General features: G+C 49.2%; 4 protein-coding genes and 1 non-coding gene across 9 annotated transcripts; 2 read left to right on the top strand and 3 right to left on the bottom strand.

The window, feature by feature from the left end:
- The first annotated feature begins 34,843 nt into the window (after positions 1 to 34,843).
- Positions 34,844 to 45,450, top strand: CFAP161 (cilia and flagella associated protein 161). 2 transcript variants are annotated; one of them, XM_027572469.2, is made up of 7 exons: positions 34,844 to 35,000; positions 35,685 to 35,866; positions 36,438 to 36,670; positions 37,887 to 37,971; positions 41,490 to 41,648; positions 43,385 to 43,458; positions 44,036 to 45,450. In XM_027572469.2, exons 2-7 carry the CDS (start codon positions 35,783 to 35,785, stop codon positions 44,250 to 44,252), a joined length of 852 nt encoding a protein of 283 aa, XP_027428270.2. In that variant the 5' UTR covers positions 34,844 to 35,000; positions 35,685 to 35,782; the 3' UTR covers positions 44,253 to 45,450. The 2 variants fall into 2 exon arrangements, with proteins under 2 accessions (XP_027428270.2, XP_027428268.2); XM_027572467.2 differs by having other exon boundaries at positions 34,848 to 35,000; positions 35,777 to 35,866.
- A 22,658-nt stretch (positions 45,451 to 68,108) lies between these two features.
- IL16 (interleukin 16) lies at positions 68,109 to 165,117 on the top strand. Of its 4 annotated transcripts, XM_035727925.1 has the most exons (21): positions 68,110 to 68,369; positions 95,506 to 95,918; positions 126,254 to 126,362; positions 129,415 to 129,557; positions 131,357 to 131,467; positions 133,318 to 133,671; positions 134,458 to 134,572; positions 140,117 to 140,190; positions 140,752 to 140,968; positions 141,383 to 141,500; positions 143,494 to 143,626; positions 145,953 to 146,030; positions 147,181 to 147,268; positions 149,497 to 149,972; positions 153,501 to 153,654; positions 155,349 to 156,441; positions 157,952 to 158,120; positions 159,696 to 159,797; positions 162,053 to 162,311; positions 162,544 to 162,666; positions 164,303 to 165,117. In XM_035727925.1, the coding sequence occupies exons 1-21, from the start codon at positions 68,330 to 68,332 to the stop codon at positions 164,494 to 164,496; spliced, it is 4,563 nt and encodes a 1,520-aa protein (XP_035583818.1). In that variant the 5' UTR covers positions 68,110 to 68,329; the 3' UTR covers positions 164,497 to 165,117. The 4 variants fall into 4 exon arrangements, with proteins under 4 accessions (XP_027425396.1, XP_035583818.1, XP_027425401.1 ...); XM_027569595.2 differs by lacking the exon at positions 145,953 to 146,030 and having other exon boundaries at positions 68,109 to 68,369; positions 153,501 to 153,723; XM_027569600.2 differs by lacking the exons at positions 133,318 to 133,671; positions 145,953 to 146,030 and having other exon boundaries at positions 68,111 to 68,369; positions 164,303 to 164,548.
- Positions 165,118 to 168,063: 2,946 nt separating this feature from the next.
- Positions 168,064 to 175,029, bottom strand: STARD5 (StAR related lipid transfer domain containing 5). Its single transcript, XM_027569606.1, has 6 exons — positions 174,836 to 175,029; positions 174,229 to 174,278; positions 173,739 to 173,871; positions 169,141 to 169,258; positions 168,464 to 168,557; positions 168,064 to 168,278 (listed from the first exon to the last, which is right to left on the bottom strand). Exons 1-6 carry the CDS (start codon positions 174,932 to 174,934, stop codon positions 168,131 to 168,133), a joined length of 642 nt encoding a protein of 213 aa, XP_027425407.1. The 5' UTR covers positions 174,935 to 175,029; the 3' UTR covers positions 168,064 to 168,130.
- Positions 171,326 to 171,398, bottom strand: TRNAK-CUU. The gene has a single exon. It is a non-coding gene; the product is annotated as a tRNA-Lys (tRNA).
- Positions 175,030 to 182,899: 7,870 nt separating the features above from the next.
- On the bottom strand, positions 182,900 to 217,714 carry TMC3 (transmembrane channel like 3). The gene is made up of 22 exons (XM_027571778.2): positions 217,626 to 217,714; positions 216,319 to 216,465; positions 212,602 to 212,677; positions 206,371 to 206,452; positions 203,553 to 203,659; positions 202,720 to 202,818; positions 202,475 to 202,617; positions 200,908 to 201,055; positions 200,205 to 200,248; positions 198,424 to 198,571; positions 196,974 to 197,083; positions 194,964 to 195,042; positions 193,666 to 193,911; positions 192,647 to 192,775; positions 192,326 to 192,393; positions 190,648 to 190,776; positions 188,736 to 188,846; positions 187,926 to 188,051; positions 187,206 to 187,284; positions 186,151 to 186,193; positions 185,117 to 185,372; positions 182,900 to 183,743 (listed from the first exon to the last, which is right to left on the bottom strand). Exons 1-22 carry the CDS (start codon positions 217,712 to 217,714, stop codon positions 182,900 to 182,902), a joined length of 3,303 nt encoding a protein of 1,100 aa, XP_027427579.2.
- Between the last annotated feature and the right edge of the window lie 67,992 nt (positions 217,715 to 285,706).

The following is a 285,706-nucleotide window of genomic DNA, read 5'->3' as shown; positions in this document are numbered from 1 at the left end:
TTGTTTCAGAGGTACAGATCTGTGATTCAACAGTCTTGCACAATTCACAGCACTCACCATAGCACATACGCTCCCCAATGTCTATCATCCAGCCACCCCATCCCTCCCACCCACCACCACTCCAGCAACCCTCAGTTTGTTTCCTGAGATTAAGAATTCCTCATATCAGTGAGGTCATATGATACATGTCTTTATCTGATTGACTTATTTCACTCAGCATAACACCTTCCAGTTCCATCCACGTCGTTGCAAATGGCAAGATCTCATTCCTTTTGATGAGACACACATATTTAAACCTCTTATTACATACCGACAGCAATTGTTTTCCAGGAGGATTCAACCTATTTATGCTTTTGCCCTGAGCGAAGAATAATTTCCTTTTCACCTTTACTGATTGAACTCTCCAACTCTGGCCAGAGTTCTGTATTATTTTAAGAAAATATTTGCCAATTTGATGAATTAATAAAAGATATCTTGATTAGCATTTGTTTGATTAGTAGTGGGATTGATTTTTTAAAATGTATTTATTCTTACTCTTTTGTGAAAACTCTTATTTTTGTCCATTGTTTTTTCCTAAATAGCTGTGATTTTTTCTTAATTAGCTCATACGAATTATGAATATTAATCCTTTGCCATTTTATCACAAGTTTGCAATTCGCTGTCTTCTAATTAAATTCAGGAATTTTTTGTCCTACACTCAAACTGTTTTAAAGCCAGACTGACCCTTTTCTGTCATTTTGTCTCATTGAATTTATTCTTAGAAAGTTCTTATATTAAACTTTACTTATATAGTATTTTGGTGATTTTTTTGATTTCATTTTTTTAACATTTGACTCTGAAAAATCTTTTTTTTGTAATTTTGAAAAAAATTAAAAACAGAAAAAGTGCAGAAACTAAGTTAACAAATCCTCGTATAACTTGCTAGTGGCATTTAACAGATGCCATCATTTTGACACATTTTTCTCCCAATATTTACGAGGGCAGAAATCAAATGTCCCTGAAATCCGCTTTCTGTTCTTCCTTGGTCCCAGCCCTCCCTGTGCCTCCTCAGAACACACCCATCACGAAATCTGTGGATGCCCCCAGGCCCGTGTTTCTATGCTTTTGTGCTACCCTGAAAACAGTATAGAGTATTATTTCATGTATTAAAAAAAAAAAGTGAAGAAATCCTATCATATTGATATGTTCTGCAGCTTTTTTTTTTTTTAAACTCAGGATTGTGTTTTTTGAGATTCATCCACTTGGATGCTTGGATCTAGCATATCGAACTGCGGTGTGATCCATCGTCCAGCGCGTGAACCTATCCTATCCGCTAATCTGTTCCCCCAGGGCACCGCCTGGGCACGTCCAGCCGCTTCCCTCCAGCCCACCCTGCACAAAAGTGGGGATTCCGAAAGGCTGTCTTCCAAGGTAGGGTCTCTGAGACGGAGACAAGTGGGCCGCAGGGACCTGGGGAGTGTTCTTGGGTGGGCACGGGTGGCAGAGAAGGGAAGGGGACACAGGTGGACAGGGGAAATCGGGTCGTGATTCAGTCTCAGGAAGTCCCCGCCAGCCCCATGGTGACTTCCAAAACGGGGAGGACCACCCCGTCCCTACCAAGTTGCCGTGAGTTGGGCTGGGCTTCGGGTCCTTCCATCCTGAAGGGGGATCTGGGCAGCACATCTCAGCATCCACTGCTCTTGTCTCGTTACTTCCCCGCCTAGAGAATCAGGCATTCTCTGCAACGCTTGGAAGGCTGAGATCTCCAAGGGCAACAGAGCCACGGAGGACCCTCTCCTCTAGCCCCTCCCGATCCAGGCACAGGATGTTTGCTAAGTCTACAGCAGATCCCATCCGCTTACATTTAGGAGTGCTTTTTCCTCACAGGTTCAACCCCATTTGGTCCTATCTGTACTCTGTGTTGCAAAAAAAAAAAAAAAAAAAAAAAAAAAAATTGTGTGACGTTACTGGCATGTAGATTAACCGACTCATTTGTTCATTCACGAATATTTATTGAATGCCCACAGTGTGCCCAGGGCATGGTTCCAGAGGTTGGAGATACAGTGTTCAGATATTCCATTAGAGGGAAAGGCAGACAGCAAAGTAACCCACAAATGCATAATATAATGATAGATAGGAATACATTAAGTGGAAAAAAATCAGGTCAAGTTAAAGGGATAGAGGGGGGAAAGAAGGCATACCTTAGTTTAAACAGGGACCTTGGAAGGCTTTTCTGATAAAGTGACATTTAAGCAGAGACCAGAAGGAAATGAAGGAGTGGTAAATATGAGTATATGAGAAGAGTGTTCCAGGCAGAGGTACAGCACATGCAAAGGTCCTGTGGCAGAGGGAAGCTTGACATGTTCAAGACCCATCCAAAAGGTCAGTGTGGCTAGACTGGGGTGAGGGAGGGAGGCATAGCAGATGCTTACAGAGGTAGCCAGGTCACACCAGGCAAGGCCGTGTAGACCATCCTAAGGAGTTTTCTCTTTTACCCTGATTATGATGAGAGCCACTGTAGCGTTTGAGGGGGCAAGTGAGATGACCTGACTTAGGATTTTAAAGGAGCACTCTAGCATCTCTGTGAGGGATGGACATTCAGGGGACAGGCATGGAGGCAGGGAGAGTTCCTGCAGGAGTCCAGGAAGACAGGGCTCCCTCTGGGAGACTGGACGTGCAGTATCCAGAGGGAGTATGGTGGACAAGGTCCACTAGGGAGTGAGTATCGGTGGGGAAGAGGTCCCAGGACGGGAGTCCCATGGCTCTCCAGCGGGTGGAGGTCAGAGAGCAGGTGAGGCCAGCTGAGGGCTGTACTTGAAGAAAGAGCCCTCCCCTCAGCAGAGCCCTGGAGGACTCTTGTCGAGAGGTGGGCTCCAAGGCGGTTCCCTGAGCCAGCAGTGCCCGCCTCTGGATCTGGAGCCCTGCCGCGGGGCGTGGACACCCCCGAGCATTCCCCTGGAGGCTGCCCACCACCGTGAGCTCCTTCGGCTCCGTTACCTGGTCATGCTGCTCTTTAGATCCCTCGTGGCTCGAGGCCCAGCTTCCTGAACTCTGTGGATTCTCATGTTACGTGAGACGTGAAACGTCCTTTCCCTAAATACAATTTTTGACTTTATTAAAACTCCGTCTAATCCGTTTTTTTGGCCGAGGACATGCCGGGCTGTATTTATTGGCAATACTATTATCTACTTAAGCAAGGAGAAAAGAAACCAGAGCTATTTAACGAGGTCCAAAGCCAAGGCAGCCCCTGGAGTTCCCTTTGGTCTCTGCCTTTTCAAGTTACAATGGAAACTCTTACTGAGGGTTAAGGGAAATCGGAGGCAGGGCTGCCTTTGCGGCAAAGAATGACCACCCATCCCTCTGGGGCACTTTGATCAGCCTCGCTCCTGCTGAAGCTGAAGGCAGAGGTTAAGTTGGCCCCGGCAGTATCTGGGAGAGATTGTTTCTTGCTGTTTGGTAGACATAAGTAGCCTCTGGGGCCAAGAGTCACAGGTCCCCAGATCCCCACTCCTTCAAGCCTTCTTTGCAAAGAAGAACGCCCTCAGGCTCAGTGCGCTCTGGCGGGTCGGACTCCACTGAACGCCAGGTTACGTGAGGCCGAGACGCAGCACCAGGACGGGGAAAACGACTTGGGGAAAACGACTGAAAGCCTCTCTTTCCACACACATTCCTTCATATTTTCATAAAACTCACCGAAGTGCTCTCCTACCCTCGCCTCAGTTCACTTGAGCTGCCCCCTTCCCAGGTAGTTTAGGAAATATCCATGTCCACTTAAGACAAAACTGCATTCATGTCTGCCTGCTTGGAGAGTGGCGTATTTCGAGAGAAGGGATGATTTCTTGTTGTGGAAGCACCTTGGTGAGGTGAAGTGGAGAAGCACAAAGCCGCCCGAACACAGCCTGGCTGGCGGGATGAGCGGAAGGGACCCCTGAATTGCTCCATGTGACCCTGTGGGAGAAATGTGGGCTTCCTAAGACAGCCCCGGAAAGCCAGGTAGCCAAGGGGGCTTATGAGTGCCTGCCGGGTTCCTTTGTTTGTCTTTTTCTGCTTGCAAGAGCCCCTGGCACGTAGTAGGTGCTCAATAAAATGTTTGTAGGATCAGTGGAGTGGGAGAGGGATGTGAGGAGCTGCTGAGGAGTGTCCAGGCTGATTTCTCACAGTTGAGGGTCCGGGAGCTCACACCATTCTTGAGGACATCAGAGGAACGTGGGACCCGGAGAGGTTGGAATTGGAAACCTCAGGCTTCCACCCATTTCACTGATGGGAAAGCTGAGCCAGAGATGTTAACTGATCTGTCTAAAGTGAAGAAGTCCGAGTACGAGCAATAGGGCTTGACCCGCGAGGCCCTGACCTGAGTTTTGGCCTGCTGCTTTGTTACATGGGTGGTCGCCTTTGTCTGCCCCTTCCTGGGCTCTGAGCACTTCTTTTTGGGTTATGGTCTCACTGTATTGAAGAGTAAAAGGACACGGAGCGGATGTGGTGGGTCCCTAAATGACTACTTATTGAATTATTGTTCTCTAGGGAGAAGCTGGAGCTCATCGTGGAAGTGGGGGGTCTTGAGGAGAAAAGCCCTGGGTTGGGAAGCAGGGCACCTGGCCTGGTGTCTGAGCTACGCCCTGCCTCACCACTCGGCCCGGGCACGTCACTTCCTCTTTGTAGATCTGTGACCTTGTGGTCCATCGTAAGAGATCTGTTTGGTCTTCGTGCACTGTTCCTGGCTCACAGGTCCCCAAACCCTTGGAGTTCCCTGAGCGCTAGGAGCAATGGTCACATCCTCTGTCCTGATGTCTGTCTCACCAGGAGACAGGAGTCAGGGGGTCCCTCGAGAAGTGCATTCACGGTGGCAGTGGATAAGAAGTAGAAGGAGCCCGAGGTGGCTGTGATGAAGACGTTGATTTGGTTGCTCAGAGTTACGATCCGACTGTGTAAGGAAGGAGAGGCAGGGATGCTGATTTGCACGGCTGTCCCATCTGTCTCTAGCCGGGGGCAGAGACAGCAACCACTCTGATGGGAAGGGGCAGAGACAGCAACCACTCTGATGGGCACTGGTTGGGGTCTGGGTTCCTGCCCAGGGAGCCGGGTAAGTGGCTGAGGATGGGGTTCCCGCAGGCTGAGGAAGACGCTGACTGGAGAGAGAGCCCGCGTGCAGACACCCGGCCCCCCGGCCCCCCGGCCCCCCGCCGGAGGGGACGACTGAGGCATGTTTCTGCACCAGCTTCCCGAGCGTCCCCTGCTGGACCCAGCCCCAGCCACTCTCGGTGAGCTGGCTTGAGAAAGCACCTTTGACAGGCTGCCGCCCATGGCTGTCTCGCTCCCCACCGCCCTCTCTTCACCCCCCCGGGGGAAACCCCGCGCCGCAGGCCTTGCCGGGGGACCCGCTGCTGGTGGAAGCCAGACAAGACAGATGCTGCGTGAAAGAGTAACCCCGCAGAGCTGGATGACCGGGGGACATTCAGAAGACACCTGGGAAGCCTGATGCCCCAGCAGACCCTTCTCTCACTCCACATCAGCATCCAAAAAGATTTGCTGTGACCTGCTCCTTTGTGGAAGGCTCCGGAATAGCTGTCCTTTGTGTGCCCACGTGCACCTGTCTTTCCATTTGCAAGTAACCAAAAGCATCCTCTCGTGCCGTGGGAAGTACCTGCCGGGCTCCTGAAGCATCCACTGGAAGAAGCCATCCAGCGCGTTCCTCTTACGTCGGGAACGGAAGCCATCCACCGCGAGCTCAGAATCCCCTCCATCCGCCCGTCTCCCCACCCTCCTGCCTGCCCCCAGGAGAGCCCCCTCCCCAGTGCCCGCCCTGCAGGACCCCACCCTCCACTCTTCCTCCCCCCACTCCTCTGTTCCTTTCCACTCGGGCTAATGCTGTTACCTCTGCAGCTGCTCCCTAGAAATTCCTGCTCCGGGCGTGCTGGTCACTCCCTTGGCCAGTCCTCGTCAGGGGCTTGTAACTGCTTCGTCTTTGATTTGCTTTATCAGAAGTGTGGTCCAGCTCCCGGCCCTGCGCTTTCTAAAGCCCCAATAACACTTATGTGAGTCAGAGACTTTACCAAGGTTTTGGGGATAAGGGATGGTGATTCGAAAACACTCCTGAGAGGCAGTAACTGCCTCACCCCAACCTCGGGCCTTCTTTAGATTCCATTTTTAGATTTTTTTCCCCCTAGATTCTGGATCGCCATCTCATAGCTGGGATCCAGTCTGGGTGGGAGACGTTTCTCTCATCTTCTCTCTTCTCCAGGGCTTGGGGGTCCTTGAGCCCGTTTCTGTTGTCGGTTGAGGGAACAATTCCAAATTCCCGATGGTGGGAGACAGCTTGTCTTCTCCCCAGGCTCACCTTCCACGGCAGAAGAAGACCCGTCAGAGTGTTTTCATAAACAACAGAATCACCTGCTCCCTCACAAATGAAAATGGCTCAGGTTGCCTCCAGGGTATGAAGCAAACGGTTCCTTCCCTCCGACGAGTGGTCTTGCTGTCCCCGGTCACCCACTCCAGGAGAGACATTGTGCTTCCCATTCTGCTTTTTTTTTTTTCTATTTCTTTTCTTTTCTTTTTTACTGTGAAGGTGAAGTGGGGCTGATCCATGGGTATCACAGGGGATGCTTCTGAGAATGCTGGTGCACGTGGTTTCCGTCTCACAAAATACGGCTCTGCGTTCATGTTCACGCACTTAACATTTCCTGAGCGTGTCCTCCGTGCCAAGGACATTGACACGTGCTGGGGGTACATCTGTGGAAAGATGCCATCCCCATCCTTCAGAGCACACACATGGAAAACGAGAGACCCACACAGTAGTTATGACTGCTGAGCCGGATGTCCACGCAGAGTTCATCTGCAGGCAGGAGACCCGGGTTTGAGACCTCGGTCCCCTTGTCCCTAATGTGGACACCCGGCAGAAGTCCCGCAAGACTGGGGCGGGTCCTCGCAGGAGAGGCAAACACTGACACTCGACAGCCGGCAGGGTGGGACTTGGGACCCAGGTGTACCAACGGCCGGCTGAATGAATGTCTCTTTCATTGGGCCATGTGGCCTCTCACCAGTGAGATGGTCCAGAGAATTCCAAAAGTAGAGGAAAAAAAATCATTGCAGACTTGAGCTTCCTCTATTCTTGGAAGGCTTATATATGATACATTTAAAAGCACCCATTTTCACGAGCATTATTTTTCATGACTATCGCTCTGATGAATAAACCAGAGATTTGGAGAGAAACATTTTTCCACTAACTGGGGAATTCATCAGAGCAAGGAGGCTGGTGGTCTCTTTGGGCCGGCACACTGTGGGATGCGGCAGCGAACAGAAGCCCTTTGGAAGGATGATTTTTGTCCCATAGCAGATTTCCTTATCTATTTGCCTAATTCTTCAAGCAAATGGATAATTTATTGAACAGTCTGAACTTGTTGTAGAGATAAATTTTCTTAAGCCTCCACCCTTTGCCTGTGACTGTTCTATGACAAACCTCCCTTTCCCCTCTTGGTGGCATCTCACAACGCAGATCTGAAGCCTTGGTTTAAAACTTTGGGATGATGGTGGGTTCAGTGCTCACTGGGCCCATGTCCAGCCCCTGGCTTCAGCCCGAGGGACCTGGAGTGGATGGGTCTGAGCCGGCCTTCTGCACCCCTCGTCTGCCTCCCGGGGGTCACTCTCTCCTCCGGCGTGTTGGGGGTTGATGCTGCTACGGTCCTTCCTCTGTTGGTGGTTGTTACTTTCCATCATGGCCGTGTGGGTAGCCGGTGCTCAGCTGGTGCCCCTTGGTGGGGTCCACGTGTGAGTCCTGTGGAAGGCCCTCTGGGATGGGGCCTCTGCCCTGCACACTCCCCGGATGTAGGAGGCCCATTCTTGCCTGGTGTGACCTCTTGTTATCCCCAGGAGCTTCCACTTTGACGGTGTATTCCAGAGCCTCCATTGGGGAGGTTCCCTCACCTGCTGGCCATCCCTTTTGAGGGGCATGCCGGCAAGAAGGCTCAGTCCTGGCTACTGTTGTCGTGTTCACCACTGTGTGGCAAGCTCACACAGCCTTGCCTCCCCAAATTGGGGAATTCAAACTGCCACCTGCTACCCCACTTTCCACCTGCCGTTTCTCTCCAGTTCTCTTCCCCAGCCCCGGCTCCAATAGGCAGGAAGCATGTCCACACCTCCTTTGCACAAATAACCATGCCACTGGAAGTAAGGGGTCAGTTTCCCTTTCTTTCAAGCCCCCCCCCCCCCCGCATCTCACTGTGAGAGGTTGCTTTGGACCACCCATCATTTGGTGTTGGAGGTGGAAAACCCCCAGAACTTCCAAAGTAGTCTGATGAGTTCTAATTCTAGTGCTTCAGTTTCCTCCTGCGTCCCCTGTGGCAGTCTGCTTAACAGACAGACTGGGGGAGGGTGGCTGGAGTGATGGCTGGGCTCGGCTTCCTCTTAATCATCTCTGCAGGGGGGGGGGTGATGATTACTTGGAATGCAAAATACGTTTTTCCTCAGCATGATTTCTCAGTTGCAGTGAAAAGTCCCACACAACACCCCACTGCAATTAAGGTAATTGAAAATTCTCACTCTATCAAACCCATGCATGAATTAATTTAGAAGATGCACAGAGGAAACACACGAGGCTTCACCTCAGGTGCACTCCCTCACATGGACCCTTTCCAAAGCCCTGGGAGGGGCCCTAGGAATGGTCATACGCTTTTTTACAATTTGAACAAACAAGATATTTGTAACCACGTTTGGTGAAGACCAGTGTCTTTCTACTTGAGCTCTCCCTCTGCTCATTTGCCCTTGTGTCAGTTGGTATAGGAGTGGCTGCAGGTATATTTGGGTTTGGAATAGACTCAGAGATACATCTGTTTTGGGTTTGGTGGGATATATTTATGTGATTCACACTTCCTTCCACGTAGAGTGAAATTGTCATTTGCCATATCTGTATAGGAATGGCTTTCAGGTACACTCCCTGACTCATCTGGGTCATGTGGTCACCCAGTGGACGGCCAGAGGTTGTCCCTTAATGAGCACATCCTATGGTGGCCAACACAGGAAGTCTGTGCGTACTGGTAGAGACACAAAGTTGGGAAATATATTCAGACTCAGCCCAGGTTGTTTTTTACATCAAACTGTGACATAAAGCAAATTCCAAGGCATCTCTCCAAATTAGGAAAACAAATTCTGGTTTAAAATTTAGGATAAAAGCAGCTTCGACTTACGGAGATGAATTGCTCTCATATCCAAAAGGTCCGTGAGCAAGGTGTTCCCAAATTTTATTACAATTGTAAGACTATTGTGATGCTGCTAGCGAGGAGTCTGAGTCGTGAGGGTGGAAGGAACTTTTATAAGCTGTCCTAATTCTGATCGAGCGTGCCAGAGGAAAGGCTGAATTAGCTTTCTCTTCTTGCTCTACACACAATGAAAATCGCCATCAGGTGAACAGGACATCAAAAAGTATGCAACCAACTATGTAGGGAAAAAATGCTACAAAGGGGTGTCAGATAGTTCGTGAAGATTATCTTTTCCCCAATTTTGTGAATTTGTGGCATGGATGTCTTTTAAACATTTGTGATCGGTTTGGATTCCCACCCCCTCATTTGAAAAAGTCACTTTCATACTTAGTTTTGGTTTGGTGATTACATCTTCCTTTTTCTTAAAGGCGGTTCTTTACTTTGTTGAGGTTTCAGGCATCACAAGCCTGGACCGGCCCTTGGTCATCTGCTGTTAGCTGTTGTAAGACATTGCTGAAGGTGCTGGGCTCAGTCCACCCATGTAGGGCTCTGCAGCCTCGTTGAAATCATAGCGTTCCAGGTCTGACGAGTGCTCTCTCTGAAGCACACTCTCCCCCTCCCTGCACCTGGGGGTGTCACCGGCTGGACGCTTGTAGGGTTGACTCGTTTAACGATATGCAAGAGCCAAGAAGCCTGCATCATCTTTGACCTAAACTCTTGGGAATTTATCCTGATCAAATAATTCATCAGAAGAAAAAGTCCCACCTTCACAGTGGCTTTACTACCTAAGATAAGCAACCTCAGGGGCTCACTCCCAGCACGACGGTCCCTCCGTCCGCAGCTGGTCCGTCAACTTGAGGAAGTGCTCGGAGCACTGTGTCGAGGGGTCATCGGTGACAAAATGATGTGTGCACTGTGACAGCAACATGCAGAAATGTCTGCATTTGGACAATGACTGGAAGGGAACAGGAAGATTGCTACGTCAAAGTGACGGGAATGGGGCGGGGGGAGGGTCGGATTTTGTTCTCTGTTCTCGCTTCTTTCTTCAGTGCTCTCACGCTGATTGTACATTTGCTTCCAAAGGGAAAAGACACCAAGTGCTTTGGGCGTCCGCTGTCTGCACTCTTCCTGCTCACCCATGCACACAGGAGCCTGCACTCACATGCACACTTTCACACACACACACACACACGCTTGCACATTCACAAACACACACCTGCTCATGTGCACCTTCTAGCACCTTCGTTCTCCCCAGCAACTGGCACCTACAGTGTTTGCTCCAGAAACAAGAAGGAGACACAGCAGCCCTAACCCCTGACACCCACCCGCCAACCCTGCCAGAGCTGAGTTTTCTGGCCGGAGCCGAATGGTGTCCTGCTGGGCATCACCCAGGCCTTCCCAGGAGGATGAGGATGCAGGATGCCCTTGCCTAGAGTTGCACCTACTTCCACCCTAACTCCCCCAGGAACCTCTGCCTCATCACCCACCTAGCACCTGTATACACTAGAGCTGCCTTTTCCTGTCTGTAAGTTTCCAGAAGATTCCATGTATCTCTCTGGGTTAACTGGAAAGGTACTGAGCATATCTGGTCTCATCACAGCATATTACCTAGAATGATGGCTCCGTGGCTGGAATAGAATCAACCAGAAACCTATCTTGCTGCTTGCTTGCTGGGTGACCCAGGCAAATCACTATTCCTCAGTTTTTTCCTTTAAAATCTTGAAAGCTTTGGGCCAGAAGGTTTGTAAGAGCCCTCCTGGCTCCGATTCCATCACTTATGACCCATGCATACTTCGTAGGAGTTCTATTTTAGGATCTGCTGCAGGGCTGTGCCATGTGATGCTTGCTGTCGCCCAGGGAGGGGGTCAGATGCTCTTGGGACGGCCGAGCGGGGGAGTGTGAGTCCCTGGCTTCTGGACTCCTGGACTCTGGGTCAGCAGCTTTCTATAGGAAGGGTGCTTATTCATTTTGGCGTTTGAGTGCGGAGCAAACCCGCAAGGCTCAAGCTCTGCTTGTGGATGAAAAACACATGCTGAGTGGAAGGACTTGGGGCTCTGGTGATGTGGGGCCAGACTTGAGGATGGAGGCAAGGGAAGGAGCTTCTCCTTCTCCTCCTGGAGGCAGCAAAGAGAACCGTAAGCCCACATTCCAGGAGGCCAAGGGAAAGGTGTCGAAGGAACTGGGGAGAGATGAGGGCTCAGTGAAACTTTGGACGGATGAAAGGGGGTGTTTGGCTGGTGGGATCCCAGTTCAAGGAAACAACACGAAGACAGTGGAAAACTTTCTTTAAGGGACTGACTCTCCCTTTGTTTTGTGGTGAGCACAGTCCAACGAGCTGGGTACCCAAAGTCAGCCTCTGACAGAGACAAACGAAGTGGTGGTAAAAGGGGGCACAGGGAGAACTGAGTTGCCACCACCTGAAAGGTGGGCAGGTTTTGGTCCTGGATCCTCAGAGGATCTGTCCTGGCTCGGCACCTTCGGGAAGGGAGTATGGGAAGGGAGGGGCCCATGTTTTCGGGGAAACCTCTCTGTCCCTCTTCCCTGGGCTGAGTCATTGTATTTCATTGATTACTTGTTCATGTGTATTAAGCCAAGCCATATGCTGAACACTGGGATTTAGACATGAAGGCCCCGGGCGTTCTGTGTGACCACAGCACAGGCTGCACGCAGGCGTTGGGGAAGACAAGATTCACTGTCCCTTAGGGGAGAGACAGTGCAGGTGATCTCAGGTGAGGCCAGGTGAGAGACGCCACCCAGGAGGCACCACTCGCTAACACACACGTGTTTTCCACGGAGGTCAACCTGGCAGCCGAGGACACACAGCAACAAGTCTCAAGAACGGGGCCAGTCCCTGGCGGAGTGCAAGTCAAGTGAGTATGTAGCAGATAAACACACACCTACGTTCAGTGCCACATGTTTGGGAATATGGATACGGAAATCCCCTGCCCGGCGGGATCATGACATACAGATTAAGAAGCTTTCCTACTGAGTTACTGTACTGTTGACTAACGGTTCACCACCTTCACCAGGGAGAAAACGGGACCCAACTGGCATGCGCTGGAAGGAGAAAAGCTTTCAGGTTAACGCGCGGGTGAAGTCCTTACCAAACAAGTAGAAGGTTTGCAGAGTCTGTTGCAGGAGATCTGGAAGGATGGAGTCAAGAAGTCTCCCTTGGGGCAGGGACGAGCCTGAACGAATGACTCGTGACCTGACAATGTAACGGGGACCACGGTGGCCTGCCTTGAGTCCCTGGGATGGGGACCCAGAGCTGAGGGGCCTCCCCACTCAGCCCAGCAAGCAGGGGCTTGGACAAGAGAAGCGCACCTGGAACCACCCGGTGAAGGACCTGCACGGAACTAACTTAACTTCAAATAGTGAAGTTAAGAACTGGAAAAAAACGAATCTCTGATGACAGAAATTAGAATGGGGGTTACCTGTGGCACAGTCTTTGGGGTCGATAGGAAGGAGAGCATGATGGAATTCTCTCGGGGCCGTGGGCGTGTTCCCCATCTCGATGGAGGTTACGTGTTTTTCAAAATTCATCGGGTTGCACATATAAGATACGTGCATTTCACTGTAAGTGAACTTTAAAATATATTTAAAAATATAGAAATGGCAGGGAAAATTACTTAGAAATATTCCCGCCTGGGTCATACCTCAAAAAGGAACGAGTCTGTCCTCAGGCTACAACCCTCACCTGGAGAGGGAGATGTGATAGGTGACTCTCAAGACCAGACGCGCGAGGACCCGGATCCTAGACCTGGGTTTGCTGGCCCCTCGTTATCAAGCACCACCTTCCCCTCTCTCTTCCTCTGCCCCTTCTATAGACTAAGGGAGTTTTCTGAGGGGACGGATAAGCTCCGACAGTCAGGGGCTCTCGGTCCCCACTTTCCGAGACACAGGCTGAGCCGGATGAGCCATGGGTGTGACCTGGTTTGGTGATTCTTGTGATCTGAATCTCTTCCACATGTCTGGTGTCAGCCCGGCTCGGGGAGGGGGGGAGCACCGGCAACCCGATACCTCCAGGAAGTCCAGGGCTCCGCTGCCGCTAAAATTAGAAGCAGGCTGCAGCCTCCATCGAGGTCATTCCTCTCCCAGCCTCTCCATGAGCTAACTTCTCCCCCCGCCCGGCGCCCGGGGCCCTGCAAAGGCGCACGGCTCCAGCAGCCCATCCCGTGAGCCCCCGGCGGCCCCGAGCCCGGGAAGCGGGGCAGAAGGGGGCGGGGTTCTGGTCTCGCAGAGACGATTTCAGATAAGGAGCTGGAGAACAGGTGAAAGAGAGGAGTAAAACAAAAGAGGGAAGAAGGCGAGCAAGCAAAGAGAAATAGCGAGCTCCTGAGTGTGGGAGGCAGCGGGGGGTCCATCTGCTCGGTCCATCCTTGGCCCTCCACTGCTGCGCTGCTGGCTACACGGAGGCTCCCCCGAGGATGGCAGCCCATTCCTTTTTTAGACAAAACTCCAGAAGGAGGAAAGCGTGTTCTTTCCAGGTCGTGCATGTCAGCAGCGTGCCCGCCGGGAGCAGGTGCTGGGGCAGGGCTGGAGTCCTCGCTTCGTGACCGACTGACCAGGATCTTGAGCAGTTGACCTGATCGCTTGTACCTCATTTGCCTTATTAGCAAAATAGAGAGCTCTACCGTCTAGGGAACTGGGAGGACGCGGTGGGGTGCAGGGTGTGAGGGCGCCTCCGAGGTCCCAGGGCACGCTGCCTGACCCGACATCTCACTGGAGATGTGTAGACGATTTTAGGGTCCACTGGTATTTGTGGGTTCTGCCTCAGGGATCTCACCCCATTGTGGGTCCCTGCTCCGAAGGTCGTTTCTTCACCCCAGGTCTCCCCAACCCTCCTCCAGGCTGACCTGCGCCTCTCTTTTCTGGCCCAGCGTGAAATGGTGACAAGTAATTCCCAAGGAGCTGTGCCCTCCCGTGGTCCTGCGGTGTCCCCGCTGTCAGAGCCGAGCCTTCTGCTGGCGAGGGGAAGATCCTGGGCCGTATTGAGTGCAAAGTGCCCGATGCCGCGGTGGGCACGTCGTGGGTGTTTAAGACAATACTTGTTTAATGGGATGAGTTATTAAGAATTTTTAAAAAGTCATTTAATCCATCAAGCCGTTAATCTGATGCTCCGGACTTTCCAGCTGAATGAAAACATGCCTTGGGGGGAAAATACAGTTTAGCACTTGATGGCTGAGCCGTCGGTCCCCATAAGGCCATTCTCATCCTCCTTGCTGTTCGCGGACGGGAAGGACTGGAGGGAGAAGCTGAGGGGTGCGCCAGGTTCTCCGGTCTCTTCCTATGGGACCGGCCCCGGGTTGCAGCTTCTCTGCACCAGCCGCCCGTGACACTCACCACACGGTGGTCCTGATGCCCGACTTCATCCACTGGATCCTGCTGAGCAAAATTCAGAGAAAGTGCTTCACAGCCCCGGCGTGGCTGCGAAAGGTCCACACGGACACCGCCCAGAGCGGAGCCACGGGGCGTGAACGGGAAAGGGAACACAGAGCTACCTGTCCTTCTGGGCTTCCCGGACGTCTCCCCCCCACCTTTCCAAGCTCTCCTAACCTCTCCTTTCCCGTGGCACCTGCTGCTGAGGACAGCAGGTGGTTGCTCTGTGCCAATCTCGCCGTGTCCGTGGAGGTCTCTGGGGAGCGTGGGGGGCCCGCATCCGCAGGCCTCGCCGGAGTCAGAGCCTGGCCCCTCTGCGCAGCCTGAAATGCCTCCAGGGACAAGCAGACAGGCTTCTGGGGTCGCGTGAGTGACAGGGACGAGCTGGCCTCTCCAGACCCGCCTTAGGAGGAAATGCCCGAAAAGGAAAGAGAAAAAGAGAGAGAGACAGTTCCTTCCAGACATAAAAATCTCAGGCTGAAAACCCTGGAGGTATCTTAGCAGGCTGACTCTCGGGGAGGCCCTGCTTCAGGCATATGTGAGGCCCCAGAAGGGGGCCTTCTCTGTGGAGACAAAGCAGCCCACCTGGAATGGAAGGCCATGAGCCTTTTATCGGTGGTAGTCACAGAAGTGAGCCCTTGGACTTGAGTTTCTTTCCCTGGGCCTCCACGCCTCCCATCATAGAACAAGGAGGCTGTTTGAGATGGTCAGAGGCCACCTTTCTTTCCTGCCTGTGGAACTCACAGAGGGACACCCCAAGGCTCCCACGTTCTGGTTCAGCCCCACCTGAATTAGGAAATACACATCGTTGTCTGCCATCTTGGTAGTCCTAATGTTCAGCCCTAGGGCCTGGTGTTACTCTCATGAACTGTCTCTCCTCAAGCCTTTTTCCTTGCCTGTTATGACATCAGCGAGGCCCCCACACTTCTCTTGACTCTCCTTGGAGGCTGACCAGGCTGGGCATGCCCTCCCGGTGAGCGATGGGTCCCTTGACCTCATCCAGTATAGGGTTCAACAGAGGGACCGACACGGGTCGTGCTTGGACACAGAGCCCTGCCCACCTCCGTGCATGCCCACCCCTCTGTAGTCTGCCGCTGGAAGGGTGACCCCTGTCCCAGCTCCGGGACACCCCCGGCCTTGACCTGCCTTGAGCTCTTGCAAGCTGGCCACCACCATCTTTGGGATGAACCTAGATGTGGTCTTTGGGATCTGATATTAAACAGACTCCCACCAACGTTTCTTTTTCTTAGGTTCTCAAGATTTCTTAATTGTGGGGAATGCCCTGGATATGGGCCATGTGGTCTCATTTCCTTGCAGAAATCCCTTCTCTGTGAACTGAGGTCGAACACCAGAATCGCCCATGTGAAGACATCTGGGTCCTTTTGCAAAACGCTCGCTGGAGATGGCGCTGACTGTTACCTCATGTCTGTTATGTAAGGACGCATTTGATAAATTTCTCCTTGAACACCGTGCCAGGAAAAATTTCTTTCCAATCTGATTCCAGAGTTATTGTACAATGAAAAGTATATGAGCCAGCCTGTTTCCCCTTCATCCAGGAAATTCAGAGATAAATCCAGTGTTCAGCTGTAGTAAACAGCTCATCCCAGGTGGTTTGAAACATATTGTTTCTGTTTTACCCTCACTTGTTCTGCTGGGAGTTGTGTTGAGTTTGTACAGTTTCCTTATACTCTTTTTTGGGAAAGAGTGCTTGCGAATCCCCCCCAAAGAAATTCACGCACGCGTACACACGGCATAGAAGACCCCCACTTTTACCCCCACCCCGGCCACGTCCCCGGTCCGGGCTGCATGCCAGGCATGGGGGGCGGGTGGTTGTAGGGGCAAGTGGCTTACAGTTGACCCACGGGGAGGATCAGCAGTTGTAGAAAGAACCCGAACGGGAGGCAGAGCAGGGTCAGCGCTGAAACCAGGTGACGGGGAGGAGGCCGGTGGTGCTCAGAAGGAGAGGTCAACCCTGGACAAAGACATCAGAATGGGGAAGACTTCTTGGAAGAAAGAGTTTCACCAGGAAGGATGGAACAGATTTTGAAATCAAAGAGAGAAGCGGAAGAACATTGCTGACAGAGGGAACAGTTTGAACAAAGTCTTTTGAAGAAAAAAATACATTGCCCTCCACGTTTGGCAAAAACAGGAGGAATCTCGTTCAGTTGGCAGGTCAGAGATGTGCAAGAGGCATTGGGAGCTAAGGATGATGTTCTTTTACTTTGCAATTTGGAAACAGAATTGGGCCCCATATACCCTTTTGTCCAACCACCCCGTGAATCACGTAGAGAAGAAGTGATTATTCCCTCGTGTGGGTCAGGGGCCGGGGCTGTGGAACAGTTCGGGAGCTCATACTCAGAGACAGAGCGGAAGCAAGAACTCCCGAGCCCGGACCTAGGTCTGGTGCTCAATTCACGGCGTGCGTCCATCTCTGGAAATACGGGAGGAAGGGGGTGGCAGGCCCAGGTTTAGTGCATCTTACCTAGGGGAGGAGATTCAGCGTTTTGGTTTGTGTTTCCTTAAGGGCTGGGTGGGGTGGTGGTGAGGAGCAAAGGGAGGAGCCCCTGAGGACAGCTTACAGCCCGGGTTCCCCTAACAACGTCTGCAGATGGGTGGATTTCCGCGCAGCCCGGTTCTCTGTTCCTTTTCTGAGGCTGACGAGGAACAATGAGGGAGTGAGGGAGAAGCAGTGATGTTTATCTTTCCAGCTCTGAGCTTTCAAACGCTGGAATCCCCCGGGTTGGGAAGGGTGGGTGTGGTCACTTCCCACCATTGCCAAGGCGGGCGATGCAGCAACCCCGCTGGGGAAGAGGGGGTGTGATTTCCTCCCAAATAGGAAATTTATCTCCCGAATGGGAGTCTGCAGAGAGTCATCAAGGACTTATCTCCAGAAGCAGACTACCAGAGACTAGCCCTGCCCAATCCTTTACCCCCGAGGGAATGTGCGAGCCGGGGGAGGGAGAGTGAGGTCAGGAACTGAGGGCCAGCGAAGTGTGCAGAAGGAGGGCTTCTTCTTGCCACGCTCTCACGGGACCCTCGGAGGGATCGCAGCGGCCCCTCCCAGGACCTCCATGATGTTGCAACCGGAGAAGCGAAGTTCATTTCTGTCCTTGAGAGCAAAGGGGAGTTGTGGTCCTTTCTTCCAACTGGGTCCCACATTCTGGGGTGAACACCTCAGCTCTTTGGAAACCAGGCTCTGGAGATTCCCAGAGCTGCCCAAATAGCCCCAAGCTGCTTGTTGAGAGGACGCATCCTCTTAGCACACGGAGAACGTTGCAGCAGGAAGGACCCTCCCCTTCTTACAGATGAGGACATTGAAGATGGAGACACTAAAGAGATATCAAGCCAAGCTTATTGGTGATGTCATTTCAAGTCTTCTAAATCCTTATTTTAAAAGAATCTACTTTGTTAGGCATAAAGGTATGCAAACCTCCCTGTCCTACTACCTTCTTCCTCTGTGTGTTGTATTTCTAGAGGGTTTTTCCTTTTATTTGTACAAGTCATTTTCTGTACCCATTTTGTCACGTATGAAAGGGCGTGATTTTGGCCTCAAAACTGTGTGGGATTCCAGTACCTAAGTGCCTATACAGCACATTAAACAGTTTGCAAACATTCAATAGAAGTCATCACGAGGGGAGAAAATCTCTGGTTTTAATTTCTTCCACCTCAGCCTGCCTTCCAGGATTTTGGCATAGTCTACGATTTTTTTCCTTTGACAAAGTTTAATGCTCATTGTTATTAAGTATTTTTTTCTTTGGGAATTATTAAACTGCATGATTTTGTCACTGTATGCACTGAAATTATGTCATCTGAGTTCCCACGCTTCTGAAATGGATATCTTTTCAGCGATTATATATAGGAAGTCCTTCTATAATTCAGTCTCCCTATTGCTGAGCTCTAACTTGATTTACAGCCCGGTTGCATAATATTTTCGAGGAAAGTTACATAAGAGGCGTGTTCTGGGCTGATATATGCCTTAGGCTGCTTAAATCACGAAGACCTACTTGCTGGGCTTTGAAATCTTGCTTTGCAGACCTTTCCCCTCAGAGTTTCCTAGAAGCTGGCTCCAATTCTCTTCCTTTGTCCCTGATGTTTTATATGCCTAGACGATGATAGGCATCTCCCTTTATCCTTGAGATTAAAAAAAAAAATGCCTCCACTTTTTATCTCTTAAAAGTTCTTGTTCTCAACAAAAAGAGGTTTAACTTGGCCAGGCATTTCTTCCTCCAATATGCATTTGTCGTGTCCCTGGGAGATTCTGGATGTGGGTGGTGCCTTTTTTCATCCCCCAACACCCCCCCCACCCCATGGTTGAGGGCCAGCTGATCAAGTCTGTGCTAGTAGCTCAGGGATTTGGCTACCGTCTTGGTTGGCTTGAGGGAGGAGTTCAGAAAATCCCTAGATTTTTGTGTTTTGTTTTTCATAATGCTACTTGTGAATGGGTCCAGCCAGCGATGGCAGCCAAGATACTTACCATCCTGTCCTGGCCAATCAGAAAGAAGCAGGGGTCATATGGGGGCAGAGGTCTAGGCACCCCCTCTTGTGCCAAATATTTGTCCTTAATTGTTGAGTAATGGCGGTGGTGGAGGGGGATGATGTCGGGGTGGCCTGAGAGGGAGGGACTGGGGCAGCCACCATAACAGAGGGACATTTAGGCAGTTTTGGGACAGCAGCAATTTGTAACCAGTGCGGAAACATATCAGACATTAAAATCAGAAGAGCCATGCCCGTGCATGTCCAGCCTCCGGTGTCGGGGACGGTCTGTCTGGTCTGTTGCCCAGCGTCTCCCTCAGTGCCTCTGCTTGCTGGAGGTCCTTCTAGCAAGGATGCTTTGCAAAGCCACTTGAATACCAGTGGCATCCTTCAAAGCCCAGAGGAAGGACAGACAATGATGGCACGTTTTCCAGGAATCGAAGCCTGCACCTGACCAACCGACCTCGCCACACTGCTGCAGGTTGCACCCCCTTTCCCCTCCATGGTGAAACGTCTAGCTCTGAGGGTACTTTGGGGGATGGCAAGCACCATCTGGATATCAGACCGAGATTGGCACTTAATTGCTCTCGAATATCATCATACCCTAGAACAGAGCCACAGACTGGCTCTATTGCATGGCAGTCAAACTGTTAAGAGAACGGAGCCAAGAAGTACAGATCTACTCGGCACAAACAGTGATGGTGCTCAGAGTATTCTCGCACAGGGAGGGGTTCGGGATCTTGGCACCTGAGCTGCGGGGTGAGGTTGGGTCTGAGAAAGTGCTAGGACTGGGCCATGGCCAGGTTCTCTAGGCCAGCTCCTGGGCAAGGCCTCCTTTGGGGAATGTGAGAGGGGATGGTCTGGAGAGCGCTATATAGACCCAACAGAGAACTGGCTCACAAAAATTATGCAGACATTTGGATTGCTTCTGGAGAGAGCAGGCTGGTGCTTTTGGCAGGCAAACCCAATGGAAGGCTGGCTTCGCTCACAGCTACCTCGAGACCCAAGGCTGATAGACAAGGACAGGTGATGGAGCAAGAAACACAGTTGGTGTTGGGTCCTTACAATGGGCGTTAATTTAGAAGGGAAGAATTTGATTGACGGGGTTGCTTGCAAGAGGTTAATGCTGCAGGCGTGGAACATCCCAAGGCTTGAGAATAGAGGAGGTTATTGAGAGTCTGCCAGGCAGACCCTCAGGTTCAACTGCAGAATATCGCAGTCTACTGCAGGATCAGTAGCAGCTGGAGGAAGGGAGGACAGAGGAAGCATGTGGTGACGACGGTGATGATGATGATGGTTATAACAGGCAACATGTCTTGAGCACTTAATGTGAGCCTGGCGCTATTAAAATCCATTAACTCGCGTAGGTGCTGAAATAAAGTGAACAAAGTTGGAAGTATTACCATCCCCATTTCACAGATGAGAAAAGAGAGGTCCAGAGAGGAACAAAACCCTGTTCAAAACACACTGCTAATGTGTGCTGGAGGTCAAGGTCTTTCCCACTGATAAAGAAGGAACAAACAGACTCTTAATTAAGTAACAAAAGGCAGGAATTCTCCCACAACGTAGAGAAAATAGCAGTAGAATTCAGCATGAGAAAGGGGAGTTGGCCGAGTGGAATGCTGCCAAGAGGCATCCATAGACAGAGGCTTTCTGCCAACCTCTTCCCCCAGGTTTTCATTTTCCCACAAATGCAAAGAAGCCTGGTGGGAGCCTGAAAGCCACAGCAGCAGGCACGGGCGCATGGAGGCTGCTTGGAGACCTCAGGCCTGCGGAGGGACAGAGGCTGGACTTCTGGAAGCTACCTCCAGGACAGTGGGAATTCAGAACCTCCTGGTGGAGGAGGCAGATCGAGGCACAGTTCGAGATCTGGCAAACTGAAACCCCTCAGAGAACCCCTCCGCCAGATAGATCAGTTGCATCTTTGATATATTTAAAGATTTTATTTACTGATTGATTGAGAGAGAGAGCGAGTCAGATGGTTGGGCGTCTGCCTTCGGCTCAGGTCATGATCCCGGGGTCCTGGGATCGAGTCCTGCATCGGGCTCCCTGCTCCTTGGGAGCCTGCTTCTCTCTCTCTCTCTCTCTCTCTCTCTGTCTCTCTGTCTCTCATGAATAAATAAATAAAATCTTTAAAAAAAAAGAGAGAGAGAGCGAGAGAATGAGGGGAGGGGCAGAGGGAGAGAGAGAATCCTAAGCAGACTCCACGCACTCAGCGCGGAGCCTGATGTGGGGCTCGATCTTAAGACCCTGAGATCAGGACCTGAGCCAAAGTCCAGAGCTGGATGCTTAACCAACTGAGCCACCCAGGAGGCCCTGTCTTTTAGAAAAGAGTTTCAGATCTTGGGCTCTGGCTGGCTGGAGTCACACCCCAGTAGGTCCAGTCCTGCCCAGCTGCTCTGGATTCCTCCCATAGAGCAGCTCCCTGAAAACCAGAGCCCTTCCCACTGGGGTTGGCAAGGCCATGGGCAGAGACCCCAGACAGAAGAGATGGAGACGCTTGCCAGGCAGAGCTCGGCTGTAGGTCATTTCATTTCCACCTCATTCTGTGAGAGGTGATCGGTCCCTGTTCCTGGATAGAACTTACAGGGAAGGTGCATGTTGGTGAAATTGGAATTTCTGGACAAGTCGTCAAAGGCAAGTAGTGGGCATGGTTGTGTTCCGGTCCGGTGGGAGTAGCTGAGTTCAGACATTTCTGGAAATTCAGACATACTGTTGTCAACAGGCTGGGGAGTTGAGTTCAGCCCTGATCCCACTCATGCTTCATGCGCCGAGTACATGAGGTCAGGCGGGAGCTGAGGACAATGGGAACTGGTTCTCTGTCCCCCACGAAGGTGGGGTGAGGAAATGAAGTTAGATAGCCCCCATCTGAACATGAGAAATCTCAAGACACGGAAGGAGACACACGAAAGGAAGCTAGGAGCCACAGGGAAGGTGTTCTTTCCCACAAGTAGGCCTTACACAGTGCCAAAGGGATGCGACACTCGTGAGTTACAAGGTACGAGTCTAACCTTCTATGGAATGTTCTAGAATGATTGCCTTTGGAGATCACACACCGAGGAACCGTCTAAAAGAATTATTAACAAAAGGCGTGTACCCAAATCTTACACTTTTCCAAACAGGAAGTTTGGAAAAGCTAAAGCCTACCGGGAGGAATCACTATGCTCCCAAATGAAGAGCTAGTGAGAAGTCGGTGGTTCCTAGAGTTAGGTGTAAAGATGGGGTGTTATTTACTGTTGAATTCCAAGGTAGCTTGGGGATATAGCCTGGCTGGAGGGTTGCTCACCATGAATGAAGCCATGGGACCTGGGCTGTCACCAGCCTACGTGGGCGTCCAGGAAGCTTACCTGTTGGGTTGAAGATGGAAGAGCCATAGGAAGTGTGAGCAGGATGGTGGCAAGTTGTGCTGGTATCATCTGCTTCTTTCCTTGGCATCCAGACATCATCAATAAAGTCACTAAAATCATAAGAGAGTTAGATTTAGCATCTCTCTCTCTCTCTCTCTCTGTTTGTTTTTTTTCTTTCCCCTAACGCAGGACAGAAGTGAGGAAGCAGGCTCAGAGGCCCAGAAATGTCCCATCCAGATGGGGAATTTTTTAAAAAAATATTTTATTTATTCATTTGAGACAGATAGAGAGAAAGAGAGAGAGAGAGAGAGAGAGAGAATGAGTGGGGGAGGGGCAGAGGCAGAAGGACAAGCAGACTCCCCGCAGAGGAGGTAGCGGGACACAGGGCTTGATCCCAGGACCCTGAGATCATGACCTGAGCTGAGAGCAGATGCTTAACTGACTGAGCCACCCAGGTGCCCTTAGACAGGGAGTTTTTGTTTTATTGATAAATAACTGATGTATCTTTAAGTATTCCTTTATTATCTGCCCGTAACCATGGAAACCTCTTCCATGTATTACTTATTGGATTGCTAGGATATCCTTAGGAGACAGATGTTTGTCTGTTAATTTTCCAGAGGTTACTGAGGCTTTGAGAGTTGAGTGGCTTAAGGTCCCAGTGAGCTCGGATTGGCACCCAGCCCCACCTACCTGCAGAGCCCGGGACCTCAAGCAAGCTCCAAGCTGCTCTGTCTTTTGCAGACAGCTTATTCAGCTTGAAGAATACTGAGAGGATAGACTGTAAACTGTAGAGTTTCTTCCCTGCATCTGAGGATAACCAGATTATCTTCACGCCTTCTTGCCATCCGCTGGACACAGGTTGTCATGCACCGAATGTCCCTGTCCTGTGAAAATTCACATGCTGAAGCCCTAACCCCGCTGAAGCCCTAACCCCGCTGAAGCCCTAACCCCACTGTGATGGCACGTGGAGGTGGGGTCTTGGGGAGATAATTTGCTGCGGATGAGTTCACAGGGTGGAGCCCCATGACAGAATTCGTGTCCTTAGGAGAAGAGGGGACGCCAGAGCTTCCCGTCTCTGCCATATGAGGACAGAGCAAGAGGACAGCCATTTCCAAGCCGGGGAGAGCACTCTCACCAGGAACCAAACCATCTTGATCTTGGACTTCCCAGGCTCTAGAACTATGAGAGGTTAAACCACGCTATTTTGTGACAGCAGCCCGGGTGAATAGATATGTTCATTTTCTTGTCTTATGAACACAGCTTTATTGTTTTTGAAACAGGATTGTTGTAAAAAATTTAAGCAGCATGAAAAAAATCCAATAAGGAAAAATCATTCCAAATTTCACTACTCAGAGATTGTCACCCAAATCAATTTGCCAGACATGCTTCCAGGCATCCCTCTGGGCTTCCATACACGGGCACCAATTTATATGGTGACATTTTACATAGATAACATCATAGTGTGCAAGATATGATCTACTTCGCTATTTACATGGTGCGCGGCTTCCAGGGGCCACCGAAACAAAGTAGCAGGAACCAGGGGACTACCACAGTCTGGAGGCTGGAAGTCTGAGGTCCAGGTGTTGGTGGGGCTGGTTCCTCCCGGAGGCTCTGAGGGGGAGCCTCTTCATGCCTCTCCCCAAGCTTCTGGTTGTTTCTGACAGCCCTCTGCATCCCTCAGCTTGTGGACACATCGCTCAGCACACCGTCTCCCTCTTCAAGTGGTGTTTTCCCTGTATGTCTGTGTATGAATTTCCCTTTTCTTATAGGGACAGAAATCACTGGATTAGGACCCTCCCTAATCCAGTATGACCTCATTTTAAGTTGATGACATCTGCGAAGATCCTATTTGTGGACAATGTCGTACTCACAGGTACCAGGTGAATTTATGAGGGAGAGGGCGGGGGGACATAACATTCAATCCAGTACACACGAGCATCTCTCTCTCTCTTTTTTTTTTCAAAGATTTTATTTCTTTATTTGACAGAGAGAGAGAGAGAACACAAGCAGGGGGAGTGGGAGAGGGAGAAGCAGGCTCCCTGTGGAGCAGGGAGCCCAATGTGGGGCTCGATCCCAGGACCCTGGGACCATGACCTGAGCCGAAGGTGGATGCTCAATGACTGAGCCACCCAGGCGGCCCTATGAGCATCTCTTTATATAAATACATGTAGACATCCGTTATTTTTTAGGGCAGTGTATAATATTTCACTGTAGATGTGTAACATAATCTACTTAAACCAATCTCTTATGGATTTACATCTAGGTTATTTTATTTTAGTTTTGGGCTGTTTTCAGCATCTGCTTGAGTCTATACATAGACTTTATGCTTGTGTGGTCATTCTTCTTAGAGAAAAACTGCAAATAGGGTTCGTGGTCCAAAGGACATGAACTTTTATTATCTTGACATCTCTTGACCAAGGCCCTCGAAGAGGATGGCCCCAGCAGTGGATGAGAGGGGTCAGGGGCTGAGGGGCTCTTCTCTTAACACACTGAGCATGATGGTCTCCAGGGGATTTCCAGAGTCTCATGGAAGCTCATTTCAAGGCCACAAGAGACTTCCCTATCTGACATACAGTAGGCATTTAAAAAGTCTTTATTAAGCGAATGTGGGTATTTATGAAAAATAGAATTTTTCCAGGGAAAAACAAGGGCAGAGAGAGGAAATTTCTGCGTGTTCCATGGTGATTTTTCTCTGGAAGCCAAATGCATGGGGGCTAGGGGTAGGAGAGCAGATGCTTGGGGGTTCTGCTCTGGCACTGTCTCGGCACGGCCTGTAGCCACCATCTGTGGGAACGTTCCGGAAAGGGAACAGCTCCTGTAATAAGATGTGTTCTGACTTCAGTTCACAAGGCTGGGGTCTGACCGGGATGATGGTGGCCGACCCCCATCAAGGGCTCAGCATGGCCCTCAGACTGGCTTAGGGCACAGTCCCTGCATTTGCTCAGCCTGTCCCAGGGTACCCACCCACATTGCAGAAACAGAGGAATCTATTTATCAGACAAACCCTGGTCACCTTCTGCTCCCAGACCCGGGTGGAGAGGGGGTGTGCCTCATCTGTGGGCATGGGTACAGGATGTGCTATGAGCCTGGGAAAACATCGCAGATACTCAGAAGGCGACAAAGCAGCTGAGCCCAGGACGGTCACTCCAGAAGCTGGTGGGCAGAAGGGAAGGAACAGCGAATCGCCTGGGATGAGTAGGAGAGAGGGTCTTCTGCCTGCTCCCAAGGTTCAGAGCATGCTCCGAGTACTCGAGGAAAAAGAAGGCACCCTGTCAATGAGGCCATGATGCTGGGGAAACTGAGGCTTGCCTAACGCGGATGCTTACCTCCGGCTTCACGTGAGATCTGGGTGGATGGACGTTCGTTCAAAGGCCATAAGCAGACGGGAGGTTGCTGAGTCCCTTTGCAAACAGGCTCGGTGTTTACTCAGTAGCCGGGGATTTTCAGGGACTAACATTTATGTCTATAACTGGGGTAAGATGCTTGTCCCGGCCTGTGCCATGTCTGGTCCCAAGAGTGCTGGCCGGGAGGAACGTGCTGATGCAAAGCTGTGTCTCGAACCCCCGCTCTGTGCCAGGCACTGTGCTGGTGTGAAGGCTACGCCACTGGTACAACAGACCTCTGTCCTCGTGGGGCTCATATGAGTCCCAATTGCTCCTGGCTAAGAAAAGTTGTGCATAACAGTGCTTTGCAGAGAAAATACAAAGCTCCGTGAGAGCCCGAGGAGGGGGCCTGGTTTAACGCGCTTTGGGGATGTTGTTGCGGGAGGTGGCCTTTGGGTCGGTCTTGGTGAATAGGTAGATATGACACAGAGAAGAAGGATTTTGAGTAAGGAGATCCAAGTAGAAGAAACATCAAGGCCAGTAAAAGCGCTGTGTTGGGGACCTCAAATATTTGGATACTCTTGGAACCTAACAAACAGCGTTACTATGGGGAGGAAGCCGAGACTACTTGTGTGGATGATGGCTTACTAGGCTCTTGACAGGTGGCTGACTCTCAAGCGCAACGTTTATCACTTCGAGGGAAGGTGTCGTTTTCCTTGCAGCGGACAGAAAGCTATGCTCCAGATCTGCCACATGAGGGCGCAATTGTCCAATGATGGGCTCAAAGTCCCCCAAGGAGAGGTCGGGAAAGACCTGGTCCGCAGAAGCTCTTCTTCCCAATGACAGCGACCATCGAGTGCAAGAAGCTGTCCAACGTGATTGTATGAAAGCCACACACATTTGCTGAGCGAGGTGCTTGGAGGAATTGGGGCAGAAAACTGGCTCCCATTCTTGGTCCTAACTTCCCCCACCCCTGAGACAAGCTACGGGCGGTTCTTGCCGCTGTGATGCGAGTCAGGCTTCAGGGTAGGTGGGTGGGGAATGCCACTGGGTCAGTGCTATCAGAAGATTTTCTTCTTTTATGATTACAAGGAATTGCAGGCTCACACAGAAAGCTTCATGCCCTTTCCCCATCAGCTACATATATAAGGATTTTAAATGTGTATGCATTATATACATGTAGATGACACATGTATATGATTATATATAATATTAGATATTATATAACGCACATGCATATTACACATATAAATGTATACACATACTCTACACATATATTTATAAACTGCATTGTTTTTTCCCATGACACACATTTTTACAAAGTAGACGTCTTACATTATAAACTATTTTGCAATCCCATTTTCATTTAATATATTCCAAACATTCCCCAGATCACTAAATATTGTTCTTATATTATGATTTTTAATAGCTGCATAACCTTCCAAAATGTAAATGCTCTGTAATTTACTGAAACAACCCATTATTATTGGATATTCGGGTTGTGGGCTTTTTGCAATTTGTTTCTGTGGAAGTACACATCTCCTTGGTATCATATCCTCAAAGTGGACTTTAGAGATATAGACATTCCATTTCGAGGCTTTTGATAACAACCTGCAACACTGCCTTCCAGAAGCATGACCACGATTTCCTGTCTCATCCACAGCAGATAAAAGGGCTTCCCAGGTATCCTCAGGGTATTTGTGAGGTCTTGGTAAACAGAAGATCCCCGCCTTCACGGAATCCACAGTTTAGTGGGGCTCCCAGGACTCCCTGATGGACAGTTGAAGGAGAGACTCCGTAACTCAAGGACAGCTGTGCGTGTCATTTCTCTCCCCATTTCTTGGCGAGTGTAACAGTTGTAGGATCCAGGGAGCTCTGGATTTGGGGTCAGGGTGTCCGGGGCTCCAGCCTCGCCATTGCCTGGCAGTGGCTCTTGGCCTTGGAGCAGTTCAGGCCACCCTGCTGGGGCCACGGATCTCACCCCAAGAGCAGGAGAATGAACTCCCTGTGGGGAATCCTTCTTTGTGCCCCGCGGAACCCTCGTGCTGAGCATTGCTGCCATTGCCGTCGATCTGTGAACGTGTATTGAAGACTCGCTTCATTTTCCAGCTTCTTACTTGGGACCTTACAGTCTAACAGAAGATGAGTCCCGGGCGCCTGGGTGGCTCAGTTGGTTAAGCGTCTGCCTTCGGCTCAGGTCATGATCCCGGAGTCCTGGGATCGAGTCCCATATCGGGCTCCCCCTTCTCTGTGGGGAGCCTGCTTCTCCCTCTGCCTCTGCCTGCCACTCCCCCTGCTTGTGTTCACTCTGTCTGTCTGTCTGTCTCTCTCTATGTCAAATAAATGAATAAAATCTTAAAAAAAAAAAAGAAGAAGACAAGTCCCGGGTTTTGGCTCCTGTTCTGACAACACTAGGTGTCTGACCTTAGACGCTTCTCGCCCCCTGGCTGTGTCTTTGTTTGCCCCTTGGCCAAATGAAGTTTCCCTTGAACTGGAAACTGGCAAGTCGTGCAAACAGAAAGCTACTTGGTTGGGTCCCTGTCAACGGCAGTCTTTCCTACGCAGTAAGCAGCAATCCCCTCAGGAGTCCTTACGGGAAGGACCTGAGCACCATGTCAAGGCTGCTACACGCATCATCTGACGCATCACAAGAATTACGGAAGACGGGTATTAAGATTTCCTCATTTTACAGATGGGGAAACTGAGTCACAGAGAGGTTGTGACTCTGCCCGAGGGTCACACAGCCTGCGAGGGGTTGGTTCCGGGATTTGAACTGGGGCGGTCTGACTCCAGAGCCCGAGTTTGAAATCACAGAGCTAGCCACAGGACCTAGAATTATCTTCCCACATCTTGTAACGGCAGCACCGAATGAAATGATGTGCGCGAGAGCGGTCTGGGACCCGGGGACGCTGTGAACGTTCGAGGCCAAACTTTCAGTTTTCTCTCCTTTCTCCCCTCCCCTCCCTCCCGCGTTCTGTGGGGGGTTTCAGTTCTGGATCTGATGCTAACTTGGGGATTTCCCACAACCTCTCCGTGCTTCCGGTTTCTTGTTTGTGAAACAACGGAACACCCTGTCTTTTCCCAACAGATGAAAGGAGCTGGAGAAGCTGACAGTTTGGGGAGATGGGTCTTTGTATTGATTCCCTTCTGTGCACCTCTACCCGGTATTTGGGAGGGTTTTCTGGAACTGGTTCATTTCTTAACTCTGTCCTTTTGTAACATAAGTGTTTGAATGATTGCAATGTTTTTGGAACGCTTTTACAATCACTGGCTTTTAGTTGGCAAACGTTCTTTCTTTTGACGAGGAAGACGAGCGAGGCTCAGAGGCGAGCAGGCGCGTGGTCCCACGGCGGGGCTGGTCAGGGCCGGGAAGCAGAGAAGTCCCAGCCTGAGCGGCACACACTTGGCATTGGTGGAGCCCCGGTTCACAGCTCTGTGGTTGAGCCCTGCTCCGCGAGCCTCACCTGTAACATTGGGGGATAAACGAGATCTGCAAACTCTTAGGGCCCTCCAGTGGGGCAAGGGGGGAGTTTGGGGGCTCACCATTGGAGTCAACCATAAGATCACTTTTTAAAATCTATTTGTTTTATGTAACTGAGTTCTGTTTTTGCTTTTGTTGGAAAAGAGGGTTCCCTGCTTTCAAAAGGCAGGGAGGGAAAGAGTTTGAAATAAATTTCTGGTGATTTTAAAAGAGAGGGATACTCTTGTAGTCTAAATATCAGCTAGAGGGCCTCCCCTGGATCTCTGAGATCCAGAAGAGATGGCTTAACACCCCACCTTCATGCCTCTGGGAAGCCCAAAGTCCTCCCTGGATTTCACGAGTCCTGGGGGGCTTCTTTTCTTCTGGTCACCCTGCCTCTGGGTGTTGGCTGCCTTTTCAGAATGTGCTTTTCCCTACTGGGAAACTGGCTTTCTTCCTGCTCTTTTAGGCAGGGCCATTTGCCTCTTTCTCTCTCCTGCTATCACACCCTGCCCTGGGTCCACCTTGGCATTTCCAGACCCACCAGCGTGCTGAGTAGAAGAAAAGGGTTTCCTCGTCACAGGGTCCACCCCCTGCAGAAGTCAGGATTGTGCAAGGAAGGAAATTTCTTCCACTATGGGGACTTCAGAATACATACAAGCATATCACCCAAGAGGTCAGCTTGAATGGAGGGGCACTGACCACTGGCTGCAAGGGGGACAAGGGGAAGCTGAGAGAACTAAGTCCCACGGGTCTGTCCCTGTGCCACATGCTGGGCTTTGGGCTCATGTCTGGCTGGGGAGAATTATAGGTGCATCGGTGGGGGTCTTTCCTCCGGGAGTCTGGTGGAACCAGGAGGGAGAACAGATGGAGACAAAAAGGACCAGAAGACCCTTGTTTGGTCAGCTGCTACCTTGTGTTCTTTGGAGAAGATTGGAATGGACAGCCCTGATTAGATGAGGCATTAAACAATGATTATGTAGTCTTAGTGGCCCCGCCCACCTTATCAAAGGACTATTATTAGTGAGAAAATACCTGCCGAGGCCCTTTCGGAGAATTCTGCCCTTACTGGGCCTTTGGCAACATGCCTCACATATGTTGTCTCCTCTTTCCGACTCTCCACAAAAGCAGGAGAGTCTCATTTATCCCTGCCTCCCGAATGCTGAGCATAATGCTTGGCACGCGGCAAATCTTGGTCGAATGAAATGAATGGATTCCCGAGGGCACAGTCATTTTCCTAGAGGCGACAATCTCTGCCTCCTAACCGGGGATCCTGCGCACCCCCGGCCTGTTGGCCCGAAGTCCATGCAACAGCCTGTGGCCCCAGCAAAACTTCCACCAGCTCTGGAAGCTCACCTCATTTTATTACACTTCGCAAATACTGCATTTTTTACAAATTGAAGGTTTGTGGCAACCCTGCATCATTTTTCCAACAGCATCTGCTCACTTCGTGTCTCTGTCTCACATTTTGGTAATTCTTGCGATATTTCACACTTCTTGGTCATCATCATTAGATTTGTGATGGTGATCTGTGACCAGTAATTATGACTAATCGAAAGGTTAGATGATGGTTAGCAATTTTTTTTTAGCAATAAAGGTATATACATTGTTTTTTTAGACATCATGCTATTGCATGAAATCAAAAAAGTTATGTGACTCACTTTATTGCAATATTCGCCTTATGGCAGTGGTCTGGAAGGGACTCTGCACATCTCCGAGGCGTACCTGGGCTCTGCCAGTGGGTCTCCACTACTTACAGAAGAAAGTCCCCGTTTCCCACCTTGGTGCTATAGGCCCTTCACCACCTCCCCCCACCCCCACCCTCCTTCATTGCTCCTTGTTCCTCTTTGGCCTTTTAGATATTCCCCGAGTCTCTGTTTTTGCACCGACCTCACCCTGCCTCCCCTGTCTGCGAAGTGTTTTCCTGGGCTCTTTCATCTGTATGGCCAAATCCTACCTGGTTTTCATATTATTATGTCATTTGAGTCTCACAAAAATCCCTGGGTCAGTCGTAAAACACTGGTCTTACAAAGATGATCCTTTAAAAAAGGATCCCATGTTGAAATCAGCTTGGGGAATGCCACGGGTCATCATTCCCTTGTAGGGTTAGGGTGACACCATCGTGGCTAAGGTCCCAAGGAGGGTTACAACCAAGACGTGTCTCTAACCCAGCATTGCCTAACTACATTGACATCAGAACCCTTCCCACTCCACACCTATCAACACACTGCGGACGATCTGGGAAATGCTTCCTCGAGACTTATCAGTAACAAGATAAAGGATGACTTTATCCTTGAAGAGTTTTTATTGGGGAAGAAAACCCAGGTTCAGAGATAGTGATTCTCACAAAGCTGAGTGAAACGAGCATTAATCTCGTTTGTTTTCCCTATATTAGGATGACTTAACGATATTTGTCATCCGGCGAGGACTTTAAAACTTATTCTTTGGAACCCTGGAAGTGACTGGCTTCTAAGACCATAACTCTCATTTCTCTGGGGTCCTAATATCTGAACTTTGTCCTACTTTTCTAAAAATGATCGTGTCCAAGTCTTTCTTCGGCTTTTCTTTTCCTGCCAGATGTTTCACAAGTAAGGAACAAAAGGTTCCAATTAAATTTTTCCAAGAGTCTTATTGACTCACGAAAAGAAATAGCAAATATGTTTTCTAGTACATACCTGCTTTACATCAAAATCATAGTAACTGTAAAGAGGAAGGAATGATGGCCTAGAGTTTTCAAGGGTTATACAATAAACATTTTATATAATCATGTAGAAAATAAACATTTTATTTAATTTTTCAAAAATGAATGTAAAAATTAGGAAAACTAAGGAAAAAAGAAGCTTCTTGCATGTTTGTTTAGCATTTTGTTATTATTACCTGACGTGTAAATCCACCTGTGTTGTAAGTTGTGAGATGCTCCCTTACGGTACTTTGTTTATCATATTAAGAGTCATTTGCGGGGGGGGGTCAGTCAGTGCACTCTGCACATGCTCAAGGCAGTACCCCTCAATGGTGACATCGGAGGGCTGCACACTGCTTGGGAACAGGTCTCATTGAACTAGTCCAGCCAAGGTCACTGACCAGATTCGAAAGCAAGCAAGCAAACAACAAGCACCGGGAGTGGGGAATCAGTATTTAGAATTACGATACTACATTACCGAAAATGTCTAGCTTTCAACAAAAAAATTATGATCCCTGCCAACAAATAGGAAAATGTGTTCCATACTCAGGAAAAAAGGCAGGCTTTTAGAGGGCACAGATGTTGGACTTAGCAGGCAAAGACTCCAAAGCAATTAAGAATATGTTCAAAGAACTAAGGAAAACCATGATGATAGAATTTAAGGAACGTCTGATGGCAATGTCTCATCAAATATAGACTATTGATGAAGAAACGATAGAAAAGAACCAGGCAGAAATTCTGGAGCTGAAAAGCATTATGACCAAAATGAAGAACTCACTAGACAGGTGGAACTGTAGATCTGAGCTGGCCTAAAAGAAAGTAAGACCTGAGAAAAAGCAACGGAAATGATGCAATCTGAAGACCAGAGAGAAAAAAAGAAGGAAGACAATTGAATAGGGTTGTAGAGGACTGTAGGACCTAATCAAGTGCACCCCCATACACATAACAGGGTTCCAGAAGGACAGGAGAGATAGGAAGGAGCAGACAGATATTCAAAGAAATAATGGCAAATCCCACGTTTGATGAGGAAAACAATCTACACATTTCGGCAGCTCAGTGACTTCCACGTGGGATGGATAGGAGGCAAGTTCCTCCAGACCACAGTCAAGGGATGAAAGACAAAGCCACGGATCATCTCAAGAGCAGAAGACCGCACATGACCCTTCACAGACACACACGGGAACCCCGATGAGGTTAATGGTTGACTTCTCTCCCTAGAAACAGTGGCAGTCAGAAGGCCGGAGGATGACATATTTAAAGTGTTGAAAGAACAAACTGTAACCAAGGATCTTGTATCCAGTAAACTATCTTACAAAACTGAAGGCAAAATAAGCAGGTGCGTAAAGGCTGAGAGAATGTGCTGCTAGGCCTGCCTCAGAGAAACACAGACGGTGTTCGGGGGAAAGCAGGTTACATCGGGCGCCCAAAACAATGAAGACCGTCAGCAAAGACAAGGCCGTCTGTAATTACATAATCGTGTGCTTGTATCTTTCTCCTGACTGAATTAAAAAGCCATTTCACAACAACATGTAGATAGTGTTTGCTGGGCCTACGATGACCAGCAATGTAACTCATTTCCCAATAATGGCACAAAGGAAGTAGATGAGCAAAGCTCCCTCGGCATAAGGTCTTATCAAATAACCGACTCCTGAGAACTCTGTTAAATTACCTGGAGACCAAAGTTGCCTAATGATATTCCTGATTTTATAGGGAATATGGAAACACTTAGAGAAAGCGTGAACTTTGGAATCAGAAAATCAGGTTGAGTCTTTGCCTTGAGCAACTTTTAGCACTTTGAACTTAAAAGAGATGTTAGCTCCTTTGAGCCTCAATGTCTTAATTTATCAAATGCCGTTTCAGCGGGATACTATGTGACCGTCTTTGTCCCACTTAGCCTTTTGAAGTGTCCTAGAACGTGTTGGTGGGCTGGCAGAGCTAGGGGGTTCAGAAGGGTGAGAGATGTCCCATCCGTACCTGGTGCTGCAACCCGTCCGCTGAGACCCTTCCCGGGCCAGCTGTCTCCCCCAGGTGTCCTTCCTGATTCTCACCCCCTCACTTCCCCGAGGCAGAAACGAACCTTTCCTTGCACTCCTATGGCCCCTCATCAGCACGTCTGCAATGCCACGTGTCCCATTCTCCCTATGGTGATTTGTTTTCATGAATTACCTTTTCTTGTAGATTGGGTTTGCTGGAGGGAGGAAAGGATGTGTGTCCTTCATGACTGTGTTATCTTAATAGACACTAAGCAAGGTCAACTACCAAGTGCATTCCGTCAGCAGCAAGCTCCAGGTAGTCCGAAGGCAACTGCCTGTTCTTCCTAATCATAAAATACTGCTTTAAAAACGTTGGCTCCAGCATTAAAAAAACAAACAAACAAACAAACAAAAAAAACAAACAAAAAACCAAAACCAAAAAACGTTGGCTCCTGCATATTCTAGCTTTATCAAAAGTTCTTGCAAGCCACAGGCTTGTCCTGTCACTTGCAGACTTAGGGAGGAGGAAGAGGGGGGGAATGCTGTAAAACCCATGGAGATAGGACTGCCTCAACCCTGCAAACAGAAAGATGCGTACACGGTAGATTTCTCACTTTTGAGGCACTGACGTCGTGAGTAATTCTCCCTTCCCTCTTTCCTCCATGTTACTTTGGTTTCCAAATTTCTGCATGGAGGATGCACTGTCTTAGGGTTAAGGTGGTTCCATTCAAAAGCTCCTTAACAAGTGAGGGATACTTTACTTGCAGGGCAGTTTTCTTTTGGATTAAAAAAAAAGAAAGAAGGAAAAAATGTTTTTAATGTTTAGCACCTGAGGGCTGGAGTTTGTCCACCTGCCTGCATTGCAATTAAATTCAGGGGAAATCACGGACTCCAGGCAGGGAGGGTGCCGCCCTTACTCCCCCATCCCTCCAGCGCCCCCCACCCCTGGCCACGCGCCGCTCCCCCACCCACCCCAGGCTCCCGGGCTGCCACTGATTGGCCAGCAGGCCCCGGACCTGGCCAATCGCTCTGGGCCGGTTGTCACGGCGACGAGGCACGCTAACACAGCCGGTGTCCGAGGGAGCCAGCTCAAGGGCCGCTGGCTGGGGCCGCTGGCTGAGACCGCAGGATGGCGCAGAACCTGTATGGTCCGCGAGAGCGAATGGGCAATTGGAACGAGGACATCTACCTGGAGGAGGTACGCAGGTGTGGCCGGCGCGGCTCGCCCACTGCTCAGGGACCTCCCGACCCGCCCCAAGTCCGGCGGCCGGGGCCTCCTTTCTCACCCGGCAGACACCCACTACCTCTAACATCCCACCCGGATCTGAACGCCCTGGGAAGTTCACCTGCTGTCCCACAAATCCAGGTCTCACACCCTTCCACTCTTTCTAGGGGTCCCTTGGTCTCCCAAACTCCGTGCCTCTCCCTTAGCGTGCCCTACCAAGTTCCCTCCATCCGCACAGACTTCAGGGTTTCAGAGGCTGAGGTCGGGGTCAGGAGGAGGCAGGCTCTATGTGAAGGCACTGCCCCCCTCCCACTCCCACACCCCATCATACACACACCCTCCTAGGTGTCCCTGGGGTGTCCTTTCCCCCGACATTACACTCAGGCCTTGGGCCATCAGGTGTCCCATCTAGCTGGGGGTGGGGTTGGGGTGGACAACCAGGGGAGACCTCTGCTGGGGACACATGGCCTCCAAATGTTATTCATGATTGTCTCTGGATGGAGTAATGGAGGATGATGTTTTTTTGTCTTTTTGTGTGTGTCTTTCTTATTTTTTCAAACATTCTACAAAGAAGTAAAAAGATTAAAATGAAACTAAACCAATTTCTACCATTCCCATTACGCTCACATTTCTTTTTCTCAAATTTTGCTTTTTCAGCTTGATGTTCTTCTGACCTGTAAGCTACCAGTGTCTGTAAATTGAGGACTATTGTAGACTTTTTGGGTTTCCTTCATTTTCTTTTTCACCAGGAGGTCATGAAGGACTTCTTGGAGAAGAGAGATAAGGGACAGCTTCTCATACAGAGAAACAGGAGACTCAAAGAGAATCTTTTGAGACCGGTAATTTTAAATTTAAGCACTGTTTTCAAAATTCTATCGAATTAAGTGTGAATGTATGTTAAGCAAGCAAACGTTCCATAAATGAATTACCATTTGGAAAATACCGTTTTTTTTTTCCTTTAGATCTGAAAACCACAATGTTTAAAATTCCCTACGAATTTAGAAACATAGGAGAAATCTGCTCTTAATTATGTTTACCCGCATTTTCCAAAATAAGAAATGAGCGGATCAGTACAGGAATCTGTAAAACGCCCCTTAGTTGGTGCTCAAGACATTTCCAGGGAGTTTGAATAAATTAATAGTGGAGTCAGCTTGTGTGATGTTTCATCGGCTTTCTTACTTCGTTTGGGATTTTGGGGGGACTTTGGCAAAGTGGGAGGGGGTTGGCAGCAGGAAAAGGAAGAAAATGAAGGACTTGAAGGAACTTGAGTTATTGCAAGTCATCCGAATGCTACGACCCCTGTTGAAATGGGTCCTCGACAGTGAAGGAAAGAAGGTGTATCTGGCAGTGGTCTCCTCACTGGCTGATGAGGATGTGCATGGTTGGTTTGAAAAACTATTTAAATTGTAGATGCAGCTTTCCATAACCGAGGATGGATACGTTCACTGTGGCGACAAAGTGATGCTTGTGAATCCTGACTACCCTGAGACAGAAGCTGATCTGTTTTTGGGTGGGGACCTGAGCCTGTGCATGACTCCGGATGAAATTAAAGCCCACCTGAGTGACGACTTAGAGGTGCCCTGTGGCCTGAGTGCAGCTCCAACCAAGATCCCCGTTGGCAGAAACACTTTTATCATTTTGAGGTAGAGAAACTTCAATTTTCAGCTCATGTTTATCCTAAGTATGTTTTCACTCAGAGCTTCAGGAAGCCCTGGGACTGGAGCCCGTGCTGCCTGGAGGTAAAGGTGATAGGAGAGTGTCTGTGCTGGTCCCATCTTGCCGTCTCCCCTGGGGATTACTGTTGGGGAACCTTTACACGCCCTTCACCTTGAACATGAGGATCGCTGCTAATTTGTGTTCAGTTATAGACACTTCATTCAAAAGTATTGGATCCAGGAAACTAAAATCATATTCTGCCTAGAAGCTGGGTTTTTCTAATAACATCTGCGGATGCTTTGAGCTCATTTTAGTGTTTTCAGTGTGCTTGATGTCGCTATTTTTAGAACAAAAATAGTTTGGTACAAGGTGGCACTTTCCCTGGAATTTGTTATTTTATAATTAATTATTTACCAAAAATGTAGTTGATATCTTGAAATAGGCAACTAAATCCTTAGAGAACAGATAGATAATAACAATGAAAAAGTATTGCTTTTACTTTGTTAATTAAATAATGATAGCAATGTTCAGATGACAAGAATATAGCCAGTCCTGTAAGTCTTTATTTTTTTTAAAGATTTTATTTATTTGTCAGAGAGAGAGAGTGAGAGAGAGAGCACAAACAGGGGGAGCGGCGGGCAGAGGCAGAGGGAGAAGCAGGCTCCCCGCTGAGCAAGGAACCCCATGGAGGACTTGATTCCAGGACCCCGGGATCATGACCTGAGCTGAAGGCAGGCGCTTAGCCAACTGGGCAACCCAGGCGTCCCTCCTTTAAATCTTTAATTTAGAGTTCCTTCGAATACTGATAATTTATGTCAAGACAAGCAAAAGTTGACCACAACTTCTGTGTCCTGGAGGATTAGGAGGGAAGACTGTATTAAGTGTGTACACCTAATTAGGTGTGGCTCTTTATCAAGATGCCCACGCACCCGACCAGAATGCCTCGGTGGAGGACAGCGTGACGTGCTCACAAAGAAGGGATGCTCCGCACGCCGGCTGTGGGAGGAGACAGGGACAGGGTGCTAGCTGGATTTGAAGACCCAAAGAAAGGACCATTTTGAAAATGTTTAGCTACTTAATCAGTTACTATGTGTGAATATACATTATCAAGAAAACTGATTATAAACAAAACTGCCTATGCAAACAAATAGAATGTAGAACGATTCTAATAGAGTTGACATGATGCTTACTCTTCACTGACAGTGCAGACAGAAATGCCATGGGTCAAGTCCTTAGATATGGACAGAACTTCTGCCTTGCCATAAGGGGAGGATTTGAAGACAGAATGGTGAGTCATCACGGTGCATGGCGGTTTGGGGCCGGGAGTTTTTGTTTCCATGTGGGCTCAGGGCCGCCTAGGGAAGCGGACAGAGGACTCTGCAGGTGCGTGCTCCACCTCTGGCTTCTCAAGCCCCTGCCCCCGGCTCTCGGGCCACTTCTTTCCTTCTAGCTTTTTGAATGACAAAAATATACCCTTAGATGCTAAGGAGTAAGGGAGAAAAATCTGCAATGCAGCTGACAAAAAGCAAAATTTTATGCCACCTTCATCTGTAAGTTAAGGGTTGGATTAATTAATCATCATCTCACAGGGGTCAATGTCCCCAATGCTAACGAGGTATGTTACCCGATAACTATTTTTTTTTTTACTTTTTTTTTAACTTGATCTTTTTCTTTTCCTTGGGGATTAGGAGGGTCACAGAACCATATAAATTTGGGTCTAACTCAAGCTGAGATGTCTCTCTATGGGGTGGGACCTCAGATAAGTCATTTAACTTTTTTGAGTCTTCCTCATCTGTAAAATGGGGCTTATTAGCCCTTACTACATGCCATATCTATCATCTATCATCTATTCACTTAATCATCCAAACAAGTCTTTGAGCTAGGGACTATTTTACCCCAGTTTTACTGATGGGGAAACTGAGGCACGAGGTCAGGTGATTTTGCCCCAAGTCGCTCAGCTGTTGAGTGCAGAATGGGTACCACTTACCATTTCTCAGTGAATCAAAGCTTGAGGTAGCATTATTACCTTTTGTGCCACCAAGACAAATCAGCGTTGCCAATTAAACCCCTACACACCATAGGTGGTAAGCGCAGCCTGATTTTAAATGTAGAAATTACAGAAAATACCATACTGTTGAAAGAGGGGGAGTAAATCCCTGTTGTGTTATCCAGAGATTAGCACTACTAACATTTTGGCTTATTTTCTTTTACACTCTTATTTTCCCAAAACAGATTTAAAATACAGGGAAAGTTACCAGCACCGTAACATGTAGATACACCATTTCTGGTCACTCGCTCTCTCTTCCCCCGTCCCCCCTTCCTTCTCTCTTCCCCCCAGTACTGTCCTTAACTCTCCCATCTTTGTTCCCTGTAAGTCATCTGTCCTCTGTCCCTGTACTTATTTGTGTTTATGTATCTGCTTTTCCATAGATTATACCATTTTGTCATTTTGTTGGTAATGTTTCCACCCATTTTGCTACTTAGCTTTTATTATTTTATTATTTTATTTTATTTTTTTTTGGCTACTTGGCTTTTAAAGCATAGTTGTGCTAATATATTTTTGAATAAAATGTAGCCATGTTTTCCTTCGTAATTCCTTCCATTGCTCAGTGCCCTATAAAGTCTGTTCCAGAGACACCATAAAAAGAAGAACTTGTGTCGACTTCTTGGTGTCTGAAGTTTAACTTTCGCTCCTGTTTGTTCTTTATCTGCTTGAGATTTATTTTGAGACAGGGTTCTAATGCAGACATGCGATTTCCCCCAGACGACTAATTAGCTGCATTTGGGTTATTTCTTGAATAAGTCTTCCTTTCCTCACTGACACACAATGCCCCCCTTAGCATCACTGTACATACTGCATGCTGTCTCTGAGCTTCCTATCTTAACCCTTTCAACTCAAATTGTGTATTTTTATTCTAGAATTATACTTTACAATATAATAATATATTTTGACAGCTCATTCGGCTAGTTCTCTCTCATGACACTTCTTTAAACTGTATTAGGAATTAACCTCTCAGTTAAAGGCAATTATTTTTGCAAATCCCTCTGCCCCTGTGGGGAAAAAAATTCACGTGGCATTTCGATTGGCATTGGAAAACTACATAAATTCACATATTTAGTGCTTTACGACACTTCTTTTTCTGAGATGTCTCACCATTTATTCATTTATTCTTTCTAGTTTTGTGGTTTTCTTCCCGTGGATTTGACGCTGATCTCGCTAAGGTTGTTCCCACAGTACCTTCCATTGTGGATGCTCCTTGTAGGGAGGCCCTTTGTCATCTGCAACAAAAATATAAGAACGCCAATGATGTTCAGACTCACCTCTGATGAAATCCCTCGCTCTTATTATTTCTAATGGTTTTCCAGTTGATTTTCTTATGCCTTCCCGTAGACGGTGCTTTCATTCTCAAGGGATGACGATTCACTCTCTTCTCAAATCCTCTTATTTCCGTTCCTCATCTTTGAATTAGCAAGCGTTTCCGGGGCAGTCATTAAAAAAAAATCTGGGAATACTGGCCTTCTAGATTTGTTCCTGATTCATTATTGTTTTTCTTTACATTAACAAAGCGGGCGTTTGTGGTTTGAAGTAGATACTCTTTGCCATTTGAAGTCTGGGTTTTCCAGTTGCTCTGGATCTCCCTGACATTTCCCCGATCACTGAGAGTCAAGCCTAAGTGTGTCTTGGGCCTGTCCCGCTTCCCTGCCTATGTCTAGCTCATGGTCATGCCCATGGGTCTCCCTTCATAGTGTTCTTGGGCCTGTGTTTTCATCCTCAATGCCAGGACCTCAGTCCAGGTCCCCATGGGTTGACCTCTCTTGTCTGTCCTGACTTCAGACCGTGGTAGACGCACACTGCCAGATTGATCCTCTAGGAGCTCAGGTTGGGTAGTGTTGCTATTCATGGTGGTATTTAAGGCCCTCTGTGACGTGTCTCTGCTGTCCCTGTCCACGTGCAGCCAGCCCCTTGGGCTCCCGGCACCACACTGCCTCCTCCTCGGAGCCTCTCTTGCGCCCCTGGGCAAGCATGCGTCCTCACCTGTGCCTGCCTGCCACCCTTCGCACCCTTGCTGGCCAGCCATACCTCACAGGTGTTTACAGGTGCTTCCAGTCCCATCCTCCGTCACTCTACTGCCTGTCAGGAAAGGCCTTGAAGAGAGTAACTCATTTCTGCCCTCCCCATGCCTTCCCCATGCCTCATGGCACAGCTTTGCACATGAAAACCTACAGAAACAGGCAAAAACAGCCTCCAGCTTCAGGGTGAAGGTCAATCAGTAAAGAACTAACAAGCAACTAACGTTTCTGACTTTTCTGCAGGATGGGGTACTTCTTGGCCTAGTTACAGGTGGCCAGATAGCTGCTGAAATAAGTCCCACGTGTGGACGTCAGCTCCAGCGGGGCACGGGCCCCCTCGGGGGCACACAGCGAATGTCGGCTGTGATGGTGTGGGTTGTGAGGACCCTTCATGCAACAAGTTTCGTGTAACACCATTTCTAAGAAGGAAAACCGTGGTCCAGGCCTGAGCCCTGAAAAGGAGGACGGGGAGCAGGGACGGGATGAGGAGGAGAGAGTGGGTTTGGTCCCAAAGGAAGGCAAAGCGGTGGAGGCGATGTAGGGAGGGGGCTGGTGGCCTCAGTATTCTGAGATGACATTTCTAAAGTGGAGGAAACCTGAGTGTTCTCACAATCAGCAGGAATGGGATTTTCCAAAACTGCTTCTGGATGCGCTTGACACCCAGCCAGTTGGTCGTTCACTCCACCAGCTTCTCCAGTCCTGTGATGTAGCTCATCCGTGTGCTGTCCTTTTCAGCTGTATTTATCGAGTGATCACAGGACCCTGCTGAAGTCATCGAAGAGGTCTTGGCTCCAGGAGGTGTACCTGACCGATGAGGCCTCCTACCTGAACTGTTGGCAGGCTGCCTTCCTGGACCCCCAGCTCCGCCTGGAGTACGAAGGCTTCCCGGTGCCGGTGAGTGCAGCCCAGGGGGAGCCCTTCCGCGGGTCTGTATGTTGGGGCTTCTCATTGCCGTTCTCACTGCTGGGCATTTCCCCAGAGCTTGGGCCCTGCAGGACTGGAGCCCCAGGCACGGTCCTCACGGGAAGGCAGGTCCGGTAGGCCAGAGGCTTTGCTCTTGCTCCTGATGCAGTGAGCGGTTGTTGGGAGTCATGGGGAGAGCGTGGGATTGCAACGGGCATGGATTGGAAGGGTTGCCTAGCGGAGGTGGCCACCCAGAAAGGGGCCCCCAGTTCCAGGCCTCCCGGCACCTGCCCGGCACAGTGCGCTTCTCTGCCGAGCTCTGCAGGTGGACCCGGGTTCAGCAGGGTCTCTCCTCTGGTGCGGAGGATAGACCCATGGTGCACACTGCTGCCCGCCTGACCCATTTGCTCTCTTCAGCGGGCCTCTGCCATGCTTTGCTCTCCTGGAACCTGCTTCCCATTTCCATGATTTCAACCTTTAGCGTCACAGTTTCTTTCTCCGTGAAACGGGGATGACGATAGTATCTGCTGATGAGGTTTGGTCCGTGCGTTCACTGTGCTCGCTAGAAGAGTGCCTGGCTCCCAGCGGCTCCCAAGTGTGTGCCTGGTTGTCGTGGTCGCGGCCGGTCCAGCAGCTCCCCTCTACTTGCTCAGGCCTCACGTGCACACAGCTGCCGTCTGCACACTGGGAGCCTCATGTCCTCACCACCTTGCTGCGCTGGTGCCCTCCAGCCAGAGCCGCCGGGAGCAGCTGGGGTTGGAGAAGTGAGCTCCCTCGCTTGCTGCGGCAGGGCTGGAGGCGCACGGAGGGGCGTGTCTCAGGAGGCAGGTGGCACAAAGGACGCATCCCAGAATTTGAGCTTTGGTTGGGGGATTTAGGGAGCTTCCCAGGAAGTAGGGTTCTGCTCTTGATGCTGTGAGGAAGCGGGAGTAATTCGGTGATGGGCATCTCAGCACAGCTGAGCTGTGGGAGGGCGGCCCGAGGGAGACTCCTGCTGTCCTTGGTCAGGACGCAGCTTCCGCTCACATTAGCCGGGAGGGGCAGGTGTCGGGTGGTCTGCCGCTTGGACAAGGCGCACGTTTAGTCTGTGTTCGGAGGAGATCACAGAGCGGTCTTGCTTTTGCTCTGACCCTTCGTGGGTGCAGGGTGGCCTGGTCTGATGTGGGCATCCTTTGATGCTGAGTAAGTCCCACTGGAGTGCGCGAGGGCTTTGTTCTTCCTCACACAGCGTTTAGCTTCCATGAGCCAGGAGTTTGAAATAATATGTATTTTTTTCCTGATTATAAACATAATATATGCTCACTGAAGGAAAGATCAGAAAAGCACAACAAATATTATGAAAATAACCAGTAATTCATTCCACCTTCCAGAGAAAGCTGCTGCTGTTTATCATCTCTTTTTATTTTATTTAATTTTAAATTCTTTTAACAAAATAGGACATCAGCAATATCCTTGTCTACTCCACTTAAAAACACCACTGATTATATCTCATGTTGTGAAGGATCTTCTCCAGTGTGGCTCTGAGTGATTCTAGAATGTTCCATTCTGTGTGCACCTGCAACACTGTATCTAATCAATCTGTTATGGTTTGGCTTCTAGGTTATTCCAACTCTCTATTTTTTTGGACTACATTTAAATGAATATATAGTGTATTTCCAAATGTTTGCCTTTAGGAATTGGAGGCCTTAGTTCGTAATGCAAATAACACACTCTCTTCATCTTCAAAGGCAAATGCAAAAGTTCTCCTCAGTCACTGCCACACAAATCGGGGACTGGCAGCCCACCGACACCTGTTCTTAAGGTACATGTTGCTTGGTTCAGCAAGATGCCATGAATAGGGGAGCGGGGTGTACCTGTAAGCAAAGAAGCTCGATTTATTTTTATCTATTTATTTATTTTGGTGGGGGAGGGGCAGAGGGAGAGGAAGAGAGAGAATCTCAAGCCGACTCCATGCCCAGCACAGAGCCCTACATGGGGCTCGATCTCACGACCTTGAGACCATGACCTGAGCTGAAATCAAGAGTCAGATGCTTAACCGAATGAGCCACCCAGGTGCCCAAAGCAGCTCGATTCAAAGAGTGTGGCCACACACACAAGAGGTCCTTTGATGATGAAGTGCTGTCACAAAGGACTCGATGGTGTGACAAATCCTACCCGAGACCCTCATGTCCCACAAGTCCTTCCCAGACAAGAGGATTTTAGCTATAACGGGACCCTGTGCCCCCCATCATTGCCCGAGCAGGGTCAACCGTCCGGCAAGTAAGCACGTGTCACAGCGCTCACCCTCCCCGACCCCGAGTCTGGGGCTTGGGGGCGGGGTGGACAGAGCTACTCACCCAGAGCCGTTTCCAACCAGTGTCCGTTCTTTCTTGCCCCAGTACCTATTTTGGAAAGGAAGTGGAGGTGGCTGCTCACACACATCTGGATTCACACAGAGCGGAAAAGCCGAGGAACCATTGGATGTTGGTGACTGGGAACCCCCGGAAAGACTCGTCCACCATGTTGGACGTGCCCAAGCTGCCGGCAGAGGACACCCGAGCCCTGGAGCGGGACACCCCAGCCCCAGAACAGGGTGCAGACCCTGGGGCTCAGTGACCCCAGGCACGCATGCTCAAAAAACCTAGCTTTGCCAGGTCATGCCCCAAGCTGTTTTTAAGCAAGGCAGAGAAGTACCTGAACACTATGTTAAAAACAAAGGCTATATGGAGATTATTGAACTCGTGGTGGGGGCCTGGGACACAGGACAGACTGGCTCCAGGAAGCAGCTCCTACGTGGTATTTGAAGGTGACAGATGATATTCCTTTGTTGATTATTAATTCCTGAAGAACTTCAGATCCTATTTAGCAGTGGCTTCTACAAGGACCCTGTGTGTGTGGGATAGAGACATCAGAACCGCACGGGATTCCCGTCACCCCCTCCCTTCTCCCCACCACCTGGTGTACTAAGAAATCCATGCGTAGCCGTGAGCTGTAGCCTGACCTTGGAGCTAAATGTCTCCCCCCTTGTATGTTTGTTTCTACCTCTGACTTAGGGGGCGGTCAGGACCACTACCTGACTGGTCACACTATCGAGTAATGATTTTCAAAGGGCACAGTCTCTTTAATCCTTGAAACGGGCACATGAGCCGTGGCACCTATGTGATCAGAAAGTTCCTGACAAAATAAATGTGCATCCTTCCACGTATTTGCTGGTCTGTTCATTCTTTGTGGCGTCCCTGTGACATGGAAGGTAAGGAGTTCTCGTAGGATGGAGAATCCCCCAGCCCTGCAGGTAAAGAGGAGCCGCATGGCTGTCTCTCACGTAAAAACGCCAAGAGGCAGACAGTACGTCTCAGGTGGTAGAGATGTGTTTTAAAGAGACGCTGCTTCAAGCCAGTGTGGATCAACCCTCTTGAAGGAGGCATTTGCCGGCAAGTGCTGCAGGACTCCGGGCGGTGGTTTCTGTCCCTGGTTGTGCATGGGGTTTACCTGGAGGACATTAGCCATTGCTGATGCCTGGGCCCCCGCCCAGAAATTCTGACTTAATGGTCGGATTGCAGGCAGCCAAGGTCGAGACCCACTGCAGTAGGAGGTAAGGAGGAAAGCATGGGTCCTTGGGGGGTGGTCAAGGAAGGCTTTCCTCAGTGAGTCTCAACCGGGCTGCACTTCCGAATCACCCGAACAATGTACAACACGCCCACAGCGCACTTGCATGCCAGACTGGTAAATCAGAATTTCGGGGGTGGGGCTTTAAAAAATGCAGAGCCCACCTCCAGAGATTTTCACTTAGGTGCCTTGGAGCGGAGGTAACAATATTTTTAAAAACTCACTTTTATTCTCATGTACAGCCTGGGCTGAGCACCACTGGCCAGTGAGCAGAGCTGGGTTTGCCTGTGTGTCTCCTAAGGGCGAAACCAGGACTGGGAGTAGGTTGGTGGGGGCTGCATCTGGGGAAAGGTGTTCTTCAACAGTTCAAGCTATCTGTAAGCATCTGGACCAATTCTGGCGCGTTCTTGCTCCTACCGTAAAAGGGTCCCACAGAAAGCTTCCAGACATCAGGGCTCACGTCCCTGCCTTGAGCCATGCATCAGTGGTGTCTTGAGAACCACCATAGGGTTTTAGTACCAGGACTATTGACCAAGTTTGCATGACTGCAGTTACCGTCAATAATGGCCGAATGTGAGGCAAAGCACAGTCGTTTGAATGCAAAGAGACGTTAAACTCCGAAAAAGGCATCCCTGCGCATCTTAGCATAGATGAAAGACACCCAGCAGCTGGGAAAGTGGCATGACTGAATTCGGGCCCACCGTTACCTCATGCCGTCACATCAGACCGCTGTCCTGGGTCTGTCGAGCACATTACAAAATTATCAGTTTCCTTACTGAATCTCACTATTCTCCGGGCTTAGACCGGGTATTGTTCATTGCCGTATCCCCATTTCTTGAGAAGTACCTGTTGCGTGAATAAAGGGATGAACAGGTGAATGAGTCCAAACCTTTTGCAGAGGTAGCAGTAGGCTTGTACAATGAAGTGATCTGCTCAAGATTGCACAGCTCCTACCTAGCAGGGTGGGGCGGGAGCTGGTCAGGTCCTTTAGACCCTCCTCTTCGCCAAAGTAGTTGGTCCACATAATTCTTTGTTGCGGGGGGCTGTCCTGTGCATTATAAGACATTTGACAGTATCCCTGGCCTTGGCCCACTGGATGATGGTGGCACCCCTCCACTTGGTGATAACTAGAAATGTCTCCAGACATGGCTAAATGTCCACTGGGGGCACATCTGCCATTTGGGCACCACTACCCTAGATCTTTTAGATATTTATTTCCCATCTACAGAGGATGCTATAAAGGGGTCTTTCTTCTATTTATGTATGTTTTTTCTACAGAGGACACATTATGTGCTTTTAAGGTAATTTCCAGGTATATGAATAATCTGCTTTTAGCATCTGATCTGGGCTTCGGTGGAAACCTAGAATTTTGTGCAGAGTGGACCCCAGGACAAGGTTGATCTGGACGTGGTTACAGTGCCCGGAAGGCGCACAGCATCTCAGTAGTGGCCTCCAGGGTGAGGGACACACAAGGTGGCCCAGAGAGATGTGGAAAGAAAAGCTTAGAACGTCTATGTATATCATTATTTTATCCTTTAAAATGCATTAATGTGTATTTTCCACTGTTCAAAATGTTAGTTTTTAAATGTACATAATAGTTTAATGGGCAATGGGTAAAATTTTTAAATGCACATATGTAAGTGTGTGCACGTGTTTAGCTAGTGCTCAGAACTGACCACGGAGGGTTTGTGACGACAATTGCTGGGTGCTGTGAGTGCTTGTTTTGTATGCATAGAATGCCTGAGAGTCACTGCTGTTGCCTAGCTTTGCCCCAAGTCGAGGACTGCAGGCTCCCCCAGCCCCAGGACTCTCCCGCTCACCTGAACGAGGTCTGTGGATCGCACCCTGAGTGTCCGCTCTCTTGCCGGGGCGGTGGACATGGTGAGGACTGAGACCAAGACCCTGCAGTGAGGGGTGAGGGGGAGACGGCCAGCATGCTCATGCGCAGAGTGCTCCAGGCCGCGGAGGACGTGGAGGAGCAGGGAGATCCCTCACGCCCAGGGACCAGATGACACCGGAGCAGGAATATGGAGAAGACCCCGCAGTGTCCCCGGAGTGCGGCCTTTGGAGCTGTGCCGGGAAGCGGGGACTTAGCAAGAGGCTGGCTGCTGTGGGCTGTGTGTACAGCTGATGCTCAACAGGGGCCCAGCAGGGATGCACTGGCAGGTAAAGCAGTGCAATATCTCCAAGCTGCTTGGAAACTGGCTACTGATCCAAGTCCCAGAGGCACCCCTGGCCACTGTAGAGTCCCCCTGGAGGGACCCTGCCCTTCACTACCGTCCAGCCACTGAAGAGTTAACGTCTGGCCCCCTCAAGGGGCCTTTAGGACACCGTGGCTAGAGTTTGTTTGTTTTGGTTGGTGCCCACTGACATTCAGGAAAAACCTGGCAGGTCGTCCAATGTTTGGAATATCCTGTTGGCTGTGTGTAACAAATTACTGAATTTGAATCTTATCTCGAAAGTGATAGTCTTTGAAAGAGCTTGAGGAGGAAAGTGGCATGACTTTGCTTTACAGAGATTATTATGGAAGCGGCAGGGATGTGGAGGGGTCCTGGGGCGAGGAGAGATGAGGCTCTGAACTAAGGCTGCGTCAGGAGGCATGGATGAGAGACACATCCAGGGTGGGGGGGGGAGGGAGAGAGAGAGATGACTCCCTACCTGGTGGATTAGGGCCAAGAGAAGACGAGAAGGTGGACCCCAGGCCTGGAGAGGGTGCTGATCCTGGAGAGTCAGAACACAGGAGGGCAAGCGGCTGTGTGGGGAAGCTGAGGCGGTGCCCGGGGATGTCTGGTCCGGAGTGGAAGCTGCTTTCCGTGAACATAACTGCATCCTAGCCACGGCATCTTCCTGGGCCCAGCTCGGCCATCTGCTGGATGGTTGGCCCCACCGAACCCGAGCTAAGTGGTTGGCAGCAAATACAACTTCAGGATTGATGGTGCCTTTAACTCCCTGGCAGGGTGACCATGGAAGAGCCCGACAGCCCAGTGGCTAGGACTGGCCGCTTCCTGGCTACGAGAAGGTCACCTTCCTGAGAATCGGGGTACCATCTGTGAAGCGCGCAGTCAGGGCAGCTCTGGATGCACCCGGTTATGAGACAGCAGGTGCTCTGCGTGGGCATGCCCCCCCTTTCCCCTCTGCCCTCGTGTGCAAGTTTAGCTAAGTGTGCGTCCGAGCCACGGAGTGATCTTGTCTCTGTCACCACGCTTGGTCCCAAGCCCGGACTTCATTCCCACTCACGGCAGACCTTCGTGCATTCAGTCGAATCCAGCAGAGCTCACTGACTGGTTTACACCAGGTGCTGAGCTGGACCCGGGGGGACCGGGGGGGAATAAACACCTTCCTACCTGCAGGTCCTCAGCTGGGGACATGCTGCTTTACGAGAGGAAGAGTGGTTTCTCCTGTTGATAAGAGGCAGCAACAATGGGATTCTCCACAAAACCCCAGCGTAAGCCGAAGCCACCGCCTTGGGGAAATGCAGGATGTGCTTGGCCAGCCGACAGCAGCTGACGTGGGCTGGGACGTGGTTAAGAGAGGGTCAGAGGGGCATAGGACACGGAAGGGGGAAGGCCAGGGTGTGGAAGTTCGCATTTCATTCAGCAGGTGGGTGAGGAGTCACCGTGCGGTCTTGAGCAGGAAGGGGGCAGATGGGACCAGAACGGAAGGCTTCCCGGGGGCGGGCGAGGTACAGGGGGAGTAAAGGTCATTTCTGAGTCGGTAGGGGGAGTAAAGGTCATTTCTGAGTCGGTAATCACAGTCGGCGAGAGTTTCCGGAGGCCTGAGCTTGGGGACCGCAGAGCTGGCACTCCAGCGGGTTCTAGCAGACGATTTCATTCTTTTCTACTATCCCTTCACCAAAGGCAAAGCTAGTAGAAACATTGTTTTCTCCGTCCCTAACTTCTTGCTTTCCCATCTGGAGCTTTTTAAAAGGGAAACAGCTGTTTCATTTGTAAGCATAACCATTTAGAATCATTAATCGATTTGATAATAACTCAGCATAAATTCAGTTATCGTGGAAGTGTGGCATAAGGAGAGCCTGGCTGCGTTCCTGGGAGAAGACCATGTTGTAGGAAGGACAGGCGGGCTATTATGTGAAGAAACTTCTAGTGCAGGAGAGTATCCACTAAGCGTCCCAGAACATGTTCGGATGAAGACTGGGGGGCCGTGTTCTCTCCCTCTGACTGGAAGGCAGCCGGGACCACAGCCGACTGGGCGCCCCCCCCCCCCCCCCCCCCCCCCCCCCCCCCCCCCCGGTCCTCTTACAGGTTGGGGGAGGGACCCAGAGCAGAGAGGTGCCACGGCCCAGGGGCGGGGAGGGCGAGGCAGGGCAGCCCCCGAGACCCGACTCTGGGTGCCAAGGACCGAGGAGGACAGGTCTGGGCTGCTGAGTCTCGCAATGGCCCGGAGGGAAGCCAACTGGGGCGGGAGTCTGGGGAGCTGCTAGTTTCCTGGGAGAGACCCACTTCCCCTCCAGCGGCTTCGGTCTTGTAGTTTTCCCAAGTGGCCACAAGGGGTCAATGCGAAAAAACGCAGACGAGTCAATGCCCAGCAATTGCTCAACCGTTGAGCTAAATTTCAAAACACTAGGGAGTTTCCAGTTTTAAAAATGCACATTTCAAGAGGGGGAAAAAAACCAAAAAAGCGCTATGGTTGGGGTGTCAGTTCAATTCCTTCCCAACGGCGCACGGGACATCTGCGTCCCTAGGGATCCTGCCAGGGGCACAGCCCCTCTGGGACTCCTGGCAGACATCCCCTCCCAAGTCTGGAGGTCTCCCCAGGACACTGGACTCTGAACCCAGGCCCGGGGACTCGGCTCCAAAACCTCCCTAAGTGATGGCAGCGTGATGTCTGAGCAGATCCGAGGCCTCACTGCTCCTTTCCAGCCTTGCCCGAGCTCTGGGGCCAAGGTTCTGATGCCAAGCCCCTGCTTCTCCTGCTGGGTTATTGACTTCCTCTTAGCATTGTTTAGAAGGTCAAATGCAATGAGATAAGGCAGGTGAGAGAGGCAGCAGGGCATCATGGTTCTAGGCCTGACTCTGGGACCCGACATCTCCATGGGGACCCTGAGCACCTGGCATGGGTGGTCTCACTCCCTGTGCACAGTGAGCCCGTAGGACAGGTGATTTGGGGGCCCCATCTTTACCCTGTGAGCCGTTGGAGGTTCGAAGGGGTGTGGTGACTTCCAGGGTCCCACAGCTGGATGGCGACCAGGGTTCTCATGGAGCTGTCGGCACCAGAAGCTTGGCCCCAGTGAGATTGGAAATCCATCCACATGACAGTGCGTACGGGGAGCAACCACAGGTGCGCATTCAAGTTCTACACTAAGACCTGCTTCAAATGTGCGTGTGCGTGCGTGTGTGTGTATCTATGGCCGGGCATGACTGAATGAATGGGAGGGGCGGGTGCAAGGAGATCCTCTCCGCTCCGGAGCTGCCCGTCCTGGGCAGCAGGGAGCAGTGACAGGAACCATGGAGAAGGACTGCAAGTTGCAAGGAGCCCATGGTGGGACCCCAGGCAGCTCTCTTCTGAAAAGGCTCGGCTCTCTGAACACCTGCAGGCTGTGATGGTGCACCGGGAGCTTCACCCTGCCGCATCCTGCAAGCCCAGACTGGTGGTGTGTGGGGCTCGTCTTGGGTACCAGCTCTGTTGATCAGTAGGGGCTTTCTGGAGCCCTGTGCCAAGCGAGATTGGGATTGTGCCCAGTCCGGTGGAGAGAGCTTAGAGATGCCCCTGTGTATCCATGAGAGGGCCAGGGGCCATATTTTAGTTAGCTGGGTCCCAAGCCTGCCCTTTCTGAAAGACCCCAGTTCTTGCAGCTTCTCCAGGCTCTGAAGGGGGGGCCAGGCTGCCTGGCATTGGGGTTCTGGGCTCTGTCCAGGAGCTGAGTGCAGCTGGCAGACCCACCCAGGGCTCCGCCCCAGAACACTGGCACCACACGCTCCATGCTCTAACTCACAGTGGGCAGGACACACAGGAACACTATCTCCTCCCCAGAGCGAGTGGGCATGGTGTCTCCTCTGGCTGTCCCCAGCTGCTGGGCAAGAGCCTCCTCCCTTCCGCCCTCCCTGCAATGTCTCTGTGCTGTGTTATTGTTGGCTGACGTGAGCAAGGTTGAACATCTGCCAAACATCTGCTCATGTCTCCTGAATGTGCTCCCAAACAGACGGGCAGGAAGCAGCACCACCCTTGAACTGAAGCGCCAGGGCCTGCAAGCAGTCCCCCACCCAGGACACAGCCTGGCTTTGCTGGGGGCTGGTGGGATGCCCCAAACTGAGAGATCATCTCCTCGGGGCAGGGGGAACCGGGAAGGTGGCAGGAGAGGCCTCTCGGTTGCACATCCTTCCTGTCTTACCCAGAAGGGCCATGGCGACGTGTCAGGGACATGCAGCAGAGGAGAGGCCTGTGGGACATGGCTGGGGGTGGAAAGCAGGTGGTGTGAGAGCTCCCCCATGCCGACCGGGTGGCTGTGGCCATCGGGCCTGCCTTAGTCTGGGATCCTCAGGAAGTAGACCCTGTGACAATGGGAATGCAAGCAGCTTATTTGACTGAGCGTATCAGGGGTGCTGTGAAGCAGGGAAGGAGGAAGGTCAGGAAAAGTGCCTGATTAAGCAGGTGATGGACACAGAGGGCACGTGAGACCCCATCCCAGCAAGGAAACGGGTGCCCGAGGTGTGAGCACGGACCCTCACCCCCACCTGCCACCGACGGAGGGCGGCTCTGGACGTCGGCCGCCTGGCTCCCCGGCTTCCTGGCTCCCGCTGTGGAGTGGGGGGGGAGGAAGCCTCAGGTGCTTGCAGTCGGGACGCAGAGGGACCGTGGCCAGGATGCGACAGTCCGTGCCACAAGGGGAAAGGCTGTCTGAAGGAGAATTAGGGGTGCTGGCCTATGGTCAGTCCTACCCCCATTCTCGCTCTCTTGACCCCCTTCTCTGGGAGCCCATCCCTGCCGGCTCTGCCTCCCTCATCTGCTCTCTGTCATCCTCCCGTCCCTCTCCCTTCCTACCCGCCTCTCCTCCTCTGGTTTCCCACGTGGTCCTAGCCCCGAACAAGCCAGGGATGGAGTCCTTCCCTCTCCCTTCATCCTATCCTGCGGGCTGGCTCCTTCCTGACTCCTGGATGAATACTCTGCTGTCCCTACGGCGGGAAAGTGTCCTTTGGCCATTTTACATTGCTGAACACTCGAACACGGACTCTGTTCGGCAGGTGCCATGTGAATTTCCCCTGTAATACCCAGTCCCTGACGGGCTGCAGAGGTGAGCCTCCCCTCCTGCCCTGTGCCTGCCTCCATGCTGGCAGGTGCCCTGCTTGGGTCCTCTCCTCCACCTTACTGAGGGCAGACCCTGCTTCTGGGTTCTCTGGCCTTGATGGATGGCCAAGGCGATGGTCTGCCTTGAGGGTTTTTGCTGAGTTTTGGGGCTATCTCCCACTCCTGGGGTCTTACCTAGACTCTCCTGTCGAAGGAGTTGTGTCCTGCCTCGAACCCGAGGCTTACTCTCAGCTCCTATAGCCCCCATGCTTCGGGGTTCCTCCTGCCAGGGTCTGCTTACTCTTCCGGGACACCCTCTCAAGCGATCCCACATCCTGTCTCAGGCATGGTTCCCATCTGGTCCACAGGCATTATGGATTCTCTGAGTCCCATCAGATCTGGGAGTGCAGACCTACCCCAATGCGGTTACCTCTCTTTTAGCATCAAGGCAAGTAGGCGCTCTCTCCTCAAACCCCCCTCCCCTGCCTAGCACCCCAACACGTGGACACCAGCGTAACTCCCTGGTCTGGTGAGGGGCCGCCGTGGGCTGCTCACTGCAGGGTCCCTAACAAGCAGCCCAGTGCCTGGCATCTAGCTAATGCTCAGCACGTGTTTGTCGAGTGGCCGAATGAGTCCTTCGGGCTTGGCAAGGCCCCAGCCTGGTCCAGGAGGTTCTCTCTGGAGTGTGCTGACTGAGCAGGATGCTTGAGAGGACCTCGGAGGAATATTCCACTGAGGCTGCTGTTGGGGCCAGATCCAGCTCCCCACCTCCTCTGCAGTGTTTGATGGATCGTCATACTTGGGGGGTGGAGAAGGGAGCGCGAAGGCCTGGACCAGCAGCCCTGAGTCTGTGACAAGGAATGAGCCACCGGGAGAGCTTGAAGCGTTGACCTCGGGGTCTGAGGCTCAGCTGTGCTTCTGCCCCGTGGCCCTGCGCACTCGGGTACCGGGACGGGCTGCCGGGCCACCGTCTTTATTCCGTGCTCGGCTCAGTGTTCCTTTGACGCTCCTGTGCAAGTCTAGCTTTTCGGAAAGTGGAGCTTCCTTCCAATCACTCCCTCTTCGCCTCTTTCATGCCACAACTTCCTCCATCCCCCGGGCTTTCTGGTTCCCATTCTACAGTTTGCCAAGGACGTGGAGCTTCAAGGAAAGCCTTTGGATGGGAGGGTGTTGATGTTGGGGGGCGGCCGACAGCCACGGCTTGTATCCTATCGTATTCGGCAGAAGGTGACGTGCGCCCAAGAGACGGCACTTTCAAATGAAGCCTGATGGGAGCCCGACTAATTGATATGCATATGTTGGAAAATTGGGGGCAAAGTAGCTGTTTCGATCAAATGGTTTCATTCTGAGGTCTGTTCAGGTCCTCATTCATTCATCGAGCCCCTGGCTGTGGTGCAGGTGTTGGGGATACAAGGGGCAGCTTGGCTGACGAATGCCTTTTAGATCTGCGCGTGGTCCTCACCACATGCGTGTGCACCGGGTGGAGGAGGGAGCTCTCGTTCCCCACGCGTGACTCCTTGTGTGGCCACGCCCCCCTCGCTCTGGTGGGCACCTCGCTTCACACCCTGCCGGCCGCCCACTGCATGCTTGTTCTGTTTCATTCTTGCTGGTCCCGATGCCTACCTTCAACCGTGGTTCCTATCCACAAGGATTCTGAACTTCCCTGCCTCCTTGTCCCTCCCCAGGGTCTCCCTGCTCTCCTAAGTGTCCCTCCCCAGGGTCTCCCTGCTCTTTAAGTGACGCACAGCTCTTGAGGCTGAAGAGCTCACGATTTTGTGGAATACGTAACAATGTGGCCGGGTTGGAACACTGACTCAGTAGTACAAGTTGGAGGACTCTTGTATTCTGTCGCCACTATGATTTTATTCCTGAGGTCCTACCTTCCGGTAAAGGGGTGGCCAGAATGCGGCTAATTAGGTAGAATCCAGCCCTGCCTCTTATTCCAGTGCAATAAATCAAAGAGTCCCTTTAGGTAAGAATGCTGATCCCTTAACTTTTTCCCCGCTGTCTTTCCCTACCCCAAGATGACATTTGGGGTGCACCAGGTTACTAGGTGTGCCTGGCAGCAGGGAGAAGGCAGGTCCTGGGATTGGTGGGTGGCTCTGTTGGATCCTCGCTGAGCTCTGCCCTGATCACCGTCCAGGACTGGTGGCTGATGAGGGGTGACCGGCTCCCTCCCCACATCCCATGGATCCCGGTGACGGGAGTGTGTGGCCAGAGCGGTCAGCGATCCGGTCTCTCTGCTGGCCTGGCCAGGACTTCACGGTCCCCCCTGGTTGACCTGGCGTCACCTCAGTTCTCGGCAGCACTGTGGCTGTCTGGAGGCCTTCAGGTACGGGCGGCTCTGTCCCCGAAGCAGGAAACTCTCTGGCCAAGCTGCCCCAGCCAAATTCTCAGCCAACTTCGGCTTGTCCTTTTCAGGATATTGGAACTTTTTGATCCCGCGCATGGCGCAAAGGAAGGGATAGCCGCTCATGACGGCTTAACTCGGGGGCCACCTCCCGCGTCCTGAGGCAGCTCCCGTTCACTGTGACGCAGTTTCCTTCCGGGCTGTGCGGGTCATCACTTCCCTGCGAAGAGCCCAGCATGAACTGGGCAAAAGCGCCTCCCTCACCTCCCCTAAAACCTCAGGACCAACATATCGGACCCCTTAGCCTTGACTTGCCAATCTCCCCTCATGTCTGTTGTCCTCTGGGACCAGAAGAGTGGGTTCCTGTTCTCCTACCTCCCCGTGCTCTGCCCTCTCCCCATGGGGCAGCATCTGAGGCCACAGCATCCCCTCTGAGGCCAGAGGTAGTTTCTCTACCTTATGGAATAAACTAACAGATTTTGCATCTGAATGTGCTTGCTGATAAGCCAGGGAGGGGTGGGGGTGAAAAACCAATTGGGAATTCCCTTTCTTGCAGCAAATCTGGCTTAGAGGACTGCCGAGTGGCAAGAGACCCCAGCATCCCACGGGACATGTCACAAGCTGGATGACTTGCTTTTCTATGTTCCTGGCCCCCGTGTGTTTTCTTTTGCTCCCATCCCCAGACAGGTGCACACCTCTGGCCGCCTAGAAACAGAATGGAAGCACGAATATATTTTTAGAACATTACTACCATATCCAAATGCCAGCATTGCGTAAAAAGCAGTGACACAGAGTAGAGGAGGGAGGGGCTCCCAGATGCTTTGGGGATGAGGAAGACTTCACCTGGTCAAGGCCAGCTCGGTGGACAAGGGCTCTACAGTATGCAGAATCATGAGAGAGCCTCGTGAAAGGCCCATACGGAGAATACAGATGGCCAAGGACAAAGTCAGTTCACTTCCTAACGACCACATCCCGGGACACCTGGGGGGCTCAGTCAGTTAAGCGTCCGACTCTCGGTTTTGGCTCAGGTCATGATCTCAGGGTGGTGAGATCCAGCCCCGTGTCAGGCTCTGTGCTCAGTGGGGAGTCTGCCTGAGGATTCTCTCTCTCTCCCTCTCTGCCTCTGCCCCTCCTCTCTCTCAAATTAAACAAAAAATAAAATAAAATCTTAAAAAACAGAACCATATCCCCCAAGCTACTGAACTGTCCATTGATGTATTTATTGTTTTCTTCTGATCACAAAGTAGTAAATACTCATTGTGAAAAATTGAGGAAAACAAAGTATTGTTGATTTTCAGTGTTTCCTTAATGTATATTTTAGATGCTGTGGAATGCCGCAGGGGCTCCTGTCAGACTCGACGGGAGCAAGTCTGTGACCTGTGCAGTGAAGCTCCCGAATTTTGGGGTTAATCTGGGACAGTGATATACCCTAGCTCCTTCTGACTAAGTTCAAAATTAGTAGTAGAAGTAAGATGCTGTCGTGACAAAAGCCAGAAGTACATGGCACTGACCCGTCAGCCAGGCTACTGGAAGCCAGAAGCCAGGAAACCAGCAGCCCCTGTTGAACACTGGTAAAATACTGATGAAGCTAGTCTGCTGTGATGAGTCAGAAGGCACCTGGGCTCCCGAGGAGCTTGCAGCCCCCGGAAAAGAGGTTGGGACACAGAGCCCACGAGTGTGGGCTGCTTGTCACAAGGCCGTTTAACTAGGTGTAACAAGGAAGACAGGAGCATCCAGAATTGACGAATTTCTAAGAAAAATAAAAGGGAATGAAGAAAATTGGAAAAAAATTCACTGCCTCTAAATGATCAAGTAAGAAGATTAAGAAGAAGATTGAGGAAACCTTGAGTGGCCAGAGGCAAATGTCAGATTGAGGGTGTGGTGCCCGGTGTGGTGCCCAGTTGGAATCAGGGCAGAAGGCAGATGCAAGGCGTGGCTCGAACACCTATTGAGTATCTCCCTCTGGCTGGAATGTCTCAGAGCAAATATGAGAAGGTCTGTAAAGGTCACACCTATTGCTGCAGGTTGCCTGAAGGCCGCCACTAGGACACTGAGCGAGAGAGGCTTAGGGGCATGACACGAAGCAATAAAATGCATCTGGGAAGCAAGTCTTGAAAGAACAACGGGTGTGGTTTTTGGACGTGAAACGGACTACTGAGTTTGAGAGTTGTACTGCCAAAAAAAAAAAAAATAATAAAAAAAAATAAAAGATCCTGCCTTAAAAAGCCTGTGATTGAGACCATTAACTGACTTAAAAAGCCTGTGATTGAGACCTGCCCCAAGACCCCAACCAACCATCTAATGGGTGAAGGCAAGTTTGCAGCCCCCTTGGAGGACATATCTTCCAAAGCCCACTTCAGATGAGGCCAAGGAGGCAAAGGACATCCAAGTGTGGATGTGTTGTGCCTTGCACAGGCAATAGGTCCTGAGTAGAAATGGCGTGTGTCACTCCTGGACCGGGACCCTGAAAGGCTCCTGTCCTGTCTCGTTCCCATCATGGAGCTCTGGAGGCACCACGCCATGGTGGTGAAGGTACCAGAAAGGATGGTTCAGTGCCCCACGAGCCACCTTAAGAGGAGCCTGACATCCGTCAGACATCGTGGGGATGAGAAGAAAAACAAAACAAAACAAAACCCAAAAAACTTCTTTTGGGTTAAAATATTGAGATTTGAGGATTAATTTCATCATTCTGTCTAAAATTGCTCTTCCGACCAATAGAGGATACACCACACCCACATCATCATTTAAATACAATTGAGTTTATACTTGTCTATAATTGTAAAAAATACAATATCTGTATTATTAGTCACTCCCATACTGTGTAAAATCGTCTCTGGACGCATGACTTTTAATAGCGTCCCTGTATTTCCCTGAATTAATTCATCAATTATGTACAGCGCTGGGGAAGGTATGATAAGAAATACAAGTTCATTCACTGCCAGCAAAAGAGTAATTTAATGCAGCTTTTCTGAAATGCAAAAATTAACATGGCTATCCCCTTTGATCCAGTAATTCTGTCTCTGGAAACTCCCCCTCCGGGAACGAGAGATGTGGGCAAAAAAGCATGGAGGAAGATTTTTGTTCTGGCTTTATTTATAATATCAAAATTGGGAATACTCTACGTATACAGCAGTAACCCAATAGTTACATAAGCGAACTGTCGTCCGCTTGTCGACGTGGCTTGTTTGGGATCAGATGGCTGCAGCTTGAGACACGGAACGTGGATGTGATCGAATACCTGGCAGATTGGAGGTCTCTGCTTTCACACTCTACCTATTCGTTCCCTGCTGGTTGCCTCCGATGACGGAGGAGGCTGGCCAAGCTTTGTCTCCTTTCCATTTCCGTGGCCAGTCATGATTTCTGGCTGCAAAGATGCTTCACGTGTTGTCTTGGACATCACACGGTGACAGCCCCACATTTGGTTACATAAAGTGCAAATGAATCACGAACATGAGGATTGTATTTCCGTTCAAATACACAGGGATTGCAATTGATGGGAAATGGACCGTGGGCTGCCCAAGGGAGCGCTAGGTTTGGGAAATCGGTTGAATGGCTGACCAGATCCTCAGTGCAGTTATGTCCATCTGCTGTCCCCCCAAATAGCCTCCTTAGCACCCTAAAAACAATAGCTGCTTCATTCCAAGCGAGTTTGCCAAAGGGTCCCTGGGGTTTATTTGTTCTGTCCCAAAGCCAGTGGAGGCTGAATAAAATGCAAAATGGACACTCCCTTCCCCTTGGCTTCTGTGTTGGAACTTCTAAATGTTTTTATCTCTTTCTTCAGTGTCTCCCCTGCCTTGGGGTTGTGCATCTTGTCATTGCTTGTCCCTTAGGTGTTAGGATTTCCTGAGACTTCCTCCTCTGCCATTTCTCTTTCTGTACTTTCTAGGTTATTTTCAATCAGAGCCCTGGCTTCGAATGCTTTCTACGCACTGACGATGGTCAGATGGCTGTCCCCGGTCATGGTCTCCTGTCCCCATGTCCATGCATCCAGTAGGCATCCCTCCTCGCTGGACTCCCTGGGTGTCCCAAACTCACCGCATCCAAAGCACACTCTTCCTCTGCTCCCCATTCCAGCCATTCTCCTTGCGTTCACAGTTTTAGTCCCCGGAAGTGCCAATCACTCATCCCATTGCCAAGGTCATTATTTAATTAGTTCAGAAGAGTTTGAGCTCTCATGGTGTGCCAGCCGCTGGTTTAGATCAGGGGATGCCGAGAGGAATAAGGTCCAGTTCTTGCCCTCGACATCCTGGCATCTCAGTAGGGTAGACGGGTATGGAGGCGAATGATCATAGGGCGCTGGGAAGCACAGCCCTGGGGATACGCAGAGGATCTCACGTGGTGTGTGCGCGAGACCAAAGATCCCACTGGCAGGTTGGGGGGTGTGGAGGGTTGCCGGGGGGGGGGTTCAAAGGAGGGTTTTAGAAAGGTGACGTCCTAGCGGTGGATCAAAGGATGAGCTAAGTAAACTGGGTGGGGTGAGGGGAAGGAGCGGGGCACAAGCCTGGAGGTGAGAAGCAGTATGGCGGGGGGAGGGGGTCTGAGGCAGGGGTGTCTAGCGAGACTTCATGGGGGGGGCACAGGGGCCAGAGAGTGGAGGTCTTATGTCCTTTGCTGATGGGTTTGGATTTTATCCGATGGCCTATATGGAATCTCAGAGGAGTGGTAGCTACAAGGTGTAAATTTTCGGTTTCAATGGCTAGGCGAGAGGATGCACTTGACGCAGAGAAAGGCAGAGAAGTGGCTCTGGAAGGACCCTGGACACATGGTAGGAGAGCCTGAGCCAGAAGTAGCAGAGGGAACAGAGAGAGGTCAGCATGCTTGAGAGATGTCTGGAATGTATGCTGGCAGGATTTTAACTAAACGTAGAAATACGGAAAAGCAGCGGTGGGGGATAGTTGTGGGTCCCAGGCCGGGTGATGGGGAGCATAGCAGCGGTGTTGGGAGAGCAAGCCCGGGATGTCTTAAAAACTGTCTCCATGTGTTGACCGGTGGCTCCTGAACACGCCTGGTTTCCAGTCTCTGTACCGGGGTGCACACTGGGTCCTCTGCAGACAAGCCCACCTTCCCACTCCCCTGACCTTCAGAGTCAACCCACCAGTCCACGGCTCCTCCCACCTGACCGTGCAGGATCTGTGCCTATCTCTGTGCTCCCAAATCCTCCAGGGGCCGACTTCATCCCACACCGCACTCCACTGCAGCAGAGCCGCCTCTGACCCCTCCCCGCCGGTCACTCTCCCTTGGAAACTCCTGAGGTCACAGCCCAGCTGCTGTTCAGGTGCTGTCTGCTGAATGCTGAATGCATCTTGGCAAGAAATGAAAGTTGTTCTTTCTGGTTATAGAATGGAAATTCAATGCGTTCCAGAAATGAGGACATTGTGGGAGGGCATCTGAGCTTTGACTTCATGACACCTGTCACCTGTGTGGTCTCGGGGAGGTTTGCGTGGTGGGTGGTCCTCGGCTGGTATGATCTGGGGCTGGAACAACCTCTCAGGGTCCTATCTGCCTATCAGGCGAGGGGGGGGGGTTCCGCAGGTGCTGGTGATCGGCCAACAGCCTGGAGGCAGAGGCCGGTGACCGTAGGGTGTGGGCTCAGGCCTTTCAGAGACCAGCGTGGGAGAGGGTTGCTGGACATTCAGACAGAGGGACGGCCACAGCGTGGGAGCTCACATGTGAGGCTTTCCCCTTGTTCCTCAGCAGCACAGCATGAGCGTCAGCTGCAAATGGGATCCGCGTGGAGGACAAAGACGGAAGGAGGAGATGAAAGTGTTGGGGACAGTGTTGGGGACAGGGGTCCTGGACTTCACAACTTCACTCCTGGGCCTTCCTTGAGAACTGAGCTCTGAACTTTGGCACCAACTCTCTGTACTTTCAAACCTCCTTGGAGAGGAGACCGGCCTCGGGTGGACTGCTGGCCTCTTTCAGGCCGGCATCCCTGCAAGCCCGAGAAGTGCCTCGTGAGAGGTGGGGCTCACATAGTCGTCCTTTGTCCCCCTGGCTGAGCCTTCTCCGTCAGCCCCCACTCAGCATGCCTGCCAACCCTCCGCCTCCCCCAGCTCTCCCTAGCTGGAGCCCCTGAGGAATCTCTCAGTGCAGGACCAAACTGACTCGAGGGGCAGAACCCACTCGGTCCTCCAAATGGTGGGCTCATTACCTCTCCACTCCCCCAAGGCAGAGTGAAGCGTGACGCCTGGGGCCTACCACACAGCTTTCGTGTTGGTCCTGGTTCCCAAGTCGTTCTTGGGCCCGTCCCCCCGGGCTTCCCGTGTCCTTGTGTGGGCTGGTGCTGGAGTCGCTGTCCTCCTCGTTCCCTGGGCTACGACAGATGGCCTGGCCGAAACTCCATGGTCAGCCAGCCAGCTGGAGCTCCTGCTGGGGACCTGTCTACTCCTCTGCCTCCTTCTTGTCCAAGCGGGAGGAGATAAGCAACCTCTGATGGAGCTACTCTGCGACGTGGTACTGACCACGCTGGTCTTAACTAAGAGAGATGAGGCATAGGGAGAGATCGGTACAGTGCCTAGCACAGAGCAAATGCTCACCACTCAACGACCATCCCCACTGTTCTCGTCCATTGTCACAACCACTCATGTATAACCTCTCCATCGCGCACCTGTCCAGGCCCAGCGTAGACGGTCCTACCGTCGTGTGAGAGACGCTATCCGTACAGCTGACACATGGTGCCTGTCGTCCGGGGGCAGGGGGGTTCAGGGGTCTGGGGGCCACCGAGTTCAGTCCCTCCGTGGTCAGTCTTGAGTTGGGAGGAGGTTGGAGAAAAAGAGAAAGGTGGGACCAGGGGCAGAGTGCAGGAGCAGGTGGAGGGACCCTCTGGAAGGCCTCGTGAGTGCTGGTCGCCAAGGGGAGGCTCCTGTCCTGCCAGGAGGTGGCTCGGGTCAGATCTGTGAGAGCGGAAGGGAGGGTTGCTGGAGGGTGGACCCAGAAGTGCCTGCCGCTGTGCCCGCCGTGGCCCGCTCAGTGCTGGGTTCTGGCCGGGAAGTCCTGTCATCTTCAACCGACTTCTAGACACCAGATGTTACCGTGACCTTCCCTGTGACCTACGCTTCTTGCTGGTTGCTCTTGGGGACTCGCAGAGCCAACTTCGTGTGGGCCATGGGCAAGGGATGACTAATGTGTGTGTCTGAGTGTGCATACATGTGTGAATACACACACATGCATGTATGTATGTCTGCACATGCGTGTGTAGACACACACAAGTAATGTAACACACACACACACACAATGCAAAATTTTGCATTAAAAACAATAGAAGCCTTCCAGAATAAAACGAGACTTTATACATTTTGGTTAGCAGAAAGTATGTCATGATAAATTAAAAATTCATGATGTGGTAAGATACTCTTGGATGTGCTTTCAAAAGCACAAGGTGTGTGAAAGTTTGATAAAGCGAGTTCTGCCCATCTCCGCTATCTGCTGGGATGCGTCCATCCTCAAGGAGACTGTGCACAGACCGACCAGGGCATCATTGGGCTTCTCTCTCTGATCTTCGTGCTCAGTAGACTGGTCATGGAGCAGTGGCCGAGAGGGGCTCTGGGGGCAGAGGAGTGGTCGGAATGGGTGGCCTTTGGGACCCCCTCCCCGTTCCTGTGATGGTCCATCTTTGGGCCCATCATTTCCCCTCTAGACCACGGCGTGTCCGTGTGCGGATGAGAGGGGTGCTTTAGGACAGGGGTTTCCAGATGTGCTCAGCTGAATTGGGGGGCTGCTGAGGAGCGATATGGGGAGAGTTGGGGCCAGAGCCGTAGATCGGCACCCTGTCTTCAGCCAGAGCAACTTCACCTTCCTCCATCATTGTTTTATTTAATGTTCCGTGTGAGATGTTTCAGAGGAAAGGACGCGGTCCTCCTAAAAGTTTGCAGACCACAAAGATTAGCTCATCCCCGAGCTCTTCCGGCTCTGACCTCCGTGGTTCCATGACTGTGCTCCCTTAGGCTCGGACTGGGCTCCAAGAATCCTCGCCTCCCCTACTGAGGCCCCGGGAGCAGGTCCTCTGCGCTGATGCAGTCGCCCACCCATTTCGTTCTTGATCGAGCACCAAATCAGCCCTTTCTCGGTCTTTACAGAAGAGCACCTGGGCTGTGTCGCTCCCATCATTTCTTACTTCTGGGACCCCAACAAGCCCCCCACCCACCTCCCTGAGGCTTTGTTTCCCCATCGGTAAGATGGGAGGTCTTGCAGGGCAGGTGGGGGGTGGCAGTGACTGTCTCGTCAGGAGGTTAACGGTGAAGCAGGTGTTGTGGTTTCTGGAGTTGCCATGGATGGCTGATAGAGTTTTAGGACTTTTTCTTGAGATTTGGGATTACCGGTCTGTGTTTTGCCCTTTTCTTAATGGGCTTAGGGAGATCCAATTTGTCCCTAAAATAGATGCCCAAACATTATAAATGCCATGCATTGGTATATTAGGCTGTCTCTATAATTTTCGGAGTAGGAAAGTAAATTTTAAAGCCAGTGAACATTTAAAAATGAATGGGTTGGTTGACCAAGGAAATCAATTCTTCGGCACATTTAACCATCCACGGGGGATGAAGGCATTCAGGTTAATAATTACACATTAGACTGAGAAATAGTCTGCTGGCTTCCCCTGAGCCAGCCCCGGCTCCCTGGGGGTCACTGTCATGCAGGCAGTCACATGTCCCTCCGGCCAGCCCCGTCTGAGGCCATGCCAACCTCCTCGGACGACAGGGCAGGCCATGTGCTGTTCATGGCCCGGATGGGGGACCAGGAGGCAGAGCCTGGGAGGTCTGTGACACTGGGGCTCAGCTCTCTCTGACACGTGAGATGAGATCTGACTGTGTCAGCCGGGGACTTAGGGGCACAGGCAGAGGGAAGCTGGAGGGAGGGGTCCCAGGCTGCTGTGGGCCCCCCAGCCACGTGTGCTGAGCCGTCCCCTGCCTGGCTGCCTGGGCAGAATTGGCTCAAGACTGCGTAGGGCCCCCTTCGCAGCTGAGGAAGGGGACCCAGTCTTCTGAAGTGAGCACACCCTGGGGGGCCTGCTGAGTTGGGGGAGGTCAACACGTCCCTGTGCTAGGACCCTAGCCCTGCTGGCTGAGGCCACACGAGGACAGTGGGTTGGAAGGTGAGTGGCTGAGGTCGTGTCTCCCCGCAGGTAGTTTAACTGGTAAGAGACGGGGCCTCCCCGTTCTTTGCGGCAAACCTCGTGGGACAGATGCCATCGGGCGCATTCCGGGCGCTATGGCCCTAGACCCAACCTTGTGTGATGGAAAGATACTCCCTCAGTCACTGCCTGGGGGGCTTGGGGGCCAAGGAGGAGACTTTGTTTATGGGAGGAGACCACGTGGAAAGAACAGAAGACACAGAGAGAAGCCCCCCAGCTCCCCTAGATGTGAGGCCCCCTTCCCCCAACATCCTAGCTCTTCCCTCACAATCTGTGATTACATCTGAGATTGTGCCACGTGGCCCTCCTCATTCATCTGGCTCAGGCGCCTTCTGAGCGGAAGTTGCTGCCTGAGATGGCTGGGGGCTTCCCAGGGGAGCTGGTCGGGGGCAGACACCAGGGGGTGGGGGTGGGCCTGGGCAGAAAGCAGTGCCCTTAACTTCTCTGCTGCACACTTCGGAAGTGTTACCCACTGGGCGCTGGCCTCTCCGGATTTCCACCGGAGCCCCGGGGACACAGAGCAAGATGAGGAAGGCTCATCAGTGCGGAGAACCCGGCAGGCAGGCGGTATTAGAGGCGCGTGCATTGGCAGATTGGTTGAGGAAATCCTTCCGCAGATACTTCTGGAGCATCTGCTCCATGCCCGGCACTGTTCTGGGCACTCAGGATAAATCAGGGAACGAAACAAAGCCCTCTTACTTGTGATGAACGCATTCTGTGTCCGGCTCCCACCCACTCCGGCTTCCTATATGCATATCCCCCCCTCTTTTGCTAAGAAATAAACTTGCTCTTTTTGGGGAAGAAAAAACAAATTAGAAAATACAGAGTAAAAGAAATAAAAAGTGCTCATCCTCCCAATGGCCAGAGAGAACTTCTGTCCCCATCTTGGCATGTAGCCGTTAGGTTACCTACAGAAAAAAACAAAAACAAAAAAACAACAACATATGAACATGAAACCTTCCTTACTTTTCTGTAATTGAACTCACTTTTGCAGATGATGGAACACTAATTCTGCTAATGCAAAGTGAATTTAGTCACTCCTGATTTACTCCTGATTTTGCTCAGTCCCCTCTGGGCACCTACCTACTCAGTCCATTCAGGGTTTCCCCCACCGTGGCGCTGGGGAGGGTGCAAGCCGTCCGTGGGCGCTTCTCTGAGCGCTCAGTGTGCGTGGAGCCCGCCAGCCTCTCTTTGTTCTGGAGGCAGTACCCCCACCCAGCTGGGTGCCCAGACATCTGATCCTCACAGCCACCCAGGGTCCTCTCCTCCCTCTGCATGCACCTGTCTGGAGCCCCCTGGGTAAGCTGGCACGGTCAGGCAATTCTGGGTACCTGTTCAAGGCACAGGGAAACTTCTGCCACACTCCCTCCATAGGAGGACGTTTCCACTCGGGAAGGCATTTCAGGTGGCAAGTGTGTTCTTTCTTGTCCTCGGTGAACACCGCCCCTGCGTCTTGCTGTCAACCAGGAGGGAGCAGAGTGGGGCTTCCTTCTCATGCCCCAACATGTGGCCTTTGAACCCCATGCTCCCCCTACTTGGGCAGACTTTCATCTCCTTTCAGATTTTTAAGATTTTAGTTATTTATTTGAGAGAGAAAGAGAGAGATCACGAGCAGGGGGAGCTGCAGAGAGAGAGGGAGAAGTAGGTTCCCCGTTGAGCAGGGAGCCCGATGCGGGACTCGATCCCAGGACCCTGAGATCATGACCTGAGCCAAAGCCTGATGCTTAACCGACTGAGCCCCCCAGGCGCCCCCAGAAGACAACTGTTCTTCATACACACACTCTTCCCAATCTGTGAGTTTATGGGATAAATGTGCCCTGAATCCTCCAGGCTTTGCTGTTTATAGTCAAAGGCAAGCTTTTGGCATCGAGGAAACAAACAAAATAAAAACAAACTCAAACATTAGTTTCCTATTGCTGCTGTAAGAAATCACCACAAAATTGGTGGCTTAAAGCAATACAAAGTCATTATCTTGCCGTTCTTGAGGTCAGAAGTACAGAAGGGTCTCACCAGGCTGAAGCCCAGGTGTTGGCAGGGCTGCGTTTCTTTCTGGAGCCTGGAGGGGAGAATCCATTTCCTTCCTCCTCCAGCTTCTAGGGGCCACCTGCGTCCGTGGCTCGTGGCCCCGTCCTCTATCATCAAAGCTATTGGTGTAGCTTCTCCGACTCTGACCCCCTCTTCTGCCTCGCTCTCCCACTTTTAAAGACCCCTGTGATTACCTGGGACCCACCTAGATAATCCAGGATAATCCCTTTATCTTAAAGTCAGCTGATTAGGGAGCTCAGTTCCATCTTCAGCCTTAATACCCCCCTCAGGGACTATAACATTCAGAGATTCCTAGTGCAGGAAGTGGACCTTTTTGTAGGGACCAACATTCTGCCTACCCCAGCAAACAAAAATTCCTTTGTCAAAGGCTTAATGCATATGATCAAAAGCCACGACTTTTCAAAAGTTATAGTCCTCGCTATTGACTTGACAAAATCTACTTCGGAGTTCTAAAGCTAGTGACTTAACTTAAAAAAAAAATTCTTTTTAATTAAATTTTTTTTCCGTCATCCTCTAGGTGGTATGAATGGAAAGCTGTTACCACTCCCTAAATCGTGGGGGTATCATCATGGATATGGGGATGTCCATAGAGGAAACCACCCATAATTTTACTTCTCCAAATTTAATCTTCTTTCATGTATATGGATCATACTGCACACTTTGCAATTTGCATCCTTTTTTTTTTTTCACTTAGCAATATGGGGCTGACCTCTTTCTATGACAATAAATCTTACTTTATCACATCATTTTAATTTCTGCAAAGCATTCCCTGCTTAGGTAGCCCAGCTTTCTTTGTTGCTACAGCTGGGTCTCACTAGGATGCAGGGCCTGCAGCTTTGGGGCCTGGGCGGTTACTTGGTTCTTCAGAGCAAGGTAGGGCCGGCGGGCACTGGGATGGGGAGCCAGCAGGCATCAGGATGGGGATGACCGTCAGGGAGCTGTCCCCACTCCAGGTGCTGATAACAGAGGTTTTCCTGGCAACCCGCCAGCACGGGCCTGAGAAACTATCATTTAAGGTGTACGTTGGGTGTGTGTGTTGGTCGAGGGACCATAGTGACCCGGAGGTGGTGTGAGCTAAGTGATGACAATTCGGGAGCCTTTGACTCTCCAAGGTCCTGAGCGGTGGCGGCACTGACACTGGCCCTGGCTGGGACCCAACCCGGGAAGCCCGGGGGCTCTTGGTAACCTTGGAACTGGACCAGGGTCTGTGTCACTTGCTTCTCCGGTGGGTTTTTCTCTCTCTCAGATGGAGCAGCCTTTCCTTCCAGTCCGACCCTTCATGGCTGCGTTCCCCCAAACAATCACATTCTTCCCCAGCTTTCAAGCCTGACTCTGCCCACTTATTGTATATTCTTTTGGTCTTTTCGGTGGGGAATCCAAGGATTTATATAACCCAGCAATCAAGTTGGTCACTTAAAATAATAGTACATCTCATCCAAGTCTAAAAATAAAACCTCCTGGTATGAGAAGGCAAACAGGGAAAATACATTTTATAGCCCAGCTAGCCAGGGCTCATGCTCACTTTTTTTTTTTTTTATTCTCGCTTGTCCCGACAGGGGTGGGAGTCAGAGCGCCTTCTGTTTGTCCTGATTAAAGTCAGCCTCCACCTTCCCCGGAGCCCAACTGCCTTTCTGGGGACACAGACTGCATTCACCACCAGCCGCTCTGCCCAAGCCCTTAGCAGATTTTATGAAAGGCGTTTTCACTTGGATTAAACAGGCTCTGTGTTTGTGTGTGGTGTATGTGAAGGAGAAAATGAATCACTTCAACTTTGGGCAGCGATTTTAGGTGTTGTGTTTGTCCCTTGCAATTATATAAACACACCAGAACTCATTAAAAAAAAAAGTTGGGAGGTGGGGAGCAGAGTCTAATGCTGGGGATGATCTAAACAGTTTAGCACATTTTCCATACATTCGACCTCAGAGAGGGTTGTGTTCAGTCGGCTCCCAACAGAGTCTGAGTCCAAAGGAAAGTTTGAGGTTTTACATTTCTGTTTGTGGTACAGGAAAAGGCTTATGATCTGAGGGCTTGATTCAGTGAAATAACATCGCTTTCATGCGCATTTGCTTCGCAAGAAGGGCAGGGGTTGGAAGTAACCGTTGTGAGACTTTAAAGGTTTGCTGGCAGCGGGAAAGGGATTTTTTTTTCCTTCCTCCCTGCTGGGGGAAAACAGTTCTAACGAGGAGCTAGCTACTTCGTAGTTTTAACTTATACTCAAATATTCCTTGCCCAGAAGCTGCTGGTGATCCCCGGGAGTTCTTTATCAGGCTGGGGCTCCGAGGGGCTTTTCGCAGCTCAGCCCCATCCTCAAAGCCTCACGGCATGAGTTTGCAGAAGAGAATCTTCCCTCGGAGGGAGAATGGTAAGTGCAGCTTCTTCTCAGGGGTTCCTGGGGAGCTGGGGATGGAGGGTTTGCCTCTTCTCGACATCCTCCGGGAGGGGTATGGAAAAGCATGACTTTGGTTCTGCCGTACGCAGAGTGTGTGTGTGTGGGTGCGTACATGTGTGGTGCGGCAGGACACATCCCTGTCTGTCTGCATTGTCCTTGCAGAGATGGCTGTGTGCTCACGAGGCTGCTTGGCAGAGAGGTGAAGGGTGAGGGTATCCCAGGTCCCCCGAGGGGAGGAAAGTGAGCCCCTGGCCGGAGCCCTTGGTTTTTACTAGCCCTTGCTTCCTCTTTGAATGTTGCTGGCCGCGCTCAGGGGCCAGCGCTCTGTATCTAAATGCCTAAATGCGTAGCTGTCAGGGTCCCCACCCGCTGAGCTGAGCTCTGGTCCCAGCAGGAAACGGAACAGAAGAGGGAGCTGCTCAGCGTCTCTGGGCGAATGGGAGAATGGAGCAGGGGACCCTCTGAGCCTTGCAGAGCTGGACACGGGGAGGGGAGAGGTGAGGCTGGGAGGGGCCTGAGTCCACTGGCCGGACTCCCTGCCTTTCTGCAGGTATCACCTAGTAGATCCGAGTTCGTTTCTTTAGTGACCTCCTTTTGCTCTGGAAACATAAACAGATAGGCACCAGGGAGAAGGATTTTAACCCCTTTGCCCAGTGTTTAAAGTCAACACTGGCAAAACTTCAGCTCTGTTGTAACTTTGGCGTAAGAGAGTAAACACATGGTTTTCTTTAGAAAGGGGAATGAGACAAGTCAAAGGCACACTGACTGTTCCAGCTCCAGGGAGATATGGAAGATAGGGCTAGAGCCCGGGGACCATTGGTTAGGTTCCATCCCCATCTGACGTCTGAAGGAAGGCAGGTGGGATGTAGGGACCAAGAACTGGGCTGTGGGGTCCAGCCACCAGGGATGCAGTCTTGGCGCTGAGGCGGACAGGTTAGTTGATTTGGGGGATGGTATTCAGCCTCCCCACGCCTCGGTTTCCAACTCTGCAGAACGGGCTTCACGGGCTCCTACCTCACAGGACTACAGAAGCAATCAAGGAGGTAACACGTGTAGGTGGCCCGAGCATCGCATGTGCGCCACCCAGGAGGCGGCAGCGCCCATAAGCAGGCTCCTCCCCTGTTGTGAGGCGGACAGCCCTCACAGAGCACCCAGGGCCTGGGGATAAAGGGAGCACTCCACGGCCGGGTAGCCGTGCACCCCCTCTCTTGCAGCAGGGGGGCCTAGCCTTCAGACTGTCTCCCTCTGGCCGTAGACCACATGGAGGCATTTACTGGGGAGTCTTCAAGGGCTGGGCTTGATCTGGTATTCCGTAGGTGCTCAATATTTGGTGAAACCATTTTATTTCTGGGGAGGCCTTGCCCCTTCCCATCCCTCGCTGTATCTCCATGTTTGGTTGGGTTTCCTGGTGAGACTCTGGGACAGAGAGTGTGCCCGGGGATGCCCCCTGTGCAGGAAGGTCACTGGACAGTGTGCCCCGGGGACACCCCCTGTGTCTCCTTGTCCCAGAAGGAGAAGCTGCGCCGGATGCAGCTGTGATCCAGCCGATCCCATGGGTTTTGCACCCCTGTAATGACCGGTCGCTGCCTGTGGGCTGCCCCAGGACCGGGACACAGCCTTGGGCAAGGCAGCTGTCTTCAGCGGAGAGTAATTCTTGGAAAGAGACTTGGCTCTGACTGCTATGGGTGGCCCTTTGTCAGCAGTGGGAAGGAGTGCCTCAGTCCTGGGTCTGGGAGCCAATCTGGGAGACACCCGACAACATCACTTAATAGTGATGAGGAAGTCCCTTTTTCTCTGAGTTCAGCTGTAGGATAACCGGGGATTAAAAGCACCAACACCTGTCCAGCTAAATCCTTACATGGCAACGTGACCTGGGAAAGCCCCTTTCCATCCGGTTCCATCCGGGGGGCTCAGTGTCCCTATCTAGAAGGTAGACAGAAGGCTGCTGAGCCGACTTGGCCTCTAAGAAGTCTTCTAGTGCTGCAGTTTCATAGGTGTACATGCTGAGCATGCCACACAGTGGTTGCTTGGAGCCCCAACCAGAGGTCACGTGACGTCCTCCGAAGGTGCCCCCATTCCTCCTGCTGGAAATGGAACCACGATCCCTGGGGGCCCTCATGATTGCCCATGGCCAGGTGTCGGCGGGCAGGGACCTGCAGAGGGAGGCTCTGCACAGGACTGGAGCATACGGAGTGGGGTCTGTGCCCAGGGAAGAGGTCGAACCGTAGGACAGGCTGCCATACTTCTTTGATAGTAAAGAGCTGCATTGTGTTGCCCAGGACAAACGTGGAGGTACCGGGTCTATTGCCCACCCCCACCCCCCGCCCTACCACCCACTTTCTATTTATTTTTCAATCTGCGAAGAACGAAGTCACTTTCTCAAACACTTGGAACTCATTTTCAACCATTGACTTAGAGCATTCTAGGCTGCAGGCACCAGGCTGGGTTCTGGGGATCGAATGGGACCCGTGAGACAGATGATCGCACACATGCATAAATGTATGGACAAGGAGGGTGGGGTGTGTTAGGGTGCTGTGTTGGGGAACTGACCTGGTCTGGTGGGTCGGGGGGGCTCCCCTGAGGTGTCGCTGTGTGAGCTGTGTTCCGTATGGTGTGTGGGAGTCTGGTGGGGGCAGGGGTGGAGAAGCAAGCTCTAGGTAAAGATTCTATTGAACCTCGTAGCACAGGGATGAGACAAGAGAACTGTCTCAAATCTCACCAGCTTGTGAGCCCCTGTGAGCATTTTTAGTGTACTTCTACCGTCTGTTTTCTTTGCAGCATTTAAGAAAAGTAATCACGGGGGTGCTTGGGTGGCTCAGTTCGGCTCAGGTCATGATCCCGGGGTCCTGGGATCGAGCCCCGAGTTGGGCTCCTTGCTCAGCAGGGAGCTTGCTTCTCCCTCTGCCACTCCCCCTGCTCGTGCTCTCTTTCTCTCTCTCTGACAAATAAATAAATAAAATCTTAAAAAAAAATTTAAAATAATCATGGTGACTTGTTAGCTCAGGAAATACAAGCTTTTGCTGGGGGGGGCGGTGCTCAAGACCCTCCTCTGTGAATGTGAGCCAGTCACCTGTGTCCCTCACACCTGGTGGCCAGCCCCCAGGGGCGCAGCTTGGAGGTGTCTCTGTGACACCAGCCTCTCTCCCGCCCGAGCACCCTTTAGCAGTAGGCACCGACTCCTCTGACCTTCCCTGCAACCCTGGGAGGCAAATGCAGTTGTCTTTACAGGTCAGCAGAAATGAGGCACGGGGAATATCCCAGTGGTCAGTGGCGGGATAGAGTTGCACCCAGGCAGGTCTGTTTCCTTCTAAAGCCCGTGTTGTTCGCGTGCTGTAGGTACCGTGGCTGAGCGCCATCAGCGGTGACCCTCGCGTGCGCACATACTCATTCCACGTGACGGTGTCAGTTCCTGCAAAGTCAGCGGAACCCCCACCTGTGTGGCCTCAGAAACCCACATCAGAGGTCTGTTCCACAACTGATTTAACCATTCCCCAAATTATGGATTCTCTAGCTTGCTCTCAATTGTATTTCTTCCTAAATATTTGATAAAAAAGTGTTGAAACATACAGAAAAGTGGAAAGAATTGCCATCAGTGAGCATACCCCATTTTTAAATTCTATAAGCAACATTTTACTCTACTTGTCTTAGGGCGTAACCGTCCGTCCCGCCATTATTCTGTCCATCCCTGCATCCACCTTATTTTTTGGATACATTTTCCAAATAAGTTTTAGGCATCTCTACCCTTCCCTTCTAAACACTTCAGCATGTATGTAATTAATCTGAGTTCAGCATTTGCTCATTGTTCTTCTTTTAGATAAAATGTACATACCCTGAAATGTGTGTATCTAAAATGTGCCATTCAATTAGTTTTGAAAAATGGATACAGCTCTGTAAGTCCAACTCTCGGCACCATGCGGAATGCTGCCCCCAGAAAGTTTTCCCAAGCCCCTTCTTGGTTGCATTCGGTTTTTACTAGTAATATATTATGTGTCACTAAATTTAAACGTGAAGTTTAATAACGCACAGTACCTGCTTTGTCCTGCCTTGGCCGTGAGGGCAGAACCCTAGGCTGTAAGGGCCCCAGCTCTGCTGGGCCGGCCTCCTGATGAGCCCAAGTGCCAACTTTGGTTGGGCTGATGCTAGAAGGGAGCCCCACCCAGCAGCAGGTTACTTTGGGCTGAAGGGGAGCAACACACAGGTGCTGGTGCGAGGTGTCCTCGGGCGTGCAGTGAAGGTTGGGGCTCTGGGTTCTGATGGTGGTGTTGGTACCAGGCCAAGACAGAAGAGATGCAGCAGGTGCCGTGTCATGGGAGCTGGACCCCTGGCTGGTGGGGAGAACTATGTCAAGGCTCTGTATACTTAGGTGGGTCCTAGGGGCTCACGTGGGACCTCCACGGTCCCGAGTGAGGCTGATGGGTGCTAAGCTCTTCCTGCAAGGAAGACGGGCCCAGGAATCGAAAGAGGGCGTGCCTCTCTCACTGGAAAGATGAACAGAGCAGCAGCCGAGAAGGGTGGCGGGCATCGCAGGGTGGATGTGCTCTGACTTGCTGAGACGGTCTGAGGCCGAACCGGAGAGGGTCTGAAGACCAGCGCCTGGCTCCTGCCTGTGCCCTTCGGGCCTTCCCGTGGCGAGGGCGCTGGCGCTGCTGCGGGTGGAAGCGGGTGGGGGAAGACAGCGCTCGTATTTGCCCGCCCAGAACCCTGGGTCGCACAGTGAGAGCATTCTTATGGAAGTCTTATAAGAACGGCCGTTCACAAAGGGGAAACCCGTAGCTTAGAAGAGGGCGTGGCTCATCCCAGGTGACACAGCGGGTTAGCCACAGCAGCCTGGGCATAAGAACTGGCGCCCTGGACTCCTGGACCAGTGCTCTTTCAGGGCATACGCGCCCCCCTCCGGCGGCAGCGTGCTTGTGGGCAGCCGGTCCTGCAGCTGCTCACGCCCCTCTGCCTCGGTCTGTATTCTATCTGAGTCTCTGCGTCTGACCACAGAGATCCCTCTCTCTCTCAGTCCTCCCTGCCCGTTGCTCTGCTCTTTCCCGCTCCTCTCCTCTCACAGCTGTTCAGCCCACACTTGTCTGGGGGACAGTAAGGGTTACAGAGAGGCGTGGGATGCGGTCCTCAGCACGAAGGATCTCACGCTTACTGGATAGGACACGCATGAGCCAGTCCGTGTGGACAGCTTCGGAACTGCGGGAGGGCAACTCCTGCTTTGGTGAGTGGGGAGGGTGTCAAGGAGGACTTCCCAGAGGAGGTGACTCTGAGCCAAACCTTGAAAACTCTCTAAGCGTTGGTCAGGAGGCAGGGGTCCGGGCATTAGGGCATCGTGGGGTGCGTGTGCCGAGGTACGGAGGTGGGAGGGAAGCAGGAGCATCTGGAAGAACATCAGGCGCGGGGGAGACCAGCCCGTGTCCTTGGGCAGGGATTTAAAATTTTTGCTTATTGAGTCAGTCATGTCATGACAATAACAAATTAAGAAAAGAAAGTAGGGATTTCTTCATCTTTACAAACGTTGCTTTCTGACGCAAGGCAGGAAGCGGCGCTCTTCAGATACTTGTGTGGGCTGAGAGAGGGGAGCGGGGTCCAGCCCTCGCTCTGCTGGGGGGCGGAGGCCAGCGCCCTGGCTGGGGGGGGCGGAGGCCAGCGCCCTGGCTGGGGGGGGCCTCTGGCGTCCTCCAGAGACCCAGAACACGGGGACTTGACACCCCAACGCGAACACTCGGACACACGGGTCCTGCCAAAGCCCCGCTGAGCAGAAACATTTGCCCCCCCGCCCACCGCCCCCGTGTGTTGTTCATTAATACCTGGCCTTTTCTGGAGGCCAGGTGGAGGGAAGGCATGCGTGCTGTGCCCACAGTCCTAATCTTGGCCTTGAAAAAGCACCTGCCAGCCTGGACCACTCCCTCCCTCGGTGGCGTTTAACCCTTCCTAAGGCCACCCTGTGCTGGGCTGACTGGTGTGGCTAGAGATTTCCAGATTGCTCATCTGGGTGCATTTATTCAGCTTGTGTTCATGGACAAGAGCTGCCTGGACTCTGTTGTCAGATAACCCTGGGTTCAAATCCTGGCTCTGAGCTTTGGGAAAGTCACTTTACCACCGCGTTTCCTCTCTCTCCCTGGCCCGGCAGGCAAATAGGGATAACCAAGGGCACCCCCCCCCCCACAGGCTCACCGTGGAGCTAGACACCGTGTTGACAGCGTGCGGCCCAGCATCTGGCCCACAGTGGGGGGTGCACACGGAGGATATCCATCAGCCAAGGCTGTATCCCCACGTGCTTTCCTTTCATGCCGTGGCCGTGGATGAAACCACGTGCCTCTGCGTGTCCAATCCGCAGGGTCATCAGAGCTCATAGAAATAAACTCTCTTCCCTTGGAGAGACATTCCCACTATTTCTTAATCTGTGCCTTCCCAGGAACTAAGACAGAGAGTGTGGCCACGTTTCTTAAGTTCTGTTGAAATCTGTGCCTAATCAGATTCATTTGATTAAGAAAATATCTGTAAGAGCTCTTTGTCGGCTCTAAAATACAAACAAATGTAGAAGCTCATTACATGGCATTAGTCACTTATTTATTCATTCAGCCGTGGGTTGATTCATTCAGTCAATGTTTATTGAGCCCTTATACGCCGAGCATGTCCTGGAGCTGGGGACCTTGCAGTGAACAATGATGACGATTTCTGCTGGGGGGTACAGACAGGCGATGGACAAATGCCCAAACAGGCTAACGGCACCTTCAGATGGTGACGGGTTCCATGAAGAAGGAAAAAAAAAAAGAGGTGTACCAGGGAGTGCCTGAGGGCTACTGTAGTTGGAGTGGACAGGAAAGGCCACATTTAGGATATCAAGGTAGGAAGGAGCCTGCTGTATGAAGATCTGGAAGCAGAGCCTTCCCAGAAGAGACCAACATGTTAGGGTGACCTGGGCACCACGTGTTCAGGAAAGGGAAGATGAACAGGGGCGAGGTCCTGTAACTCTTTTGGGATATGGTACGCCATTGCGATGTGATTTGGAAAAAGCAACTCAAAGTCTTGGGTGAATATATGGGGCCTGGGGCATCTTTAGGGCAGAAGCACATTTCTCCTGAAGGCACTGTAACGGTGCGCAGGTGACATTTCCCACCTGCCAAATCCCCAGAACCATACAGAGAGTGAGCGCCAGTGTAAGCTATGGGATTTCACCCAAACCAGGGTCTCAGTGCCGACTCCTCGGTGGTGACAACGTGCCACACTAGCGCAAGGTGTCGATAGTGGGGAAGCTGTGCGTGGAGCGGGTGGGACCTCTCTGCACGTGTGTGCCCTTCTTCTGCTAACTGAAAACTGCTCGGAAGAGGAAAGCTTTAATTTTTTTTTTTTTTAATTTGAAAAGGAATGCAAAGTCCTTCGCAGGTTTTCTGTAGGCGAGTGTTACTATCTGTCATGTTTTCAGAAACCACCACTGGTCGTGGTGTAGACGTGAAGGTGGAGGCCCAAGCTGGAGCCCGGAGTCCGACTGGCAGGCGGGCAGCAGGGCGGTGGAGTCGGGGGCCCCAGTGGCCGAGATGAGGGGAAGGGGATGCATTAGGGGTGTCGGGGAGAGCCGACGGGAGCAGCCAATGAATCTGGTGGAACGTGGGCGGTCAGAGAGGAAGGAATGAAGATTAATCTGAGCTAGCACTGGCTCTCAGAGGGCTTATTCCTAAAACCCTTAGTCCTCCTGCAACGCTGTCAGAGGGGTGCTGGGACAGGGACCATCCTACAGAGGAGTCGGCCAGTCCCCAGGGAGGTGTCGTCTCCTCTGCCTGTTACTCTGCATCTGGCTGGGGGCAGAAATCATGGCTTCAGTGTCCCCCAACCCCTGGTTCTCCACTCCTGGGCCCCGGATTCTTGGGCTTTTGCAAATGAATGCGTGATGGTGACAACTCCCCAAACGTGGAGCCTGGGAGGAAGAGATCGGAAGTGGGGTCAATCAAGAGTGTTGCTTGGGATGTGAATTTTGGGGATCCCCAGTCCGTCCCCAGGGGGAGAGGCTGAACAGGTGGCAGGAAAAAAGAGTTCCCAACTCAGAAGCAAGTCCAAAGCTGGAGACGTGGGTTTGGGAGTTGTTGGCCTAGGGATGGCCCAGGGACGGGCTGCAGGCGCTGGATCTAATCACACAGCATATCAGCAATGCGCGGGGACTTGGAAAGGGTGCAAGCCCAGAACCGACAAGTGAGAGAAGAGAAGGCCGGAGGGAGCACAACATAGTCTCTGCAGAAGTCAGCTACAATTGTCACAACAAGTAAGACCTCTGGTCCAGTCCTCACGACCTCAAGTTCGCGGTGTGAAGAATTCCTCAGGGTTTTTAAAGAATACCAGCTAGCTCCTCGCTTGGACCTCGCAGGAGCCCTGTCAGCCTGTTGAATTGCTGTTCCCATTCTGCGGAAGCGAACAGTGAGGCTCGGAAAGGGCACGGGACTGGCCTAAGCTCTCGGAGGCGCCAGTGCAGAAGCTGGGGTCCCACCTCCGCTGTGACTCCAAGCACGGCCCTCTTGATCTGGCTGCTATGGGACCAGAACGGACCACCCTGTTGTGGTGTTTTAAAAAAAAGGCACTTTTCGTTTTGCCTTTTGAATATTTTGACTTGCAATAACAAATGTGTATTACTTTTACAATTTAAAAAAAGGGGGAAGCATCAGAAGAAACTGCGGACATAAAGTTTAAAAAAGAAATCAAAACATCACAGCATAAAGAGAACTCTTGGTGTAATCCCAGAAGATGCCGGCTTTCCAGGGAAATGTGGGAAAGGCCTCCTGGTCCCGTGGCGCTAATCCTGAGTGGACATGCAGAGGTGTCTGGGCACTTTAAGCCATGATGGCAACATGCTCTGTGCATTACAATTTAGGGCATTGGTTGTGAAACTTTGGCAAGCATTGGAATCGCTTGGAAAAGATTTCTGGGCTCCATGGGCTGGAAAGAAAACAAGGTGCTCAACTTTCCCCCCCGGAATGTCCGAGTCTTCCCAGATCCCTTGGGTGTTGTGGATGCATCCAGAGGGTGTGAAGTACACAGATGGGGGTTTCGGGTGCGCTTTCATTCCCCGCCTTCTTGTCGCCCCAGCAGTGAAATGGGTATAGAAATAGAACCTGCTCCATGGGGTTGAGGACAGGGTAGAATGGAACAGAGTGGTCCTCAGTGGCTAATGCATGGACAGCTGTCTGCAGAAGCCTGCCAGTCTTCACATCACTGAAACACGGGTGCCAGCGTGTGCGTGTGCCAGGACACGAGGCGATCACGTGGAGGTGAACCTCGGTTTTCATGCAAAGGGAAGATCAAAAGGCAGATGGAAGGTGCACGTGTGTGGTGTTGTTGTGGGGAGCTTCCTCTTCTGTGGGCCCATCCCTCAGGAGCACTGTGCTCGGAGACTTTAATTTCCCTTGGCCGATGAGCGAGCTAAAGCTGAGACAGACCGCGATCCTGTGACAAGCTGTCCGGGGTCTCCTGCCCGCTTCTCCCTCTCTTTCTGCGGGTGCGTGGCGAGCTGGCCGATGGGGTGTTAGGCGGCAGTGGGAAGTCTGTGCTTTTTCTGGCGGAGGTCCTGGAGGGCACAGATACCGTAGTTTCCACCTCAAGGTGCGAACCACTCTGTGTGAGTGAAGGTCTGGGTAGGATCTTACCCATACTTTGGAATGAATTCACCTTCTGCTAGTTAAGCAAGACAAGTCACTTGATAGTAGGACAAGGCGGGAACTAGATTCAGGCACAGGTGATGGGGACCGGGGGTGGGGGGCTTTGGCTTGGTGGTGGAGGGAGGCTGCGGGGTCTGGGAAGGGCGAGGCTGGCCTCCAGAGGCCTGGGGTACTGCATCAGCCCCAGTCTTTCTGCCAGAACGAGACAGCCCTAGGAGCCGGTGACTGGGCCCCAGGCCCAACTGCACTGTGTCCGGCGAATGGAGAGAGTCTGTGCATGTGAACAGAAAAGATAGCACTGACCAGGGCCTCCATCCCCTGCCCTTGAGAAAGTCCTCCTCTGCTGCCCTCCAGACTCGGCCCTGCGAGGGGCAACTGTCCCCTGCCCCCACCGACAAAGACAGTTCTGTCTGCAACATGCCTCTCTGCGACTGTGGGCCTGGCGGCCCTGGCAGCCGCTGGACCTCTGCGGCCCCGCGTGGAATTCCAAGACTTCCCACGGGATGCACCTACACCCTCATTAAAGCCCCCAGGAAGCCCCGGAGCACATTCCACTCTTCAGAAGAGTGGGCCCCCCAGACGTCCCGGCCTGGCACAGGCCAACAGCTCACAGAGGCTGTGCCGAGGACATGCGTGGGGGAGGCTCTTTAGGGGGCAGATGGGCTGAATGCCACCCTTAGACTGAGCTCTGCAAGGGGACATGTGGGGGGAAAGCACCCCGGTCACAAGGCAATCATCCCGATAGCAGAAACAGAAGCGCCTTGTCCCTTTGTGCTGTGGCGCTCGGCACACTCGGTGTACGTTCCGTCCTGGGTTCTCACGCTCGAATCCCCTGCAGGGCTTTGCCAAAGCAGAGTGCCAGGCCCCACCCGCACAGTCTCTGATTCAGGAGGACTAGGGCCCCTCCTGAGAATCTGCATTGCTAGCAGCCGGTGCTGATGCTTCTGGCTTGGGGACCAGACTTTGAGAAGCACCAAGTTGCATCAGCTTCTGCTCCCGAGAGCCAGTTTTTCTCTTAGGACAGAGAGGCAACGTGGCACCACGGAAAGAGCGTGGGCTTTGGCGTTGGGTGGATCTGGATTTAGACTCGTGGCTGGGTGACCTCAGGAAAGTTGCTGGACTTTGTTGAGCCAGTGGTGGCCTACGACTCAAGGTCACCAGGTCTTGGTGCTCCATGGATTTTTGTGTAGTGATATTTTTCACCTGTAAGGTGGGTATGATAATATTTGCTAGATCAGTGGCAAGACTGTGTGAGCTGATGTTTCTGTAAAGCTCCTAGCCGTGGGGCAAGTGCGGTGTATGCCCAGAGTCATATTTGATAGCTTCCCACCCTCCCAGCCTCTCCTAGGTTGTCCAAGGAAGGCAAGGCCAGACACAAGGAGCCTTGCCGGGGTTCTGGGGTCCTGGGTTGGGCAGGCCTCCTGGGTGTTCTCGCCAGCCCAGCAGATGGTGGACTCTGTTCCAGGGCTGAGCTGCCCAGCGATGGCAGCCTCCCTATCGGACCAAGGCTTTTCACGTGGAGAAATCAGATGGCTCAGGTCGGGAGTCTCTGAGCAAACCCGTGCCAGGTTGGACACATTTGCCCTGAGTCACCTGTCCAGAGCAGGTGGTGAAGGCAGCGTCTGACTCAGAGCATCCCAGCCATCGGGGCGTGGGATCGGACCCAGAGACTGGCCTCTGTGTGAGGGAGGAAGTCCACTTCTCATTCTCTGGCCGGCTCCGACCCAGGCCAGAGCCCTAGGCTGTCCCGGATAGATGGTGTCTTGATCTCTGCTGGGCAGTTGGAGAGAAAAGCGAGGGAGGTGGCCGCTCTGGGGACGGTGTGCAGGGAGGTAGGTGGGTCCAGGTGAGTGAATGTCCCTTGGACGGCTGCTCTGACCTGCATGGGGGAGGGTCTTGGTTGGGGGAGGGACTTCATGTCATATTTGGAAGCTGTGTCGGGGCGCGGGCAGGAACGGAAGCCAGAATGCTTGGTTGGGAGTCGTGTGCCACCATGGTGCACAGTGACTTGAGGAGGAAGCAGTTTTGGAGGTTGGGGTGGGAGGGACAGGGGCTGCTGTGTCCCCTGCCCTTGCTCTGCATCCCTGGGAGCTTCTGGTTCTGGGATATCCGGCTGATGGACCTCCTCCTCGGTGCAGGGGCTGTGGCAGGAAGCAGAAGGGAGAGGGTGGGAGAAAGGCGGAGGCATGTGGAGGAGGTTTTCCAGCTGCTGCCAGGCTCCTCCTCCCCGAGGTGCACGAGGAGCATGGGCACCTTTGACCTTGACCACGGGAAGGGCGGTCTCTCTGCCTGTCAGTCACTCCACTGTCATGTTTGGGGTCGCCGCTAATCCCCGGGACAGGTGATCCTTACTGATGGGAGGTGCTTGCTTCTTTGTGGGAGGATGCAGCAACCCAGCAGATCTCCCTGCTCTCTGTGGACACAGGGAAGCATCCATCCCTCCTTTTCTTGACAAATGAAATGCCCTCCTTTTGGGCTGAGCCCCTCAAGGGCGGCACCGTTGTCCCAAGAGTCCAGCCCCGAGGCAGCCCTGGGAGCCGCAGTCTGTGGCTCTCTTTCCCTTGCCCCAGGGCCCCCGGGAAGGAGAGGAGTGTTCCACGCTTGTTCTCTCCTCGGGTCTCCCTTGGTGTCCTGCTGTCAAGTGGCACTCAGTGTTTACGATCCCAGGGGAGGGCTCCTCCTCATACTCCAGAGCGACGAAGACAGGACCTATCAGGGTGGGCCAGGCGCCTCCTCGAAGCCCCTGCTGTTGATTTATTCAGCCCCCAGTGGTGCTCATCACTCATACTCAAGCCCCCAGTCTTTCTGCCCCAGGCGTTGCTCTAAAATCTTTGCATGTGGCATCTTGCTTGAGCCTCTCAATGCTCCCAGCTTAGGTAGTGTGTCCCCAGAATGGAGAGGTGAGCTGACTTGCCCAGGATCGCTCAGCTAGAAAGGGCACTCCCTGGACCTTAACCCCCGCCTGACTCCAAAATCTACACTCTCAACTGCTCTGATACATTCCTAGCAAAGGTCTGCATTTACGGTTTTATCTTTACTGGGTGAAATGTTGGCTTATAATTACCTAGAGCAGGTGTTTTCTAGCTCTACCCATGGGAACCTCTTTAGAACTGAAATCTTTCATGAAAATTCATTTGTAAACAGTCAAAAGCAGAACTGTTGGGGCAGAAGGTGGGCCGGGAGCGCGGGACCTGCCCTTCACCAGCTTCCCGCCTGCCCCCCTCTCTGGGGCCCAGCAGTGACCCCAGGGTTTGGGGGTGAAGCGGTGAGGGTGCACCTGGAATCAAAATCCACTCACCAGCATGATGGGGTCCTTGTTCCTTAACAGCTCCTCGGTCTCAACAGCCCAAGTTGGCATTTCAGTCTTTTGCCCTCTGCTCCCACCCCCTGGGGAGGGGTCCAGGGCCACCAAGAGATGTGCTCTGATATGAAGACAGAAAGGTCTTTTAAGGCTTCCTGCCTTTGTGCATGATGTTCTCTCAACTCGAAATGCATTCTCTCGAAACTTCTGCCTTCCTTTCTCCAGGTAGAAAACCCTCATTCGGCTTTCCAGCCCCCGCTCATAGGCTGATTCCTTGGTGAGGCCATTTAACAAGTCACTACTGATGGTAGCACTCGATTCAAACCTGTATTAGGACACTTCCCACACCTGGGATAGTCTCCATCCCCACATCCGTCCTCTCCAGCAGCCTGTAGAAGCCTGTGCCTAACTCCTTGACTCATCATCAGTGCCTGGCCCTCAGTGAATCTCAGGAAGCTATTTGTTGCCTAAACAAGGGAATAACAACCTTAACTGTAACAACCGTACCTTGTATTTACACTGTCCATTCGGGCTGGCAACAAATTTTCACATGTAAGAGTTTTCTCATCTTAAGGCACAAATTAGTGCAGATAGCAACACACTCATATCCGTGGGTACAAAACATATCCAGGGAGGCAAACTAAACAAATAGTTCTAAGAGCTTGGAGGGCAGTTAAGAAGGCAGCTTGAAATAGGGTTGCATTTCAAGCTGAAATAAGGACCCATCCCTGTTGGCCCTGTCAGCTAGGCAAGGTTGCCTGGCGTCTGGCAGAAACGCCGAGGATCTCTGCAGGAGAGATTGCAGAGTGGACAAGGGGCTGAGCACAACTGTAGAGGGGCAGGCCGCCGGGGGCAGCCCGCGCCCAGGGGAGCCGCTGTGCTTGCCACGCTTGGAGATGCCGGAGGGCAGGGTGTGCCCTGGAGAGGGGCTCCGGGCTGGCGGTGCCTCTGCAGGGGGACCCGGGAGCTGGGACCTCCCCCCCCCACAGACGGGGTTCTCCCTCGGTCTTGCTCTGGGCCCTGCTCTTACTCTGAGGCTTGCATGCCCAGCTGGCCAGAAATGCTCTTCCAGCGACTGGGACCAGGTCCACCAGTCAGCTAGAGGTGGCTGCCACGGACACGTCCTCAGTGCGGGGCCAGCCTGCACCAGCACGGGCTCCCTGCGGCCCACAGCAGCCCTCCTCTGGCAAAGCAGAACCGCAGCAAATGCCAGCCCCCTGCATCCACCCCAGCTCCTAAATCTGAGGCAAGAAAAGCAAATGCAGTGAAATCACCGTATACACCGTATAGAAATGCAGTGAAATCTTCAGTGGCTCAGAAGAATGGAGCTGAGTGAGAAATCAAAGCAAATACTCCCGTATGAAATTGCTGTGGGAAATCAGAGAACACTTCAGAAGAGTAGTTTTCAAACAAGAACCACTAGTGCAGTGGCAATCAATTTAGTGCTTTGAGACCAGCATTGTTTTTAAAAGAAAAAAAAAAAGAATAGAGTATATCAGAGTGCATCAGGTTCCAAGGGAAATCATATTTTATATCATCGCTGTCATGTTTTTACTTTACTACACCACAGTAAGCGTATCGCTTCATGAAACTCTTGTTTTAGTTATATATATTTATGTACATATTTATGCTTATAAACATTTATATACATACACATCTTATATGTGTTTATGTGGTATGTATTATGATGTAAAATGTAAATTCTTACGGTAAGAGAGGATTTACAAAGTTTCAAAAAACAATGGATAGGACTTGGAATGGAGATGTGTAGGGAGAGCATTTTAGCCCAAAATATTCCCCATCTTCTCTTCCAACAAGGTGGTCTTCTCCCCATCATCCAAGGCAGAGATCCCGGACTAAGTCGGCCGTGAGTTCATCTCTTTCTGTTCTTGCCTTTTTTTAAATGGATCAGCAGTGCCAGATGAAAGGAAAGGTTGGGGAGGGCAGGCAGGCCCCCAGCCTCACGTGTCTTCCCTTTCTTCTTCCTCCTCCTCATCCTCTGAACATTCAGTGGCCAGTTCCTAGCGGGCGGCAGGGGTCCAGCTCCTGGAGCAAGAGACCCGTTGGCACGTCCTAGGGCCAAGTCTCGGCTCCCCACTCCCCGTGCATTGAGCTGGTTGGCAAATGCAGATAATACAACTGTGTATATGTGTGCGTGTTCGTGTGCGTGTGTTGAGAGAAATAGAAATAATCTTGAAAGAGATGACATATCATCTCTTACCAAAGTGCAAACCCACATCACACACACACACACACACACACGCACGCGCACACACACATGCACACACACATGCAGAGACAGCAGTTGTGACCACAAAGCCTGAAAAATTCTTGCAGGCCAAAGACTCCGTGATAATTTATAGCTGTGATTTTGCATTTCTTTGCATCTCCTCTCAGTCCGACTTCGAGATTGCTGATGTCAATTCAATACCCCCACAGCTCGCCCCCCAGGAAGGGGTCTTAGTTGTTCACCCCGGGCGTGTTTTGAGCCCTTTCCCAGTTCTTCTGGCAAGTAGGTCATACTCTGGGTTTGTGTGTTTTAAATTTTTGTGTTTTTTTTTCTTCCTTCTTAGATTAAAATGAAGTGAGGTGTACACATTGATTACGGATTTACTATATCACCACTTTGTATTTGAATTTTTGTGAAGTTTTAAGTTTTACTTTTGATAACTATGTTATGGTTAGTAAAATAGGGTGACCCCCCCCCCCCACCCCCCAGCCTGCCCTTCAGAGATAATCCCTGGTGACAATTGGTGAGGATTCTGAATTTTTCTATTTCCAAACACACACACACATACACATTGCCCCGCAACAATTTTTTTTTCGCTTCTGTGTGGCACAAAAAAGTCTACCTCATTCTTCTCCAGGCATGAAGAGTATTCCCCACCATCTTCATGGTCAAAAGAAATACAAAGTAGCATGGGCAACTCACCGGCTGTGTCCCAGACATGGGGTCACTAAGCAGACTAACTCTCCCCTATTAAAGTCTTCTAGGCGAAGTTACCACTCAGAGTCTGTAAGATGTTTAGTTTGACTTTATACATTTTATCTGGCCAGCAAGCACCTTTCCACATTGAATGCAGGCATCCTCAGTCATTCGGTAAATATTGAGCAATTGGTAGGAGCCACTGGCTGAGCCTGGTGGTCCAGCTCTGAACACGGTGGACAAGCGCCTGCCGAGGGTCAGACTCGCGCTGCCCTGTGGGGAGAGCGGGGTCTCAGAGAGCACAGACCGCCCTAGCTAACAGCGCTGAAGGTCTGCTGAGGGGTGTAGATTTATTCTGAACAGGTGTTATCTAAGGATGGAGCATGAAGCGTGGTGGGAATCCAGCACAATCAAGGAAGACCAAGGGCATGCGAGGCATGGGGAATGCCTGTGCAGGGCCCACGGGCTGGGGGACAGGGGGCGCTCAGGAGGCTCACGGGTTACTGATCCAGTGAGGGTTCCCGAAAGGCGCATCGCAAGAAGGGCCCGCCGGGCTGATGACGCAAGAGCTGAAGCTGAGCCACCAAGAAGACTCCCGTCAGGTCAAAGCTCAGTCGTGTTCTTAACAGCATTCCAAGATGATACACATGAGAAAAACTACCTAGAAAGCGACGGTGTGAAGCATCTCCCCCGGACGGTCACGTGCTCTGAAGCACAGAGACTGGGAGGTCGGGATCGGGGAGGAAGCGAGGGAAGCGAGGGAAGACCCGTCAGATATGGCGGCACACTTGGAATGAATGAAGAGAAAAGATAGGCTCCAATAGCGCGCTCCAAGATTCTTGTTGGAGCTGCCAGTAATCTGAAAACAGAGTGCATGACCTCTCAGTCATTAAGGAGGACAAGAAAGAGAGATTAACTGGCTGCGGAGGACAGGAGGCAACGAGGGGCCACACAAAGAGAAAACATGGCAGAAGGAAGATGTCTCCGTTCAGATGTAAGACATAAGGTTATACATTAAATATGTGTGAGCTGTATGAGGGCTGATATAAGATCTGAGGTCGTACCGTTGACCCTTGAACAACACGGGGTTGAACTGCTCGGATTCACGTATATGTGGTTTTTTTTCAATAAAGTACAGTATAGTGGTGTAAATGGATTTTCTCTTCCTTATGATTTTCTTAACTACATTTTCTTTCCTCTAGCTTATGTGATTGTAAGAATACTATCCATAGTACATATAACATACAAAATATGTGCTTATCAGCTGTTTATGTTGTTCGTAAGTCTTCTGGTCAACGGTAGGCTGTTAGAAGTTAAGTTTTTGGGGAGTCAAGAGTCCTGTGTGACCCTAACCCCCATGTTGTTCAAGGGTCATCTGTATATTTAAAAAAGGAAGACTCCCAGATTCAGCTTAAAAAAGAAATAAAAAACTAAAAAAACCACATTCTCCCTCCCAGTCTAGTTACAACCCACTTTTAAGAGACATTCAAAACAACATTGCATCAAGTGAAAAGTACATGGATGGACATCCACGGAGCAAAGGCAGATTAAAAAAAGTTGAGTGGCAGTGTTAATTCTGTCAGACAAAATAAATATTGGGGTAAATCAAGAAGCACCTCTCACAAAATGATAAAAAGAAGAACACCCAGTGGAGACGCGAACATCGGAGCACTTTATGTACCCAGTAAAGTCACTGACATATACAAAACAAAAATGTTTGGAATATTAGAAACACGATGTCAGATTTGAATGCACACCAGTCTAAACCTTATCAGATTAATTAGAAAATTGAGGTATTGAATTACATAACTTACAAGATTGGATATATATTTATGTACATGTATTTTAATATCACGTTTGGATATATACATCTTTGACATTTCAGACAGAGAATTCTAATTCTTTGGAAATGTGCATGCCACATTTAAAACACTTAGTCACATCACATACCGGCTCGCAAAGTAAACCTCAATAAATTCCACCAAGTAAAAAATGTCCAGGACACATCCTGTGGCCACGATGCAATTAAACTGGAATTTTCTAATAAAAAACAATTATAAGAACAGCAAGGCTACATCTTGGAGGTTTGACCATAAGACATGAACGACAGCAGTCCCCTGCAGAACCGAGTCTAAGTTGGAAATCAAAACTACAATTACAGACCATTTACAAACAACCATTGAACGTCATGTTTCAAAATTCATGGGGTTGTGGCCACAGGGGCATTCGGAGGAGAATTTGGCTTTAAGTAATGATGATGATGATGACGGCAGTACTGGTAATCACAAGTAGCCAATAAACTGTGTTAGGGGGTCGACATTCAGTATTGTAATTTATTCTCACAGAGTTGCCACGGGGTGGCTACTGCAATCATCCGCATTTTACAAATAACGAGACCGAGTCACAGAAAGGTCAAGCAGACGTTCAAGGTCAGACACTTAGTAAATAATCGCACTGCGATTTGAACCCAGGTTGAGCTGGGCTCTAAAGTCAGAGCAGGTAACTGCTGCACACCATTCTGTCCTCTCTGAATAGAAAGAATGAATTTGAGAAACCAAATACTAAGCTCTAGAAGGTAGAAAAAAAGAAAATATGAGAAACAGAGGGGGTGAGTGAAGAGTAAACCTCAAGCAGAAATAAATGTAACAGAAAGCAAACCAAAAAGAGTAGATGTTTGCATTGATTCTAAGGATGAGTCCTTCGAAGCGCAGACGGCACCACTCCTCGAGTGAAGGCAAGTCAAAGCAGAGGAGGGGTGCCCGACAGAGCTCGTGTGCAGAGTTCTGGAGAAAACCTTGCAAATTAATGGGCAACTCCATGCTGATAAATACGAAAATCAAGTGATAGAAATTGATGACGGAAAAGACTTTTTAAAAATTGAGTGGTCCAATAACCAAGGAGAGCTTCAAAGAACCACCTCAAAAGTGGAGCCGGGACCAGATGATTTTACAGAAAAATTATTTTAAGCTTTTACTAGATGTATTTTAAACTATCCTAACTATTTCAGAAGGTAGGAAGGAATGTCGGCTTCCCGCATCTTTTATAACGCCAGCACGACAAGGGATGATGATGGGCTGTTTCTATTTGTGGATATAGATACAAAAATCCCAAACAAAATAGGGGCAAAGCAAGTCCAGGTGTTCAATAAAAGAATTGCTCATTGTGAGCCAATGGGACTTGAAAGAACACCAAAATACGGGTGGCCCAGCCTTATGCAAGCCATCCATAGGGTCCTTCCCACAGACAAATCAGAAGAGGAAAGATACATGAGCATGCCAAGGAGCTGAGACAGCATTTAATAAACAACACCCATTCTTGGTGAAAATGCTTCCCAAGTTACAATTAGTAGAATATTTCCTTAACATAATAAAAAATAATTTTATCTGGATACAGGACTCAGTATCCTACTTACCATAAAATGCTTGCAGGGATTTTCGTCACTGTCTAGAAAAAGACGTGGAATGCCTCTATGTGTCATTGTTTACTAATGTTCTGGAAACTTCAGTGATATTAAAAAATAAAATGAAATAAGTAGTATATGCATTTTAAATGAAATCAATTTTTAAAAAGATTTTATTTATTTGAGAGAGAGCAAGAGAGGAGAAGCAGACCCCCCCACCCCCCCCCCCCCCCCACTGAGCAAGGAGCCCAACACGGGACTTGATCCCAGGACCCTGAGACCATGACCTGAGCCAATGGCAGACGCTTAACCAACTCAGTCACCCAGGTGCTCCTAAATGGAGGAAATTTTTTAACATTCAGTTGGAATCAGTTGGAGACTCAAGAGAAGCTATTGAGTAGCTAGGGTATGAGGGAATACGAGAGATCTACAAGGTTGCCAATTATGAGATAAATATGCAAAACCTGTGACTTACTTATGTATAAGCAATCCCCAACTAGAAAATATATTTTACAAATGGTTCCGTTCAAAATAGAAACAAAAGCACTGGGGAATAAATGTAGCTAGAGATATTTAGAGCCTAAATGAAGAATATAAAATTTGATTGAAAAGAAAATTTAAAAAAATTAAGAAATGTTCTCAGATGGGAAGACTTTTTCCCTAAGTTCATCTGTAAATCCCAGGCAATCTTAATAAAACTTTAAACCAGATATTTTAGAGACCGAGGAAAATCACTGTAAAGGCAACCAGAACTACTTGTTGGCAAAAATTAGCCATAAATTTCAGTTTTGTTTCTCAAAACAGGAACCTTTATTTTTCTGGTTATAAGTGTGATACACAATGTAAAAAAAAAAATCAGGCGAAGGAATTATTAAGTATGAAGGAAAAGTTTTTATAAAGATCATCCCCCAGCACTTTACGTACCCTCCAAAAAAATTATTAACTGGTGTTCATTCATATGAGTCCATTTTTGTAAACAGAACTAGTCTCTAGAAACAGTTTTACAGTTTCTCAGCATTGCGATATACGGCGGACCTCCTTCCGTGCCCACGTATGGAGATTTCTTGTATCCATGTTGTTGACTGCACAATGCTCCACTGTGTGATGGACCACAGTAAATTTAACACAATCTCTCACTGATGTACATTTAGGTTGTTTCCACTATTTTGCTTTTTGTGAGTGAATTTTCTTTACTTTTTTCGGGGGTAGGGGGGAGTCCGTGCTCTGTGTCAGGCTTTCAGCTAAGTAGCTCCTGGAAGTGTTTCCCTTGGTTTTCTTGGTGGTTAGCGTGGTCTCCACTCAGTGGGCCATCAGCTAAGCCGCAAAGGGGCTGCACACTGCCCTTGAGGCTGCACAGGTCACCTCAGCGTCTCAGCCCTTGGCCAGGACATTTGTGCTCCTGCCTGTCCCTCCTCCCGGTGACAAACCTCGTTGTGTGTGGCCTTGTGTGGCAGCATTTTCTGAGCGTCTCCCATGGGCGAAGCCCTGGTTCCGGGCACCGGGATTTAATGACGAGTGACCTTGGCCAATCCCTTCCGAGCAGGGACGGGTAGATGTGCCTTTCTTGAATGTATCCAGATACTTCTCAAGATGAATTATATCTTCAGCCTTTACCACATCGGAGGGAATCTATATATTGAAGGGGGAGGCCTGTCCTGCTTTGTCGTTTGTCTCAGAGGAAGGGCATCCTGATGACCCCACTCTTGCCTGCATGTTGACGGCCGAGATGACCTTCCAGGGTGTGGAAGGGCGGCCGCCCAGGTGAGGGGTGCCTCTCAGCCTCTTATACACCTTCTAGGCTCTTCCAGAGAAGCAGTTCCCAAAATGTCTTTCTCGTGGCTCGGATTTGTCATCTCCTCTGAGGTGCAGCCCACTGGGTTGCATAGACACTGTGGTGTCAGCCAGCTACCTGGAGTCCTTCATTCCGTGGTCCTGGGGGGATGTTTCTCTAGAGCCACAGAACCAATGGGTGGGTGGATGCATGGATGGATGGTTGAGAGAGAGACATATAAAGAAAGAGATGTATTCTGAGGGGTTGGCTCACACAATTATGGAGAAGTCCCACGATCTGCCACCTACAAGCTGGAGGCCCAGGGGAACCGGGGTGTGCGTACTCTATGCCAAGCCCACAGCCCCTGAGAACCAGGGCAGCCAATGGTGTAAGCCCCAGTCCGAGTCCAAAGACTCAAGAACTGGAAGTGCTGACGTCCCACATCTCAGGGTGGGAGAATATGGTGTCTGTCCGAGCTCGGGCCAAGCACATTCGCCCTCCCTCTGCCCTTTGTTCAATGCAGGCCCTCAAGGATGATGGATTGGGTGATGCCCACCCTTTCCTCAGCCTACATTCAAATGCTCATCTCTTCTGGAAACCCTCTCACAGACACACCCCGAAACAATGTTTGACCAGCGATGCAGGCATCCCTCAGAGCACTTGGGCTGACACATAAAATTAACCATCATACATTTTGCCTTAGCCTGGAATGGGAAAGTTTGGTTGAAAGGGGCCTTTGAGATGCTCACCCGCCCATTCATTCATTCCTTGAACATGATGCCCCTACTCGGTCAAGCCCCAGCCCAGCTCTGGGGACACAAATTAGGGAGGCATCGCCTCTCCCCTCCGGGAGGTACCAGAGGAGTGGGAGAATGAGGGTATAGAACCAGTTTCAACTCAACCGCTCACATACCAGCTGGGAAACAGCTCAGATCTGCTGCGCCTTGTCCGGTCCTGTGTCCCAACCAGCCCCAGCCACCGGCCCCAAAAGAGAAGGACCGTAAACATCTTCCCTTCATCCTATCTCCGAGTCCCTCCTCAGTTCAAGACAGAAAACACCCCCTGGGCCGAAGTGACCCAACTTGAAAAATTTCCTTTGATATAAGACACTGTCGGGGAATTCAGAAATTTGAAACACATTTTATCAGCTAGTTCTCCATATGGTTATTTACCCTCTCAACGTTCTCCAGTGAATTAAGTGGATTTTATCCAGATGGAAATAAGCGTGTCCTTTCCCTCCAGTGAGTTAGCTCTGCCTGGCATTGCGATGGACGCGTCATGCTTTTTCAACAAGAGCTGAATGAAACAAATGGGAAGGAAGGAAGAAAGGAAGGGAGGGCGGGCGGGCGGGCGGGCGAGCTTACTGACCCTGCTCCCCAGCACAGTCCAAAAGTTGTTTAAACTCCTTTAAAGGAGGAACTAGCCATTTCTTTGCCCTTTGGCTTTATCCATTTGGCCTTTGCATTTTCTATACGGATGACAGTGCAGCCAAGGTGCATCTAGAGGTCCGCGGAGGACCATGATGGGGCATCGGTTCTCATCCCTCTCTGGGGTGCCGTGGCCTCATGTGTGTGAGGGGACACGCCTCCAGCCCCAGCACTCCGTGGAAGGGGTGGTGGGCGAGCTAGTGCTTGGGACAGAAGGGCCTCCAGGGAGTGGGAGAGCCGTTTCCTGGGCTAAAGCAAATCCTTTGGGTTTTTCTGCCGGGAAGTGAAAGCAGCTGGTGCTGTTGGCCCGAGCCCATGCTGGAAGCTTTCTCCGCAACGTCCCCGGGAAGCCTCTGGAAGGGACCCTTAAGGTCGTCTTGCGGAGGACTCGCTAGGGGCAGAGAAAAACCGACAAGAGCCTGGCAAACACTCGTGGGGCCTGGGGCAAAATCCCAGAAAGCACCCTGGCCAGGCCCAGAAGACCTTTGGAAAGCTGCCGCACCCCTGGGAAAGGCACAGGCTTGCCCCCAAGCTCTGCTGACGTTTGGCCCCATTAGAAGCCATAGCTGCTTCCAATGTCCTGAGCACAATTACCAAAGCTACGCAGAAGCATGTGACCAAGGCGCCGTGTTTCCAATTATTCTCTCTCCCTTCTCTCTCTGTCTCTCCCTCTACGCCAGGCCTCGAGGAAAAGTAGTCTCCCACCGAAGTCCAATTCTGGCTGCTCCTCTACAGCCCTTTGCAATTATTCCCTTCCTTTGTTACATTTCCATAAAAACAAGGCTCATTTTGAAAACTGTCTTTGCTCTGCACCAAAGGGCTAGCCCCCCTGCCCCCAGCACATCACCAACCTCCCATCCCATGGCCCCTGCCACCCCCGCATGAGAGCCAAGGCTGCAGAAAGTCACGGTTCCCTCCGGAAAAGCTTATTTTTAAAAACTGATGGTACTCATCAGGCACGTCCTGCAAATGGTCCACTGGGATTAGCACAGTGTCCACTTGAGGAATTTGACCCGTCTGCTCTCCTAGATCCCATATGCAGCCAACTTTTCCACCGCTGAGTGAAGCACACAGCCTTGCACCTGGTCCCAAAGTCCCCAAATGTTTGTGCCCTGGAAAATGCCGAGTGATGGAGCTCATCTTTGCTGGGAAGGCTCTGGTGGGCTGGGAGAGTATGTGAACGGGAAGGGGGATTGGGCTTGCTTTCTAAGAACCCAGGCAGATGGCAACAGAGGTTGGTGGAAAAGAACAGAGAGCCCGGCACTGGAGGGGAGAGTTTAGGCTTTGACTGCAGGAGACTGGCTCCTCTCCTAGGCTTGGGGTGGGATAAAAGACAGTTTCAAAAAGCCTCTTGGTCCCTGATGTTGCTGTTATGTGTGCCAGTAGTATCTGAGAGAAGAACATCTCTTCTACGAGGACTTTTTTTTTTAGGCAAAAAGAGAAGTCTATCAGCTGGCATATGTGAATAGATAGTGTGGCATCAGGTATGGCTGGATCTAGGTGCTCATATTACATCATTTAAATCCATCCTTCTCACGCTTTCTCTCTGTCCTCCTCGATTTCTCTCTACTTGCTCCCTACCTGTCCCCCAACGTCTGTGAGTCCTGTACTTTCTTGTGTCTGATTTACTCTCAGCAGCCGTCCCCACACAGTGGCCCTCAGCAACTCTATATTTATACCCTCCCCATTTAGCACCAGTGCAAGGCCAGAATGATCTTAACACAAAGCTTTGATTATCTTTCAATTTTTCAATGCCTGATGGACCAGGGCTGGCTATGAGCAACACACACACATGCGCGTGCGCGAGTGCACCCTTCCTTCTCCATGCGGCCCAGGTGAGCTGTGGAGAGTCCTGATGAAGTTAACAAGATGCAAAGAAATTTGAATATAAATATATAAATACTCATAGTGACCTTTGCGTTGAGAGTTACTAGTTCTGGGAAGTTGAATGGACAGAATCAAAAGAGCTCCTGTTTTGGGGATGATGGCAGGGAGGAGAGCATCACCATTTGGATTTGAAAGGGGGCATCTGGAGTAAAGGTGAGTAATAAGAAGGGAAAAAGAAAACACTAAAAAGCTTGAATTCTATGTATTCCTCCGCCAGTAGATCTGAGCATTGCATGTCTGGTTTTAACAAATCCTCTCAAAACGAAGCAGGTTCTTGGCAAGCAGACTGTGCCCTCTGCGCCCGGTTCATGACTTAGGGGCACATAAAATGCAGAAGTGATAAAATGAGAGTTTCAGTGGTTTCGGGGGGAAGGAAACAGACTGTGGGCTGTGGCTCAAAGGGGAGGTGAGCGTGAGGAGAGAAAGTGCAGGGTGTAAAGTACTTGTTCAAGAAGATAAGCAGGAATACGGTTGCGTTGTCGACATGGTGCCGAGGATAGCGTGCTGTGTATGTACTTTTTTTTTTTTTTTAGAGAGAGAGCGTTTGCCCGTGAGCAGGTCGTGGGGGGGGAGGGGCGGAGGGAGAGAGAATCTTAAGCAGCCTCCACGCCCAGCGCAGAACCCAACGCGGGGATCGATCTCAGGACCTTGAGATCGCGACCTGAGCCAAAATCAAGAACTGACTGAGCCACCCTGGCGCCCCTCGACACATAGTTTTTAAAAAACAGAAGCGATCTGAGTATGTTTCCGCCCTGTTGCTGGAGGCCTGGTGCGGAGGAGAGATGCCCGTGAGAGGGATGATAATCAGCGTCAGCATGAAGCCGTGGAAGAGAGCAGGCTCCAGAGTCGCGCTGCCTGGTTTAATTCCTGCTGTTACCGAGCCCGAGCTGTGTGATCTCGAGAAAGTGACGTAACCTCTCAGTGCTTCGGTGACCCTTTTTGTAAACTGAGGATACTGATGGAGCCTACGGCAGATTTTTGTGAGGGTGAAATAGTAAAAGCAGTCAGAGCAGTGCCTGGTATACCACAAGCTCTGAATAAATATTAGCAATTATTATTTTGTTGTTGCTGGGCATCAACACTCTGGAGGGATGGGAGCCAGAGCGCAGATGGGGGTCGGGGGAGGGCCCAGCCTCAGGGGGAGGGCGGGTGCTCCACTACCAAGGGTGTGGAGAGTATGTGTGGATGGCAAGTGCACGTGCAAACTTGATGGTAGACAGCCAGGAGGATTGCTGTCTGAGAGCTTCTGCCTTTGCGTGAAGCAGGAGGAGACATTGTCTCTGATGGCAAGGGAGGGGAATTTAGTTTCTAAGAAGGGGAAGTTTTGAGATTGTCATTGTTGAGAATGTTTGATCAGGCTAACTACGGAAATGCCGTGTAACTGTTGGCCAGAGCCCGGGGTGACCCAGTGGGCGGCCACGGGTGCCCCATGGCGGCAGTCTGCTCGGGGGCGGGGGGTGCCCCCTGCACTCGGGGGTGGGGGTGTCCTCTGCCGGCCTCAGCACCCTGCAGCCGGGCATGGGGCTCAGCAAAGGTGGAGGGTTCTCCCTTACTTAAGATGGAAGGACACAGAGCACAGGATTTGAGATACTGGGAGGAGGGTGGCTTGATGAGATGGACCGACATCCAGTTGATTTGTGCTGACGCATCAAGAGCAATGCCTGACATAGAGTGAGCTTTCCAGTATTTTTTCATTCATTCTTTTCCATTCATTGCTATTGGTTGCTATAGATGGTGAATAAACTGATAAAATTAAAGGGCTAATGCAGAAAACAATCAATGTGTGTGATGTAGGCGTTGAAAAACAGTCTTCTTTTAAGAAGAAATGCTCCTTGCGGGGGCTCTGAAAGGGCTTCTAGTTAATGAAATGTTGGAAGGGCTCTGCTTTTCCTTATTCGACCCTGGCTGTGCACACGGCAGCCCCACGGTTTGCTGTTCTGGCAATGGCTCTGTGTTGTGGCTTGGGCCGGAGTCAGGAGCTCTGGATGGACCCTTTTGCCACCTGCCTCCCGGGAACTGAAGCCGAAGGAGGGGCCTCATGGTGCCGCCGAGCTGGGCAGGCTGGGTTCAGAGAGACGGGGTTGACCGGTGTGTGAAGCCGGTCCTCCCTCGGTCGGGCTGTGAGATGGGGATGGGCGGGGGTGGCCGATGGAGTGGGAGGCTGTGACCTTCCGTCTCGTACACTCAATCAGCCCCGATGGGTCAGCACCGGGCGACCCTCCCAACCCGGCTCGTAGGCTCTGCACCTGGAAAGGAGGATGAGGGAGCAGTGGCTCTCCGACTGGGCTCCTGGATTCTGGGGTTTCCCTGGAGATGCTACAGCACTCACCGGGGCTGGTGAAAGGGGCCGGGCAGGCACAGCCTCATCCCCCGAACCCGCTCCCTAGACTGGAGCCCCTGCAAACTTGTTGGAAGCACAGATGTCACAAAGCTCGGACCTCCGTCATCTCTAAAGACATCCCGTGACTCCATGGCGCTTCGTGGCTTTGGGTCTGCGTTTCCCTTCTCCGTGCCTCAGTTTCCCCATCTGCAGAGTGAGGGTTTGGATAAGAGAAGCTCTGGCTTCTGGGAGTGGAGGGGGTGGTAAACGCTGGGGTTCCCCGAGCCCCATGTGGCGGGCCATGTGGGTGGGCCAGCGCCACCAAAGGAGGATCTCCCCGCTGCCCTGCCTCACGGGCACCAGCTCCCCGTTGCTCTGCTCCAGGTCCACTTGTCAGCAGCAAGTCACACTGCTTCTTTCTGCTTCCTCTTTCCTCCAGGGCCCCATGAAGTGGTGACCAAGCCCGGTCCGGTCACCACCCGCCACCCAAGGGCCACAGATCAGGAGAAGAAGAAGGGCAGCCTTACTTCCTCTCTGAGGATGGACCCGCACAGCCGTTCTGGAAAGAGCAGAAAATCTACAAAGCTCCGGTCCATCTCCCGGTCCCTGATGCTCTGTAATGCAAAGACCAGTGATGACGGCTCAAGCCCCGATGAGAAATACCCCGATCCCTTTGAGGTTTCCCTGGGACAGGGCAAGGAGGGGATTTTCCACTCGTCTGTGCAGTTGGCGGACACGTCGGAGGCTGGGCCCAGCAGCATTCCTGATCTAGCGCTGGCCTCTGAGGCGGCTCACCTCCAAGCAGCTGCCGGTGATCGAGGCAAGAGCTGTAGGAGGCTATTCTTCATGAAGGTATGCCCAGGACTTGCGGCGTTGGAAGACTCTGTGGTTGGTTTCGGGTGCTCCGAAAGAAAGTCTTTGAACCCTTTTACTCTGAGGTCAGGAAGGCACAGAGTTCTAATTCTGAGCAAAAGCAAGGAAGAAGTTGAGGCAGGGATCACGGGAATGACAGTAATGAGCATGGTAGTGAATCCGGCTCAGTTAACCTTCTCACTTGAGAGACTCAGTGAGATGCTGTGGTGGTGGGAGGTAAACTGAGCCTGGATCCCTGCTGGAAAATGCAAAGGGCGATGGTCAGTATACTGGCAGGTTCTCCTCTCAGGCAGGCACTCTCTGGCGTACCCTCGCAGCTCAGGTCACTGACTTATGGGGCCCGGGCGAGTAGCCGACCTTATGTCACTCAGGGAAGGGATGGAGGATCAGTGTGTTTGCTCCCTGAGCACCAATCGTGAGCATTTTCCAAGTGCCCCTGCTAGTTCCCACATGGATATGAATGCTAGAGCTGACAGGAGGAGCCATGGTGAGGGAGTGAGAGAAGCTAGGTAGTGGTTGGAGACCTGCCAAAATTCAGAATGCCTTCTCTTCCATTAGACCATATTTCAAGTTGTGTTATTACAATGAGATGGAGATTGCAAGGCACCAGGGGATAGAGGCTGATTCAAGTATTTTACTCTTGAATTATTCTCAGTTGAGTACTGTGCTTTCAGCCCTCCATCCAAGGTGGGGTTTCTCAAGGGTCCAAGCAGCCCAGAACCTTGGAGGTCGTGCAGGCCAGCTGGGAAGGGTTTGTCCCACACCTTATTGGCACAGTCACACAATTGTCAACAGCAAGTGAGGAATGAATGCATTCCAGTCCCAGTGGAGGGGATCCAGGACCTTTGCACAACTTGCTTCCTTGCAGAGGAAAACCATTGTTTAACATGTATATAATAAACACTATCGTGGACCATTATATAGCAGGTTAGCAGGTCAGGGCCCAGAGAGGGGATAGCCCCGGTGATCTCCAGACACAAGCAGCTTCTGCAAGGGGAGTAACCCAGCCCGGGTTACTCCATCACCCACGATGTGACTTCTGTTGGTATGACCTGAGCTCACCCAGTAGGACAGAAGGAGGGACCAGCATCCCAGTGGGTTTGGGGGAGCCTGGCCAGGCTCCTGGTTTGCCAAGAACGATGTGACAAGTATACAACCCACCAGCTGAGAGTCAAATTTATTGATGACGAGATCACGTTGTCCAGGTTAGAGCTCAGATAAATGAGATTCAGAAATCATTTGGAGATTCCAGCAGACACCTAGAATGAATTATTCACTTGCTTCCATTTAATTGTGCAAGTGTTTCCTGAGCACCTGTTATGCTCAGGAGGGATCCCTGCCCTCAAGGATCTTGTCTAAAGTGGAGTAGAGAATATACTCCAAAGGGCTGTCGGAGGCTCACAAAGAGGGAGCGTGTCTCTGGCGTTGGATATCAGTACGTTCAGTGAGTGTTTGCGGAGTACCGACCTGTGGGCCACACAGACCCAGTCCCTGTCCTCTCACAACTCTTATTCTGGTGGGGGGGCAGCTACCAACACCTCTTATGTGATATGACATGAAACAGTGAAGGGCTCTGGAGAAATCTTAGGCAGCAAAAGAGGACGGAGAGGGATGAGGGGAGAGTTCACTGTCCTTCTCGGGAAGGTGATCGTGAATGCTTCTCTGAAGAAGGGACATTTGAGCAGCGACCTGAAGGGGGTGGACCAGTGAGTCCTCTGAACGTTTCAGATGGGGAAGAGCATTCCAGGCAGCAGGAGCAGCATGTGCAAAGACATGAAGAAATGAGTGATTTGCGGTGGCAAGGGGAAGAGTGTGCCTGGGGGATTTTGGACGGGGGAGGGCGGCAGAAGGTAGAGCTGGGTGGTAGCCAGGGCACGCTTGGAATTTTGTTCTAAGGAGGGTGGGAGACTGCGCGAGCAGGGGAGTGGCGCAGCCCAGCAAAGGAGAGCTCTGGCTACTGAGGGGGGAGTGGAACGTGGGGGACCAGCTAGGGCTTTGGCAATAACCCTGGCCGGAGGTGATGTGGCTCTAAGACGGCGGTAGTCGCACTGAGAATGATCAGAGTAGATTTATTTTCAAGGCAAACCCAGGGCATTTGTTGACCGGATTTGTCTTGTGAGGAGATGGGAGGCAGCAAGCTTCGCTTCCGGTTTTGACTTGAGCAACGCCAGGAAAGCAGATGCTCTGTGTTGAGGTGGGAAACACTCCGGGCTGGACACATGATCAGGAACCGATGAGATGTTCCCCAAAGGACCCGGGGTTTGGCTCAGCAGGGGTGGGTGGCGGGGAATCCCAGGTAGAAGGAGCTGCATACGTGAAGACACGGAGGTGAGGAGGCACGGAGGACTTCTGTGTGTGTCTGGAGCTCTGTAGACGGCACCTGTCCGGTGGCAGGAGGCTGGATGACGGGGAGAGCCAGATGAACGGCTCAGGGGAGGAAACTGGCCAGGAGTCAGGCTTCACCTCTTTGGTCTCTGCGATGCACAGGTGCACCATACTTTCATAATGTACCCACAGCTCTTATTGTCTCCCCAAAACCTCGGGAGGAAGGTAGTCACGGCTGCATCTGTATTTTGGGGGGGGGGCGGGGTGCCATATGGCGCAAGGTTTAGGGGGTGTGGGCTCATTAGTCTGACTGCTTGGGTTTGAGTCCAACTTTTCCATTTGGTAAGCTGTACCATCCCAGAAATTCACGTTACCTCCCCATGCCTCCATTTTCTCACCGATTAAATGGAGAATGTGAACAATATTGTTTAGCTCATAAGGGTTTTTTATCAGGATTAAGTGATAAGTATTTACATAAGAAAATCAACCTGAACCGGTACAGTACACATAGTAATTGCTTACTTAGCATTATCATTACTGTTTCCGGTTTAGGAGGGGGACACTGTGGTTGAGTGATAAAAGTAATGAATCCAGTAGCATCTTCTGAGCACCTCCAACGTGCCCGGAGCGTGAAGAGTTGTAGCTTCTGCCATGCCTGTGGAGATGGGGACAGCGCACATCTCTCCCGTTGCAGGGTCACGGGAGGCCCGGGAACACTGGGGGATATGCAGCTCTATCTGCCGAAGGGCACCCTGGAGGAGGTGCCTGCTGACCGCAGGATATCCCGGTCAAGAAGTCCAGATCACAGGGAGTGGTGTGAGCAGGCGGAGGGCCATGAACGGAGGCTTGGAGGCGGGCAAGGGGTGATGGGCACAGCTGAGTCACGCTGGGGCAAGGATGGCTCGGGAAGGACGGGAGGGCTGCTGACCAGCTTGGAACCCAACGCGAGTCTTGTTTTTTCCTTCTCAGGAGCACAGGTGATCTTGAACCACCCAGGATCGGATTCTCAGCAAGTGAGGGTTTCAATGCCTGAGCAGGTCTTCTATCAAGAGTGCCAGGGCATAAGGGTCAAAGGTGACAGCTGGTCCCAATGTCCTTCCTGGGGGTGCCTCAGTATTGAATAACACCCCCACCCTCCCCTTCCCGCAGGGACACTCTAGTCCCTGCCCCGGCTCTTGCCCTGCCCTGCACCCAGGCGTGACTCAGTTGGCCCAGGTGGACTCCTCAGTCTCCAGCAATGCCATGGTTACACTGATTTCAAAACAAAATCTGGAAAGAGGCCCCGTGACATCAGTCTCTCATCTAGAAACGCCTAAATGAAAATTAAAGAAGAGGAAGTTAGATAAACAGCCAAATAAAAAAATGCCATCTTGGATGTGTTGTGCTTGGCATGACCGGGGCTGAGGAAATGAGTTCCTGGGGGTGTGCCAGAGCTGAGCGGGTTTGCGCAGAGTCCGGAGTGAGCATCTGAGCCCTCATCCTGCTTGAAGGCACTGGTGAGGCTTCTTCTTCCAGGCCCCCGGGGATGAACTGAAGTGGAAGAATGTTGAAAACTAGACTCTAACCCAACAAACAAAAATCCTCAATTTATCAGAGGCCTAGACCTTGAAAAGGAGGAAATGCAAGGACTCCTTGGCTACTTCAGACCCAGTGTCTTTTTTCCGAATGGAAAGAGTATTTTCAAGTGCCCTTTAGGTAGGATGTTGGGCCAGAGGGAAGGAAGCTCAGGCAGGTGGACCTGAAGCTTTACCAGACTGTGCTCATCTCCTTCCTTGTTCTCCTTCCTCTTATTTCCCCTCTCTCCTTCCTTCTGTTTCTCCAAATGCTGGCAAACACCTGCTCTGTCTGCTATCTATCCCCTGGGGATTAAGAAACATCTTGGATGCCGTTCCTTCCCTCAGGGAGCTCGTGGTCTGGAGAAGGGGACAGGTGTGAGCATAATGGGTCCCGACACTTGTCCCCTCCTCCAAGCTACGTTCAGCTTGTTTAGCTTTCTTACGGGAGAGTCTCATGCAGGGGATGAGTAGCAGAATTGCGTCCTCGAAGGAGCCTCCTAGGTTGTCTTTCACCTCCCCAGAGCACCCTGCGGTGGCAAGATTTATGCCCCTGTTCACCCTGGAGGTGAACGGGTCCATGTGACCGTGAAATCTCAGTGATCTCAGAATGCAAGGATGAGCTCAGGTCCAACAGAAGTCCCTCCTGTCGGCCCCTCCCGGAGGCTCCGCACAGGTGGATGAAGGCCGCCGCAGTGCTCTGCAGGAGCATTAGGACGAGCCTGAACACCTGGGTGTGCAGGTAGGGTGGGGGGGGGCAAAGGCAGGGGGTGGAGGTTGGGGGGCAGGGAGGGAGACGTGTCGGCGTCCCACAGCGCAAGCCTGGTTCCAGATGTACAAAGAGATCCTTTTACTTTTATTTTTTTTAACACATTTTTTTAAAGATTTTATTTATTTATTTGAGAGAGAGAGAGAGAGAGAGAGAGCATGTGAGAGAGAGAGATCGCGAGCAGGGGGGAGGGGCAGAGGGAGAAGCAGACTCCCCGCTGAGCAGGGAGCCGGCCGTGGAACTCGATCCCAGCACCCTGGGATCATGACCAGAGCTGAAGGCAGATGCTTCACCGACTGAGCCACCCAGGTGCCCAGTTTTATTTTTTTAATTATTTTTTAAAATATTTTAATTCCAGGTTAGTTCACATACAATGTAATATTAGCTTCAGGTGTACACTACAGTGATTCAGCCTTTCCACGCATCACCCGGTGCTCATCACGACGGGTGCCCTCCTCATTCCCCAGCACCTGTTTCCCCCTCCCCCCTCCTCCCCACGGGTGACCAGCAGTGTGTTCTCTAGAGTTAAGGGTCTGTTTCTTGGTTTGTCTCTCTCCCTTTTTACCCTATGCTCATTTGTTTCTGAAATTCCACATATGAGTGAAATCATATGGTATTTGTCTTTCTCTGACTGACTTATTTCGCTTTGCATGATACTCTCTCGCTCCATTCATGTTGTTGCAAATGGCAAGATTTTATTCATTTTTATGGCTGAGTAATATTCCATTGTATGTATATACCACAGCTTCTTTATCCATTCATCTATCGATGGTCATGTGGCTCTTTCCATATCTCCGTTATTGTAGATAATGCTGCTATACACATTGGGGTACATGTATCCCTTTAATCAGTATTTTTATATTTTGGGGGTAAATACCCAGTAGTGCAATTGCTGGATCGTTGGGTGGTTCTGTTTTTAATTGTTCGAGGCACCTCCACACCGTTTTCCGCAGCGGCTGCACCAGCTTGCATTCTCACCAGCAGTGCACGAGGGTCCCTTTCTCTCCACATCCTTGCCAATACTCGTTTCCTCTGTTGTTGATTTTAGCCATCCTGACAGGGGCGAGATGATACCTCATTGTAGTTTGACTTGTATTTCACAACAGGGATCTTCTTATTTTTATTTTTTTTATTTTATACTTTTATAAGTTTAATAGTTCATAAAGCAAATCAAGTGTTGAAAAACCAAGCCAGACTGCTCCTGGTTGGTCTGGGTCTCCCAGGGGGCGGGATGACCGGATCCTTTTAAAGAAGTCATTGTCTGCCGCAAACTCACAAAGACATTTTCCCACTTTTCTTCCAGAAGCTGTGTTGTCTTATCTTTCACATAGGATCTTTAATTCCTACCAAGTCGATTTGGTATACATTGTGAAATATATATTTAAACATTTTCCCCCGTATGGGTATCTAAGTGATTCAGCATGATTTTTTGATGAGCCTGCCCAGTCTCCACGACAGGACAGTATTATCATAAAAAAGTCAAGAACCATATCTGTCATCTATGTATCTATTTATGTATCTATCAGGTGTCTATCTGTGTCTTTCTGTTCTCTCATTATGATCCATTAGTCTTTTTTTTCCCTTTGCGCTAATATCACACAGTTTTTATTATGATAGTTTTATAATATTTTTTGATATCTGGTAAGTCCTCCAGCTTTGTTCTACAAACTAGACTTGGTTATGCTGTTGGGATTTTTCTTTTTTTAAAGATTTTATTTATTTATTCATGAGAGACAGAGGGGGGGAGAGAGAGAGAGAAAGAGAGAGAGAAGCAGAGGGAGAAGCAGGCTCCCAAGGAGCAGGGAGCCCGATGCGGGACTCGATCCCAGGACCTCGGGATCATGACCTGAGCCGAAGGCAGATGCTTAACCATCTGAGCCACCCAGGCGCCCGGGATTTTTCATTTTGTTGGATTTCTCTGTTCTGTGGGTTCTGTCTAATTAACCTCTGCTCCTATCCTTATTGGTCCTTTTTTCTCCCGTCTTCACGTCCAATGTTTTGTTCTTTTTTTTCTAGCTTTCTGAGATGGCAGCTTGGATAACTGATCTTCAGCTTTTTATTTTTCTCTAACTTAAGGCTATGAATTTCCTTCTAAGTTTAGTGGCTTCATCCATAAATTTTGATATCCCACATTTTCATGATTTCAGATAGTATAGGTGTTCTATTGTGATTTCTTGGGTGACCCTTGGTTTATTTAGAAATGTGTTGTTTAATTTTCAGGCAGTTGGGGAATTTCTAGTGTCTGTCTCTATCTTGGTTCCTGGATTGATTATTCTATAGTCAGAGAAGAGAAGGTATTGTGAATAAGTTTAACAATGGAAATGTGTTGAGATAGAATATATATGTTGTCGTTGGATGCAATGTTCTATGTGTGTCTCTTAGATCAAGTTCAATAACCGTAGTCTCCAGAACTGTTTCTCTTTACCGATCCCCCATTCCTCTATTAGTTACCGAGAGCAGTGTGTTAAAGTCTCTAGTTATGATTGGGGATCTGTTTTTCCTTTTAGTTCTGTCAATTTTTTCTTTATACATTTTGAAGGTATATTTTATGTGCATAGACGTTTAGAATTAAAAAAATATTTTCCTGGTGCATTATCACCTTTATAATCCACAAGTCTCCATCTTTTGTCTAGTGATAATTTTTGCTAAAAAATTATTTGCTATTAGTAAAGTTGAACCTACTGTCTTTTGGTTACTTTTCCCCTCTTTTTTTTTTTTATCACTAACCTGGGTTCATGTATTTAAGGAGTATCTCATGTAAGCAGCATGTAAGGTTCATTTTCTTCCACCTTACCATCTTTATCTTATAATAATGGGTATTGATTTACACTTGGTTTTCTCTCTCTTCTTGCCCTCTTTTAGTTTAATATATTTTTTACTACTCCATTTCCCCTTCAATTGGCTTGTTAGTTATACATTTTTTTACTATTTTTTAATCATTAAAATATAAAACACAATCCTGAATGTATTCGAGTCTCATATAAATTAGCACTTTGATCAGTTCTCAGACAATACTAGGACCTTAGAACACACAACTCCATTTGTATCTGCCCACTTTTTTGATATTATTCTCATGCATTTTAATTCTATTTATAGGTAAATCCCAAGAATAGATCCTCATTATTGTTCTGTCCAGTCAGTATTAATTTACGTTAATTTCCATGTTTACCCTTTCCATTCTTCTTCATTGCTTCCCGCACTTCTGTGTCTGTCCCAGCATCACTGTCCTGCCGGAAGCGGACCTGTCTCTAACACGGGCAGGATGGGGCCAGAGTTCAGATGGAGCTCGACATGCTGAATGTCTAAGTATTTAAAAAGTTATAGATCAAGGTCACACATGTCTAAAAATATCTGTTCTTTCCTCCTACTTTGACAAATATCCTTTCTTAAGAACTTGGAGAGTCAAGTTCAGAGAAGTTCTCAGGGTTCTGCCCGAGATTGGGGTGACACAGGGGAGGGCCATTTCCTGGCTCTCGGCCACTGGCCGCAATCCCCTCTGTCCTGCAGCTCCTGGCACTGTCCAGTGTGGACACCTGCCCCCATCAAACAGCCCCCTGGCACCCCTGCAGCTTAGGGCTGTGCACCCCAGGGGTGTGATTTGCCCTCAGCAGGATAGACAAAGGGGAGACATGGGGTTGGGGCCCAAGCTCCCCTGGGTGCAATCTGATGCCTCCTACCTCATTGGTTTCTTACTTTCTCTCCAGCTAGATATTAACAGCTCACCACATAGACCTCAAGCACTATATTTACTCACTTTGGAGCTGGCAGCCCTTTTATGGTACTGGTTAGCATTGGGAACTGGCACCTAGCAATAGCTCTAGAAATATTTGTGGAAAGAATGGTTGCATAAATGAGTACACTGAGGCCACCCTTAAGGCAGAGAGCCTACTGATGGAGCCCGAGCTTGCCTTGGCTTTTTGAGCTGCCGTGTGGGTTCACACTGGACACTGCCTCGGGCATTCCCACTGGCTGGGGCCTGGGGTCACCGGGCACTCAATCTGGGAGTAAGACAGCCGCAGATGAGAGCAGACGTGTGGGAGGTCCTCCCTCGGGGCCGCCCTCCTAGAAGAATGCAACATGCTCTGATGTGCATGGGAATGGCCTCCGTAGTGTGGCCGGTCCTGCTTTCCTTTGCAAATTCAAAATATCGGTTAGGCCAAGTCAGCACTCGTGCAGTGTGACTCAGGATGGATGAGGTCAGATCAAGCGTCTGAATTGTGGGCTTGGGCTGTGGGTGGAGGGAGGGCGGTCAGGGCCTCCCTGAGCGGCTGAGTTCCTGCCTTTCCCTGCCTGTGAGCCGCTCAGCTTGTGGCTTTGAGGCCCAGGCTGCCTTGGCAAGTGGGAAACCCAATCCTTTGGCCGCCTGCCTCTTCCTGCCACAGAAGAGCAGCTTGTGGAGGCTGAGAGCAGCCCCTGGGAGGGAGGCTCGGGGCTCCAGGACTCCCACGGAGCAGCCGCATCCCCTGGGTGCAAGGGGGAGGCTGGGAGGAAGGCAAGGGCGGTCCACGTGCCAGCAGTGGGAGGGGAGGCCCACAGGTATGATTCACATGCACTTGCTGCCTGCCTCCCAGACTCCACGTGACTTCTCTTCCCTGTTTCCATTCTCAAAGTGCATTTGGAACTATTTGCCTGGAAGCCGGTCTTTTGAACCTCGCTGGTTCTGTCAGGACACCATTTGGTTAGTGAGAAGGGGTTTTGGTGGAGAGAAGAGGAAAACAGGGGAAATCAGGAGGAAGTAGTAAACCACCTACCTTCTCAATTCTATTTCTCAACATGGCCCTTCGTATGTACATTACAATCCACCGAAGACGGCTTTCCCCTATTCTTTGCATACAGCCCACTGGTTCCAGTCCCTGAGCCTCTGCCCTTGCTGTTGCCTCTGCCTGGGATACCTTCCTGATTTACTTCCATGAGCCCCATCTTGGTCATCCTTCCTCTAGGGCTCAGCTTCAGTGGACTCTCTGCAGGATGCTCTTCCTGACCCTCCCCTCCTCCTGCACCCCGAGCTCAGCCATCCCTACCAGAAACAACCTCTCCCTCTGCATTTCTAGGGCATGCCCTGCCTCCCGATCCCACCACACTAACGAATCACAGAAACACACAGGTGTCCGATCTCCCTGAAGAATGAACTCTAGGCACTGGCTACCAGCAGGAAGAGTCTGACTGTGTCTGTTTGTGCTTCCGTCCAGCTTAGGACAGGGTCTGGAAGAATGTTAAAGGCTGCGTGAGAATCCACCACATAGATGTATCGGAATTTATTATCTCAGGATCTTTAAAAAATATTTTAGGAAATGTCGAGACTATAAAAAGACATTTATACAATGTACGCACACTCTAAAAAAAAAAAAAAATGAAGATGCCTTGAATACCTGCATACCGATCCTCAAGTTTAAGAAACAAGACTTGCCATGAACTTGGAGGTCCCCTGAGCGCTTCCGTCTGGAAGTGCCTAAGTAGAATTCTCTCCAGCGTTTCTTCTGCATCCACTGGACCCCCCAGCAGGTAGGGTTATAACTCTTGCTCCAATCAGGAAGCATAGTTAAAGAAACTCACGAAGGGAAAGACGCTCTACTAGGTTTACTTCTGTTTTTACCCATTCTGCTGTGTTTCTTTCCTCTCTGAACTCCCCAACTCTTTTGTCATTTTCTTTGTATTTGGAGAGCTTCCTCCAGCCATTCTCTAAGGGGGGGGGGAATCTGCTAGCAGAGCCTTCTGTTAGCTTTCCCTTCGTCTGAGAATATCTTTATTTCCCCTTCGTTCCGGAAGGGTATTGTCAATGGAGTTAGGGTATATAGTTGACATGAATTTTCCTGCACTTGAAAAGTCTTGCGCCCCTTCCTTCTGCCCCCCACATTTTCAGTGAAATCTGTCATTTGTGTTAGTGGTTTTTTTGTTTGGTTTGGTTTTTATAGATGTGTCGTTTCTCTCTGGTTGTTTTTATGGCTTTTTTCTTTGTCTTTAGTTCTCAGAAATTTGATTGTGAGGCATGTTGGGGTTGATCTCTTTCTATTTCTTTGTTGCTATCTCCTCATTTTTCCTTTGTCTGGAGAGAATTGGTAAGTGACCGTTAAAGCATTTTTATGCAGGCTGCTTTATAATCCTCTCCAGAGGATTCCGACATCAGGTTCCCCTCAGTGTTGGCATCAGCCTTTTGTCTTCTCTCGTTCCAATTATGAATTCCTGGTTCTAGATGCTAAACGTGACTGTTAATTGTATCTTGGCTATTTCCATTATCATGTTCAGAGTCTCTTGATCCTATTTAAATCTTGCGTTTCAGCAGGCAATACCTACTTAAATTTAGCATGTAGTTCTGGACTATTTTTGTGGACCTCTGTTGTAATGACATTTTGGTTTTCGGAGCCCTTGCAATGCTATTCTGGTCGGCTTTATTTTTCTGGCACTACGGGAATTCTCACATTCTCCTTGCAGTTCTGCCCGCTGGGGTGGAAAGAGCTTCTCTGGCCTGCCTGGCGTCACTGGTGACCATCTGCCGTGCAGGGTGGGGATGGGCAGGAGATGCTGGGCCTGGCTCTTCTTTTGCCAGTAGGTGGACGGCAGGAAAATGAAGCGTTCAGCTGCTGCTGCCCTGCAGGTGGCTGGACTTCCTGCTTGTGCCCTAGTTCTGGAGTGGGGGCTGGGTCAGCCTGGGGCTTTGTTGCCGCCATTGCTGTCATTGCCGTATGGAGATTGGGCCACCTGCTAGTGCCCTGGTTGTGGGGCGGGTGCTGGGGCTTCCTCTGGTCTTATTGATCTCACCCCTTTCCTGGTCTTTTGGGCAGGCAAGAGAGAACATTGTTTTCTGTTTGTTTGTCCCTTGTGTTTGCCAATCTGCTGTTCTGGGTTATGGGCCTCTCCAGCACCTAGTCTGGGTACATAGTAGGTAAGAGGCAAGCGCAGGGAGCTCCCCATATTGTCATCCTCAAGTGCTGAGGTCCTTACCCAGTTAGCTGTCTCCTTTCTGGCTTTCAGAATTCTTTTACTGCTATCTATTGAATAATTTCCAGGGTATTTAGTTGTATTTAGCAGGGAGGAAGAAAGTGAGTGGACACCATCTTGTCGTGGAACTTTGGAAGTATCCGTCCTACTTATTTTTGAGATAATATAGATGCAATTGCACAGTGATTGCTCTTTGGTAGACTTGCTTCTGTTATTCAAATTATGTTCCAGAAATTCATTCATGTCATTTCCTTTTGTTGTAGTTTATTTATTTTTTTTTCACTGCTCTATGGAATTCTATTGTGTGAACCTACGGTTCATCCATTCTACTATTGATAGGCATTTGGGGTATTTCCCTTTACTCCTCTTTGATTTAGAGCCTGCACTGCTATGGCATTTTTGTACCTGCCTCTTTGTGCATCTCTGTAAGTTTCAATAGGTATAAAGCTAGATGTGAAATTAATGAGTCTTAGGGTATGGCATCTTCATTTGTACTAGATACTGCCAAATTAGTTTCTAAAGTGGTTGTGCCAATCTACCCTTCCTTCAGCAGCTATAACTTTCTTGGTTGCTCTGCATCCTCATCAATTCTTGGTATCCTCAAGCTTTAAGCTTTTTTCCAATCTGGGGGCCTATTAAATTGTTTTTCACATTAATTTATATTTGCATTTTCCTAATTACTAGTAAGGTTGCACATATTTCCATGTTTATAGGATGTTTGAATTTCCTCTTTTTTATTATTTTTTTTAAAGATTTTATTTATTTATTTGAGAGAGAGAGAGCACATGAGAGGGGGGGAGGGTCAGAGGGAGAAGCAGACTCCCTGCTGAGCAGGGAGCCTGATGTGGGACTCGATCCCGGGACTCCAGGATCATGACCTGAGCCGAAGGCAGTTGCTTAACCAACTGAGCCACCCAGGCGCCCTTGAATTTCCTCTTATGTGATATGACTATCTGAACTTTTTAAATTTTTCTTTGGGTTGTTGGTCTTTTCTTTTTCCAGCTTTTAACTTGTCATTTTACTCTTTTAATTGATGAGTAGAAGTTTTTCATTTTATTTTATTTAAAAAATATTTTCTTTATTTATTTTAGAGAGAGAGAGAGAGAGAGGGAGCATGTGACCAGGGGGAGGGGCAGGGGGAGAGGGAGAGAGAGAATCTCAAGCAGGCTCGCTGAGCGCAGAGCCCGATGCTAGGCTCAATCCCATGACCCTGAGATCATAACCTGAACCAAAATCAAGAGTCAGACACTTAACTGACTGAGCCACTGAGGCACCCCAGGAAGTTCTTCATTTTAATGGGGAATTTACCGATCATGTGCCTTACAGTTTGTGCTGTTTTGCATCTTGTTTGAAACTTTTATCCTTTTCTAAAGTAAACACATTCTATTATAATGTCTACCTTCTTCTATTGTCTTCTTATATATATCTATATAAGATATAACATCTTACAGTTTTGCCTTTTGTATTTATGTGTTTAATCCACCTGGAATTGATGTTTGTGAACATGGGGGTGCATTACATTATTTCTACATGGTTGACCAGTTGTCCCAGTACCCTCTGCTGGAGTATTTGTCTTTCCCTGCAAAAGTACAGTGTTAGTTCTGTTACAAATCAGATTTCCTCGTATGAACATGAAGCTATTCTAGGCTCCCTATTCTGTTCTGTTGGTCAGAACAGTTATCCTACTGTCAAAACTCTATCTTAATCATTACATTTAAAAGTAAGTATGTTCTCTTGAATGTAAGTTTCTCTGTCTTTACTTTTTCAAGTATGTGTCTGTTTGATGCCCTTTGATTCTTGTTAAAGATTTAAGGATCAGTTTGTGATGTTTTAAAAAACACTTGAAATTTTGATTAGTACTGCATTACATTTATAAATGACTTTATATTAACTCTCCCATTTTTTGTGAATATGACCTATCTCTCCATTTTTCAGGACTTATTTTATGCCCTTCAGTAAGTTTTGTAATTTTCTTCAGAAAGTTCTTATATATCTTTCCTTAGATTAGTTCCTAGATATTCTTTATTTTCTGATACAATTGTAATGTTACCTTTTTAAAGAATTCTATTTTCTAACTATTTTCTGGAATTGGTAATGCAATTTAAAAATAGTTTTTAAAATTAAATTCTTTATTTCAAGATTATTGTAGATTCACTAAAGTTGTAAGAAAATAACACAGAGAAATCCATATACCTTAGCTTCTCCCAAGGGTAACATCTTGGATAATGATAGTATAATATCACAATCGGGTTATTGGTATTGATGCAGTCCGTGTATGGAATATCTCCATTCCTGCAAAGATTCCCCATGTTGTCCCTTTATAGTGACCCCCCCATTTCCACCTTCACCCATGGCAACTATTTCTATGCTTTGGTCATTTCAACAGCATTGTACAAATGGTATCAGACAGTGTGTAATCTTTGGGGACTGGCTTTCTTCACTAAGCATAATTCCCTGGAGGTTCACCAGGTTGTTGAGTACATCAGTAACTCCTTTTGATTGTGGAGTCATGCTACATGGTCTGGATGTGCCACAATTTGTTTAACCACTCACAACAGAAGGACTCTGTGTTGTTCTCACTTTTTGGCTGTCAGGAATAGAGATGATCTCAACATTCCTGTGCAGATGAAAGATACATTTTGATTTCTCTGGGAAAAATGCCCAGGAGCACAGTTTTGGGGTTGTACAATTGTTTTATGTTTTATTTTTAAAGAAACTGCCCAACAACTTTCCAGTGGTCTTCCCATTTCACATACATGTAAGCAAAGTATGAGCGATCCTGTTTCTCTGCAATCTCGACAGTATTGGATGCCGCTATTTTTTATTTTAGCCATTCTGATAGGTATGTAGTGATAGCTCATTGTGGTTTTAATCTGCACTTCATCAATGGCTGATGGCTTTGAACATCTTTTCATGTGCTTATTTGCCTCTTCAGCGAAATGTCTGTTCATGTCTTTTGCCCATTTTCAAATAAGATTGTTATTTTTCCTGTGGAGTTTTAAGAATTATTTATATATTCCAGGTGCTCATCTTTTATTGTATATGTGGTTTGCAAATATTTTGTCTAGAACTATAGCTTGTCTTTACATCCTCTTAATGGGATCTTAAGTTTTTAATTTGGATGAAGTCTAATTTATCAGAACAAAAGTTTTTAATTTGGATGAAGTCTAATTTATCAATTTTTCCTTATATGAATTATGTTTTTGGTGTCAAGTTTAAGAATTCTTTCCCTGGCTCTAGATCCTGAAAATTTTCTTCTATCTTCTCTAAAAGTTTTATACTTTCGCATTTTACACATAGGTCCATTTTGAGTTAATTTTTGTATGAGATGAGAGACATGGGCCAAGCTTCCTCCTTCCCCACCTGCCTCCCCACACCCATCAACGTTCACTTGCTACAGCATCATTTGTTAAAAGAGCTATCTTGCCCCCAAGGAGTGGTGTGGGCACCTTTGTTATGAATCGGGTGAGCATATTTGTGTAGATCTATTCCTGGGTTCTCTATTCTATATGTATATCCCTCTTCCAATACCACACATTTTTGGTACTGTAGCTACATAATTCATCTCGAAATCAAGTAGGTAGATTTCTCCATTTTATTGTTCTTTTTTCAACATTGTTTTTAACTATGATAGTCTCTTTGTATTTCCATATGAATTTTAGAGTAATTTTGTCTATATCTATAAAAAATCTAGCTGGGGTTTTAGCAGGAATCACATGAACTTTATATATGAATTTGGGGAGAATTAATCTTTACTATGTGAGTTTTCCAATCTATGAATATGGTTATGTCTCTCTATCCACTGAGATCTTTGATTTCTTTCATTAGTGTTTTGTGGTTTGCAGCATACAAGTCCTGTAAATGTTTTGTTACATTTATGCCCAAGTATGTTTTGAGTGATTGTAAATGGTATGCATTTAAAGTTTAGTGTCAATGTGTTCATTGCTCATAGAAAGGAATATATTTGATTTTTGTTATGTTTAGTTTGTACCCTGCAAATTGTTGAACTCACTTTTTTGTTCTATGAATTATTTTCATAGATGCCTTGGGATGTTCTATGTAGACAATCATGTCATCTACAAATAAGGACAGATTTGTTTCTTCCTTTCAGATCTGTATGCTTTTTGTTTATTTTTGTTGCCTTATTGCAGTGGTTAGAACTTTCAGTACCGAGTTGAATGAGGGTTGAGATTAGGTGTTCTTGCTCTGCGCCCAATCTCAGAGGCAAAGCATTCAGTTTTCCTCATTAAGAGTGTTGTTAGCTATGGGTTTTGTGTAGATATTCTTTATGACATTAAGAATGTTCTTCTTTAGCCCTGGTGTTCTGAGAGCTTATGTTATGAACAGGTGTTTAATTTCATCAGATGCTTTTCTGCACTGATTGATATGATCATGTGATTTTTCTTTGTTAGCCTGTTAATATGGTAGATTACCTAATTAATTTTTAAATGAACTATCCCTGCATCCTGGAACAACCCCACATGGTCATCATGTGTAGTTGTTTTTATCTACTGGTGAATTTTATTTGAAGTATTTTGTGAAGGATTTCTACCTCTGTGATCACAAGGAATATTGATCTGTAAGTTTCTTTTTTTATACTGTCTTTGGTTTTGGTACCAAAGTAATACTAGTATCATAAAATGAATTGGGAAGTATTCTTTCCTATTTTCTGGAAAACTCTGTATACAATTGATGTTAATTCTTTAAGCGTTTTGTAGAATTCTCCAGTAAACTGTCTGGCTCTAGAATTCTCTTGCTTGGGTGTTTCTTAAATTTTACAGACTTTTGAAGATTTCCTAACTTTTTTGAGTTGATTTTGATAGTTTTTTTCTCAGAAAATTTTCATTTCACTTAATTGTTCAAATTTATTCTATAAAGTTGTCTATAATATTCTCTTATCTTTGTAATATGTATTGCATCTGTAATCATGTCCCCTCTTAACACATCATGTTATTTGTGTTTTCTCTCTCTCTCTTTTTTTCTTGATTATTTTTGCTGGAGTTTCACCAATATTTTAAAATATTTTCCCAGAACCAATTTTTAATTTAGTCAGTCCCCCTCTTGCATGTCTAATAAGTCTTGTTCTTATCTCTAGTATTGATTCTCCCCTACTTCCTTTGACGATTAGCTCATTAATTATTTTCAGCCTTTATCTCTCTTAATATAAGCATTTAAGATGATGACTTCTTCTATGAGTATAGCTTTATCTTCTGCTGTATTTCATAAGATTTGATATCCAAATGTCCATGATCATTCAGTTCTAAATGCTTTAACATTTCCAATATAATTTCTTCTTTGACCCATGAGTTATTTAGAAAGTGTGATTCTTAATTTTCAAATGTATGAGCATTTTCCAGTTAATCTTTTGCAAAACCTTTTTGAATTATTTTGAAATAATTGTAGATTCCCACAAAGTGGCAAAGTACAAGTAGTATATCCTTCACCCAGTTTTCCCCAATGGTTGCATCTTCCATAAAATCTATGTAGGACATCCAAACCGGAGATCTAACACTATTGTGATGTATGTGTAGTTCTGTGCTATGTTACCCCGCATGTACATCTGTGTAACCACCATCCCAGTCAAGATACAGAACTGCTCCATCTCCCCCAGCCCCCTACCACTGCCCCTTTACCGTCACACCCAGCCTCATACCACCCCTAACCTCTGGCAACATGAATCTGTCTTTTGTCTCTCCAACTGTCTTTTTATCATGTTTTATGGCTGATGGTGGTGGTGTCAGAAAGTGTGGTACTATTCTAGGCCATTGGAATTATTGAGAATTGTTGGATGACGCTGTACACGATTATTTTTTGCAAATATTTTATGTATGTTTGAGGAGAGATTGTATTCCACTATGGCTAATTGTATTGTTTAAATGCTCTACACACTTTCTGATGTTTATCTGCTTGATCTAGCAGTGTTTGGGGAGTAGGTTAAAAATCTATGCTAGATTTTCCTTGTTATGTCAACATAGAGGGGCTAAACAAGGTGTAAACAAGCTTAGAATTCTATCTTACTCATGATTTAAAGCAGGTATTCTATAGTGAGTGACCTTACCTCTATTAATTTTTGTTGTGTAAATCTCCTTTTTCTATAAAATGGTACCAGATTGATTTTGATTAGCATTTGTCTGATTTACCTATAAAAGAAGTAATTGACCAGCTGGAATTCATTAAAATTAAAGACTGTTGGGGCACCTGGATGGCTCGGTTGGTTAAGCATCTGACTCTGGATTTCAGCTTAGGTCGTGATCTCAGTGTCCTGAGATCAAGCCCCATGTCAGGATCTGTGCTCAGCATGGAGTCTGCTTGTCCCTCGCCCTCTGCTCCTCCCCCAGCTCTCTCTCTCTCTCTCAAATAAGTAAATAAAATCTTTTAAAAATTTTTAAAAAGACTGCTCTGTGAAAGACAATTATCAAGAGAATTAGAACACAAGCCACAGAGTAGGATATAATCTTTGCCAAAAACACATCTGATAAAGGACTGTTATCTGAAATATATAACAAAATATATGAAGGACTATTATCCAAAATATACAAACAACCTAATTGAAAAGTGGGCCAAAGTGTAAATAAATACCCTACCAGAGAAGATCTACAGATGGCAAGTAAGCGCTTGGAAAGATGCTGCGCATCATAGGTCACCAGGGAAATGCAAACAAAAACAACCATGAGCCACCACTACACACATATTAGAGGGCCAAAACAGGGAACACTGAGGACGCCACATGCTGGTGAGGATGTAGAGCAACAGAAATTCTCATTCTCTGCTGGCGGGAGTGCAACGTGGTGCAGCCACTTTGAAAGAGAATTTGGTGGTTTCTTATAAAACTAAACATAGTCTTGCCATATGACCCAGCACTTGGGCTCCTTGGCATTTACACAAAGGAGCCGAAAACTTGTGTCCACACAAAATCCCGCACATGGATGTGTACAGCAGCTTTGTTCATAATCGCTCAAATTTGAAAGTAACCAAGATGCCCCTCAATAGGGAGGTGCATTCATATACTGGATGCATCCGGACAATGGAATATTGTTCAGCCCTGAAAACAAATGAGTTGTCAAGCCCTGAATGGGCATGGAGGAACTTCACATGCATATCACTAAGAGAAAGAAGCCAATCCGAAGAGCCTGTACACTGTGTGAGTCCATCTACATGACATTCTGGAAAACGCAAATCTATGGAGACAGTTAAAAGGTCAGTGGATGCCCGGGGTGGGGCAGGTGGAGGGGTAAATAGGCAGATCACAGGGGCGGTGCAGTATATGCTCCGTATGAGATTACAGTGATGGGTACCTGTCAGTACACATTTGTCCAGACCCACAGGAGGCACACCACCAAGAGGGAGCCTCAGGCAAACTGTGGACTTTGGGTGATGATGACGTGTCAATGTAGGTTCATCCTTGGTAATGGATGTGCCCTCTTGGCATGGGATGCTGATGGTGTGGGTGCAGAGGGTATGTGGGAAATCTCTGAACCTCCCTCTCAATTTCTTTTAAGCCTAAAACTGCTCTTTTTTTTTTTTTTTTTTTGACAGAGAGAGAGCTCAAGCAGGGGAAGGGCCAGCGGGAGAGGGAGAAGCAGGCTCCCCGCTGAGCAGGGAGCTCAACGTGGGGCCCGATCCAGGACCCTGGGATCATGACCTGAGCCAAAGGCAGACACTTAACCGACTGAGCCACCCAGGTGCCCCCTAAAACTGCTCTTAAAAATGAAGTTTTTCTTTAAAAGTCAAGTGAAGTCTCTAAAAAAAATTTTTTAAGTAAATTTATCCTGACAATCCTTGTCTTTTAGCTGGTTCATAGAGCCTCTTAAATTATGCACACACTTGCATGTAAAATTATTTCATTTTAAATATTTTTTCTACTTTTCCTGTTTTTTTTTTTTCTGTGTTTCTTTTTTTGTCTTTTTGGTGGTCATATTTTTCTCATTCTTTTTCTTCCTTATTGGTTCTGTTTATAACTCTGTGTCTGTAATTTTATGATTACCCCAGAAAATTTGGCATGCACATCCAGGTTTTCAATGTTAAACTTATCAGTTTTTACTTTTACCCTCCTTCGGAATGGTGCAAAAACCACTGAATATTTTCATTCCAGTAGTGCTCTCTCTCGGCTTATATCCTACTACTTTCAGGTAATTCAGCTCTATTTTTACATATATATTTATATATGTATAAATACAAATATATATATGTCTTCTCCCTCCCCCCTCCCTCCTCCCACCTCCTACTCTGCCTTCTCTGGAATGTCACTGGTGAGGATATACTGGTGGTGAACTCTCTCAGGTTCTCTATCCGAAAGGCCTTCATTCTACTCACACTTAAGGATACGTTAGCTGGCCTCCAAGTCTACACTGATGGTTGCTTTCTCTTGCCACATTGGATTGATTATTCACAATTGCCGCTGAGACGAGAGCTTTGGGTTTAATCCTTGCTCGTTTAAAGACGGTCTGCCCTCTCTCTGGCCGCTTTACAGATCTATGTCAATGTTTCGATGTTCCATAGCTCAACCAGGAGCTGTCCAAGTACTCTTTTCTTTTTATTCATCTTATTTGGGATTTGTTGCGTTTCGTGACCCTGTGGATGGATGATTTCACTGGGACTGGAAGACCCGCATACTCGCGTATGTGCAGTGAGTCTTGTTCCGGAAGGCTGGTCTTCTTCAGATCAATTCTCTTGTCCCTCCTGCGGTGCTCTCTCAATCCACGGTTCAATCCACCTATTTACTTTCAAATATCAATAATTTTATGATTTTTAAAATTTCTCTGTACTTTTCCCAAGTCTGCTTAGAAACTTTCATGGTGCCTCTCTCCTCAAATTGCCCAATCATCTCTTTTATTTCTTTAAAAATTTAAATATATTTATTTTGCTTTCTGTGTCTGTTTTTCCCACTATGTGAAGTCTTCACAGGGCTGATTTTGGTGTGTATTGCTCCTTCTGGTTCTCTCTCATGGTGCCTTATTCCAATATGTGTTTTGTTTTTATTATTATTATTATTTAACTTTTTTTTCTTGGAGAGCTTATAAGTCTTGTTAGTTTCTTGGTGGGAATCTTTGTGACCCAGGTTAAAGCTTGTTCCTCCAGAGAAGATTCGAATTTGTTTCTGCCAGGTGGCCGGGGCACCACCAGCCTGGAACCATTTTGAACTACATTCTTGTCTAGAGGTTTTTCAAGACATGCATGTGGTATGAATTAGGGTTACCAAGTCCTGTGAGGGCCATCTGGTAACTGTTAATCACCAGCAAATCAGAAAAGCTTTCCCTCCTTCCATTAGGGCCATTTCCAGACTGACAATTTTCATGCAGTTCCTGAGGGTGGGGGGGAGGGTGTACATTTCAAATGAAGATGTAATTAATGAGGGCTTCCTCTATGCGGAGTGTCCTCTTGAACTCTGCATCTTGGGAAGAAATCGGGACTTTCTGTCTGCTCCCGACATCCCAGAAAGCTATAGAAGGCGAAGTTCAAGTCCAGCTGGTTCATAAAGTGATTTCGGGGCATCAGCCAGCTTCTGGGCTGCTGACCTGCCAGGAAAATTGTGGTGCAGCCTTTTTTATTTCTTGGCTTCTGAGAATTCCTTCCTCTTTTGCTATTTCATTGATACATTCCCACTCCAACCCACGCTTTTACTTGGTTTTAGCAGAGGGATCAAAGTAACGAGTTACTATCATAACATCCTCAACATCCTCATTGTTTTCTGTTACAGACAATGGGATAAACATATTTCTACACACATCTTTGTGCATTTTGTCCAGTTATTTCCTGCAACAAATCTCTAGACTATGAAAAAGATGTGACAGAATTGAGAAATAGCTGGGAACTAGATTGGCATTACTTGGTGACTGGTTGGATTATTAGGGTTCTTGCTGGTCATCTATCCAGGTACTTCGCATAGATGATTTCATTTAAATCTTCTGAAAATCCCACAGGATCTGATATGATAAAAACTCGACTGAGGGTCATTTCTATTAAATTAGTAGAAATACAAACCCTGTTTTGGCAGAAAAAATATTCAGGTTTTTGGAAAAGTGATATTCCCCAGAGTTGTAAATTTAGGAGAGTGCTTACAAAACTAATAAGAGGAATAAATTTTTGACTAGGCAACATAGTTTTATAATGTGAAACAAATAAGTAAGACTAGGTTGGAAGAAGATGAATGAAGGGTGGTCCTATCGGCTATTAAAACAATCGCCCACAAGCATCTCAGTGCCTTCCCACTTTTAAGCTTTCCTTGGGTCTGATTAGCAGAGACAGTCCCTGGTTTTCTCAGGAGGCAGCTATTTTGCATGGAGACATCACTACAGAGGTATGACGCCTGAATTTCTTCTTACAGAATACATTTGGTGGGGTATTCTCGAAGAGGGAAGAAGAGCAAGGATGGGCCACCGTAAGACAGGACCGGATGCAGAAGGTCCATGGGGCAGGGGATCTGGCTCACTGGGCCGGGAGGTGTGGGTGGGTCTGAGCAGCGTCAGAGAAGGCATGAGCTGGGGAGCTCAGACTGGATCTTGAATCTATCAGAGACAGATGCACCAGAGACTCGATCAGGCTCAAGAGGAGCATTTGCATCTTTATGAAATCATGCTAGCAGAAGAAGCAGTCCAGGGCAGGGGCATTATGAATGAATAAATGAATTTTCCTTTCAAAGTGATTTTATTAAGATATAACTCATACGCTGTATAATGTGCCCATTTAAAGTGTCCTACTAAATGGTTTTTAGCATATTTACAGAGTCATGTAACTGTCACCACTATGCGATTTTATTTCATTATGTTTTTTGTAGATAAAAGGATTTTAATTATGGAAAGCACATGAGACTCATCAAAAAAAACCCCTCTAGAGTAAACAATAAAAGAATTCTGTAAGGGGTGTGGTGTCAAAATTAACATAAAGAAATCAGTATTTTCCTTATGTACAAACTGCAATTAAAGTAATGGAAAGAAAGATTACACTGACAACAGAAGCAAATAAACAAAAGTCCAAATACCCAGGAGTTAAGAAGACACATCCAAGACCTATGTGACTATCTGATTTTAGAACATTTTCATCACTAGGAAAAGAAGCCCCATGCTCTTAGCAGCCGCTTTCTACCCACACTGCCCCCCAGCTCCTGTCCATCCTTAACCATCCACGAATCTACTCCCTGTCTCTAAGATTTGCCAATTTTGAACTTCTCACAAAAAATTGGAATCATAGCATATGTGGTCTTTTGTGACTGCTTTTATCCACTTAGTATTATGTTTTTGAGGGTCATCCACATTATAGCACGTGTCACACAACCCTGTCCCAGCTCTTGGTTGTCTCTCAAATCTTTGTGATTGTCCAAGGAGTGTGTCTTGTTTTTAAAGCTCCCAGTAGGTGAGGGTCTGTCAACCAGCCCGTGTCCCAAAGGGGAAGATCTCGGTCAGCACCTAGATTTAGGTGGCTTGGAAGCCAGAACCCCAGGCAGCAGCTTTTAAGGAATGCACATATGTGCAGTCCTGTGGGACCACAAGACATATATGCAGTCCTGTGGGACCACAAGTGTAAGGCCTGCTGCCCAGCAGAGCCAGGTGATGCAGAGGGGTCCCCTAGAAGCAGCCACAAACATTGTTGCTCAGGCACGTGTATAGGCTCCTTCCTGGGAGACGCCAGTGAGCTATAGCGAGGCAAAGGACATCCCCAGCCCACATTCCCCAACAGCACCTCCAGAACCTCCAGATGTGTGCCAGATCTGAAGCCCGTCCCTAAGCCTGAAGCTCTAGGAGTAACAAGTAAGTCTCTTTCTCAGAAAGGCTGGGGCTGGGAGGGGGGCTCAGTCTGGCCGTTGTGCATTTCCCTGGGGATGGTGGCATGCCAACAACTGTCTCTCCAACAGTCGCAGTCCCAGGGGACTGAGGAGCACAAGTCCCCCCACCCCCACCCCCCGGCCCCCAAAGCCAGGTGCTCAAACGGTTTCCCCTGGGTGACAGCTGCAGAAATGGGGTCACCAGCACCAGACGTAAAAACCGGCACATCAGACGTGGGTAGAAGCTTTCCTCTGGGGAATCCTGGTGCTCTGGAGTCCAGCAGAGGGGGGGCACGAAGCTGGCACTCACCAAAAAAGAAAAAGGAAAAGAAAATAGAAACAAGAGATTGAAGAGCGAAGGATGTGACCCAATGGCTTTATCCCAATAGTGGAGGGGTGGTGTGAAGATGGCGCCCACCAGTTCTGTCCCCGGCGAGGACCCCCCGCAGGCCCCTGACCCTCAGACCAATGCTTTAAAATGAGCAAATGAGTCTCTTTCACATAAAATCTGGGCACTCTTCAGAGGGCTGCTTCCGTCTGACCCTGGGGTGGGGAGTGTGCGCCAGCCCCTTAGGAGCCGGTCCTCAGCTTGCAGCAACCCCAGGGGCTCCAGGGGGCATGAGTCCCAGGGCTCTTCAAATCCCAGTGTTTTGAGGGTTCATTTCTCAGGAGCCCTAAAAGTTGGGGTGCCCAATGTGGGCTACAAACTCTTGACTCCGCATGGGGGAGCTCCAGGCTTCGAGTTCCCTCCTGACTGTGGGCCGCCCCATCAAGGGTGGGATTATGAGGCTGTATTTCAGAATTCCTGCCATTCCCCTACCCTTTCTCATTTGCCTGATGCAAAGGGGTCTCTCTGCCAGTTTGTGGTTTGTTTGTTTTTTTTCCTGGAGCAAATAGTTCCACATGTGGCTGTAGATTTCACCTGTCTGTGGGTGGGGGTGAGTTCAGTCCCCCTAGTCACCATCTTGAACCAGAGGCTCCTCACTGTGGCTCGGATTTGCATTCCCTTGATGGCTAATGATGCTGAATATCTTCATGTGCTTCTTGGCTTCTTGTGTAACCTCTTTGGGAAGGTATCTATTCAGATCCTTTGTCCATCTAAACAATTGGATTATTTGTCTTTCTATTATTGACTTGTAAGAACTCTTTATATAATCTCCATGCAAATCCTTCATCAGATACATAACTTGCAAATATTTTCTGCAATTCCGTGGGTTGTCTTTTCATTTCCTTGATGGTCTCCTTTGAAGCACAAATTTTGTAATTTTGAGGAAGCCCTTTTCCACATTTTCTTTTATCACTCGTGCTTTTGGTGTCACATCTAAGAAGTGTTTTCCTAACCCAAGGTCATGAGGATCTGTGTTTTCTTCTAAGAATTTTTTTCAGTTGTATCTAGTATGTAGGTCTATGATCCATTTCAAATTAATTTTTTTTGGTCTATTGTGGGAAAACAGACCAGTTCATTCTTTGATGTGTGGATGTCCAGTCGTCCCAGAACCATTTGTTCAAAATATCCTTTAAGGGGCACCTGGGTGGCTCAGTCGGTGAAGGGTCTGCCTTTGGCTCAGGTCGTGATCCCGGGGTCCTGGGATTGATCCCCGAGTCGGGCTCCCTGCTCAGCGGGGAATCTGTTTCTCCCTCTGCCGCTCTCTCCCTCTTGTTCTCGCTCTCTCAAATAAATAAATAAAATCTTTTTAAAAATTCTTTTAAAAGACCCTTTCTAGACCCCTAGGCCATTGTAATATTCCAGTGTCAGAGGAATACTCTGAATGAGGGCAGAGCCAGCAAGAATGGACATGTTGGGGCATTTGGAAAGGTAGAAGTACAACGTGACTGAGGTCATGCAGGGAGCCCCGCGGGAAGGAGGACTTGAGAAGGATTTCTAGTTTCTGTCCCCACCCTTCCTCTGTACATCAGGAGGCGTGTGGCCTTGGTGTCTCGCGTGACCATCCTGGAGCCCGTCTGCCAGGCCCAGTTGTTCATCCTGGAGCCCATCTGCCAGGCCTAGTTGTTCATCCTCATGACTTACAGATCAAAGCCTATTGCTGCATCATCAACCCAACCACCATAAGTGAGCCTCGACCTGGAGGACAGTTGGATGATATTTTGCGATTCCCTTAGCCTGGCACCGCTATGGTGTCTTGGTTCAAAGAGAAAATGAGGAGACTCCTATGTAAGTGGAATGCAGCCTGCTAACTCCGGAAGCTTTTGCCGGCCATCAGGAATCTACACATAAAATGAGCACTCCTAGGAAAGCAATGGCTCCTTCCAGCCCCTGGGGAGGACTTTAGACTCCAGAACAATGTTGCTTATAGGCTACAGCGCCCCAGAACTCTGCATCTTCATTCTGGGTGTGTTCCCCCCAGGTCTTGGGCTCTTTCCGTGTTTGAGGGTTGGCTGCTTAGCCCTTGCAGGCACACGGCTGATCGTCATGTTGGGAAACATGCCTTCAAGAGCCTCCCGGCTCTCCCACCGCATTCCCCGCTCAGGCACCAGTTGGGCCGACTAGAGCGGGCACTGCAACCTGAGTAGTGATGGACACGTCTCTGATGGCAATGAGAGGAAACACGTCTGGAAATGTGTCTGCTGGCCCCTGACCTCAGTATGCGTCCTCGGCTTCCAGGGCTGCTCCCCCTTGGCAGCAGGAACAGAAGAGCTGTGTTCTGTGGGCCGCCAAGGGCGCCGCACTGTGCACAAGTTCGCGGGGATCCCACAGAGGCTCCTTTGAGAAGAAACCATGCCACCCAGGACATCTTGCCCAAGACTGACCAGGTGCCTCTGGGAGCCAGGGAAAGCGATGTTGTTCTTGAGAATGATCTCCTACCATGTGATCATCTCCCAGAGGACGGTAGCCCCTTAGATCTTTAAACATAACCATCCGTTGCGTTCTGAAGTGTGGAAGTGTGGAAAGCGATTATAGAGGTTGTTAAATCGACCCCCTTGGCTTACAAAGGGGGAAACTGGGTCCAAGCAATTAGGTGACCAGCCCAGGGTAATGCGAGTTTTAATGTTGCTGGTCTCATACCCTCTACCCACTCCGTCCCACAGTGCATTTCTGCTAAAGAAACCGTTCCGCTCAGCGTTGTACAGATTGAAAAGAATGAACTATACCTTGAAATAATCCCAGAGTGTGGATGAGTGCTGGGTTCTTGTTGGTGTCCAGGAAGTTGCAGGTCCACAAAGCTTGTGCACTCTGCCTCTATTTTGGGAACTTTTCAGGGTCATGTAGTTGGGCTTTTTTTTTTACATTTCTGATAGAAAATCGCCTCTTGGATCCCACCTTCGGTTGGTGGTAGTACATGTCCGTTCTTCCCTGCACTAGCCCTCTAGGGAGCCAACTCCCACCACAGCCACGCCAGAGCGAAGCACGTCGAGTCTACACGACTATCCGAGTTTGGCAACTGCTGGGTCGACGCAGGTTGCCGGAGCCTCCAGCTAGTTCAGAGACTGGCTCAGTGGCAGAGGGAAGGGACCAGCCGCCTGCCACCTGAGTCTGAGAAGGTCCTGGTCGGAGGACGCAGAGCTATGAAGGAAGGGACTCCTCTGTGCTGCCTTGCGCTTGCAGAGGCAGCTACATGACCTGCCTGTGCGCCGAGGGGTCGCTTCTCTCACTGCCCGATAAGAAGAGGCTGCACCACTGGTGTGCAAAGAGCAGAGGGGTCCAGGGGTTCATCTGGCTGGTTCTGGATCAAGCCTCCTACAACCAACCCTGAAACCCCAAAAGAAAGCTTCCCTCTTCTGAATATGACATTCATCTCCAGGTAATCTGGACCAAAAAAAAAAAAAAAAAAAAAAGTCTTCGCTTCCTATGAATCTCCTGCCATCAGTTGGCTTTGCTTGCTGAGCTATTTCTAAATTTTGTTTTGGACAGGGAGCTTAATAAAGATGATGGAAAGAAAAAAAGAAAAGAACAGTCAACATACTGTCTTAAGTTTACTCATGTGACACTTGAAATGCATATAAAATGGCATTTTGTCTCTGATCTGGTTGTAAAAGTCATCCACGTTTGTGTAGGAAACGTGGAACATACAAGGGGTTGTGAAATCAGAAAATAAGTATGCATAACCCCGTCACACAGACACACTCTGCCAGCTCGTAAGAGCAGGACCCTGTCCACTGACATAATCTCACTGCCTGGAATAGGGCCTCGTGCATAGCAAGTGCTTCATAAACATTTGATGAATGGAAAATGTTACTATTTTGGTGTATTTATTTTTAGTCCTTTCCTTCTCCCTATGTTACATGATTATTGTGAGACTATTGGCAGGCGGCTGGTCCCTTCCCTCTGCCACGGAGCCAGTCTCTGAACTAGCCGGAGGCTCCGGCAACCTGCGTCGACCCAGCAGTTGCCAAACTCGGATAGTCGTGTAGACTCGACGTGCTTCGCTCTGGCGTGGCTGTGGTGGGAGCTGGCTCCCTGGAGGGCTAGTGCAGGGAAGAAGGGACATGTACTACCACCAACCGAAGGTGGGATCCGAGAGGCGATTTTCTATTCATAGCATCTTTTTTTTTTCTTTAAATTACCTACCATGATAATACAAGCATATGTATATTACAAAAATTCCTTATAAACATGATTTTCAAAGATGATTCATGTTTGTATATACCTCGCTTACTTATTTATCTTCATCTTTTTAGAGATTTGGGGGAAAATCCACATTTCAAAGGTACTTTGCAAATAAGGCTGCACTTTAGACGAGAAGATGTATTGGCTGTTTTACTAGGTTTCTTTATGTTCAGTGAACCCAAAAGAGCTACTGAAGTCACATTTAATTATTTACTTGCATGGTGTCCCTGGAGAGCATGGAGAAGTGGGAATAATATCAGAGGACATGGCCTCAGGGACTATTATAATTAAGAAGTATCTTTGGCTATTATATTGAATGAAGCAGTTGATTCAAAGAACTAGTCATGATGCTAAATCCTAGAAATATAGTCTTAAAAATTCAAATGAACTAAGCCCCCTTCCATAGAATTCCTGCTCTGTTTCCGTTTGGAGACTCACAGGGAGGCTGGTTGAAGATAGTTTTGTTCAGGTTAATATAGCACCACCTACTGCTGAGAAGGAAAATGAGTGCTGTAGGAAGATGAGCCCTGGTTTTAAACCCTGATCTGGTCAAGAAAGAAAAGGAAAGCGGTATGTGGTTTCTTGCAGGATCCTCTTGAGTCAGAACTAGATAAAATTGTAAACACAAAAAGGGCTGGGAGTGGACTTCTGGCTCCAGATGGCTCCGGAGTACCTTCTATTCATTCCCCCACCTCTTAGAATTTCTACCAAAAAAGTCTATTTCTACCAAAATTCAAAGAATATATAGACTAATAAAGAGAAGTGCATGGGGAGAACAGGAAGCTGTGGGAAGAGGCCAACCACATTCTGGAACCTCTGAGAACTTCATGCATGACACAGTGCAGGTGACTCTGGATTGAGGGCAGGGCTAATTCGCCTGCCGCTGACCACGCAGGAAGTGAGTGGGGCAGATATCAGAAGGACCCCCCCCCCCCCCAGAACCTGCCCGCTCACAGTGCCAGGGGCTGGGGCAGAGGGTGCGTTGTTGGGTGCAAAGCGGGAGGCAACAGTAGATCATCCTTCCATCCTGGGAAGTGGGCCAGGTGCTCTAGTCCACACACACACACACACACACACACACCCTGGACCCATGACATTAACCAGGCGCTGACAAGGCTGGCTTTGAACAAAGGCGGGCCTCTCAGTTAGAAGAGTGTGGCAGGTGCCCCTAACAGACCTCTACCCCGGGACACTTAAATCCCAGGTAGCATCCAAACTGACAATAGTTTTTAGGTCTGATGACAAACACCCAAAGACTCCGCACTCAGCAAATAATTTAAGTGTGACAACCACAAAATAACATTCTCAGACATGCAAATATTCAGAGAACTTTCCATCTGCATAACTTTCTTGAGAGAAAACACACACACACACGCATACACACTCAAGGATGATGGTAGTGAGTAATGCACCAACATAATTCAAGAATTAGCTCAAGATCATTGCGGGTAATAAAGTTATATAAAAACAGTTCTAGGCAGAGAAATAAAATAATTAATACCATTATCCTCATTATTGACCTCTTTCCCTCTGTCCTTCCGTCCTCTGTCCCTAAAACCCCCAAGTCATATGTTTTCTGTTCCATTGTTCACCCTGACAGAGAAATGAGGTCAAATATACTGTTTAACGTATTGCTTTATAAACTCAGCACCGTGGGAGAGTGCTCCAAATTATTAGTATAAAAAAAGAGCCAGGAAAATGTGAACAATATGGCAAAAGGTAGAAGAAAACGAAGAGAGCCATAACCAAATATAACTTGGGAATGCTGGTTTTTAAGGCCCTAAATTAAATCTTCGGAGATGGAAATCAGCAATATGATAAAATCATAATACTCTCAAGAATGCAAGGATGGTTCAATATTAAGACACCTATTCATGTAGCATTCATTCCGCAGAAGTTTCTAAGTGCTTCCTACGCACAGAACGGGGGAACTGACTGACACGAAACACGTCTCCATGGCTTCCCGTTCAGGGGAGGTCTTTCCTCCATTGGTCTGTCTCTGTCATCACTGATCACTCGCACTTGTTTTCTTGTTTGCTGAGGGCCTTCCTCCACTAGAACAGCATTGTTCCAACATCAGTGTCTTATCCGGCTTGTTTGCACCTGTTTTCCCAGCACCTGACAAAGAATCAGAGACCTATTGACTGACATGCTTATTCGGCATCTGTTGCCTTAGATCAGTATCTACACAGTATATTCACTCAATTTTTATTAAATGGGCGACTCTATCTATAAATGAATGGATGACGGTGATTCTAAATCTCTGCCTTTATAGAGCCTATAATTTACTGGTGGAGACAGACAATCCAACCAGAACCTCCATGGTCCGTGCCCAAACTCCGCTGTCTACGCATGTTTTTCTGTTCTAACTGACTTGCTGAATAAAAGGTGGGAACTGTTTTGCAGGAAGCTTCCACAACTTCTTCCCGAGAAAGGTCTGGAAAAGTAGAAGTGCAAAGTAGTACCTTCCTGCTTCCCAAAGCCTGTCATCAAAGGACACGCAGCAATTCAACCAGTAAGTGCGTCATGGAACTGTCCTCAGGAATGAAGCCTCGCTGTCGCTGAGGACCAGGAATATCAGTGACGTGGAGAGATCTGGGGGAGGGTGGGTCTCGGCTGGTTCAGTTGGATTAAACATGGCTGCGGTCTGCTCGCCTCTCTGGGAGAATTTGTCATGGTGCTTCTGTGTCCATGGCACTTAAGTACCATGTTGGGAAGAGCCGACATAGGGGATAAAAGGCAAGGGCTTTCCTCCTGCTCTGTCTTCTGATGTGCTTCTTGATTTTAGGAAGCCTACTGGCTCTCCCAAGGTCTCCATCACCTCATCTGTCACCAGATGGGAGTGGAGGCTGAAGGATGTCAGGATTCTTGGTTGCTGCAAAGAGAATAGCCCTACTCCAAAGTCAGGGCATTTGAAGAATGCAGAAAAGCATGAAGAGATTAAAACCACACCGCATGCTGATATTAGAAATAATCCGTGTTAACCTTTTCCGTTCTTCCACCCCATGCCTCTACATGCCTATGGAGCACGGGTCCATGCACGCGGGCGCACACAGCACGACTTCTTGTCCTTGGAAATTCTTATGTAAACACCATGCTCAGTGGGTGCCTCGTATTTCATTATGTGAATGTGCCTAACCTAGTTAACCAACTCCCTAGTATTAGATAACTAATTTATTCTCTGTTTTTCACTAAGATAATCAGCATTGTTATGTTTGTCCATGAAATTTTGCTTATGTTTGTGATGATTTTCTTAGGGAAACATAAGGGGCCATTGATGGGAGCATGGTTAGGAGTGCACACTTGCTTCCAGAACTAATGATCCATGCAACCTTGGGCAAGTGCCTTCAACTCCGTCACATGTTACTCAGCCGTAGGATGCACTCTCTAAACCATGATTTGCCAAGCTCATTTCCTATTTTGGGACTGCTAGTTGCTTTTTTGTTTAATCATAAGTTTTTGCTTATTTCCCCCTTTAGAATAATTTCCTAGAAATGGAGTTTCAAAAGGCAACTATGCCTTAGATTTTGATCTGTGCTGCCAAATTTAAGTAGCTAAGACTCCAATAATGTGTATGAGTACCTTTCTTTGGTCATAGCCCACACCGTATTAAAATTTAACAATATATATTTGCTGCAGATTTTTCTCTATTCCCCTCTTCTCCAACACCCCCCCCCAACTTTTTTCTGGTCCTCTTCGCACCCAGGACCGGCTACATGAGTTGCGGGGATCTGTGTAAGATGAAAGTGTGGGAACCTTGCTCCAATATTATTAAGAATTTCAAAATGGAGGCAGTGGGGCATTAAAACCCAAGCCTAGGCCCCTCTAAGTGTGGGGTTCTGTGCGACTTCACAGGTGCATGCCCACGAAGCCAGCCTTGCTTGTGCCCTGGACACCGAGCAGACCCTGGCCCCCTGGCCTCCTGGCCCCTGGCCCTCTGGTTTTCCATGGAGCACCACCAGGAGACTGGAGGATGGAGGAGAAGCTGCCGGAGCATTTCTTCCCCGTTTCCTCTGCCTCCGTGCTGTGGTCCTGGCAGGCTGTGTCTGGCTGGAACTAGACGCCAGGTCAGGGTGGCCCGCGTTCCATGGATCCAGCACCCACCGGGCCCTGGGAAGGCACCTGCCAGTTCCTGGGTACCTGGATGGCTTCGCTGTTTTCCTAAACCCTGTCCACTCTTTGTACACGGCCCTTCATTCGTTCCTCTCAGGGGCCTCGTGGGCTCGCACTTGACTGGTTCGCTGGCCCCGAAAACCAGCCTCTTCACACAGCTGTCTTAAATGTTCCTTCGTTTATCCCTTTCTCTTTTTGGGGGAGTCCACCTATTTTTCTCTTGGGGTGATCAGTTTTAGCATTAATTTATAAAAAGCCTCTTAGTTACATTAATATTTGGCTGTCATATTTGTGGGACATACTTTCTTCAGTTTATTGTCTTTCTTTTAAGTCTTTTTTTAACATAAGGATAAGAATATCTTTATATAATTAAACCTATAGATTTTTTTCCCTTCCTAATAATGTTAAAGTTTCTTCCATATCCAGAGAACAATTCAATATTTGGCTATGTTTCTTTCTAATTTCTAAACAATTTGCCTTTTTTTTTTTTTTAAAGCCTACTATATCCATCATTAATGTTCGCTGTTTGGTGTGAAATAAGAATCTAAACGTGTTTTTAAGTTGGGTCCAGCATGGCTTACTGGTGGTCAGTTTCTGCCCGCCTTTCGTTGTACTCTTTCTGTTTGTTTGATTTATCTCTTGCAAATGGTGTGCGGTTAGATCTTGAAAGCAAACGTGGCCATCTTTTTAAGGAGAGACATCCGGGCCATTGGTGTTAGTTTTACAAATAATATTTGGTTTCAGTTTCCTGCTTTTTATACTTTGTTATTATCACTTGTTTGTTCCTTGCTTCTTGCTCTGGGTGCGTGCCTAACTTTTGCAGCGATTTGGAAAGTGTATCCAATTTTTATCCCCACTTCTGGTTTCCTTTACGTGTCGTTAATTAATTAATCAGTTGGGTTTCATTAATTAAGGAATACCTGAGGCTCTATTTTCTAAGTTGCCCCCGCCTTTGGAAAATGGTGTCCTTCACCCCTCATCTCTTTCCCAGTTTATTTTTCCATTCCCTAATTCAACTTCACCGTAACTTGCAAAGTCGTATTACTATTGTACAATCATCACAATATACAGTTTCCCTTTCAAGAGTTACTTGACCACATTTTCAATGAACTCAATCAATGCTGTATGTCTAACTTGCGATGGTAATCTTGATCTGTTTCCTTGTGGCGGGAGCGCGTCCACGAGCCATTTGCAGACCAGTCTGTGCTTAGGCAACCCGCTCTGTCCGGACCCTGGGGCCTGGGTCCATGCTGACCCAGCTCCGTGGTGGGAGTGGGAACTGCCCTCGGGCTGCCTGGTGGCAGGGGGATGGGGGGCAGAGGCGGGGCTGGAGTGGCCTGGGCTGTCCCCCTGCGCCTGCCCGTGGCTTTGGGGTGGCTCTGAGGGTGTTCTCAGCGGACATTTGCGTGTTGAGAGCGCACGTGACTTCTTCCGTTTCTCCTCTTGCGCCTTAGGTGTTAATCCCTGCTGCACCGGAGATACCGATTTCCCGATGATCAAGAAATCTGCAGCTTGCACAGACCGGCAGCCCTACTCCCTCTGCAGCAGCCGGAAGTCTCTCTCTCAACAGCTCGACTGTCCAGCAGGAAGGGCTGCCGTAAGAATGGAGGCGAGAAGGAGGGCGGGGAGGGGCCCGGACTCACCAGCGGCGGCGGGGGGCCTGGCTAGTGGGTTTGTGTCCGTGCAACTACTGAGGGGGGGCTGGCCAGTGGGAGTGGTCGGCTCTGGGCCAAGAAAGAACCCCACAGCCGACGGTCACCGTTGAGCGCCGCCACGTGCGGCACGTCTATGCTATTAGGAGCTGAGGTGCCGTGAGCATTCCGTTGAGCAGACCCCAAGCTCCGGCTTTATTCTACCCGCATCCTGACTCTAGGGGGTAGACAGTGAACCGGGGCTGGGACAGGTGAGGGATGCACGCACGTGCACACGGCCAGTGGCAGACAGCCCTGGGGCTTGAAGTCGGACCTTCAGGACTCCGCAACCTGAACTCTCAATCCTGTGCTATGGTGATGTGCTTTACACATAGCGCCCCTAATTCATAAGCTCAGAAATGAATGTACTATTTGCCCCGTTTTAGAGTGAAGAAACAGGAGCTTGGCCAGGTGAGTAGCTGTCTGAGTTCACACACCTTAAAACTTAAAGGACCAGGCAGAATTTGAGCCCAGCCCCGTGCGCTGCGCACTGTGTGTCCTTCCCTCTATGGGCATCAGTTGGCAGGTCGGGGGCTCAGCAGACACGGAGCTCGGTGTCCCCAGCTTCCTCCTGACACTTCCCTAAGCCCCGGGGGGTGTAAGCCAAGTGCCTCAGGCTGCCACCACCACACCCTGCACCCCTGTCTGCAGCACCTTATCCCTCTTTGTCTCCTCTCTAGCTCTGGAAAGCCTCCCCCGTCCTTCAGACCCCTGCCTAACACTACCTCTGCTGGGAGCGCTCCTGACCCACCAGCTGCATGGGCCTTACACTTTTCCCAGTGCCCATCCTGGGCGTCTGTCCTCGTACAGCCCTCACCCCAGCAGAGCATGAGCGCTCCGAGGGAGTGCTCCGTAGGCAAGTGATGTTTGATTCTCCCCGCAGGGTACTCAGTCCGGTAGATGCCTGCAAGTTTCATTTCCCTCTTCCCTTCCTTTCGTGGACTTAGTATGTCTCTCATTTGCAAACGGGGAGCATTGGGGTCCCAGGGTTAGGAAAAAGATGACACTCAAAGTGGCAGATGATTTTAACATAAGAAGAAACAGGCAGAGAATAGTTAAGTCACTTCCTCAAGGTCACCAGCTGGTCCTTGGCAGAGCCAGGGAAAGAACCCAAGGCAGCGGGGCTCGAGTCTCAGCTCTGACCCATAGTCCAAAGCTCTACTGTCCCCTCCCGAGTGGCTTCCTGCGGCACACGGGGTGTCTGTCTCTCTGGCACATTCTGCTTCTCCGGTGCAAGTCACCTGTCTGCCTCCCCTGCAATTTATGTTCTGCGTTTTAAAATCTCCATGTTCCTTGCCCCCCACTCCATGCCTGGCGCAAGGAGGGCTCTCAGCATGTGTGTCTTGAATCGGACACAGTCTGCCGAGGGCATTCTGGGTGGCTGGGGTCCCCACCTCTGTTTGAGACTTTGGCTGTAGGACTCGCTGCCCCGGGGCAGCGTGGTCTGGGATGCACTCCGCACCTGCCATCGGGTCAGGCCTCAGGGGGCTGTCAGATGCTGGTCTGCGGGGAGATAGGACTCAGCAAGGCTGAAACCACCCAGTCCATCTCCACCAAACTCCCACCATGCCTCATCAACCACGCGCGGGGGTCATGCCTTGGGCCCCCCCCAGGAGAGGGGGTCCGGGCCCTCCCCCTGCCCCTGAGGAGTGTGCTGCTGCAGTCCTGTCAGCTCACCCCTCCCCACCCCGCCTCCCTCCTGCAGGGCACCTCGAGACCCGCACGGTCGCTCAGCACGGCTCAGCTCGCGCAGTCCTCGGGAGGCCTCCAGGCTTCCGTCATTTCCAACGTCGTGCTGATGAAAGGCCAGGCCAAGGTAAGCAAGGGCCATTGCCAGCAGAAACTGCTGGATGGACCTCAGCCCCCGAGGAGCTGTCCTGTCCAGGGAAGGAAGGAGCGAGGCCTGATGATGCCGGCTGCTAGTGTGAGCGTCGCCAAGTCCCCGGGGAGGCTCGGGGAGGGCCTGCAGGCCTGCCTCACCCGTGCAGGTCACCGCGGGGCAACTGTCAGCCAACTTGTTTTCAGCATGATATTTCCTAGAAGTGAGTCTCACCGGGTGATTAAATTCAAATCCTTTAAGTAGTGTCTTTGTCCATTCAAGCTGCTATCACAAAAACACGGACGAGATGGCTAAACTAGCACCTTCTCACTGTTGTGGAGCCTGGAAGTCCATGGTTAAGGTGGTGGCAGATTTGGTGTCTGTTGAGGACAACTTTCCTGATGGGTGGACGGGGCCTTCTGTCCGTGTGGGCACTGGGCACGTGGCGAGGGGCGAGGGAGCGCTCTTGGATCTCCTCCATAAGGACACCCATTTGTTCGCGAGGGCTCCACCCTGTGACCTGCTCGCTCCCAAAGGCTCCAGCTCGCACACGAAGTTTGGGGAGGACACAGGTGTTCAGTCCACGTGTCTCCACCCACTTTGTATATTCACACTGATTTCTGCCGCACGACTGAGAAATCCCGAAAGGAGGGACAAGGCTGAGGTGGTGGAGGCACATCCCAAATGTCTCTTTGTGCTCCCTCCAGAACATTCTGGAACAGACACGGGCACTTGTTGCAAAGTTCACAGATGAGCCCAAGTAACCCCAGTGCTTAAATGATGGAATAGTGGGTTTTTGGTTTTGGGTTTTAAATCCCCCTACTATAACTTGGGCGTGTAGTGTGAGGGGAAGATGCTCCCTGCTGGTTGCTTCCTTTCTGGCCAGGGGAGGGACCTGACGCACACGCCTGGGTCCTCTCTCCCCTCCCCTCTCTCCCCTCCCCTCCCTCCCCTCCCCGGAGCTCAGCAGAGACATGAATGAGGAGACCCTGTTGCTCCTGTCATCACAAGACAAACCCTCTCCACGCTGACTTTGCTCCTAACAGCCTGGCTTTCTGACTAGTTAATCACAATGCTGGGATTTAGGTAGAGGTATTTAAAAAATAGTTGGCTTTTAAAATCGCTTGCAATGCTCAGAAGAAAGCAAAGGGCGCCAAAGCTCGTGCAAAGAGGACTGGAAACGGTTTAATTGAACTCTGTGTCTGTACATTCACTAAATCACATGTTACCACACATGTAGTCACAGGGCGGACCGAGCCGGCCTGCAGGGCCCGGGGGACCGAGCCAGGTGCAGGGTGTTGGGTGCAGGGAGCCTGGATGCCAGGCAGGGTGGTGCGCCCAGACGCAAGCAGGCCTCCCATTGTGCGCCTCACACAACCTGTGCCCTGAAGGGAGTCCCCATGGTCAAGGATGGCAAGTAGGAGCGGGGCCAGGGCTGAGTTCGGGAGGAGGAAGCAGAGCTAGAAGGCTCCGTAAGTGCTCGAGCTAGAGTCACAGGCAAATCTCTGGGCAACAAGGCAGCTATGGAAACCCAGGCCCTGTGCTAAGGGCTTGGCAAGGCTGCCTCTTCCGACCGTGGTGACGGCCCTGGGGTCACCCCCCTTTTCCCGCCCAGGACACTGAGGGTCTGGCAGGACGCAGGACTTGCTCAGGGTCACTTGGTTAGTTAGCAGCCTAACTAAGACAATGACCCAAGACTTCCCGACTCCCAGGCCTCGTTCTAACCGGGGCGCTGTGCCGCTTCACCAGGGTGGGCGGACTTGGAGTCTGCAGGAGTTACCTCAGCCCGGTGAAGCCGGGGTCCACGGAGGAGCCCAGAAGCCACGCCTCCCTCTCATTCTTCCTAGCCCTGTGCCACCCTCGGATACCATTTGTCTCTCCTACCCTGGGACACGCACCCTCACCAGAAGCCTAGAACAGTACCCCGTCCGCGGGGCTTCCCTGCCTGGTTCCCTACGGCATCTGCGGATGGGTGCCGGGCCGGCCATGGCTCTGGCACGGGGGTGATGCCCCCGAGCAGCGAGGCTCTTACAATGGTAGCCATGCCCGCGGGGTCCGTCCGGAAGCCAAGCTGTGAACCCCTGCCCGGCACGCCTGCAAGCTGGACCCAAAGACCCACTGCCACCTGGCACGTGTCTTGGCTCCATGACGCACGTCACCTGAGCACTGGCACACCGGATTTGTTCACTGCCTTCAGGGAGGTGAGAGTCTAGAAGGAAGCCCATCGAGACCCCAGCTAAGCCTTCCTGGGAAGCGGGGAGCTCCTCGGTCACCGAGAAACCAAACCAGCATGTGTGAATTTCCTCTTCCGGTGCAGACGTCACTCACACCTTTCGCTTGCTCATCTGCCTCTGCCTTTGTCTCTGCTGCCATTGGGACTGTCTCCTGTCCCTGAGCTCTGACCAGACCACGGGCCGGTGCTGCAAGCTCCTGGGGCATTTGTCAGCTCATGACCCAGTAGAGGGGGCTCAGGGTCACAGTCTTTAAGAAGGGGAGGGTGGGATGCAAAACAGAAGGGAAATGAACGGCCCTTGGCAGGAGAAGGGGTGCTTCCTCCAGTGCAAGCTGCCGTAATTATTCCCGCAGGCTTTTGTTGTTTGGGATCTCCCTGAATTTTCAAACACAACCCTATGAGTTAGCTTCTGAGCGTCATTTTACAAGGGGCTAACCCAGGGCTCAGAGACAGAATTGCCAGCAAGAGGGGCTGAGCCAGGGCTCAGCGTCATCCGGGGTTCTCGGGCCACATCCCTGGTTCTGTGTCAGGACATCAGACCCACGGGAGAGCTCCCGACCCCATGCAGCCCAGTCTGGCCCTGAAGACCTGGTTTTCCCCATTCTTTTGTGAAGTCCAGAGGCGTGTGAGACCAAGGGCCCCTGTCTCCTCCCCGGGGCCTTGGCTCAGGGCTGGGGCAGGCCCTTGGCAAACTTCAGCCCAGGGAAGAGCGTGGACCACGGCTAACGCTGCCTCTCTCCTCTTCTCCCCCCAGGGCCTGGGCTTCAGCATCGTTGGGGGAAAGGACAGCATTTATGGCCCCATCGGAATTTACGTCAAAACTATCTTTGCGGGGGGAGCAGCGGCAGCCGACGGAAGGCTGCAGGAAGGTAGATCTCCGTGTCTCACTGGCTGAGGTTTGAGGATTCGGACAGAATCGCTAGGCCGTAGAAGAGAGTGGACAGCAAAATGCATCCCCCAGCCCCGCCAGCACCGTGGTGACAGGCACTTTGCTGGGGGTGTTTCCACTCAGTCCAGGTCCTGTAGCCGGCCCGGGATGGAGGCCTGAGCTGTCTGCGTCCCTTCCCTTCTTTTCCAAGGGCCCCTCCCTGTTGCTGATGCCCCTGCCACCCCATCCCTTCCCTCCTGCCCTCCCTGACCCGCAACCACAGGGAAACCAGGCCCTGTACTTCTAATGCGTCTGAGCAACATTCTCGGTGAGGCCACTGTGCTCTCGGCTCTAGGAATAGAGAGGATGATCAGGTATGATCTCTCTTTTGAAGAGCTCACAGTCCACCAGCTCCTGGGGCCAGGAGAAGCCCCTGCATCCTGAGGGTTAAGGGGCCTGGGGAGCAGAGCTGCCTCCTGAGAGCCCTTCCTGTCTTCCTATCCTGGAGGGCTGGGGTTTTCTCCCCACCCCGACGGCCCCCCAAAGTCACTTTTGGAGTGTTGGACAACAGGCTTGGCCCGAGGGCATTCCCAAATTTCAACCAGGGGGAGAAATTCAGGGGCAGGCAGCCCTCGAGCCGAGGGCAGCCCCTGCAGGCTAGACACTGGGTTCCACACGGGATGCTTGAGAGAGGTGATTTCACAGTGTCCCCACCCTTCTCCGGCAGTTTCTGTATGCTGTGCTGGGAGCCTGACCCCCTTTAAGAACCTAACTTGTTTAGGGCAGGGTTGGTAAGCTCCAGCCAAATTCGGCCCGCCAACTATCTTCGTGCTGCTCACAAATAAAGAGTAGTTTTCATGCTTCTAAATGGCTGGAAAAAAGTCAAAGGAATTTATGAATCTTTTGTTGCAAGTGAAAACTGCATAAAATTCAAATTTCAGGACCCGCAGAAAAGCTTTGGGAGGATGTAGCCACGTGCATGGCTCCCTCACTTACCCGTGGCCTGAAGCTGCTTTTGTGCTTGTGACGGCTGTCTTGTGTAGTGTGACAGAGGGCCCGTGACCTGCGGAGCTTACCGTATTTACTCTCTCTGGCCCTTCATAGGACAAGTTTGCTGACACCAGCGTTATGCAAGATAAGGCGTACGGATTTTACGGAGGGGGCAGTGGGGAGCCTTTGAAGGTTTTTATAATTTGGGAGGGACCAGCTATGGCCAGGTTCTTAGGTGATTCGGGAAGCAGGGTGTCGGATGAAGTGGGCTAGCGGGAGACCAGAGGCAGGCAAGGCTCCAGCTCTCTAGGGTCTGCGCTCTCTCTAGGAGGAGGAAGGTGCAGAGGAGACAGCCTCCCTGGAGGCGGGCCTGAAGGGAGGCCAGAGAAAATGCTCCTGGCCTAGGAAACTTACTCGCAGTAGGACCAGGTGACAGAGGAGGACAAGGAAGGCGAAAGAAGACGCTTTGGTTTCAGCCGCAGCGTGCAGGGCAAGGCATGCAGGCGGCCACTAGGTGGAGCTGTACTGCAGGCGGGGGAACGCGGCGCCCCGCCCCGGAGGGAGCTGGGCTGAGTGTAGATCTGGGGGTCTGGACCCCCCGAAAATACTTGAGTTATAGAGCAGGTGAAAGAGGGAGGGAATAAGGGAGGGAGGGGAGGGCGGAGGCACGGTTCTAGGGGAATCGCTAAATCAAGAGGCAGGTAAAGAAGAGGGATCAATGAGACAAAGGGAGAAAAGTGAAATCAGAATCTGGAGAATGTGCCAGTGTTTGATGATCTTTTTGTGCTTTTCTGTGTTTAAATAAAAGGTGGGGGAGGAGTTGAGATGGCAAGGAAAAGGGTACTGTGTTCTGTATTCTTTACAGAATGCAAGCCTCCTTGAGCCAAGCTTCTTTATCCCTCCTGAGTGTTTGTCTTCCTTCGTTAATAGCGATCATAAAAATTCAGCGGGAAAGACATTCAGCTAGTCTACCTAAAGTCCCTGATTCTAGCCTCAAATGATTGACCGTATCACCTGTTGTATCGCTTTCAAAGTCAAGTTTTAGAATCTGCCCTTGAGTTCATGAGGTACATCCGGTTGCAACAAAATTTTGGCTCACAGATCAAGGCTGACGATGTTTTATTTGCATAACCCTTCCCCCAAAAAATGATTGTGTAAGATTTATTTGGCAAAACTGAGGCTAATCACTTTCCACCAGATATGGCCAAAGAAGGGCCAGGACTCTCCAAAGAGCCCAGAGTTGGGCTATGTAGTTCTGTTAGGGTTGACAAAAGAGTCCAGCCCATCATGTCATTAAGCATGGTCATTTCTCCAGAAATAAACCCCTATGTTCACTGCAGCATTATTTACAATAGCCAAGATAGGGAAGCAACCCAAGTGTCAATCGATGGATAGATGGATAAAAATATGGCGCATATATATATATATAATGGACGATTACTCAGCCATAAAAAATAATGAAATCTTGCCATTTGTGACAATACAGATGGACCTAGAGGGTATTGTTCTAAGTGAAATAAGTCAGACAGAGAAAGGCAAATACCATAGGATTTCACGCATATGTGGAATCTAAACAACAAAACAAATGAGCAAGCACACAAACGTCAACAACAAAAACAGAAACTGACTCGACCTCAGAGAGCAAACTGGGGTTGCCAGAGGAGAAGGGGGAGTGAAGTACGTGATGGGGATCAAGAGATACAAACTTCCAGTTGTAAAATAAAGAAGTCATGGGGACGAAAATACAGCATAGGGAACACAGTCAATGATATTGTCGTGACTTTGGGCCGTGACAGATGGCGACCCCACTTATCTTGGTGAGCAGTTTGTAATGTATATAATTGTCCAGTCCTTATGATGCACACCTAAAACGGATCTCTCAACTGTGCTTCAATTTAAAAACATAAGTAGAGGAAGGCATTTAACTGATGGTGCACCCAGAGCTTCATTGAAGCTCACCTCTTTTAATCAATCAATCAATCAATCAATCTCTTGTCCATGACAGAAAAAAAAAAGAATGCTCATTTCTGAAATATGTTCTTTGTCTATTCTTCCTTCAGACATATTAGTTATATATTGATTATTTTTTAAATTTGTCTGTTTCTACTCTGCTTGGACTCTCCTAAGTATAAGGATGGGTTCTTTCAGTTTGGGTCTAATTCTGGCAGCTTCACAGATGACGCTGATTTGAATCCTCTGTCCAGCCCACTTGCACCCTTTATTTTCAACACATAGATGTGTTGGATAAAGCAGCTCACCTAAACTTTGAATTGAAGTATGGCAGACTTAGGAGTTGATGATGTAGGGGTCCGTGGAGCTGGTGCCCATAGGACCAGGATTTAGCGGCCCACACAGGTCAGGAGACGTGGCTTTGGGTCCCTGGGAACCTCTGAGAACCCGCATGAAGCCTTGATACTACAGAGCTGCCCTGTGAGAAGCCATCGGGCCCCAGGGAAACAGTGAGGAAACCTCACTTTGCCCATGGTTCTTGGGTGTGAGGTAAAAGACGTCTCCCCACAGGCAAAGGAAGACCCAAGCCTGTATCATGTACGTGTGTCCTGGGCACATTCATAGCCCTACTGACTACAGGATGCCCCAAGCTGAGACCCTAACCTCAACGCTAGTCCTGAAGCAGTGAAAGCCTTGGGCTGGCCCCTGGCGATAAAGGAAATGCTCCTGCCCAGCAGCTTGGGGTTTTCGGGAATCCCCGAGAAAAACCGGCCCCAGAAAAAGGAGTTCGACACAAAGACCCCACAGGAAGTGGGGAAACATCCCTTATTAGTGAGCATCAGTGGGAATGACAGACGGGAGGATTAGCCCGCGAAAACCCAAGATCACAGAACAATCTAAAAGACACTGTAGAATTACTGTTTTTTGTTATGCATTTCTAATTTCTTTTTAAATTTTAATTCCAGTTAACACAAAGTGTTGCATTAGTTTCAGGCATATGATAGAGTGATTCAACACTTCCATGCTTCACCGGGTGCTCCTCACTCCTTCATCGCGCCTTCATCCCCCCCACCCGCCTCCCTGCTCGTGACCAGCAGTGTACTCTCTACAGTTAAGAGTCCGTTTCTTGGTTCGTCTCTTTTTCTCCTTATTTATTTTGTTTCCTAAATTTCACATATGAGTGAAATCATATTGTATTTTCGTTCTCGGACTGACTTATCTCATTTAGCATCATACTCTCTAGCTCCATTCGTGTTGTTGCAAATGGCAGGATTTCATTCTTCTTATAGCTGAGTAATATTCCATTGTGTGTATATACACCACCTCTTCTTTATCCATCCATCAGTCCGTGGACATCTGGGCTCCTTCCATAATTTGGCTGTTGTAGATAGTGATGTGAATAAACATAGAGGTGCATGTATCCCTTTTGCATTAGTATCTTTGTATTCCTTAGAATTGCTATGTTTAAAGAGATCTTTGAAAAGGTAAAAGAGGGAACAGGAACAACAAAAAAGGAACAGAACACGGTGAACAAAATCTTGTAGGGAGCAAAAGGCAAGTCATCGAAATAAGAAGCTCAGTGTCCAGCTCAAACCGCAGATGAAACACCGCTGGAAGGAGAGTCGGGGAGCTGGACATTGTCCAGCGGGCCGCACGGAGCGATGGAGAACAGGGTGAGCGTCAGAGAAACATGGAGGCTGAGCAGGACCAGAAGGAAGACGAGTTCTAGAAAGGAAGGGCAGCGTGGAAGAAGGGAGACAGGATAGTGGCTAAGCGTTTTCCAGAATCATTTTAAGGCATGAAACTTCCGTGTGAGGAAGCACCCTGGGACATCACGGTGGGACTTCAGACCGCCAAAGACAAAGGCAAAAGCAAACAACCAGAGAGAAGGGGCGGGTTGATCTGCACGGGGCCCAGAGTGAGGTGGCAGCAGACTCACCTGCAAACAACCAGGCCAGAGTCTGCGTGGGGAACCGTCCTCGCATCTGAAATGCCCAGCGCAGCGCTGGATGCAGAGCGAGTGCTCCTTCTTTGTGTGTTGAATACATTTAGTGCAGGGGAGACATGGGTTTTCCATCCCCGTAAAAGTGGATTTCCGGATACAGAAAAAATGAGTCTATTAGGCATCTCTGGGAGGGAATGGCTTGCAGTAAAAAGGCCGGAGTCACGGGTCAGCACCCACGGGCCTTGCTGTGACAGTTAGTGGAGGACACGGGAAATAAAGGCATCAGGGGCTGCGAGAGAGGCGGGCCAAGGAGGTGGGAGCAGAGCACTGTGGTGACGAAACACGGGGCAGCAAGCTCTGCACGCAGACACGCTGTGGGAAAGGCATCTGGGAATGAGTCCTGGGAACACGTGGCCTGAGGGTCAGGGAGGCAGGAGGGCAGAGGCTGAACCCAAGGTGGGCAGGACAGGTCAGGCCGGGCCTTGTGTGCCAGCTGAGGATGCTGGATCTGCCCCCAAAAGAGAGGAAGGGCCACAGAAGGCCGGTCACTGCTGCCCACCTGCCCCGCAGGGGGAGAGCCCCGGGCTGGGAAGGTTTTCTCCCGGGCTGTGTGCGTGGACGCCCCTCACCGGGCCACACTCGTCTCTGCTCTCCCGACAGGGGATGAAATTCTGGAACTCAACGGTGAATCGATGGCCGGACTCACACATCAGGATGCTTTGCAGAAGTTCAAGGTGACCGCTTGTTATCAGTACATTGCCAGACTCCAGGGCTTCGGGCAAAGGAACCAAGCATGACCCTCCTTCACTCAAACCTGCAAATTCAAACTGTGGGATCCTTGACGTGGGGCGCCCCGCTGGAGCGGGTCTGGGCACAGTGTTAAAAAAAAGACCTGGCTCAGAAAATACGAGTGTAATCAGGATTGTGGTAGGGGTGTTTCCACTATTTTAGATTTGTAGAACTGTTTTAAAACGCTCGATGTCTTTATGTTGACGTATTTCTAGATCTGTTTGAGGTTTGTAAGGCAACCATGAAAAGATGTTTTTAAGTCTCCATGTAATCAGTTCGAGACTCTATCCATCCAGCACATGTGTGCACACATGCATATGTGTTAATATACGTGACGTGTCATATCTGTACAGAGACATGCAGATGCATGTTGATTATACTGCACATGCATGCACATGTGTGGGCATGCATGCATGTACTCACATACAGGCACATGCACACGTGTGGGCACACACGTTGGCACACACAGCTGCTGAGCACTCCAGCACGTGATCTCTTCCTTGCAGCAAGCCAAAAAAGGGCTCCTGACGCTCACGGTGAGAACCCGCCTGACGGCCCCCCACTCCCTGAGCAGCCACCTGTCTGCCCCGCTGTGCCGCTCCCTGAGCTCCAGCACCTGTACCACCAAGGACAGCGGCTCCTTCGGCTTGGACAGCCCCGCGCCCCCCTCCAGCACGGCCAAGCCCAACTACAGGGTCATGGTGGAGGTCTCTCTGCAGAAAGGTAGGGTGGCAGCGCCCCTCCTCCGCCGCCTTCCTGCCGGGGCCTCCCACCACTGAGGGGTCCCCGAGACTTTTCTCATCTGGAGTCAGTCCAAGGACAGGGCAGGGTGCTGTCTGCGAGAAGTTGTGGCCGCTCCTCTCTTTGTCGGCAGAAGCCCAGGACACTCCACGCACCTTCAGTCTAGGTGTTGTGGTGCAGTGGGTACAATAGGACCAAGCAAGGCAAGCACCAGTCTCACACATAACACTGCGCACCGAGGAGCAGGGCTGGGTTCGCTGCAGCAGCTCGTACACTGTGAGATCTGGGGCGGGCGCTCCCCCTCGGGCACCTGAGCTCTTACCTGTGGCAGGAGAACTGAGGTCCTCTGAAGCCCGGTCACAAGCCCCCTGTGCTCTCTCCCGCTCTCCCTGGCAGAGGCTGGCGTGGGTCTGGGGATCGGTCTGTGCAGTGTGCCCTACTTCCAGTGCATCTCCGGCATTTTTGTCCACACGCTCTCTCCCGGATCTGTGGCACATTTGGATGGACGGCTCCGGTATGTCCTTATTTCTGTTGTCGGGGAAAAAAAACCAAAAACCAAAAAACAAAAACACCCTGATTTACAGCAGAGGGAAGGAATTCCTTGGAAGGCCAGGAGATTCATCTGGAGACGAGATATTTAGAATGACCCAAGGGTGCCTCAGAGCCTTGTTCTTCAGACTGTGGTCCCTGGACCACTGGCATTGAAATCACTTGGGAGTTTGTTAGAAATGCATAATCTAGGGCTTCTCAGCAAACCTCCTGGAGTGGAATCCGCAACTTAATAAGATCCTCAGGGATCTGTGTGCACGTTGCAGTGCAAGAGGCAGCATCTCAGGGAATTCCAGTCCGAAACAGAAAACACGAAGTGACCACACTTTAATTCTGATTTAACTAATACGGAATTTATAGTGACATCCGTAGGAGCTCCGGTGAGGTTTGCCTGTGTACCCTGTATGGGAAAAGAAGCTTACCAAGCCAATCAGTAGTATTCACTCAGCTTCTTGATGGCAGAAACAAAATATTGGCAGGCACTGCAGACTTATTTTGGTACAAAGAACTTCCAAGAGGAGCCCTGAATCTAAATTTTCTTTCCAGTAAGTGACTGGGGTCCGGGAACATTTATCCGGTCTAACTTGTTGTAATACTTCCAGCTCATGTATCTTCTCTCCCTGGGTTTGGGTTTTGCTACATCAGGAGAGTTTTGCCATATTTTTCAAGGTTTTCCTTCCTACAATTGCAGTGTATGCAAGGACAAGCCATGCTCAGGACAGCGTCTTGTTGGTGCTTCGAGTTAGGGATGGATTTGCCGTTGTCACGAGCAGGGCAGTGATGGCTGATTTGCTGAGCTGCTGTGTTCTCGCTTGGGACACAATAAGAGTTCCAGCAACTGCCTTAGCCCCGATCCCTTCAGACAGAGAGTCCTCCCTCCCAGACCTGCAGCTGGGTTGGGATTGTTCTGCAAGCCTCTGCTTTCCTTGGCATGTGGGGCTATATGGCTGTGGTCTAGACCGCAGCGTGGGGGACAGTGACATCAGTCCCAGGACCCCTGTGTTCCCATCCCTGCCATGCCGATGATCAGCCAGGCCGGTGCTCAGCAAACTGCGGCCCACCATCTGCTTGGTTTTTTTTTTTTAATAAAGTTTTATTGAAACACAGCCACACTCATTTGTTGACACATTGTGGCCGCTGTTTTCATGCTACAGCATCAGAGTTGGGTGGTTGTGACAGAGAGAGTGTGGCCTGCCAAGCCTAAAATACTTACTGTTTGGCCTCTTTCTGAAAAAGCTTTTTTAACTCTAAGCTAGGTCTTATGGAGGAGATGATTTCACCCTCTGTGCCTCAGTTTCCCCATCTGTGAGACAAGGGGGTTGGATAGCACCATCCTCTGTGTATGGAAGCATCCCTCTTTTCTACCTCACTTTTTTTTTTCTGGTTACGTAACAGAACAAATCTGAATTTTCCATAACTCACTTCCCGTCCTACAATAAGAATGTGCTCCATACCTTCTCTCCTTACTTCTTTTTGCAAGGACTTCAGCTGCTCCCCAGTCCGGTTATTTCTTCTTTACCTCTTAGCACACAAAGCGTCCATCTTTCCTCCTAACCATTCTACAGATGGGAACGCTGAAGCCTGACAGTTGTGATTGGTTAAATCATGGTTAATTGATTAATCGCTTAAATTGGTTCACCTACACTGTCAATCTCGATTAGGCGTAGTTTTAATGGGAGAAAAGGAGGAGGAAGATTACAGACAAACCTTTGTTCACGTTGCCCCACCCTGGGTATGAAACATCCCCCACACTGTGGCCGCGCAGTGAGGGGGTGAGCAGGGCACTGCTTTGGTCTGTCCTCCTCTGAGGGTCAGTCAGGTGGCAAAAGAACTCTACTTATTGGTGTAATTTTTAGGTCTCATCGAACAGCCCTGCCAGGAGTGGGACTTCCGGGAGGGGAGCGTCCGAAAGCCACATTGGTTAGCTTGCTGACGGCTTCCTGTGTATGCTTTCACAGGTTCGGTGACGAGATCGTGGAAATCAATGACTCCCCCGTGCGCTGCATGACTCTCAATGAAGTCTACGCGATCCTGAGTCACTGCAGTCCCGGGCCGGTCCCCATCATCGTCAGCCGTCATCCAGACCCACAGGTAACACGCCACCGGGGCGTCTTCTTGCACCCAGGCTCCACTCTTTCAGGACTCAGCTTTGAACAAGACATAGATGAAGGCAGGTGATGCTGGTTGGGTTTGGACTTGAATTTCCAAGACCCTGTTCCGAGTGTAATAACACGTGTCTGCAGCAGGGGTCCACTGGCAAACTCCTAGACACCAGAGGCAATTGGCATGAGCTTAGGGGAGCTCTTGCAGCTGGGTTACAAGCTCGAGGGCAGGAAAATATGGACCCAGCGCCCCTGCTAGTGATGCCAGGAATCAGTCAACTCATTCGTGCATCTAATGGGGACCCATTATGTCATTGTCCAGCCCTGAGCAGATAGAGCTGAGCAAGCCCTTGCACACAGTCCTGCCCTCGGAAGCTCACGGTCTTGCTAGAGACACTGACATAGAAATAATTGCAATACGGAGTGATAAGTATTCTGCGAATAGGGAGATACAGAAAGGAAGGTTGGCTCAAGCAAGAAATACCAGAAGTTAGCTTGTTCCAGGCAAAGAATTTGAGGAAGGACATTCCACGAAGTGGGGACACAAACTTCATTTGTAGAGTCACGAAGGGACCCGTCATAGAAGGAGAGGGGCGGGTTCTCGGGGGGCTGGGATGTGGGCACGGGGTGGAGAGGCCAAGGGTCCGGGTGGGCATGACATTGGAGCGACACTACAGTGGGCTTCCCACGGGGTGCTCAGAGCTCACATCGTATTCTGGGAGGTGAGGAGCTAGGGGAGCCATCTACTGTGGCTGTAGATGGAATATGTTCAGCTTTTATTTTTTAACCACTGATGGTGCGGTGGAGGACAGGGTGGAGGACGGGGCGGGGTGGGTGCAGCCTGGAGTCTGGGAGAGGAAGGAAACCGATGACGAGGACCTAAACTGCACAGTGGATGTGAAGAGAGGGTGGAGAAGGGGGCACGGGGGCAACTCGGGGAGAACTGGTCGTGCTGTCGGCCGATGAGCCCGGGGCACGTGTGGTCTCAGATGACTGGGGTGTTTTCGGGTTGGAAGCAGCACCAGCAACATAGAGAAGAGAAGGGGGGCGCTTGCGAGGGAAGAAAGGGTCTCATGTGGGGCATAAGGAGATTGAGGTGCCTGTGGGGTGTCCGTAGGCAGTTAGATTCAGGGCTGATAATGGCTGGTGCGTGGGGTCCAGTTTGGAGTGAGTCTCGGGAGCTGGGGCCGTGGGCGTCGGTGAGGTTCCTTTGGGGAACCTGGTGATGCTCACCATCACTATTTGTGGAATCCTTGCACGTGCCAGGCATCTTTGCTGAAAGACGTGACATACACAATTGCGTGTAGTTGTTGAAAAGCCATCTGAGGTCAGTGTGATTCTCCCTTCCAAGTCACAGAGTAGGAAACCAAGGCTTAGAAGGGAAAGAGGAACCTGGCTCATGGTGGAGCTGGTATGTGAAGAAGCTAGGCTTTAAAGCCTATGCTCTTCACTAACAGACTCCAAACTCCCCCACGGAAACAGGACAGAGATGGACTCACAGGCCAGATCCACATGCACCTTGTGTAGTGGGATTCAGACCCAGCTCTCTTCCGCTGTGGAGCACTGAGGATGAGCACTCTAGAGAAAAGCAAACTTTCTACGAAGGCAGACAAGTAATTTGTCTAAACCTCTGGAGATAGAAGAAAAGAAAGCGGCCTCAGTGTCTCTTGCTGCCCTGGGCACCGGGGGGAGAGGGCAGGGGAGTAAGAGTTGGGTGTGGGGTCAAGGCTGGGGCCCCTGGCCTCGTGGCCCTTGGTTCTGGCTGCAGGGGTGGGGCACGCAACACAGAGAGGCCATGAGGGTTGAGGGCCGTGGGGGTGAGGGAGTCAGGGTCCCCGTGGCCCAGAAGACAGAGCCAGGTCTTGAAAGGACAGCCAGGGCAGGAGGCGGGGGCACTGCAGACAGGGGAGTCCAGTGCGCAGACGCAGTGGAATGCCTGGTTCTGTCCAGCTCTGCTCCTCCCTCTCAGTGACACCTGGGACATCCATCTAACCTCTGAGAGCCTCTCGTCCCTCAGCCCTGGGATGGGGGAGTGGTCTTGACCTGGCAGGACTCTGCTGCTGATACTAGCTGCCGGCTCCGAGAGTTGACCGTTTGCTAGATACTGTGCCCAGCGCTTTAAATGATTTGTTGTTATTGTGGTAAGATACGTCCAACATCATTCACCATCTTCACCGTCTTAAGTGTACAGTTCGGTGGCGTGAAGGAAATTCTCCTTGTGCCCCAGCTAGCCGTCCATCTCCAGATGGCTTTTCGTCTTGTTAAGCTGAAACTCTGTGTCCACTAAACAGCTTGCCGTTTCCCCGTCCTTCCAGCCCCTGGACACCAGCATTCTACTTTCTGCCTCTGTGGTTCTGACGACCCCATGTACCTCACATAAGTGGAATCATACGGTACTTGTCCTTTTGTGACTGAATTGTTTCACTCAGCAAAATGTCTTCGGGTTTCATCCACGTGGCTGCAGGTGTCAGCCTTTCCTCCCTCGTTAAGGCTGCATGGTATCTCATTGTGTGGACGTACCATAGTCTGTTTATCCGCTTATCCTGCCAGTGGACCCTTCTGGCTATTGTGGATAATGCTGCTGTGAACGTGGGTGTGCACATATCTACTCGAGTCCCTGCTTTCATCGTCTTTGGGTATGTGTCCAGAAGTGAAATTGCTGGACCATATGATGATTCTATTTTCAATTTTTTGAGGAACTGCCATATGGTCTCCATAGCAGCGGCACTCACATCCTTATCAACACCTATTGTTTCCTGTTTTTTTTTTTTGATAGCAGTCATGTTATGGGTGTGAGGCGGTACCTCACTGTGGTTTTGATTTGCATTTCCCCAGTGAGGAGTGATATCGAACTCACCAGCCATTTGTACGCCTTCTTTGGAGAAAAGTCTATTCAAGTCCTTTGCCCATTTTTTAAATGGGCTGTTTGGATTTGTTGTTGTTGAATTATAGGTGTTCTTTATATATTCTGGATCATAATCTTTTATAAGATATACGAGTATTTTCTCCCATTCCATGAGTTGCCTTTCACTTGGTTGATTGTGTCTTTTGATGAACAGATCTTAATTTTGACTAGTAGTAGTCAAATTCATCTATTTTTATTGTTGTTGCCTGTACTTTTGGTGTCAAATGGCTTATTTTTTAAAAACCCTCTGACCTCACTGGGAAATCGGTTATATTATTGTTATTGTACAGAAGAAGAAATTGAGGCTCAGGAGGTCAAGTAACTTTCTAAGGGTACACAACTAGAAAGCGGAGGAACTAGGACTTGAACATAAGTCTGTTTGGTTCCAAGAGTCATACTCTTAACTATTAATCTAAGGTGATTAGTGACCTGTGACAGTGAAATGATGATGGGGATGGTGATGTCGGTGACGATGGTGATGATGGTGATGACGATGATGGGGGTGGTGATGATTTTGGGGATGGTGATGTTGGTGATGATGGTGAGGACAATGATGTCGATGATGATCATAATGATGACAAAGCCCAATGCAAGACATTTCTGCTGTTTTACATGAGCAGGTGACTCATATTTCCTAGGTGTCTGAACTGCAACTCAAAGAAGCTGTGGCTCAGGCTGTGGAGAACGTCAAGTTTGGAAAGGAGAAGCATCAGTGGAGTCTGGAAGGTAGGGGAGACAGTGAGCTCTGACTTGGATATCTTTGCCTTCTTAGCTTAAGGTTTAGCCATTAACTCGCCTTCGACCTCAGGGACATGAGTGATCATGGACAAGCATGATAAACGTGGACACAAGTTGAAAGCTAGCAGCCCACCAGCTAAGCTTGGCTCACATTTTCGCTTTGTTTGGGAGGCACAGGATGACAGAAGCATCTGATTTTGAATTTTTTTCAGTGGGCAGGCACTCTCCCGGCTAGCCATGTGCCAGGAGTCCTCGCCGTCCTGTTAGACCAGGTTGCCATTTGCACAGGTGCCTCCGTACGCGTTTGAGGTTTCAACCCCAAGATAATTATAATAGACCCTTTAGAACTAATATTTAATAATATCATATCTAACTTTTATTAAGGTCTTCTAATGTCAGACACATGGGCTAATTCATGCATTATTTTACCAGATCTTCACATATAATTCTGACGCACATTTCTTTTTTAAAAATTAAATTATTTATTTTAGAGAGGAGGAGGGGCAGAGGGGGAGAGAAGGGAACAGGCAGACTCCTCCCTGGGCTCAGACCCCCGAGTAGGGCTGCTCTCACCACTCTGAGATCATGACCTGAGCCAAAAATCTAGAGTTGGATGCTCAACTGAGTGAGCCACGCAGGAGGCCCTTTATGCACATTTAGGCCCCCAAAAGGTGGGGCCCTGAGAGGCTCTCTTACCCATAATCACTCTATGTAGTGCACAGAGCATTTGCACGGGAACCGGGTTAGCTGACTCCAGTGCCTGGGCATTATTTGCTCCTGCTGGGCATTGGCCACATCATCATGGAGCATATGATAGAACAACGTGCAAATATTGACAAGGAGGCTAAACTGCCTGCAAATGTTCAAAGAAAGGAATGGCCACAAAATTTTATTTCAACCGTGTTCTATCATCTCTACCCACTCAACATGCATTTATGCTCAGGAAAATATAACAGAGAAACTCACAAAAATTTCGACAGTGGTTATCTCCAGCTGATAGGCCTGCAGGTGAATTTTCACTTTCATTTCTTCCTTTTTGTGGCTGAGTTTTTTTCTAATTAGGATGCATTATTTTATGGCCAGGATGAAGCAAAAGCATTTTTTTTTCTTTAAAGAGGATTTGAACTGTGAGCTTGGCTGATCTTGGTTTTCTCCTAAGGTTAACGATTCTCTTCCATGGGGCTCTCCTTGCTCTCCTGGCCTTCCAGAATGAGCTGGAATTTGAGCAAGAGGCTGGGACTCAGCCTGTTCCCATTCCTATAACCACTGATTCTAGGAAAGCGACACCTGGAACTGTTTCCACTAGAGGAAAGGGCCTCTCAGGGTTGTGTGGCTGGCCCCTGGTGCTGAGAGTGGGTGCGTTGGGGGGTGACCCAGGAAGAAAGGCTGGATGGGAGGGAAGAGAAAGGGGGCTCTGGCTAAGAAACTGTGGTTTGGGGGGGTCTCGATTCATCCTCAGCTGGAAGAAATGGTAGCCTCTTGGTACAGGGCTCTACACACATTCACAGGTGTTTTCTGTCTTTCATACTGAGCCCTGAAACAAGCCCAGTAGCCCTGGAATTATTATCCCCATTTAACATGAGAAAATGGGGTGTTGCTGGCTGGGTTCCCCTGGAAGTCAACTCTGAGACAGTGTTTGGCAGGATGTTACCACGGAAGAGTCCCAGAGATTGGAGCCTGTGGAGGGGAGGGGACCAGAGGCTGGGTAGAGGGAGAGGTGAGCTGATGCACAGCTTCAGCCCTCGCCCCTGGAGTTGGGCAGCTAAGCAGCACATTAGAATTGTCTGGTTGGCAGGAATGGCCCCTCCTTTACAGGCCCCTCATCTCCAACAGGAATTAAAAACGAGCTGTCCCGTGTGTGAGGCAGCTCCCTGTAGGCAGCCCCCGGGGAGGCTGACAGTGGCAGGCACCGGCCACCAGTGCTCCCCACGGGTGGGACAGCAAGCCCTTCCTTGATGAGCAAATTGGGGAAGCATCCACGTCTCCATCACATGGAGACTCAGAAAGGCTGAGTGATTTTCCCAAGTGAAAGTCGTACAGCTCGCCCGGGACAAACCCAAGACTGCCGGGCTACAAATCCAAAGGGACCTCAGATAAGAAGCAGACAGCCTGGGGGTGCAGCGTGCAGCCACGAGCGGTCAGGAGCACGGTGGCCAAGGGTGTGTGTGCCCTCCAAGCTCAGCCGTGGGGGGGGGGCCCCTGTGCTTCCATGACAGGTGTCAAAAGGTTGGAGAGTAGCTGGCATGGGCGGCCAACCTTGGAGAAGGACAGAGAGAAGAACTCAGCACCCCCGCATCGCAGGGCTCAGAAGGTCATGATCCGCTCCAGCAGTGACAGCAGCTACATGTCCGCGTCCCCCGGGGGGAGTCCTGGTAGCGGCTGCAGGCAGCAGTCTTCTGACCTGGAAGTCCCCACCCACAGCCCCAGCCTGTCCCTAGGGCAGGAGCAGACACTTCCCACGGCTCCTTCCGGGCCGCCCCAGGAGAGCCCACCCCTCCCTGGGACGCAGGACAGCCACCCGCCCCTGAAGCTGAAGAAATCCTTCGAGATTTTGGTGAGAAAGCCCACAGCCTCCAAGCCCAAGCCTCCGCCCAGAAAATACTTTAAAAGTGACAGTGACCCTCAGAAGAGTCTGGAAGAGAGAGAGGACCGCCTATGCCCTTCTGGGCACACCTCACCCACATGTGGCCAGGTAAGAGAGGAGTCTGACAGGTTCAATGTTCTCCTGAGCTCCAGAGCCAGGAATCGTGCTTCTGTAGTTATTTGTTAATTTGTCTTTACCGTGTGCACTGTTGTTCTTGAGCACGAGCGGGAGCCTTAGCCACGGGGAAGGAAGGGGTCTCCTGCTCCTTCAGAGGGAAAAGGCTCAGCTCGAGCTTAGGGCCGACCGTGCCAAGACTGGAGGCTTGGCGGGTCCCAAACCGAAGCCCCATTCCCGCTGAGTGGCTTCTGGGCTCCCTCCTAAAATACACTGGGCTTTTCAGCTGCTTTCACGGGGGTCATTCTCCAGGCTGGCCCTGATGGAGCCCCAGCAGAGCTCCCAGAAGGCCATTCCGCGAGGGGCAGGCAGGGGGGCTTCTGCGAGGGGCTGGTTACCCGCTTTCGGAAGTGAGTTAGTCCATTGGGTGGTGAGACATTGGCTTCTGTGTCTTTCCCAACTCCTCTTGCCCAACTCCCACTTCTTTCTAGGTGGAGCTTGGGGGGAATCCCAGGTTCTCTGAGCCTCAGTTTCCCGTCCTGCTCGCTGGGGCTGTTTGGAGGCTCCCTGCTCATTGCGTGGAACCACCTACGCCAATAATCGTAGCTGTGATTAGTCTTCCAGCACATCCATGAAAGACCTCGGCTTCCTTCCCCTGCCGCCTGTGCCACCCCCTTAGAAGAAGGTCCACCAACGGCCAGGCAGCAGCTGCAGCTTGGGCATCTTTATGCCCAGGCCCTGTGCGGAGCACCACGCGGCCGCTGCCCCAGTTCAGTCCTACCCTCCTCCCTACCCTGGGGGGCGAGGCGCGCGGTCACGAAGGGTCCCCGAGCTCCAGCTCCCTCCACCAGTGGCTTGACCGCCAGGCTCCACCGCCTTTGTCAGCCCAGACCCCAGCAGCTGCCGTGGCCACGCAGGGGGCAGCAGGGTCCCCGGGACCTTCCCCCAACGGCCTGGCATGGGGCTTGACCAAGCAGGAGGGGAAGAAGGCCGGAGTGGTGGGAGGGGGAGGTGGGGGGAAGAAGGCCGGAGTGGTGGGAGGGGCAAGTGGTGGGAGGGGAGGCAGCTGGTGACAAGGAAGCGGGTCCTGCCCAGAGCGCGGATGTGGCTGCTTCGCTGCTGGCCTGATGAGCTCCTCGCTGTGGGTCCCTTCCCCCGCCTCCTGCTTTAAGCCAATGCTGCCTTCCCCTGTGGGTCCGGAAGGACAAGCAAGGAACAGGCAGGCAGAGAAGCCAGGCTTTTCGCTTTGCTCCCGGACACTCGGGAAAGGAGCAGGGGCTTTGCCAGGGGAGGTCTACTGGCTGCAGGGCTTCCCGGCGATACCCTGGGGGTCCCTGGCTAGGCCGGGCCATAGACGGGCGCCTGGCTGGAGGGAGAAGCGGGGTTTCTGCAGGAAGGGCTGGCAGGGGGCTTGGGCATGGGCACTTCCTCTGAGCAGCTTTCCCCGGGCTGAGGTCTGCTGTGCGGCCTCCCCCGCGGCCCCTTCTCTGTCCCTCCGCCCGATCCCAGGGGGCCAGCAGGCCCGTCTCAGCAGCACGAGCTGCAAGACCTACTTCTCCTGGGACTCGGAGTCCCAGAGAAAGGACAAAACCAGGAAGCAAGCCTGGACCTCACTGCTCAAGGCTCCTCGACCATTTCTGGGGATTTCTCACTGGATGTGTCTCTCCTTGGCCCGTCCCTCCCTCTTGCCCTCCCCTGCGGCAGCCTTTTCTCTCCGGGACAACCCCCAAATCTTTCCCATCCTGTGACTCCTGGGGATGTCACCTGCACAACCAAAATGACCCTCGGCATATTTCCTTCAACAAAAGACCGGTTCTCTCCCTTCGAGGAAATCAGCTCAGACCATCCCTTGGGCTGGAACCCCTGACTGCCCTGTAAGCCCACACGTCTGTCTTTTCTCCTTTCCCCTCCCTCTCCCTCACTCACGGAGCACTGTGCTGGGGAAGCAGCTCAAAGTAGCTTTCAGAGAAATTTGAGTAAACTTGGATTTATTTCGGGGGCTAATTAAGAAAAAAAAAAACAACCCTCCCACAAAGAGGGTATAATACCAGTTTGTTAACGAAACAACAAAACGCATTCGTGTCTGTTCCAAGAGGCAAAGTGGCTTTGATTACTGTGGTTGGTACCAGAGTGTCAGCCTGTAAGAGTGTCAGCAATTCACGGGTGTAGACAAATATCACCCTACGGAGCTCCCAAGTGAGCAAAGCTGAATTCCAGCCACGTATCATCTTTCCTGTGTGATTAGGGTCTCAGGTGCCACCGGCCTAGTATTTCAAGCTCCAAATGCCATGGCCAAGCCTTGCTTCTTCAAAGGACTAGTTCAAGGAGCCCAGTGGTTCCTGAGTTGCTTGGTTTCCCTGTATTTCCCAAGGCTCTCCCCGAGCTCAGGTCTCCAACGGGGACCTTGGGGTGGGGGACAAGGCTCTGTGAGCCCATTTCTAGCTCCTGTAGCTGTCTGTCAGAGAACGTTTATTGCCAACGTAGATGTTCATCTCGGGCCACAGACGTCTGCCATTTCTGTTTTAGTCCCAAGCGATGCATTTATTCCCCCTTCTTTCCTTCCTCTGGGGAGGAAGCCTGCAGCCTTGTGAAACAGGCAGCCTGTCATTCCACCTGCTTCTGGAATGAAAGAACAAACACGGAGGCCACCACAGAGTCACCAGGCATTGCTCCTGCAGATGGGCCAACATGGAAGCGTCCCGGTGATGACACTTCTCCTTCTTGCCTGGCCCGGCGTCATGCTTGTCCCTCTCACCATGTCCTGCTCTCCGGAGCACTCCCTTCTGCTTCTCTGCCTGGGAAATTCATACTCTTTGCTCAAGACCCAGACAAAAAGCATCTCTCTAGGAAGCCTCATTCACCCCTCTGCTTCCTTGGGGCCCTGGCGGCCTCTTGGTGCTGCCGGATGCAAACTCCAGGCCAGTAGGAGACGGGTGCTTGGGGGTCGGTCCGGCTCCTTCCAAGGCTGTGTCATGAAGGAGCTTGAGACCGCATCCGGGTTCCGTGGGGAGAACACGCCTGCCAGGGACTGACCAGGCCATGGCAGGTGAGGCAGAGGGCAGCCGGGGCGCAGGCCCCGAGGGCCTGGCATCCTTGCGCTGTGCTTGTGATGGAGAGCCGTGCGGGAAGGGACTGATTCGCACTCGCCTCCGAGTGTTCTCACCTTATGTTTGCGAAGGCCAGGTGCCGGCTCTCCCCCTCCCCGGGGCAGGGCTTCACCTGGAGGCAGCCACCCTCCACACCCCAAGCTTCGTGTCCCTGTCACACGGGACCCAGGGCCTTGACGCTTGGCAAGGAGGAGGTGTGTGCAGGACGCGGGCTCCCTGGAAGCCGCGGGGGCCCTCGGGTGTCCAGCGAGCAGGCAGCGCCAGGGAGGAAGGGGCCCCCGTGTGCAGAGCCACCGGGGAGCCCGTCATGGGAGCAGCTGGGCGCGGGCTCTCCGGTGCCAGCCCGCGTGCGCCTGGCCTCTCACGGCTGGAGGCCACCGTTTTCACGTGGCCTCGCTTCCTGTTTACACCACAGGAAGCCGGAGAGCAGCTGCCACCGCCACCATTGCCACAGGAAGACTCGGCGGGGAGAGCCCCCCGCACCCTTGCCTGTTCCCCAGGGCCTGCGGCGGGCCCGCCGACGCCACCCTGCTCGGAGGCCGAGCCCGGGAGGAGAGGAGGCAGCCCAGGTAGGCTTTCAGCTCGGGCTTCCCGAAGGCAGGAAGGAAGGACCTTCTGGGTTAAGGTCCAGGAATCAGGTAAGGATGTGGGTTTGCGCTGAGGACAGAGGGCCGTGCAGGTTGGTGAGCAGGCAGGAGCCCTGAAGTGCCCGGGTGGCAGGATGGGGGGGGGCGCTGCCAGACTGGGGACCCTGTGGTCAGACCGGCTATGCCGTGGAGAGGCTCGGTCCGGGCAGTTGGCGTGAGGACGGAGGGGGACGGCATTCCAGCAGGCGGCATCCAGCGTGTCCCAGGCTGAGGATGCAGCATCGCGTTCTTGGGTGGGCGCTGTGTCCGTGAGGCTGGCGAATGCTAGCTTCCTGAGGCGCCGTGCTAGGTGCTGGAGGGAAGGAAGCACAGAGGGACAGAGAGAGGGGCAAACCAGGTCGGGCCATGAAGGAGCTCCCCAGCAGCCGTGGCTACCCACCATATGCCTGTTGGAGAAACGCTCCATGAAACGTGCATGTGTGGCTCCCGGAGGGTCGGGGGGGGGGTGTTGTGAGTGGAAACATCTGGCCCATCTAGCCCTGAGCAGGTACCCCATAGTGGTGGGCTCCCTTCCTCCACTCTCCCTTCCCTTAGTCACCCCAATTGAGGAACACAGCAGAGAATAGCCCGGTGCTCTGCTCGCAAGAGTGCCTCACCCCCGTGTGCCAAGGGCTTGCTGGCAGGACCTCTGACTACGGAGCTTTAGGACAGCCCCTTGCAACAGAGCAACGGATAAATGCAGAACTGGGCTGAGAGGCCTGGGGCCCCCGGCAAAGCCCCGGAATGCATAGTAACCACACAGTTCTTCCGGATTGTGCAGAGCATCTCCAATACCTTGGAGGCTTAATGCTGTCACGGTTTGCTTCCCTGGAGGCCCCGCCCCGAGACGGGGGACAGCAGAGGTCAGTCCTCCTCACGCTGGGCTGCTTCCGGGTATTAAGCATCCCCCAGAGCACAAATCCAGAGCAGCATACTCTTCACCAGGGCAAGATCAGACCAGGGGGCCATGGGAGGGTCCACGTCCACTTGGCGTCTTGGCTGCGTGGGGCTGGGGGGCCGGCCTCGCTCTGTCTCCGGGTAAGAGAGTCTCCCCACCTTTCTAGAGGGGACGCACAGATATGTAAGAGGCTGAGCAACGAGAGGGGGGTTAAGAACCGAGGTGAGCTGGGGTGCGCCCCGTCTGAAGGCATGCACTTGGACAGTGCTTTTTAATGAGATGGGTGGTTGAAAGCAAAAATGGCCACCAATCTGGGACCTTTGGCTTACAAGTTTTAAAAGGTACAAAAATTACTTTGGCTTTTAAATTTGCAATGGCTTATGAGCAGGTTGCTTTAGTGCAGTGGAAAGGACACTAAGAATCAGGAGACGCGGGGTCTCGCCCTGGCTGTGCCAACAGGTGATCCCTTACCCGGGTGAATGTTGGATTTCTCAGGTGTGAAATACCAGAGATTGGCCCAGATATTCTCTGCAGACCCTTCCAGCTCTAAAATGCAGAGAAGCTAAGTCTTGGTTCTGTGGTGCAGAGAATGGTACCAGGGGTTGGGGGGGGTAGCTGCTCCCCCAACCAGGGCCCAGCACATGGGCTGGTCTCCTCCCCCAGAACGCTCCTTGCTATCTAGCTCTGAAACGAGGACAGGGGTGTCATGCTCAGCTTTGGCCTTGTTTCTGCTCCCCAGGGATTCAAACATCCCCAGTCAAACATCCACTCCTTAAGAGGCAGGCTCGAATGGACTATAGCCTTGATATCACCACTGAAGACCCCTGGGTTAGAATTTCTGACTGCATCAAAAACCTATTTAGTCCCATCATGAGCGAGAACCACGGCCACATGCCTCTGCCACCCAGCGTCGGTCTGGGTGAAGAAGACGGGGTGCGGGGCCACCCAGACGGGACGCCGCCCAAGCCGGATGCCACGGGCGGTGCTCCCAAAGCTTACAAGTCGGTGGACAGCGGCACCGTGAAGAAGGGTCCCCCCGTGGCCCCCAAGCCAGCCTGGTTTCGCCAAAGCTTGAAAAGTTTGAGGACGCGTGCCCCGGAGCCGAGGCGGCTGCCTGATGCGGCCTCCCCGGCCCAGCCGACCCCCGCGTCCCGGGAGCGCCCGGGGCCACCCACTCGGACCTTCTCCTCCTCCATCCAACAGAGGATCAGCTCCTTTGAAACCTTTGGCTCCTCGCAGCTGCCCAACAGAGGAACGCAGAGACTGAGCCTCCAGGCCTCCTGGGGGGAAGCGGCACAGGCTCCTGGGGAACAAGCAGGAGGACAGGTCGCTGGCCTCTCGGGCCGAGGGGCCGCCCCCACCGTCCAGTCGCCACCACCAGAGCAAGAGCACCTGCCGCGGGGCTCGCCCACCTCCTCCAAGACCCGTGAGCCCGGTGTGTCGGGGTGCCCTGTGCCAGGACGGCAGTCCAGTCAGAAAAGCCCCCTCCCTGACCCCGACCCTCTCTCGAGGCTGTTGTCCACACAGACTGAGGAGCCCCAAGGCCCCGTTGTCAAGATGCCGGGTCAGCGGGCGCGGAGCTTCCCCCTGTCCAGGACCCAGTCCTGGGAGATGAAGCCGCTGGATGAGAAGACCAGCAGGCTCTACTCCATCAGCAGCCAAGTGTCATCGGCGGTCATGAAGTCCCTACTGTGCCTTCCATCTTCCATCTCCTGGGGCCAGGCTCCCTGCAGCCCCAAGGAAGGGGGTTCTCCCACGTTGTTGGCTGGGGACGCCCCAGCTGTGAACAGTTCTGCAGAAGCTCCTGCCTCGGACACAGGCTTCTCGCTCAAGTGAGTGTGCCCAGGATCTTCTGCAGCTTCCTGTCTTCCTGTTCTTTCTCGTCTTTCTTTCATAACCACGCATAACTTTATTTAAAACAATGTCTCGGGTACTCTAAGGGATTGTTCTACCTGTTCTTTCCTGGGCATGTGCATGTGCATTACACCCTCCGTATGAAGGAGGAGTTTCACAACCCCTGGTCCGGGGGTGGGGAGGCGCTGGTGGTCCCCGGTGGGTGGCCCATGGAGGTTTGGAAAGCAAATGCACATCACACGTGTCCCGCTCCTGCTCAGGAAGTTCAGACTGGAGCCGGGAGAGGATGACCCTCTCCCCGCCTCACTCCCCGAAGGGATCCACACATACTCTCTACGTGGCTTCTGGCCCCTGGACTGGGCGTTAGGATGTCTAGGACCCAGTCCCAGCTCCGGCGCTGACTCCCTGACCACGAGCAGGTTCCTCATGCTCAGTTTGCCCTTCAGCTGAGATTAGGAGGTGCGCAGGACCTGCTCCAAAAAACTGGGTGAGTGGGGCTCCAGTTCCCCGGGGCTCCCACTGTGGGATGAGGTCCTGCCTTGAATTAGAACAACTCTGAGAATTGTTTACCAGCTTTACTTCTTATTCTTAGACTGCTGAGAAAGGTTTGAGACCCATTGACCCTGATGTTTCATGTTCCAGCCCCAGCAGACAGCCTGGGAGGGAACAGGAGTGAGCCTGGAACACACATCTAGAGCAGGGTCTCAAGAGCCAGACCGACCCATGGGTAGCTCCTGGGAGCCGGTCAGATGTAGAGGCGCCCCGTAAAGTTGAGGTTTTCCAGGAGCTGGCTCTCTCTGGCTGAGAAGCGATTCTCCAGTCGGAACTGCGAGGCTCACCATCAGAATGTACTCTGCCGCGGGATCTCTTCACCTGCTGGTAGTAAAGGTCTGCCCATCAGAGGGAAGAAAAATGTCTTCTCATTGAAACCACAGTTTCCTGCAAAGTAGGAGGCGTAGCTGAAAAAAAGCTGGCTACAGAGATATCAAAGTACGTTCCAAAGGAAAAGGAAGGCCAGTTGCTGGGTGCGTGGGCACCACTTGTGGTTATTAGGTGCTAATAATGGGGGGGGTATGGAGGTGCTGAGGGCAGGCGGGAAGGAGCGCAGGGGTGAGTGTGCGAGGTACCATGGCCATGATCTGACTGCAATGTTGGGGCCCAACTGTCCAAAGCATCCGCTGTACTCTGGGGTGAGGTGCTGACATTGGGAAACCCTGACCGGGAGTCCGAGACACCATGATCTGTGATCGTGAATCCCGGATCTGGGCATTTCACAGCTGTGTGAGCGCAGACAAGGTTCGCCCTCCATAAGCCTCAATGTCCTGATGGCTTCGGTGGAGGGATGCTGGCATCTACTCAGATTTGTTACATCAGATTACAGAATGCACGTCGGTGCCTAGCCCCATGCCTGGAACAGAGTGATTACACAATGATCGTGAGCTCCTATTAATATTCTGATTCGTACCATGTGCTGTTTCTCTATGAAAGCCTTTCAGAGCTGAGAGAGTACACAGAGGGGCTCGGGGAGCCCACAGAAGCTGACAGCTGGGACCACAGCTCCCCTCAGTCTGGCCAATCGGTCATCTCCCTGCTGAGCTCCGAGGAATTAAAGAAGCTCATCGAGGAAGTGAAGGTTCTAGATGAAGCGACGTTAAAGGTAGGCTTCCTTTGTAAGCACTTACAGTGGCCAGAGGGGATGCAGAAGCGGCCCCCACGGTCCTGCCCCTGGGAGAGGGACATTGTGTCACTGGACCACAGGAAGACCCGCCACTCAAAGGAAGCTTTGTAGCTTATAAAGTGCTTTTAATCATTGGCTTATTGCATCTTTTCAACCATTTTGTAGGTGAGAAAGGTAGGGCTCAAGAGTTTTCTTTCTCTAAGTTCTGTGCCACGTCTCCATCCCACGGGTTGCTGGCCAGACGTGCGTGTCCAGGGAGATGCTTGCTTCACGGGAGCGTCCTGTTATAAGCAGCCACGTGTTACGAGCTCTCACCGTGGAAACTTCAGGGGAAGTGATCGATCCCAGGGCTCGCAACTCCCCCCCCGCCGGGCCGCACCGTTTCACTCAAGTCATTGTGAAAGTCCCACTTCCCATATGCTCCTGAGCACACCCCAAAGATGTGAGGAGAGGAAGTGGCCAGGCAGAGCTGAGGTCAGCTCAGCTCAGATGAGCACCAGCTCAAGGGCTTGCCCCTCCTGGGTCGTCCCAGATCTGCAATGGCTTTTTGCACCAGAAGCATCCAGACTGGGGTGAAAGCATAAAGGAGGCATCATAGCTGAAATTCCCAAGGTCCAGGTGTTGGCTCAGGCTGATGCTCTGGGCTGCGATTCACTCATCACCCGGACCCTGGGACCATCATCCCCCAGCTCTTCATTCACACAGAATAACAGGGTCAAAAGTGTTGTGTCAAAAACAAAGAGCTGTCTTGTCTAGGGTGTCACTGGGAGGCCATTTGTTTTTCTGCTGGGCAAGAGCAGGTAACCTGATACTTGGGTCAAAGTGGGGAGATCTGGGCCGATGCTGGGGTAGAGGTGGGTGGAGCGGTCCCCTCATACCCCTGGGTCTTGGGGACTCCCAGTCAAGGGATCACAGAGTCACAGCTGCACTCCAGGAGCTCTCGCGGTGTCAGAGCAAGGGAATCCTTTGAGGTAAGGTTATGCCCTAGCACCAAGGTACAAATTGGTGGCCCGAGAGCCACGTGGACCTGTAGGTGTATTTTATTTGGTCTGCGTGGTGACTGGTACAATTATTATATTCTAGAGATGGTAAAACCTGAATTGATACCTGGGCATCTGGCTTCTCTCTTTGTTGAAAGGGAACCGTCGGGTAGCACTGGGTCTGCATTGCTATGGAGCACCAGGTCCTTCTGCACAGGAGATGGGCTCCCTGGTTCTCTGCAGAACATGGCAGAGCCATGTTCCCCAATGGGCTGGGTTTCCAGCTGACTTAGTGGCACCCAGCCCTGTCCCAACCAGTGTGGGTGCCGGCGGGGCGGCCAGGAGGGGAAAAGAGTGACACCTGTTACTTTACACACACCTTTTCTCTCCTGAACTTCCCGTGACTCCAGAAAGCACAGCACTCTGGGTCCGGATGATGGAACAGGGTTGAGGAAGGGACAGAACTTGGCATGTGGCCACGCTGGGCCTGGCGATCCAATCAGCCTGACGTTGCCTCTTAGATTGTTCAGGCTGGCGTGGCACATGTTTTTAATATATGTGTTTCCTTCCACAGCAATTAGACAGCATCCACGTCACCATCTTGCATAAGGAGGAAGGGGCTGGCCTTGGGTTCAGCCTGGCAGGAGGAGCGGATCTAGAGAACAAAGTGATCACGGTGAGTGGCCCAGCGCTGGGGGTACGTGAGAGCCAGAGACAATGGCCCCAGCAGAGAGAACACCTGCTAGGAAGGGCCTCTCTGGGGGTCAGACAAGTGGCTGGCACCAGGCCACCGGGCAGGATTTTGAAGGGGAGCTGTTGGCACCCCATCCTTTATAAGAAGCCTAGTCACGTCACCTACGTGACTCCATATTCTACCCTCATCATGATCCTTCACCAAACAAGGAAGGTCTCTGTGGGCCCCAAACAACTTGAATATGCCAAACGAAATCTGAATCACTTGTGGAACCTTAAAAAAAAAAAAAAGTTACAGGTGTCTCAGCCTCACACCAGGACTGCTAGATCAGAATTTCTCGGGGTTAAAGGGGGACATTTTAAAAAAAAAACTCTGTCTGGAGGGACATTTTAAAAAACTCAAACCCACCGAATGTCACTGAAGAGTACACTTTAAAGTGGCTCATTGTATGTTACGTGAATTTCAAATCAACAACAAAAATTAGAAGCAAATTTTATTCAATGTCTCTTGTTTTGGACAGAGACCAGTAACCTGTTCACGACTGAACATTTAGACAGGAATGGTTTATGGTCACAGGGGCCTTCATGAAAGGCTGTACAGCCGGGATTGAAGACATGGCCCTCATAACATAGCACAGCACACCTGGGTGCAGAGGGGCCTCACCTGGATAGGAGGACACCTGGGGAAGGCAGGTCCTGTAAAGGAGGCTGCTTTCCTGGATTTGCCCACTGGGATGGGGGCGGGGAGTTGGCTTGGATACTGGAGAGGCTGCTGATGGTTGGTTGGGGCACTAGGGCCATGCTGGAAAGAAAAAGCAGCAGCTCCTGTGAGGGTTCACAAAGCACAAGGCAGGCTGCACCCTGAGGCTTTGGATCGCGTGGTCCAGCCCCTGTTCTCTGGGGATCTGCTGGAGCCTGGGGGGAGAGTGGGGAGGCAGCTGTCCCCCATCACCTGCACCTCTTCCTGTGGACCCCATGACTCTGGCCCACACCGTCTGAGCTGCAGTGGGAGTAGTCCACCTGTCTGCCCACCGTGTCTTTCTGACCCAGATGGTTTCTGGCCGTCCCATCCTCATGGACCGAGCTGTGACATGGCCGCTCCCTGTCTCCAAAGCGGGGTGCACTGTCCTCGTCGATGGCTGTGTTGTCTCAGTGTATTCTATATGCGGGCTCACACGCATCCCCTTGCCCAGCTGAAAACAAACCCTCCAGCTCATCATCAGCCAGCATGAAACACACCACACCTCCCGGCAGGTGACCTGGCCCATTCCTATTGGTCAGTTCAGAGCCTCCCGTGTGTGAGCAGCGACTTCCGTCTTTGCAAGCAGCCTCTCTACCACAAAAAAAGCACATAAAACCACCCGGGCCCTATTTCTGTCACTAAGCAGCAGCGGCCTATAAAGGGGCTCCTGACTGTGTAGTTGACTTTCTATTGGAGGAGAAGTGAGAACTGGCCTGTGAGAGTAGTACTTGGGATCTTTGGGTCTGCCCCAAGTGGTGATTTCTCTCCACCCCGTTTGGCCAGCCACCCCGAGACACGGCAGCCACTCAAACACCAGGAGGAAGCAACGCACATCGGCCAGGCATATGCGCCAGACTTCCTCTTTCTTCCTCCGTGCGTGAACACTTCTGTTCCTTTCCCGAGTCATTGCAAGAGAACTAATGTTGAGCCCCATCCATGACCGAGGGCCGTGCTGGGCACTCACTGGCTTGTCTAAACCCATCTTCCCCATGACTCGGGGAGGGTTTGCTGGACATGGAGGGACTGTGGCGGAGGGACTCAGATGCCCAGCAGAGCTTCTGCCTCATACTTGGGACTCGTACGGAGCCTGGGGATCCTCGCCACATCTGACGGCATCACAGAATTTTTCGGACACCAAAATAACTTAGAGAAACAGCCAGCCTGGTTTCCATGACGATGTAGCTCATCTCAGTGACCGCCTGTGCACGCTGTCATGCCATCCTCTTAATTATGCGCGTTAGAATTGACCTCATTAGAGAGGCAGAGGCAAAGACATGAGATGTTTAAAAATCCCACATATTCTGCTGAAAGGAGACCACAAGGGGTGGCTAGGGCATTGTGTTAGGAAGGGTTCTGAGGACCAGTCTGGCCATGATTGCTGGCGATCTCTGCTCTGGGTGGCTAGGTTTCACTAACTGGTCCGGATCCTCCTCCAGCAAGAATCTGGATCTGACGCCAGGTGATTCCTGGGTCTTGACTTCCTTTGGTTTGCTCAGGTCCACAGAGTGTTCCCCAACGGGTTGGCCTCCCAGGAGGGAACTATTCAGAAGGGCAATGAGGTTCTATCCATCAACGGCAAGTCCCTCAAAGGGGCCACACACAATGACGCCCTGGCCATTCTCCGCCAAGCTCGGGACCCCAGGCAAGCCGTGATTGTCACCCGGAAGCCGGCTCTGGAGGCCACACCTGAACTGAACTCCTCCACGGATTCCTCAGCCTCAGCCTCTGTGGCCAGCGAGGTTTCTGTAGATTCCAGTAAGTGCCCCCGAGCTTGGGGGAGGCCCTGTGGACCACATCGCCTTTGGCCACGTGGGGTGGGTGCTGCTGGGGCCGCTCGGTCACGCGGAGCCTGCCCGGCAGGCTGCTGGGGACGCGTGTCCGTTTATACGTGTGTGGGCACCGGTCCCAGTCCAGCAGGTGGGGTTCCCCGGCTCGCGTGCTGCCCTGGAGGAGAGTGTCCCTGACAATCCCTGTGTTCCCCCCACAGCAGAGGCCACGGTGCACACGGTGACGCTGCAGAAGACCTCTGCGGGGCTGGGCTTCAGCCTGGAAGGCGGGAAGGGCTCCCTGCTCGGGGACAAGCCTCTCACCGTGAACAGGATTTTCAAAGGTGTGGTGTGCGTCTGCGTCTTTGCACCCTCTCCAGCTGTGTGTCGGGGCCAGGCCCCCTCAAGGCTTCTGGGCACCCTCGGGGCCACATCAGGTTCCCACAACCCCGTGCCCTCCTGGAGGCAGGCAGGCAGGCCACGTAGGGACTCGATTCTGCTTTTTCTAGCTTTTCTCCTGGGCTCGGGACACCCCCTGACTCCTTCTTGCTCGCTGGGTCCTCGTAAGTGACTGAGCCCTGGGCTTGGTTCAGCTGGGCAGGGCTGGGACCAGGGCGATGCCGGGGAGGCACGGCCCGGGGCGCAGCACAGAAGGGGGTCTTCAAACCCGCAGTAGCCAATCTCAACACGCTATTTCTAAAAATTCATTAAATGAAATCCATAATGAACAAAATATCAAAGTTTAAAATAAGGACAGAGTCTTTCCACTTGTACACACTCAGCCTCACTTGCCTCCCCTTAATCCTGGACCCATTTGAATAAAAACAGCTCCTGTTTTTATTCAAAACATTGACATTTTGTTCATCATGGCTTGAGGCGCAAGCCGGCTGAAAGTGGGGATCACTTGGGTTTTCCCGTGAACATCGTGAATGGCCTGCAGCTCCCACCGACTCTTCGCTGCTCCTCAAGCTGGACCCCAGCACCGCAGAGTGGGGAGCTGTGGGCAGAGAGCACTGGGCAGGAGTCAAGGGACCCGGGTTCCGGCCCCAGCTCAGCCTCTCACTTGCTGAGAGACCACGGCCCCTGGGGCTGGGGGCTCCTCGTCCACACAGAGCTGTGGGGTGTGTTTGGACCTGGGGGCACGGAGGCTCGCTGGGGGCGTTCCGCAGGAATCCATGTTTACCCTAACTCTGGGAAAGACGTTTTTGACTTTTGAAGGTGGACTAGCAGCTCTGAAGCTCGGCTGGCTACCCAAGTCCTTGGGCTCTTGGCAGGTGCAAAGGGACGATTGTCCCGCACGCACTGTTAGCAGGACACCTGATAGGTACAAGGGCCTGAAATATTTCAGCAGGTTTTTATTCTCATTACTATTGGCTTTTAGTCACTGTTTCTGAATATCATTGTATCAAACGGATGGGAAATCCTCTTTTAATATAAACAATAAAGTAACACTCTTTTTGAAAGATGAAAGATGAAAGCCATACACGATGTCCTCTTACATGGACGCAGGGCTCCCCTCCAGACCGTTCAGAGACAGCGCGCCATGAAGGTTCAACAGTCCCCTTCCCACATCGCCCAGTGCCTGGGGAGCTCATTAGAAGGGGAGAGACCACACGTGGACCAGGGTGTGGGGCTGGTGTCCATGGAGGCTCAGAGGGGGAGCAGCTCCCCAGAGGCCTCTATGATCTATGAAGTCTCAACCCGACTCTGGGCTCGGGGCTGCCCAGAACCTCCCTTCCCTGGGGACACACAGTCTACATCTTTCCCAAGGGCCACAGAGCTGGAGCGTGACGTGACGTGCCCACCTCGAGGTCACCGTCTGAGGAGGATGCCTCGTTTCAGACCCACTGCCAAGCTCCCGAGGGATGGGCACCCTGTTCCCTCCCGAGCTGTCCTGGCTCCTCGGACACTGAGGGTCGGAGGTAACCCTCCTTGTTCCCTGGTCACCCATGCAACCCGTTATTTTCCTCCCCCACTCAGGGGCAGCCTCGGAGCAGAGCGAGACAATCGAGCCAGGAGATGAAATCTTACACTTGGCGGGCACGGCCATGCAGGGCCTCACGCGGTTTGAAGCCTGGAACATCATCAAGACGTTGCCTGACGGACCTGTCACGATTGTCATCAGGAGGAAAAGCCTGCAGGCCAAGGGGACCACGGCAGCCGGAGACCCCTAGGCGAAGCACCGGTGCCAAAGCCAGTAACACCTAGCTCCTCACAGCCTCGAATTCTCAGGGTCGCTGCTAATCCCCGCCCGGATGGGGAAAAGCAGAGATGTGCTTCCTGGTGGCCGCTGCCCTGGTCCAGACCTTCTGGGATGCCACCCAGCCAAGAGGGTTGTCCCCAAAGGAAAAGAGAGTCACACCAGGGTGGCCAATACAGACTATGTCTACAGAGCGTAATGATAATACTGTGGTGCTGTAAATAAAACAGATATGTTATAGTTTGGTATGAGATCCATGTCCTGCTTTGCGGATTTTCCAAGTCCTCTAACGGTGTAATGATTCACACCCCAGAGAGCATTCGCTTTTCTCACGAATCTGCCATGTGGGCAGGCTCGGAGGGGACAGGCCATGCTGCTTTCCTGGGCATCCGCCCGAGCAACTCAGAGGCTGGGCGCTGCAAGCACCCAGAGGGTCATTCTCTCACACCTCTGGCAGCTGATGTTGGCTGTTGGCTGGGAACTGAGCTGGGGCCGTCAGCCCAGACACTCCCAGGGGGCCTCGCCCCGGGCCTGGGCCTCCTCACAACATGGCGGCTGGGTGCAAGGGTGAGAGCCAGGTAGAAGGTGTGTCCTTCTTATGAGCCAGCCTCGGAGCCCCAAGGCATCTTCTGCTGGACCTTATTGGGGGTGCTGGCCCAGGTGCAAGGCGAGGGGAGACGCTGCGGGGCTATTTTGGGAAAACACAATCTACCACACAAAACACGTGCAAAGCTGGTTTTGGTCGGGTTGGAGACATGATCCTAGGCCTAGGGTGGTACCGGGTGGCGGGGAAAGGACTCCAGGACAGGTGAGACTCAAAACGTGGGCAGGTGTGCCAACAGCATGGACCAGCACGTGTACAAGAGCGTAAATGAAATATTGCTACCATTCACCTACCCCGCGCTGAGCACCGGGCTGGTGGTCAGTGGACACAGTCTTTAATAATCACAGTGCTATCTACACAGTGTGGTTTTTTTGTGCCATTGTACTGATGAGGGCACCAAGACCCGGAGACCGCAGGTGACCCACCCAAGCTGGTGGATGTTGGGGCAGAGATTACGTCCTTCTTTTCTGTGATCTGGTACGGACAGAACAGTGCCTGACCAAAGGGGTATTTGGTTTGTTCATCTCTTAATGCCTGACGGCCACACTCAGGACAAAGGGGCGTATTAGCAGCAACCAGCGCTCCCTGACCAGACCCCGGGCAGCGTCCCAGCCCTGCCCCAGCCCTGTGATCACGGTGGAGACTGGAGGCAACATGCCAACGAGTTATTCCCAGGCCAGGAGTGCTGGGGCCATGTCAGTGGAGTCTGGTGGCTTCTCCAGGGTCCACAGGAAGCAAAGACTGTTTCCTGGCAGTGAACTCATAGAAAACCTGCCGGGGGCCCCTCTTCACGCAAATGCTGTGTGTGACGTCACTGTAGTGGGCATCAGCTCGCTGACTCATTCATCGCGGGAAGCAGCGGGCTTACAGTAGTCGCGTCCTGCTTCCTGCCTTGTGCATAACCCTTCTGAACTTTGTCAAGCCCTACACAGAGACAAGGACTCGGAGACACCGTGTGGACCGGTTCTTCGGGTTTAACGAACACTGACGATCACCGCGATCCAGCCCTGGAAGGCTGACTGAGTTCCACAGGCACGCCACAGGACCCTACCTGTCCTGCCCTGGGCTGGCCGATGAGGACACGCAGACTCGGAGGTACACCCAGCCCATCTCGCAGAGCCAACTGGGCAACTGCTGGGCAAGCAGCCAGGTCGGGCATGTGGTCCAGCCCAGGGAAGGAGGAGTGGCCTTCCGTCAGCAGTGGGAGCCAGCGACACGCACAAGCACACGGCCAGGGACACAGAGAAGGCGTCCCGCGCGTCTGGGCAGGTTTGTCTCAGAACTAGGACACGGCTGGGGGTGAGCCCACAGTCCTCCAGTCCCTCCTCCTGCTTCAGAACATCGCCCTCTCCCCGACTCAGGACGCCACCAGGGGTCAAGTTTCCAGTCTCCAGGCTCGGGGTGGAGTGGGGTGGAGGGTCCTCCGTCCAGGAGCCAGCAGGGTCTTAACACAAGAGCTCATCCATTAGCACTTCGTGGTGCTGGGATTTACACGGGAGAATCGGCCGTCCCTGGCCAACGTCTTCAGAGCGGAGGAGAGGCAGAGAACAGCGCCTCGGCAAGCGGCTTCCGGTCATCCCCAAACACCGCCAGGGACCCACTTCCACCCCATGGACGTGCACCCTCCCCAGGGCCTCTCTCAGGCTGCCCCGGTGCTTTGCTTTGAGCCGTGTCTTACCAGACCATACGTCATTTCAGCTGCACGGACTCAAGCAGCAGGCTACGTCCGGATTGCTATTCACGTCCCTACATTGTCCTATAAAGACAGGACGTCGAAGCAGGAGCAGGTGAAAGCACTGTTCAGGAACAGAAATTCCGAGTGAGTGGTAGGCACCGGGCCAGGTGCACGTTTTCGGACTCCTAGTCCAGTGCACAGTTTCACCCGATGGACCCCGTGGCCCAGGTCCTCGGGGGGCTGGCTTTCCACCCTACTAGACAGGGCGGCACGGGCAGCTTCCGGGGTGTCCTGAGCTGGTGCCCAGCAGAGTAAGGACCTGCTACGTACTTACTGCGGGAATGAAATCTAAACAAATCCAAGAGTCTGGTGAAGCTTTCTTGATAAGTTAGCTGGATCATCCCAATGGCATGACTGTGGGATCTGTAGCCACATCACAATCCATAAGAAGGGGGCTCTCTCTAACCCCTTGACACGGAGCTTTCCTGTATCAAAGCTTGCACGCACTTCGGCACATCCGGAGACAGACACCCCAGGACTCGAGGGTGGGGAATAAGCTACTACGCACAAGGGGACTGTCTTCCGCTTGTCACTGCCATCACAAGGTCACTGTGGCCAGACACAGGGATGTTCCTCACCCGCAGGCTGTGCGGTCCCGACCGGAGACAGGGAAGGGACCTCGTGTGGCTGCTGAGGCCCCTTCCAGGTGGCAAGGCCGTGCTCCCCGGTTCCGACGACGCACACTCTGGGCCAGGCTGGTGAGGGCCCGTGCGGCCTCAGAGCAGAGCCCGGAGCGGGGACTCCAGCCAGGGCTGCCGGAGGGGACCCGCCCTCCCGTCCTTCATGCTGACAGCAGTGTGGCCCGACCAGCAAGGACTCCAGCCCGGCCTCCAGACAGAGGGGAGGAGAAGGCGAACGCCGAGAGAGAGAAGGCGCTCCTCAGAGGCAGGAGAGGCCTGCTCCGCTCACCATCATTCCAGACACTACCCGACCCAAGGCTGCAGTTGGCTTGCGGCAGATGCAGGCTGCCTGGGTTTGCTGGGGACACGGGAGTTAGCACAGCAGGAAAGAGTGGGAACGACCGATTCTAAAAGAAACAGTGAATGTATTTTTCCTACCAGCAGAGAGGGCACAGGAGCGACTCCCCCAAGCCGGCCCCGAGGGGGCAGGGGGAGCGGGGCGGCGGGGGCCACTCCAGCCAGCTTCTCGGAGACGAGCTGTCCCCAAGCGGGTCCCAAAGGCTGAAAACCGGCCCTCGGGGCTCTCCGGTACCCCGCCATTGGGAGCTCTGCGTGAGTCACGGGAGCCCTCGGCCAGTAGGTGAGAACGTCAGTTGTACAAGGTCTTCACGGCTTTCTCCAGGTTGGCGTAGAACCCCGCCATGCTGCGGGGGAAGAAGGAGTCTACCACACTCCGTGGGAGGTAGCCGCTGAGGTCGGTCTGGAAGAATGTGACCAGGTTGGTCTTCTCGGGCTCCCTAGGGAAACGGGCACGCTGCGTCACTGACGTGTTCAGAACAGTGCTCCGTAATGTCAAAGCCCGCGGGGCCGTAAGGCAGGTTTACTACTGCAAATTGTAATTCACGCGCCCATTGAACAGAAGGTCCGCAGTAAGCTATGGGTAGGTCTGGGCATGTCACTCAGGCCGGGAGATTGTCCTTACCCTGGCAGAGGCTCGCAGAAGCAGCCACAAGGGTGGTTAAAGCCTCTCACGTAACCTGGCTTCAGGGGACACAATGGGTGCTCCACGTTGACAGCTGGAAGACAGAGCAAAACGGGAGGTGAGCTACGCCCTCACCCCTAGTGCATGCAACCCCCCCCCATCTGGAGCCTGAGGAGTCAGCATGGTGCCCCGGGACCTGCCCCTGAGCGCCCCCACCATCCCTTACCCTCACACACACACACACACACACACACACACACACACACACACACACACTCACATACGTACACATACAAACCCACACACGCACCCACCCATGTTCACGGCTTCCCACGCCTGCCAGCATCTTACAGAAAAGAACATTCCACAGTGGAAGGCTTGGCGGCAGGGGGGAGGCACCCCCTCTGATCCGCCCTCTGTGCCCACGTGGAAGATCCGCAGATATGGCAGGGGCTGCAGCTTTCGGGAGGCAGTGGGACGTGCGCCGTGGCAGGAGGGAGGGGACAGAGCGACAACCCCGCACACCGACAGTGGAGACCTTGAGCCTCAGCAGCGACAAAGGGTGCTGGCCACATCTGTGAGGTCACTGTCGGATGACTGGCCTGTGCACCCTCTCACCTTGGCCCCCCATGGCACGCGCTCCCCCTGCACCTGGTGACACCCCGGCTGTCACTCACCATTGGAACTGAGGGTCCCATCCTCATACTTCTTGACGAGCACCAAGTCCACGAAGTCTCTGGGGGAAATGAGCTTCATGGCGGCTGAGGGGCTGGCGGTTCTGCTCACGCAGAGCATCTGTCAAAGCACGGAGGAGTCCAGCTGCCCTGGGCCCCACCCCACACCCAGCGTCTGGGAAATGAGGAGTCTGGCCCTCAGAGCAAGGTCCTGGAGGGAGGACCCCTTGAGCCTCACCCAGTCTCAGAACACCCCACCGGTCCACTCTCCCACCTCGAGGGCAAGGTCGCCCCAACCCACCCAGGCTTTATCCTACCCCTCTCCGCCTCCAGCAGCAACCCCTCCAGGGTCACAGGGGAGAAGAACGGGTCAGGTGTAGGATGGGACGGAGCTCTCTGGGGTGTGGCATGGGCAAGAAGGGACCGCACTTGAAGGGACTGGGTTTTAAGACTGGGGCGCGGAGCGTCTTGGCAGAGACACCTCTGCCCACAGGGTCTGAGTCTTCAGGTGGGCATGCAATCCCGGGGGGCACTGGGAATCCATGTCCAGATGACTCAGCCTCCCTGCGTTCTTCCTAAAAACACCAGCCTGAGCGCAGGCTCACCTTCACACAGCCTCTCCCTTTCCACTTGAGACAAACGCACGGCACACCCTACCCATCTGGAATCTCCCTAGCAGGCCCGGTCCCTGGGTGCCAAGTCTCCCAGGGCACCAGGGGGACACGTCAGGATGCTGATTCCAATAGTTGAGCAAGGCATGGCATGCTGGAGTTAGAATCCCACGTTCTCCCCTCTTAAGACCAGAGCTTGCTGTAAGAAACAAGGCAGTTTGGCACTTCGGAATTCTTCTTGTCCCGATTCCTGCTGTGGGATGCATCATTCCCGAAGGAGCACTTACAGTATTGATAAGAAATGCCAAAGGCAGCAACACGTGATAAATCCATAAACTTGCACCCGGCTCTGTGTCCATCCTGCTGCCCATCTGTCACCTATCTGTCCAACTCAGAATTCGAGTACTTGGGATTTCTCAAAATCAAGCTGATAAATACCAGTCTGCATGGGAGGGCTCCTTCTCTGCGTTCTCGCCATTCCCCTGAATGGCAAGGAGGAACCGCAGGTCAGCTTCTTCTCCCCTTCTCCAGGACCTCAGCTCACCAGCAGCCCGTGTCTTCCTCTATTCCCAGTTACTGTCCACCGAAGGCTCCACCTTTCTGTCTTTTTTTTTTTTTCCTTAAAGATTTCATTTCTAAGTCATCTCTGCATCCGACGATGTGGGGCTCGAACCCACAGCCCCGAGGTCCACAGTCACCTACTCCACTGACCGAGCCAGCCAGGCGCCCCTCTCCTTCTAGCAGTAAGTCCTATCTTTTCATGGGCACATGAATTAACTTGAGAAAGGACCTCCCATTCCCCTCACCGAGAGATGTAAAATAGATTACTTTTTACGTATAACAGTCCTGCATCCACATTTGTAATGTATCTTAAGGTCACAGGAGATATATTATATACATAAATATATATACATAGGATTCATGTACATATTTATGATGAAGGATGATGTCTTTGAAGAATAAATGTACCAGGATGAAAATTCAGTAGCCTACTTGCAATGGAAAAATAAGTTCAAGAAATGATGAGAACTAAGGTAAAAGAAAGTGGATAAAATTAAATTTCCTTACAAACTTGCAGCCAAAGGACAAATCCTTGAGTCAGGCGGAGTACGATATTCCTCCAGGAACCCAGGACTGCCTTCTTGTCAAAGCTTTGCTAGAGGCAAAAGGCAACCTTAGCTTTCGATCACAGCCAGGCCTCCGGGATCCTGGAAGTCTTCTTCAGCATACGGAAATCCTTTTGGAAACTTCCTCTATCTCTACCCCCCAACTTAACACTGTATATAATCAATAGCCCCTCACAGCCCCAGTGCAGAGCTCTCTGCCCCGGGTCCTGTCCCTGTGCCTTAATAAAAGCACCTTTCTGCACCTAACACGTCTCAAGAATTCTTTTTTTTTTTTTTAAGATTTTATTTATTTATTCATGAGAGACAGAGAGAGAGAAGCAGAGGGAGAAACAGGCTCCCAAGGAGCAGGGAGCCCGACGCGGGACTCGATCCCAGGACCCCGGGATCATGACCCGAGCCGAAGGCAGACGCTTAACCATCGGAGCCACCCAGGCGCCCAAATGTAGAGCCCGCCCCACGTGGGGCTCGAACCCACGACCCTGAGATTAAGAGTCTCATGCTCTACCGACTGAGCTAGCCGGGCGACTCAAGAATTCTTTCTTCGCCCTTCGCTCCTGGCCCACATCACATCAATGTATTTTTAAAATAAATGATAGTAAATAAAACTTCGTGTCATGCAGATACATCTAAAAGAATGAAGTCATCGTTTTGCTCAAAATTGCCTGATTTATCACATGTTAAAAATGGCATGCTTTTAGGGGCAGCCTGGGTGGCCCAGTGGGTTAAGCGTCTGCCTTCGGCTCAGGTCATGGTCCCAGGGTCCTGGGATCGAGCCCCGCGTCGGGCGCCCCGCTCCGCCGCGAGTCTGCTTCTCCCTCTGCCTCTGTGATCGTTTTCACTCTCTCTCAAATAAATAAATAAAATGTTTTTTAAAAAAAGTCATTCTTTGCAATTTATGATGAAAATTTTAGACGTTAACTAAATGTTAGGTGTCAAGCGCATGTGTGGGGATGAAGTAAGACTTCCCAGAAGTCTGTTGGAGATAGGCATGCAAAACATTTGAAAACTTGCAGGACAGAACTGACAGGGTCAGGCAGGGTACAGGGGAGGGGGGAGGGAGTGGGGGCTGCTTTGGGCCCACACTGGCTCAGCCCTAGGCCAAGGACTGAGGGTCCCCTGGGGCCCCAGGCAGGGAAGCAGGCATGCCTTCCTAGAAAGAACCAGAGCGCTCAGAGAGAGACCGTGTAGCATTGAGGAGGGAGCAGAAGGCTAGCTGAGGACAAAGCACCGGCAGACAACCTGCAACCTACCCCCACCCCCGATTCCTGAGTGGGTATGTGTGACATTCCTCCGGGAAACTTTCAATTATCTTACTGTTCAGGCTTTCCTAGAGGCTAAAGCAACCTTAGCTTGCTAATCGCCAAGCCTACAGTATCCCAGGGTCTTCTTTAGCATATATGAAAGTCCTTTCTCCTTACCTTCCCCGACTCCCAAGTCTAAACACCCTACAGAAATGCAGCCATGGTTACCTTCAGTAAGGAAACTCCATATATGTCATTCTGTCACATTTGTGTTAGGTTGTAAAGGGCCTTAGCCCATGGTTTCTCAACTCGAAGCATGTGTGTATAATTATTTGTATATTGTCTTCCCAATTTTTTTACTCTCTCTGGTAGCCCTTATGTTGCTGTTCACTTAATATTTTTATCTAAATGTGCTCACTTTTATAAACTTGGACAAATTTATTTTAAAAGGATGCTACTTAACTATCTGCAAAATATACACACAAAGGATTGCTGGGCTCTAATTCTGATTCTGAGGTTGAGGCCAGCTGTCCCGTTTTGTTATAAAGGAGATTAGCCAAGAGTTAAATGGGAGTCACAGGCACATTAGCACCTAACTGAAACTCTCCCCTTCAAGCTAGGAGAGGAATTAAAAAAGAACCGAGTCCCGGTGACATCATCACGTCTGATTCAATTTCAGTGTTTGCCTAATATCCTTTGTATCTCGGGGATGTGTGCCCCACCCTTCAGGAAATACCCACATAAACTCTTGACAATGAACTGAAATGTGAATTTTGGTCCGGGCCAAGAACACCTGGGTCCTCCAGATGGGCCAGCACAGAGCTATGGCCTGAGGTTTCACAACACCATCTGTGTAAACACGCAAGAGGGTGTCACGTCTATGGATGTCAGAATCAAACAGGTTGGCAACATCTCCCCAAGGCAACTTCATTATTAGTTTTGGCTACGAGTTTTTTTTTCCTTCTTAACTTCTGTAATCAAAACGAGGTGTGTTCTTAATGCTACAAATTCCTAACGCTCAATATTCTCAGGACAGAAGCACCTAGAATTACGCCACTAGCGTCATGTGGTTATTTAAATTTACCCTGAGAGTAATGAAAAATAAATAAAGTGAACAATTCGTTTCCTCCAACTAGACACCTTTCAAGTGCTCTGTGGCCCCATGGGGGCTAGGGGCTACTGTAGTGGACAGGGTTGTTACAGAACATTTCCATCATTCTGGAAAGTTCTACTGGGCAGCGCTAGCTTGGACGACATACATTGTACCAATGGAGAAACTGTAATCCCTACAGCTGGGCAGAGAACGCTGGCTCTGGCCACGACTCTGGATTCATCATCACGGCCCCATCAAGGGGCACTATTTCACACCCAGGCTGATGAATCAAATCCAGCCGCAGCTTTTAGCAACCTCAGAGCCCACATTCGCGCTGCCCGCCTTCATAGCACCTGCGATTTCTCTGAGCTCCGCTTAGGACTTCTCCACCCATCTGGTCACAGGGTTTCCCACCTGCAGCAGACTGGGGCTGTGCGGGGTCCTGCCCTTGCCAAAAGGTGTCCCTGACCCCCTCCAGAGGGACAGGGTCAGGTTACTTGCTAGGGTAACAGCGCTCAGAGAGACTTACATCAGTGAGGCTTTCGATAATTTCAAAGCTGCTCACATTCTCATCCCACTTGTCCCGAAGGGTCCCAGCAAGCGGCTTGATGCAGCCCCACACCTTCTCTGGTGTCGCGTTCACGATTCCTTCTCCCCGGTACCTGGAGCGCAAGAAGGAATGTGAGCCCAGGAACCCCACCAAAGCTTTTGATCCTGGGATCATACAGGAGGACTAACCGCCACATCTGTCATTGCTCTTTCCGGCACCCTTGCAGATCAGGGGCTGAGAGTTAACCAGCCCACCTCCCCTCAGACCTGCAGAAACAGACCGTGCGTTTTCACGAGATACAGTTTGCTGGAAATGATTTAGATAATAATAACAGAAGCTTTTCCGGAATATAATTGGCAAGTGGATTCCAGGGTGCTAGGGTAGACTGGAATTATTTTAGGAAGCAAACCCACAGAGACATCAAGAAGGAGTAGCACCTCTGACAAACTTTGACAAGGCATGCACTTACAGGTTCCCTGGAAACTCCATAGATGGCCTCCAGGAAACTGAAACTCCATTCTGTCAAAAGGCACAGAATCGTAGAATTTAGAGCTGGAAAGGCTCTGGGAGATCACCTGACCCAATCCCCTGTGCTATACAGAAGAGAAGTCTGGAGCCTCAAGAGATGTGATCTGACCTGGCTGATTCGAAGAGCCCTGGGGGTTTTTCAAACTTCCTAAAAGCCACCATGCCATTTGTCTCCTCAAGCAATTTCCACCTATTCCTTAAAAATTAGAAGCCTCGCATAGGCAAAAACTATTCCCGTGCCACCCTCCTGGGAACGGGGAGAGGCTCATGCTAAGATGAGGATAGGCTCTGGAGCCTCACCACCATTTGCTAGCCAGCTGACCTTGGGCAAGTCACTCAATGAAAGGGACAGATACATCTCCCGGGGTCCTAGTGCACACAACAGGCCCAGGATTTTTTAAAGAAACAACCCTCAACGGAATCTACCCCTACCCAATCCAGCTCCAGGGTATTAGAGAACAGAAAGGAGCAGGAAGAGGAGCCTAGGGTCTTCGGAGACCCCAGCCCCAGGGCGCACGCGACCCCTTCCTGCCCAGCTCCTCACTCACGCCTTCCCGGCAAATCTTCCATCCTGACTCGTCCCGCCGGTACTGGAGCACCTTCTCCGCCACCTCCTCGCTCATCTGCGCGGCCAGCGCAGGGTCCATAGCGCCAAGGGTTGCGCGTGGCTGCGGGGTCAAGGCCCGGGTGCGCGGGTGGCGGAGGCCGGCTCTGGGTCTGCGAGGCCGCAGCGCCCGGGCCGGGGGACGGAGCCTCAGCCCAGGCCCCGCCCCACGCCCCCGGATTGGCCCAGGCGGGCAGACAGGCCCCGCCCCGCCCCGCCCCGAGATTGGCAGGGCCGGAGACTGCCGGGCCAGGCTGGGCGGTCCTGGGCGGGCGGTGTAGACCCGCGGCTCCGCCTCCGGCCTGGGAGGGGCCTTGCGCCTCGAGCTGGGGGGGCGGCCCCGCGGGGCCACTGGCGGCCGGGAGCGTGGACTTCCGCTCCGAGCGCCCAGAGGCCTGCGGCGGGGCGGGGCGGCGGTGCAGTTCGCTTCAGAGATGACGTGGGGCGGCTGCTGCGGGGGGAGTGCGCGGGGCGGGGCGGGGGCGGGGCGGCGGTGCAGTTCGCTTCAGAGATGACGTGGGGCGGCTGCTGCGGGGGGAGTGCGCGGGGCGGGGCGGGGGCGGGCCGCGCAGGAGAGGGCTCCTGGGGCAGGGCCCCCGGGTGGAATCTGGAGGTCTGTGCCACTGAAGCGGGGAGCTCGGGGGCCCCGCCCTGCGGCCGGAGCCCCTGCTGGCCCAGCTGAGTGGAGACCTGGCGCGCTCAGTTCTGGGCACGGGTTTTTGTTTTAATTTTTATTGACATTCTAGTTAGTTAGCGTACAGCGCACTTTTGGTTTCAGGAGTAGAACTCAGTGGTTCATCACTTACATACAACACCCAGTGCTCCTCACAAGTGCCCTCTTTGATACCCATCCCCCATCTAGCCCATCCCTCCCCCACCTCCCTCCATCAACCCTCAGTTTGTTCTCTTTAGTTTTTGGCCATAGGGCCTGAAAGAGCTAAGTGGAGGTGTCCAGGAGGCTGAGATGCCCGGGCAGATATCTGGGGGAGAGCTGGGCTCTGGCTAAGAGGTACAGGCTTCTCCGCGAGCAGGTGGCCCAGGTCCTGGCGAGCGAGTGGGGTCACATCCCCCGCGTGTGAATGGCAAGGGCAGTCTCGTTTTCCTCCTCTTATATAACCAACTAAATATTTGAAAAGGTCAGCACAGAGGCCTATTTGTGCTTCTATTTGTCTGTTTATCATGTCATTTACAGGTTTGAAAAAATGGTTGTAAACACAATGACTACTTGAAAACCCTTTTCGGAGGATGTGATAGGCTGTGGGGTTGTAAAGAAGCCGTGCATGGGGAACGAAGGAGTTCCAGACTCTGGACCCGGCTTCAGCCAGTAGTGGCTGTGTGGTTTTGGGCTAGTCACTTAACGTCTTAGTGCCTCAGTTTGCTCCAAGGGGAAATGGGACACTAATACGTGTCTCTGGGTGCTGTTGTGATGGGCAAGTGAAGTGACACAAGTGGGTATTCCTGGGAGCCATAAACAAAAGACCGATAAGGTAACCACATTAAAAAAAAATTAGGCCTGGGTGGCTCAGTCAGTTAAGTGTCTGCCTTCGGCTCAGGTCATAATCCCAGGGTCCTGGGATCGAGTCCTGCATGGGGCTCCCTGCTCAGCGGGGAGCCTGCTTCTCCCTCTGCCTGCCGCTCCGCCCGGCTTGTGCTCTCTGACAAATAAACAAATAAAATATTTTAAAACAATTAAGCACATCAAAAATACCACAAAAAGTTAGGCAATAGTCTGAAGGAAAAAATGGAGCATATTTTGACTGAAAGTAAATTTTTTCACGTACACAGTGCTCTTATAAATTACTAGGAAATTTTCAAACAACCTAACAGACAAAACTAATGCATCAGATGTGAACAGATACTCTGCAGAAACCCAAATTAACAGGGCTAATAAAGATATGAAAAGATGCAGAACCTCCTTCCTATCTAGGGAATTTGTAATTAAAACAAGGGAACAGGTTCACAGCTATCTGATGGGTAGCTAGGCAGAGGTTTGTTAATTCCCTGTGTTGGTAAGTGTATAGAGAAAATTTTTTTATACACTGTGGGCAAGAGTGTAAGTTTATGTAATCTTCTGGGAGGAAAACAACCTATTTTAAAATTTTAGTTTACTTGTGTTTTGACCCAGCGCCTCCTGCACAGGCATGCATAAGATGCATCTTACAACAGGAAACGATCTATTTGTCCAAAGAGTAAAGAAAGTGACAGGCTATTCATTTGGTGGAATATTATGTAGCCATTAAAGCAATGTGACACAGATGAAGGAAGGAGGGACTGGAACAGGAAATGATCTCTAGAGCTCACGCAGCTGTCTAGAAACAGGAGTTTTGATATGAATAGACTATTCTAACCAAGTGCAGTTGATTCTCTACAAAGGAAATAAATGGTATTTAAAACTTAACTTTAAAAACAACTTAGTACTATTTAAATTCTTGTCCCCCCCATAAAATGTTTTATATGTGTACTGACAGGGAACAATGTTTATATATATATAGTATACACACACACACACACACACACACACACACACACACACATATATATAGTCCAGTATATAAACTGAAGGACAGGAGTATTGTAGGTAAGTCAGTGCTCAGCTCAGATTGCCTGAGTCCAGGTCCAGATCCCAGCATCACCACTCACTAGCTGTGACCCTGGTAAGTCACTGGCCCTTGCAGATCTTAGCATCCTTCTTTGGAAAATGAGAAAAATAATAGTACTAACTCATAAGGTTGACATACGGATCAAAGGTTTTAATAGAGGGGCGCCTGGGTGGCTCTGTCGTTAAGCATCTGCCTTCGGCTCAGGTCATGATCCCGGGGTCCTGGGATCGAGCCCCGCGTCGCGCTCCCTGCTCCGCGGGAAGCCTGCTTCTCCCTCCCCCACTCCCCCTGCTTGTGTTCCCTCTCTCGCTGTGTCTCTCTCTGTCAAATAAATAAATAAAATCTTAAAAAAAACAAAAGATTTTAATAGATGAATAACAATTAGAATGGTGCTTGGCATACAATCCATGTTTATGTATGATACATAATATCCATAAATATCTTGAGAGAAATAACTAGAGATGTTTGTATATGTTTATGCATCAACGTTTTTAGAAGACCGACTTCCGGAAAGGTTTAGAATAAACTGTGAGCCATAGGGAGTAATGCCAAAGGAGATTACTTTCTTATTTTATATCATCGCATGCTATTTAATTATATTAATTACTAATATGTAAGACTTTTTAAATTACAAAAAAAAAAAGCCTCATTGAACAGTTCAATGTAGACTGTTTTGGTAGCGCTGCAGCTCGAAACCTGTTCAGGTGGGGGCCTACCAGAATTTTGTTTGGGGATAAAATGCTCTGAAAACAAAGCTGGAGGAAACTAAGTCTTGCTATAGAAAGTGACTTCCGTTAGACATCAGACACACGAGAGATTTCTATTTTTATCAAATGGAGCATTAGTTTTGAATTTTTTTTTTATCACTGTAAGAGCTTCTAATGTTTGCTCTCAGAAAATGGGAAGCCCTGGGGAGATGAAATATTCGGAAGAGAAAAGCGACCCCCGAGGCCTGTGACAAATGGCAGCAGGAGACGGGGGTGAGGTCAGGACAGTCCTGGGGGAAGCTCCGGTCTGTCTCGCCTGGGGAGGCCTGGCACGGCAAGATGAGAAGCTGCCTGGGCAGGAGGCAGGAGGTCCGCCCACGTGGCCAGCTGATCAGTGGGGCCTGGGGTGGCAGTTCAGAGCTGATGGGAAGGAGGGGGTGTGTAGTCTCCCCCGATCAGAGCCGCTTCAGCAAGGTCCTCGGGCCTCTGAGTCACCCAGCTGTGAGGGCAGGCCTCACCGAAGTCCCAGCTGAGTTTTAAATAGGTATATACGGTATGGGGGGCCCAGCAGTGTCCACCCCAAACCGGCTCCAGACCACGGACGGGTGGGGCCACGTGTGCAACTGCTCCAGCCCTAAAAGCTCCTGGATGGAGAATGTGCTTTCCACTTGGACCGCGATGTTCGTTATGTTATTTGTTACGTTCACTCGGGCAGGTGCTGTCGGCACAGATGAATCTCTTTCTGCAAAGCACGTGTATGTCTGTTTAGTCTTAGCGACAGCTGAGACTAGTTATTGCGCTGTGCTACCTGCCGGTCAACGTCCCGGGCACTGCACCGGTGCTGGACCTTGGAACCCTCACAACACCCCAGCATTAGGAAGTGCAGACCACATCCCATTTTCAGGCTATGAAACTGAAAATCATATCGCTAGTAAGGAGCAGAGCTGTGGTGCACACCCAGTTCCTTTTTCTGAAGGTCATGGGTTTACTTACACGCTTTACCGCCTCTTCCTCCCTGTAAGGATACACAGTGTTTAGCATGAAATGGGCAAGAGTAAAATCAGAAATTGCAATAATATACAAACCCCAAAAAAGAGGGAATACACACATACACACATGCACACAGAGTAGCTGGAAAGCGGGAATACTACCTCAGACTACAGAAGCGAGTCTTTTAAAGATGCACAGAAAACTTTTCTCTGAATGTTCTGGCCTTCACGAATTTGGAAACATAAGCAGTGACCAAGGGAGTATCCTTAGGTTACTGAGATATTTACCAGACTATTCCTATCAAGAGGAGTTCACGTGTCATATTTAATGGATACAGTTGTGACGATTTCTGAGACCTGGAGGAGTTTGTTACATGGGCTTTTTTAGGAGGGATTTTTTAATAATAGTGTGGGTCATATTCTCAGTGATGGTTTGACCAAAGGACAGATGTGAATCATTACACCCCACCGCCCACCACTGAAAGCCAAAGGACCATCACGGAAAGCCAAAGGAATGTTGTGAAGCGTCAGTTAGGAGAAGGTGTTCGATGGTGCAGACGTGAAGCTTCCCGCAGGAAGCAGCGGACAGGAGGGCCAGAGCTGGTGGCCTCTGCCGACAGAAAACCCAGCAAAGGCGGGTAGGCCATCGGTTCACAGAAGAGAAAATGCAGAGGGCCAATCCACACAGGGGAAGAGGCTAACAACCAGGGAAATGCAAATTAATTAAAATAACTAGGGATTTTTTTTTTTCAGCGGGTTGGCAAAATTTACATAGTGTGGCGATATCAAGTTCGGGTGGGGCTATAAGCAAAATGGCCCTTGTCATCTGCAGACGGAGTTTGCATGGGGGTCTGGGCGCCTGGAGACTCCCAGAGGAGCAGCCTGTGATGCTGAACACGCTCCTGTCCTGTGCCCCAGGGATGCCCCTGTCAGCAGGACCAGCATCCGCTCCCAAGTCAGCACCAGCACATGCGCAGGTGAAGACTTATAAAAGATGTTGAGTGCAACATTTTTCGCTGAGGTGGGAATGATTTCAGTGTCCAGGAGATGGATAGAGACTGAGTTTATTCATATGGTGAAATACTATGCAGTGGTTATAAGTGAGCTTGATCGATACATTTTATCGACAGACCTCAAACACATAAAGGTGTACAATGATGCATGTGCTATGATAGTATTTACCGGAGTAAAACATGCTTGCACATTGTTTATGGATATTTAGACATACATATTTACACATGCACACAGCATATATAACTATAAACAATTTAATGGACATACCGAATTCTTGGCAGTAGGAGGGGTGTGGACCTCTGTGTGGGGATTATAGTGCGCTTTGATTGTATCTGTAATATTTTCTTATTAATGATAATAGTGACTGGTGGAGATAAGATAGATTACAGCAGTTGCTGACACAGTAGGAATAAGGGTGCTTGTGACACCAGGCTTTGCACTATTCTGTGTCTTTCGAATTTCTCTAAGACAGAGTGCGGGCGGGCAGGTGAGCTATGCTGTGCAGGTGAGCTAGGTTGCGCAGGGAAACGTGCTACACATACCTGCAGCCGTGGGTGTGTGTGTGTGTGTGTTCGCAACATCCGTGTGTTCTCAGGAATGATGCAGAGCATGCCTGTCCTCTGGTCCTGGCGGAGTGCCTCCCCGTCCTCACAGACACAGGTGCTCCTGCAGGTGCCCAGAGGCAGAGCTGGGCCTTTCCAAAGTGTGTCTCAGTGTCCCAGGGAGCCCTGAGCCTCAGCCCCAGACCAAGCACCTGGAAAGGGGACCCTCATCCCACTGTGGTGGGTGCCCCTATCACAAACACGTGTTCCCCTGGCGTTGCAGAACATTTCTTCCTGAGTGGACTGTGACCCCCCGACATACGTTAAAAATAGGCGCACACCTTGTCATGAGTTTGGAGAGCAATGTTCGTGTGTGTCTACTTTCAGAGCGGCATTATTTACACCGAACTTTCCTTTCTGGTTAGAATTGGCAGTAGATCTTGGATAGTAATCCTATCCCCCCTGTCATCTGTGATTCATTCATTAGTGTAGTTCATTCATTCATTCACCCACCCGCTGACATTCAACAAGTATCTGTGTCAGGCAGCATTCAGAAACAGCCCCCAGGATTCCTGCTCCCTGACGTGCTTTCCCCATGTACTCTCCCACCGAGTGTGCTGACCCTGGCAAATGGGATGAGATTTCACTCCCATGATTAGGTTCTGTTATATGGTCAAGATGAACTGATTTTGAAGATGTCATTAAGGTCTCTGAGCAGTTAACTTTGAAGTAATGGAAAGGGAGATTATCCTGGCTGGGCCTGACCTGATCAGGTGGGGTCTTTTATAAGAGCGTCCAGGATTTCCCCAGAAAAGGAGATTCAGAGCTGAAGGGGCTTTCTCTTGCTGGTCTTGAATGTGCAGACAGCCATGCTGGGGAGCGGGCCACGGAGCAGGGGAGAGAGGACCTCCCACAGCCTCAGGCAAATGAATTCTGCCAACAAGCACATGAGCTGCTCCACCCCTCACCTCAGAGGAGATGCCTGGCGACAGTTTGCCTGAGACCCGGAGCAGAGCCCCCGGCTAGGCTGTGTCTGCCCTCGCCCCACGGAAAGTGCGAGATGTTAATGCACGGTCGGTCGCTCTGGGCCATTACGCAGGGGTAGAAACGGAGCACAATACCCAGGATGTGTCAGTGGCTGGGGGCGCAGAAAGGAACAGACAGCCTTTGTTCCATAAGCACTCAGTCTGGTGGAGGAGAGAAAACGCGAAAGGCGCAATTTAGAGTGGAAAGAGGGATCCTGGAGATGGGACTAGGGGGTGCCCTTCAGTTGACCACAGCAGAGCCACCCAAACTCCTGCAGAACCCTGCCCCACACCCGCGGGAGGCGAGCCAGCCATTATCACAGGTGAAGATGGTGTGAAGTGGGGAGGGACACCTCTGTTCTTTCCCTGGGCTCCTCGGCTGGGTGGCATAAGCCTGCCATTATCCATGGCTCCGAAATCCTCTTCCACCTATACCACCTGGAGGAAGCCCGTTGTCACCAGGGGAAAATGAGGTCAACAAACAAGGAGAGCCTACAGGCGAAAAGACAGAGGATCTTGAAGGTGTTTGACCCCCAGGTCCAGCGAAGCCTGAAACCAGCTTGAATCCCATCCTTCCCGGTTAAAGGAACCAATAAGCCTCGGGGATTCTGGGACCTTCTATAGAGCTGTCCTGATTCATTAATACAGATGTGCTTACAGGTGGTAGACAGTATACTAAGCTCTCCAATTTTAGTTACTCCTGCCATTCCAAAACCCGATGATTCATGTGAACTAATGAAGCACTGCGAGATCTTGAATGGCAGGCGCGTCAGTCCCGGGCGCTTATCGGGGAGGACTGAGCCCCCGTGTGCTGAAACAGACGTCCCCGGCACGGTGGTCCAAGCGGTGCGCACATGGGATGGATGACGGGTGCGGACATCTCGGAAGGGGCTCTGCCATCCAGATGAGCTGTCTGGCTTGCCTGTGATTTGTGGCCACCCGGGATGGAGGACGTTTTGGAAAGGACAGCCTAGTGGTTCAGAGGCGCTGGCCACAAGAGTCCCTGGACACAGCCCACTGGCAGGCGCCTGCTGGAGAGGGGGGCGTTGTGGTCCTGTTTCAGGGCTGCGGGTTCGTGTCTCCGTCCTGAAGGCGGGACCGATTCTGTGACTGCGACACCAGAAGAAGCCCCTAGACGTTGGAACAAACCAGGTCGTTCAGATCCGCGACCAGCTCCTGCCTGTGGATGGCCTTCCTCCTGCCCAGCTGGCCCACAGAGCTACGGAATTTGGCCGGGCTGGGGGCGACCTGGAGGGACTGGTCATTGCCGCCGTTTTGCTGGTCGCTGCTGGACGCCGCCGACACGGAATCGGATTCGGTGAGGGAGGGCTCAACCTTGGGCTTGCCTCTGAGCTTTGGGGGATGCTGTGCAGACTGGAAATTCCGGGAGCGTGGCTTTTTGTGCCCACACACCGGCCTGTCGAGTGGAGCCTCAAAGCCATCATCCCAGGACTTGAAATGCATCCTTCTCTGGTGCTCGGGAACCAGGGTCTGACTTTCTGACCTGTCGCCGACATAAAGATGAGGAGCCCCTTGGAGGCCTCTCAGGGACTGGGGGTGGAGAGACCATTGAACCAACTCTCTCCTCGGGGCATTCTCCTCTTCTTCGCTCAGCTGTGGAGAGTGCCCCTGCTGGGGGGCCCAGGACACACCTTGTCGCCTGGTCCCGGGGCACATCTCCACCATGTGCCCTAAGGCATCCATCCTGAAATGTCTCTCTGGCCAGAAAGTGGGATGGGGTTTTTGGCGAGAGTCTCGTTCATTAATGATGTAGTATCTGGGGGCGCAGGCCCTGGGACCACGCGGCACCACGACCGAGAGCCCCGGTCCACGAAGAGGGGGGTCGATCTGCTGAAAGTCTCTTCGGAAAAGAGGTTCTGAGTGAACAACTTCAGCGTGCTTCATCCGCATCCTGGGGGAGCAGGACCTGTTCTCGTGCTGGTCACCTGCGCTCGTGCTCCGACCACGCAGACACCTGTAAGACAGGTGGTGAGGCCCCCCAAGCCCTCGGTGCCGGCCGAGCCCGTGCCTTGGGAGCGCGGCGAGCGGGGGCAGCGGCACCCTTGGCCTGTTCGCTGACCCATGTCCCAGACTGTTAACGCGTGTTCTGCGGGTGGCCGCATGGGAGCGTTTGGGGAACGCGGCTACACAGATGTCTTTACTCCTGGGATTCTCAGAGCCCTTCATGGAATGATGGAATGACGTGCACAGTGACTCTCCACGGAGGGGGTAGGACGTAGGGGGTTTGCTAATATATTTCATGAGGGAGCCCCCTTTCATCCAGGAGCACATAGTGGGACTAACATTTGTGGAGTGCCTGTTAGGAGCGCTGCCCCTCACTGTCTCGGCGAGGCACCTAGCTGTCCGGCTGCTCGGGCCGCCCACCCAATGGAACGGAGTCCCTCCTCCTTGTCAAGGCCCCACAGATACACGAAGACAACCCTCCTATAGCAAGATTTCCAGTCCTCTGTTAACCTAGCCATTGTCTTTAAGGAAAAAAGCCAAAACCCCAACATACCGTAACCCCTGTATTTTAGCCGTGTGGCATTCACTGTGTCACATTCAGATCCGATACAGTTTTCTATGTGAGTTTGGGTCAGTGCATCTTCCGGAAGCCCCACCTCCATGAAGGAGACCCAGGGTTCAGATCCGATACAGTTTTCTATGTGAGTTTGGGTCAGTGCATCTTCCGGAAGCCCCACCTCCATGAAGGAGACCCAGGGTTCAGATCCGATACAGTTTTCTATGTGAGTTTGGGTCAGTGCATCTTCCGGAAGCCCCACCTCCATGAAGGAGACCCAGGGTTCAGATCCGATACAGTTTTCTATATGAGTTTGGGTCAGTGCATCTTCCGGAAGCCCCACCTCCATGAAGGAGACCCAGGGTTCGACCCATGTCGTCTGCGCAAGTAAAGCCGAGACAACTGACCCCGTGTAATACAGAGCGATCTTGTCACTAACTTGGCCAGCCTAGAGCTAAAATATAAAAGATCTTGCCAATACTATGGCCTCTGTGAAGTTAAAAAATAATAAAGAAACAATTATAAAAGGCATTTCCCCCCCTTGGGCTATAGAAATACATACCCTAGGTTGGCAGGAACGTTTGCTTAGAGGTTATCTGGCAGAAGGCCCAGGAGGAAGAATGTCCCGTCGGACACACTTTGTCTCATAGCCACTGGCCCCGGGGCCTTCTGGCAGAATTGGAATCGGATGGCCCCGGCCCCCTGAAACCACTGAGACCCTCAGATCCCTAAGGGCTTCTTATCCTGTACTTTATGGTCCTGAGCCCTCCCTGGCAGGTGTCACGGCCAGGGAGGCGGGTTTCCTGCTGTGCTGCGGGTCAGCTCACCTGTTAGCGTCCTGCTCCAGCCTGGATTGGGAGGTGCCAGGAAGAGGTGAGCTGGGGCTGCCGAGGCCTGGCTGGGGACTCGGGGGCGTGCGTTGGGCGGCGGTCTCCCCCCTGCCTCTCTTGCTGCTGGATGAGTCCAAACTGACCACGGTGCCATTGCTCTGGGGCGCCACCGAGTGAGCCGAGGACAGCCGGCTGCTGAGGTCACTGTCCTTTGGCAGCCTCATGCTGCTTTCCTCTTGGGTTTGGATTCGGGCTGCAGGGGGAGGGTAGGATGTGAGGAGGGCGTGACGCATGCAGGCTGATGGAGCAGCAAGCGTGTGCTGACTTCCAGCTGCTGGGTCTGCAAACAAGTGTATGTGCTCGCAGATACACCCCTCCCTCGGGCAATACCGTGGTCCCTCAGGGGCTCCAAGGGGCAGCTGAGTTTCCCTCGAGCTATCCCTGCCCACTTGCCTCCCTTCCGGCCACACCAGCCTTCTGCTTTCTGTTTTCCTTCTTTCTGTAAGGAGGCTCTGTCCTCTTCCCTCAGGGAGCCTGGGTGGGAGCAAGTTTGTCCAGGTGCTGCTGGAGAATTGGGATAGAGCAGGTGTGCCCGCTGTGTGGGTGGCTGGGTGTGCCCATCTGGCCTTGCCCTGCGTGCGGGAGGGGGACAGAGGGGCATGCCCTCGGGCGGCTGGACCCTGGGGTGGAGACTCGGGGAGGGGTCTTGCCAGGAAGAAATGGCCACTGGGAAAGACACAAGAGTGAACAAGACAAAGACATTCTCAGGGGTTTTCTCCAGATTTCTGGGTTTCTTTTCCTCCCCTACCTCAAAACTTCCTTCTGCTTTCAGACATGTTTTGGTGTTATTCACAGGCCTGGGTATGATGTAAAAATTGTAAACTTAAGCCAAGATTTATAACCCTAGATTTTATTTCATTGTGCCTAGTTAACTGTGAAAACCACAGTTTATCATTGGTGGTATACCATAAACTGCTGTGTTTTTAAATGTGTCACTGACCGAGACACCTGGCCTTTCTGTTTCTACTCACCTTCTACCATTTGGGCAACCTTCTTTTTATCTTCAGATCTGGCCTAAAATACAAATGATAAGCATATGTTTGTTTTGGATATAGCAGGAAGAAATAATAATACTAATCTTGGGTGGAGAGTGGGGGGAGATTTATGTGTCATACGTCATGTCCCTACACCTGTTGTCACTTGGGGACAGCATACTCGGGACTCAGACCTGTTACTTGAATGAATAATGCTGACACCCAAGAGCTGAAGTTTTACCTAGCAAGTTTTATTTTTAGACCATGTTTAGACTCTACCGATATGGTTAACCTGAAACACAAAAGAGAAAGTATAGATTGACAACAGGGGAAATGTATGTTTCCCCAAAAATGCCCTTTGCAGCTCCAAATTCATTTCTTATTCGATTGCTTCTGGAACTGTTTCTTTACATGAATTGATATTCATGGAGTATGCTTTCAAAAACTGAAAAAGGCAGATATTTCTTGCACAGAGTTCTGGGACTGGGGTGGGGCAAGGGACACACCCACTCCCAGCTTTGTGGGGCAGTGTCACCATGAGCCTGAGGGCCGGTGCCTCCCTTGCCTCCCCCTGTCCTGGCCTGGTGTGGGGTCGGGGGGGGGCGGGCGGCGCGGTGTGCAGAGACTGGACCTGTCGGCCTCCCTCTGACCGTTCTGAGAGCGAAGTCCCAGACGGTAGAGAGGATAGTGACGACCAGAGTCTAAAAGTCATGGAAAAGTTGTGTCTTTGGGTCCAAGCAGAGCGGGTGGGCTCAGATGTCCAGGTTGACACAGGCTGGGGCAGCCACGAGAGGGCGCCAAAGTGCTCAGGGCATCAGCAAGGCCCCTGGGAGAGGAAAAGCCGGAGTCTGTTAGTTTCTGGGCAGATGGCAGCTGTCCCTGGGTGTTCTTAGAAATAACTCTGCAGAGCCTGGGGGAGGCGTGGCCTTACGCCCCCGGGGTGGCCAAGACTCATCGTGATTTGGAAACAGGACCTCACCCGTATTCCCTTGCTGGCCAGACCTGGCGTGTGGCTGACACACATGACAAGGCAAAGACGATCTGATACTTGCATTTTGGATCTGCATTCGGAGCTGCTGGTTGCTGAGCTTTAAGGACCTTGCGATGCTCTGAAGGTAATAGATGAGCATGCTGGAACAGAGCATGGGCCATGAGTGAGCCCCACCCGGGGTCTGGGCTCAGGGCACCTTCCCTGCCAGGCTGGTGGGCAGGCACCAGAGGTCCCCAGGTTCCATGTGGGGGAACCACCCCACCCCCACCCTCAAGGAGGAAGGTGTGAGTGAAGGCTCAAGCTGGCCAGCATCAGGAGGGGGCTGCTTTCCTTCTTCCTCTTGGTTTTCCCAGCGACCTCCTCTGACCTGGACTTCTGCAGAGTCGTAAGGATAAGGAAGGGGTGGGGACGGGAGGGGCGTTTTACAGTGTATCATGCTATGAGTGCTGGACCCGCGCGCCGCTCTGTTTCCTCTAAATCAAAAACAAGCAGAAGCTACCCAGCTGCATTGTGAGGCCCCTTTCTGAGATTATTTCAACTTCTGTCCAATGGGACAATGGTAATGACGTGCAGCCCCATTGTTGTGGCCCCAGCGATTGCCCAAATGCGGCTGAGGAATCAGGACCCCCGGACTTCCCCGGCTCCTGTGTGATTCAGTCCCTGCCCGGATCATCAGGCTCTGTACGTGACTTTGCAATGAAGTCATCGATTTTCTATAATTATTGGAAAGCAGCGCTCCTCTGTTGGCCAAGCTGGCTGGGAGGTCGTGCATGCTACTCACAAAAGCAGAAGCACGGCAGGCAGGATGACCACAGGGCTGCTGACGTAGCCCACCACGGAGCCAAACCACGCGGGGAAGTCCTTCTCGATCGTTTCCGAAACGATGTCATACATTTTCTCCTGTCCACTGCGAGAAAAGACGTAACTCCAGATGGGATCGCTCTGAGCAGAAGGATGTGGCAAAGCCATCAAGAAACAGCTATAAGGCTAGAGGTCCTGTCCTCAAAGTCAGTTACAGAGGTACGGCAAACACCCCGATCTGAGGGATACGTAACACTCCTAAGAAGATTTTATAGGAACTAACTGATTGATATTAGATTTGAAGGGGGCGTCAGTGACCACAGTGTGTGTGTGTGTGTGTGTGTGTGTGTGTGTGTGTGTTTAATAATGTATACAAACCTGGCCTCTAAATGTCGTATATGGTTTTGAAACTGACCTAAAGCAAATGCTAGGTAGAGATGTCTAGAAATCGCTACCATGATGCGGATAGATAAATAACGTAGAATCAGAAGTGATGTGGCTTATCTGACCAGACAGATTTCTCTGTAGCACAGGAGCTAAGCCCCTGCCCATGTTGCTTTTAACTGAGTTGTCTGTATCTTTTCGAGATGAGCACAGAGGGGAGCCTCTCTGAGGGCAGCCTGCTGTCAAGAAAAGAGCACTGGTCTTGGATTCACCAGCTGTGGTTCGAGCTCTTTCTCTGCTGCTGACCTGTTCTATCAGTCAGGAAGGGAATTCGTTTCCATGCAGGGGCCCTTCCCCTAGAGCCGTTAGTCACTCCAGGCAGAGCAGACAGAACAAAGTAACTTACCTGAACGGCCCGCAATTTAGAGACGGCTTGTACCGAACAATAGCAAAAATGGTTGGCAGCATGCACAGGAAGAGCATGAACAGGAGCATCGCCAGGTAGAAGTTGTTGGATCTGCAAAGAAACCGCATGCCACGTGGTGAGTTCCTTCTGTGGCCGGCTGCTGCTGATGCATGTGCCCAGAGAACCAATACCAAAACCATACGTCTGACCCATTATGAACAGAAAAGTCTTCCTCCCGCTGTTACCTAGGAAAGGGTCTGTCATAGGGTTGCTGGCAGCTTTAGCAAACTGGAAATCGGTGCCCAAAGGGACTTCATAGATGGTCCAGCCCCGGCTGTTCATCTACTAAACATTTGCTGAGTACCTGTCCACCTCAAACCAAGAGAGTGGCAAACCCTTGGTCATCCCCATAGAAGCTTGACTCACTGAAAAATCTTAGAACGTTTGCTCCATCCACCTTGCTCCCTACCTGATGGATCCCCCCTCCTGTTCCCAGCCTCGAACTTGTCTCCTATGTCTAAGGATGGTTAGGCTCCTCTCTCACTTGGATGTGGTTTTTGCCCAACCTCTTATCCTCTCTGCTTTCTGGCTGCTCAGGGTGATTGTTCTGCTTGATTAAGCCCTGGGCCCTGAGCTCTACGCTGGTATCAGGGAACTTGGCTGCCCAGGTGTCCCCAGAAATGGCTCCGAATTATTGGGTGTGCCAGGCCCTGCACACAGCTCTGGGAAGAGGATGAGTGGTCAATCTAGAGATGGTCAGCTGGCGCTCTTTGTCTCTCTGTATGTCTCTCTCTCTCTCTTTAGTGAAATAGACTGGACTAGAAGAGAATAGAAAATATCAGAGCACATACAAGGTAGTAAGCAGGTGAACGTTAATTGTTAATTTGTGAAACCTTCTCTATGTCCTATATATAGGTATATATGTGAATGAATATAATGAATATGCACACATACTATATATGGGGGGTGCCTATATTTATATTCATTTATATATGTGTGTATATATATGCATATAAATATATATATGCGTGCACATATAAAATATATAAAAACATATACATATGTACAAATGTATGCCTGTACACGTGTCCTGGTCACCAGATAAAATATAAATACATTGTCATGTAAGCATTTCATGGTCAAAAGTTTGAAAGCCACTGATACAAACCCACAGAAATAACTATTATGTCAAAATAAAACAATGGGGCTCTGATCGGTGTGTTCAAAGTGTGCTATGAATTCACCAAAATGGCTAAAATGAAAACACAAGCGCCCTGCGAGCTGACCGCAGCACCCCGAGTGTATCCCCAACAAAGACACCGAGGAGCCTGCCCAAGGCAACATTATCCTTTCTAGCCAACAGCTGGGAACGACCCATGTGCCTACCAGCAGGAGTGTGGATAAAGACATTGGGGTGTTTTCCTCCATGAGCTGAGTCTCCCCAGCACAAAACTGAGGGAGGAAAGCCTGAGACTGAAGAGCCCAGAGTGTGTGCACCTCCATTTAAGTAAAGGAAGGAACTGGGAACCATTAATGCCCTCAGAAGTTGGTAGCAAGTGGAATTGAGTACAAGGGGTGGGGGCCTCTGGGCGTTTTTCTTGTTCCGTGTCTTGATCTGGGTGCTGGTTACATGTGTTCGGTTTGTGAACATCCATCAGAATGGACATTTATGCCTTGTGCATTTTCTAAATGGTTATTAAACCAGTAAAAAGTTAAAAAAAAAAAGAGGGGTAATGATTCAATCCGAGGGCGGGGCGTTGGAAGTGGTTTCAGGGACGAGATAAAATGGGGGGCCAGACAAGAGCTTGAGAGGCAGGCCGCTGGAGAGCCCCGTGCTGGGGGTCGCCCTGCGAGTGAAGAGGGTGCAGATGGCGGACGTTCTCTGTGTGGGGCAGACTTGCTTCTCACTGACCTGGAGGCTCGGAACACTTGCTGGTGAGGCACGTTGCAGGTCAGCACAGCCCAGCTCCTCAGGTACATGAGCCCAATCAGTTTGAGGACGTTGAATGCGGGGAGGCATGGGGAGAAGAAAGCCCCCATCCTGGAGCCATGGAGGAAAGCTGGTTAGCATCCCGGCCTCCTCCCGCCCATCGCGAGTCTGAGACTTTGGGGTTTCTACCCTATGCCTGAGGACCTAGAGAAGCCGCAGAGAGGTCTATGGACCCAGCCCTCCAGCCGGGGTCCCCTTGTACAGCACCCCATGTGCACCTGCGTACCCTGAGCTCATCTCTCCCTCTGCTCTTGGCGAGGGGTGACTACGGCCGACCCCACTGTCTGAAGGTTTGCGTTACGCCACTCTGCTTTTATGACAGACTGACCTTAGTATCTGTTTTCACTAATAGAAAGAAATCCGAAAAGGATCTTTGCTTTTACAAAACGGTACAGTAGGCCCCCCTTCTCTACAGGGGTTCATTCCAAGACCCTGGGTGGGTGCCCAGAACAGCAGATAGAGCTGAACCCTATAGAGACTGTTTTTCCCTGTATGTAGTACACACCTATGATAAAGTTGAGTGTATAAATTAGGCGCCATGGGAGATTAACAACTCACAATAAAATAGAACAATATGATAATGATATACTGTAATAAAAGGTATACGAATGTGGCTTCTCCCTCTCAAAGTATCTCATGGATCATACTCACCTTTCCTCTTGTGATGATGTGAGATTAATGTAGTTATCAAAGTGCCTGATATCTAGCAAATATTAAATACATGTTATGCATTATCTTTAATACTGTATTTGTGAAAATTTTGCAAAATGGAGCGGACTCTAAGGATATAGAATTTGATTGAAGAAATATTAGTTGATGCCTCTCTATTCCCTGCCTTTTGCTGTATGACTATGAAGAGAGGTTGTGTTTTCCAAATGTATGGAGCATTCAAAAAGAGAGGTATGGAAACTTCCTTTTCTTTGCTTGCTTGTATTTTAACAAACAGCACTGCACGAGATCCCTCTGGGGGCGGAGGGATGACTCAGGGAGTTCCCTGCTGTGCACACACACACACGGACACGTCTGTGTGGATCCCATGGCCCCCTTTGGGTGCTCAGCATCTTTAGAAACAGGATTGTCTTGGCCAGGAGTTGCCGGCATGAGCAGATCGCCCATTTTGGGCCTCACGCTAGGATGGGTCTGTTGGTCTGGAGGGTGGTTCGGTGTCTCAGTGAAAATATAGAGGCACATGGGAGGGAGAGTGTGGGGCTGAAGGCAGGCCTGGTCCCGGCTGTGACACGTCACTTCTGGGTTCCCTGCTGGGGACTCAGCAGCCTCTCCTCCCAGCTTAGACCCTCCCCAGCAGCTTATTCGAATGATTCTTGTGTGTGTGTGTGTGTGTGTGTGTGTGTGTGTGTATAGGCAATGACCAGTAGTGGCCTAAACACAGACTATTTCCTTCATCGTTCCTTTCTGCAAAATGCTTGGAAAGCCATTACTACAATTATTATGCCAGCAAAATGGTTTCATTAGGAACAGTTTATGTCCTTCCTGATTCTTATGGCTGTTTATTACAGGCATGTCCCGTCCAGACCAAGTAAATCAAAATCTTATCCCAGAGGAGATGCAAGCAGAGGCAATAAGAAGCTTTGGTACCTACCAGATCATTCCTTGGTTGTAGACTAAATGTAACACGTTCTCCGCTATTTTGAATTCCCCATATTCAGGCTACAAGAGAAAATGAACTTTTGCATCCAAAAAACCCTCCATGGTTCTTTGCACAAACCAGGTCATGATAGTCACATGCAGAGGATCCTTTGCTCCCACGGACAGAGAGAGATTGCCCTAGCAACCAGTGTGAGAACGAGAAGGAGACTCAGCTCTGTGCGCCCTCCCCTGCCCCCTCCTGTGTTCCAGCCACGTCAGCAAAGGGGGAATCTAGCCATCGGAAGGTCCCCAGGGGACTCTGCATCTCACTTACAAACTTGCTTTCCAGGTCCCAACACCAGTAGTCACTTAAGTACCGGACGAAAAGTCCTCGGAAGAAGTCTATGAGCAGGATGCTGGCCACAGTGAAGAGCATGTCGATGATGGAAAGCTTCAGCATCTCCTGGAACACAAAGCGTCCCTAGTGCTGTCACGTCCTGCTCGCCACCACCCACCTCTTCCTGCCGGGCCCCCCTTCTGCCAATTCCACGGGCCCCCCGCATCTTCCTGTCCAGCACATCACAGGGGCTCAACACATATTTGTTAATTTGAAGTTGAATTTCGATGTCTGAGGCCAACTCTTCAGGAAACCAGGATGGAGCCCGAGCCACGAGAGACCACTTGGGGTCGGTGGTTCAAGTTCAGGGGGCAATACCTCGGGCTGAGAGTCTCTGCACAAGATCCCGTGTGGAAGGCAGAAGGCAGAGCCGTTCAGAACACTCCAGGGTCTGGAGCAGATGCCTGGGTTCAGGTCTTCCTTCTGCTCCTACTATCTGTGTCCTTGGGCAACTTACTTCAACTCTTGAGCCTCAGTTTCCCCATTTATGCCTATGAGGAGGATACCGGGATCCTCATGAGGACTCGGCCCTTAAAAGAGGGCCAGCAGGGGCGCCAGGGTGGCTCAGTCAGTGGAGCATCTGACTCCTGATTTCAGCTAAGGTCTTGATCTCAGGGTCCCGGGATCGAGTCCCACACTGGGCTCCACACTCAGCACAGAGTCAGCTTGGGATTCTCCCTCTCCCTCTGCCTCTGTCCCCACTTGTGCTCTCTCTCTCTCTCTCTCCCGCCCCAAAATAAATAAATCTTAAAGAAAAACAAAAACCAGGGCCAGCACATATTTCACACTGGGTGGGTCCATGTGCTGATTGTTACTCTTGATCTGAGGAAATCATAAACCTTCACTGAATCTTGCTTTCCTTTTCTGCAAAACAGAGATGATGGATGACACTCCAGCAGTAAGTGACGTCATGATGGGTGTGGAGGAGGGGCTTTATAAGGCAGAAAGGGAGCCACCTGCCCGACGTATGTCTCCCAGCACTGGTCTTGTGGACGTTGGGTGTAGACGGTGGTCTTGTTGGCCTCCGAGAGGGGCAAAGTGTAAGCTGGAACGCTGGTCTCTTCTGGGGCCCACGTGCTGTTTCTCGGGAGCCCTGTCCCCGGCCCAGGTGTGGACCATTTCTCTTCTTCAGGGGCCGTCCTGGTGGCCAAGAAGATGGTAGAATCCATCCAGTGGCTTGTGTTATTTTTGGTGGCAGCTTCCTGTGGAGGGTGGGAAGAAGGAAAAAAAGATCATCTACGTATTTGTAAATAAGCATCATAGACACCAACCAAGGATATCGCTGCATCGCTTGGGAATAATCTCTCTCTCCCTTTCTCTCTTTCTCACTATAACCCTGTCTCTCCGTCTCCATTTGTCTCACCTCTCTCCCAGGCCAGCTCCACCTCGCAGCTGGCCCTGACAATGAACACAGGGTCAGAATGGACAGTATTTATTGCTCCTTAGTGAGTGTTAGAGACCGCCCAAGGTTAACACCTGCTGTATCTTCTCACCCTCAGAAGTGTGTCAGGTCGGACTCATCATCCCTTGCTACAACTGAGGAGCTTGAAGCTCAGCCTGGCTCAAGAGGAACACTCCAGGTGGGTCTGCTAGCAGGTGGCGGGTAAGGACCCTGTCTATGTGACACCAAAACTGCTAGTCTCCACGGCCGGTTCTGCCCTGTGAGCCTTTGGAATGTGACGCTCTGGGAAACCTCCTGCTCCCCGCTACTTGCCCCTCCTGGCCGGTGGGATGCCCTCACAGGTGGGGCAGCTTTACTGTGGGCTGCAAAACGACCCTCGGATGGGAGCAGAAACCCCTGCGGAGTGGGGTGGGGGACCCAGTCTGCACTGTTCCCCACGAGTGCTCATTTTCTCCCAATTTGCTAAATGACTCCACAGCCTGCTTCCCTTCCTGGGATCACTTGCGATCGCTGTGGATAGCTTATCCTGACGGAGCTCCTGGAAGTGGGGTGGCGCCATCACAGAGAGCTGGACTCAGAAGTCCCGGGCTCTCCTCCCAGCAGGGTCACTCACTCGCCCCAAATCCCGGCCTTGGTTTCTTTACCTTGGAAATGGGGCTAATTCTCCTCTTTTTACCTCAAGATGACCACAGCTGAGTTGAGTTTTGAACATGGTGTACGGAGTGCAAGTATCAGCGGTGATGATGTCCACAGGGACGGTCCTGGCGTGCGTGTGCACGTGTGTGGGCATGTGCACATGTATGCACGTGTGCGGCCGCAGGGAGTGGGCCTCCACCCAGGACGGGCACTCACCTCGGTGCTCATGCTGTTGACTTTGTCCAGGAGCGCAATGATCAGGCTGTAAAGGTTCCCCAGGTACAGCACAAGGACCCTGAAAGCACAAGCCCCCCTCGAGAGACAAGACCGCACACGAGAGCCCACGGGCCAGACGTGCCACCAGCCAGGAGGGACTCTCATGGTCCTGCTAAGCCAGTGGCCGCCACACTTGGTTTCCTTCAGAATCGTGGGGGAGGGGGGCATTTAAAAAATACAGAATTCCAGAACCCATCCTGCTATAGTCAGGTTGGATGGGGTCTGGGGACCCCTTTCTAGCCTTCCCTGGTGAGCCCACTGCGGCCCATGCTTGGCTCGGCATTTTAGGACTGCTCGTGTCGCAGAAAGAGTGTGAGCTGAGGAAGCGGGGCTCTGAAGTGTCGTGAGTTCTGGTGTCTAACGTGGTTTTCCAGGCAGGCTCTCACAGCTCTGTGAGGCATGCATGATTATAACCCCTGCTTAAGGACAAGTAGATTGAAACATGGAGGGGAGGGGCAGGCGAGCTGCTCAGGTTCGAACAGCTTGCAAAAGGCAGAACACAATTTCGGGATCTCGGGGTCTGCTTGTGAAATGCAGGCTAAGCGGTCGGCGGCTCTGGGGGCTGCAGGCAGCTGTGAGCAGGTGGGATCTGCTGGTCAGCAATCCGAGACTTGCTGCCACCCTCCTTGGAGCCGGAAGGTTTTGGAAGCATCATGGAATTTCCCAGGACATAGCCTTGCATCTTATCAGAAACGTGTCTGGGACAGCGAGATGGGAAAGGACAGCGGCAGGTTCACCAACACCCCCCACAGACACTGATTCGCATTTAGGGGGTCAGGAAACCAATAGAGGTGGGTGAAAAAGAGAGAGCAGTTTTATCCTGAGGACAAGACTCCAAGTTGAAGCTTTGCGTGGCCCCCCGCCATTCCACAGGGGCAGGGCTGACCAACACCTGTGTGGGAGCGAGCCGAGGGCCTCGGGGGCATCGCTATGGCCGGCCCTGGCTCTCCCCATGACTCCCTGCACACCGAGCGGGGCCTGTCCCTCTCTGCATTCAGGGTCCGTAGCATAGGGCCAGACCCTCGGCGTGTGCGCAGAAGTGCTGCCTGATGAAGAACGGGAGGATTTGCTCCCCCTGTCCTGCTCTGGTGCTCACTGCGTCTTGGACAGAAGGTGACGGGGTGGCTGGTGAACTAAATGGGACTTAATGGAACTAAAATAATATGTTTTGCTCTTATTACCAGAATGAGCCCTCATTCGTCCGGGGCGCGCGTTTCTTGATACCTCTGTTTCTCTAGTTTTAAATGTGAATAACGAGACCAATCTGTGTAATAGGATTGCTGTTAGAACAAATGCAATAATAGAATTGATCCTCCCAGTATGTGCTGGGGAGGAAGGAGCTGAGGAAGACGCTTCTCCCTCGGGTCAAGATCAGTGCTGAGCAGAGTAGGAAGACCCAGGTTCCAGCCAGGGGCTGATGAGGATCTTGAGAATCTCAGCCTCGAGCCACCCAGGGCGGGGAGGTTTCCACAGACCCCTGGCTCTTTTTAGTCCTGTTTTCCTACCTTTGAAATGACAGTTGGATTTCAGGGAATGGCGAACGACAGCCTTCAGGCCACATCCTAGCCTTACCTATTTTTGTAACTAAGTTGTAAGGGACATGGCCACATGCCCTCATTGACAGATCGCCCCTGGCCACTTTCATGCTAACCCAGTCAGGCCCGCCAGCACCACTTGCTCTCCTGTCCACCCCCTGTTCTGGCACCAGCCTGTCCACTCCTCTTTCCCTACCCCCTTCTCTCCTCCTCCCCTCCCCCTTTCTCCCCTGTGGCATCCCATTTTCCTGGAGCATCCTGCTTTCCTTGAGATGCATCCAGAGGGGAAGCTCCATGCTAGGTTGGGGGGGGGGCGGTGCAGCGAAGCAAGCCTGGCTCTTGAGGGACGTGGGTTCCCAGCGTGGCGGGCACGCGAGGGCCGCCCCACGTGGCAGTTCCCACAGGGCTCTTGTACCTTGCTAGCTGGAAGCGCAGCGTGGTTCGTGGGTGGTACATCTCCAGGGCGGCGATGAGATCAAAGGCTGATGGCGCCAGCATGGTGACCAGGGAGACCACGACGCTCACCTGCCGAGAGAGTGCATGCCAGCCGTGAGTCCCGGGTTCCCTGGCCCGGCCCCGCCTACCTCACACCGGCCTCCTGGTCTACCATTCGGTCAGTGGGCGCTCCGAGGGCTGTGCGGTTCCTACATGGAAAACCTCCCCCAAATCCCTGCCAGTTGGCTGTTTCCCAGAGGCCACCGCCACTTTGTCGTGGGTTTATTCCTGTTAGGCACTGTCCTTAATCCGAGATGCTCACAATTGCCCCTAGGGATGCACGAGCATTTCGGCCACATTTCCCAACTACCCTGCCGTTCTGCTTACCTTGGGTGGCAGATGGAGGTGGCCCCAACTATTACAAATAGGAAAGGGGGGTGGGCTGACAGGTAATGGAATATTCTTTCTGTGTGTGGAAGAGAATTATCTAGAGGATTATGCCTGGCTATTGTTTGTCTGCACTTCAGGCAACCAAAGAGGACATTTTGTTGGTAACGTGGAGGTGAGACCTAAAGAAAGATGTAATTTCTGAATAGGCCCTTAAAAAACATGATCTATCTGCAAACACACAAGCACATATTTACATAACCCACTTAACTGGCATGAAATAGAAGGAGGTCTGAAAAGAGGACTTAATGTAGTCTCAGATTCTGAACAATTTTACTGAACGTTGAGGATAAACTGTAAGCATCATGTCACCTACATGCTTTGCTTTACAGATCCCATGGATGACACTCCTTTCCACCGCAGTGGTCGGAGAGATGGCTTCCATGCTTCGTCTGCCTTTCCAGTCTTTGCAGGAAAAGCGAATGCAGTAGTCTTATTGCAAATATTAAGAATTATAAGACTGTTCTTAACTCTCCCCTTGGCCATTTCCCGTCATGGGGATATTCACATACACGAAGGGAAGAGATCTTTTAGCAAACAAACATGGTTTGGGAAACACTGTAATTCAGAAAAACAGAAACGACCCGAGTGTTCAAGAGCTGGCCCTCGGTCAACTGTGACACGTGCCGTGGAAAACATTCGGGCACGGTAGCCAATCCGCAGGGGAAGTCCATTTCTGGAAACGCACCATTTGAGAACAGCCGAGCCCAGTCGGCAAGACCCAAAGGTAAGCAATGGGATGAACGCTTGAAGGCCACGTTGAATGAGACCCATTCCCGATCGAGGCCAATAAAACCATTCAACCAGGTCTTGGGGTCACCAATGTGGCTCAAAGCCCTTGCAGTTCGTGCTCTGGGACAAGAGGACCAAGTTCTTCCAGGGAGACTTTTCTAGCTAGCCTACCTAAGGCACGACATGGAAAAAGAGGGCGGGCTGCTCTTGCATCCCTTGGGGAGGGCACACACGGGTCGCACGGCGGGTACCTCATTCTTTTCCCAGAGCGTCAGCTCCTTCTTCGACTGCTCCAGCTTCTGGGACCGGTCCACCACGAAGTAGATGAGGTAGATGCTCCCCGCAAGTGAGAGAAGCACCAGGATGTTGGCAACAACCCTCAGGCAGATGGTCACCGCCCTGCGGGTAGAGGCAGCTTGAGGACGGGTCCGCTGCACTGCGCTCCAGACGCCGAGAGGCTCAGACGCCGGGTAGCGACGGGACCCACCTCCCGTCGTGTGAATCCTCGGCCCTGAAGAGTCAGTGCTCTTCCCTACCACCCCCTCCACCCGGGTCCAAATTCCTCATTTCCTAAGGGATCTACAGTGACTTACCAATCTGACCAACTACCATCGGTAGGATTTTAAACCAGCGTCATGAATCTGACCCTGTACATAGATTTATGCAGTGGGTGACTTCTGCTGTATTCTCAGCTCGTAGAACGGGCCCGGCACGTATGAATGTGGTGTAGCTATTGTCTAGATGAGCAAGCAAATACAGAGCAGCCGAATGCCATGAGATGGAACAGGAGCTTGCCCTGTCCTTCCTAACGCTGGGGACAACTCATGGACTCCAACTGGCTGACTGTTAGGGCATCTGCTTCTGACGTTGGGGCCCTGCCCTGGGTCTCAGGCTGGGTTTCCCTGCAGCCTCAGGCAATGGCCTGTTTGCAAGTACTTTATTTGGGACAAGATCCCAGGAGGTCTCGGGGCGAGAGTGTATGGTGCACCCGGCCACAGCTGGAGGCCACTGCAGGGCCTTCCCAGGGGCTGATGAGCCTCTTCTCAGGACGGTCCTCCCACAGAAAAGCAGGGAAGCTTTGGTCATCGCTCCTGTCCATACTGGTCAAGGGTGGCTCCCCGAGCACCAACCCCCAGCATTGCCCCCAGCTTCTCAGATTCCCGTGCAGGCACACTGATGGGGGTTTGGTGGGTGCCTTGGGGCAGCAGGTACCGGCCAGGGGGCGGGGCCTGTGCATGGCCCCCCCCTCCCCCCCCCCCCCGGCAGCAGGCACTGGAAGAAGCGTGGCCAGGAGGATTTGCAGGATAGAGGAGAGGTGTACCATCCTATCTGTAAAGCACAATTCCCCATCCAGCCCTCTGGATGACTTTGGGGTGCTCATGACACCTCCCTTTGCAAGAGTCTTGGCCCTGCATCTTGACTCCTCGGAGACATCACCTTGGAAGGCTTGTCAACAACAACTGAATGATACTTGTGTCTTAAGACCTCAAGGATCTGTTGCTAAGTAAAGTAGCCTTTGCTTAATTTAGAAAACTAGAAATTGGACCCCAAAATATCTCTTTGATCATCTAAGTGAAAGAAATCAGTTAACTTCAGGGGCGCCTGGGTGGGCTCAGATGGTAAAGCGTCTGCCTTCGGCTCAGGTCATGATCCCAGGGTCCTGGGATCGAGTCCCGCATCGGGCTCCCTGCTCCTTGGGAGCCTGCTTCTCCCTCTGCCTCTCTCTCTCTCTCTCTCTCTCTCTGTCTCTCATGAATAAATAAATAAAATCTTAAAAAAGAAAAAAAAGAAGTCAGTTAACTTCAGAACTCTCACCCTGTCGCCCGATCGAAGGAAGGAAAGACCACTTCTAAATACTGCTAACGAGCCGTTATAGTCTTTCCACATATCACCTTACTAGAAGGATGGATTTTAAGGAGAAAGAAACGCTGCCTGACAACGTGCGAAAATAAGATAGAGATGGTCTGGTAAGTTTTGTACCAAACTAAAATAGCTTATCAATGCCTGAAGTGTGGGGAGGGTCCATACATACAGGTTTTTGCTTTTCTTCTTTTCCTGTTCTTCCAGGATAGCCTCCTTTAAGAAAAGACACATCCTAATTAAAAGCTTAGCCTTGCTACTAATCATAAATCTTTAGAAATATTTCATGGTAAGAAATGACTTACTATTTTTAATTGAGATTTTATTGACATCAGTGCTTTGTATAATAATAAGTAAACGGAAAAGAAATCGGGGCTTGGGCAGAGGAGGCAGAAGGGCACATCATTTACATAAGTGAAAGGATCTAGATAGTTTTTTTCCCCCGAAGGGGCAGCATTTAGCGGTCTGCTCTGCTCAGTAGACCCAAGTCCCTGAGTGCATTTGATGACCTCATCCTCTGAGTTAACGGTAAAGCTCACATCCCCAGCGTGTTATGCATGTATTCACCCACCAGGTACCTGCAATATGGTCGCAATCCATTATGCAGAGTACCAAAAATACACCAACTGAAATTTTAGGGGGACGAAATGAAAAAATTAAAAGGAGGAGTTTTTCAATGTCTCTCCCTGCGTTCCATGGGATTGGTGGTGCGTGGTGGTGCCTGCCGGCCGACCCGCGGAGTCGCCCCCCTGCCTGGGGAGCGCCCCAAGGAGGACTGCCGGCGCCCGCAGCAGCCCGGCGGCTCCGCGGTGAAGGCCATGGTCGTGGCGGCAGGAGCCCTGACCTCCCCTGGCCCCGACACGTCACCCACTCACCCTGATGCTGTTCACAATGGCGGCGGTTTTGCTCTCGGCGGCCTCTGGGTTGCCGATGAGGTAATCCCAGGCACAGAAGACCCGCCAGCAGAAGGTGTAGTTCTCATTGGAGACACTGGCCAGGCTGTTGCGGGAGTTCTTAGCCATCCTGCAAGAGAGGGGCCGGGACCGGGCGCGGGAGAGGAGGGTCAGGCTGGGTGCTCTCTTCCCAGGACTGCTGCCCGTCCACACAGCGCCCTGGTGTGAACGAGAATGAGCAGCCCCATCCAGGGGCTGGGTTCAGCCCCCCTCGTGGGGAAAGGGCACTGGCCGGTTGTGGGGTGAGTCCATTTGCCAAGCGGCCTCTCCACCGTGGTGGCCAGGAGGTCACTGAGGGGTGTGCGCCCAGTGGGCCAGCCTGTCCCATCGCTGTGGGTGTGACTGTGAAATCAAACTCTCCTTAGAAGTGAATCAGCCTTCCTGGAGGCCCTGCCCATGGAGGGGCGGTGACCCCACCTCAGGGAGCCAGTCGGGTCCCTCCAGCCCACAGTGCTCCTTAGATGCATCTGAAAGGCAGGACTGTGCATCCCTCCTTTGTCCTTCAGACTGTTTCTCCGGTTATCCTTTCCCTCCATAGTTCCTTGTCCTGAGTTTGCCTCCATCTTTCTCTTAACCTGTAACATCTAGCAAAGGGCCTGTCTTGCAGGTGGGGCCTTGAGGCCCCCCAGAAGCTAAGTGGGAAAGCTTTTTGTGAACCGAAGGCCCCCAGGGCACTGTGCACCTCCTCAGGTTTTTATTGTTTGATGGTGATGATGATGCTTGTAATTGTTTTTTACCCCAAGCACTTGTATCTGCACGGGGCTAAGATGCCCCACGGGGCAGGAGACAAGACATATTGGGACACGCAAGGCAGACAGAAGTAGGAGGTGAGCCAGACCGGGAGGGGCTGGGTTCTCCCTGGTCTCAGAGCCTGCCCATCCGTGCACTTTAGCTAGCTCCAATATAGAAGCACACAACGTGAACGCCGGCAGGGAACCGGGCCATCTTCTGAACCAACCTGCCCATTTTATGAATGAGGCCCAGAGAGGGGACGGGAGTTGCCCTAGGTCTCATGGTGGGGATGGTGCAGGACTCCTGACCCCCAGCCACTTTGTTTTCCTTCCACTGTGCCTCCTCTCAGTGAGGACCTGGGTGTGCGAACCGCCTCATGACACGGATGAGCCTGGCCCTTGCAGGATTTGTAGCTAGGTCACTGGCAAACGTACAGCCAAAGGATGCTCTTTTGCTTTCTGTAATCTCTGGTCACTTAGACCATGTTGCTCCTGTCTCTGTGAGTGCAGTTACTAAATTGTCTGAAATTACATTAGTGTTAAGCCTACATGATTCTTATCTCTCCAGACCCACCCCGGAACCTGGCACAAAGCAGTGAACGTCGAATAAGTGTTGGTTAAAATGAGCAGATCTCTTTTAGCCTTAGTATCCTCATCTGCAAAATGGGTACTGTTATGCCTGGATGGTACAAGTTATTGACCAGATCGAGGTCATTCATATCATTCCTGGCATATGGAGAGAAACTGAGTAGCCATACTTTTTCAAGAGGATGATGAAGCTGTAAGCAAACACGGCCATCCCCACCAGGAAGTACGCCAAGGGCAGCCGGTAGCCAGCTCTCCCGATCCTTCGCTCCCTGCCATAATAGCCATAGAAGAGCACTGAGTACTGCAGATAACCCTGCCAAGAGAGCACTCAGCGTCATTTCCCACCCCAGGTTCTGGAGCTCCCGCACGGTCAGCCCTCCCTCGAGACAGGAGTGGGTCCAAGCGTCAACCTCACCCCCAGGGACCAGACGGTGTCCAGGTCTTGAGCAGACATCACGTGCTCCTTGGGGATGGTCTTGCTGGCTGTGCTTCCGAAGGGCTGGCCTGCAATGAGCTGGTAGAGAAAACAGGATGTCCCGTGATCCTCTGGGGCAGGGAAGGGGCCAGGAGAAAAGCGGTGGCCGATCCCCAGACCCCACGGCCTGGGAAGGCTCTGCATGTACAAGATCTCTTGCAGCTGCCTTTCTGCTTGGTTCTCGCTGAGGGAACAGTCATCCTGGGTGGGCCAATCAGCCTGCCTGGGTGTCCTCCCCCTGGGTCTCTACAAGTGGATTTTTGAGGTCACTGGGTTTCTGCACGGGACATAGCCCCATTTACTTCATGATGACGAAGTTTAGTTGAGAAGTGTGTTTTGTATCATCACGGTGCCTGTGAACTGGCCTGTATGCCGAACCCAGCCTGTCGCCTCCTTTTGTGTGGCCCAAGAGCTAAGAATCGTTTTTGCATTTTTAATTGGCTGGAAAAAAAAATCAAAAGAAGAAGAATATATTGGGACACTTAGGAATAATATGACAGTCAAACCTCAGCATCCGTAAATATCCATAAATAAAATTTGGTTTCATGAGTTCGTGTATCATCTTTCACACTGCGTGGGGGAGGGGAGGGGTGTGACCGAAAGCCTCAACTATCTACTACCCGGCCCTTCACGGAAGAGGTCGGCTGTGTCCTGCTTGAAAGCACGGATCATCCTTCCCATGAGGGTACTGCGGGCGGTCGCTTTACGAGACACGCCCACATCTCTCGTTTTGAACGAATGGCCCTTCTTAACTTCCCTAGACTAGTTCTTACCTCTGGAATGACAATAAAAGCACCCGTCATTATCGTGAGCACAATGTTAATTCCAAACAGCCATCTCAGGAATATGAAGTAGGAGGCAACACCAGATCCAAAATGACCTAAGAAAAAGGCCAGACAATAAGACCAGTGAAAAACAGTCTCAACAGGATGAACAGTATACAATCCCCACAGCGCAGAGTTCTCTGTACAGCAACCCTGCAATTTTTGGGGTATCAGGACAAAGACGAAGAATGTCATGATTGTACCAATCAGAGTGTTCCCCCAAAAGAGTCATTTACCGGGGCCAAGATGCTCATTAGTATTTCCACTTACAAGCACAGAAAAAAAAAAAAAACCCTAATTTAATAATTTCCCTAATGACATATTCACCTAAAATATTTGTCAAATTTACATTTCATGTATGCTCAGAAGAATCAGCATCTTTTGAGATTTGGATATATCTTTTTTTCATTTTGTATAGTTTTGAGAATTCCAAGGATTTTTCTTGGAATTATTTTGCCTTAATTTCAAGATATATAGCAATTTGCTAGGTACTCACATTAGGGGAAACTGGGTGAAGGAATTACAGGAACTTTACGACTTTTCTATACTGCTAAACTTTTCTGTATATTTTATTCTAAAACAAAAAGATGTATTCAAAACCAAATTTCTACTAAGAAACTAAGGGAGCATAGAAAGTAGATGAGGATGTGGGTGATTTGTGCCATCCTTAAAAAAAAACCTCTTGAAATTTTACTTGACGTTTAGTTTATGTTTGTCATAATAAATAGGCAAACACAAAACATCACAAAGAAAACAAAAACATTACCTATTCTGAGCTCACTAAATTAAAATCACTACTAGAATGAGTTTCTAGTAAACTTTTAGTGTGGCCCCCCCATTCTTATTCTGTAGGTATGGATTTTTTTGTATAAAATTGGTATCTCTCTACAACATACATCTTGAGTTATTAATGTATCATAAGCATTTTCTCATGCAAAAAATACTCTATAAAATAAATTTTATTGTTTCATCAACTGCATTTTCCATAATTTATTTAACCCATCCCCACTACTTGACACTTAAGCCTCTGACTTTTCACCGGGTAGGGGATTCACTAGGGTAAGTAAGTCTGCCATAAATAATTTCCCTCCAAGGGCAGGTTTCCTAGAAGCAGAGCTGGAGGAAGAGATCCAGCTCAGGTGACACACTGAGGAAGTGCTCTCTGGAGAAAGGGAGTGCGCGGTGGGGTGGGGGGGCAGGGGAAGTAGTGGGGGAGAGCTAAGCAAGGGTGTGGTCTCCCCTGGAACCTGGCTTCGCCAGATCCCATGGGGAACCCTGGAAGGCAAATTGCATAACACAGTCCGTCCACTTTGCACAAGGAGCCTGACTTGACTTCCCCTTACTCGGGCACTGCCTCCCTCTAGGCCCTCCCTTGGGGCCTGGGGAAGTGGGGCAAGTGAGGTGCGCCCAGCAGCAGGAACAGGGCAGGCCCAGGGCAATTCTGCAGGGAAAAGGGCAGCTGTGAGTCCCAGTATCAACACGCAGAGCAGCAGAGAAAAGCTGGACCAGGCAAGAAATCCGGGTGGGGCACCAACTTGGTCCTTATATATTGATTTTTGTTGTGGTTCTTGTTTCTCTGGTTGTTAGGGAGAGCACAAACATGATGAAGACTTTGGTTACAAATTTTAACTTTCCCCTGGAAACGCTGGTCCAATTTACATTCCCACCCACTGTGTAGGAAAAAAAAAAACCGCTAACTTCCATTGAAACGCTGAAAATTATTCTCTCTCCATTTGTCGGCTTTCAGCTTTGTTGTTTTAGGTATGTACTATTTCTTTTATAGGTAATTAAATACAGTGCTATTTTCCTTGATGATTTCCTTCTTTTCTCTCACCGTCAGACAGATTTGCATTCTGAGATCACGTGCTCTATATTTCCTTTAATTCTTGAGTGGCTCCCTATCTTCGATTTGATAGCTCCTGGAACCTTACAGAGAAGGGTCTAAACGTCCTCTTTCAAAGAATTGAATCAACTGTTCTAGTATCATCTATGATGCTATGCTCCAGTTTCGACTGCTGGAGTGTTTATAATGTACCTGGACATTTTGGTTATGCAAGTTCATTTGCATTTTTCTTTTTAAAAAAATTTCTTTTGGATGGGTTTCTTCCATGTAAGTCTTAACGATCATTTTGCTGAGTACAACAAAACAAAACAAAACATTACATTGAGATTTCTACTGGAATTGCATTAACCTTGTAAACTGATGTTGAGGAAATCCACATCTTCCAAATATTAAATCTTCCCATGTCTCTTCACAAGACTTTTAAAATACCCTGTGGCCCAATTTTACAGCCTTCTTCACTATAGACTCACTGTTAGGTGTATTCCTGGCCTTGTTTCCTGCGTGTTATATGCACGTGTGCTGTGTGTACATGTTTGTGAATATGTTGTGAAAGCCACTTATTTATTTTTCAGAACATGCTTTCTGAACGGTTCCAATCGCCGCTAAGAAAATGCAAATTTCCGAGGCTTTGTTTGGCAGTTGTTCACATGACCCTCTTACTCTTCTGCGGTTTTCCACCTGACCCTTCAGGGTCCGTGCTGGGTCCGACTCCCGAATGAACGGCCAGAACAGCAGAGCCACAGTGAATGTGGGGCCGCTCTTGTCCCAGGGGCAGTGGTGGGACAGATGTCTGTCCCCCCAGTCCTACGTCCAACTCCACTCCACACCACGTGCAGGGGGCCCTGGCGGCGCCGTGCAGGGACCGGGCCGCCCGGACCTTTCTCAGGCCGCTGGCCCCCGACTCCTCCGAGCGCCCAGACTTACTCTCAATTTTCTTTATCCTCATTTCCCAGGGAATGAAGATGACCATGAAGTTACAGGCCAGACGCACAAACTTCCGCCAGAGCTGAAAAGGAGGGGGCAGGGTGAAAGAACATCACAGTTTGTCACCGTGGCAATGCCTTTGGGATGCTAAGGTCCTGAGTGGACCACAGGCTCCCAGACACACTGTCTGATGGCTTTAATCATGCTCTTGCGGGACTTTGGCCAATACTAGGCCCGAAGCAGCGCCCTTGTCTCCTCCGTGCTCCCGTTCGGGGGAGGGCACCTGCTTCGGGCTCTGAGCAGTGCTGTTTGTACCCAGGTGCCCATGCTCCGGAGTCACACCTGTCTTACTCCTCCCGTTCCTGCTCCGGGCACTAAATGCAGTGGCAATGACTTGAGGAATAAAGTCCAAATGCACCCAGTTGACCCCGCTCTAGGGAGCGGGGCCCAGGAATCCACGTGGCCAGCAAACTGCCCAGGTGATCCCAGTTCCCTGTTTTGGGGACGAGGAGTCTAGAACACACCCGGAATGTGAGCCCTCGTGCGCCTCCCGCCCTGTGGCTATGTTTGCCTCCCACCCTTTCTCCAGGCCACCACTGCCAGTGGTGACATCTGGAAATTTGTCTTGTGTGTTTAAGATGCAATTGTCAAGCGTTCGAAATCTGTATTTTTTCCCCCTTCTCCTCCAAGGAGAATAAAGTAGAATGTGCCCTGACCCTGGCTCAGCTCTCCCACAAGTATTGGCAGGCAGTTCATTTTAACACACAAACAATCTGGGTTTGTGTTGGAAGCAAATTATATCATTGCAGAAAGAAGGCTTGCAAATGTAATTACAACATTCTGAACTCTGAGACGGCACATGGTCCTGATGCAGACACGCACGATAATGTCTTTCAGCATGTGTCTGCTAAGGCCAGAACGGCTGCTTGTAAATGAAAATCTGTTTGAATTTTATCAGACGTTGCAATTGTTTGTCTTCTGTGCACGATTCCAGACCCGGCTCAAACCTAACCACACCCATGATGATTTCACATAGCTTCTCTGGAGAGAGAAATAGATCCTTCTCTCTGTAAACCTCCCAGCAATCAATATTCCTGTAACGTTGACCTTAGCCTACCTCGTGTTGCCTTGAGATCTTTCCTATGGTGCACATGCTTTAGCATGGAGGGGAACACCAAAGGTTTTGCTCTTGCATCCCCTACGGCATGCAGAAGCAGGGTGCTCAAACGTCCTTGGGGGTGGGTTTGGTGTTGGAAAGCATCTGAATTTCTGGCCCACTGGGAGTGAAGTCCCGAAGTGTCAGAGGCCCTGGGGCGGGGTGGGGGGCACACCTGAGTTGTAGCTCCAGTGCAACTGGATCCTACTATGCGCTCCTGGGAAGGGATTTTCTTTCTCTGGGATTCAATTTCCTCGTCTATATGAGAAGCAAGGTTCAATCAGTGGTATTCAGAGTTACTCTTCCAATTTAAATTTTGGTTGAATTTCAGTGCTGGAACACACTAAAGCAGAGTAACTTTTGTAGGTAAGAGAGAAAACCCTCCCCCCCTGCCTCAGGTGCTCATACAAGAAGTCAGGGGGCCCCTGACTCAGCTTCCAGGGCCCTGAACCCCCGACACTCATTCTGGTAAATGCAAATCTACACCAGCTTCCTCAAGGGGCTTCCCAGAGGTAAAGGTGATTGAAAAACGTGATTTGTTGATGGCCAGGATTCAGTAAGGCATGAGAAAAATATGCTTCTCTTGATTTGCACAAAATCTCCATGGAAAGCTCTGACACTCTGAAATGATTTGAGGTTTTAAGAGCAACGCAAAAACCTACCAAAGCAAAACCAAAAGCCAGACTTGGAAGAAATAGGTCTTAATTGTGGGCCTGGGTTATTGGGTATCAAAAATAAGAATAAGCTCATTCTTTCTCATTTGGAATGTAAATTTGCCTGGAATAAAGGTGTTCTGAAAACACATATTACAGTTTATGAAAGATGAATTCATTCAGAGCATGTCCTGAGCACCTGTGTGTGTTTCCAGGACCGAGGATGCAAACAGACAACACATGTAGGATGTCAGCGGGTGCACAGCTTACACCCAGGTAGAGGGAAGGCGGCCGCAGACGAGTCAACGCCACAGGGTACGTGGTCCATTAGGATGGAGGAGAAAGATCTTTTAAAGAAGGGGATCAGGAGAGGTCCCTCTGGGGAGGTCACACATAAGCTGAGACTTGAATGAAAATCGATATTTCCAAAAAGAATAAATTAGTAGAGGAACTATCTAGGAGGCCAGGGCAGCCAAGAACATCTGTGAGTTAGCGTGTGCTGGGCATTTTACTACAGAGGATGGAAGAGGGGTAAGTGAGGTAAGATCCAGTAGGAAAGCAATGGCCAGATCAGTAGGTCATGGGAAGGAGTTAGATTTAATTCTAAGTGTAGTAAGAATCTATGTATCTGTCTGTGTATCCGTGTATCTGTCTGTGTATCCGTGTGTCTGTGTATCTGTGTGTCTGTCTGTGTATCCGTGTGTCTGTCTGTGTATCCGTGTATCTGTGTGTCTGTCTGTGTATCCGTGTGTCTGTCTGTGTATCCGTGTATCTGTGTATCTGTGTGTGTATCTTTGTATCTGTCTGTGTATCCGTGTATCTGTGTATCTGTCTGTGTATCTGTGTATCTGTGTATCTATGTATCTATCTGTGTATCTGTGTATCTGTCTGTGTATCTGTGTATCTGTCTGTGTATCCGTGTATCTGTCTGTGAATCCGTCTATCTGTGTATCCGTGTATCTGTGTATCTGTCTGTGTATCTCTGTATCTGTCTGTGTATCCGTGTATCTGTCTGTGTATCCGTGTATCTGTGTATCTGTGTGTGTATCTTTGTATCTGTCTGTGTATCCGTGTATCTGTGTATCTGTCTGTGTATCTGTGTATCTGTGTATCTATGTATCTATCTGTGTATCTGTGTATCTGTCTGTGTATCTGTGTATCTGTCTGTGTATCCGTGTATCTGTCTGTGAATCCGTCTATCTGTGTATCCGTGTATCCGTGTATCTGTCTGTGTATCTGTGTATCTGTCTGTGTATCCGTGTATCTGTCTGTGTATCCGTGTATCTGTGTATCTGTCTGTGTATCTCTGTATCTGTCTGTGTATCTGTGTATCTGTCTGTGTATCTATGTATCTATCTGTGTATCCGTGTATCTGTGTATCTGTCTGTGTATCTCTGTATCTGTCTGTGTATCTGTGTATCTGTCTGTGTATCCGTGTATCTGTCTGTGAATCCTTCTATCTGTGAATCTGTGTATTTGTGTATCTGTATGTGTATCTATGTATCTGTCTGTGTATCCGTGTATCTGTGTATCTGTCTGTGTATCTATGTATCTGTCTGTGTATCCGTGTATCTGCCTCTGTATCCATGTATCTGTCTGTGTATCCGTGTATCTGTCTGTGTATCCGTGTATCTGTGTATCTGTCTGTGTATCTTTCTCTCTCTCTCATCTATCGTTATCTTAAGTAAGGCCTGGCACAAGTGGTTTCGTGTTTCGAGGATTGCCACGGCTCCTGTGTGGAAAAGAGTGGGTTACAGGGGGATGTGCACGGAAGCAGGAGGACCTGCCAGTCTATATACCATCATGGGCAGGTGTCAAATCACATCACGAAGGCTCTCGGGCAGGGGGACCTCCTTTGTTGGTATGGTATGAGACACAAAGAACATAGACTATTAGAGCCTGAAGGAACCTTGAGAATCAAACATGAAAACCAAAGTCAGAACAGGGAACCAATAGCAGAGGGATCTGAGGGTCCTGACTCCTGCCGGCGGGACTTCTCGGGTCCCCGTGCTCTCACACACTCACACCTGGCTTCCTTCAGAAACACAGACATGTGCTGGTGCTGAAGGCAGACTGTCGGTAGTGAGCTGGCATTGAGGGGAGACCCACGTGAACAGGGGATGCAGACTGGAGAGAGTGGGAGGGGGCGGCTTCCCAGGAAGCCTTGTGTGGCAGCTCTGTGAGTGGGGACTGGGGTCTCGGTGCCTGGAGTCACGGAAATGGGGAGCTCTATCACACCAAATTGACCGTTTGGAAAACAGTTACTGTCTTCAGCATATAAACCAAGGACTATGAATAGACGGGCTGCAGGCAGTACCCCGGCTGGCTAGGTCCCTTCAGTTTTCTCTACCTGGCAGCTGGAGCAGCATAGGAAATTTTCCGGGGTGAAATAAGGTGGAGGAACGCAGTTCTGAATCTGGGGAGGGGAAGAACCGAAGCGTGAAGAAGACAGGGTGGGAGAATGATTTTTCTTGGGCATTTTACTGTGTCTCCGGAAGACAGAAGAAGCCGAGTCTGGGCTAGTTCATTACCCCAGGGTCTAGAACAAAGTGTGGCGCACAGGTTAAACTGAACTGGGTTGAACCACTTTCTGTGGGGCCCTTGATCCTAGAAAGGCAGGCAGCTGGGTCGGCCTGGTGCCGGCGGAAAGCCTTGGGGCAAGCTTAGGTGAGGCTGAAAATTCAGATTCCCTTTTCTCATTCTAAACACCTTGCTTCTAATAATTCAGCCCATTATCAAATTACGCCTTAATCCATATTGATCTTACTACTGTGGCTAAAAGTTGCAGTACTTTTCACTCTTACATATTACAGGTTGTCGGAACCCAAGTGAAGGACCTTCCAGTATTTCCAAGTGTTTTCCCATAGCATTTCATACTGTCTATTTAGGGGAAATAAGGAGGGAGCACATATGTTTATTGTTCAAAAGATAATTTTGTTTTCTGTGTTTCATCCATAAGCTCCATCATAGTGTGACAGGCATACGCAAGCGGTCATGGCTAATCTTGGTCATAAGACTAGATTCGAGTTTTCAGGCAGAGTCTGTGGAAAGTAAGGGGACAGCCAAGGCAGAACCTGGGGGATCCTCTGAGATTTTATACTTTTTCAGTTAAGTAAAATTTATGGCCAGCTTTAATGTAAACTTCATTAAGAATACTTTTTTGTTTCAGAAAATCTAAAAAGGGTGCATCTTTTGTCTGTTAAAGTATAACAAACTTTTTAAAAAAAATACAATATCCAATATTGGCAAGAATATTATGAAACGGTATACCTGTTGTATATGGCAAGACCAACTATCAAGTGTTTGGGGAAATAATTTATTAATATTTATCAAGAGCCGAAAAATGACTTACATTTTTTTCTACAGTGATTATAGTTCTGGCATTTATCCTAGGAGAGGAATTTTAAAAGGTAGGAAAAGGGGGCGCCTGGGTGGCTCAATTAAGCGTCTGCCTTTGGCTCAGATCATGATCCCGGGGTCCTGGGATCGAGTCCCGCGTCGGGCGCCCTGTTCAGCGGGGAGCCTGCTTCTCCCTCTCCCCCTGATCGTGCTCCCTCTCTCTCTCAAATAAATAAATAAAATCTTTAAAAACATAAACAAATGAGAGGTAGGAAAGGCAGTATGTGTAAAGATATTCTTTGCAGGGTTATTAATAATAGTGAAAAATTACAGACAACTTACATATTCTCCAGCAGACAAATAACTAGTTAAGTTAATGTATGTTTGTCTGTCATGGAAAATGATTTTGTGTAAATAATACAGAGCAACATGGAAAAATCCTTCTGTTATGGGTGGGGTTAAGTGAAAAAAGAAGCAAGACAAAAAGGCTTGTATACTATAAATACACTCAGTGAAAATTATATATTCAGTGACTGGAATGTGAGATTCAAAAAAAGATACTATATAAGGGTATGATTTTTTTCTTTGTCTTCTAAACATTTATGAATATTATGGTAATGTCTCTCTAAACAGATAACTTCAATATAAGCTAAAGTTTAGCGTTAAGGAACTGAATGGAAAAATTAACAAACAAAAACCCTAGCATTGAATTATAAAGTGAGCGTTGAAATATATCTGCAACTTTCTAATTACAAGACATGCAGTAAACAAAAAAAAAAAAAATCCTACACGTATTGGGTGGGAACAGGTCAGGAAGGGCGCTAGATCATTTTTTCAAGGGAAGATGCCATTTCTCGGACAAGTAAGGCTCACCCAGGGTCATGTACAATCGGTAGGTGACCACATCCGGGACTAAGCTCCAGGTTCTGGGACGTGCAGACCTTGCAGCTCACGGCACTGCTCTCCGGCTGCAATGGCTGATGGGCACAGCCCGTGTGCAAAGACAAGCACAGTGGCCCACAACCTCCTGGCCCCAAGACCACAAGAGGGGGTGGGAGTGCCCATGAACGCGCACGCTCTCACCTCTGCACCTGCTGCTTGGTAGCCACGGGTCCTGGTCAGCCTCCCTTCAAACTTCAGCACAATCTCCTTCGCTCGCCTGAGAGAAGAAAAACATGACAGTGAGCACAATTTTATCATACCTGCTATCTTGGCAAAACGTGCGGAAGTACGACGGGAGCAGGCGGGCAAAAGGTGGGCGACAAGATGCCGCCGCAGCACGACGTGGCTATGCAGAGAGGCGAGTCGTTCCTTTCCTGACCTCCGGTAACCAGAAAGCTCCCTAGAAAATACTTTCTGGAAAAAAAATGCTTAAGTGGATAAATTCTTAGAAAATGATGAATCAATGACAAAATGAGTTGCAATGAATTCCTAAAGCCCTTCCCTGATTGTTGTCTGGGAAATGATCATGAGCAGGTGGCGGGGGGAGTCCTGGCAGCGGGCACTAGGGGGTCTCACCCTTCCCCTCAACCTCAGCAGCCTTCCTCCTGCAGCGTCAGAGAAAGTCAGACCTAGCCTCGGAGAGCCTGCCTCGAGGAAAGAGCAGTATCCACGTAGCCGCAAAGGATCTGATTCAGACTACACCAACTGCTGACACGCTAACTGACCACTTTGGTGAGCTGACCTGATGTCTCCACCTAAATGATTAATCCTTGAAATGCACTGAATTCATTGGGATAGATGGTTAAATCCACACCTACAGGAACAGCAGGATTCGACAATTAATATTAGCACCAGTGGGACAGACAGCCGTCAAGGACACTTAGAGGTGAATGTCACCTTCAAGGTGACCGCATCTGACGCTGCGTTGATGAGACCCTCGTTATCCATGGCCAGCCCCCCCTCCCCTTGATTATGCTCGGTGCTGAAGGGCTTGGTTCTTTGGAGTCCCTCGATCTCCAGTCTGCCCCGTTCGCCGCCGGGGCGTCTTGCGTGTACACCCCAGCGGTCTTTTAGCAACACGCCCTGCTGCTGAGTCTTTCCCTGAGAGATGCAGGACCTGGCTGACTCCCTTTCCCAACGAGGGAAACGTGAGCTAATCAGAGTGTTTGCTGGGGTTTGGAGCGCTGTGCCCTCCTTGCCATCATCCCAGCTCCCGGGCCCCGCCCAAGCCCTGGCTTCATTCCGGTCAGAACCACAAATGCAGGCAGGGGTGAGGGTTGATGCCCTACCCTGCCCAGCATCTAAAAGACAGAGGCCTATACACGTGAAATCGCTTGTTCCATCTCATGGTTTATAGTTTTCTTCTGGCAAACATTATCTGCATACTGACTTGGGTCAAGCAGAGCAAGACACAAGGTACATAAGACAGAGTCATGGCACTGGGAGAGCCCTCGCTAACAGGGCGAAGGAGTCCTGGGGCCACAGTAACTGGGAGAGAGTGGTGGCGGTAAGAGTATGCGAGAGGGCGGGGCTGGACCTGGGGGACCAGGGAGAACCCACGTCACCTGGGCCTCCTCACAGACCCATGCTGACTCAAGGGCACCGTCCACTTGCTCCCCACAAGGGACATGGGTCTGCACCGCGCCCTCCCAGACAGGTGGTTGTTGCTCCAGACTCAGCGAGGGCTCCCCACTTTTCTCTGCATCCGCCCCCTCCCTGGCTCCCCACGCGGTCAGGCTTCAGTGGTCTCTGTGCTTTCCAGACGCCTCAGCAGGTCCAATGAGTGAGGCATTGCTCTAGCAGCTTCTCGAGGTGACAAGGGAGGAGACGTGGGGGCCAGGGGATGATAAATGGAGGTGCTCAGAGGACGAGCCACCTCTGAGAGCCTGACCGCTGGCCGGGGCAACCAGTGGGGCGCTGATGGTCCCTGGGCCGAGCCCCTGGCCAGGCGTCAGTGCGGAAGGCCTGGTTTACCTTTTTATTTGTTTGTTTTTAAAGATTTTATTTATTTATTTGACAGACAGAGACACAGCAAGAGAGGGAACATAAGCAGGGGGAGTGGGGGAGGGAGAAGCAGGCTTCCCACTGAGCGGGGAGCCCGATGTGGGACTCAACCCCAGGACCCTGAGATCATGACCTGAGCCGAAGGCAGACGCTTAATGCCTGAGCCACCCAGGCACCCCAGGTTTGCCCTTTCGATAGAAAAGTTATCATTTGCTGTGCTCTGCCTGCAGGTCGAAAAGACTCAGTCTCTTACTAATAATGAATGATCATTAATTACTAATTAGTAATTACTAATTACTCCTTCTAAGCCTCAATAAGCAATCATCAGGAGCATTTCTGCACGATTTTTTAAAAAAATTCTGATACAGCACATGACTTTTTGTTTTAGGATAAATTTCCGCAATGATTCCTTTGGCGGAGTTCCTCTGTTTCAATAGAACATTGGAGTCAGGGTCAGAGAGCCTGGGTTTAAAGCTCAGGGCCGGCTCCCGGAGGCTGTGCATCCTGGGGTAAGCCACTTCACATCTCTGAGTATCAGTCTTCTATCTGAAACTGCCATCCTCACTCAAGGGAACAGATGTGGGGGGAGCCGATACTAGACATGGAGGATTCAGCCAGAAACCGCTGAGACTACAAACGACAGGCGCCCTCAGCCATCTGCCAAGCCACCCAAGGACCAGCCGGCTGCCTCTTGGGCCAGCCTGGAAGAGAATGCCTGCATGGGGGAAGCTGACAAAGCCGCAATTTGGTGGGAGAGAAATGCAAAGCCTGATGGCTGACCTGGGGAGGAGGGGCTGTGTGCTTGGCATCCAGAAAGTGGCACTAACAAGGTTCTGATCCTGTCCATGCCGGGTGCCCAGTGATCCGGGCTGCTGTCTGTTTCTGCACTTGACAGGTCAGAGTAGTTCGGTGAGACCATTCAATTAACTCCCTCTGCTGTGACCCCGGGCATCAGCATCATCCATCAGGACTCACTGGCGGGGGCGTGACTACCGTGTATCAAAGACGGCGCGAAGTCCCGTTTAACCCTGGGACTCTCCGTGGGTCTCCGACTTCAGTAGGCGGAAGAATCCACCTGAATGCATGTTAAAGATACTGCCCCCCTCCAATACTTTCTGATTCAGCAGCTCTAAGGGCAATCAGGGATTCTGAATCTTTAACAAACACCTGCTTGCTTAGCGCGGCACAGTTTTGGAAGCAGGAGGCAGGTGCCATTCTGCACCATCACCTCAGCTTTAAAGAGAAAGAAAAGCGGCCGAGACATTAAGAGAGCTACCCAACACTGCATGGCTAAGGATTGGGAGGCAGTATTCGAATTCAGGCAGCCCGTCTGCAACTCTTTAGCTGTTCACTGTTATCTAAACAGGTTGTCCAGGGCGACTCTTAGTATCATCGTTATCTGGTTTGCCATGGAATCTGGTTTCCCCCCAGAGGGAGTAATAGCCCAGCGGGTGAAATTACCATCTGCTTTCATTCCGGCTTATAGACTTGTCTCCGGGGAGTTTGGTTATTTTGTTCACCTCTAGACACAATGCTAAAATCTAATGCTTGAAAGGGAGGTAGAAAACCACAAACACCAACACACACACACACACACACACACACACACACACTCCCAACCCAGACACACACACACACACACACACACACACACACTCCCAACCCAGACACACACACACAGACACTCACAGAGATACTGGCCACCTTGAGGCCCTTGTGACTTCTCTGAGTCAGATCAAGAGTGCCTGCCCGCCACTCTCACGTGGGTCTTTGTGCTCATTTTCTTGGGCAGGACAGGGCGATTTCATGGAAAGCGTATTTGCAATAATCAATAATGGCTGCCAAAGCCCTTACCTCAGTGCTCCCAGCTTCTGCCCCATGGTCCAGGGTCTGCAGCGAATGTTTGCCATGAGATCTTTCTGGAACTGTATATTCTGGAAGATTTGTTCTGGATCATTGCTGTCCCCTGTCTCATCAGCATTAAAGCTGTCATCCAAGTTGCTGAATGGAGTGGGGCATTAAGGAGGAAATCTGATTAGTAGAATTGCTTCCAGCAAAGATCTTGCCTGGGGCACATTCAGCATCTCGTTGCCCCAGGGTCATCTGTCTGAAGTTTGTATGAGAGAATGGGGCAGTCTTGGACAACCCCTGAAGCACATTCACTGGCATCTGTCACTTTGGTTGGTCAGTGAAAGAAAATGGTTTGTCTGGATGAAAGGTTTTAGCAGAAGACGTCATAGAAGGAGACAAGAGGGTGCTTATGAACAATTCCTGAATAGCAGCATCTTTGGTGCCCAAACAATTTCTATTTCAGGCTGATTGAAATAATCAGCTCATTTCAGAGACAGGGCTCCTCCTTGTCCCCCAGCTCTGTAGGCAAAATAAAGAAAAGCCAAACGCTGTCATCCAGAGACCCCTCCCTGCATGCCCACTTCCATCCTTGGAAACTGAGATAGTGGAGGCAGAACGGGCAGCAACGTCTAGAAACAAGAATGTAGCCGAGCAGATTTACATGTGCAGACATTACAGGGAAAGAGTTACTGTGTAGGAGAACTGTTTTTCCACATGTAGCAACATTTATTCCCAATAACAATTAATATGCTAATCTTAATGCAACTTTTCAGGAGGAGATGATGAGTATTCTGCTATTTGATCAATGATGCCCTTAAAAGTAAGAGGAAATAATTCCTTTGCTTTTCCCGGATTCAGACGGTTTTTACTTACTCATAAGAGAATTTTCTCCAATTTCTCCAAATTAATGGAGGTTTTAATATACCTTTATAAACATCTAACAGATTCGAACAGCACTCTCCCACTTGTTCTTAGCCCAAAGCCCTTTCCAACAGACACCTTATTTATTATGAGAGATGAATCATCTGCTCTCTCTTGACATTGCTGATTGAATCAGCAGAGAGAAAACAGAAAAGGCATGCCTGTGGGTTTGGCCAGGTTGGGGTACCTTGGATTTGGGTCCCCTGGTCAATAAGCAGGTGGCCAGCCCCACTGTACAAAAGCCCAGAGAAAGGAGTTTCTGAGTTCATTCTGAAGGAGAGGGGAACGGGATGGGGACTCTGTCCTCTGGTCAGATGCAGGCAAGGCTCTGGGGTGACTTGGGCTCCATTCCTCCACTGTCCGGCCGACGGAGGCGGGGGCCGACTCACCTGAGCAGCAGGGACTCCTGGTAGAAGTAGTGCTGGCTGGTATTTCTCCGGATGCTTCGGTAGCGCTGGCATGCCTTTGAGGGTTTCATGGGGGCTGACCTGCTGCCAGTGACCTCTAGGGGCCGGCAGGGTCCCAGGAGGCCGGCTGCTGGGGTCTGCTCCAGCTGAGGCTTCTGCAGGGGAGCTGCTAGTCGCCGTGCTCGCTGGTTCTCAGGAGCAAGAGTGCGTGTCGGCAGCTGGTCCTTGACGAGGACTCCAGTTGTGCATAATGTAATGCTGAGGTGGCCGCGGCAGCCGAGATTGGTTGAGATTGGTTGGAGTCTGGGCAGACAAAGGCGGGAGGCTTGGCCAGGCTGAAGCAGGGATCGCTAGGTGCTGCCCAGAGCCTCACATCTGTGACCCCTCGCACCCAGACAGGGCTCTGCGGTTTGCAAAGCGCTTTACATCCGTTCCTGTGACTGGTGTTGACAAAACAGAGCGCAGGGCACAGGTTTTTTTTTTTTTTTTTTCCCTCATTTTTACCTCTCAAGAAAGAGGCTTGGAGTAAGAATCTTGCCTGTGTTCGAACGGCAGAGGCCAGGAGAGGAAGTCATAACGTCTTACATGTTTTTCAAATTTTTTTCTCAGCTTTCTTTTTCCACTTGGAGAGAAGTCAAATCCCCAGAAATGTTGCACCACAAATATTGCAAACCCCCAGACTGGATCCTCTAGTCGCTGACATTTTGCCCCTTCTGCTTTATTGCTATCTATTTACTTTTCCCCCAACATCATTTACAAGTATGTTTCAGAAATAATGGCACGTCTCCCCGAAAGATTTCAGTGTGATATCAATAATAATCAAATTGACATTTTCTTATATTTTACATTTTCTAAGTGTGGCCACATTGATCAGCAGGATAATCCTATGAGGAACGGGGTGAAGAGATTTTAAGAGGCCCGCTGGAGTTTCTTAATGAGAAGGCAAGAACTGGAGAGAGTAGATGCTCACACAGGTACCCTGAAAACAAATCACCTGTTGCTGTAAGCTGGAGTACCCCCGCGCAGGCCGGTCCCTGGGGACACATCGGCCGCTGCTCCGACCCTTTCCTAGGTAGAAAGCTACCCAGTCCCCTTGTCACCTGCACGTTTCCCTCTCTAGTCATTCACTGGGGTTTTCCACCGAAGAATTTATCCCCAAATCCAGGACTTTCCCACAGTTTCATGATATAAAACCCTATTTTCTGCTTAAACACACAAAATGGTCTGTTTGCAGTTTGTACTCACTGAACAGGAAGGTGTGGGGCTGAAACAGAAAGGTCTCTTTCCGTTGAGCTCTCCACCTGGTGCACTAGCGTCATGTGGGCGAAGAAACGAGTGGGTGGGCAGAAAATCCATCAGCAGCTCTAGGTATGGGGTTGGGGCACGGGCTGCCTTCTCCTATGTATGCATTCCTCCACTGACTCATTAGCAAATTAATTAGGTAGCTTTTCGGTCTGCCCCACACTGGGCGGCCAAAGGCAAGCCAGAGCCCTAGCCCAGGGTCCTGAGGTTCACGGACTCTTGGACAGGTGTTCGGACTTCGAGCTCCAGGCAGGGGAATGAAGAAGAGGCCAGCGCCAGAGCTAGCCCCCGGGACCTGTGAGACCAGATCACCTGTCTGCCAATTTGCCCAAGGCCATGGGGCCTCATGCTCTGTCTCGTAACACTACATAAAATCTCTGCTTGTCAGACAGACAAAATAGTGCCCAGAAGAGGATTATTTCTACCCACCCCCCCCTTTTTTGCATTCTTTTAGAGATCTTTACCTATAGGGATTATTTCTGAGCATTTCAAAGATTTTTTTTCATCCTACTTTTTCTGAAAGCCCCTCTGTATTAACATTTTGAGCATTTTTGTCTCTTCTTTGCATATGTATGCTTATATATGTGTGTATATATATGTATATGTATATGTATATGTGTGCATATATATGTATTTTAAGATTTTATTTATTTATTTGACAGAGAAAGAGAGTGAGCACAAGCAGGGGGAGTGGCAGGTTCCACACTGAGCAGGGAGCCTGATTCGGGACTCGATCCCAGGACCCTGAGATCATAACTTGAGCCGAAAGCAGACGCTTAACCAACGCCCTGACTATTTGTATATTTTTCAGTTTTACTGTATATATGCATCTCTCACCTTTCCATCAGTCTTATACCTAAAGAAATTTCCATGTTATTTTTCAATTTTTTGTGAACATGTTTCACCAACATTTAGTGGAATATTCTATCTAGAACATGAAATACTCAAATTTTGCCCCATTTCTCACACATCTATGCTATCCCTCCACGTGCATTTTTTTTTTTTTTTGCCACTGATGATTTTTGGGCTCTTAGCATCATTTCTTTAGAATTAGTTTTCCAGAAGTAAAATGACTGGATCAAAGGGAATATCATAAAAAATTCAGTTATGTTGTCAAATGGAAATTGCTCTCTTTACATGTATGTGGATTTAATGGTTTATTATTACTATTACTGTTACCGGTAAAAATGAGTTTTTAATGTGGTCAGATTTGCCTGTGGTCTCTCTCTGGTTTCCCTGGTCTGATTTTTAAAAAATTCCCTTTGAAGTCCACCTGCCATCCATCCTGGCTATGAGTTCCAGGAAAGGTTGTTACTGTTGTTCCTCGCGCCCAGCAGCCCAGCACTTGGGACCCTGATTCTCTTCCCCACGGCTCCCCAGGGCCCCGGGGGCCAGGCAGAGCGAGCACAGACAGGGGATGCCGCTCCCAGAATGCAAGGGGATCAATTACCCTGCGTGCGTTGCACATCCTCCAACAATTTAATTAGAGGCTTTAGGTGCTCTGGATGATGTTAGATTAGGCCAGCCTGTGTCTACAGACAAAATGACTACAAGTCCCTCAAATGCTCACAACTGAAGCACTTAAAAAAACCAGAAAGGGATCCAGTGTCAAAATGAGCTAAAAAACCATTATTTCCTAGACCAACTGCTTACAGTGTCTGTGTGGGGACAGAAGGAAGGTAATGAAGGGGAAGGGAGAGACGGAGCCATCGAAGATCTATTTGTAGAACCTACAAATCTTTTTCATCAAAAAAAAAAAAAAAAAACCCAAACCATTTTGTTATGCATCCCCGGAGGTCTTAATAGAACTCATCAGATGGCTTAGCTTACAGGAACAAAAACATTCATAACCTATGTCATCAATTAAATAATATTTCCCCCTGCTAAGGGAATTCGATTCTGAGACAGTAACGCCCCTGAGCACATCTCAGAGTGTAAGGTAGGAGTCCCATGGGCACTGCTAGCTTCCCTTTACAACAGCATCAAGTTCTCATCTTTGCATTTTACAAGAGACACTCTTCCATTTCTGAGGCATGCGGACATGCCCAGGATATTGCTTCAGTGACTCAAAAGCCTTGTGTTTGAAGTTGAGAACTACGTTTTGGGTCTGGAAGAGGTGATTCGGGGGGAGGTTCAGTAAATGATTATTTCCAATTTTCTGAATAACAACTGAATTTGTCGAGACATGAGAGCCAATGGTTTTGTTGGTGGTGAATTCCTCGTGAACTCATCAGCTGCAAATAAGTTTGAAACTGAGCAGACACCCTGAGAGGTCCATCTGGGGTCACATGACGCACGGTGACTGATGTAGCCGGTGAGAGATTCCTTATGGGGCCAGGCGGGCAGGCTGGGCCTTGGCCTCCGGGGCCCCCGCAGTGAGTGAAGACAGACTGTCACCACCCCATAGAATCTCTGCAGACGAGGAGCTGACCACCAGATGGGTTGCAGTTAAGACACAGGTTCTAAAGCCACCTTGCCTTGCTCTGCTGTCATGCTTTCTCAAGGAAAGAAATGCTTTTGTATAGAGGACTATATCTAAACGCATGCCCCGTCTTTGGAAATGAAAAAGAGAATCGAACTTGCTCAAATCGGGATAAAGGCAAGCAGTTGAGTTCCTTGTCAAGCAACCACTTAAAAGTTGGCTGCGATTTTTCTTTAATGACTTTTAGATTGTATGCGCCCGAATATTTGGGGAAGTGTCGAAAGCACAGCCGATGCTGTCTCTGGGGACGGGCAGCCTCCTGGCAGCTTTCCCTCCAGGTCCCTGTGGAGACGGGGGGGGGGCGGGGAGCACACAGAAGACAGCAACCCAAAGAACATCTGTGCACTGGCCACGCCAGCAGAGCAGAGCAGGTCCAAGACAGACTATCTTTACCATACGTGGACCCACCACCCAACCATGAGGTGTACCGGGTTCCTGCCTCAGTCTAAGTGTGGTATCTTTAAATCCTCTCTTATCAAAATGCTCTTCATTTTCTTTCCTTCAATTCCACAGACAGACATCCCTTTTCATCTTGTTTTGACATAGCGTTTCCTGTTTTATAATGACCTTGTAAAGTCCTTTTCCTTAAAGGGCAATGCAATTTCTCCCTTAACATTTACTTTACTTTCCCCAAGCAAGAAATTAATTAAAAAATTAAAAGCCCTCCTCTGCCCAGTTTTTCTTCTCGAACTCTGTCTCTTTCTTTGCGGTTAGAGCAAATTTTCGTAGGTCTGCCTACGTCTCTGTTGATTTTTAAATGAGGAGCGTTCAATTTTGCCGTGTGTGTGCCCAGAAATAGTGTTCACGTGTGAATTCTATTCTCATCTTAAATACTGTACACACGAAGGCCGTGAGGGTCTTCCTTACAAATCAGGGATTTTACACTTTTGCACAAAAGCTAAAAAAAAAAATGGTTTACATATTACATCTTTCTCTAAGAAAGACAGAATTTACTCTAACTTGTGTGAATAGTAAAAACTGAGTCTATCACTTGTTCCGTTTCTCCTAAGAATCTAACTCATCTACCAAGATCATTTGCAACGACCTTGGGGTCGAATGGTCCAGTCATTAAACACAGCGCCACTGCTGAATGGCTGGGTTACCTTGGAGCAATCGAGGACTGTCGGTGAGCCTTTATGTCCCCACCTGTAGGCCCGAAGTAACGTGGATGCTCTTGCGTACGATGGGCCTAGCCCAGTGTCTGGAGCGCAGTCAGAGCCCCAAACTAACAGGTATGTTTTATTGTTATGTCTATAATCATATTATTATTTCAATCCCACTATGAAAGCATGGCTGGAAAGGTTTGAACTCATTTTATATGAACCGTTGTTAAGACCATCATAACACTATCATCAACCTTATTTTAACTTCAGCATGAAAGCTGATTAGAACGGTTTTGAAATTATTTATTTCATGACAACTGATCTGATTCATGTAAAGAATTTGCAAAGAAAGTATATTGCAAAGCTACTTATTAATTACATGATAGACATGCTCTGTGTGCACTTTAATATAGCTATTTTTACTAATGAAACTTTAAAATATGCCTTCCTCCTTCTAAGAAGCAGACGCATCTTACAAACAAGCCTGAGCAGGGGCCGATTACCTATGCAGAATCTCAGTGGATGTCCACATTCACTGTGGTCGGCTGTGGGTGAGGGAAGAAGCCTGCCGAGGCCCAGAGATGCAGAGATTCCTTCCCAGAGCTCACGGGGAAACAGGCTGACAGTTGAATGAGCCGGGACCATGAAACTGAGCATGTGGTCCCAGCCCAACAGCAGGAAGATGAGAATTTGGTTAAGTGGTATATTTCTTGAAGTTACAAAAGCAAGACAGACCATCACTAATTATGATAGGGTCTTATTAAATTTCTACGCTGCTAATCTGGAACCTATGACTTGGCACAGGGGAAGGAGACTATAAATGTGCAATCAGATGCTGTCACTTGGAGAGTTTATGTGAGCCGCACGGTCAGGTGATACAGGCCTATCATTGATTTAAATTGATTGTATTTTAATTCTGTGCCCGGAGACTTAAGCCCCATGCCATCTGCTTGAATGCGGTTGTGATTCACTTTCAAGGTAACGCTCAGGGAGAAGGAATAACTCCCAAGTGCCAGGAAGCCACTTGGGTGGTGGCAAAGCGGAGAGAGAAGGTTCAGGAGGGAGGGCTCAGGTCAGGAAGTAGCAGGACTGATTTGCAGAAGGGCCTCTGTCTGTCCAGCATGCATCAGTCCCGGGAAGACAAACACAGTCGGGGCGGGGAGCTGCATAGAGTGACTGAGAACGGCACCGTGGTGGGGAGCATCTGAGAACGACCCACTCCAAAGAATGGCACTGGACATTTGTCTGGTGGGGGCAGTTGGAAACAGAGAGCCACTATGGGCCTCCCGGGGACCCTGCAAACATCACCTGCCTAGTGACTTCACTCAGCCACCCTTCAGCTCGGCCGAGAAGAGAGAGGGCTGCCTGCTTTTTCTTGTTGGTTTAACCATACGATACACCATCCTGTAAACAAATTAATTTCCTCCGGGACTTCTGAAAGCATCCTAACTACATTATCATTTTTCTGCATAAAGGAAGCTTAGCAAGAGAACAATTATGGAATGGACTTTAAATGATCTCCAAATGGTCATAAAGTGGAGACAGCCATCCACAGAGATGGGAGGAAAACACCAACAAAGTTTTGCTGGCTAAAATCTAGGGTGGTTTATTCTGAAAGCTCTGTTGACCGTTTCCTGTTCTGTCTTTCTTCTGCCAGAAATCCTTTGGCATCCTCATTTAAACTTGTTCTAGCCCCCTCCTGTTGTCCATAGCCTTTCTGCTCTGTCCCCTCCAATCCAAATGTCAAGGCCGAAATAGATTTCCCAGCTTGACCTCTTCTGGAATGAGCTGACACGGTGGCGCCAGGGAGTATGAACAAATGTGCCAGAAAGGTACGGAATGAATTAGCACATTCATTTAAGGCTGGCTTGTGCCTGGTGCTCTGCACTTCCTTGGGGATGAAATGAAAGGAAAAAAAATACACAACCCTTTTTTTAATTAAAGCAACGTGCTGCCTAGCAGCATGATAAGTAGACAAGGCAGGAGTTTCAGGGCACAAGGTAACAGGCGTGCTATGTAGGGAGGAAACATTTTCCTCCGCCCAATTTGGGTCTTCGGCTCAGCTTAAGAACTCTGCTGATAATAAACAGATTAACAGGAGGAAAGCCTATACCTCTTATTGAATTTTTATATGCACATAAGAGTCTTCACAGGAGAATGAACAGCTGAAGAAGTGATCAGAGAAGGAAGCTTTTATACTTTTTAGTAAAAAAAAAAAAGCAATATATTTGTGTAGAATTGATAAGACAAAGGGATTTGGGCTATGGGTCATAAATGGTGAAGAAGCAACAATGTTTGTTGTCTTACTTGGGGACAAAGGAGGGGCAGAATGTCCTTCTTGCACCTGCTGTTTCTCAAGTACCTGTAGTTCAAAATAATCTATATGCCAATGTGGCATATCTCAGAGTGACAGATTCTGAACCCCGTCAGCTAGGTGGATGCTTGGAGCTATAGAAGTGTAGAAGAGAGGAAAGGAGTATTGCCTTGTTTGGGCCCTGGAAGGTAAATCCCTATTCTGAAGGCACGGTGGAGGCTGGGTGAGGGGCGGCGATAAGCCATTCAAGACAGAAAGTGCCTTTGGGAGGGGGCGGAGCAAGATGGCGGAGGAGTAGGGGACCTGGATCTCGTCTGGTCTCAGGAATTCAGCTGGATAGGGATCAAACCATTCTGAACACCTACGAACTCAACAGGAGATCGAAGAGGAGAGTAGCAACAACTCTCTGAACAGAGAAGCGACCGCTTTCTGGAAGGTAGGACGTGCGGAGAAGTGAATCCGAGGCGATATTCGGGAGGATAGACGGCGGGGGAGGGGGCCTCCGTCGGCCGCTTCTGGCAAGTGCTAGAGCCGCGGAGCACAAAATCGGACCTTTGAGAAGTCGGCTCCGCGGAGGGACGTCGCTGCAGTGGCTAAGCGGGGGGTGGAACCCTCGCGGGACAGTGTGGTCTCAGGACCCTCGGGGTCACAGAAAGACCGGGGGTGCCTGAGTGCGCCAGAGCTCCCAGGGATCGGAGCGGGGAAGCCGGCTGCAGAGACGGAGCCGAGGCGCGGGCTCTCAGCTCGGGGTTGCCATAGACTGTGATCCGCGGCCCAGTCGGGCCACTGCTCCTCCAGCAGGGACCCAACAAGCGGCAGAGCCGGGGAGACTCCCCTTCCTCCCCCGGGAGGAGCGGCGCGGGAGCGCACCGCAGGGATCTGCTGGGTTTGGAGACTCCACACGGGGTCAGGTGCTGGAGATAGAAACGCTCGGTCACAGGCCGGGTGAGCACGGAGTGCGGCCGGAGACCAGGGGACACGGGAGTGACTGCTTTTCTCTGGGGGTGCACTGAGGAGCGGGGCCCCGAGTTCTCAGCTCCTCCGGGTGGAGATTGGGAGGCCACCATTTTCGCCCTGGTCCTCCAAGGCTGTACGGAGAGCTTGCAGGGAACAAAAGCTCCTGAGATCAAACCCGAGCAGCTTGTTTAGCCCGGACCGACAAGGGCGGGGCAATTCCGCCTCCGGCAAAGACATTTGGGAACCACGGCAACAGGCCCCTCCCCCAGAAGATCAGCACGAACAGCCAGCAAGCCAAGACCAAGTTTACCGATCAAGGAGAACGGGAGAACTCCAGCGCTAGGGGAATACTGCACATAGAATTCATGGCTTTTTTTTTTACCATGATTCATTAGTTCGTCAAAGTTAATTTTTGTTAACTGTTTTTTTTTATTTTTCTTTTTACCTTTTTTAACCAACATCTTATCAATCCCTTTTTTAAAAAAAAATTTGTCATTTTTCATTTTTAGAGTCATATTTTATACCTTCATAGTAGTTACCCTTCTTTTTGGCATATATATATAAGTTGTTCTCTCTTTAAAATTTTGAGATACAGTTTCTTCTAACAGATCAAAATATACCCTAAATCACTAGTGTATGGCTTTGTTCTAGTCTCCTGCCTGATCACATTCTCTCCCTTTTTCCTTTTTTTTTTCTTAAATCTTCTTTCTTTTTTCAAACAACTTCTTATCTTAAAGTCCTTTTATAAAATCTTTTATAATTTTCATCTTTACAGTCATCTTCCATCCCTTCATTGTATCAACCCTTATTTTGTACATATATGTCTTTCTTCCTTTAAAATTTTAGGAGGCACTTTTTCTAACAGACCAAAATACGCCCAAAATCTAGTGTGTGGCACTGATCTATGGACTAGCCTGATCATATTTGATCATATTCTGCTTTTTTTGTATTGTTTAGTTTTTGTTTTTATCTTTTTTTTCTTTTTTTTTCCTCTTTCTTTTTTCTTTCTTTCCCTTTCTTTTCCCCTGGTTTCAGGTCTTTTCTGATTTGTATACAGTATATTTGCTGGGGACCTTGTAAACTTGTTAGGATTTTGTTCTCTCATTCATCTATTCTCCTCTGGACAAAATGACAAGACGAAAAAAATCACCTCAGCAAAAAGAACAAGAGGTAGTACCGTCAGCCAGGGACCTACTCAATACGGACATTAGTACGATGTCGGACCTAGAGTTCAGAATCATGACTTTAAAGATACTAGCTGGGCTTGAAAAAAGCGTGGAAGTTATTAGAGAAACCCTTTCTGGAGAAATAAAAGAACTAAAATCTAACCAAGTCGAAATCAAAAAGGCTATTGATGAGGTGCAATCAAAAATGGGGGCACTAAATGCTAGGATAAATGAGGCAGAAGAGAGAATCAGTGATGTAGAAGACCAAATGATGGAAAATAAAGAGGCTGAGAAAAAGAGAGAGAAACAACTACAGGATCACGAGGGCAGAATTCGAGAGATAAGCGATACGATAAGACGAAACAACATTAGAATAATTGGGATCCCAGAAGAAGAAGAAGAGAGAGAGAGGGGCAGAAGGTATATTGGAGCAAATAATAGCAGAGAACTTCCCTAATGTGAGGAAGGAAACAGGCATCAAAATCCAGGAGGCACAGAGAACCCCTCTCAAAACCAATAATAATAGGTCAACACCCCGACATCTAATAGTAAAACTTACGAGTCTCAGAGACAAAGAGAAAATCCTGAAAGCAGCTCGGGAGAAGAGATCTGTAACCTACAATGGCAGAAACACTAGATTGGCAACAGACCTATCCACAGAGACCTGGCAGGCCAGAAAGGACTGGCAAGATATCTTCAGAGCACTAAATGAGAAAAATATGCAGCCAAGAATACTATATCCAGCTAGGCTCTCATTGAAAATAGAAGGAGAGATAAAAAGCTTCCAGAACAAACAAAAACTAAAGGAATGTGCAAACACGAAACCAGCCCTCCAAGAAATATTGAAAGGGGTCCTCTAAACAAAGAGAGAGCCTAAAAGCAGCAAAGATCAGAAAAGAACACAGACAACATACAGTTAACAGTCACCTTACAGGCAATACAATGGCACTAAATTCATACCTTTCAATAGTTACCCTGAATGTAAATGGGCTCAATGCCCCAATCAAAAGACACAGGCTATCAGATTGGATTAAAAAACAAGACCCATCAATATGCTGTCTGCAAGAGACGCATTTTAGACCCAAAGACACCCCCACATTGAAAGTGAGGGGGTGGAAAACCATTTACCATGCTAATGGACACCAAAAGAAAGCTGGGGTGGCAATCCTTATATCAGACAAACTAGATTTTAAAACAAAGACTGTAATAAGAGATGAGGAAGGACACTATATCCTACTTAAGGGGTCTATCCAACAAGAAGATCTAACAATTGTAATTATCTATGCCCTGAACATGGGAGCAGCCAATTATATAAGGCAGTTAATAACAAAAGCAAAGAAACACATTGACAACAATCCAATAATAGTGGGGGACTTTAACACCCCCCTGACTGAAATGGACAGATCATCTAAGCAAAAGATCAACAAGGAAATAAAGACTTTAAATGACAGACTGGACCAAATGGACTTCACAGACATATTCAGAACATTCCATCCCAAAGCAACGGAATACACATTCTTCTCTAGTGCCCATGGAACATTCTCTAGAATTGATCGCATCCTAGGTCACAAATCAGGTCTCAACCACTACCAAAAGATTGGGATCATTCCCTGCATATTTTCAGACCACCATGCTTTGAAACTAGAACTCAATCACAAGAGGAAAGTCGGAAAGAACTCAAATCCATGGAGGCTAAAGAGCATCCTACGAAAGAATGAATGGGTCAACCAGGAAATTAAAGAAGAACTAAAACAATTCATGGAAACCCATGAAAATGAAAACACAACTGTTCAAAATCTTTGGGATACAGCAAAGGCAGTCCTGAGAGGAAAGTATATAGCAATACAAGCCTTTCTCAAGAAACAAGAAAGGTCTCAAATACACAACCTAGGGCGCCTGGGTGGCTCAGTTGGTTAAGCGACTGCCTTCAGCTCAGGTCATGATCCTGGAGTCCCGGGATCGAGTCCCGCATCGGGCTCCCTGCTCGGCAGGGAGTCTGCTTCTCCCTCTGACCCTCTCTTGGATCTCGTGCTCTCTCTCTCTCTATCTCATTCTCTCTCTCAAATAAATAAATAAAATCTTTAAAAAAAATACACAACCTAACCCTACACCTGAAGGAGCTGGAGAAAGAACAGCAAATAAAGCCTAAACCCAGCAGGAGAAGAGAAATCATAAAGATCAGAGCAGAAATCAATGAACTAGAAACCAAAAGAACAGTAGAACAGATCAACGAAACTAGGAGCTGGTTCTTTGAAAGAATTAACAAGATTGATAAACCCCTGGCCAGACTGATCAAAAAGAAAAGAGAAATGACCCAAATCAACAAAATCATGAATGAAAGAGGAGAGATCACAACCAACACCAAAGAAATACAAACAATTATAAGAACATATTATGAGCAACTCTATGCCAGCAAATTAGATAACCTGGAAGAAATGGGTGCATTCCTAGAAAGGTATCAACTACCAAAATTGAACCAGGAAGAAATAGAAAACCTGAACAGACCTATAACCACTAAGGAAATTGAAGCAGTCATCAAAAATCTCCCAAGAAACAAAAGCCCAGGGCCAGATGGCTTCCCAGGGGAATTCCATCAGACATTTAAAGAAGAATTAATACCTATTCTCCTGAAACTGTTCCAAAAAATAGAAATGGAAGGAAAACTTCCAAACTCATTTTATGAGGCCACCATTACCTTGATCCCAAAACCAGACAAAGACCCCATCCAAAAGGAGAATTACAGACCAATACCCTTGATGAACATGGATGCAAAAATTCTCACCAAAATACTAGCCAATAGGATGCAACAGTACATTAAAAGGATGATTCACCACGGCCAAGTGGGATTTATCCCTGGGCTGCAAGGCTGGTTCAACATCCGCAAATCAATCAACGTGATACAATACATTAACAAAAGAAAGAACAAGAATCATATGATCCTCTCCATAGATGCAGAAAAAGCATTTGACAAAGTACAGCATCCTTTCTTGATCAAAACTCTTCAGAGTAGAGGGATAGAGGGTACATACCTCAATATCATAAAAGCCATCTATGAAAAACCTACAGCGAATATCATTCTCAATGGGGAAAGGCTGAGAGCTTTTCCCCTAAGGTCAGGAACGCGGCAGGGATGTCCACTCTCACCACTGCTATTCAACATAGTATTAGAAGTCCTAGCCACAGCAATCAGACAACAAAAAGAAATCAAAGGCATCCAAATCGGCAAAGAGGAAGTCAAACTCTCACTCTTTGCAGATGATATGATACTGTATGTGGAAAACCCAAAAGACTCCACCCCAAAACTGCTAGAACTCATACAGGAATTCAGTCAAGTAGCAGGCTATAAAATCAATGCACAGAAATCAGTGGCATTCCTATACACCAACAACAAGACAGAAGAGAGAGAAATCAAGGAGTCGATCCCATTTACAATTGCACCCAAAACCATAAGATACCTAGGAATAAATTTAACCAAAGAGGCAAAGGATCTGTACTCAGAAAACTATAAAATACTCATGAAAGAAATTGAAGAAGACACAAAGAAATGGAAAAACGTTCCATGCTCATGGATTGGGAGAACCAAAATTGTGAAGATGTCAGTGCTACCTAGAGCAATCTACACATTCAATGCAATCCCCATCAAAATACCATCCACTTTTCTCAAAGAAATGGAACAAATAATCCTAAAATTTGTATGGAACCAGAAGAGACCCCGAATAGCCAGAGGAATATTGAAAAAGAAAAGCAAAGCTGGCGGCATCACAATTCCGGACTTGCAGCTCTATTACAAAGCTGTCATCATCAAGACAGTATGGTACTGGCACAAAAACGGACACATAGATCAGAGGAACAGAATCGAGAGCCCAGAAATGGACCCTCGACTCTATGGTCAACTTATATTTGACAAAGCAGGAAAGAATGTCCAATGGCAAAAAGACAGTCTCTTCAACAAATGGTGTTGGGAAAATTGGACAGCCGCATGCAGAAGAATGAAACTGGACCATTTCCTTACACCACACACAAAAATAGACTCCAAATGGTTGCAAGACCTAAACGTGAGACAGGAGTCCATCAAAATCCTAAAGGAGAACACAGGTAGCAACCTCTTCGACCTCCGCCGCAGCAACTTCTTCCTAGAGACATCGCCAAAGGCACGGGAAGCCAGGGCAAAAATGAACTATTGGGATTTCATCGAGATCAAAAGCTTTTGCACAGCAAAAGAAACAATCCACAAAACCAAAAGACAACCGACAGAATGGGAGAAAATATTTGCAAATGACATAAAGGACTAGTATCCAAAATATATAAAGAACTTATCAAAGTCAACCCCCAAAGAACAAATAATCCAATCAAGAAATGGGCAGAAGACATGAACAGACATTTTTCCAAAGAAGACATCCAAATGGCCAACAGGCACATGAAAAAGTGCTCCACATCGCTCGGCATCAGGGAAATCCAAATCAAAACCTCAATGAGATACCACCTCACACCCGTCAAAATGGCTAAAATTAACAAGTCAGGGAACGACAGATGTTGGCGGGGACGTGGAGAAAGGAGAACCCTCCTACACTGTTGGTGGGAATGCAAGCTGGTGCAACCACTCTGGAAAATAGTATGGAGGTTCCTCAAACAGTTGAAATTAGAGCTACCATTCGATCCAGCAATTGCACTACTGGGTATTTACCCCAAAGATACAAATGTAGGGACCCGAAGGGGTACGTGCACCCCAATGTTTATAGCAATGTCCACAATAGCCAAACTGTGGAAAGAGCCAAGATGTCCATCGACAGATGAATGGATAAAGAAGAAGTGGTATATATACACAATGGAATATTATGCAGCCATCAAAAGAAATGAGATCTTGCCACTTGCAACGACGTGGATGGAACTGGAGGGTGTTATGCTGAGTGAAATAAGTCAATCAGAGAAAGACATGTATCATATGACCTCACTGATATGAGGAATTCTTAATCTCAGGAAACAAACTCAGTGTTACTGGAGTGGTTGGGGGTGGGAGGGATGGGGTGACTGGGTGATAGACATTGGGGAGGGTCTGTGCTACGGTGAGTGCTGTGAATTGTGCAAGACTGTTGAATCACAGATCTGTACTTCTGAAACAAATAATGCAACATATTTTAAGAAAAAAGAAAAAGAAGAAAATAGCAGGAGAGGAAGAATGAAGGGGAGTAAGTCAGAGGGGGAGACGAACCATGAGAGATGATGGACTCTGAAAAACAAACTGAGGGTTCTAGAGGGGAGGGGGGTGGGGGGATGGGTTAGCCTGGTGATGGGTATTAAAGAGGGCACATTCTGCATGGAGCACTGGGTGTTATGAACAAACAATGAATCATGGAACACTACATCCAAAACTAATGATGTAATATATGGTGATTAACATAACAATAAAAAAGAAAAAAAAGTGCCTTTGGGCCCTGGACCACCTGCCGGGCACAGAGGAGGGAGTTACCAAACAAGGGCCAGAGGAGAGGTCCCGGGCGTGTGGATGCTTAGACCCCAGGCGCTGAGAAGACACAGATGGAAGGAGCTGGAGTCCAAGGCGTAGGTTCTGGCAATCCAGGGAACCTAACAGACTTCTGGCCCAGTGCGTCCCTAGGAGCCGAGAGATGTGTTGGATGAAAGTCAAGTGAAGCCATCAAGCCTTGAAGTGAGCTCCACTAACTCGTCAATTAAGCACAAGCCTCATGCATTCAATAACTCATCCCGTGATCAGTACTTCCTGATATCTACAATGTTCCAGGCCCTTGGCTAGTCCCGGGGGACACAAGGGGCATGGGACACCATCCCAGGCAACCAGTATTGGAGTCTGGTGTCTGTTCTCTGTGTCATGGTTCCGGTCAACTATGAACCATGAGTCTGTATTATCCTGCCACGCTTCTGAGAAAACGTTGCTGGCCCCCTGCCATCCTCATATAAGAAGGCTGTATTTCTATTTTTCAGTCTGTCATTCAAGAACTTGTGACGTCTTTCCCCTTCGAGCCTCAAAACTCGTCTCCTGTGTCTATGCAGTTGGACCATCATTCCAAACCACCTGCGTCTTCACTGCCGCCTCACCCCCTGGCCTGATCCTCCCATGAGGACGGTCTCTCCTCTTTTCCTTGTGGGATCTGGGCCCACCATGCTTTCCTGGAGTCCCCTACAACCGACCACAAATGGCCCCTCATCACTGTCCTCCTCTGAGTGTGTCTGTCTGGGCAGGCCCCCAAATGGAGCCCTTCTCCCCATGTCTCCCCCCTTTGTTGCTCCCCCTCCAACTGCCCCATTTCTCTCAGGACCCCACCTGCTCCATCCATCCAGCTTAGCACCCCAGCCTTACCAATCACCCCCTTTCCCAGCCTTACCTACTGGAAGATTCCGGGAATCTCGGGAAAATTGCTCTAGACACAGGCTCCTTGATGAGGCATCTCTAGGTCTGTAATAACGAGGATGGAGGGAGGAGGAAAAAGTCTTGGCCCCCTCCAGAGGCTGGGTTTGAAGTTGCAGTGGAATGAGAAAGTTCGAAGAGTTCGAGTTCCCTTGATATTATTAAACATATGAGTGCCTCTTCATTGATTATTGATGCTGCCCCCCCTCTGTAAGCAGATATTGGGAAGTGAGCTCATATTTAGTGAGCACGCCCTTCCTTTCTCCCCTAGCTTCTCCCGTCAGCCTGGCTGGTACAGAGAGTCTTCTGGGCAGAAGAGATCTCAGAACTCTTTATTGCCAATTCCTCTACTGGTATTTGAATATCATTAACATTTCCCTCCATGACCCCATGGCTCCTGCTTGAACACCTCAGGGACTAAAAGATCATTTTCTCCACTTATCTGTGGCTCGCCCTGGCCATTAATGCTTCTTTATATGGATCTGAAATTATTGTTCTAAGGTTTCTATCCATGCATCTTATTTTTATTTTCTAGAGCCAGAGAACTAATACATGAGGATAGCCAGGTTGCAGGACACAAGGTCATGACAAAAATGCAGAAGCTTTTTTGTATACTAGCAATGAATAATTGGAGTTGGGAATTAAAGAAACAATACCATTTACAATCGCACCAAATAAGGGAATATTCAGGTATAAGTCTATCAAAATAGATACATGATCTGTATGTGAAAAACTGTAAAACACTAATAAAGGGAATTAAAAGATCTAAATAAGTAGAGAGATATTTCACATTCATCGTTGGAAGACTCAGTATTACAAAGATGTCAGTTCTTACCAAACTGACCTGCGGATTCAACATCTCAGTTAAAATGCTAGCAAGCTGTTCTATATATATCAATAAACTCATTCTCAAGTTTATATGGAAAGGCACAAGATCCGGAATAACCAACACAACATCGAAGAACAAAATTGGAGGCCTCACACTACCCAATTTCAAGGCTTACTAGCTATGGTAATCAAGAGAGCATGGTGTCGGTGACAGAACAGACATACAGATTAATGGGACAGAACAGCATCCAGAAATAGACCCACACAAATAGAGTCAACTGATTTTTGACAAAAGAGCAGAGGTGATTCATTGGAGAAAGAACATTCTTTTCAACAGATGGTGCTGAAACAATTAGATGTTCATACATAAAAAAATAAATGTAGAAACACACCTTATAACATTCACAAATGTTAACTCAAAAGGGATTATAGACCCAACGGTGAAATTCAATACGATGAAACTTCCAGAAGAAAACAAAGGAGAAAGTGTACATGATCTTGGGTTTGGTGATGAGTTTTTAGATATAACACTGAAAGTATGATCCATGAATGGAAACACTTGATAAGCTAGGCTTTATTAGAACCAAAACTTCCGCTCTGGGAAAGATACCAGTAAGAGAAGGAAAAGACAAGCCACAGATGGGAGACCACATCTGCAAGACATATATGTGATAAAGGAACTGTGCCCAAAATATACAAAAAGCTATCAAAAATCAATAATAAGGGCACCTGGGTGGCTCAGATGGTTAAGCATCTGCCTTCAGCTCAGGTCATGATCCCAGAGTCCTGGGATCGAGTCCCCCATCTGGCTCCCTGCTCAGTGGGGAGCCTGCTTCTCCCTCTGCCTCTCTCTCTCTCTCTCTCTCTGTCTCTCATGAATAAATAAATAAAATCTTTAAAAAAATAAAAAAAATCAAAAATAAGAATCCAAACAGCCCAGTTAAAAAATAGGTAAGAGATCTGAATAGAATCCTCACTGAAGAAAATACCTAGATGGCTTATACAAGTAAGTAAGTATATGAAAAAAAGCCTCACATCATTCGTCATTAGGGAAATGCATACTAAAGCAATGATGAGACAGCATTCCATAACCTTTAGAATGGCTAAAATAAAAAAAAAAAAGCTCACAATACCAATTGCTGGTGAGGACGTGGAGCAACAAGAATGCTCATTCATTGGTGGTTGGTGGGAATGCACAATGGTGCAGCCACCTTGGAAGATGGGTCAACAGTTTCCTACAAAGGTAAATGCAGTCGTACCCTGAGTCAGAAGTCTTACCACAATACAGGATGATTCCTGTAGTCTTTGTCCCCGAACACATTACTCCAGTGTAATTGTGAGACAACACTAGACAAATCCCAGGTGCGGCGCATTCTACAATGTACAACCCGAACTCCTCAAAACTGTCAAAGTCATAAAAAACAAGGAGCGTCTGAAAAATGATCACAGCTGAGAGGAGTCTAAAAAGAAATAATGTGTAAATGTGAGGCGGGATCCTGGATGAGATCCTTGAACAGAAAAAGGTCATTAGGTGAAAACCAAGAAGATCTGAATACCTTATGGACTTAAATTAATAATGTATCAGTATTGGTTCATTAATTGTGACAGATGAACCAGCCGGATGTTAAGAGATTAGTGACAGGGGAAACTGGGTGTGGTGTATATGAGAACTCTCTAGATTACCTGCACAATTTTTCTATCAATCTAAAAGTATTCTAAAATGGAAGGTTTTTAAAAAATATAACAGTGTCAAGTGCAGGAAAAAAAAAAGCTCTGAAATGCTTTTCCAGATGTCTCCTGTTTTTTTTTTTTTTTTTAAAGATTTTATTTATTTATTTGAGAGAGAGCTCGAGAGAGTGCAGGCAGGGGAAGCAGCCAGAGGGAGAGGGAGAAACTCCCTGCTCAGTGGGGAACCCGACGCGGGACTCAGTCCCAGGACCCTGAGATCATGACCCGAACCGAAGGCAGACGTCCACCCAGGCGCCCCCAGATGTCTCCTGCTTTTACTTTTATGACATTTCTTTTGCTCCAAATACATGCTTATGCTAGTGACATGGAATAACTAATAAAGACAAAAACTAGCATGTACTGAGTATCTCCTGTGTCATTAGGTGAGGAGTCTATTCAGATCTTTACCCTATTTACCTATTTTTTAATTGGGTTGTCTGTACCGCCATGTCTCCATTACAACCCTGAGACGAACGACAGTTATGAGACAAGAAGAAGGGGACAACCCGGCTCACTCACGTCTGGTTTTCCTGTTTTTCCTGGATACATGGAAAACTCTATTTTCCAGCACCTTTGCCATTCGGCCGGGTCCTGTACCCGGTTCTAATGACGTGTGAGCTGAAGTAAAACATGTCGAGTGCAGAACAAGACATGTAACAGCTGGTGAGACCCGTCCACCTGTCTTGTCCCCTTTGGCCGTGACCATGGGGGTGATGGGTTGAGATGGTAGAGCCACGGGAAGGAAGGAAGCTGGTTCTCTGAGTCTGAACAAAGGAGAGCTTCCTTGGAGGGTCCCTAGAACCACGGCGGCGTCTGATACGAGCCAGATACGAATCTTGATTGTGTTGAGCGTAACCTCCTCCATGCTGACTCCTGTAACGCCGAGAATTAGTGTTTTTATATACCGTGTAGTGACAGGGTGATCATGCAGTCTTTATTGATAGGGTTGGTGGACTTGGTTTTAATAATAACAAAATAAAATCAAATCTCCTGAAGAATATTGGCCCAAGGAATCACAGATCACGGAGAGGATCATAGGCTTGCTTCACATTATTATGGCAATCCTTGCAGTGGTCCTTTCTGGTTCCTGTTCATCCCAGTGGCCAGCCGAGATCTTCCACTGCTATCTTCAGATGTTCTGCCCTCTGTTCTTTCCTGCTGCTTAATGATCTTCCTATAAATTGTATAGGAAATGGAGCAAACGCGGTTACCGTGTCTGCTGGCCCTGATGCGGATGAATCGGTTTTGGAAGTGTCTCCCCGGGGCAGCCCTCAGCCCTCAGCCTGGGTCTCCCTGAGAACACAAAGACACGAACCTCAGTCACAGCACGGCCTGGCTCCAGTGACAGCACCAGCTTCTGGAGGACAGGGATCGTGACAAAGTCATTTCAAATGGGTGTGATGGGTCAACACAAACCAAACTCCTTTTGGAACCAAGCTTTTCTAAATTTATACTAGAGTTCTGACTTCCCGGTGGATAATCCATGGGATCTTCAGGCCACAGCCAAGCTTTCAGTGTAATCTCCCTCCTCCCTGTGTCCCAGGAAGGCTGGTCTCCAGCCGGGAGCCAGGTCCCTTTGGACGGTGGAGTCATGACCGGGCATATTGGGAGGACTAGTTACACAGGCCAGTCAGAGATTAATCTTCAGGAGAAAAGAAGTGCTTGGGTGGTTTGAACAGGGTGCTGGTCCTTCCGAACGAGATCTCCAACGTATTCTTTAATTCCACAGCTTGTAAAAATGAACTCCTCTCAAGGGGAAGAGTTGAAATAAGGAGTAAGTCAATGAACCCCTTTGTGCTTAGGGTTCAGTAAAAGCAATTTGTTTCTTTGACTTAGTTCATGACAAAATGCAGGTGGAGAAGGAACCCTCCCCATGGTCTTCAGTCTTGACCCAATAGGAATAGAAACAGGAACTTTCCCACCCAGGCTGGGTAGTGTTCTCATCTGTGTTTGGACATGGGGGTCAAAGCCTGGGGACCGAGGTACTGCAGGCAAGGCTGAGGGAGTATTCTAGGAATCCTGGGGAGAAGACACCACAAGGAAGAAAGTAGATGACAGCTTTTGAAAAAGTCCAAGGACTCCAATCCCTTAAACCAGAAGGCAGGATTTTCCCCATTGTCATTTCACAGTTGGAGACTTTGGTAGGCATGAGCCACCTGTCAACCCCATCCCTGGGCCCTTTGATGGCCATACCCTCTGCTTTACCACCTTCACTCTCCCTGTAGCTGTGAACTGACATTGAAAAGTGGCACCTCCCACCGCCAGTTAATGTCACTCTCCTTGCTACTTTAACTGCTGTGTAATAAGGAACATGGCTGACCTTTGTCCCCACTTTCTGGGAGGTAGCCTCTAGACCTTGGAAATTCCCTGCATGATAGGAGTGTCTATGTTATTCATGATGGGCCTCTGGGACCACATGTGATAGTTTATTCTAAGCAGGTGACTCAAGATGGGGGTTGGTCCTGCCAGAAAGACCAGCCACAACATTATAGGGTTGAGCCAGGTGATATGTGCCCAATCTCCAGGGGGAGGGAGGAGGGTGGAGGCTGGGTTCAGCCACATGGCTAATGATTTCATCAATCACACCTACATAATGGAACTTCAATAAAAACTCTGGACACCAAAGCTTGGGGGGAGCTTTCCTGGTTGGTAATAGTCTGCATAATGTCACGTATCAGTGTTCCAGGACGTAACCCATCCTGCTTCCTGGGGGAGAGGATAGCAAAGGCTCCGGGTGTGCTGGGGCCCTCCAAGACCTCACTCTATGTGTCTCTCTGTCCCTTTGACTGGTTCTGATTTGTGTCCTTTTGCTATACTAAACCTGCGGCTGCAAGTGCGGTGGTTTCTTGAGCTCTGTGAGACATTCTAGCGCATTATTGAGCTGCAGTTGGCAGTGGGACCCCCCAGCTGTAGTCGGCTGACTTTTCTTCAAGACTCTGCCATTCCGTAGGAGCCCAGGGCCCTATTCTGTGTGTTTGGCACAGCTGAAATGTGTTCTGGATCATAGAGTGGGGGCGAACCATCCAACCACGGAGTGGCTTGGATGGAGGCCAGAGCAAATTCTCACAGTGCAGACACGTTAGTCTCCTTGGACAACTGAAAGGCAGTGGTGCATGTTCTCTGCTGCTTTTCCTGATGTTGAAAAGAAAGACAACTGAACTCTAAGATGATAGGGACTCACGAAGCCACTCCCTCTGCAGCTGGAGGTCTTTTCCGATCCTTTCTTGTTCACCTTGTTCCGTCCTTCTCTGGCTCTCCCCCGGCTCCTGGTACCTCAAGGCAGGAAATAGCAGGGCTTCCTATCTTATACGAGTGACGAACTGATGTGACCCCAGAGCACGTGTGTGTCTGTGGGTGTGCGGGATGCACACAGCGGCATTTTTCTTTTGAAATTCTGACACTCGGGGATGATAAGGGACTCGTGTATGGCCACACCAAGAAGACAACCCTTGCCATCTTGGACTCGGAGAGGTTTGCCTCAGGATACCGAATCTAGAATTTTCCCCTTCACATTTACAATCCCGGATCGGGAAGGATCTTTCCCGGTAATAAACAGTGGATCCTAGGTCTTGCCCTACTCAGGGGTGTCTGTAGGCACGAGGGATGCCTAGGCTCGACAGGGGCAGCCTCTGAGTGATCCCATCCTAGAAATGCCTCCTTCAAGGCCAGAAGGAAAGGGTGTGCTCACCACCCTTTTCCCCTGCACGCTGGCCCGCCCGCTCAGCCTTCACCCAGTCCCACCCAGGGGACGTCCCGGGGCAACTGAGCCACCTTGTGGGAGACTGAATGACGCTGGCAGCTTCATTCCATCAGGAACGACTCAGTTAGAATTCCTCCAAAGCCAGGCTAAGCTCCTGAGTGAGGCTGGCCCTGCCCGGTGCTCTGCTGTGTGGGCTTTCTCATGAGCAGCTCCCCTCATAACTGCTCTTTTCCCCAAGCTCAGCAGAAGAATCTCTCCCTCCTGTCTGCTGACCTATTCTGTGACCAATCTGGGACTCGGGTCTTCCATCTTACAGATAGGGCCAGAGGCTGGGCTAGAAATTAATTAAGGTATTCCATTCCGAAATGCTCCGTACAGAAATTCCAGGACCAGGATGAAGTCTCCATCTTGTGGCTGAACTCAGTTCTGCAGTTAACCACCCCCCCTTTTTTTAAAGATTTTTAAAGATTTTTAAGATTTTTTTTTAAGATTTTGTGTATTTATTTAAGGGAGAGAGAGAGATAGCGAGAGAGAGCATGAACAGGGAGGAGAGGGAGAAGCAGGTTCCCCGCTGAGCAGGGAGCCCGATGTGGGACTCGATCCCAGGACCCCGGGATCATGACCTGAGCCGAAGGCAGACGCCTAACCGACGCCCCTGCAATGAACTCTTCACCTCAAGCACCCCCAGAGTCAGCTTAGGGGAGCAGCTTAGCATGCGCACGCCTCCTTCACGTAACTCCATTCGGAAGGGGATCTCAACTTGTACAATGAACTGTGCAAAGATAGGTATTCGTTCTTTTACCGAAGAGGGGGGGCCACCTACGGCTGGGAATGAAGGTCTGTTGGTGAACGGGGCACAGTCCCCACTGCGCCGAGCTCACGGTCTGTGGGACGGATGGGTGGAAAGGGACACACGTGGTGTGAAATGCTTATGGAGGCACGTGGGCAGTGGGGTCCCGGGGGAGAGCCAGGGTGCACTTCTAGAGCAGAAAGCGTCTGGCTTGACGCCTGAAGCAGGTGCAGAACTTGACCTGGGGAAGGAGGAGGGAAGTGCATCGAGGGCAGAGGTGAGAGCGGCCGATCCTTAGATATGAAGAAAGAACCTGCACGGAATTTGAAAAGGAGCAAACCTCCCATGATGATGCCAGTTACTGCCAGGAGCGCAGACTGTGTGCCGTCCAGAGAACGCTCTGGGGTTGTGTGAACTGGACCAGAAGGCCAGGACTAGAAGCCAAGAGTGGCCCCACGGAGACAGGGAGGGTGAAGAAAAGTGCGCAGAGGGGGGTTAGGTCCAGGATATGATGGGGTCCCAGGTGCTCTTATCACAGCGGTAGCACGCGTGGAATAAAGATTTTATGAAGTCCTGGGAATCATGATGGTCTAAGGGACTGGAAGTTTGGGGCGATGGGCAGGTGGCTCTTGTGGAGGTTGGCAGGATGTGGGCTACTCTGGCAATCACGGTTACGTTGCTTTCCTACTGTGGGGGCACAAAGGACCACAACCCAGTGCATTCAAACCCCACCTACTTGTCACCTCACTGTGTCTGGGGCGCAGAAGTCCAGGGGGGGCTCAACGGGGTTTCTGCTCAGGGCATCACAAGGCTGAAATCAAGTGTTGGCTGGGCTGTGGTCTCCCCTGGAGTTGGGGGTCCTTTTTACTTATTTATTTTATTTTGTTCTTGGGGTCCTTTTTAAAGCTCTCGTGGTTTCTGGCAGAACCTTGTTCCTTGCAGTTGTAGGACTGAGGAGCCCAGTTCTAGAGGCCACCGGCAGTCCCCTGCCATGGGGCACCCTACCCATGTGGCGTCTCCGAGTTCGGTGGGAGAATCTCTCCCTCCTGTCTGCTCAGATGGAGACTTGCTCGTCATCAGGGATGTGACCACCTGATCACCGTTGACACAGCATACCCACACTCAAGGCAAAGGTCATCGAGCCCCGTGCACCAGCAGGCGGGAGTCTTGGGGTCCACCCCCAAGTTCTGCTCACCACAGAGGTCTTTAAGGGAAGAAGGGCCGTGAGGAGGGGCCCGATCCCGAGACAACATGATGGCGGGAAGAGGAGACGGTCACGTGGCTCTCTGGACCGTCGAGGGAAAGCAGCAAGCCTCACTGCGTGCCAGGGGCTCGTGCTCCGTCACGACGGTGTGGGTCACCCAATTATCACTTCACTTCTGGGAAAAGTGAGCAAAGTGGTTGAAAGCTCTTCTCTTTTTCTTTTTCTTTCTTTCTTTCTTTCTTTCTTTCTTTCTTTCTTTCTTTCTTTCTTTCTTTCTTTCTTTCTTTTTTTTAAAGATTTTATTTATTTGAGAAAGAGAAAGAGAGAGAGAGAGAGAGAGAGAGAGAGAGAGAGAGAGTGCACACACAAGCAGAGGGGAGGGGCAGAGAGAGGGAGAAGCAGACTCCCCGCTGAGCAGGGAACCCGATGCAGGGCTCCATCCCAGGACCCTGAGATCATGACCTGAGCCTAAACCAAGAGCCGGACCTTCACCGACTGAGCCACCCAGGGGCCCCTGAAAGCTCTTCTCTTTCGGGGGCTCTCCGATGTTGTGGCATTGGGGTCACAGAAGTCCCTCTACTGCTCAGTCCCTCTTCCCAGCTGTTTGCATCTGCTCCTCTCTGCTGTTCGGGGTGACCTTTCCCCTCAGCTTAGGGCTGCTCTCTGCCACCTTCCACCACCTCTCTTTCCAAACAGGAAATAGTCTCCTACATAACCACCTGTGTCTTTTACTTGAACGTTTTCTGCACCCACATGTGAAATGAAGGCACACTGATGAAATCTCTAGCATCAAGGGCTGGTATGATATTTTAGGGTTTGGAGCCTCTGAAATGAAAGTCTCAAGGTCTTTCTGCTTTCCTCTCTTTGCCCCATTTCCTCTCTGTTTATAGTCAGGACTCATGCTTGGCCGCAGGAACCACGCCGTCTCCGGCCACGCTGGAGACAGGAAATATGAGGACCTAGGATGCTCAGCCAGCCCACGAAATCTGCCTCGTTACTCTGTGAACTTGAACTCAGACCCCAAGACCTGAGCCCCTGTTTGCTTCTTGTGAACCAGCCCTGTCCACGCACGCACGTGCAATGTCACACCTCCATGCCTGTGTCTGCACCCTCACTTCCGTCCATGGGCTCACAGCACAGGTCTTGCTGTCCCTGGAGAAGAGCCCTGCCCCCGCTGTCCTCGCCCTGGGGAATCCTCTGAGGTTAGGCTGCGGGCCTGGTGGAAGGAGCTGCTCCCAGGCACGGGGACTCCTCTCTCACCGGATACCCCTAGCACTGGTGTTGAAGGCTAAGACGTCAAATGACCTCGGGAAAAAAAAAAAAAAAGTCTTATTAGATTAGGACTTCCTAAATTGTACCTAGTGGTTTATTAGGGGGTGTCGGCGTGCAAGGGGAAATTTTGCAGTAAGTCCTGGGGATTGACAAATCCATTACCATGCAAAAGGATCTGAGGAAGTTCTACAGTAAAGAAGTCTCTACATTAGTTAATCCAATATCTTCCAAACTTTTCTGACCAAATTTTTTTAAGTAACCCTTTGCCCTGAGTCAAGTTGTCTCTAGAATGCACTATGGGAAATGCTTTTTTTGCACCAGTGAGCAATTTTTGCCAACCAGACTCCCCTCCCCCAGAAATTGCATTCAAGTGATGTAAAGGCTCTCTCTGGAAATAACCCCCACGAAACAAGGAAAACGAGGGGAAATTTCCTGTCTCCGCTGTCAGTGAACCTAGGAAGCTGCTGGGACTGTGTTTGTGCACGCTCTCTCTCTCTCTCACTGACAAATAACTAATAAAATCTTTAAAAAAGAAGAGATGAAGAGCACATAGCATGAAAAGTAAAGAGCACAAATGCAGGCATGCAGGGAGGAGCCAGAGAGACGGTGGGAACCAAGCTCAGGGGCCAGCCGTGATAAGGAAGGGGGCACAACGGGGACAGACAGGCGTTGTGCAAAGCACGGCAGAGACCCAGGAGAAGGGGACGCGGAGAGTGGACACACAGAGCCCAAGTGCGGGACTGGGGAGAAGATGACAAACGGGCAACACGGGCAGAAGATCCCACACACGCACCGTTAGGGGGTTGCCCGTGAGGAAAGCAAATCAACGGAACAGACCTGGTATTTAAAGCTGTAACTGAAGAAAGCATTCCTGAAATAAAAGAATCCTTGCGTTTATGCCCTGTAAAGACTCACCATGTGGCAGGGGAAAATGACCTAAAGCCAACAACATGAGGACGTATCTGAATAAAATTAGTGCACCTTAGAGATGAACAAAGACTTTCTTCTTGTCTCTCTCTCTTTTTTAAAGATTTTATTTATTTATTTGTTTTACAGAGCGAGCACGAGCAGGAGGGGCAGGGGGAGAGGGAGAGAGAAACCCAAGTAGATTCCGCGCTGAGCACGGGGCTCGATCTCACGACCCTGAGATCAGACCGGGGCCAAAATCAAGGATCCTCAACCGACCACACCATCCAGGTGCCCCAAGAAAGCCTCTTTCAAGTGTCTAAGTGAAATAAATGAAAGAAAGCCAGGAGGGCTTCAGATGTCTCCACAGCGATGTTTAAAGCCAGAAGATAATGCAATAACCCTGTAGATACTCAGCAAAAGAAAGGCTAATCTAAGGGTTTTATCTCCACATAAATTGTCCTGCGAGTACAAAGCCTGCAGACGTGCTTTTGAATCAGCAAGAGCTCAGACTCTGGAGAAAGCTATCAGAGGCTGAACCCCAGTGAAAAAAGGAATATGGAAGGGCCAGTGAAGAGCGAGAAATACCCTTAATCATAGAACTAAGATGAAAATAATGTGCGAGGGTTATAGAGCAGACTATGTGGACTATCTGTGCTAGGGAAGCAGGGAAGATATAAGCCACAGAATTGGGAGGGAAAAGCAATTCAAGGTGGGGAGGTAAATAAGTAGACTCATCACCTGCTCCATAAAGCTGCAGCCAAAGGGATTAATTTAAAGCATCAATTCAAATCTTAGTCTAAATCAGGTAATGACATCATTTGATAGGTCAAAAGCAGGGCATCTGGCTGGCTCAGTTGGGGGAGCATTCGATGCTTGATCTCAGGGTTGTGAGTTTGAGCCCCACATTGGGCATAGAGATGACTTAAACAAACAGTTAAAAGCAACCCAGAGACATAATATTATAAGTTAAAATGTGGTTGTAGGACAGGGGAAGGAAAAAGAAACTGGCGAATTTATCCCTGTTTATGGTGATACCGTCTAAACAAATGAAGAAATAGCATTGTTAAAAAATGTTACGTTGGTGGGGCGCCTGCGTGGCTCAGTCATTAAGCATCTGCCTTCGGCTCAGGTCATGATCCCAGGGTCCTGGGATCGAGCCCCGCATCGGGCTCCCTGCTCCGTGGGGGGCCTGCTTCTCCCTCTCCCACTCCCCCTGCTTGTGTTCCCGCTCTTGCTGTGTCTCTCTCTGTCAAATAAATAAATAAAATCTTTAAAAAAACCGTTATGTTGGTAAGCACTAGAGTTTACAGGTATCAGAGAACTGGATACACGAGCCCACACATACACACATGCCACCATAGTTAAAGGCTTTTAAAATCACCAGATGATACCATAAAACAACATGGCAAAACTCAGATGAAATATGCCATAAATATGCAAATGGGTTTAAGTAATTTACAAAGAGAAAAACACAACATTGGATCAAAAGCAAAGGTGGCCGTCATGCTTGTAAGGGAAGGGCAGTTTGAAATGGAGACACAAGGCAAATCCAGACAAACGCGGTAGGAGCCGCGGTCAAGGCCGCCGGACGAGGGGACAGTCAGCCCGCAAGACCTTCCACGAGGTCACAAAGCGCAACTCACAGCTGTGAAATGTGCACAGTTGATGTGGGACCGGATCACCCAAATGATGCTGTTAGCCTAGCCCAGCCCGGTGTTTGCCATGTGGACCACCCTCCCAATTTACTCTTTTTTTTTTTTTAGATTTTACTTATTTATTCATAAGAGACAGAGAGAGACAGACAGAGGGAGAAGCAGGCTCCCTGCTGAGCAGGGAGCCCGACGCGGGACCTGATCCCAGGACTCCAGGACCACGACCCGAGCTGAAGGCAGACGCCCAAGGACTGAGCCACCCAGGCGCCCCCAATTTACTCTTGACTGCGAGCAGAGCGGTCCCGCCAAGTGACAAGTCACGTTCCTTGTGACCTATGGTCCTGGGAAGAGAGAGGACTGGCAAAGATAAAGTAGCTCAGGGGAGTGTTAAAATGTGGCAGGTCCAGGGGCAAAGGGCTGAGCCGGTGGGCTTTAGCCTTTCTTCGGGCGTGAGGTCAAAACTGGGACATGTCACTAAACTGCATCCATATTTGTTTAGAAAGTAAAAGCTGGAGAACTGAGACATCAAGACGAACGTAAAAACAGACCCGTGGGAGGGACAGTGAAAGAAATGGCGCTGTCTCGTCATTTGGCACGCAAGACTGACAAGGCGCACCGTACGGATGGGGCATAAATTATTACACACATACATTAGTTCTGCTGTTTAATTGCTGTTTCTTTTTCTTTTGCTATTATAAGAATTCTGCTGAGGACATGCTTACAGTGACAGTCAAATGTTGCACCGATTCATGATTATTTCCTAAGGATACATTCTTAAAGCAGGATGCATCTTTTAAAGAGACTCAATACGGAATTACAAATTGTACTCTAAGCAGGCTGCCCCCATTTACCCCTCAGGAAGCACTCAGGAAACACTTACCTCCCGAACATCAGGCAACTGTTTTAATCTTGGACATTGAGTTAGGTGCAAAATGCAATCACGGTGTGAGTTAAATTCACATCTGTGTACTAGTAGGTAAACTAAGCCTATAACGTTATCTCTGATACGTTCATTGGCCAATTCTGTTTCTTCATTTTGTATTTCCTTTTATTATTGGGGCAACTGTTCTTTTATTTATTTTTACTGTTGACTATTTGGGACAGGATATAAGCATTATGGTCAGGCGGTGCACGGTCTCTCAGGGCCCGTGGCTCACCCCAGTCCCCAGAGAGAATCCGCATTGGCAAAGGCAGTTTCCCCTCCTGCAGCCCCGGGAGGCTCTCCCAGTGTCGACGAGGGAGCAGAAGGCTAGTTGAAGAGAAAGCCTAAGCTGACACCCTGCGGCCTCCCCCCTGACCCCCCACTCCTGCGTGGGACATGTGTGACATTCTTCCAGGAATCCCCCAGCTGTGTTAATGTTAATGCCTTGCTAGAGGGGAAAACACCCTTGACATGGGCAAGGCCTCCTATATCTTGTAGTTCTTCTCTAGCATTATCTGGTAGGTCCTCTTTAGCATATGAAAGGCCTTTTGAAACCTCCCTTTTCCTTACTCTCCCCCCCCAAAACTCCGGAGTATATAATCGACCATTCCCAAGCCCCTTGGTGCAGCAGCTCTTCCTGCCCACAGGTCCTGTCCCCGGGCTTTGGTAAAACCTCCGTTTTGCACCAAAGACGCCTCAAGAATTCTTTCTTGGTCGTTGGCTCCGGACCCCACCCCACCAAACCTCTCCTATATTCCAAAACCACATCTGTGTGCCCTACACCGAGACTTCTCTGCTGCACAAGCAAACAGTATGTGAAGGAGGGTTAGTCTGGGAACCTGGAGGAGCAGGGAGGGCTTAAGGACTGAGCTGGGACAATCTGGGTCATGAAGACAATGGGTGGGTTAGGAAGCTGAAGCAGGGCAGAGGTTTGAGTGTGTTTGGTTAAAAAAAATAATCGGAATGGGGAGCATGTTAGTGTCTTCGTGGCGGCTGTAACAAATCAGCATGGACTTGGGGGCTTCTAAAAACATGCATTTATTCTCTTACCGTTCCGGAGTCACAAGTCCAAAATCGGTTCCACGGAGCCCAAGTCCAGGTGCTGGCCAGGCCGCAGCCCCTCTGGACGGCCCCCCAGGGAGAATCCTTTCCTCCCTGATCCAGCTTCCAGAGCTGAATTCCTAGCCTTTCTGGCTTCTGCCCCCGTCCTCCATCTTCAAAGCCGGTGGGGCGGCCTCCAGCTTCGGTCCTCACACTGCCGGGTTCTTCCCCCGTGTTCTCATCTCCCTCTGCCTCACTTTGCAAGGATGCTTGCAGTTCCTTCGGCCCCCCTCCCCCCGGAAAAAGCCAGGATAACTTTCCCATCTCAAGATCTTTAATCACATCTGCAAAATCCGTTTTCTGTGGCAGGTCGAGGGGTTTGCCACAGGTTGCAGGGATGAGGATGTGGATATTTTGGGGTCACTACTATTATTCGGGTCGCTCTAGGGAGGAAGTGAAGGGGATTTGAGAAAGGTGTCGCCAGGACACTGTCGCGCGCCTGTCCAGCATCCATTCCGCCACTGCCCAGGCGTGATACAGCAGCGAGGGGGGGACCTTCGTCCAGGACCAGGAGTGGGCCCTCACCAGCGCGAGGCCATCGCTATCACCAACCTCTGATTTTAGGGATGTGCTCAGGAACGGTCACTTGAACGAATTCATAATTCAGCCCAGCTCGGGGCCCGCAAGTCCGTCTCCTTTCTTTCTGGGAGGGGGAAGCAAGCCCTAAGGATCTCAGCCCTTTCTCGATGGTAAACCTTGCAGCACCATTTGACTTTTCAAAGTGTGTGCATGAATTACTTGGCGCTTTCTTCTTTAATTGAAGTGGAAAACAAAAGTTGATGCAAAAGAGATAATTAGCACAAGTCATGTGATTTCAGAGTATGGATGATGATTCCTCAGAATACCCTTAGTTTTAGTATTTTTATTTTTAATTTAACTTCAGCGTGCATTGCCCCCAGAGCATGGGGACTCCAAGCAATACTTTTTAAGTGAAAATACTCCGAGGACAGCCTTGTGGGAAAGTATAGGGCATCCTTGGTCTTCTCTGCTTGGTTTGGATGTTTTCCAGCTCAGCTTAGATGTATTCCAGGCTTCTTATAAAGTGAGCAGTGAACTTACCCTTGACAGTACTGTATTTTTCAGTTCTCTCGGTTTTTCCGGGTAACTCTGGTTGGAGAGCTCCTGTGATTGATGATTCGTGACACAAAATTCTTTCCTGGACACTTTCTAGCACTGAGGTGAGCGGCTTCTACCCACTCCAGCCCCCGCGTCAGGGCCTGAGGACATGCTCTCTGGACTCCTGTTTTTCGGAAGCTGCTGTAACTTCTTGGGTTCAAACTCAGAGTCCCCTGCAGGACCTGCTTCATGCACGAGCTTCAGACTACCACCTGCCATGTTCCATTCCCCAGCTTTGACCTTGGGGCCATCTACGTCGTTATCCGGAAAAGCAAATCTCTCTCCCAGTTCCTGCTGTCTTGTGGCTCCCGTCTGGCACCATGGAGTGACAGACCACTCCTGAGGAGGACAGCCCTGTCTCCATGTGGCCCCTTGCTTCCTTCCAGGTGCACCACATTTCCGAGGTAAACAGTGCTCACAGCTGCATACCATGAAGGAACACATTTAACAAATGAGAGAGGATCTTAGAGGTCGGTGAGTTCAACATCTCCTGGAGGGAGGAAACATCCGGCAGAAAACCTCTGACACGTTGTCATCCTAGAGTAGGTGAGGTATTCCCAGTTATGGGGAAGTCATGACTGAAATTTAGGGAGCTGGATTTTTAGGATCAAGGGAGGCCTTAACAATGATTGATTGGTTTCGGCTCAGGTCACGATCTCAGGGTCATGAGATCGAACCCTGCTTGGGACCCTATACTCGGTGGGGAGTCTGCTTGAGATTCTCTCTCCCTCTGGCCCTCCCCAAGCTTGCTCTCTCTCTCTCTCTCTCTCAAATAAATAAATTTAAAAAACAAAAAACCAAAAAACTGAGGCAGTGGCCGTGATGATCTCTGAATTGCCCTCGTGGTCATTCTTCCCTTTGTCTTGAGTAGCACATGACCGCAGCTTACCTTCACTCTGCCCTATTCTATCTCCGGAGTGCTAGCTGGTGGTGTTTCTGCTGTGCAGTGCCCCCTCTATTCCCGGATCCCGCTGACATGACTGGTCATGACTGGTAGCAAGTGACCGGTCAGCCCCACCAACCTAGAGGCCTCCCCTCTGAACACCATCCAACTGGGGATTTAGGGTTTCGACCTATGAATGTGGGGGGAGCAGAAGCACTCAGTTCATACAACTGTTGTCCCGTCTGAGGAGCCGACTTCCTAAAGCCAAGAGCCTCCCAGAGTCAGGCTTCGCAAAGTGCGATCTACAGATTTCTCTCGGGGCATCAAGGGGCCTTCGTGCAGTTGAGCCAACCGTATTCGCATGTGTTTCATGAATTTGAAATGTAATGTTAGTCATCCCTTAAACATTCCATTGCATTCCTAATTATTGTATTTTATAGGTTGTTCCAGTGTTCGGAAAACCGCGCTCACGGCTGTCCCCACTATTACTCAGCTACGGGGTTTCACGTTTGCCCCGTTGTTTGCTTTGATTTGATTGGTTGGGAGTCAAATCGTGTTCTTAAATCACTGTGTTGAAACGAATGTCTAGGGACAGAACTCAGAGGTCAGGAGGGGCTGTCCTGGGGCTGCTATGAGATGGGGACCGCCGGCCACATGGCCTGGTGTACGTACGAGCGGGACTCAGGACGAGAAGGGACTTTGCAGGGTCGCAGCCGAGGGCTGGGGCTCTTTACTCTCCTGCTCCGGGCAACACGGGAAGTGCTCCGAGAGCCACTTGCAGAGGTTTGGACATCCCATAACGTCTGTGCCAGGGGCAGTGGGCATCCCAGTCCCTGGCTAGACGTCTGTGTCAGCCTCTATACACCATCTGTGCCCATTTAAGCGGGGAAAAGAGAGGAGAGAGACAGCAGAGAGGGGGGCTTCGGCCAGCACCCTCCGCACTGTCCCCTGCACCGGCCGTGGCGGGGTGGGCCCATCTCCTGAGTTTCAAGCGGATGCCGTGGCAGCGTGTCAGGCTTGGGTCACTTTGATGGGACCTCCCCAGAGAGCGCTGTCCGTCGAGAAGGAGTTGCTGTGGGCTCAGAACACGAGGACATGGGCATCCGTCTGCGGGCAGGAGCTGGGGAGGGGGCTTACTGAGGGGTGAAGCTGAGGTTAGTCTCCCGAAAACAGAAAGTGCCGTCCACAGAGCTCCCTAGGGCACACACACGTGCCTCACCAGGTAGCCAGCCTCTGACACAGAGCCCATTTGCTGCCGGACACCTGCAGCAAGGCCGGCTAAATAAGCCTGCCTTTGCACCCTTTCTCGAATTCCTTCTCCCCCCGCCCAAAGTTGGGAGCAGAAAGGAGAGGGGGACAGGGCTCCGGAGAGTGGGCATCCTGCTCATGTGTCTGCTCTGACACCTGGTTACTTCTGGGGAGCAGGAGGGGGCTGTATGAGATCCCTTAACAGACTGAAGTCCCAAAATGAACAGGACGGGCTGGGCTCGCATGGATCATTTTACTTCCAGACAGCCAACAGAAGCTATGGGATTTGCCCAAAACATCTTTACGCGATGGAAAGGAGACACACAACTGCCCGAGTCTGAAGGCAAAGACTAGAGAAAAACGAACACCATTCCACGTTGCGCCATGTTTGGGTTAGACTCTTCGAGAAACCCAGTTACACCTTTCTAAGTGCACTTCAGTATAACAGTCACGGTCTTAAGGAGCCTGAATTTATCACTTAAAAACCAAAAGATCACAATTTTAATGTTAAGAATGCGATCTCAGAGTTTATCAAGAGGCAATTATGGGATGCACAAGTTTGATCCCAAAGCGCTTACTTTTCTCAAAGTAATAATTTCCTTCCCTCATGGAAGACAGAATCTCATATTCGATATGTTTTAATCACATCCATGGTGGCGCACCAGACTGCGAAGGAACTCTTCTTAGATCCGAGGGTAACTAGAGACCACTTGCCTCTCATGATGATGATGATGATGATGGTAATTTCTTGAGCCCTGTCTATGTGTCGAGTACCATTCTGAAGTGCTTTACGTATATCAACTCAATATGCACAGAACAAGAAAACCCTCCGGTGTTGCTCCCGTATGTGAAAGTTCTCTGTGAACTATAAGACGCTGAGTGATTAGCAGGGGGTAGGACAGGCACTGCAAGAATAACAGTTGTTAACATAACAAAAAAATGCTTCCTTGTTTCAGAAGTTAATGTGCGTTATGTGTGGCGCATGCTTCATCCCCCCTGCACCCCATTCACTCTCCGATGGCAATGTGCTGGAGAGCATGACCCTCTCTTCCTTCCCTCCCACGTCTGGAGATTCTGGCCCTTCCTGTGCGTGTCCAGAAAGTTGTCCTTGTGCATCCGTGACCGCATTCTCCATACCGAACCTGGATTATGCACATGCTGGTATCTTGTCTCCAACTAGCCTGGAAAGCATGAAGATCATTCTTGGGAGGGCCAGATCTGGTCCACCCCCCAGCACCCGGCTCACGAAGGGCTGAAATGACTAGAATTGCATTGCTGTGAATACCAGTGGCAACTATGCACTCCAGCAGCCCGAGTTCAGAAGCAAAGTCATCTGCCTCGGTCTAGCCCGACCCCACTCCTCGGTTAGCGCCCATACTGCACCTTTATGGGTGCAAGCAAGAGTCTTAATTTGTGAATCATTACTCATCCCACATTTGCACGTGTTCTGCAGACTTAAATTTTTGGATGTGAATTTAACATCCAACCTCCAGATGGCACCAAAGAACTGAGGAAAATCCCATTTCCGGAGAGCCTTTGTGTTGTTCGCCAGAGACAGGCGGAGGGAAGCCGCCCTGTTGGTCACTAAGTCACCATCTGGGATACCCTTTCCAGGAAGGGAGGGGTGGGTGTCCTGGTAATGCCCGGTGCCGGGACCAATCCGCAACCGTGGACATGTCTCGTGCAGACACGCCAGCCTTATGTTCTCGCAGGGGTCCTGGAAATGCAGAGGGAGGATGCCCCGGCTGGCTCTGGAGCAAATTTGGGCAAGTGTTCCAAGATGTGTCAACTGCAGAACCCACTTGTTAAAGTTCTTCTTGCAATAAAGTCAGATATACAAAACTATCTGCTAGAAAAGAAGGAACATAAGAGACCTACTTGATCTTAGATTTGGGGGTTCACTGTCTTTGGAGACAAGTTCTGCTATGGGCTCTCAAGCGGCAGAAAATGACTGGATTGAGAACTGAAGCAGACAAAGTGTTAAACAAACAAATAAACACAACCGAGGAGATGATTCACTAACCTCAAGGTGAATCTGCTAGCATCGCTCTGCAGTCAGAGACCCCCCAGGCACTTTGTCCCCTAAATGGATAAATGACAAGATGCGTCTGGGCTGCCAGGGAAATGGATGGTTCCCACCAACAGTTGCCATCTCCCCTGCCCTCTTCATCAGTGACTAGCTTATCCTAGGGACACAGGTTCTGCCAAGAGAAATCAGAGGTGTCCACACCCGCCACATTAGACTTATGGCCTTCCACAGGATGTCACTGTCTAGGGAAGCCTGGGTCCTATCCCGATACCCCTCCAGCAACATCAACACCTTTAATCCTACAATTGATGGTTAATTTTGCAACACTGAGACGCTGCAGTGGGAGCTCCGTGCTCATCTGGAGACGTGGATGCGCTTTTTCCAGCTCATCTCCCGGCTCTGTCTCCGCTCCCGGGTCATATGTCACCTCACTGGAGAGACCTCCCTGCCCATTCTACCGAAAACAACTTGCAGCCGCTCTCTCTCATCTCCCCGATTACTTGTATTTAGCACTTTCCAAAGGAAAAATCACCTCCTCTCATACTTGTGAGTCTCCCTCCCTCCCTAGAGTTTATGGTCAAAGCAGGCAGAAACATCTTCAGTCTAGCCCCTACTGTTTAGCCTTTAGAAGAGTATGTGGCCCGTTGTGGAAGGTTCAATATGGATTGAATGAATGAGTGAATTATGACCGATAGGCAGGTCCATTTCTCTATTTTCTTCCGGTTATGAAATTTGATTGAAAAAACAAAGCTTGGGATCAAAGCCAGTAGCAGAGAATATTCTATTAACATAATCAGAGGAATGTGCCCTAGCTAAAGATGGTGTGTAGCAAGAGGGGATTATAGATAACCTAAAAGAATATATTCTCTTCAGTGATAAAGCACGGGGACATTTTTTGAAGAGTGATAAGAAGAAAGCTCAAAGGCACAGGAGTCCTGCTGATGAACAGTTGTATTAAGGGCATACAATTTCCATGAGAATTAGTTTATCCTGGCTCAAAAAGAGCAGAATGAAGTCACCATCATCTTAGGTTTATCTACTATTTTATCCAGAGTTACATGACCACTTGGGACCTCCACTAAGTCACTCGAAAGGGGGGGGCACTTTGAATCTTGGCTATATTTATAGTCTCGTACTTGCAAATTGCATTATCTTTAACCAGCTTCCAGAAGAGCTGGAAAAGATCATTTTAGTACCTCAAGAAAGCTTTCTCAGACTTCCAGATGAGCTCTGGTTCCTCTGCCCTCTCACACCTACTTCTCCTTCATCCAGCTCATCAAAATTATAATGAAGTGGCGAGCTCTGTGATTTGTCACCTGGCCTCTTGGTCACCTCCCTTCGAGTGTAAGCATCTTTTTTTAAAAATTTTTTATTGTTATGTTAATCACCATATATTACATCATTAGTTTTTGATGTAGTGTTCCATGAGAGTGTAAGCATCTTGAAGGCAGGGACTGTGTGCCCCTGTTCAATGCTGCATTCCCGGCCCTTAGGGTAGTACCTGATAAATCAAAATTTATTAGTTAAATATTTGTTGAATGAATGGATGGGTATATCGAGCACTCATTATGCTCCAAGCACTCTGCTACATTCTTACATACTTTTTTATTTTTCCCACTTCATCTCACACAACCCTGTCCGGTAGACACTGGTTTTATCCCCATTTCACAGATAAAACCAAAACAAAACCGAGGCTTAAAAAGATTAAACACTATAATTAAACATAATTGAACAGTATCATCTATAATAAGTTGCCCGTGTTAAGTGATATTTCACTGAATTGTGTGAATTACTGCGGCAGAAAGAGGTCTTGGCCAAAACATGCCTGGAAGCCCTTCTCATCACTGGAGAGTAACATCCTGGTCGATGCTCTCAGGGTGTTTTTTTTTCTTTTTAAATAAATTTTTTTTTAATTTTAATTTTTTTATTGTTATGTTAATCACCATATATTACATCATTAGTTTTTGATGAAGTGTTCCATGATTCATTGTTTGTGCATAACACCCAGTGCTCCACGCAGAACGTGCCCCCTTGAATACCCATCACCAGGCTAACCCATCCCCCTACCCCCCTCCCCTCTAGAACCCTCAGTTTGTGTCTCAGAGTCCATCGTCTCTCATGGTTCGTTTCCCCTCTGACTTACTCCCCTTCATTCTTCCCCTCCTGCTATTTTCTTCTTTTTCTTTTTTCTTAACATATGTTGCATTATTTGTTTCAGAAGTACAGATCTGCGACTCAACAGTCTTGCACAATTCACAGCGCTCACCATAGCACATACCCACCCCCGATGTCTATCACCCAGCCACCCCATCCCTCCCACCCCCCACCACTCCAGCAACACTCAGTTTGTTTCCTGAGATTGAGAATTCCTCCTATCGGTGAGGTCATATGATACATGTCTTTCTCTGATTGACTTATTTCACTCAGCATAACACCCTCCAGTTCCATCCACGTCGTTGCAAATGGCAAGATCTCATTCCTTTTGATGGCTGCATAATATTCCATTGTGTATATATACCACCTCTTCTTTATCCATTCATCTGTCGATGGACATCTCGGCTCTTTCCACAGTTTGGCTATTGTGGACATTGCTGCTATAAACATTGGGGTGCACGTACCCCTTCGGATCCCTACATTTGTATCTTTGTGGTAAATACCCAGTAGTGTAATTGCTGGATCGTAGGGTAGCTCTATTTTCAACTGTTTGAGGAACCTCCATACTGTTTTCCAGAGTGGCTGCGCCAGCTTGCATTCCCACCAACAGTGTAGGAGGGTTCCCCTTTCTCCACATCCCCGCCAACATCTGTCGTTCCCTGACTTGTTAATTTTAGCCATTCTGACGGGTGTGAGGTGGTATCTCATTGAGGTTTTGATTTGGATTTTCTCAGGGTGGTTTTGAGGACCAGATAAGATAAAACATATAAACCACATTGCAGAGAGTACCTTGCATACTGTAAATTCTCCATAAATATTATTTTAAAAAATATTATATTAACAAGTGTTTAATCTTTTTTTAAAGATTTTATTTATTTATTTGACAGAGAGAGAGAGAGAGCACAAGCAGGGCAGCAGAGGGAGATGGATAAGCAGGCTCCTCGATGAGCAGGGAGCCTGATGTCGGGTTTGATCCCAGGACCCCAAGATCATGACCTGAGCCAAAGGCAGATGCTTAACCGACTGAACCACCCAGACGGGTGCCCCCTCCATAAATATTATTAATTAGTAAGTGAAAAGGGAGAAAACATCTCTCCATAGAGGATAAAAATGTACCTGATCAAAGTTGATATTCGATAGGGTTAAAAGTACTTTTTATACTTGTACTCGCATCACTGTGGTGGGCTAGGTATTCTGAAACCTCCTGCCACTGCAAAGTAACCACTTACCGGAATAGCACAAAATAATTTAAGATAAATACAATCAAATAATTGACAACACAAAAAGGCAAAAAGGCCAAATACATGTGTTAAAAGGCACAAATTGTGCTCTAAGATTAAAAAAGGCACCAAGTTTAGCCATCTGCTGATTTTGAGAGACTAATACATTGCCTAAGGACAGAGAGATGACAGAAATGCTGAAAGTAAAAGCTGAAAAAAGATATGCCAGGCAAATAGTAATCAAAACAAAGCTGATGTCTCTATAGTAGCATCAGAATGATCTTGGAGACAAATCATCAATGAGTGTATAAAATTACTAAATTATGATAAAATTGTCACTTCATCGGGGGGCTAGTTCTACACACAATCGCCTAAAATATATAAAACTAATTACAAGGAAAAGGTGACCAATTCATTATTATATTAGGAAATTTCATTACTCATCTCAGTAACTGTAGACCAAACACACACACACACACACACACACACACACACACACACACCCCTCTCTCAAACTGGAAAATTCAATAATACAGTTAATAATGTAGACATAATGCATATATATGAAACTAGTGCCTAACCATTAAAGAATACAATTTTTCTCAAATACGCATGGAATGGTTATAACATTTGGATAAATCCTGAGCCATAATGTAAGCCTCAACGTATTTCAAAGCATTTAAAATAGTTATTTCCATACAGCATACATCGTCTTACTATTGCTCAAAAGCAATAATGTAATGTTAATGAAAAATGCACCAAGGGCTCAGGGGTTTAAAAACTCATGCTCCGGGGCGCCTGGGTGGCTCAGTCGTTAAGCGTCTGCCTTCGACTCAGGTCATGATCCCGGGGTCATGGGATCGAGCCCCGCATCGGGCTCCCTGCTCAGCGGAAAGCCTGCTTCTCCCTCTCCCACTCCCCCTGCTTGTGTTCCCTCTCTCGCTCTGTCTCTCTCTGTCAAATAAATAAAAAAATCTTAAAAAAAAAAACCTCAAGCATCAAATATAAAGAAATGGAACTGCCTAAACGCATGAGCATCGGATACTAACCCAAATGCCATATATTACAATATGATTTTTAATTTACTTAGCCCATGAGATTATGATGGAAAAAAAAGACACAGATTTGGGGCATTTTGGACAACTCTCACGGACACTTCCTCAAAGTCGTGAGCGCTGCCAACCGAGTGCATTTTATCATGAATTGACGCCCATCATGGAGTGATTTTTATTTCTGTACAGCATGCTTAATTTTGGCATCTCTAACTTGCTGTTATGGACTGATTTGTGCCCCCCATTCCTGTGTTGGAGTTCTAACCCCCGCTACTTCAAACTGTGACTGCATTTGGAGATAAATTTTTCAAAAAGGTAATTAAAGCATGACCCTAATCTAACTTAGCAGCTGTCCCTACAGAAAGAGGCGGTTACGGTCCACCCGATACACAGACCACATGAGGACCAGCGGGAAGGCGGCCATCCGAAATCTTAACACCTTGATGTGAGATGCCCAGCCCCCGGAGCCGTGAGAAAATACTTCTCTGCTGGGCTAAGCCAGCCTGGGGCTGGGGTGCGTTGTGGTTGCCCCGCACTAGCCAAGACGGGAAGCAGATGCCTGCCATCGTTGTGCAGGTGGTTTCCATATGTCATCTCCGTGAACAATTACACCGTCTACCATCCACATTCCCAGGGCATCACCTAGTTCTTCCCTGAGGCTGTTTAATCCTCACTTCCTGGGATGTGATTTCAAAAGTAGAGTCACCCTATCCCTTCCCGGCTGGGCCCCATCTGGGAAAAGCAAGAGAAAGGCTGTGCTCCGCTGATCTACTCTTTTTTGCTCCATTTTTGTCTTCCAAGTGTAACCCAAGCCTCTGAAAAGGGCCGAGTGCCTTGACTCTTAGAATGGTCTCAGCAGGACAGTTCCTGGTGTTGGCTTACATGTTCCCCAGCTCGACCGAGACCCAGAAACTAAGACGTCGGTCCCCCAGGCGGCACGGCGCAGGGTTCAGACGGTTCATTCTGGTCATGGGAAACTAAGCCCATGACGGTTTTCTCGCAAATGCTTGGCCCCCCGAGCCGTGCGTTCCTCGCGTGTGGCTACCCTGTGTCCCTGAGCTTCAGAAGTCAGGCCAGACAGAGTCTGCGTCCCTCTGCTAGAGCTGTAGCTCCCTGAAGCTGAAGGCAGAATGAATTCCTCGAGTGCTCTCGGGTTCCAAGCTGTGAGTTCAGTGAGGGACTAAAGGGCTTGTCTCTTCACCTCCCTGCTAGAAAGCTAACCTGGAAACATTGACTCAGATCCTTAAAAATCCTCCAAACTGGGGGTCGGTCTTTGCAGGCATTAGTTAAAAAAAATATCTGACCTGTTTTAGGTGGATAAAAATAGAGGTGTTGAGCTGCCACATTTCAAACCACGGGAGAACCTAGCAACACTCACATCGTCTTTTTTTGCTCATTCCACAAGGGACACCTCGAGTTCCTCATTTTTCTAACGAGCAGCTCTGGTCATGACACGATGAAACAATCAACAAATAAACTAGGATATAGATATAAAACGGTTTTTGACAGTTTAAGTGTTACAGAAATATCGTAGCAGTTGGTAACATGCCGACACCACAGTCTACATTTTAAATCCGAGATGAGCACCAGGTGATGCACAGAAGCGTAGAGTCACTATTGTGCACTAACACTAACACAACGCCGTATGCTAAAACTTTAAAAAAAATGTAAAAAATATAGTTGGCGTATGTTGAATTTGGTTGTCACCCATATTCGCGGCTGTAATATGAAACCGTATTATGTCACCATAATACCTAAAATCACAACATGTCACCACATTTTATCTTTGCGCAACATTTTTGTAGCACTGTGATCATTTCCTCGTTAAAAATTTTAAAATCAGATGCCTGTTTCCACGATAGCTAATCAAATATACTGTCCTGTGGCAATTCCTCTTAATTTGTGATGGAGTGATCTGAACCCATTGAACTATTGATTGAAGTTCACAATCACTACTAACAGAGCGCCCCCTATGTGTCAAGGACTGTGGTGGACCGTGGGTTAGAACAACGTTGCAACAAACAGCCAACCCGGAATCAAACCGCCCTAAGGATATTTGTCATCTCCTACACCTGAGCTCAGAGAGGAAAGGGGGCTCGGTGTCGGCGGCATCGGGAGACTTCTCTTCTCACTTGCCCTTCTTGCAAGCGTGGAAACTTTCCAGGACCTCCCTGCAGACGGTTGCCCCCCTCAGCGGTGGCCATCACCTCACCCATGCCCACTCCCCACCGAGTCCCTTGACGGGCATCAGCCCCCCAGGACCTTCCCCTGGAGATGGCAGCGGAGGTCCCATTCTCCGGTCTTGTGGAGGGGCAATGGGAAGCAGAACAAAGCCAGGGCCTCAAGAGAAGGAAAGGAACAGAGCTGTGCTGAGTTCGGAAAGCAGAGGCCAGTCAGATGGAGGGGGTTACAATGTCCACAAAGAGAATACCTGTGTGGACACAGGAAGAGCTAGATGGTGACACTAAATCACTGTGTTGAAATCCTTCTTGGAACTAGGAGGGATGTACAAAACTACCTAAATAAAATATCAAATGGTGAATCATAATATAGTTTATCATTTATGAAGAATGAATGCTGGGCACAGAAGGAAGAGTCAGAGCACATCGGCAAACCTTCCACAGAAAATTTTATGGGAGCCACGAGCTGGAGGAAGAGTGCATGTGTAGATAGCGCTGGAAGAAATGGTACTATTACTCTTCTGCCTTTCCTTGAAGCTTTGAATCTGCCGGCGTGGCCCAGGACCATCCAGTGAGGATGCGTGCTGACTCTCTTCTTTTGTTCTTGGAGGACATCTGGATCTGCTTTGCTTCCCGACGCTTCGTATGCTTGCACGGTTTCTGATACCGTTGACTCCAGGCTCCTTGGTCATCCATTCCTGTATTCATTGTTGATAATAAAGACTCCAGTCCCCTCTCTAGTGCTCTCCACTGGCTTCCCCTTCAGTTTCTTGGGTGACATGTTGTTCTAACTATGTTGGCTCCCTGCTTCTATCTTGTCCCCAGCTCCTGCCTGGGGCCATGCTGGCCTGCGCCTCTGTCTCTACACCCGCCAAATAAGCATCGCCTTACCCACCCCGTGGGGTTACTGTGGGAGCTAGTAAGTTATAAAGTTATATCCAGCAAAATGTCTAGAAAAGTGTCTGGAACATAAATGCTCAGTAGAAATTAGCCTCTCTTAATATATAATTATTGTTATTTTTTGTTTTTACATTCCTATCAGTCTCAAGAGCTTGAGTTTGATTGAGGAGATAATTATGAATATTTCAACTAGGTAATTTATATAATAGAAGTGACAGTTTAGGTGTTGAATAGATCGGTAGGTGGCGGGAGAGAGATTGAGAGAGAGAGAGAGAGAGAGAGACACTGTGGTATTTCAGGCTTGTCCAAAAAAAGACCTCAAATTTGGTCTAGAAAACTGTGCAGAGCATCCAAAAAAAAAAAAAAAAAACCCAGACAGGATTTGAAAACCTTTTTTTTTGCTGTAACTGGTGCATTTAGGGAGAAGGTGGGAGCTTGTACACCTGGAAGGATCAACAGAAGGCACTTTTTTATCCTATTGCTCTTCTTTGAAAATCCTAGCTACGTTTTACATGATCAGGTTTTGTGAAGAGGCTGTCGTGAGTTTATCAGCTTTACATTAAATCTTCTTTTTAATATGCAATCAAAATAAGTTCCTTTTGATGCCTGTATCTTTAAACTACAGCAGGAGTTTAATTTTTAGGAAAGAGAACTAAGTTTAGACTTTTTAAAAAGCTGAAATTGTATCACATCACATTGTTCTCCTTGTAAAATCACAAGTGTGTTGAGTTTAAGCAAATGCAATTAGGCCCGGAAATCAAATTAAAATATGGAAGACCCTTTTTCTGCCCCAAGACTTTTCCCTCTATGCAAATCAGAGAGCAAACATGGGTAATTTATGAGCTTGCTGATTAAATCACCCGTCAGCAACCACCTTTCCCCAGTACTGCCTCTCCCCCAAAACCGCACAACAACCACAAGGGACACAATACTCATGCAAGCAAAGTTTTTCATAAAGGACTTTAATAAAATGGAATTAAATAAAATTTGAGAATTGGTATAATGATGATCGGAGTCACTGAATGTGACAGCCTTTAGGAAAACTTCCTAACTTACTTTCACAATCCTGTAAGTCAGACTATGTATCCAAAATCATTTGAAAGTTCGGTCTTTGTTGTGTTTGGACACCAACTAGTCAGCGTACGTGTGCTTCTATAACTGGCCAGATATGGCCACTGTGACAGAAAAAAGTTTGCTAGCGTATCTTTGTTTTTATTCATTTCTTGGCCTTACACATATTTAGAGGAAAGTGCACCCAGGTCTGGTGAGATAACCCAGAGAGAGAGGCAAAACCAAGTGTCCTGGATGCCCCTAAAATGGCGCCCTGTTGTTCTTGAGTCTCTGTAAACTGTAATTTTCCTCCTCCGGTCTCCTCCTGCTGGTGTGAGGGAATGTGGCAGATATGAGATGCTTGGCTACTAAGGGTTGTGTGTTCAAATGTGATCTGGGCTCGGCGAATTAGCTCCACCTCTCACGCAATCCCACTTAAATCACGAAAGGAACATGGCAGGAGGGAGGTATTGTACCCGCAGTTATGAGGGAGGCACGCCTCCAACCTTCAGGCCTTTGAGCATGGTCTTCTGTCGTCAAGACCAGATGAAGGGAAAGTCCAACAAATCTGTAAGTCACGGGAGAAAGAAAATCCAACAGTAGGTGGAGGGGATTCCCCGGAGGACCCACCAGTGTTCCCAAGCTGTCCTCTCTTGCTGGGACCACAAATTGGAGCCCAGAAAGTTCCCTGGATTTCTTAGGGTTTGTATAATTTGTAATGATGGAAGTTCAATCATTTCACAATGTGTACATATATCAAGCATCACGTTGTACACCTTGAAATTGACAATTTTTTATTTGTCAACCATATCTCCATAAAGCTGGGGGAAAGAAGTAATACATGTTCATTGTGGAGATTTTGAAAATAATTAGCTATCATCTGGCCTCTGTGATAACACCATTATTAACCTTCACTTTCTCCTTCTTGTAATTTGCATGTATGTGCATATTTTTGCATGTGAAGTTTTTGATCATATCTTACAACTCAATATTGCTTACATCATGATTATTTTATAATTACCCAATTTACTCCAATATATGATTTTAATGACAGCATAAACAGCTGTACCATCATATACTTAACCATTTCTCTATTGTTGGACATTTATGTTGTTTCTAATTTCCCTTTACTGTTACTACAGTTAATGTTTTTGAATATAAATCTAGCTCATATTTGATTTCCTTAGAATATTTTCCAAGAGGTAGAATTGCTAGAGAAAGCTTGTACTATAAAGGTGATCGAAAATATATTTCAGGGGCACCTGGGTGGCTTAGTTGGTTAAGTGTCTGCCTTCAGCTCAGGTCATGGTCTCAGGATCCTAGGTTCAAGCCCCACATCGGGCTCCCTGCTCAGCGGGGAGTCTGCTTCTCCCTCTCCTGCTGCCCCTCTCCCTGCTTGCGTTCTCTCTCTCTCTCTCTGTCAAATAAATAAATAAAAATAAAAAAATACATTTCAAATCTCTCTTTAGAGGGTTTGAATCATTTACATTCCTTGATAATCCTGATACGTATCTTTTAAAACTCTTTGCCAATTGGGAAAACCAAAATGACAGTTTTTTTTTTTAATATAGAAATGTTCACTTGCTTGATTACTCATGATATTGAACATGTTTTGCACTGTCTTGGGACACTCGTTTGGCTCGTATGGTGAAGTTTTGATATCTCATACTCATTTTTCCATTATGGGAAAGGGGGTAAGAGAGGACAGAGGTTCTCTCCTGACTCAATATTCGTCTCTGATCCCTCCCAGACCTCACACCCTGTATTTCATCCAGCATTGAGCTCTTATTAGCTCCTCTGCAAAAATATAAACAGAATCTGCCATTTCTTCCATGCATGCTGGTCAGAAAGATGACCACCCTCATATTTTGTCCGCACCAGCTCAACAGCCTCCTATTTCTTTACCATGTGTTCCCCACAGAGCAACCAGGGTGATCTGTGAAAAATGAATCAGAGACATTATTCTCCTACTTAAATCCTGAAATGCTCGCTTCATCGCTCCCCATCTTCATCCTCATCTAACATGACCACGGGTCTTTCTGAGTCTCTTGAACATGCCAAACTCCGTTCAACCTCAAAGGCTTTGTCTGCACTTGCGCTTTGCCCAGAAAGTTCTTCCCCAGGTCTTCTCATGGGGCCTCCTCAGAGACACCTTTGACCATCCGGCCAAAACAGCTTTCCCCCAGCCCACTCCAGGTACCTCTGTATTCTATTAGCCTGTTTTCTTTAAGCCACATTTCAGGTTCTAAAATTATATATGTAAATGAGTGTTGACAGGTGGGTGCACCGATATTCAAGGGCGCCCAGAATACCCAGTGCAGAAAGGACAGCCTCTTCAATAAATGGTGCTGGGAAGACTGGACAGCCACATACAAAAGAATGAAACTGGACCCTTACCTTACATCATGCACAGAAATTAACTTGAAATGGATTAGAGACTTAAATGCAAGACTGAAACAGTAAAATTCCTAGAAGAAAACATAGGAGAAAGGCTTCTTCCCGTTGGTTTTGGCAACGATTTCTTGGATATGACATCAAAAGCACACACAGCAAACGCAAAAATAGGCAAGTGGGACTACATCAAACTAAAAAGGGTTCTGCACAGAAGAAGAAGCAATCAACAAAATGAAAAGACAACCTTCAGGACAAGAGAAAATATTTGCAAACTATGCAAAAAAATCAGAGCAAAACTCTGATAGTTAATATCCAAAATATATGGGGAACTCTTATGACTCAATAGCAAGAATAAAATAAAATGAAATAACCAATTAAAAAAATGGGTCAAGGACTTAAACAGACACTTTTCCAAAGAAGACATACAAATAGCCAACGTTTATATGAAAAGGTGCCCAATATCACTCATCATCAGGGAAATGCAAATCAAAAATTAGGAGGTAACACCTCATTTCCTTTAAGATGACCATTATCAAAACCCAAGAGATAACAAGTATTGGCGAGGATGTGGAGAAAAGAGAACCCTCGTGCACAGTTGATAGGAAAGCAAACTGGTACAGCAGTATGGAAAACAGTATGGAGGCTCTTCCGAAAACTAGACCTACCATGTGCTCCAGCATTCCCCCTTCTGGGTGTATAGCCAAAGGGCTGAAATCAGGATCTCGAAGATTCTGCACTCCCAGGTTCACCTTCAACACTGTTCACAATAGCCAAGACATGAAAACAACCTCAATGTCCGCTGATGGGCAAATGGAAGTAGAAAATGTGGCGTATTCATATAATGGAATATTACGACGCAGGCTGCATAAAGAAGGACATCCTGCCGTTTGTGACAACATGGGTTGACCTTGAGGTATCACGCTGAGTGAAATAAACCAGACACAGAAGGACAAAAACACTGCTTAATCTCACTTACGTGAGAAATCCAAAATCATCAAACTCCTAGGAGCTGAGAGTAGAATGGTGGCTGCCAGGGGATTCGGGCAGGGGCCTCGGGCAGGGATTAGTCAAAGGGCAGGAATTTTCAGTTACAGAAGATGAATACATTTTAGAGATTTACCGTCTGGCACAGCACTCACAGTTAATAATACTGTATTATGTGCTTAAAAATTTGCCAAGAAGGTCGATCTTATGTGAAGTGCTCTTACTTGAACAAATATCTGTCAGGCTTACAGCGCGGGGACTGGCGCCTATTAAGCGCCTCTACTAGTACACTGTGAAATATTATTTACCCAGCATTGCAGGGAGGTTGAAAACCTTGCGTTTTGTCTTTCTTTTATCTTTCCTATCCCCTTTTGTCCCCTACAATGTTGTCCCTCTTATTGAAATAAAGAAAAAAAAATTCTGGTAAAAATAGTATCTCGCGGTGTATTTAAATATAAAGCTTTTTATGGGGACAATGTTTTCTGCAACCAGGAGCCTTCATCTCTAATTGGAGTGAAATTTGTGAGTTGAAAGTGGCCTTTCCTGGCTTCGCCTGAGGCATTGGCCTTGGACTGAACAAATGGCCACATGGTTTATTCTGTGACAGACACACCGAGGGCTTGGTCCTGCCGTGAGTCGGGGTTCGGAGTTTTATTTCACAGCTGACATGGGAGATCTAATTTTACCATCAACTCCTCTTGGTGTCTTGGAATAGCTTTATGTTAAACATATATTCACATAATGCAAATGATACGGGAGGGTGTGCTTGAATTCTTAATAAAGAAAGCCTGCAAATAAACTTCAGAGCAAAAGGAATTACATGAGCAATGAGCACTGCTTCATGAACAGCAAGACTTTTTGTCTGTTTGTTTTGCAAAATGTAATTGACAAGCACGAGACTCCTTTTTACGGCTCTGCCTTTTGGGCACTGGTACCCTGAGCATGTACGTATTAGTACTGTAAGGTAGTCCGGGCACCTTTTATGCGCCTGAGAAGGCCAAAGCTGCACACAGACTGGTGGGTGGGAGGGTTGTGACGAGCAGTGGAGTTTATAACCAGCGATTTTAAAGAAGGCAGTAGGACATTCATGAGGGAAAAGCGAAGGCACCTGCCACATGGTGGCTAGTTTCATGGAAGGACTTGCTGCAGAAACCCCACCTAACCCTCTGCGGTCATCAAAATTTATTTCCTTTTTTAGACAGAAGGCACACATGCACCTATACCGATCACCTGAGCACACATTTAGGGGACACGTGGGCATTCGCTCCCTCCACGGATACTTGGAGATGGGCTATTTCTTACATCTTGCAAAATAGCAACGGCTTCAAGCTAAAGAGAACTGATATTTTTGTGTGAGTTTTCAGATGTAAGATAGAAATGAGTTGGCCTTAAAGGGGGAAAAAAGTCTTCTGTGTAGTGACTTGGATTTTACAGTGAAAGCTACTTAAGGTTTTCAGGATTTTCAAAATAGCAAAAGACAAAAACTGAGTGATTTTTTTTTTTCAGGGCCACTGAAAAAGCGTGATGTCAGGAAACTTTATGCCACACTTGGAAACAAAACCAAAGGCTGACCAAATGTCCTTCCAATGTCCTGCTGAGGCAGGGTTTTCACAATCCTTCTCCTGAAGGTTATTTACTATCTCGCGAACACACACGGAAGTTTGACATTGTTACCACTTGATTTAGAACGCACACAAGGTGAAGTTCCATGTTCACTTGTATATTACTATCTGGGAAAAGGACAATTCAAAGACTACTTTTTTTCTTTTTCATTATCCTGTGAGACACTATACAGTTTTTTTTTTATCTGTTAGCAAATTCATTTCAGCATTCCTTGGACCAAGTCAATCAATCTTCATTCCTGAAATTGTCCTTTGACCCACCATTACCATCCTACTGGTCGCTCGTTAATTGAGTTGCATAGAATGTTTGGTGCATGTTCATTTATATTTGTGTGAGAATGAGGAACATTGTGACTTGACAATGGGGATGCATTGCATCATGGTTTTAGGAGTGTAACGCAGAGCGGAGCCTGACAATCACAGGTTACAGATCTCCAGCCCAGGAACTCCTTGCTTCTCAGGAGGGCTCTCAGCACAATGCCCAACACTGATACAGGGAACCAGGAGGAGGCAGAGCCAAGCTCACGGCCCAAATCCGGGCTTGCAGAGAGATTGGTGAGCCGAACTGAGAGGAAGATGGCAACGTCTCTGAGGGACAGGAGATCGCTGACATATCTAAGGACAGGATCAGAATCCAGAAAGGCCATGGAAAACTGGAACGCTGGGTGGAAATAAACCACATGTAACATCAAAAAAACCAACTATACTTGATGGCTCACAGTATGAAATATTCTACAAAATATTAGAATCCTTTGCCTCTGTGGCCCCACATATGTAAACCTATCCTGAGTTTATAAAACTACGGAAAGAGATTTTTGCACAAAAATGTTAACTGCAATGTTGTTACAAATAATGAAAAATTGGAAGCATCAAAATGTCAACAATATGGGAATGATTACGTAAACTGTAGTCCGTCTAATTCGTGGGGTTTTCTTTCCTAGCAAAGTAGAAGAACACTTAGTGTGAAATATAGCATCTAATAGAAAAGGTGCACACTGCATAATGTACAACTTACTGAATCATCATAAAGTGAACAGCCAGATCACCACCAGCCGCATCCAAAACAAAGTATTACCCACACCCCATTAGCTCTCTTGTGTGTTCCCTTCGAACGAAAAACCTTTAAATCCCTAAAGTAATCATTATCCTAGACTTTATAATCATCACTTAAAATTTTTTGTTATAGCCTAAGCACGTATTCTTGAGCCCTGTGGTTTTGCTTGGTCTTTTAAAATTTATATAAATGGAATCTTTGTGTTTGTCTTTTTTTGCTCAACATCATTTTATTTTTCCTTTTTGAAAAAATTGAGAAATGATACGTATGCCACAAAACTAACCCATTTAAAGTGTACAGTTCAGTGGTGTTTAGGATCATCCCAGAGTTGTGCACCATCATCACTGTCTAATTCTAGAACATTTTTATTACTCCGCAAAGAAACCCGGTACCCTTTGGCATCACTCCCTATTCCTTCCGCCCGTAGCCCCTGGTACTTACTGGTCAACCTTCTGTCCCCTACGCATTTGCGTCTTCCGGTTGTTTCAAGTGGAATCATACAATACCTGGATTTGTGTCCAGTTTCTTCCACATAACTTACTGTTTTCATTTTTTAAAAATATTTAATTTATTTATTTGAGAGAGAGAGCATGAGAGAGAGAGAGAGAGAGAGAGAGAACAAGCAGGGGGGAAGAGTAGAGGGAGAAGAAGCAGACTCCCCGCTGAGCAAGGAGCCTGATATGGGACTCGATCCCAGGACCCGGGGATCATGACCTGAGCCGAAGGCAGACACTCAATCGAGTGTCTGAGCCACCCAGTTACCCCTAACATACTTTTTTCAAAGTCATCCACGCAGATGCATAACTTTGTTTCTTTTTATGACGGAGTAACATTCCAGTGTAAGGGTGAACCACATTTTACTTGTCCATTCATGAGGTGATGGGCATTTGGGGTGCTTCCAGTCTTTGGCTACTAAAAATAATCCTGCTGTGGATATTTGCATGTAAGCGTTTGTATACATATATGGTTACATTTCTCCTAGGTATAAACCAAAGTGTGCATTGCTGGGTCATATGGTAATGCTTGATTATAACCATCACCTTGATTATAACCATCCTAGTGGGTGTGAAGTGGTAGATCATTGTAGTAGTTAATTTGCAGTTCCTGGATGGCTAATGATGCTGAGCATCTTTTCATGTAATCGTTGGCCATTTGTATGTAATCTTTGGAGAAATGTCTATTTGAATTCTTTGTCCATTTTTTATTGTATTGTTTGTCTTTTTAGTGTTGCGTTGTAAGAGACATTTATGTATTTTGGATACTAGTCCCTTAGCAGATACATGGTTTGCAAAGACCTTTCTCCTATTCAATGGGTTGTCTTTTCATTTTGTTCATAATGCCTTTTGAAACACAAGTGCTTTGGTAATAGTTTTACCAACCAAGTACAAATCCCTGAACACTATAGTTTGGTTTTGCCTTTTGGAATTTATACCAATGGAAGTTTTGTGTTTGGCTTATTTTGTTCAGCGGTATAATTTTTTTATTAATTGAAAAATAATTCACATACCATATAATTAATCCTTGTAAAGTGCACAATTCAGTTTAAAAAAGAAGTCCAAGGATTCCGATTTATCTTTTTTTAAAACTTTTGTTGCTCATGCTTTTGGTGTCAGACCTCAAGAACCATTTGTTTAATCCGACGTCATGAAGATTTACACCTATGTTTTCTTTTAAGATTTTTGTAGTTTTACCTCTTACACTTTGGGTTTTTAAAAAATCTATTTTGAGTTAATTTTTGTACATGATGTGAGGTAGGGATCCAAGTCATGCACTTGCATGTTATCCTAGAACCATCTGTTGAAATTTTCCTCATTGGACTGTCTTGGCGTCCTTGTCAACAATCAGTTTATCATGAACGTAGGGGTATGTTTCTGGATTTTCAATCCTACTTCACTGATTTATATGTTTATCCTTATGCCGGTAGCACCCACTCTTGTTTAACTGTAACTTTGTAGTAAGTTTTGAAATATGGAACTGTAAGTCCTCCAAATTTATCCTCGTATTTATTTCAAGATTGTTTTGCCTCTTCCGAGTCCCTTAAATTTCCATGTAAGTTTTATCATCGACCTGTCAATGTTTGTAAGAAAGGCAGCTGGAATTCCGACAGGGATTGCCTTGAACCTATAGATCAATTTGGGGAGTGTTGTCATCTTAATGATAGTAAATCTTCAGATCCATGAATATGAGGAGCTTTCCATTTACTTCGGTCTTCTTTAATTTTTTTCAATGATGTTTTATAGTTTTTGGAGTTCAAGTAATACACTTTTAAAAAATTCATTCTAAATTATTTTATTCTTGTGATGCTATTCTCAATGGAACTATTTTCCCTTTTATTTTTGAATGATTTATTGCTAGCATATAGAAGGACATTTGGTTTTTATATATTGATATTGTATCCTAAGCCTGCTGAATGTATTTATTAGCTCTAGCATACATTTTCTTGATTCTTTAGGATTTTCTATAAACAAGATCATGTCATCTGCAAATCGAGGTAGTCTTACTTCTGTTACAGCCTGAATGCCTTCTCTTTCTTTTTTTTTTGCCTAACTGTCCTGGCTAGAACCTCTGCCCACAGTTGAATAGAAGTGGTGAGAACAGACATCCTTTGTCTTGTTCATGATCTTGATGAGAGCATATTAGCTTTTCACCGTAAGTATGATATTAGTTGTGCAATGTTATCTCGGTGTTGTTTTAATTTGTAATTCCCTAATGACATATGTTTTTCATATGCATGTTTGTCATCTGTGTGTTTTCTTTGGTGAGATGTCTGTTCACATCTTTTAATTTTTTAGAAATTAAAAATTTTTTAATTTTAATTGAATGTTCTTGTTGTTGGGTTTTAAGAATCATTTTGTATTTTGGACACCAGTCCTTTATCAGATATGTATTTTGCAAATATTTTTCCCAGTTCATGAATTGTCTTTTCTTTTTCTCAATAGTGTGTTTATAGTTTTAATTTTAACAAAGTCCAGTGTATCAATTTTTTTCCTTTTATAGATTATGCTTTTTTGTCTTCTAGTTTTTGAACGTATTTCAAATAAAAGATTTAAAGTAGGAAGTCCAATATGTTGGCTTCTTCGAGAACCGTTTCCATTGACTTTTTTCTTTTCCCTCTGTTTGGGTCTGACTTTTTTGTCTTTTGGCCCATCTCATATTTTTTATTGTTGAAAACCAAATGTTTTAAATAATATAATGTGGTGATTCTTGAAATCAGATTCTCCCCCTCTGTAGTATTTAATATTGTTGCTGTTCGTTGTGTTGCGATTGTTGTGTGTATGTGTGTTTAAATCTCATTCTTGAACTAATTCTGTGAAGTCTGTGTGCTTTGTCATGTATGATCATTGCTTGGTTCGTTTAGTGTCCAGCTAGCGATTGGACAGATTTCCTTAAAATCCCTGAGTTAATAAGTCTCCTGGTCTTTGCTAAGAGCGTTGCATGTGTGGTAGGGCAGTCACATAGCTCACAATCCCGCCTCAGCCCCCTCTCCCTCTCTGCACAGAGCCTTGGTCCCTCTGCAGCCAGAGGTGAGAACTTAAACCTTCTTCCATTTTTCCTGAGCAGCTGCACACTGTGGGCCTGGGCGCAGCCCTACGTGTAGGAGTGGCTTTCCAGAGTCCCAGGAATGCGACACATCCTATGACAATCTCTCACACCCTAGTTTTTCCTTTCAAATTTTTGGCCTGCTTGTTGCTTGCTTCAGTTTTTATTACCACTGCAGGCAATAACAATGTTAAACATCAGCAGCAGTGTGAAACAATTGCTGCTTTAAAAAAATAATAAATGCCACTGGGCACAAGGTTATTAGCAGTGGGTGACCTCGGAGCCAAAGTCAAATAAAGACAAGCCTTGTGTGTGCTATTTTCCAGATGGGCCAAAGAGTGATAATTCTCCGAGAATGGTGTTTTGAAAGAGATTCAACAGTATCTGACCCTTCCAATGCCTGATTAGGCTGCTGGTTTTCCTGCGATTGTGGGCAGCTGATTTTCAAGGGTACCATGGAGTTTAGGAGAAGGTCATGGTGATAGGGTGAGTTAAAACGTCGTAAAGCTCACTATTTTTAATGATGATTCCACCATTTTTTTTTTCCTTTTTAAGGTTTTATTTAAATTCCAGTTAGTTAACATACCAGGTAATATCCACCATTTTTTCTTGAGTAAATAGGCTACTGCAAGCCTGGTTAATTTCTAGAGTTTTGAAGAAGTTGGTTTTGTCATTTTTTTCAATGTTGTCATTTCATTTATGGCGAGGGTTTTCGGAGGTCTTTCGTTCACCATTCTAACTCATGTCTTCGTATTATAATTCTAAGAGTCATCCATGTGTTTGATTGGTTTCAATGTTAATATTCTTGCCCAGTGAAGCCTCCTCCGCTATCCAGGACATACCTCTCTATTGTGCAACCAAGCACTTGGTTATACAGGAAAGTTCTACCTGTCTGGCCAATCATTGAATCAGTGCTGACAATGAAAGAGAAGGTGGGTACCCTCTCCCGGAAACTTCACATCTATAATCGTAATAAAGTTAACAGTGCTTTATAGCTACTAAAATAGGCCAAACAATATCAGGCTCGTATTGCTTTATCATAAGAGATAATGGTATACATCACTGAGAGCCTCTCTGACCACATGATGATTTGAAGACCTCCCAGTTTTGGGTATTTTTCTTTCCCCAAATTATGAGTTTGTTAAGGAAAAACTCAGTTTTCCCACCTAGGTTTCTTTCCTATGTCTCCTTTAACTTTACATAGATACCTCACTTCCGCTGTTTCTGGTCACCAAACGTGTGCAGGTTTTGGCCCACACCAAGCAATTCTCTGCAACACAAGCTGGGTGTCCTACAATTTAGCTTAATTCTGACACTGTCTACCCAGAGACAGTGTCAGATCCCACAGGTTTGGGGCTCAGTCCCCAGCATTGCACTCCCCAGTTCAGAGGCCAGCCACGAGCCCAGGTTGTCATCTGTCCTTCTGAGCAACCAGCTAGAGATCAGAGGTTCCAATGAGCCCCTCTGTTTGCTTAATTTGCTGGGATGGCCCAGAACTCAGGGAAACACTCAATTATATTTACTAGTTTATTAAAGGAGGTGATAAAGGATACAGATGATCATCAGATGGAGGAGATGCATAGGGAGAGGAATGGGGAAGGGTGCACTGTACTTTGGGGATTTTTATGGAGGTTTGATGATGGATTTCTACATAGGCATGATTAGTCATGAACTCCATTTTCAGGCCCTCTCCCTTCTAAAGAGAATGGTGAGTAGACCTGAACATTCCATGTTTCTGATCACGGCTGCCTCTTTCCCATGAGCAGTCCCTATCCGGGAGCCATCTGGGAGCCACCCAGAGTCACCTCCCTAGAATAAAAGATGTTGCTCTCTTCCAGGAAATTACAAGTCTCAGGCACACCATGTCAGGACTGGGGGCAGAAATCAATATGCATTTTCTATTATCTCACAGGATGTGTGAGTCTATATGTTTCCTATATAATTTCCCTTACAATTCCTATTGTATGAGGAATTATAATCATACTAATAAATCAATACTCACTGCAAGCTATAGGACTCCCCTCAGAAGAGGAACAATAAGGACGGCAATGGTAACCTTCCCCAGTGCTGTTCAATTTTTGACAATATGGACCCAGACATCCTCTTCTGCCGGATTTCGCCAATGAGAGTTAAGTCACTGGGGAAACTGGTAGGGGGTCTAATCAGGAAGATGTAATTTTTCCTTGGATGCTGGTCATTGGGTTATACACTTGGGTCTGCCATTTACAGGTGCATTTGAACATTAATCTCCTCGTTTGTAAAATGAGGAGAAGGAAACCCAGCACACGGCTTGTGGTGAGGATTAATTGAGATGATGCTTGTGAGAGAAGCGAAAGCTGTTTTTACATGAAGGGTAATTCTGATGACCTAGAAAAGAGCCATGAATCTGGGTCCCAAGACAATGTTGCTGCCAGGAGGTATCCACTTCAGCCATGCCTGGTGCATACCTCACAAGGTTCACATTTAATTGGCCTTGGATGTATCCTGAGCATCTGGAGTTTTTGAAAAGCTCCCCAGGTGATCTATCATGCAGTCAGGATAGCTTCATCCTGTTAAGAATAGTTAAAAGAGAAGAAGACTTCAAAAAATTATGGCTTTCAGATCTCTGTTTATCTCCATAGCTGCAATCGACAGCTTGGGTTTCGCTTCCAGAAAGCTTAAAAAAAGAAACAAAATCCGTGGATGTGTGAAAACAGTTCTTGAAATAACCCTTAGAGATGGCTGAATCCACAGAAGGCAGAATAAAGATGAAAAGACCAGCATGATTCTTTCTCTGTTCTGAATTTTTTTGTGTGTGCTGAAAACTAAGTGATCACCTAACCTAGATATGGTGGGTTTGGTTCCCTTTTCATGCTTGTATTTCCTGCAGCAATTTTGTCCACTGTTGTCAAAAACTTCAGCAATAACAACGGTCCGAGCGTATTTCAAGGATGCAAAAGAGGGCTCTGTCTGTAGCGATTGCTAAAGGCGCTGTGTGTGTGTGTCCCCTACACAGACGATTCAGCTGCCTGCAAACCCCCTACCCTCCACCAACGAATCCCAGAGAACTCTTTGTTTTTTCTTCCTTTGACTCCTCTAGCCCATCTGAGTGCTGTCCTGACCAGCGGTGTCACGGCCGAGCTGCTGAAATGATTTGCAGATCCAGCCATCCTTCCTCATGACTTCCTTTCTTCCAACTCAGAATAAAATCATAGAGAGGCCATGCAGCCTGGGTTGACACCATCCAAAGAATGATTGATTGACTGAGCAATCGATCCATTCCATGAAGGCAATGTCATTCTGGAAAAAAAACTGATATGCTTTACACCTGTTGTTAGTAACTGCAAGTGCAAAGGGGGGTCCTCTCCAACATTTGGGCATGAACTACTGAAAGACACACACACACACACACACACACACACACACACACACTGGACATTGCTAGTCAGCTGGGGCATCCAACCACAACCGCAGTCACGATGATTGGGGAGCAATCTCAAGGAGGGAGCACTTGAAAGTGAGTCTATTTAATGCAAAGATTTATAAATATCACATCTTCAAGTTTATCTCAGAAAATTAAATTCTCTTGAAATCTTTTTTTACATAGTGCCAGCCTTATTCATTTCTTTTCTTTGTATTTCCTTGTCATAACTGTCTCAGTTTCTTTAATTTAAAATTTCTACACTCTTTCTGTTGCCTTGTTAACAATCCTATGATTATTTTGCTTTTTGTAAATACTGTTGTATTTGACCTCACTACATTCTCTCCTTTATTCCCCCCCCCCCAGACACACACATCTCAAAGAAAGAGGATATGACTGGAGTTGCATTAATTGATAGATTTTTAAAAATGGGAATCAATTCAAAACATTGACTTATCCCCACAGAGGATTATGGTATGCCTTTCTATATCCATATCAAAATCTTTCCTTTTTCCCCCCAGTTTTTTTCTTACATCCTCCAGTAAAAGGTTTAATTTTTCTCCCCTAAGTCTTGTATGATTCTTCAATTCTATGAAGTTTTGCATTTTGCATGTAATCTTTGATCATTTACATTTGTTACTTGAGCCGGGTCAGAGGACTCTGCGCTAAGGGCATAGAACTAGTCAAAGCCATATCAGTGGTTCTTGAGAATGGTTTCCAAGGAGACTCGGGTTCGTTGTTTAAATTTCTAACAAGTTCCCAGTGATGCTGAGGCTGAGGGTCCCTGAGACCACACTCTGAGAAGCACTGGCTTATCGCAGGAATACTCAGCCCTGGCTGCACGTTAGATTCACCTGAGACCTTGTAAAAATCCCAATGTCCTGGCCACCCAAGGCCACCAATACATCAGCAGGTCTGGGAGAAGGACACAGGCAGTAAAAAAATCCCTCAGGCTTTCCCTGCCGATTCCAACGTGTTGCCCAGGCTGGGAACCAGAATCTGAACGTCTTAAACCCTGGGTTGATTATCAGAAACGTAGCATCTTCAGCTCCCATTTGAATCAGAATTGCTGGGGCTGGGCTTCCTTGCATTTTATTTTATTATGTTTTAAATTAAGGCACAGTTGACGTATGGCATTATATTAGTGTTGGGTGTAAGGCATCATGATTCAATACTTGTTTATGTCGCACAACAATCACCACAGCAAGTCCCATTCACATTCATCACTATACAGAATTCTAAAAATTTCTTCTCGTGATAAGAACTTTTAAGATCTGCTCTCTTAGCAGCTTTCAAATCAACAATATGGTATTATTAACCCTCGTCTCCATGCTGTATGTTACATCCCCATGACTTACTTATTTTATAACTGGAAGTTTGTACCTTTTGATTCCCTCACTCGTTTCACCCATCCCTGCCCCTGGCCTCCGAGAAACACCAGTCTGTTCTTCGTATCTATGAATTGGGTTTTTGTTTTTTATAGATCTATACATAAGTGAGATCACAGGGAGTTTGTCTTTTTCTGCCTTACCTCAGTGCCCTCAAGGTCCATCCATGTTGTGGCAAATGGCAAGATTTCCTTCTTTTTTTTATGGCTGAATAATATTTCAGTGCGTGTGCGTTTGCGTGTGTGTGTATCACATTTTCTTAATCCATTCATCTGTCATTGGACACTCAGGAGACTTCTTTGGTTGCAAAACTTAACTCGTGGTGGCCCAGGTCCAAGATAAAAGGGGACTATTCTTGCACCAAGGAGGCCTGGCCATTTCAGGGATAGTACAAAAGTGAGGGAAAACTGCCCAGAGGAATTCCTACCGCTGACATCTCCCCGTGCCCCAGCTCCATGTCCTCCCCTCGTGTTGGTCCGATGGCACAGGGCCTAGAGATCACCAGCTGTGCTCATGTGATGCACCTGTTTCTCGAGAACATACTGGGCCTGGAGCTAAGGCTGGACACATTGAAGAACAAAACATGGAAAAGACAGAGACGTTCCAGGGCATAAACATACACACATCATGCAAATGTCAGGAAAGAAACAGTTTGGGAATTTTTTTTTTTTGAGGAAGAAAAGTAAAATCAAGACGTCACATTTTGCAGTGAATTTTTTATAAGATGAAAAAATTTTTTTGCTTTTATTGAGGATGTATCAGTCATCACGTAAGGTTTTATGACAATAGCTCCTCATGTCAATTGCTCCTTTTTTCAATATGTGACTTCATTTTATATCATTTGATATCATTTTTCACATTTATTGTCAAATGTAATACACACATGTCTAACTTAAATTGATTTCTTTTACTTGGCTTTAAATATTCATTTCTTAAATAGCTTGAACTTAGGTGGGTTTTCTTCCCTACTCCGTGAGGTTTTGTCTTTTTTTGACAGAGAGAGACACAGCGAGAGAGGGAACACAAGCAGGGGGAGTGGCAGAGGGAGAAGCAGGCTTCCCGCCGAGCAGGGAGCCCGATGCGGGGCTCGATCCCAGGACCCCGGGATCATGACCTGAGCCGAAGGCAGATGCCTAACCAACTGAGCCACCCAGGCGTCCCAGGTTTTGTCTTTTACATAAAACTTTTAATCTGTTTACATTTATTATTCTGATACTTTTTAAGAGGTTGGCTCTGTATGCATGTGTGTGTATTAGGTCTCACAATTACTCACTTATACTCAGATCTACAGTGAAAAAATTTAACTGCTTTAATTTTTAATCTAGTCTTCATATGATTCCCCCACTCTTAATAGCAGGGGGCAGGTCAAGAACGTAATAGAATTTTACTGATTTTCCTTTTCTTTTTTGGTTAAACGTTCAGTCAGGGAGATTCTGTCCCCAGCTCCTGGTATGACGGGGCGAGGGGGTTTTGGGGGTGGGGTGGGGGTGCTGTGACCTCACCGACAGGTCTAGCCTCGGATTCCGGCGGTGGTTTCTGGGGCGCGGCGAGAGCACCTGAGGCTGGGTTGGAGGCTTGGGCCAGCCCTTGTGCTAAGGCTGGCCACGTAGGTAGACTGTTTTCACACCTTGTCCTCCCCGTGTTGGTGAGGGGGGACCCCGGCCGAGTGTTAAGGGCATGGTTGAGTACGTGACACCCAACACTGGACAGAAGATAGTCAGTGTGGTCTATTAATCACATACACTCACAGCCCCGAAGGGACGATTCCACACACCACCCGGACCACCAGGCCGCGCCCAGGGAACAAAGTGAGCAATCGGGGTCTGTAGGCAACAGGCGTTGTAGGGTCAAGAGAATGAGGGGCGCCCCGGTTCTGGGGAGGCTGTGATGGACTTGGTTGAGGAATTCCATGAGCTGGCCGGGAAAGGAAACCCATGACTCAGGGGTACGCAGGACTGGTGTCCCGTCCTGACGATGAGAGCGAGCCTAACGCGCCAGAGCAGAGCGGCGAAGGGGGCCTGCTGGGGGCGGGTCCGGCCCGGATGTGTAGGCTGCTCGTGACACTGGACCCTCGTCTTAGGCCTTGCACCACTCCGGCCGGTGTTCTTTCATCAAAGCCCTAACCCTGTGGCTTTTTTGTCCCCTTTGCAGAGCCCCCAAACCAGTGGACCGGGAAGCTGTTAGCTCCGCCCACAGCAGGCCTGCTCAGCTCTGCCGACCATGCTCCTGAGCCGTCCGTGTGGATGCGACTCCGAGCCAAAGGACACTCGGAAAGGAGTGCGGTGTATGGGAATGAGGCATCGGTCTCGCTTCTCTTGGATTCCTTCGTTCCGCGGCAACAACCTGTGACCCACCACGCAAGGTTCCTTCCCCCAGGAATGCCTCAGGGACCGCGTGGGCTGGAGTCTGACCTCGTTGCCCTTGGAAAAGAAAAGAGGGTTTTGCAGGCGGGTGTGAGTGTGTGCATGCACACCCGCGTTCCCTCTCCCCGGCTGTCTACACCAGAAGGAGGTCAGATCGGTTGCGTTAATGACATTTAAAACAAAAATTCTTTCTCTCAGGACAGACGCAAGCTTGCAAAACCTTTTATCTTGCTGCAGACCCCAAATCCCTACTCGGACTGCCATTCTTTTAGCGGGATACTTCCTCCTCGCTCCCTTCGTGAAAGCCTTGACTCTCCCCCGGGAAGGCCGGCAGTCACACAGGAGGAAATAAACAGGGGAATGCACGTCAGCACATGCCGGTGTGATCATATATGTGGTATACTTTCGTGTGGATAAACAGAAAACGCAGAAGAATATATGCCAACTTGTTAACAGTGCTTGTATCCTGGAAAAGAAGCCGAAGAGGGTGTGGGGCTTGAAGCTGCAGCTAACCGTAGAGCATCGGCGGTCGTCCAAAGCCATGCTTACATCTTTATGTTAAATAATTATTTAAAACAAAGGTTTGGTTTCGGTTTTATCTTGATTTTATTTGTTTTGAGTGCCTCGCTCCTTGGTTTATGACAATTGTTACAGGATTGCTAAGATCATTGTTTACTGCTGGCTTGCCTTTTGGTCTGCGGCTTTTGTTTTTGTTTTCTCCAATGATTACTTGCTTTCTATTCTTTAACTGTTTTATTTATGTATTTATTTTAAAGATTTTATTTATTTATTTGACAGAGAGAGAGAGAGCCCAAGCAGGGGGAGCGGCAGAGGGAGAGGCAGGCAGCCCACTGAGCAGGGAGCCCGATGCGGGGCTCGATCCCAGGACCCTGGGATCATGACCTGAGCCGAAGGCAGAAGCTCAATGACTGAGCCACCCAGGCGCCCCTCTTTAACTGTTTTAGATTCTTACTTGCCTTAATTCTGCAGGTGATTGCAGTGGAATCATATTTGAACAACTAACTCAGGCAAAGTCTACTATGAGATTGGAGACAGAGAGACACACACAGAGAAAGAGAGAAACAGAGGCAGAGAGAGACAGACAGGCTTTTTACCTCCTCATTTGCCCTTCCCAAGGACTTTTTGTCAAATGCCAGAAGAAAAAAAAAAAAGCCATCACTTTAAACATACAGAACAATGAAGGAAAAAAATCACATCTTTGGAACTTTAAAGGCCCAAGGCCGGGTAATTTAAAAAAAAGACTTAATTTTTTCCCCCCAGGGCAGATTTAGCTATATACACACTTTTTCTTTTTCAAACCTTTGCACTGATTTTAGATTCTCATCCCAGCATTAGAGGAAATCCATTGTAGTCCAGAATTCCTCAGAAGCTTTTAAAAAAAGCGTGCTTCTGCAATTTTTGGAGCCAAGACTGAAATGTAGTCCTTACAACCCCGCCTAACAGACGCAGACATTTACGAAGGGGCAGGTGATGAGAGCTGGGGCCAGAGGCCCGGGCCAGGGTGTGTGCATCCCCACTCATCTGCCTCCGTCTGCCCGGACAAATGGGCTCCTTCTTCAAGGGCAGGGGGCATGCATGCTCTTCGCTAATGCTTTCCAATCTCCCCAGAAAAATACTAATTGTGTGATTTTCTCTATTCCTATAATATCTCCTGTGCACGTCTGATCTGGCGTACAAATATGGTATTGTAGTGGAGTTACACAGATCTACACCCCAGCCTTCCCGGAGGCAGAATCCATTCCTACCTTATCTTTACATGTCCGTTCTAAACAATACCTTGAATATTAAGGGCTTGGAAAAATACTTCCGAATGAGGGAATTATGCACTAAGTAAATGGGTAAGTAAATACATTCATGGTAGGAAGTGAACAACCAGACCCTCATTAAGGGTACAGTGCAGAAATTGCCACACTTTTGGTCTCGGAAATCAGGATGCACTTCAGTCTGTGGTATGTTCCAGCGTATCTGGAAGCTTCTCTTAACTTCTAAATGCTCCAGAGGTGGTATGGCCCAAAGGTTGCTGCCTGATAAGCTTGGCTTTGAGCATAGTTGATTTACTCTGTTTGTTTAAAGTTGATAGTGTCTCGGCTGATGGAGGAGTGGCGAGGGGAGCATGCTTGCTGCATTCGGCATGGACATGTAGGAGTGAGCACAAAGGCAATGTGCGGACTCTTCAAACTTGTATCTTTTATTTCAGTATACCTGAAATACTTCCTAAAAAATGATCATTTAAAAAAATCAACATACGAGGAAGTTTTATATGGCATTATTTATAATAGCAGCATAGTAGAAATAGAAATCAAAAATATAGAGAGTAAACGTAGTAAAAATTACTATATATAATATAAGAGAACCCTTTGAAGTCATTAAAATAATATTGTAGAGGACTATTTAAGGATATGCAAAATTCTTATGAGGTACTATTTATGTGCCAATTGCAGAATGAGAAACATAGGTATAGAATTGTCTCTTTTTAAAATAAAATTAGATAGGAATATATGTATATATTTGTACATACTCATAGAAAAGTACTGGCTCAAAAGTTACAAGTGGTGATTCCTCTGGATCTTGAAATTATAGGTGATTTAATAAAAAAATACTTTATTATGAAAATTCAAACCTAATAAGGAATAGAATAATGGACCCCTGGACCCACCATCCAGTTTCAATTATTAGCGCTTCATCAGTCGAGTTTCATCTATATGCTCATATAATCCCCCTTCCCCTGGTGTATTCTGAAGAAAACATAGACATCGCATAATCTTATTTGTAACGTTTCATCATGCATCCCTAAAAGGCAGAGGCCTTAAAAAACGAGCCACTTGACCACTATCAAACTCTTAAAAAACCAGCCACTTGACCACTATCAAACTCTTTATTTGTAACGTTTCATCATGCATCCCTAAAAGGTAGAGGTCTTAAAAAACCAGCCACTTGACCACTATCAAACAAATGTCAGTCCTCCTTAACATCCATTTTAAAGGTTCAAATTTTCTCAATTATCTCACGTATAGAATAGGTAGGTTTGGTGGACTCAAAAGCCAAATCAGGTCTACAAATGACATTTGGTTGATCGGCCATATATGTGCACTTTACTCTATGAATTACCAGCTCTCTGTCTCCATCTTTCCCTTGCTAGTTATCTGCTGGAGAAACTGGGAGGTTCATCCTGCGACGTCCCCATAGTCTGGATTTTCCCGGCTGCCTCCCCAGGGTAGGCAGAGTATACCTCACTCTACCACATGTATTTCCTGAAACGCACAGTTGGAGCTAGAAACTTGCTCAGATTCGAGTTAAGTTTCTTAGCAAGAGTACTCCCGCTGCTGATTATTCCCTAGATCTGTTGTTCCACTGGGGCTGGCCAGCTGCTGATGCTCTTCCTTCATCTCTTAGTTGGAATAAGTCTATAAGGAAAAACTCCCTCATCAACAATTTGATAGTCTTGAGGTACAGTTGTGGATAGCAAAGGGGGGACAAGTGCTTGTCTTTCCTTTATTCACTGATTCTCAGAATAATGAGTTGTTCCCTAGTACCCTCCAAAGATGACCAATGCATCTTTAAAATATTATTGCGAACACACGGATTTAAATACATTTAACGTGCTTTGATCCATTGTAGTTATTTTTCCCAGGGTTGCTCAAACTTGTCTGTCTTTGTCTGGTAAGGGCAACTTCTTACCAGTTGGCTTCTGAGTTTTTCTGACGTGACCGTGTTTTCAGGGAGGGTTTGAAAGAGTGAGAAGAAGACGCTGGGGAGACAAGATGTTATGCCGTGGTTAGCCACCTTGATATGCAGAGGGCGATGGGGAGCCACGGCAGGGACGTGAGCACGGGGTGAGCGGGAAGGGAAGCCGAGGGGAACCGGGGACGGATTTTGCAGAAGTTCAGATGAGGGCGTGATGGTGCTGGTTTAGACCAGCGATGGCAGCAGGGAGGGAGAGAAGCGGGCTGCCTGCGGAGATGTTCTTCAGGGACCCTAAGAGCACCCATCCCCAGGAAGCTATTTCCTAAGTTCTGGTTCTTTAACAGGGTCTTAAAGAGATTTTATTCACATGCTCAGATAGCTAACCAGATGTGACTGAGGAGAAAATCCTGGACTCATGCGTTCTCTGCTCCGAGCCAGCTCTTCAGAAATAGAATCCAAGGCACATTATCAGGTCCCATAAACCCCTGCAGTTTAGACAAAGACAGGGTACACTTTCATTAACCTTCTGGGCTTCTTTGAACAAAGTGGAAACTCGGAAGTTGCACAGGTTCCTTTATCATTTGTCATCTAGGGCGGCAGCACTCAAGATGGGTCTGTGAAGAGCATCCCTCCTGAACTATTGGTCACTGGTCTGTGATGATATATACATTAGAATCGAGACTTAGGGGCGCCTGGGTGGCTCAGTTGGTTAAGCGACTGCTTTCGGCTCAGGTCATGATCCTGGAGTCCCGGGATCGAGTCCCACGTCGGGCTCCCTGCTCGGCGGGGAGTCTGTTTCTCCCTCTGACTCTCCCCCATCTCGTGCTCTCTATCTCTCATTCTCTCCTATCTCAAATAAATAAATAAAATCTTTAAAAAAAAAAAAGAATCGAGACTTAGAACTTTCGTGGTGATCTGACAACGTGAGCAATTTTCTGTTTGTTTAATCTAAAAATTTTAAGGAACCCTAGGGATTATACTTTGTATTTTTAAAAAGTTTCATTACTGTAATAATTGACTTTTGCTGTATTTTCCAAAACGATCAGTGAGTGACAGGACTGAGGAGATGAATGAGAAACACCGGTTCTAGTATCAAAGTGGGAACAGCATCACAGTGCGAACTCAGAGTTCATTGTCAACGGCGACTTGTGTTTACTCATTTGTAAGTCGTTTGGTCAGAAATCCACACATAAAGAAGTTTTAATGCTAGCCAATAACCGATGAAATGTAAAAGCAATTATCTTTGCAACCTCAGGTGCATTCCGTCATTGCTAAGTGGTTCTGCGCTTTAGGCGACAAACTTGAAATGGCAGAAGAGGAAAATGGCACATATGTGATGCCCTGGTTGTATGCATTCCACGGATACAATTCAACCTGCTTGTTTTTAAGTGCACTCGCAGAAATTGCATCCATTAGCATAAATTATGTATGCAGATGAAAAACGTGCACTACTCTCCTTCATAGCCATTATCATTCTGACACACCCCTGCCGAAGTTTCCGAGAAATACACGTGGTAGAAACATAATTAATCAGGGTCCATTTTTGCCAGCCTTCAGGAGTCAGAGTGAAGGGAAGCCATTGATTTTACTGCTTTCGAAAGGCTTGTGTTTCGTAAGTCACCCTTGTTAATGAAGTTGAAAGTACATATTAACAGGATGGATGCTTGGCTGGCTCCAGGAGAAGCCAGAAGATTGAGCGGTTTAGAGCTGTCAGGCCGCCTGTGAGGGGCAAGTTTACTTTGGAGAGTCTCCGTTTTACTTTGCCCCAATCTAGAACATGTTCAGTAACACACAGATGGGGCGGGCTTAGGAAAAAGTGGGCCCACGACACATTCTGATTTCCTTACCCACCAGAGAGATTTCACTCTCCCTCAAAGGAAATCTCCTACAACTGTTTGAAGATCAACTCTGTCAGGGGAATTAAGCATGGCCATTTTTCTAAATTTGCAGGACAGTGTGTTCCTCCCAGGAAAGACCAAGCCTACGACCCTCACTTGGTGGGGATGAGATGGGGGTTGTCCTCTCGGTGAGAGCTCAGAGAGCATCTCTTAAAGGGACACTGGATCCCCTGGTCAGTTCCCTTATTTAGTTAGACTACATGATAACAAAATAATTTACATACGTACTGAGTATTATGATAAAAACTCAACAGAGTGGCTTCATTCTGTATACTGTGGGAAAGGATAGGTTATTTAATATGCACTAATGTTGGCGTGATTTGCTCTTCATCTGGAAAAAAAAAAGGAACTGAATCCCTGCCTCCTATCTCATAAAAGAGTAATTCCAAACATTGTAAAAATGTTAAGTGTAAAACAACAGCAACCGTTCTATAACCTAGATATTGGAGAAACCATCTAATTAATACGGAAAGCTCAACATCTTTAAAGAGAAATATAACCCTATTTGAAAATACAAAAAAACAATTTTTCGGCACAACAAAAGATAGAAACAAAATCAGCATTCACTGAGAGCCCAGGAGATGTTTATAGTAAGTGTAACTGCCGTATCAGCTAGGATGATTCTAGCTGCAAACCTCAGGCTTCCCCCGCCCCCAGGATGGGCTCATGCATCCCTGTCTCTGTCTTCCATGGAAGGCTTCCACTCTGATAAACTTTCACTTATATTTAGCCTCTGACCTAATGACCCAATCTGGGGACCAACAGTAGCAGCCGACAAGGGTCTATGAATGAGAACGTCATTGAAAAGTTGTTCGTAGCAATCAAATAGCCTAACTTCTCAGCCAAAGGAGGATGGTTGAATTAACTGTGGTACAACTGGGACATGGGATATTATTAGCTAATAAAAAGGGTACGTCGGATCTACTGTTTGGAAGAAGTTAGGAGGTAGGTAGAAAAAGAGGAAAACAAATTAAGAAAATCATTGAAAAGGTGCATGGAAACATAGGTCACCAATTCTCTTTGTGAGGGTGAAAATCAGAATGGAGTTGCAATATCCAGGAAAGGCTCAGTTAGCCCGGAGTTGGCAACACTCTAGGATCCCGCACTTGGAGACCTATATTCAAGGAGAATGTGCCCAAGGGTTCGCTTCGAGTGTTCTTAACAGCAAAAATTGGAAACAGCCCCAATGGGCCGCAATGATAGAATGGATAAATTAATTTGTAGCACGATGTCTGAATATACTATGGTTTCATGTGAATATTATGATAAAAATAAAAAGGAATACATTAGAATACGTATAAGAACATATATGAACGACAAAAGCATGTTGAGCAAACGAAGGCAAGCTACGGAGTATGTACAATATGGTAGAGTTTATACGAAATCTAAAAGCAAGGAAGCAATATTATGTATTGTCTGTTTCTGCGAGGAGAAGCCTGGGTAACGAGGATCTGTACTAACTTCGGGATGGGGTTGTTCCCACTGGGGTAGAACAGTAGGATGGACGACGGGATTAGGGCTTCAACTCCATCAGAAATACTTGCCTCTTAAAAAAGTGTGGGGAAAAACACGGAAAATTGTTGACATGTATCAAATCTGGGTATAGGGGTATAGGTCCTTGAGCATCTTATTCTCCACCTTTGGTCACTTGAATATTTGAACCCAATTTTCTCATAAAAATGTATTTTAAAGAAGTTTAGATTCACTGGGCTCGTGTATTAATCCATGAGATTTGTTCCCTCCACCACCCAATTTCCCACTTTCACTTTAAAAAAAGTGTCTTTATTAAAGGACCACGCAGCAAAGCCAATATGCGGACAGAAATTGAACTTAATATCTAATCAATTAGTCCCTGTCTAGGCACCGCTTCTTTCAGAAGCAAGATGGTCTGAAACACAAGTCAGCCTCAGGACGTTAAAATTCCCCAGCGTTTCTGAACCAAATAGACCCAGATTTAAACGACGGTCCCTGCATTTACTAACTGGATGATCATTGAAGAGATTAGTTCACAAATTGAATCTCGTCCCCTGAATGTTAATTGGATTTGGCGTAATTCGGTAGCTGTTGTGAA

Source organism: Zalophus californianus, chromosome 6, assembly GCF_009762305.2.
Source record: "Zalophus californianus isolate mZalCal1 chromosome 6, mZalCal1.pri.v2, whole genome shotgun sequence".
NCBI classification, from domain to species: Eukaryota; Metazoa; Chordata; class Mammalia; order Carnivora; family Otariidae; genus Zalophus; species Zalophus californianus.
This window is presented reverse-complemented; position numbering and strand designations above follow the sequence as displayed.

Excerpts from the sequence above, each read along its gene's own strand:
- CFAP161 (XM_027572467.2), top strand. The coding sequence starts at position 34,932 with ATGGCGCAGAACCTGTATGGTCCGCGAGAGCGAATGGGCAATTGGAAC. Across the intron at positions 35,867-36,437 it reads AAGAGAATCTTTTGAGACCG|ATGCAGCTTTCCATAACCGA; the intron begins GTAATTTTAAAT and ends TTTAAATTGTAG. Across the intron at positions 41,649-43,384 it reads ACGAAGGCTTCCCGGTGCCG|GCAAATGCAAAAGTTCTCCT; the intron begins GTGAGTGCAGCC and ends TCATCTTCAAAG.
- IL16 (XM_035727925.1), top strand. The coding sequence starts at position 68,330 with ATGAGTTTGCAGAAGAGAATCTTCCCTCGGAGGGAGAATG. Across the intron at positions 131,468-133,317 it reads TGATGAAAGGCCAGGCCAAG|CCCTGTGCCACCCTCGGATA; the intron begins GTAAGCAAGGGC and ends CATTCTTCCTAG. Across the intron at positions 149,973-153,500 it reads CCTCACCCACATGTGGCCAG|GAAGCCGGAGAGCAGCTGCC; the intron begins GTAAGAGAGGAG and ends TTTACACCACAG.
- STARD5 (XM_027569606.1), bottom strand. The coding sequence starts at position 174,934 with ATGGACCCTGCGCTGGCCGCGCAGATGAGCGAGGAGGTGGCGGAGAAG. Across the intron at positions 174,279-174,835 it reads GGAAGATTTGCCGGGAAGGC|AATGGAGTTTCAGTTTCCTG; the intron begins GTGAGTGAGGAG and ends GCCTTTTGACAG. Across the intron at positions 173,872-174,228 it reads ATGGAGTTTCCAGGGAACCT|GTACCGGGGAGAAGGAATCG; the intron begins GTAAGTGCATGC and ends CTTGCGCTCCAG.
- TMC3 (XM_027571778.2), bottom strand. The coding sequence starts at position 217,714 with ATGAAACCCTCAAAGGCATGCCAGCGCTACCGAAGCATCCGGAGAAAT. Across the intron at positions 192,394-192,646 it reads GGGACCTGGAAAGCAAGTTT|CCTGAATATGGGGAATTCAA; the intron begins GTAAGTGAGATG and ends TTTCTCTTGTAG. Across the intron at positions 188,052-188,735 it reads CTAAATTGCGGGCCGTTCAG|TGGACAGGAGAAAATGTATG; the intron begins GTAAGTTACTTT and ends CTTTTCTCGCAG.